Genomic DNA, 284,465 nt, shown 5'->3' on the forward strand with positions numbered 1-284,465 from the left:
CGCTTTCCAAGCAGTTGAGGAAAGGATACTCACAGAAGCCCCTTCATCTATGATGGTACCGGCCATAACCATTCTATATATTTGAACAATGATTCGGAATGGTACACTAGCTGGTAAACGGGGTCTGCCTAGTTGATTCCAGTCGAAGGAGACAACTAGGTTGCTTGGAGGTGGGACCGAATAGACGGCCGGGTACGACTCTAACGAAATTCCTTCCTGCGGTAAAGGAATGGGTAAATTGCCCCCATGTTTTTTGGAGTCTGTGCTTATGAAAAGAATTTGGACGGTGTCATCCTTGTTCTCTTCAGTGACTGTATCATCTGAATATGGAACCTCTGAAGGCAAGACCGGGTCAACTGCCACATCGACCTTTTGACTTTTGTCTGGTATGGGTTCAGATGGTTTATCTTCAATGATAGATGCTTCGGCCGACCACCTGAGCGGGCCAGCCGGATTTTCAACTAGTGACAGACTCGGCAAGAGTTTTTTATATCCAGGAGGAATTCATAACGGTGAAACCGGACGATCGTCCAAAAATCTTTTAGTTTCGTCTAAGAAGGGAAAACGGTGGACGGCATGATCGCCTTCGCACAGTTTACAAGGAAATCTATATTTTTCTTTTCGTCCTGGGGCTTCACTTTCACTAGTTTACGGTGTGTTTTCAACATGACCATCAGAGGTTGACGACATCGGGTTGTGCAAACGAGGAGACCAGTCCCTTAAGATCTGAGGGATGCAAGGACAATCTCTGTGATAGTGGTCTCCTTTGCAAATGACACATGGCGATTTAGGCCTGGTCGGTGCAGTGTGTGGATTTTCGCTAGACGACACTCGTTTGCCCCCATTCGCTTTTGGCTCCTTCTTCTTCTTCTCTTTCTTCTTCTTTTCCTTCTTCTCCTTAGGTACTTGACTTTTGGCTTTACCAGCCCCATCAAGCAAAGAGGAAGGAGGAGAGGAAGAATTAGAGGAAGTAGAAGGTTGGTGGGTAACTCTGGACTCGTCTAGTTGCTGATTCGATTGTTCAGGAATTTTGGTGTTCTGAACGACAGAGGTTGTGAAGAGCCATATAGGAAAACCAATTGTCAATCCTGGAAGCGACAATGTGGCCATATGGGGTGCACCAACATATCCCTAAGAGGATAAGGGACTAGGATTTCCTCCAAGGCGAATTCCTTGGTTGGTGGACTCCATTTTATCAACCCAAGATCAACGTAGGAAAGGGGTAGTGAGTGTTCCATTTAAAATAAATTTTAGACGCTTTGACACAACTTGTTTTTTCAATTTTTAAGAGTCGAGAAAAAACAAAAGATGACTCTAGTCTTCTTCGATTTTTAATCAGCCTGAAGTGACAAGTGCTCAGATGGAATTTTTCTGTTAAGGAGTCTGAAAAGGAACGAAAGGGACTGCTCTGGAAATCTAGGTAGAGGGATTACCAAACCAATCGCAAAACTGCAAAATACTTTTTACAGTATGGCATTCAATCTTCTCGAATGCTGTGTTCAATACATTGCGATCGATAGGGCGGCAGACACGGCTTCCTATGGATAAAGGATTAAGCCTATTGGGGTCTCCCAAAATATACTCGACGGTACGTGGGAGCACAAGTCCATACTGGCACTTATCGTCTCAAAGTGGAGGAATCACCCAACCATCAGTGAGAACAATAGTTACCAGGCTTTACGACGTCGGAATACGTCTCTAGCCTAGACTTCTAAATGTTGTGCGTTAAGTTCCAAAGCGTTGTTAGATTCATTGAATTTATTTTAAGTTGATCTTGTTTATGAATTTTTCCTTTCAGGTTCACCGCGAGATGTAGATGTAATTCCTAAAATGCAATCTAAGATGATAAACAAACTTTTTATCTTCTTTTTGCAATGAAAATCCTAGCTACTAAGGAAAAGAAAGATAGAACCTTTTCACAAAGAGCAAAGAGCACACTCTAAATGCACTTTCCTAAATCAAGCCAATCAGACTGTCTATATGAAAATGCACATACATGTATTTGTTTTCGACTTTCTTAGTATATGAATGCTAAAAAGAAAGTTGATGCACAAATCTGAATTTCTTTTCAAGCGACAAATATCAACAAGTTTCTTTTTGAAATAAAAAATGGAGACGATCACAACACCTTACGATTTTGAAATGAATACTTGTTCTTGACACTAGAAAATTATAAATTCAAACCAAAAGCAATAGTAACAGGACAATCGACCATCAACAACAATCAAACTCTTTCCTACGATTGAAATCGACAATTGCGACAGTTTCAAACCAAAGGACGACAGTACGATTATGCTACTTTTGCAAAGGAGAACTGAAAATGAAACAAACACACAAAAACATCTACAGTTATTTTGTATAAAGGAGGTTGAATAACAGTAAGGAAAAGGGGTTTCAAATAGACATATACTGATCACAGGTAGCAAAATTCAGGAATAGAACTGGAAAAAATGAATCACAGAAACCAAAACTGCACAGAGCTAGCTTGATCAGCGCACCTGTAACATAGAGAATTTGAAATGCAGCGCAGCTTGTCCACTCGGGAAGTGCGCTGAAGTTCAGATTCTCTGAACAGTACCTGCGTTGGGCCAGAAAAGAGACTCTGTTCAGATTCCGGGTCACAGTTTGCAGTTCAGTTCTTGGGTTTTGGCCGAGCAAAAAGCAATCAGTAATGCAACAATCAGGGGTAGATCTAAGGAGGATCTAAGAGCTATCACAAGGGAAATCAGATAGTTTGTGAATCAGTTGTTTAAATCATAAACAGATCCAGTAGATTGGATTGAAGTAGCAGTTATCTACTTTGCATTTGCTATGGCAAATGCAGTTCGAATGCCACCTGTAAGTTTATGAAATAGACAACAAAGAATGATAAACAAACAAACTAATACGTCCCCAGCGGAGTCGCCATTTTGTTACAGGGAAAAGTGTCTATATAGAACTGCTCTATCCCACTAAGGTGTGACAGCTGCCTTAGAAACAAACAGAGAAAAACTACTTTCATTTTTCCTTTACGAATTATAGATAGAGAGGAACAGAAAGACCAACCTCTATCTTGCGCTAATCTCCTGATTTGATTCCTCTCTTCTTTGATAGTCTTCAGCTACCTACTCCCTTGCACGCCCAGCTTCACAAAGTACTTGGAAGATCACAGAAGCATAGGACTATACAAAGACATGGATCTATAATCATAAACAATCTAGGATCAGATGTAAATTGACCATACAAATGTACCAAGCATCAATGACACAAGAGCATGGAGGAAAACTTGAATAGCTTTTATTGATAAACAAGAAAAGAGCCAAGAGGAGTTACAACCAGTTGTTCTAACCCAGCATCAACCTCCCAGCAAAGAAGCCCCTCTTCACCTCAAACAAAGCTTAGATCACCCAACAATCTGATGTTTTTCTCAAGAGACCAACAGAAATTCCTTACAATATGCAAAATTCCAGCCTCCGGATCTCTGGGATGAGGGATCCATATATAGATATCTGTAATGGAGATGAGTCAGCTCATGATTTTATTAGTGTCTTCCCTTTGATAGTTCTTGCTTCCACTTGGAGATTGATGATCTCTTACTCATCCTTGGTCGAATTTAGTGAGGCAAGTGTCATAGGAGAAGATTCTGGAAGCTTCCATTGCCTCTCCACCTTGCGGAATGACACTGCCATTTGTCATTTCTCGCCCATCGCACCCCACAAAAGGGATTTTTGAAATGCAACGCACCTACATAGTGTATTTAGGTGAGATGCAACGCACTTAGCCAGTGGAGCAGCTGAAATGATCCTGTTTTGACCAATTCTGAGCAGTTTTTCATGGAGAACGTCTGGGAGAAGCTGTAATCTGTTGACCTTGTTCCTTTAGGCGTTAGAACAACACTTTTAGGGACTTAGGAGCCCTTGGTTTATGGACATTTCATGCTTGGGTTTGTAGGGCCCAAAAATGTCTATAACACTCCCTAGATCATAGGGAGTGTTGAAAAATGTAACTATTTTCAGTCTTCATAATTGTCATTGTACTCATGTCATTATGTATATCTTATGTAATAAGCAAAAGAAGAAAGAAACATGTTATTTTCAAGCATGAGTTTCATGCTTCTTGCGATTGGTTAATTAGGTTAAGCATGTTCTTCATTGTTATAAGGTTTTGTATGTCATAATGATATTTTTTATGAGTCAATAAAGTCAATAAGATTTCTATAAGACCGTTTTGGGCAAGATGTAACACGAAAAGTAATTTATTTTTGTTCCTAGAAAGTCAAAAATAACTCCAAGCACAAGTCAACCTTGTTTGTGACAATTTAGCCTAGAAGAGGTTATTTGACATCATGAAAATCATTTAAATAGAATCATTTTCGATTGCATTTGACATATATTCGATCCACACAAGAGACAAGTTTGATCTGATGCAAGAGAAGCAAGACAATAAGATTGACAGACTAAAAGACAAGGAAAAAGACTAGGCAAAGGAAGGAGATATAAAATTTTCTATATTTTTATCTAGACATGTGAAAACTAGGATTTCTACAGCTATTTCAAGGTCGAGAGTTGCAAGTCAAGGTTGCATATTTGAGTTAGGAGCCGAAATTGGGAATTGGTGCAAATTGAAGGAGGATTGAGCCTTGTTGACTTGGTTGATCTTTGAACTATTTAGAAGAGATTCTTGGAGGGGGTACTTGGTTATTGATGTAGGTATTGAGTTTGGCCTTAAGGTATTAGATTTCTTGTTTGAACTAATTCTATAATAAGAGAAGAGATTATTTCTGGGTTTTCCCCTTCGAATGTTTTTGCCCTGGCTTGGAACCTAATTCTTGTGTCTATTGTCTATCTTGTTTCTACTATAGATAATTGTTTAATGAAAAGATCTAATAAAGAACATAAAGAAGATAATTAAAGATCACAAGAAATTATTAAGGATAAGGAGAATTGTTTAAATAGTTGCCTTAGTAGATTCTACAACATTTTATCTAAAACATAAGTCATATATATTATTATTTTGAAACTAATCATTGTATATTTTTGCATGTAGGTAACAACTTGTTTTATAGAAATATGGACAACAAAGCATTAGAATTTTTTGGGCCCACCATACATGGAAGGTGGAATTGCCAAAATTCCAACCTTAAAAAAGATCTTATGGACTACCTTGAAGATCTAATTAGAGTATATACCTTCAATAAAACCAAGGTCACTGTAGCAGTAGGAAAAAAGTTAAAATAGATACTAGACCACCATAGGAGAAAATTGGTAGAAAACCCTAGGTATAAGCGCCCTCCCATGATTCTTGGTATTGAATGGAAGGGCCTCATCAACAACACAAAGGAGGAGGAAATGAGAAAAGAAGGGAAATCACCACCTAGTCAAGCAAGGTACAAATTACATCTTGAATTCAATATGTTTAATTTTATTTAGTTTTTCATAAAATTGTAGTATATAGTATACTTGAAACTTTTCATAGGCTCCTCGACACTCCAAAGGCAACCAAGGCAAGTCTTGAGAATCCTAGGCAACACAAACTTGGCGAGGGCAACTATTTGATGCTACAAGCATGAATTGTGAGTACCCAAAACTTCTTAAAAATATAATATGTTATATTGCCTTCCAACATTCTGGCAATTGCGCTAGAAAATTAAAAAATCAATAATCTTATGCAATGCAGGGTGATGTATTTGGAACTAAAGCCACGAAGGAAGAGTATAATATTGGTTTCAAGTTCAAATTTAAAGGCATCTTCGAACATCGAAAAAGCATGGGGAAAACCCCAAGATCTGGTTTGAAGGAGAAAGTAAATAAAAATCAATCCACATTAACCTTCCATTAATTATAAAATACAATCAATGTTTGATATAAATACAATGTTCTTTGCTTTAACTAGCAGGGTATCAGTACAAATATAGACACTCCCATGACTACTAAGCATTAGTCCTATGATCATGCGCTCTATCCAAAATATTTTTTTTCTCTCGAGGAACCCCATGGCAGTGGGGTGCAAACCCAAGATGAGGCCCATAACAATAATAGGGATGTATAATATTAATCATATACTTAATAATTTCATACTTATAAAGTATGTACTTTTTTTTACTTATTCATTTACGATTGTCTACTTGTGAATTTTGTGGTTTGAATGGCATAGCTTGTCGTAAAAGAGGATCCTCAACTAAAACAAGACCATGATGGAATCATTGCAATGTTATTGACTACTACATAAGGTAAATAATTACATTGCAAAGGTGTTTTTTATTATTAAAAAACTATATCAATGATATTCAATGATTGACCATATATTCAATATTTTTTGTAAGTGATGCTTCCCCACAACATCCTCGACTCTGTGAGAACATCACAATGAGAGGTGTAATGCATCAAAGGAGCCAATTACAATCATCATCAAAACAACCCCAACCAAAAAATAAAAAATTGAGAAGTGGATGAAAAACTCTCGAATCATATGGGTTGTAATAAGAATAGGAAAAAAAAATGATGATGTACAATGTTATAATGTGTAGTATAAGACATTTCATTGTAACATATTTTTGATGTAAAAAATGACATATTGATGTATAAATATTTTTGAATGAGTTCTTGCATAATTTTTTGTACTTATGCTAGAAAAATATGAAATATACTTTCTTAGAATTTTCAGCGGATGAATGTCAACAAATGTGTTTCTTTATCAATTTTCTATTTTTCTCGTGTGTATGTATGAATCTTAATGTGTTTCTCTCAAATTTTTTAATAGTAAGTAGATTAGGTACTGGGGAATGGACAGTGATGGGGGGGTGGGGTGGAGCGGCCATAAGAGCTTCCATCTTCACGTGGTTGTCCCTATTCAGTGGAGAATAATTTAGGATTTGGAGAGTCTTGGAGAAAACCTCCCTCATTCCAAAAGACAAAAAACCAAGTCAATGTTGGCTTCATTATTTCTTCGTCAAATCAAAGAATGTTTCCTCCAAGATTAAGCTACTCCAATAAATTATTCTTGAAACGAAGAGGAGCTCATTCAATTATTCATGCACCTCAGTCTTGTCTAATTTTTATTTAGTCATAAAAATGTTTCTTAATTTATTTTATTATTTTTCTTATTCTTATCTACCTTTAATACATTTTATGTGCATTATAGGTGTTCTTATTCTAGAACATTGTCATCCACAAATGTAACATGGTTGGAAATCAAGTGGACGAATTTCTTATATTCAATAGGCATTCCTTGTTAGGTGTTCACCCTACCTTTTGCATTTAAATTATGACCCTCCTTTGTTGTCAGTTATTTGCTTATTAGATGTCAATTATTTTCTAGTTATTACAGTGCTTGGAGTCCTCCTTAAGTCATGGACTACATGAATCCACTTTGTAAGCTATAGAAATTTGATAGAAATTGTAACTTATCAAGATTTCAAATTGAAAAACAAGAGACACAATTCTACTCTACAATTCTGCGAAATGGAAATCATAATTTAGAGACACGTGAAAAGACATGCAATAAGAAAAACCACAAATATATGGTGATTTCTAGGGGAAGCCAACTAGGAAAAAAACCCTCAAGCCTCTTTGCATTAATCAGTTGAATTGAGAAACTATTACGATTGTTTGCTCCAGCTCTGAGCACAACATGAAAAAGACAAATTATTCTCTTATTGATTGAGGAACTTTGGAAAATACTTAGCCATTTTATGCCTCCTTTAGTCTCCTATTTTATTGCACAAATTTGAGCTAATTCAAGCTCTTAAACAATAGGAAGGGTCCATATTTCCTTGTGTAATTCCCAAGGATTGACCAACTTCCTACATGCAAAATTATGTACGCTCCACTAGTATACAAATAATGTTACATTAGCCTTAATTCCTCCAGCTGAGGAATTCGAATTCAATGCATGCATGAGATATTTTGGGATGATTGATCAATTAGCTGATAGATATTTGAGTTAGATTGTTGTATCATTGCTCAACTGGCCTTCAACTGACTCTATTAATTGTTAAAGGTCAGGTAACTGAGTACAACTGAAAATAACTGAACTAGATTGCTAAAATTAAGCAATCAACACATGCATGGCTGAAATCCAAACCCACTAAATCAAATTTACTAGTCTAATTGAGTGACAAGATCCATGTCACACTAGTTAACTACCTGTTGTGTTGTACGACAACCCCCCATTTCATAAAAATTTTCTTTAAAAATCATAATATGAAATGGGTCCCTTTTAAACATAGATGTGTGAATAAATTGGTATTAACTTATTATTAGAAAAAACCCTCATCAAAAGGTCCAACTGAAATATGATATCCCTTTTAAACAATGATAAAATAGGTCTTTTAAACAAATCATAAAGCTTTTTATTATTACGATAAAGTGATCGCAAGATCGCATATCGCAATAATAAGAGAAACATAAATAAAGGCCCATTTAATTACTCCGATCGGAAAAGGGAAATCACTATCGGATATCGGGAAAAGGCAAATCACATTGTATATAAGGCACCCCCCATTCCTCCGATGTGATAAAAGGTATCGCTATTGGCAATTGGTTGTGGTAATCAATTCATTAACTGTGACACCTTCAAATCCCCCGATGCAATAAGGCGTATCGCCATCGGCGATCGGCGATTTCGCAATATCGCAACTAAAGTGACCCAAGCCCTATCCCAATTGCGATACATTAAATCAAGGCGCGTGTTTCTAAGCATATCAAAGATCGGCCTGCATTATACCACCTTTGGTGATTGAACGATATTTTGGACTATCATTAAAACCCTCCCTTTCACGTCACCAATCATCAAATGTGATTAGCCGCCAAAAATCTAAGCCACGCTTGAATCAATTATTCACCATATAGACGTTATGATGGATATTTAAAAGCTCCCTTATCATGATTGACAGGTGAAGCGGCCAATTAATGAAGCAGTTATGCTGAGATTTTCCACTTAGATTCTATCTGCGGCAATTTCACTATGATCTTTGATTATTCGTTAAAAGATATAACTCTTTCATATTGGCTCATGTTATCTATTTCTCTGTATCATGCTGGTTTCCTTCCTTGTGCAGAATTCCATCGAAGTATCAAGTTTTAAGCAAATGGGAAAGAAATCTAAGAGATCCGCTGCGGCAGTGGCCCCTGTAGTAATAGTCCAGCCCACCAGTGACCCAGGACCCAGCAAAAAGGGCCTAATTTCAGACACTACATGTCTCGGCCTTGGAAATACAAGCTGGCAAAGCATCTATAATTTAATTGAGGCAAAAGAACCAGAGGAAGTGTAGGAAGAAGCTACTGCAGGCTCAACTAATAAATCAGACGCCTCCCTAAAAGATTTGGCCAACTCATTTTTACACAGGATAGCAGCTCGGAAAAAAATTATTCCTTACACTGATGTGTTCAGATGGGTGGTCGAACAAATTCCTGTTTCTAATAGGACGTTTTGCACAGTTGATGGAAGAGTTTTTGGTTCATTTCAGCCTGACGACTTGAGGAAAATGTATCATTTGCCCGAACCTGAAAAGAAATACAACAAAGCCTTTCTGGAGAAATTTTCAGAGGAGAATGAGATGGAATCAGCCCTGATTAGACAATGGAGACAGAATCCCGCAAAGCACAAACATGAATCATTGGGTAAGTACTTCGTGGATTCCTTGGCATCTCCTTAGTGTTATGTTGGGGCAATGATGTGTAGGATATGGGGAATGCATGATTCAGCAAAATTTACTATCGAAATGGTTCCTTTAATGGAAGTGGCCGTTAGTAGTTATGTCATGGATTGGGGGAATATATTGTCTGATAAATTAGCCTCTGAAATTCTTGATTTTAGATTCAATTCAAGCAAAACCACCAGGACTATTCCCCCCTTCTATTACAGTGCTTATGTTATGGATATGCTTTGCTTTAATTCCGAGTACCCGATACTTGGGTGGAGGTGGATGCCACGGGACCCTAAGCCAATCCACATCTATCATCAGATGTTATGGAAGGCACATTATAAAGACCACTTGTATCAAATCTATAATGGTTTCATGCTGCCTATCTATTATGCCATTTTTGATAAGCCTGCCCCAAGGATTTTCGAGGAGGCAGAAGTTGACTTGACTGCTGTGGGGAATTGGTTCGAGGAAGATAAATTCACATATATAAGGGTGTTTGGTAGCGCCACAAGACCCCATGTCCTCCCATTGTATGTACCTGACAAACTGTTGGCACGAGAATTAGCTTACCAAATAACAACCGCTGGAACATCCAAAACTCTTAGGACTTCCAAAAAGCAGTTATGGCCCATATTCCCTTTGAGATGCGGTGTTTATACCATACTTGATTACAAACATGCTGAGAAGGAGGCAGGAAAATAAATATGCTCAATCTTGTGACCATCCCTAACAGGCAATTCGATCCCCGGAAGGTTTCCTATAATGTGCTTGAACAGGCCAAACTTACTAAGTTTGACCATGAAAAAGATGAATTTGATGATCTATTTTCTTCAGCGGAATAATTGTCTCAGGTTAAAACATTGGCCACGATGAAATATAATGATGAAGGACTTGTAGAATTCAATAGGCTCAGATAATAGAGGTTGAAAACTCTGCCTCTAGATTTATTGGCTACTACACCAACAACTAAGTCAAGCGAGCCTAAACAGAAGAGTATTGATGAGCCTCCTGCTACAGAGAAAATTCCAGAAAAGGGAAAAGAGTCAGAAAAAGGAAAAGAGAAGGAAACAGAGCAAGAGAAAGAAAAGAAGCAGGACAATGAAGTTATTGATTTAGAGACTCAAATTGATCCCAAACTCCTCAAAGAGTGGCAAAAATTTGACTCTATTATAAACAATCCCGAGACTTCACAAGGATTCAACACACCCCAAGTGACAGTCAGTCAAGAAACAACCACGACTACGGTTCCAAGTGAAGGGACCAACGGCCTACCTAGTAGCAAAGATGCGGAAATAATTCCCAAATATCCATCCGATCAGATTGTTTTACAGATAGAAGACATACCACCATTAGATGTCGTTTACAGTCCTAAACACACGGCTGTGGTGAAAAGACAGAGGAAAAGGAGGAGACTTGATCAATCTTCCCTTTTGCCAGATCAAACAAAGATGGCTAATTTGGTGTGGAAGGAGGAATTGAACCCTTTTGATGACCTTACGAAACTCTCCCAGTATGTCGGAGCATATTCGACAGCCACGATGGATAAAGCCTCGGAAGTGAGCAGTCTCCTTAAGGAAAAAGATAAAATGATTGGTTCATTGCAGTCGCAGGTGTCTGAAGCACAATGGAAAATAGAAAAATTGGAACAACAACTATCAACACAGCGGCAGACAAACAACCAATTAAATGAGCAATTTATCAAAGAAAAACAGAGGATAGATTCGAGTGTAGTGCAGAAACAAAAGGAATTGTCCGAAGCATTGGCCAGATTAAAGGCGATGAATGAACAAATGAGCAAGACTAAGGATGAGCGAATCGCTCAAATGTCACAAGTAGTAGAAAAGTTCAGGAGCCTTCCTCAAGTAGATGAGTTCAGAATAGAAGCTCTACAAATCAATAAGGCATTGATTACACAGCTAAAACTGCTATGTTGTAACATTTCTCTGGCTGAACCTCTGTGTGAGATTACTATATCAATAATTGATAAATCAGTTGAAGCTAGGCATGATTTAGAACAGGCTGATGAGACCTTAACCAGCTTTCTTGCTTGGCAAGACTCTCTTGAAGGACAGGCTTCAGATCTGCCCAAATTTCTAGAGTCACACAAAGACATCCTGTTCCTAGAATGGCAGTCGCAACTAATGAAGGCAGAAAGAGAAACCTCAAGATGTCGGTTATCTACTAGCAATTTAATTGAATTTTTCAATGACACTCTTTATCTGTCTAACATGATTTCACAGTGTAATACAGGTAAATTGACATCGACTAAAGCCTTGGAACAAACATGTAATAAGGAATTGGAAAAGAATGGAAGACTAATAGATGGCATCCAAAGTTTAACTTGGGATGCCTTTTGGTTTTTCTTAATCAATCCATACAGTGAGAGGGCCGCACTCAAATGTTTAACTGATGCCATCGATTGCATGATCCATGAGATCCAAGATGCCACATATTCAGCTCAACTGAATTCTCGCCTATGTCGCCCTCCAAAGTTGCAACTGATGCTAGATATCTGCCAACTCAAGCCAAAGGGAGATCATTTGAAACAATGAATCATGCTGCCGACTGAGAACAAGCCGATTTTGAGGAGATATTCATATTATAGTTGTACCAATTAAATGTCACTTTTATTTTGTAATTAGTTAGCTTAATTAGTATTTATAGGCCCTTTCATGCATTTGGAAAGGGTCCTCAGTTTTTGTATAAACTCAAATCAGTAAATCACACTATTGTGCTTCTGATCTATTTTTTATGAAGACTGGGCCAGTATTCTGAATTTTGACGAAGAAAGCTTTGATGACATGTGCACTATTGCCTTTTGTGGAAGTGTTTCTAAGTTAAAGAAGGAATTAGAATGCGGTTGGTATCGGGAGTGATTCACATAACATATGGTACTATTATCTATGCTCTTGTGTCATTTTTTATGTGAATCGACATTCGTTTAAATTTTGCTATCATTGAATATATGTATGTGTTTTAACAGCAATCCTTGTACTTTTCACTATTGAATGTCTAAGGATTGTTATTCTTTCAATCATATCTATGTCTATGATATATATGAGGAATAGTGTAATAATGTGCTTGATTGCTTTGTTCAACTATTTGGGCTTAGTAATTATCATATGAATAAATATCTTTGTTTACCAACAAGAGTCATCTATATGCCTGTTTGTGGATGAAGACCATCAAAAGTTACGCTAAAAGCAGCAATTTCCCGGGATAGGATAGTTGTTTATAATTTTATTTTTATATTAAACCATTCATCCATTATCATTAGATATTAGAGAATCAATCATTTATCCATCCTATATACCAATCATTGGGAAACTGGTCCCATTATATCCAGTCGGAGCCACCACATCAAATGGAAAAGGAGCTGCCTTTAAGGTCCAGACCGGGTGGCTATCCCCGATGTTGATGCAGAAATTTTCGAGGCCTCAACACTACCTCCAAGTTGTCTTGTTGATGTGGAAATTATATTTACTCAATTTGGCTAAGGCACATGTCAAAATTGAGCCTTTTTCTTGCTACAATTTCTAACATCAGCTTCATTTTGCAATCTTGTAAGACAACCTCATTCATATCGTCATGCACGGGTTGGGGTTTTGATTTCTTTATAGAAAATAATTCAATCCTAGCGTACAAACCCTAGATCCTTTTAATTCAACCCTTGGCTAGAGTTCTATTGACAGTGTTGGACTTGCCAACATTCAGGGGATCTCCCCAGTATGAAGTCCCAACTAGACCTCACACTCTTTGGTGTAGGACTCTCATCCGATATGATGGCCTGTTTTCCATTATCTTAAAGATATGCATTAGCTATTTCTTTTTAGCACATGAGAGTGGTCTTCTTTGTCTTCAAACAACGGGGTTCGCGTGCCTGGTGAGTGCTAGTGTTACTTGTGTCAAGGTTCTTTCACCACAGAGGGAGAGGGTGGAAATGAGTCTCTAGTCGAAAGGGAAGAGTCCCAACTCTGTCAGAGACAAACAACATAGCAGGACAAGCATAGCTTCTGGTAGAGCATTCCACATGGATGCGGCAGTCACAAATAGACAATGAATGGATAGCACATACAACACTCAATGGAATAGTCCACACGAGTGTGATAGTCATGATAACAAGTTTATGGGAATGGTTCTGTCTAGTGCCCACACAAGAAAGGAAGAGTTAACAACTTATGTAACACATTTTAATAAACATATGTATTAGAACAACTAAAATAGTTCAATTGTCTTAACACATGTTAAAGAAACATGTAGTACAAGTGTTCAAATAATAGTCTTACAAACAATTACAATACATGTGTGAAAACGTGTTGGCATGTTAATAGGCTTTTGAATTAGGCAAAAGTTCCAAGATACGTCGGTACATCGTACATCACTAACCATGTAAGTAGGGCATTAGAGCCACTACTCGCTCCTCAAAGAAAATATTACAGACTCTCAAGGCTATGTTGGGGGAGACAAAGTGAAAAGTCCATTGAATGTACAAATGAGGGGTATTTATAGCCAACGGTAAAACTAGCCCTTGTGACTGTTCGACTTCCCTCACAATTGTTTGACTTACATGACTCTTCAGATTTACATGTGGGTCTCTTGGACTTCCACGTTACATTACATTGATTTACAACAGTATGGCCCATGGTGGTGATATGGTCAAGATGAGTCATGACACGACTTGACACGACAGTGCTAGTATGCTCATGTTGTTGGTGGTTTCAATGTTGAGCCGTAGTGTTGTTGAGTGGTGGAAGTGCTCTTGGTGTATCATAGCTTCACATTCGTATGAAAAGTTGTGCAGAGTCTTCGATGGTCTTGGTGTTTGCTTGATGTTTGCAGGTGCATGTTCCTCCTTTGCTTGTACTTTGACATGCTTCATGTGTTCGTCTGTTCATGAACAAATCTCCTTGCTTCCATTCCTTATTTGTCCGTTCATGAAAAATATCCTCGCATGCATTCCTTGTTCATATGTTCGCAAAAAAATATCCTTCCATGTGCTCTCCTTGTTCATCATGTCCATCATCACATCATGTCTCATCCATGTACCTATATCTGCAATCACTCATGACAAGACGACATCAAATCTAGAAATCTTCTAGTCTACCATGATGCATTATCCTTCACTTTCAGATGCAGGTGCCCGGGAGAGAGGACAAGTCTCTTGAAACTGTGCAAGGTAGATTTCAAGTTGGGATGTGGGCTCCGATAACTGCCGGTGAAAATTGCATAGAATTCACTAGGAGACAAGGATGGACAATCCAGATCAGCAGTGATTGTCTGCAGGATCTGCCTTGGCTAGAGGGTAGATATGCACAATTTTTTGAAGGAAGCAGTGCAGGCAGCAGAGGGTTGGAAACAAAAACTATGAAATCTCTTTGGGGAGCTGGAAATGGGCTACAAGAGGCTTGCTTGGAAAAATTGGGCAATCTTTCTAGGGAGCTGGCAGCGAGCTACGGGAGTCTACTAGAAAAATTGTGCAATTACTAGGAGGTTGGCCTGTTGAACATCCTTTCATAGTTTCTGAGTTGAGCAGGATGTCAGGTAGCTATGTTATTTCTCATGAAAACTGCACAATTTTCTAGGCGAGTAGCAGGCCAGCTAATAGGTTGGAAAAATTGCGCAATTTTTTGAGGGAGATAATCACGGACACAAGGTGTTTTTTCAGCATGTCTATGCAGTTTCTTTAGTCAGCGAAGTAGGCATGCTTTGCATTTTTTGTGCAATTTTTTGGGGGAATGAGTCCTGAGGTCACTACCCAATAAAACTCTCGAGTTGATTAGCGAGAGGCTCGGTTTATGTGCTTGCAGGGATTACAAATTGAAATGGCTTATTAGGAAACTTCTGCGTTGTTTTGGTTGGTAGTCGGTCGAGTCGATTCCAGGGTTGCATAGTACAAACTACCTGGGAGGTAGCCTCAAGCATTGTGCAATTCTGGGTAGCAGTACATAATCACAAAGAGCTTAAACTACACAATGCAGCTCAGCAGATGTCCAGTTGTTGGAGGATGGTTCGATCGACAAAACTTCAAAAAAATGACCAAGTGTGTGAATGAGCGAACTTGTGCATGTGTGCCCTGATAAAGCACACTCAACATGACTCGATTATAAGACACCTCTAACCATCAAGACAACAATACTCAATGTGATTGACTGACGGTGCGAGCGACAAGTGCGATACTTGTGATAGATCATTGAACGACCACGATGATGCTTGCATGATAGTGCATACAAAATTGTGTGTGAGTGTGATAGACGTGTACATAGCGAACACAAATTAAACACAACCTTCATCATCACCAGAACAAGGTCACAAGCATGACATAGCAATCAACATGCCAAAGACGACAGTTCGTCAAACAAGTGAAAAGGAAGCAAGACATGTAGAAGAAACACATGATATGACTTTTCATGTCTGCGCACATGCATGTTATTGAGGATAGGATGATATGACAATGACAAGAAGTCCTGCAAACTCAACTAAGATATGTACTTCGAAAGGTGTTCTTTACTTACCATACTTACCCTCAATATGATCATGTGTCTGATGGCATTTGCATGTGGTCCTGATATTTTCCATTGATTGGTTCCTTGGTACTTATCCTCAACTCCTTGGAAGCAATTTCAACATGTCACCTTTTCCTATATTCACTGAGAGGTATATCTGTGCAATTTCAGCGGACAGTGACTGTTGCCAAAATGAAGCCCTGAGAGGCCCATCTCCGTAGTTTCTGCATGCAATATAGATAGGACATCTTGGACAAAACTTCATAGTTTTGAGGCTCAAGGCACTGCTGCAGGACAGGGGTCTTAGGAGGACACCTCTACACAATTTCTGAGTGCAGTGCAACTGGACTACTTTGCGCATTTATGGAGAGCAATGTTGGTTGCTTGACTTCTTTGCACATTTTTTAGAAGTAGTGTTGGTTGGGGTCTCTGTCGGCTACAAGGTTTCAACAGGAAATGGATGAAGCTTGATGGTTGCAGAAGCAAAGCACACAGTTCTAGGAAGCTGGATGAGGCTAGGTTGCTTGGGAAAATGGCTAAGTATGAGGTTAGTGAAACATATGTAAACATTGATAAGACTCAACTCTAATTGCACACAAACAGTTTGTGACACAATGTAGGTAATCCAAAATACATAATACATACTTTCCTTGATGCAACAACCTTCATGACGTGAGTGCATTAGTTGAGTGTGAAACATGTCTATGTGATGAGAACCACACATATGCACACAATTCCCTTGAAGCAAGACAACATTCACTTTGCATGACAAACAACAACCCCTATGCCCAAATATGACCATGTTGCATGAGGATGAGAACATGGACAACCCTTAAGATCAAGGAGGGGATCTTGAAATCATCAGCTTACCAAAAAGTGACCAAGGGTGAATGATCGCAGGATCCAAGGTAGGCTCCAAAATTTACATGCGAGCAAAAATTTTGGAGGGTGGTTGTAGCTGCTACAACAAGTTCACATATCAACATACTCAAATAATCAAGACCTTGTCTTTCAACTTCCTCTCAACACACTAGGGTTATAAATTAGAAGGAGCCCAAATGACAAGACCCTAGATTCAATAATCAACCAATAAATGTCTACCATATTTTTAGTCAAATGGAATTAATAAATAATTTTTTCATATGCCTACCATTGGTGATCACTTGTCAAATAATGCTACCCGCCTATCATCTAAACATGTTTTAAACAAGGTAATTATAGGGACGTAGTATATCTAGGTTACTTAGATTGAACTCCTTGAGGATCTTAGCCCCAATATGTCTTTCTATCCTAAACCTTTCATGTAGTGGTTAGGCTTTCATATATGTGCAAAAACAATATTCATGCCCTAAGGATCCCCCTGGGATATTTTTGGTTTGGATTTCATCAACTTTAGATTGAGTGATCACCACCTTCCTCATTTGGATATAACTTGCACCTAGTTTTTCCGCCTTTAGGAGACCAATTTAGAGCCCCTCATATTCATATGCCTTATTTACTATAAAATCAAGAGGAGATTTAATACCTTTACCACAATTCAATGGGCTCTATATTCAAATTATTGTGTTATCAACACTAGATATGTTTAGCTTTTTTCTGGAGAGATATTTTCAAACATAGATGGTAGATTCTTTCTTCCTAGTTGTCTCATCCTACTTGGGGAAATATATAACATGTAGAGGTCCAAGTTTATTCCAATATGGGATTGGTGAGAGCTTGGAATTTCTCTAGGTCTCACTCAAAAATACTCCATGATACTTCTAAGTAGCTCTTATCCAAAACCCTCACATAGATACCATTGGACCAACAAACAAATCAACAACTCTAGAAGGGCCCAAACCTAGGTTTCCTTTTCTTAGAATACTACTCTCTAGGTTTTATTGAATATAGAATTATCTTTTCATTTATTATCCCCCCTAGAGTTTAATGTGTTTTTATGTAATGGACTAGGGTATTTTTTCCGTCGGTTCTCCTTAGAAATGTGTCCCCTTAGAAAAAACAATAGATGAGTTTATTTACAATTAACAGTCCATCTATTCCTCCTTTTCAGTGGTTCAATAAGTACATAGTTTGATCATTTATATTTAAAAAGTAATATAATGGAACCATGTATCATTCACAACATAGTAATCAAACCATGTAAAACTATCAGTGCATAAAAATAAATTTAACAATTACACTTCAATAGAGTTACTCATAATCCATTCATATCAATTTTTAAGTCCTAAGTTTCATGACTAATTGTAGAATTTTACATAATTTAAGTAAGTTCTTGTCCTTCCTAGATGCTTAGACCTTCTTTGGGCTTCCTATAGTCCCAAGTTTATTTTTGTGAGAAAACTTGGATCACCAAGTTAAGCCTATCGTCTATCAATTTCAGATGCTTCTATGGAAGATGAATTGTGGGTCAGCACCAAACTGCAAGCAAGAAAAAACTTCGCTGACTTGACTAAAATCAATTTTCTTCGAGCATTGATGGCTTGAGGCCCTTGCAAACCCAAAAATGTTGTAACTAGCCTCTACAACAAGCTATAGATCTGAATTTTCGCTTCTCTGATATTTTCATTTGGAAACTTTGCTTCATAGCTAGGGTTTGGTCATATGTCTAAGTTTCAGGGATCTTGAAGGATCCACTCTCAATTATTCCTTGTAATTACAATCCAGAACAGAGTTATATACCAACAGGATCATATTGATTTATGGCTGTTGAAGTGTACTACCATTTCCACTTCCTGATAAACTATTAAGGGAAAATCACATCAGCAGAACAAGCCATTTTTTAACTTCATCCCCACCTATTGTAAAAAGTGATTTCTGTCAATCTTGGCTTTCAAGTTCATAAAAGCACCCAATGTGTGAAATCACAATATTCCTTGGTACACAATCACCGACATCAAGAGCCCCGCTAGATTTGAGAATCATTTCTACCATGAGGACTTGTACAACAAACTTATATATACTTAGCGCACATAGAGTAGGAACACTTAAATTCATTATTTCATCTAGGGTGGTAGCATGGTCTAGAATCTTCCCAATTTGACTATAATTTAACAACCTCCTTTCTCTAACTGGACTTAATATTTTTCTTCTTGACTCAAATGACCCTAAGAGCATGAAGAACATGCTTTGACTAGGAAAATAATAATCAAAATAATAATTTTTTATTTTTCTTCTTTTTGCTTTTACATGAAATATACATTGATATAATGAAAATTATGAAGACCAAACCTAGTTTATTTTCCAACACATGGGGTAATAAAGTCAATATCTCTTAAAAGTGTCATTGCAGCTAACTAGACTGTATCAAGGGTATAGAGATGTGGATGTGTTTCACCTCTCTCTAGAAGCAAGGGTGAAATTTTGAAACAAGGAATAGAAGGATTTCTACCCTACTGTTACACATAAGGAGTCATGATAGTGGAAACATGAGTAGATGTTCTATTGATGATATGGACTATGCAAAAAACCACCTCTCCCTTGAATGAAACCTTCATTTTCTTGGAGTGAAGCATGCAATGAGTGATTTTTATGATATCTCTATTCTTTCATTTTGCTATGGAGTGTAAGGAATGATTATTTTCCAAGAGTTGCCTCGAGATACAAGAAATTATTGGAAAGCATTGCTAACATATTCACCTCTTCCATCAACTCTAAGGCACTTATTTTTCTTGTTTCTTTGATTTTCAATAAGATATTTTGATTCCCAAAATTTTCCAGACCTAGATTTGAATTCACCAAAGCTTGCCTTGCTTTGGCCTTAGGAAAGGACTCATGATAATGTTTCCCCATTACAAACCCCCTCATAGACACCACTAGGTGAATCAATATGTGGAAATTCATCAACCATATGTAGTTGACTCATATGTTTCAAATATCAATAAATAATGTTATCAAGGTATTAATGCAATAGTATTCTAGTGACATCGATATTGGCTACGATAGCTACAAACCCTTTTTTCTTTGAGGGAAGAGTCTTCCCTAAGTTGTATATATGATTGGAGGCATCACAATATCATAGGGCAACCACATTGAAGCCATGACTCGTGTTCTTTAAAATCAATTGATCCAATGATATTTCCACCTTTTTATTGGTGTATGTAATGTGAAAATAGAATATAGGTTTGGTCCAACCCCTCAAACATGAGGAATGTATCTGACTTTGTTTTATCAATGATGACATCAGCACAACCTACATCCTATATGGATGAATTGTCACCAATAACCTCTTTCTCTCCATTGTGTTTCTATCTATAATTAGAGAGGAGGTGTTCATGTTGGTCATGAGTTGGGTAGTTCTAAGATCAATAATTAACCCACCGAGAAGAAGAGGACATGAGTGTAGAGTGTACGACTAAATGTGCACCATGAATAGGTCCAACATTTTCATAAAAAATTTATTTAGTGCATATGCTCAATATTGAAAACTCTTCAAACTTGGATGACCAATGCAAGACTTGAAGGGATTACCCTTCTTATGATAGTTGTAGCAAGTGAGTCTTTTATTCTTGGAGGCTTTAGATTCCCTTTAGGCTTTACCTCGATTGGACTTAGATTTAAAAGGAGTTGTGAGAATATTTGGATGGGCTTGATATTATGGGAGAGGGTCAGGGCGTGGTAGATGGGTAAATCATCCATATTTCTCAATGTAACTTGATTTCAAATGATATTAGAGAACCTCCTTAAGAGTTAGAGTTACATGATCCTTGACCAAAAAAGTAATGTTGTGTAGAATACAGGAGAAAATATTTAATTAGAGATTACTTAACATTACAAAATTCATTTCCCTTTTGCTTTTTCTTTAATAGTGTAATATTTTTTGTTTTTAAACCTTAAAATATACTCAACCGTGTTGAAGTTTCCTATGTTGAGGTTGGATATTTCTATTTCAAGTTGGTTGTGTTAAACAATGTTCATTGTTCCAGAGAGAAGTTTGAAAGGTATCATAATTTTCCTTCTCATCTTTGTTATCCTTTGTACGGTGAATGAGATCTATGATCAACATAAATAGTTCTCAACCAAAGAAATTTTTCATATTTAAACATACGAGGTCATATTTGTCATCATATTATGTGGGGAATAGCCTTGCCAAGTGCATCAATAATTTTTTATTCAAATTATTGAGAGTACTAATTTCAGGCTTAGTTTTTCATTATGAATATTTGTTAATTACTAATGTATGCCTAAGAAATTTTGATGGAATTCCTATTGTGTAATTAGTTTTATTGGTTTTAAACTATGAAATAACTTTTGCAAAATGGCCCTTGTTACTAGTATGATTTCTTTGTTTTATTAAGTGTTTCTATTTAGGCTGACATGGATGAAACTATCCATTTGGGGATATGCACAAGCCTATATTAAATCATTTTTCTAAACTCCTAGTTCTCAAGAGTTTTTCCTTCAGGGCATGGTAGTACCTTGTTTTAAAACATTATAATTTGCTTATTTCCTGATATCTACTTTGGGATAGGTTATTGTTACACAACATTTTGTCGTTGTCACTGTACTTCTCGTTCCTTGTGTTAGCGCTTGAAATTTCACCTCAGGCTGAGAAAGGTAAACCTAAAGGCTACATCAAACCATTTAGCCTCGTAGCTAGCCCTATGGGGCAAGAGAAGGCTCTCTCCGGTCAATCTCGGCAGATCTACAATGGGATGAGATGACCAACAAGGTAACACTGATATTAGGCTAGTAAACTGATTAAAAAGGTTGATTTGGGGTTTTTTGGGTTTTTGGTGGCAAATTGAGGAATTGCAATTTTGGGTGCGGGGATTTGACACAATTTCTGCAGGGGGTTCTTTGGGGCGAGGTAGGAGACCGTATTGATGCCTTTGTTTGAGGTGAGTGAATGGAAAAGACCAGTGAGGAGCTAAGGAGAGCAAATAATACTTTGAATTCTCCTTAAACAGTAGACAACATAGAAATTAAACAAATTTAAAAGCAGAGCATGGCAAACATGAATTCTTACTTTAACACTTCATTTGTTTAATATGCAGAAGGAAAGAAAGGATATGAATCACATAACACACTTACAAGAACATTAAGAAGCACTCCATCAATACATGAAACCACAAGAATCCCAAAAAGGACTGCAAAACCCTGGTCTCCCTTAGCCAAAAATTGCAGAGATACAAGTGAAATAATACAATGATAGCTTCTCCCTCAAGAGTCCAACCATGAAAATGAGCAAGAAAGTACATAATATAGATTATCTAACCTCTTTCCCTACCTCCATGGGTCGAGCTCACTATCCTAGGAGCTGTTTCAACCACTTCTAAACTAAGCACTACAAACTAGGTAGTCAAAACAACTTGCCTCTATAAACTTGGAAACCAATTCATACATTTAATTTTTACCCTTTTCATAAATGAATCTTCTAGAAGAGTTACAAAAGGGTAAAAGTGTCTAAAAAGTGTCACAATTAAATCAAAGAGGACCATCATTAACCTCAAAAAGTCAAACTGGGTCAAATCTGCGTTTTCTGGGCTGTACAGTGCAATCTGGCAAAAAACTGCCTGACAGGTCGCGCCCCCCTGCCTGACGGGTCGCGCCCCTTTGGAGCTCTGTTTGGGGTACTTTCAGGTGGCCAAATTGAGAAAAAGTGGGATTTTTGGAAAGGTCTGTGAGTCTAATTTCCAACCCAACTAGAATTTTTGAATTTGGAGTTCATTTGCCCTGTCAAAAACCAATTCTCCCAAGACAGCTTTCTGCAGTTCAAAAAAGTGGCAGAAAGTCAAATTTTGCATGTATTTTGACCTTCTAGAGGCCCAAAACTCCATAAAAACTCAAGTCCATCCATGGGCATATGTAACTTTGCATGAAAAATCAGGAAATTCTGAGTTTTTGTGAAAAGGAGTTGCCCTGATGTAGGGTCGCGCGCGGGGTGAGACCCGTTAATGGGAAAAACCTGCAAATTGGCATAAAAAATTCACAAATGACAAAATTTTCTCCAAATTTCTTGAAATTTGGGCTGGGAGTCCCCAATCAAGTACCATGCTCAGTCAAAGAGGCTTTGGCCAAAATTTGGAGTGGATCGGGCGTTTTCCTTCGTTTTTGTGTTTTGGCCAACCGTCCTTGGAGCACCTTCGTTCTCGCCGGTATTTTTGAAATTTCTTTAAAACCATGACACCTGTGCAAAAATTGAAGGAGTTTTTTCTTCCTTGGAATGTTTTGGACAAAAACCTCTCTCATTTTTCCAAAATTCATCTTTTATTGCTCTGGAACATCATTTGAGTGCGACTTGTCCCGATGTGTGAAACAAGGAATTTTGTCGAAATGGAGCGAAATGAAGGGAATAGGGGGCTTCTAAATTCTTGGGGAAATTTTTGGTAGTAGGGAGGGATGTTAGGAAGTAGGGGAAAGTGGAATCTCAGAGATTGAGTGAGGGGAAGGGGTCCAAAAGGGAAAAACACAGGCCCGGCCTAGAAAATTGCCATGTTGTAGCTAGAAACTAGGGTTTGTGCAAAAATGAGGAATTTGGCAGATCTAAGGGATGGGAAGTGTTTGATAAGGTACTTTAAGGATAGGGGAAGGTGTATGAACATCAGGAAACAAGTTTTGCCGTTGATTTGACCATCCAAGAGAAATTTCCTTCAAAACCCTAGGAAAGGGAAATGACCTTGCCTAGGCACAACTGAAGCATGAATAAGATGTAACATGACCCATTCGACACTGACATGATAATGACAACCCTCTGAATGATGATAGGCTCAGCTGAATGATGACATGGACTGACATTTGGGCAAACCCTAGACCTAATGCCTAGCGACCAAATTTTGCTTGAAGACTCACTGAAATGACAAAATTTGACCTTGACACTCTGAGACCACTTTGTAAGAGCATATTTGATCACTGTAGGAAGGCTGGAAAGACTGACACTAACACCTTGATCCTGGAGGACCTCTACAATTAACCCTACATGCTTACCCTTCATGAAGAAACTCCCATTGTGTCCCTCTTCATGAGCAGAACAATTTCCTTTTGCAACATTTCCCCAAAACCTTTTGTTTTTTCTAGTTTACAAGACCGATGCTAATGGCCCTTATCCTCCTCATGCTGATATGCAGGGATTAACATTGTCCCTAGCACCAACCAAAGCAACTGATCTTTGTTCGGGTCACATCGGTCCTCTTATGGAAATTTTTTTAAATAAATAGCTGAAGCTTCTAGCTCTAGAAGCTTCGTAACTGAAGTCTTGTAAATGGTTTGGCTAGATGGGGTTGAGGATGGCAGTTTGGGCTTCTTTCCCCTATAATGATGGAACTACCTCATGATACAAGACCTTCTCCCATGAGAAGAGGATCCATCTCCCATCCATTCATCCTATATAAACTTCCATTTTCCCCAAGCACAAGCTAGTGTTAATGTTGGTGTGCTAGTGCTAATTATGTTTGGAGTAAACTACAAGTTATTCATAGTTGTAGCTTTCTAGTTGTGTGAGGGAGAAGTGTGAATTTGGTTTAGTGTGAAGCCTAAAGGGAAGATCCTTAAAACTATTATTGTTGAGGCCATCATGGAATGCTAGCAAAAGTGTGTGGGAACCTGGTTTTGTCGGAGGATAACGACAACGTCAAGACAATGGTTGTAATCTCTTCTTGATTCAATATATATGCAACTATTGATTGATTTCCTACATGATGTGTCATCTTACATGTTCATGGCTTAATGTTTCTTGACTTGTTAAGTAGGTTGAATTACAATTTGTCTATTATCACGATTGTTGTTTGTTTTTGTTTACTTGTTTCAGGTGTTTGAAGAAGGAAGCGAGAGATAGCTAGAGTAAGCAAGCAAACACATCATCAAACGAGATAAGCATACTAAGAGGTAGGCCCTCCTAATTGATTCTAACCTAAGGAGATATTCTGTAGAATTTAGTTGTGGCTAGACCCATTATCGGGCTAGAGGAATTGTTTATGTCCACACTCATAATTTTACTTCACCACAAATTGGCGACCATACTGGGGAACAAAATCCTTCTGTTTCTCTTGTTTGAGATTTCATGATTTCGTGTGAACTTTTATAGTTCCACTTTTTCCCTTTGGTTCTATTTCTTTTCTTCTGCTTACTGGTCTGAGTTTGAAATTCATAGTAGCATATCTAGTCACTATTTTGAAAAAAAAAAATAAAAAATTTGGCTCCATCGCTCAGCATGTTTAATCTGCTGACAATCACGTCGATCAACGCAATATGTTGAGAAACAGTTGCACCTACCTACCTCTGGTGCTTGTTGTCAGTTAGGTAGTCACACCAATGCTTGTAAGTGAAGATTAGGGTTTGTCCCCAATCTTGGCCAGTGTGTTTTGCTCTCGTGATTTCGACCCCGTAAGCCTTTTAGACCGTTTTCTCCCTAACTAGAAAGTTGCTTTTCATTTGGTTTTGTTTGCTTGTTGGTTTGGCATCTTTCTGCTCGATTTCTTGAGTCAATGGATAGTTAGTGACACTAGGGCATCTAGATCATCATCCATTCAACTGATTGTGAACTCAGTGAGTTGATTTGTTGGTGTACTTACTCCTTGCATTTCACTCACGGTCCTTTTATGACTTTGACCTCCATTACACAAGATTGAAAAGTTTTCGTTTGCTTGTCTAAACATTTCTTTTCCAGCATGGATCACATTGCTTTTCTCGTTTTTGGTAAATTCGGCGCTTCATTAGTCTAAACGAGTCCTTTTTTTCATGTTTTCATTTGCTTGAAGAGCTAATTGTCTTGAAAAAAATTTCATTGAAGCCTTGTATGTGAAAAATTCATTTCGTTGTTTCATGAAAAAGTATAAAATCCTAGTTTGTTGCATCATTATGCTACGATAGTCAGCATCATTAAAGACTAGGATTGCATTAGCATTTGAAAAAGAAAAGAACTCTTTTTCTTTTGAAAGGACTGTTAGAAATGTACTTGTCAGGAAATTAGGAATTGGAATGCATTTTTCATTAGTTTATTTTTTCGAAAAGTGAAGTAGTGAAAGATCATTTTTCTTTCAGTTGCTTGGTTGTTTGCATTTGATTGTGTATTTTCTACCCTCTCTAGTGTAGGCAATTCATCGAATTGAAAGGGTCTTGTCTCATTTAGTTGCATTTAAGGTTTTTCGAGTCACATTGCTAAGGCCTGAAAACTGAGACATAACTCAAGATAAACTTTAAAATGAACTCAATTAACCTAAGGCACATTTGACATCTAACAATCATATCTAGAAGTTCTAGGCTAGAGATGTGTTCCAGTGTCTTTAAACCTAGTAGTTGTTGCTAGCTTTGGCATTAGACAGTGCTAGTATAGATTTGTGCTCCTCATACCATCGAGTGTATAACGAGAGACCCCTCTAGGCTGCAATCCTTTATTCTTAGGAAGCTGAGTCAGTTGCCTTGCAAATGTGATACACCGAACACAACATTCGGGGAGATTGCTTACTCGTACTTCTCGGTTCACCGGGAGGTATTATGAGTTCACGGTTGCCTAGTAATCCTATTTACCTAGATCATCCAGAGTAGTCATTTGCTCTTTTTGACTCATTAAACTTAAAATATCATCTGATCACTTGTCCTTTTAAGCTCATTTCCACTCGAAAGTGATATAGTCATCTTTGTTTTTTTCTCGACTCTTAAAAAATGAAAGAGCACTAGTGTATTTGTGCGTCTTTGATCTGATAATGAGATCTTAGATAATTATTAAGTTATTATAGACTCATGTGCATGGATTTTCCTATGGTACTTTGTGCAATGGATCAATAAGATTGTGAAATACATAGACAATGAAGCATTTAAAGAACATAATAGACAAACACACATAAACATAGCAAGTTTAATAAGGAGTTCACCCAACATTCCTGGGCTATGTCTCCTGGTCTAGCCTTCAGTGGTGACCTCTCTATTATGCCTTCAGAAGCATATTTTTTACAAAAGTGAGCTCAATTTGAGTCTCACAGAATAGATACAAAACAACAAGGCTTCACTTGGATCCCCCAAGTCTTTCTAAGTACACATACTCTCCTCATTGACTCTCTGTCTTTGTTTTCTCTCTGTCTCAGCACTACTTGCCTCTGTCTCTGTCAGTCTATGGCTTTAAAGCCAATCGGTGCTATCTATTCGTTTCTCCTTCTCGGGCTCTTTGGCTTCCCAGCCTCTGTCCGCTCAGATCCCCCTATGAGTGTTATCAATCATTGCTAAACACATTCAGGGATGGTGGCCACCTATTCTGTGACAGAATGGACCATCGGGCCTTTGAAATCCCCAAAATTAGTGTTCTCTACTTACATAGAGAAATACACTTAAAACTGTGAAAACTCACCAATCTATCGTTTATCAGAATAGAAACACTATAGATTATGCCTTATAACTCCTATTGGGTCTGCCTTTATGTCGCTTATCGCATCTCTACCATTGATTTGGAAGATCTAGATCCAATGGATGTGGTTCATTTCGGGTGGCCCATGTGTATGAGAGTTAACCACCCGAAAAGAGTGGTTTTCTCTCTCCAAGGCCTGGACACGTGGTAGCCAATGTATGGGCTTGGGTGGAGCCCGGCCAAAACCTCTTTCCACCTTCGGTCCTCCTGAAATCCCACTTGTTTTCTTTGTATTAAAAAAATACATTAAGCACTAAAAAACCCCATAAAATGGCTTTAGATGGACTTGAAATATTATATATATGCATTCATAAACCCTTTCAGGTCCAGTTTCATCACATCGATGCATTTTCTTTTGTTTTTCATTTATTTAACGAAAATGTGATTTACAAAGGAAAACCCTGTTTTCTGAATCTCAATATATATATAATACCATCTATATTTCCATCGAGTCCGGCTATCACGAATCATATTGATATCAGCCCCGCTCCATTGTAATGTTTCGATGCGATTGATCACAATCGCACATCGCACATACCCGGGCCATTTGTGAGTGCTCCTCTGTAATCGCTGATTGTAATATCGCAGTTCAACTTGGGTTGTCGATCTACGTGCTTGATCGACAGTCCTCATTGACCGTGTTGATCGCTATGGCAATAAGTCTCTGATAGCCTCTGTCGATTGCAATATGCTGATCGGATATGGACCGATAATCGGCCAAATCCGACAATTCTCATGCAAAGTTGTTTTAAACCATCGATAATCTGTTTTTCAATGTTTTCTCTATGTTTTTGCCTTCCGATAGTGTTATCCGCTATTTCTAAGAGTTCCTCTTTTGTGATAGTTTTGATATTTAGAAAACTTAGAGGGTTTTCTAGGATCCATTTGGATCAGTCTTAATAATTGATTGCCCACATTCTGATAACATCCTGTTAGTCTTTTCTAGACCAAATCGTGAGTTTCCCTTAAAGAACATTTTAAAGCCTTGAAGTTTATCTGTCTCTTTTATGTTAACTAAGACAAGGCCATCGTGGTTGAGCCATCTGGCTCACCTAGTTCCTCTTCCTTTCATCCATCTGAAAGATTACCTGAGGATCCATTTCCTAAGTTACTAGAGTCACTCGAGGACCAAGGTGTTGAACTCAATTTTTTTTTGAGAATTCAACCTTTGTCATCTCATCCTCCACCTACTTTAGATACTAGGTCATTTGCTGATCTTGGCCCAGAATCTCTGGACAATCCCGTTCAAACTCCTGAAAGTTTGTTGAACACTGACGGTCAGCTTGGACTGGTTATCTATCCTCCAAATCCTTTGTTTGACCCTGTTGTAATGTCACCGCAGCGTCCCTACAGTCCGTAAGATCAGCTAGGTGTTCCTTTGGAATTATCCCCTCGTACTTATTCGGTCATTCGTAGTCGTTTTTTCCCGAATATGGAACCCGAAGGTGATGCTTCAGTCACTTCTCCAAAGGAGTCAGAATTTTTTACTCCACACATTGTCGAGGAGGAAGAACATCCATTTCCTCCTGAAGCTTTCCCCTATACAGGGAGCATTCCCACCAATTTGTCGCCTAATAATGTGTCTTTGGCACAGTTGGTTCAGGTACACCTAGTGCCTCATCCCTTTACCATAACCTTATTTAGGTGTTAAGCGCCATGCCTACTTCAGGTCCGTTTGTTGCGAACTCGACCTCCCAACAGGTGTTACCTCAGTCCTGGTGCAACCCACCATTTCGAACACTCTTGTATCATCAGTCCCAATCACCCATCCGGTTCAACCAGTGGTCTCAAGGAATGTCTCTGTTAGTTCCTCCATTCCTCTGGTTAGTGGCCAAGTTGTGCCACCGCCTGGGGGGCAAAACCTGAATGTTTCTATGGTGTCAGGTGCCACCAATGTGAGTGGCTTACAAGCTCACATGCTTGGTATGAACTAGGATTCTTCTAACATTATTCATATCCCTATTAATCCTACTGGATCAAGCAATGTCTAGTACCAACAGGTTCAAAATCTTGTTGGTCCATCTGGGTCAAGCAACATCCAATGTCAGTAGCCCTATGAGGCTCATGTCTAATACCAAACTCCTTATGTTCCATATGGTTCTCATTGAATGGTTAATCAACCTTACACCCTTCAGTCAAAGCAGTACATTCATCCTGGCTCATCCACTTTCTAGGGTGGCTATGGCCAGATCCAGTTCAGAAATTTTTTGAGCACTATTCAAGTACCCTTGCAATAGCAAGGGCAACCTCTACAACAACAAGGGTAACCTTTGTTACCGCAAGGGAAACCTTTTTTGCAGCAAGGGATATTCGCGCAACAATAAGGGCAAATGATCCTGCAGTAAGTTCAACTGTAACAACCCTTGCAACAGTTGTAGAAAATCATGCAGTAGCAAATGCACTACGCTCCGCAAACCTCCCAACCCATTTCCTCACAGGACCAACCTTTGCAGCCTTAGGGAAAAATTTTGCAGCCGCAAGACCAACCCTTACAGGAGCAAAACCAACCCGAGTAGTAGCAACCCTTGTATACATATCAGCAGGGTTAACCCTTGCAAGCGAAAGGCTAGGGTCAAGTCCTGCAACAACAGACCCAAAATCCTAATGTCTTAGGTCAACAAGTCCAGAATCCTTCTGGCCAAGGGCAGTAGGTACAAAACCCTAATGTCCTAAGTTAACAAGTCCATAATCCCTATGTCCAAGGGAAACAAGTGTATCAACCTTATGCCCAAGGACACCAGGTCCAAAATCCTCTTGTTCAAGGACAACAGGTTCACCACCCGTATGTTCAGGGATAGCAATTACAATATCCATATGTCCAAGGTCAATATGCTCAACATCCTTTTAAACCATATGTTTCTTATCAGCAACCTATGACTGGATAGTTCCAAGGTATTGAAGGTCAAAACCTCCCTATGGTTAAGGTAACCCACAATGGGGCAGCATCAAATGCCATATGGAAAAAATCCCCCACTATGGGGCCAAAATCCTTACTATCAGGGATGGGCTCCTCTGCTCGAACCCGCTTACCGACCTCCTATACCTTTTAATACTCAATTTCCATTCTTGGCCACAATAGAGTTTCCAGATTTTCCTTGCCTTACAAATGATCCAATTCTTCATTCACCATACTTGCCTCCGGTGTCGTCCAAGATACCAAGAGATTGTGCAAAGTTCAATGAGAAAGAAAAAGAAGATCCTCAAGCCCACATGATGACATATCAGCTCTGGTGCTCTTCGAACTCTTACATTGACGATTCCATTCGTCTTTTCCAAGGAACCCTCAAAGGTGGTGCAGCCAAGTGGTACATCGAGCTTCCTCGAAGTACTTACCATGACTTTAACTCTTTATCCATGGCTTTTCTCACGCATTTCCAGCTATCGGTTTACTATGGCACCTATTTTCTCACATCGCTTAAGCAAGATACTGCGACACTTATCTTTGATCACATCCATGAATGGAGACATAGACATTCCCTGATCAAATTTGAGATTGTTGATCAGTTTCTCACCAAATGGTTCACTAAATCATTTGTGGCTCCAATTTCTTGCGATATAGCTATAGGTGGATGTGTTACTAAAGAACAAGCCATTTCACATTCCCAATACTTAGATCTAGTTTACTCTTAGTCTAGCACTTTGTATGAGTTATTACTTGATGCTTCACAGCCATCATCTGATCACATGACATCAAAGTCATAAGTTGTAGCTCTTGTCGATGGATTTATTGGTTCAGTATCCCAGACCCCTACTAAATATTCTTCCAAACAAAAGTCAATCTCGAATGTTGTTCCTAATAGTTCTTCCCAGAATCCACCTGGCCCTAGTAAAACCTCAGAGGTCCACGCTGTCTAGTCTACCACATCAGACAAATCCTCGAAAGGTAAGAATAAAGGCAAAGGAGATGGTAAAGCCGATGCCCCAAAACAAGGTCCTCCCAAATCATTTGTTGGTGAAACTTCACAACGGAAACCCAAGTATCCTTACCTCATTTGTGAGGAGGATCATTATACTAAGGATTGTCCCTAATGATTAAAAGTTAGTTTTCTACTCAAAGGGACCCCTACTATCCTCAAAGAGCCATTTCCGTCTCAACAGACCCAAATGGTAGACCAACCTCAATCATCTGCTTCCTTAGGATTCCAAGTGTTCATGATGAGTACACCTATTAATATGGCTACTAGTTCAAAATATTACCAAACTCCTGCTCCGACAACTGGGAAAGAGAAATAGGCCACCCCTTCGTCCTCTACCCCGAGTTCTGGCCCTCTTCATATTGAGCGCCCTAACCCTAATTCCACTATACGACCACCCTCTCTAGGTGTGCAATGGAAATCCTCGCAGAATCCTAACTACAGAGCTTCTCAGCACTATAATATTGTTGAGGATTTGGCTCAAGCACCATTAGCTATGTAGGATCTCGAGGTACTCTAAAGTTGCTGATCTTAGCAGAAATCTTTATTATCAACTATCAGGGGTATCGATCCTACCGATTCCAATTTGATATGTTTTGATCTAGAGAACCATGTTTTGCATCTCCCTCACCAGATTTCCTTCCTCATTTAGGTAATCATCAATGAGAAGACCATCCACGGGAATTTCATCAATGAAGGTGCTTCCACCTGCATCATGTCAATTGCATGCTGGAAGGTTTTTTGTTCTCCTACTTTGAACCAATCCCCAAACACTTTGGAAGCTTTTGATGGGCGCGATTCGCGACCTTTCGGTGGCTTGCCTAACCTTGCCATTACTCTGAAAGGCAATACAGTGCAACTCGAGGTAGATATTGTTGACGCCAATCTCAATTACAATCTTCTACTCGGACAGAGCTGGACCCATGTTATGCATGATGTAGCCTCCTCCCTATTTCATGTGATTTGTTTTCCACATCAAGGGAAGATTGTCATTGTCGACCAACTGTCTTTCTTTACCTCTTCCTCCTCAGATGGCAATGTTACATATTTCAAGCACACTGGTGCTCCCTGTGAGAGTGTGGGGGCAAGTCTTTTCAAATATTCTACCTTAATGGGAATTTTTCCGCTCCCATATCCTCATGTTGCCTCTGTCAACATGGTCTCGGTCAAATATGATCCCTGGGTCATACCTTCACCAAATCTTCCAGATACCTAGGGCGAGGTTATGTCACTTAGTCTTGCCGAAATCAACTACGTGGAAATTATTTTGGCTTCGAGTTCCACATCCTCTGATTCTTCGGTTTTGAAAACCTCCCTCGATACGTATTCTCAATCCCTGTGGCTTGGTGCTCCGGACTCGCTTGATCCCTTAGCCGAAACTTTCCTTGCTGATGAAGGTATCATGGAAGTAATGTCTCTCGAGGAACCACCTTGGACCGACACGCATCATCGTTCCTTGTTCCTGCCTCGCCCTACGATCACATCTACCAATTTTGAAGAGTTCCCTTCTCCACTGTCTATTGATGCGCCAGTTTATCCTGACATGATCAAGATCTTTCAACTGAGGGCACCTTTATCCTGTCATGGATTTAGGAATTTTTTCCCTCCTCGAGTTTTTACTGATTTCCCATTCTTGCAATGGGGTTTCCATCTGACCCATAACGATCCCTCGCCCAAGGGGCATGGGGGCAATGCCTTATATGATTTCTACTCTATTATTTGGCTAAGTCGATGCTTACCCATCATGACAATGGTAAAACTCTGTTGTTCATCTGTGTTGATTGATTACCCTAGTCCCAGTATGGACTCCCTCAAGAAGTACTATGCTTAGGTCATCTTGCATGGTTACTTGTGTACATTAGTGTGTCATTCATTTTTGTGCTGTGTGGTTTGGTGTGTTAGTTTTCAAACAACTTTCTTGTTTACTATGTTTTCCTTGCTTTGCAGATGTCTGTAACTCCCCACATCAGTTTTGCTGATGGTGCTTGTCGTAGTACCTGGAACCTATCATCCACAGCATGGGCTATTTATGACCCTGACGGTGAGTTGATTGACCTTCAAGCTATCTTTTTAGGTCGCACAACTAACAACAGTTCTGAATACAGTGCGATCATTGAACTGTTGTCAGAAGCCATTGCTCTTGACATTCACAAGTTGGTTGTCAACCTGGATTCACAGCTTTTCATCCTACAACTCAATGGGCAATATTCCATCAGAAACCCTCAAATATTGAGAATGTATCTCTGTATTCATCTACTGGAAAGACATTTTGATTACATTACATATCATCATATTCCTAAGTGCATGAATACATCGACAGATGCATTAGCTAATTATGTGTTAGATAGACATTTACAAAACATGTGAAAAGATAAAAGAAACCACTTGTACCATAGTAAGAAAGAAAATACAACATATATATAGATGATGATAATGTTTGATACATCAAAACCCAAAAAGCTAATATGTGTCTCCAAAATAACATCGGCAACTCGCAGAACCTGTATATTTATGGCATGTAGGCCTCAAAAAATGCAAGTGTTGGACCTAGGAACTAATCAGCATGGTGATCATGGTATCATGAAAAGGCTTGCGCAACACGAGTTAGCAATCGACGGAGCCGATCTGATACTCCCACCGTGTGTCTCTGGTACCGACGAGGAATATCTCCCACTTGGAGCATACTCTGGGATACCACGAGTCAACCCCTAAAGGTTCCTCGTGATCTCCTCCTCATTGTCACTCCCCTCCTGATAAGGAGTGACAACATCAATCGGGTGGGCAATGTGCCTGGTTATTGGGGACATCCCAGTAGGGCACTCTGGTCCAACATCCGCATTAACAAAGAAAAATGTTATAAACACATATATACCAAAAACAATTAAAAAATCATAAAATTAAAAAATTGATTTTTTACCTTCATCATCAAAATCCTCTCCATCTGGTAGTGGCATGTCCGGATCTCCATGGAAGTCGGTGCCATTGTATGGCCAGTCCTCCACGACAATCTTCTGTCATTATAGCCATGAAAAGAATGCAGGTATGTATGACATGTGCTGGCCCCCAGTGATCCTAGGCATCAAAAGACTCTAGCAAGCCATCCACGGGTTGCGTGGCATGGGAGGATCTATCTTAGTCAACTGGTGCTAGAACAGTGGCACTCGTTCCAAGAAAAAGGTCACAAGTATAGATCCAAAGAGAGATTGCTTCAGATTCCTTGCCTTAGCTTTGGTTAGCAGGTGTTTTATGTTGATCTTCATGGCCTCTGCCCAGTTGAAGATCGTCGGTGTTGTGTAGTCGATAACATACATGAACTTCGACTTGTTAGTCTCGTGCACTGCCTTGGACCCCACCACTCTGTTGATATTCAATAGTAGCACTCTCAGTGTCAGATCCTGAATAGTGGAAATATCAATCTTCCCACTCTTGGATTTGAGGGCCTCAGGGCAATTTTCGGTGAGCAACGTGGATATTCTTGCCCCAATTAGTCATGGCCCATATAAGTTGATTAGTTCCCCTCTTCGGGACAATCCTGTGATGAAATATATATCTAAAGTTTCTAACTCTAGCTCCTAGTCACCAATGACGAATATTTCCTGATTTATGTCCCAAAGACTAATCAAGTACCGAAGCAACTCAAGTTGGGCCCGCATCCCTGGCGTGAGAAAGAATTTGAGGAGCCCACAAGCCCTCAAAGCTTCTAGGCAATTTGGATCATTCAGTGCCTGGGTGTCCACATCTTCATGTTCTTGTTCTTTCCAGTCTACCATTTTCAGCGATTCTTTCCTACAAAAGCCATAGATTTGAGTCAACAATCATGCTTGGCCCATAAATTTCAAGTTTCAACGATGATTTTATGAGGAAATAAGGTTTTTCCCTATTCATGGTGTCGACATGCCTGTTTTAAAAACAGTTGCACCGACAATGCGATAGGTCGTGTTAAGTACCCTTGGTCGGCGCAATTCCATGCCCAAAAGTCGCACCGACTGAGGGTGAATTTTTTTTGATAAATCCTTTGTCAAAAAACCTAAAAATGGTTAAAAATAGGAATAAAAAGCATGAAAATGGAGCTCAAGGCCTTGGCTCTTACCTGTAACTGGCGACTCGGCGAATGACCTCCCGGATCTCCCGCAATCTACTCCGAAACAATTAGGGAAAAAGTGAGTAAAAAGTCTTCACAACAAGGTAAAATGGTAAATGGTAAAAAATATTTACTTTTCCTCCTTTTTATTCAGTTTTTCATGAAAATATTAGGTTTTTGTAAATATTTTAACCTATTTTGCCTCAATAATTGGATAATGCACTTTACCTTTTTGTGCAACGACAGGTGATGGATGTTCGACGATGATGACAAGTCACGATTCATCTCTTTTCTTGACTCGTTAAACTCATATGAAAATATTTATGAGTATTTTTTCCTTTTGACTCGTAAGAGAGAATAAAATGGGGGGTCCGCTTTCAAGCTCTTTTTCGACCCTTTAAAAGTGTAAATATAGTTGAATCCTTGTCGTTTCAAACTCATTCATGGATGTGAAACATCGTGTGCCTAGTATAAGTTTACCCCTTTTTCGGGTTGGGATGCACTATTTACGAAAAAGGTAATCCTTCACTGAAATGGTCAAGTGGTTCTTTCAAGTATTGTTTTCTATCTTTTCGGGCTTGAGAGACACAAACATACGAAAAGGGACCATGTGGAGTTTTCTTTTCTATTTCTTTTTCAAACTCTCTAAACATGAAAAATATACTGAGTTATACCTTTGTTAGACTCGTTAAAATATTAAACGACATCAGATTCATCATCATGATGAACATGAGCTTCTCTTTTCTAGGGCTCGTTAAACTTACTAGGTCGGATTTATCCAAAGGATGAACTTACAGTGCAAGCATATGCTATCTCTTCAAGCTTGTGATTAAAAAATAATTGGGGTACCTGCCAGAAATGGGGTACCTGCCAGAAATTCCAGTTTGTGAAGTGATGTGACATGGTTATGTTGATATGCATGTCTCTTTTAGATGGATGGTTGCGACCATGCGTTGGTTTCATTATGATCCTCTTTGATGGATGGCTACACCCATACTTGGATCCATTTACATGATCATTCTCTAGATGGATGCGTCCATGCCATGATTCATGTATCATTCAACAGAGTTCTCAGTTATGTATATGTATCTATATTTGCTTGCAGGTTTTCTGATGGCAGACTACAGTTCCCTGCACTGATTCATAAAGCATTTCATCCCTCACTCTAGTTCGGCCTTCACACTTTAGGGGGCATCTGTTACACAACATTTTGTCACTGTCCCTGTAATCCCCATTCCTTGATCCTGGAGGACCTCTACAGTGAACCCTACATGCTTACCCTTCATGAAGAAACTCCCATTGTGTCCCTCTTCATGAGCAGAACAATTCCCTTTTGCACCATTTCCCCAAAATCTTTTGTTTTTCCCAGTTTACAAGACCAATGCTAATGGCCCTTGTCCTCCTCGCATCGATATGTAGGGATTAACATTGTCCCTAGTGCCGATCGAAAAGACTGAGCTTTGTTCTAGTCGTGTCGGTCCTCTTATGGAAAGTTTTTTAAATAAAGAGTCGAAGCTTCTAGCTCTAGAAGCTTCGTAACGGAAGTCTGGTAAATGGTTTGGCTGGATGGGGTCAAGGATGTCAATTTGGGCTCCTTTCCCCTATAATGATGGAACTACCTCAAGAGATAAGACCTTATCCCATGAGAAGAGGATCCATCTCCCATCCATTCATCCTATATAAACCTTCCTTTTTCCCAAGCACAAGCTAGTGTTAATGTTGGTGTGCTAGTGCTAATTAAGTTTGGAGTAAACAACAAGCTATTCATAGTTGTAGCTCTCTAGTTGTGTGAGGGAGAAGTGTGAATTTGGTTTAGTGTGAAGCCTAAAGGGAAGAGCCTTAAAACTATTATTGTTGAGGCCATCATGGAATGCTAGCAGAAGTGTGTGGAAACTTGGTTTTATCGGAGGAGAACAACAGCGTCAAGGCAATGGCTGTAATCTCTTCTTGATTCAATATATATGCAACTATATATTTATGTCCTCTATGATGTGTCATCTTACATTTTCATGGCTTAATGTTTATTGACTTGTTAAGTAGGTTGAATTACAAATTTTCTATTATCACGATTGTTGTTTGTTGTTGTTTACTTGTTTCAGGTGTTTGAAGAAGGAAGCGAGAGATAGCTGGAGCGAGCAAGCAAAGACATCATCAAACAGGATAAGCATACTAATAGGTAGGCCCTCTTAATTGGTTCTAACCTAAGGAAATCTTCCATAGAATGTATCAGTTGTGGCTAGACCCATTATTGGGCTAGAGGAATTATTTGTGTCCACACTCATAATTTTACTTCACCACAGTTATTTTGGAGTGTGAGGATGCCCAAGCTTGGCTGAAAAGGAAAAGCCAACAATGGGATACCATTTCCAAGTGTGAAAATCCCATTCTACTCTCTACTAAAATTAGAAAAATGATCAAGGATTTAGTGAGGTAAAATTCCTTGTCGCTCAATTATAAAGGTTTCTGCAATTTCATGTTTCTTGTGTTGGTGACAGTTTTCCTTAATGCTTCACTAAACTTGTTTTTCTATTTTTTCTTTCCTACCTTTTGCAAACCTATCTTCACAAAACCTAAGACTAGTCCATCAAAATATTCTTCAAATGCAGGTGATACAAAATATTCAAAGAACACATCTAATGGTGGTGAAAAATCATCAAAGCCAATGGATACTGACCAACCATAGGATCATGTGAGCATGCAAACAAATTGAGTGATTTAACCTCACACAAGGGTGTTATTAGATAAGAATAGGAAATATGTTTAGGATTGAACGACATGAATTGAATATTGATCCCATGTTTATACTTTAACTTTGTACTAAGTTTGTTAATAGAATAGTAGGTTTTGCATCTTACTTTCTAGGGTCAATACTACCACAAAGGGTGATCTTTTAGACTAATAATGGGTACTAGTTAAGCACACTGGATGTGGATGTGTTGGATTTTGTCTTTATCCACTCCACATTCTTATGAAGAGTGTAGAGCTACTTAATGGAAAAAATAGTGTCTATCACATTGTTTAGTGGGTTGATACCTATGGAGCATTGTCCTTGTCTCTCCAGAATAATAACATGTGCTAATGCACTTGTGGATATGTAAATTGCACTCTAGCTATTGGGCCAAAGTTCTAACAAATATGTAATTAGAAAGAAATTTAGCAATTTTGAGTAAAATTCACCATGAATAACTTACAGTGCAATCTTTGAGTATCCTCTGGAGAATGACGAATAGAGTAATATATCATGGCAACATTTCTCTTAGGGGAATTTCAATAGAGTTATTCTTGAAAAGCTTTGAACTTTCCACTTGAAGACACTATTGTAGCCATCTTTTGACACTTGTGTTTAACATATATATATATATATATATATATATATATATATATATATATATATATATATATATATATATATATCTATATATATATATATATATATATATATATATATATATATATATATATATATATATATATATATAGATAATAGAAAAGTGAAAAGGATTGTGACATAGGAACCTATTCTAAAATTTTGTAAAGGTTCATATTTTTAACTTTTATATGTATATGCATGAAATCCTAACCTTTTAGGTTCAAGACTATAGAAAGTGGGTCAGAAGGTTTCAATAATTTTAAATTGATGTGCAATTATAATGAAGTGGGACCACACTGCAAAAAGGTTAAAGGGTGAGTGCTTTTAAAGTGAATTGACTTGCATTTAAATCATGCTAAGATCACAATGAAACCCTGATGGTTTAAACTACATGAAGGTTATGGCAAGGGGAACCCTTGAGGATCTATTTCTCAAAACAACTTATCAGTATATCAAAAATCAATGTTCATATGGTGGGTTCTCCTTCTATTTTTTAAAACAAATATGGGAACCCCCAAGACAAGAAATGGTTTTAGTAGAAATTACCTATCAAGGGTGATTCAAGCAAGGCAAACAGGTGAGCAGACCCCATTTGTACACGTCATATTTTCCCTTTAAATATCATCATCTCATTCATACATGTCATCTCTACATGTCATTATTTTTTGCATATCTACATCATCATATTTTATTTTTCTCACTCTTGCATAAAATAAATAAAACAGGTTGTCCCGCCTGCCATTTTCCCTATCCTCTGTTGCAAAGTACAAAGACCTGTGTCTAAAATTAACCGTCAGCTTCATGTCAGAGCCAAGTTCTCCTCTAATTACTAGGTAATTCATAACCCCATAGTCTCCTATGCTTTCTCTATGAATCGTAAACATGGATGAAACCCCTAAATCAACCAAGAATCCTACTCTCTCTCTCTCTCTGCCAACATTTCATATTCCCTTAATGGGAAAATAGGCAGACATATTTGATCATGTTTGTCCTCTCGACCTTATGGAAGTCATACAAGACATTCTTGACCATGCATGTGATTATAATGACCCTTTTCAAGTTTTCAAATCCAGCCTTTGTTATGCAATTGTCCCACAAACTTACCATTTTCCCAAATTTGTGGGCTAGTCGATAGCCTCTCTTGTTCCTCAAGGAAATTTTATTAAGTATTTTTCAGGAGATAATATCTTTGAAAGTACTCCATAATTAATCAGTCAAGATTTTTTATTGAAAAACCCAAAACCTTTACTAATGATTCTCTTCTTTTTACTTATAGAAGACTTCCTAAAGAAATCCAAGAAAAGTTTTTTGAAATCAATTTGCTTCCCAATTCTCAAACCCCTCCAACAACAACAAAAATATCATATGGCCCTATTTTCTGAAGTTTCACAACATATTCTTGTTGTAATTATGTTTATATTGGGAGAATGTAGTATGGGAGTTATCATTGAACAAACCTTAGGGTTCTTAAAGTTAATGTTGTAGCTAGATACTGTGTTAGACATACCCTCATATTTAGTCAACTCTATCTTCTTTCAATCCCAAAATTTCCATATTGATGGTTTTTTAAATACCCTTCTCTCATTTTCTATCTCTTTTTGTATACACATGTCAATGAATTCAGTGAATTGAGCTTAAGTATATGTGATTCAAACAATCAGAGAAGGTCTCTAGTCGAATGTACTAGTGTTGTCAGAAAGAAAAAGAATAATGAATGTTTTTCTTATTATTTATCATATTTTATGGCTATTGCATATAAAATCATGAACAACCAATCACCTCCAAGAATTTTACTAGAAGCAAAGATTTTACTACAACTCAACAAAGATACCATAGTTGGAGACTAGTATATTGTTGAAGATTACATGGAAATAATATTAGATGGAATTCAAGTGCAGCCATATTGATTTCCAACTATTGTGCTTATGAGGATATTTTCATTGGAATTCATAAAGAAAATCTTGAATGTTTACCAAGTCCACTTTGTTCCAACATGCAAGGGTTTTCTTTTCAAATTGCCCAGGACTATTGGCCCTTTCATTGTGAATAATAAGCAATCTCTACCATAGGTTGAAAGGATGATGAAGGAATTGGGATTTAAGCAGGGAGATAAATGGAGGTATGACCCCCATCAGGTAGTCTCTAACAGAAGAGTGGAAATCACTTGTGCACCTTACATTCATGAAGCCAAGCTAAATCTTGAAAAGATGGCCAATCAAGAAGTTGAAGAAAAACAAAAAAAATGGATGTAGAAACTCCAATGCCAAAGGAGAGAATTATAAAAACAAATTCACCCGGGAAAGTGTATATCGATATGGAAAGTTTTCAATCACAGAAGAAAACAAAGTTATAGGAAGGAGAAAAAGAAACAAAGATACCAGTTGATCAGTTGATTGAAAGACTTTCCAACCAATTGGGTTTTTGAATGCAATTGCGAGATTTAGAGTATCTTGCTTCCTCTTCAATATATCTTGAAGTGACTACATTTCCATTGAAGAAACTCCCTCTATAGTGTTTTACAAAAACTATCAAAGATTTGAGTAAAAGAATTATAGAATAAGGGGAAACATGTAAACTCAGTTCGAGGCTCAATCCCAATTTATCAGACTAGACTTCTTTCTGCCATGGAAATATAAATAAACAAGTTAAATTTATCTCTCACTCACCCAGTTTTTCAATTTGTTCCCTCATGGCCTAATTTCAAAACTTTGGACCTATATATAAATGTTGGAGACATTCCTTTTCCTGATAAGATTAATTTACATAGGAAAACAAGAGAGATGTTGTATAGTGAACTGGGAAAAAAATCTTTGGCAATTAGAAAAGTAGAGAAACTCCTAGATAAAGTCTCAAACCATATTAAACAAAAAAAGAAAATTCTAGGTATTTTTATACCCAAAATGAAAAATTTAAGAGGCTCATTATAAAATTGGGAATAAATCTTGAGGACAGGGAAGTTATCCAATCCCTATTACAAAATACATAATCATAAGTAGAATCAGTAAGAACTAAATTGAATATGTCTACTACAAAACATGGCTAGATAGTTGGATTGACTCAAGTGGAAAAAGAGAAATAAATCTTAACACGGGAGCTAGTTGACAGAAATAAGGAGATTGTTATTTTGCAACAACATGTACAAAATCTACAACAATCTGTTGAGAGCCATGTTTGCATTCTTGTTTTTTCAGTTGAATCAAAGGACCCTGCAGAGAGGTTGACAAGAGCGATGACTATGCTTAAAATTTCAGAAGGTGATTTGAAGAAAACTCAAGATGATCTGCATTTGATTAGAGAACAACTAAAAGAAAAGGAAAGATAGTTAAATATGGCCAATGAAAACAATACTTAGTGGACAAATAAGTACAAAGAAGCACAAGATGAAATTAAAGAATTAAAGGATAGGTTGAAGGGTAACATGCCCCTAATAGAAGCTAGACAAGTTATTTGGGACAATATTATTCAAGAAATTTGTGCTATATGGGAATGTTTCCACATAATTGCACAACATAAATTCATGATCAAAGGATCTTAAATGAGTATTTATACATGTAAAGAGTAGATTCATAAAGAAATACCAAAAGATAAGAAAATGATTAGATTTCTCAATGAAAAGTCTACAACAGAATTAAGAGCATTGGATATAGTTGATAGAGTTGTAGTGATTATGGAAATCAATAAGATAATTGAGAAAATATCTTCTGAATTCATGCAAAGAAGAGACTAAAGGAGGTCCAGAGGTCAGTTTCCTTGTTTGATTCTAAATTTGACCAAAGAATCAAAATTGGCTTACCTAATTGTTTTGATCAACAAGGAAATTTTCTCTCATGGGATTTGTATGAAAAAAATTAGTAGAAGCCAAGAGAAAGGTAGAAAATACCCATGAGAAGACTACAGTGCTGAAAGGAAGAACTATAGAGAATCACTTACAAAGAGATCTGCAATGCTGAAAGGAAGAACTATAGTGAACCACTTACAAAGATATTTTCAACTTTTATGGAAAGTGAAGACATTGTTTGTTACCAAGCCCAACTACACCAAGTTGACAAATATGAATATTTTGTTATAGAAGATAATCCTATGCACTCTTCCAGAGCAAGAAATATGGAAAAAGTATGAAATGTTAGTTACACCTTTCAATTTTGAATTGTGGAACTAGGAGATCCTTCTCAAAGTCAAAGTTCCACTAGTCATATTACCTCCCGACCATGAGAGATTTTGTTTTGTAAATTTTAAAATATTTATTTCAAATTAGTTAAAATAGTTAGGGAAGTTTTGACAGTTATTTCATAATTGTTTTCAATGTAATCTTTAAAAAAAACTTGAGAACCACATGAGGGGGTTCGAATTTTGAAGGCTCGAATATTTTTGAAATATATTTATGTAATGTGCAAGTTGTTTTGGGAAGTTCAATAAAGTCTATCAAGTTGATTCCATAATATTGGTTGTTCATAGTATGTGTGTTTCCTTGTGATGTATTCAGTTTTATTCTCTCTTTTTGAAGTATGTGTATGACTACAATTGGTTTCTTATTTTAAAAAGAATATTTATCTATGTTTCTAAAAGCTATAGAAGATACTTATGTAATCATTAAAAGAAACCTTAATCAACTCTAAGGACATAAGCTACTAAAGTGGCATGTTTGGGAGGTGATTTTTTTTTTTAATTTCCAACTTTGTCGGTATTATGACACATATATAACCATCACAATAGTCGGGCCATCAGTCTTTCTATGGATCGACGTCACTCTTCCCACCACTAACCATCGCAATTCCTATGCCTTGACGTCGTTGTGCCCATGCATAAACATCAAATCCCTTCACCTAGACGTTGGAATTGAGACCCATTTTACGACACCCTAAATGTCACAATTTGCACACATTACATTGAAATTCCTATGCCAACAATGTTGCAATTCCCACACTAGACATCACAATTCTAGCCCCCAAAAATGTCACAATTCCTACACCTAATGTCACAATTCATATGCCTTGGACGTCTCAATTCATGCCCCAAAACACGTCACAATTACCATACCGAACATCACAATTCATATACCTTGAACATTGTAGTTTCAATGGACCAAATATGTTTTCTTTAAATGAGATGTGATGGTGCTTTCTATCAAAATGTCAACCCCACAAATTGTGATGATGTTTTCCATCGAACTTATGACGATCAAGGAGATGTCGAAAATAAAGATGGAAAATGTTTGACGTTTTGCAAACTCTCATTCATTTTCGTTATGGCAACAAATGGTTATCACAAGAAAGACAAAGAGTCATCAAAAATTGCCTCAATATGTAGTAGTGACTAGATTAAAGCATAATGTTGGGAGGCTTTAGGTGAGACACCACACTACTTCTTAAGGCACATACCCCATCTAGATGTTCACTAGGTGTGTCCTTTTAGGGTTATTCTCATCTTTAATTCCAACCCCTCAAAGAATACCAATATTCTTTGACCACTCTTGTCTTGGATACCCTATCCAATCCTCAAAGAGTGTCATTCCACATGATTACTTCCTTTGTTGGATTTTTCAATCCTCAAGGAGTATCAATCCTAGATGCTTATCGAATCATGCATTCTCCATTCTAGGGCCTTCACCATACTTATGACTATCTGTCTTGGTCTAGTGCATGACACATGGATAATATGATGTCCATAATCACTCCCTCTCAACTAGAGATAAGATTTGCATTCCCTCTTAATCAGGGAATAGATCTTTGATCCTTCTCAAACATTTAAGGATACTTCTTACTCCCTCTCAAGCATAGAGAAGATTCCTTACTCCCTTTCAACTAGGAAGATATAACCACAAGATCTTTAGCTTGTCTTAAATTTCATCAATACATCAACTACTTAGTTCTTTTATGAAGATATCCAAGTAGCTCCAAGGCTCCTTATTTCCTTTGCATCTAACCATGTAGATAATTTACCTTTTAGAATGTTATGGAGTCAAGCTCTTTCTTAAATTTGTGGCAGGGTTCAGGCCATCAACCATTCGTATCACTTTATTCTAGTCATCATCAACAAAATCATTATATTGATCAAATCAAAGTAGATCTAGTAATATCTCCCTCTAATCATTAAAGTGATACTTATTGTCATCAAAACATAAACATTAGGTTATCCTTTTGTACTTCTACCTTTTAATCCCAAGATGGCGTAGACTTATTTACCATATAATCCTCCAAGGATTACCAAATCCAACCACTCAATCCATGTATTATTTGAGTTGAGTTTAAAGCCAACAATTGTAGATACTCTTTCTTGAACTACCATTTTGCATTTTTGCAACATTCTTCCAGGTAGAAAAAACATATACCAACTAGATAACCAATATCAAAACATCAATATCATAGTTACCTTATCATGATGGCCTTTTGTCAAGATATCAGGTTCTACTTACTTTCTTACTTTGAGATCAACATCCATTTGCATTGTCTATCTCCATATTGTACAAGAATCCTTCTCCATGCTTTCATTTTTCAATCAAAGTGCTCATGGAATGAACTAATCAGCAACCTACAATATTTTCTTTCTTGGAGTTGTCATTGTCAACTCTCTTTCTTTCTTTAGGAGAACATTTTTTATGTCGATCAATATCATGTCTAAGTCATGCTATCTTATGGAAGATTCTTTATCAGTATCCATTCCAAAGCATACCAAATTCATTCTTCCAAGCATCAAGTAACCACATGGAAGGCTTCACATGCTCATGTTACCGAGCACATTCCATCCTTCCTTTCTTCCTTTGAATGAGCTTGCTTCTATCCTTATCGAAGATAAGTTTCCCTTTCTAAAAGGAGAAAGATTGCAGCTCAACCATCTACACGCCTTCATCCTTTAAGGCTATTGTTTCCAAACTAAGTCGAATATACTAGTCATGCCATAATGCTTCTTCCAAATATTAAAGAATCCTCCCTAAATGATGGTTCTTATTGGAGGATCCGAGTGATACTTTTTGCAATATGGCTACCTATAAAATTATGTTATAAAATGCTTGGATGAACTTTTATGTGCAATATGGTCCAAATATTCTCATTATTGTCAGCTAGATGACTTCTTCCAAATCACTTTGATCATGAAGACTATAAATATTCTACTATCATATGCTTACTTCTATGATTCCATGATTTATAAAAAATAAAACTCTTCTATATAATGCAATGATGAATGTTATTCTAACTGCTACTTTCTAAAGAAAGACAAACTGCAAATAAACTTGAAAGAGGTGGACCTCCTTCAATAGTTTAGATCTTTGGATATTCACCTTTAAGCTTCTTCTTAGGTTCTTCTTTTTCTTCAGCTATGTGAGCTCCACTTCTTTCCTTCCTTTTATTTTTTTTCTTGTTGTTAGGACAATCCCTCTTAAAAGTTTTGTATTCATTGCACCCAAAGCATTGTATCTTGGAAATATCTTATTTTCCTTTGAACTTTCCAAACTTTCATTTATTATTCTTAGATTTTATAGCAAAGGCTTGAGACATTTCATTCGGTTAAGTGTCATATTTTTCCTTTAATATCGTTTCTTCCAAGATACATTGAGCTCATAATTCATCAAAGGAAGGAGTATATTTTCTTGAGTAGACACTAGTCACAAAACTACTCCATTCAAATGGAAAATAATTTAGTACACATGTAGTCATCTCTGAATCAAAGTTGACTTCCCCAATCCCTTGAAACCAGTCCCTCAATTGTGATATATTCATAAGATATCTAGTCATATCTTCATTCTTTGACATCCTTGTTTTATATTATTGATTTCTCAAGGATTTGTTTTGACCTGAGGTATTAATCAAGTACAATTTCACCAACTTATCATATATTTCCTTAGATGTAATGAAATTTGCAACAAAGGGAATGACATGATCCTTTATAGATTCAGTAAGAATCCTTTGTTCCCTCACTTCTCCCTTCTTGTATATTGTTAATTCTTGAGTCTTCTATGGTTTAGTAAATTCGCCAAGAACATGGTCCATCACTTCATTTTCTATAATCACCAAATGAATCCTCTTCTTCCATGCTATGAATTTTGTTGACCCAATGAGCCTGTTGTTTTCCTTGCAAAATGAAGCCATTTTATTTGTAGATTGATACATGTAAGACAATATGGTACTTACTTGTCAAACTAGTGTCCTTCTTGATGAAGCCTTCAACTATCTTGATGCTTTCAAGACCTTTCAAGAGATTTCAAAAAATTTCCTTCAATAGCAAAGAGTCTTAAAGAGAGAGAAAGATAGATGATGAGGCCTTCAATAAGAGTTTGATGTAGTAACCTTCCTTCTAGGTCAACATGTCTTCTTCCTTGAGACTCACCTTATAGAAAATGATGTCCTTTAATGGATGTCTTCCAATTATGCTAATGATGATCTTCAAGTTGCCTTCTTTCCACCTTTGCTTTGACACTGTGTTGGAAAATCTAGTATGGAAGCTATTAAAATAGTTCTCCTATCCTTAATAATTGTTTGTGAAATTTTGTTAGCTTATTAGTATTCTTTATTAGATTATTTTCATCAAACAACTATCAAGATCATGAAAGACAATGGACATAAGAAGTAGGCTCCAAACTAGGAAACCAAGGGGAAACTTAGAAACAATTTCTTCTCTTCTTATAGAATCAGATCAAATGAGAAATCCAAGACCCAAACACTAATACCAAGTCCACTCACAAGCCCCATGTCAGCCCTCAACAATGTAAACTTTGAAACGGGAACTGATACTGTTACCCGTTTCGTAGATATAGCAAAAAAATGACCCGATTTTCAAAAGTGGTGATGCAGAATACACATGTTTTTTTTAGAACATGGTTTTTGGAACTTTAATTTTTTTCATGTGCATTAAGTTTTAGAATGGTAGTGATTTTCATGCTAATTTTAAAAAGTGAGTATTCTGCATCACACCCTTTTTTAAAGACCTATTTTTTGACTTTTAATTTTCTAGTGTGTGAAATGTAAAAAATTATTTTCTAAATTTGATAGTTTTTGAAGTGGTCATTTTATTCATATTTTCTTGTTCTCTATCTTAATTTTTTTTTTAGGGGGGTTTTTATTGTTTTGCGTTTTTAAATTAGAAAGTCGATAGTTTGAATTTTAGATAATCTACATATTTATACATCCTTAATTAATTTTTCAATCCACATGAAATAATTGTTTCTAAAAAACAACATTTTTTAACAATGGACATAAAAATAACCATTTTTAACATAAATATAACAAAAAAACTAAACTTTTTGATAATTTTTTGCTAGAATTAACATGTCAAAATCACAATTTTTATACAAAAATATTAACTAAAAATGGTCAAATAATAGTTTTTTTCATGAATTTCATGTCAAAAAAATAATAATAACAACATTTTTTTCAAAAAATAATAATTAACTTAAAAATCAATGCAAAAATCACAAATTACAAATATTGAACACATAACAACTTTAATTCATTGATTATTCTTTTCATGAAATGTCAGAGTCAAAACATTGCAAAGCTTGATTTCCAGGTATAACTTAAATTTAATCAACAATGTCACGTAATCCAAACTCTTCGTCCTCTAGAGTTTCATCATTGTCATCTTCCACAATATTTTTTGCTTCCTTTTGCGCAATTTCCTCTTCTAATGGGTCTTTGATGTCTGCAAATCTCCCAATATATGTCTTTCCAAACATTCCATGTAATGGTGGTTGGGGTTCCTTTGCCTTTTTTGCCACACGTGATTCACTAAAGTCCCTTTCCTCAACCCAATTTCTTGCATTTCATCTGGAAGAAATTGAAGAGCATTAATTCTTTGCTGAATGAAATTGCATTGTAATGGATCTTTCTCAATTGCAATGCAATTTCTTCCTTTTTGAAGGCAGCATGCTAGTGTTGCACCTAATTATCAAGCACAAAAAAATAATGAAGTAAATTAGTACAATGACATATTAATTAAAAAAAAGAACATATTGAAATTCAATTCCATGTGGCAAAACCTACCTGAGCCAGAAAATAAATCCAGAACCCAATCTCCTTCATTTGAACATATGTCTATAAGATAGTTAATCAATAATTGTGGTTTCTGATAAATGTTAACTATCTCTCCTTTCGTTTCTTTGTCTTCATATGTTAGTTTTCTCACAACAGCATCATAAGTCAGTATTTGGCTATGACTCTTTCTCTCCACCCGATTAAAAATCATAGACATATGGCTATCATCTTTTACCCAACTATCAATATGAATGAACTCACGGTCATTTATAAATTGTTGATCTTCATTGTTAAGAAGATTTGACTTTTGCCTGTAACATAAAATAGTAAAAGTTCAATTAACTTGTACATAAATGAATTTTTCAACATTAATCAAATATACCTTTAAACATCTTACCATGTAAGTTGCATCCTTGAATTTGTTTTCCCCTTGAAGCTTGACAATACCATTGCCAATTGTGTGTCTAAATGAAATGTCACAAATCTCCATAATGGTGATGACGTCACTTCCATAAATCCCGCCACAACTTTATTAAAAGCTTGATAAGTATAAGGGTCACTATCATAGTAAATGTTTGGAATATTGAAACCATGGGCAATATCTGCAATAACCAGGGCATAATCCCTTTTTGGTACGAGTTTAACAATGTCTTCACAGTCGCCTTGTATTACTTGATATTGAATAGTGTCTAGCCCATTCCAAATGAAATGATTAAGAGTTGGATCAAGTTCAACATTCTTAATACGTTGCTTTCTCAGTCTTTCAATCTTTATTTTTTCAATAAAAGTCTTGAAACTGTCTGGTGCTCCATTATCTTCTTTCCTCATCTTTTACCAAACAAACAAATGTATGTGTAAGTTTTAAATTAAAAATAGTACACAGATGATTAAAACTGAATGTATAAATCAAGTTACCTTTTTAAATGCAAGATAAAAAGCTTTTAATGTTGATGTAGAACTTGAATATGGATAGTTGCGTACAACATCATCCCAACTATCTTCATTCAACAGTTTAACCATTTGTTCCTGAATTTTCATGTAAACTTTGTGACTGCATAGATAAAGTAAGAAAAAGTTAATATAATGATATGTATAAAAAATACTACCAATAACAACATGTTTTATTTAAAAGATAACTATAATCCTGGAAATAAGTAAAAATAATTCAGCAAACTTACTTTTGAAATTCTTCAGACATTTCTTCCAATGATAATTCCCCTGACCTCACACGAGATAATATTTTTTTGACAATTTTTTCATCTTTCACTCCTTGCATCACCCTCCAAGGCGTGATGGTCATATCGTCTGGAAGTTGCTTCAGTTCAGGAGCTGATTTATTGTCGCTACATATCAATGACTTAGACTTTTTGACCCTCTCGTTTTTAATGCCAATGTCTTCCCACATGCTAAAAATGTCATCAATCAAATTCCAAATATCTCCAGTTCTAAATGCCAATTGGAAAATGTTATCAACACCTTTGAATAAATCTCTATATCTGCTGTCTTTTCCACCTTTTGAATTGGTTTTCTCTTCAATTTGATAGCCTATTTCCATACAACATTCCTTTCGGAAATCTGTAGTAATATTTATCTTATCCCCACCACATTTTTCTAGGAATTCACTATGAATAAATCTAACCTTTTGGATCAAAGTCATAGTCATCCTATATTCATTATCTGAATTATGATCCAATGCCACTAACTTTGTTTCTGTTTCATTTAAACCAGCATAAATGATACATTTCATTGTTTCAAAACGTGGGTTATTAGGATATTCCTCCATCAATTGTCTTTGAGCTTCAACAGAATGGTTCCACCCAAGCACATAATAATTGTATTCAAAACATTTTGACTTATCAAATGCTTCTTTGTTGGGAACTTGAAGTGGATCAACAAGAAGCACATAACTAACCACATAAGCATATGGATTTTACCTCATCAATGTCTTCAAGTTGTGAACATGCAGATGATGTGGCTTTCTGATTTGATATTGGCATTGTCCTTCACTTGCCTTATAGGTTTGTCTAACATTTGACTGAAATGTACGACCACCATCAATTAAGTTTCTCTTTGTCAAATTCTGTCAAATGGCATTTTGTTTTCTTTTGATTATGCCATCATCTAAATCAGCTCCTGGTGTAATGATTTCTCTGCTTTCTTTTGAAGTTTCACTAGGTTCTTGACTGCTAGTAATGACTACTTCAAGATCTTCAACTCTACTTTTTTTCGTCATAACATTCTCAAGAGATCTATTCTTGGGCATTGTTACTTTTGGTCTTTTACGACCTTCTTCAGTTCCAATGTCATCTTCAGTAATGGCAACATATGCTTCATTGTCAATTTCAACTTCATCGTCCTCAAAAGTAACTTGTTTACCCTTGCCAGATTTATCCACCAGAGGCCTTTTTTTTCTGATTCTTTGGATGTAGTTTTGTAGCATCATCAATTACTACATTTTCCATGTTTTCCATATTTTCTTCTGACACTGAGTAAAAATGGCTGACAACTTTCATGATATCATGCTCTATGAAATGAATGCCTCCCAACCTAATTGAACAACTTTCAACAAAATTCTGCCAAACAAAATATCATATGTTAATATAAACAAAGTTAAAAAAATATAGTGAGACACTTTCAAAACACAAAATAAAAATACAAATAACAATACTTACGATGTTTTGTGTCATCTCATTTACGATTTGTTTACACAACTTTGTAGATACCTCTCTCGTGTCATATAATGAATATGATAGTTGGTATTTAATCCTTTCATGTGACTTGGGAGCTTTTGTAAGTATGTAAACAACTTCAGTGTTTGGTACCGAACACATATCTATGACTCTTCCCATCACCTCCAAATTTTCATTATTTTGGGGTATATCAATGTATAGATATATATTCACAGTTGTGCTCTCTCTTTCTTTCACATACCAGACTCTTGATGGAAATTTCACCTCTTTTGAACTTTTCCAATCTGAGATTAGCTTCTTATCACTTGAAGCACTTGAAATATTTGTAGGCATGAGCTCAGGTGGAGTTCGTTCACCAATGTTTTTTGAAGATACACCTTTAAGACTCTTTGGTCCAGAAAGATTCACAGAAATTTTCCTTGATGCCATTTTCCTAAAAAAAGACACATAAATTAGTAAATAAAAAAACATATTAACTTAAATTAATAACAAAAATATACCATAAATTTTTTTATTTGTATAATCAGAATTGCCCAGCCACCTCTAACGGGCAGGCGGGTCGATGGGCGAGTGGGAGGTCAGGTGAGGGATAATGAGGCTAAGTAGACATTTAGGCAAGTATGGGCGAGCCCCTACCCACGCGCCCCCCACAACTCCCTAAGCTTCCCGCCCCCCCTCCCCTTCCCTCACCCTACCCCCTACTGTCCCCCACACCCCCGCCCCCAAAACCCCCTCCCCCCCATCCCCCGCCCCCAAATCCCCTACACCCCCAACACCTCCCCACTGCGCCCACCACTCCCCACACCATGCGCCCCCCCTACCCCATCCCCGCGCCCTACCCTTACCCCCCCTATTCCCCACCCGCACCCTACCCCATTCCCCCCCCCCTACCCTACCCTGCCCTACCCCTACCCCTCGTCGCCCCCTACCCTACCCCATTCCCCCCGCCCCCTATCCTACCCCCCACCCGGCCCACCCCATCCCCATCCCCCTGCCCTACCCCTACCCCCCCATTCCCCCCCCCCCCTACCCTACCCCCCCTGCCCTACCCCTACCCCCCCCCCCCCCCCGCCCCCTATCCTACCCCATTCCCCCACCGGCCCACCCGGCCCACCCCATCCCCACCCCCCTGCCCTACCCCTACCCCTCCCATTCCCCCCCCCCCCCCGCCCCCTATCCTACCCCAATTCCCCCACCCCCCACCCGGCCCACCCCATCCCCACCCAGCCGCCCCCTATCTTACCCCATTCCCCCACCCGGCCCACCCCATCCCCACCCGGCCCACCCCGCCCACCCGGCCCACCCGCCCTACCCGGCGACCCGCCCCTACCCGGCCCACCCGACCTACCCGGTGCCCCACCCCTACCTGGCCCACCCCACCCACGCGTCCCACCCGCCCTACCCGGCGCCCCGTCCCTACTCGGCCCACCCCGCCCTACCCGGCCCACCCCGCCCACCTGGCCCACCCGCTCTACCTGGCCCACCCCGCCCACCCGGCCCACCTGCCACACCCCGCGCCCCGCCCCTACCCGGCCCACCCCGCCCACCCGCTCTACACGGCCCACCCCGCCCACCCGGCGCCCCGCCCCTACCCGGCCCACCCGCCCTACCCGGCCCACCCGCCCCACCCCGCCCCGCCCCTCCCCGCCCCTACCCGGCCCACCCGCCCCACCCCGCCCCGCCCCTCCCCCTCCCCCGCCCCTCCCTGGCCCCCTTCGCCGCCCCTCCGCCTCCCCTCCCCCGCCCCTCCCCGGCCCCCTCCACCGCCCCTCCCCCTCCCCCGCCCCTCCCCGACCCCCTCCACCGCCCCTCCGCCTCCCCCTCCGCCGCCCCTCCCCCTCCCCGGCCCCCTCCGCATGCGCAGCACCACCGTCGGGCTGCCCCGCTCTGCCTGACCGGCGGCGGGGCCGGTCGGGCGGGGCGGGGCGACCCGAGGGTGGCCCTGTGTGGGCGGAGGGGGCCGGGGAGGGGGCGGGGGAGGGGGAGGGGAGGGCGGGGTGGGCGGAGGGGTCGGGGAGGGGGCGGCGGAGGGGGAGGGGAGGGCGGGGTGGGCGGAGGGGGCCAGGGAGGGGCGGGGGAGGTGGAGGGGTGGGCGGAGGGGGCCGGGGAGGGGCGGGGGAGGGGAGGGGTGGGCGGAGGGGCCGAGGAGGGGGCGGGGGAGGGGCCGGGGAGGGGTAGGGGAGGGGCGGGCCGGGGAGGGGTAGGGGAGGGGTCGGCGGGGAGGGGTGGGTGGGGTGGGTAGGGTAGGGTAGGGGGGGGGGGTAGGGGGTAGGGGGGTTAGGGTAGGGTAGGGTAGGGCGGGGGGGGGGTAGGGTAGGGTAGGGCGGCGGGGGGGTAGGGGGGTTAGGGTACGGTAGGGCGGGGGGGGGGGGGAATGGGGGGGTAGGGGGATGAGGTAGGGTAGGGTAGGGTAGGGTGGGGGAGTTAGGGGGGGTAGGGGGGTTAGGGTAGGGTAGGGTAGGGGGGGGGGGGTAGGGTAGGGTAGGGTAGTGTAGGGGGGGGGTAGGGCTAGGGGCAGAAGGGGGGGGGGGGTTAAGGGTAGGGGTTAGGGGGTAGGTGGGGGGTAGGGGTAGGGGCAGAAGGGGGTGGAGGGAGAGGGGGCACGGGGAAGGAGTTAGGGGGTGGGGCCCATGGGGCCAGCATTAAGGAAGGGGGGGAGGAGTTGAGATTGGAGGGGAATGGGAGTTAGGGGGTGGACTTATGGGGAGGAGAGTTGTGGGGTAGGGAAGGAAGAGTTGGGGAAAGGGTGCATGGGTGGGTGAGTTGGGGGTGGCAAGGGCTGGCGCATGGGTAGGGTAGAAGGGGGAAGAGGGCATGGGTGAATGGGAAAGATTGGTAATGGGTTGGGGGAAGGGGGCACGACGACGGCCTACCCACGGTTATTGGGTGATTGAGTTTGATTGGGCCTACCATGCTCACGATTGACATAATTGTTATTTTGGCTTGGAAAAATTATTAATTTAAAAAAAAAATTCATCTTCGACGTTAAATTAATTTAATATGAAAATTTTGAAAAAAAAAATGAAATTACCTTTCAATTGTGATAATTCTTCATTGAATATGTTGTTGATAGCAATATAGCTGCTCCACAAATTCACGTCTTTCAACGAACTTCAGAAAACCTGGATGTGAGGTAAGTAATAGTGATAACGAAATTTAATATATAAGTGAAATTACGAAGATGTTTTTCTGTACGATTAATGTGGGATAATTTGTTTTAAATTATTATAGAGCGAATATTGTAGAGTTATTTTACAATGGATTGAATGTGGGATTAATTTGTTTTAGAATATATTATAAAATTAAAAAAAAAAAAAATTAGTTGTTTAGTAAATATTATATACTTTAACTATTAGAATAATTAATATAGAAGTTGTAGTTTACAATTTGAATTTCAGTGATTGATTTCATAAAAAAATTTAGTTTATGTTTTTCAATGAATTGTAGAATAAAATAATAAAGGTAAATAAATCTAACAAACTTTTGGAGGGAAATATTTTCGCGAAAATTTTTGGAGGGAAATATTTTCGCGAAAATTTTTGGAGGGAGTAATTTTGGAGGGAATATTTCATTCTTTAAGCTATATAATATTCTTAGGAGACTCCATTTGTATCATTCAACATCTTCTATTTGAAAGGGATGGATTGTTCTAATGGTGAGGTTTCGATTTATACACCATCAACATCTTCATCGCGTAACAACTCTATTCATATTGATGAATATAGCGGGAATTCTCCCACTATGCATAGAAAGTCAATTCTTCCACTTAGTCTCGATTCTAAGGACTATAAAAGCAGCAGTGATGAAGAGCATGATGGTGAAGTTCAAAAGAATGAAGTGTCACGATGTCCACTTAGTCCTAATTCTGAGGACTATGAGAGTAGCAGTTTTGAAGAGTGTGATGGTGAAGTTCAAAAGAATGGAGGGTCACGGTGTCCACTCAGTCCTAATTCTGAAGACTATGAGAGCAACAGTTTTGACGTGCATGATGGCAAATTTCAAAATAATGGAGTGTCACGGTGTCCACTTAGTCCTAATTCTAAGGACTATGAGAGCAGTAGTGATGAAAAGTGTGATAATGAATTTCAAAAAAATGGAGTGTCAAAGTGTCCACTTAGTCCTAATTCTAAGGACTATGAGAGCAGCAGTGATGATGAGTGTGATAATGAATTTCAAAAGAATGGAGTGTCAAAGTGTCCAGTTAGTCCTAATTCTAAGGACTATGAGAGCAGCAGTGATGAAGCGCGGGGTGATGATTTTCAAAAGATTGGAGTATCACAATGTCCTCTTAGTCCTGATTCTAAGGACTATGAGAGCAGCAGTGATGAAGCGCGGGATGATGATTTTCAAAAGATTGGATTATCACAATGTCCTCTTAGTCTAGATTCTAAGGACTATGAGAGCAGCAGTGATGAAGCGCGGGATGATGATTTTCAAAAGATTGGAGTATCACAATGTCCTCTTAGTCCTGATTCTAAGGACTATGAGAGCAACAGTGATAAAGCGCGGGATGATGATTTTCAAAAGATTGGAGTATCACAATGTCCTCTTAGTCCTAATTCTAAGGACTATGAGAGCAGCAGTGATGAAGCGCGGGATGATGATTTTCAAAAGATTGGAGTATCACAATGTCCTCTTAGTCCTGATTCTAAGGACTATGAGAGCAGCAGTGATGAAGAACAGGATGAGAGCAGCAGTGATGATCCAATGATGGATATGTTGCCAAGAAATATTGTATCGAGGAGTAGGAGCAGACCTTTTCGTATCAATGCAAACTATTCTAGTTATACAAGGGGTAGAGCAGAATATCTGACGAGAAGAAGTTCTATCAGCGCTCTCATTTCAAGTGAATGTTGCCAAAAAAATTGCTTGAAACGTATGGATTTCACATTTGCATTAGAAAGCAGGAAGAGATATTTGTCAATGAATAAAAGCATGCAAAACTCATATTTAGTTGGCTGCATGCAATCTACATTGTCAGGTTATGATTATCATATTAGGAATTTATTATTGTGTAGAAAAGCTTTCAAAATGTTTCATTCAATTAGGAATTTCGTCTCTCGAGAATTCAAGAAAATTTGGAAAAGGATCCCACATTTTATTCAGAAGTACGTTATAAAAGACAGTTTGGGCCATTATCAAATACTGCAATGTCATGGATGAAAGATTTCTTTTCAAATCATGGAGAGTGTATGCCAAATAGAGAGACAATACATATTCCAGATAATTTTTCAAGACGAGAAATCTACAACTTATACAAAGAATATGCAGAAAGTGCTGAGGGACAGGGCCAATTTATTACATATCAATATTTTGTGAAGATATGGAAGAAAGAATTCAATAATGTTCGTATTCCTAAGAAGACAAGGATGGGGATTTGCAGTACATGTGCTTCTCTTAAATAAAAAAGGGACAAATGTGAAGGCTCAGAAAGAGGTAAGTGTTCATAACTTTTACTTTCAAAATTGTATAGTCATCAAATATGAAACCATATTTCTTAATGAATTTCTTTTATGTTGTGTAGATTTAATTGTCAAAGAACTTTAGGAGCATCGTGAACAGCAAACAAATGAAAGGAAGAAGTTGTACAAGCATCGAAAGAAGTGTTATGATAATCCAAATAAATATTTGGGTTTGATAATTGATGGTATGGACCATAAGAAAACACTTTTACCACATTTTGTTCGCACATCCAAAAATCTACAAGAGGAAAATTTTATTCAGTTTCACTTGGTCGGTTGTATGGTCTTCAATGGGAAAATGTTGCCAAGGGTGTACTTCACAGCTCCAAATATTCATAATGATGCAAATCTGACCATAACCATAATTCATGATGTGATTTCTCATTGGTCTGGTAATCTTCCTGAAGTTTTGTATCTACAATTGGACAACACTTGCCGTGAAAACAAAAATCAGGTTGTTTTTGGGTATCTGAACATGCTTGTTGAACTAAGAATTTTTCAAAAGGTAAAGGTTGGTTTCCTTCTTGTTGGGCACACTCATGACCATATTGATCAAATGTTCAGTCGTTTTTCAGTCACATTGAGGAGGAAAGAAGTTGGGACCTTGCCATCACTAATTGAATGTATTAAGAAATCATACATGCCAGAGCCTGCTTTTGAAGTGTTGGAAGAAACTGTTGACATGCGAAGGTTTATTCTAGGATCATATGGTGAGGGGAAATGAATTGAACAACTTAATGATATTAGCTTCCAACATCAATTTCGTATAAAAAAAATTGATGGGAAAACACTAATATGGGGCAAGAAGTTTTCAACTACTACAGAATGGGCACCGTCATCAGGTTTGCAATTTTTGAAGTTCATTCAAGATCGTCCAATATTTGCATCAAAAATATTGTTATTACAATCAGTTGGTGAAGTTCAGAATGCACGCAGACAAAATAGACATATAAATTATTTTGATTGCCTAGAAGAAATTAAAAAATGTATTAGATATACATATGAGTACTTTGACATTGCTGATTCAGTTTGGTGGGAGTCATTTTTCAATAATTAAAGTGATATCATTTCAACAACAACCAATGAAGATATACCTTTGAAAAATCCATTTATTTGGCCACAAAATGTGTCGAATGAACAAGAGGAAGTAAACATTGTTGAACAGCAACAAACTCAAGGTATTATTAATTCTTCACAGGCAATGGAAAGAGAGATGTATATTGGTTCCAGAAGATCTCGTGCACAACGTGAAGCCATGGAAGACCTTTATAGGGGTTCAGTACATGATATTAAGGAGGGTTGCATGATTGCAGTGCTAACAGATGGAGATCCCAAAGGTTATCCATTTTGAGTTGCTAAAGTTATAAAGGTCTTTACAGAAAATGAGGATGTTACAAGTGTTGAAGTACATTGGTATGGCACAAATACACACCCATTCAATGGTGTGTATAAGCCAGAGATGGTAGTTGACAAAAAAAAGTGGTGGAAAAAGAAAAAGAAAGGGTAAAAATATAAATCGTCGCCGCACAGACATATTACAATTGGAGGATGTTGACATACTTGTTTATGACTTCAATTTAACAAAGAGAGGAACTCTTCGCTTCAAGACGATAGAGATTATGAAAAGGTTGTTACTAGAAGGAATAGTGTTGACATGGGAGTCTGCTGAAACCAGTCGTAGATCTAGAAGACTTTTGAAACCTGGAATGTTGGGCATGCATGTGGACTCAGATGGGGCACTAGTTGATGAAAGAGAAGAATATGGAACATCTTCGTCAGCATCCAGTCACTCATCTAAAGATGTGAATTGTGATGGTGTGCAAGAAAATATGAGTGATTTTGAATAATTGTTTAAGACAGATTATATAACTGATGTATGCATCATATCTTCAAATAAAATTAATGTTTTCCATATGTTGTTAAATGAGAAGTTATGAAGCATTTTTATGTTGTTGGATTATGTCTTAAGTATGATAAATTTTATTGTTTAAATGTCTACAATGCAATATCAAATTAGAGATATAATGTCTTTTTTATTCAATATACAAATAAAGACTTTTGATTTCATTCAGTGATATACTTTGTTCATAATGTCATGGTTTTTTAATTTTATAGTTGAAAAAATTTCAATTTCTTTTGTATCTAGCATGGTGTGGTTGAAAACATGTTAAATTTATACTTAGGAAAGAAAAATGATATTCTACCAGAAACATTAATGTGTTTTTTCCTTAAAAATTAACTTTGTTTGAGACATAAAAAATTGGTTTTATTAGCATTTTTTAAAAAGTTTGAAAATTGACCCTAAAAAAAAAAAACGTTATTCCAGTAGCATCACTTTCGTTTTGAAGCTATATTTTGCACGAAAATTTCGTAGTAAATTTCGTAGTCACCGCCATTTTTAAAACACGTTCAAAATTCACACCTAAAAAAAAAACATCGTTCCAGTATACACACTTTTCGTTTTTAGCACTGTTTTTGATGTTTTTTTGGGGTTTTTTGGCCAGAGTTCCTGTTTTGAGTTTATAGTTCCCGTTTCAAAGTTTACATTGTTCATCCTTCCAATATTTTCCAAGAAGTCAAAGTCTCCACAAGTAAACAATGGCCAAACCCTTCCAAAGCTGGTCAAACTTTAGATTTTGACCTTTGGAATAGAATTTTGGCCTCCTGCAATAGACTTGCAATTTTTAGCCTTCTTGTAGCTCTCAAATTTTGCACATGTGAGGTTTTCTAAAGCTTATTTTCTTTTTTTTTGCATTTATTCTAATTTTGCTTTGACTTTCACAGATTTTTTTCTCCTTCTTTCACAAGAGATCGAATTTTCTTAGATATCTCCCAACTGAGGTTGAATTTCTCTTATATATACACATTTAAGGAGGTCAAATTACCCCAAACATGGCCAACTTGAAGAGGCAGGGCCGACTTGGCCTTGTATGGAAAAAAATAAGATATCTTAACTCAAAACAAAATTCATTTCCACTTTCTTATCAAAGTCCAAATGGGACTTGACTCCAAGACTTATGAAAATATATTTTTGACTTGAAAACACTATAATAATGTAAAACATGCTTGACCTAGAAGACAAATCAATTTGAGCGCGAAACCCATGCTTCAAATAATAGTTTATTTTCTTCCTTTTACATAAATATACTATGGCATAAGTACCAAAGTAATTATGAATACTGAAACTAGTTACATTCTCCAACGCTAGGACCTAGCCCCCTCTCATTCCCCTTCTCTAGAGTCATAAACTACGTATACTCTTTTTGTCAGTGGCTTCGTCAGATCCTTCCTTTCTGTTTCTGATTTACCCAGATCACACAGAGTCACAGGGAAAAGAGCATACGCAGAAATGAAAGGTATAGATCTGGTATTAAAACAAGCTAAATAAACTGAAACCGAAATAAATAGAGAGAAAATAACTGTAAACTGCAAATAACCACTGTATACCTCCAGATCTTAAAAATGACGCAGCTAGGGCTACCGGAAACCTTTTCACATGAAACGAAAGGGGTTCCTCACTGGAACATATGCTCCCAACACAATAGTGCAGTCCTCTCAGCCTGAAAGTATTCAGAAATAGTAGATCTGGGAAACAACAGTCGGATGCAGTTCTACCGGCTTCAAATTTGGATCACCAATGGACGCGGCCCTCAACCTGGCTCTGATACCATGTAGGAATTTACAGGGTAAGTTCCTCAGAAATAACAACAAAGGACACCGCTCACAACTAGATCGCAGATCAATACACTAGTATTTTTGACGTGGTTAAAACCCTCAAAGAGGGAAACAGTCCACGGCCTGAGCCAACGCGGCCACTTCAGGCAATTTATTAATAAAAGAATGAAAATTTACATAAGCTTCTCTCATAAACGGATTACCCTACAAATGACCCTCCATGCGCTTTAAATAGAAATCATGGACCAATCAGGTGTCAAGCCACGGATCAAGTGTCCGTAATACCGAGGAGAGAATGGACCATCAGATCACTACATATCGTGACCGTCGGATTGTAAGTTACAAAATGTACAAGGTAGAGAAACATAATTTACCTAACTCTATACTAGACCAAGTTGTACTTAACTATTTCCTATGTGTCGGAATATCCTAACATCCCCCCTTAAGAACAACTTGGGATAGGATTGAAGGATTTACAAATATGACACAATAGGAGAAGGAAGGAGGCACTAGGGCCTATCCCCCCTTAGTGACAACTTCCTGAACTCCAACCATAAATCGAAGTTTAGTGAACTTTGCCTCTATGAGAGCCTTTGTAAAGATGTCTGCAACTTGATCATCTGTTGAACAATATTGCACTTCAAGAACATGGTCATGAATGAGCTTTCTGATGAAGTGCAAGTGCAGTTCAATGTGTTTGCTGCACTGATGTTGGACTGGATCTTTGCATAGCTGAATGGCACTTTGATTATCACACCAAAGTGTAGTCGGATGCTGCTGCTGAAAGCCAAATTCTGACAGGATCTGACAAAGCCACAAGGCTTCCTTACTAGCTTCTACGACACCACGATATTCTGCTTCTGCTGAAGAAAGAGAGATGGCACCTTGTTTCTTGCAGGCCCATGTAATAGGTCCTGAACCAAGAGTGAACACATAACCTGCAGTAGACTTCCGATCATCAGGGTCACCAGCCCAATCGGAATCAGTGAAACCAACCAATAGAGGAGATGTTTCGACACTGTAATGAATCCCAAACTGAATTGTACCTCGAACATAACGAAGTATTATTTTAGCTGCTTTCCAATGACTTTCACGTGGGTTTTGCATAAACCAAGCAACAAGGCCAACGACAAAGGAAAGGTCAGGTCGAGTATGGGTTAGATACAGAAGTTTTCCTACAAGTTGACGATATAAGGTAGCATCAACTTCAGGAAAAGTACAAGTGACTGAAAGTTTGACTCCAGACTGGAAGGGAGAAGGGGCTAGCTTACAGTCTTCCATGTGAAAATGGCGTAGAATATTACAGGCATACTTGGACTGGGAAAGGGAAATACCCTCCTTGGATTGCAAGACTTGAAGACTGAAAAAATAATGTAAGTGTCCTAAGTCTGTCATTTCAAATTTCTTTTTAAGGCTAGACTTCACATGGTTTATAAGGTTGGGATCACTATCGGTAAGGATAAGATCATCAACATAAAGAACAAGAATGATAAGAGACTTTCCCACTTTCTTGGTGTAGACAGTATTGTCAGAATGACACCTAGAAAAGCCAGATTCTAAAAGAAAGCAATCCATTTTGGCATACCAAGCTCGAGGAGCTTGCTTGAGACCATAAAGGGATTTCTTAAGCCAACATACAAGGTTGGAGTCTATTTTTATGAAGCCAATGGGTTGTTCCATGTAGATTTCTTCATGCAAGTCCCCATGCAAGAAGGCAGATTTAACATCCATCTGATGGACTTCCCATTTGAACGAGGCAGCAAGGGAAAGAACAAGGCTGATAGAGTTCATTTTGGAAACAGGGGAGAAGGTTTTAGTGTAGTCAATTCCTTCAACCTGGGAAAAACCTTTAGCAACAAGATGAGCTTTATGTTTATCAACTTTCCCATCTGGTCCATACTTGGTTCTGTAAACCCATTTTCATCTAACAATTTTCCGTCCCTTTGGTAGAGGAACAAGATCCCATGTATCATTTGCCAATAACGAATGATATTCTTCATTCATAGCTGCTTCCCAATCTGGATGGCCTGAAGCTTCTGCAAAGGTGCCAGGATCATAATTTATTGGAGCTTGAGCCAGTAAAGAAGAGGCTCTGTCAAACTGAGAACGTGTGCGTCATTGATTTGTAGGATCACTGGCAAGATCACCTGCTGTATCTCGAGTAGCACGAACTCATTTTGGAAGTTGAGGAGCTGAAGGAGGATCCTGAGATGGTGGGGGAGGATTTTCATCCTCACTTACATCATCTGAAGAAGAAATGTTTTCAAAAGTAGAAGAGATAGGGAGAGGTGGCACATCCGCCAGACTAGGCTCGCAGGCCGATATATTTTCATCAAATTTTAAATCTCTTCTAATGATAACATTTTTGTACTTAAATGGAATAAGTCTATAGCCTTTGACATCTTTAGAATATCCAACAAAAGTACATTTTTCACTCTTAGGTTATAAAGCTTTATGCTTTTCATCTGGAATATGGGCCCACGCTTCACTTCCAAAAACACGAAAGTGACTTACATCTGGTTTGATTGAGCATGCTTCTTCTGGAGTGATATTCTTTAAAGCCTTAGTAGGAGTGTGATTTATTATGTCATTTTCACAGTTAATTGCTTCTGCCCAAAAACTAAGACCAAGTCCTTTAGATTGTATCATACAATTAGCCATTTCCTTTAAGGTGCGATTCTTCCTTTCAACTACACCATTTTGTTGTGGAGTATATGGAATAGTATGTTGCATTTGAATTCCATTCTCAGTGCAAAAGTTGATGAATGTGTTTTTAACATATTCTCCGCCAATATCAAATCTTAGCTTAAGAATTTGATGTCTAGATTGTTTTTCAACAAAGACCTTGAAGGCCAAAAATGTGCTAAATACTTCACTCTTGAGTTTTAAGAAGTATACCCAAGTGCGTCTGAAGAAATCATCAATGAAAGTTAAGAAATACTTGCAGCCAGAGAATGAAACAACTGGAAGTGGACCACATAAATCACTATGCACAAGCTATAAAGGGGCTGAGGCGTGCCAAGAGGCACGTTTTTCAAAACTGTACCGATGATGTTTTCCGAGTACACATCTGGAACAAACACCATCTCTGCAAGATACCATAGGAAGACATGTCACCATATTTTCTTTACATAGATGCTGAAGGGAGCGATAGTTTAAGTGACCAAATTGCTCATGCCAAAGTTTGATCACTTCATCGTTATGAGCAACAAATACTGAGGGAAGATTTGATGACCCAAAGTTGTGAAACTTATACAACCTTGTAGAATCATCAGCAATGCCAGTAGCTAAAATCTGTTTAGGATCTCTTAGGTCCTTGATTACAACATCATGAGGTGAAAATTCAATGATTTTACCTTCACCTGAATGAGTTATCTGATATACAGATAGAAGGTTGCAGGATAAGGTTGGAACACATAATACATCATTAAACTGACCATTGTCTAGATGAACAGTTCCAGTCCCTACAACACTAAGAGATATATCATCACCAACATATATATTTTTGGTGTTACAATCATTTAAAGAAGAAAACATGGCTTTGTTTTTGGCCATGTGATAAGAAGCTCCAAAATCAATGAGCCACTCATGAGAATGAGAAGAAGAAGATACATTTAGTGCATAGCCAGACCGAGATGCTTGGCAACCACATGCAGAAAGTGTCATTCCTGAAGATGAAGTTGAAGTTGAGGATTGCTCCAAATGGATGTTATGTTTCTTCATCGCTGCTTCCAAGGCTTCCATCTTCTTACAGCATTTGGAGTCTAAGTGGCCATCTCAATTACAAAAGTTGCAATGTCTATCAGTCTTCTTCCATTTGTTTTTTATTTGTCTTATCATTTTGTTGAAATGATTTTTCATTTTGAGGCTAAAATTGCTTAGGACCCTTGTTTGGTTTAGGACCATTCTTTTTAGGATATGACTTCTTAGGATTCTTTGAATTTGGTTGTTGCTGGGCGGCTAACGCTTTCTTGGAAGAGTTTCAAAGATTAAGAAGACCAAGGTGTAAGAGTTTTTCTTGTTCTCTTATTAAAGAATCACAAAAAGAGTCAAAGGAAGGGAACTTGTAGTCTGTTCCTTGAGAAATGAAGGCTTCTCTTGTAGAATGGAAGGTGGAAACAAACACAGAGTAGGCTGGTCCCAACTTAGTAAGAATGGAATAGATAAGGTTACTATCTTCTTTCTTAACCTTAACACCTTCCAAGAGATATCTAAGGGTCTTAAACTTGGACAAGAAATCTTCAATGCAAGAAAAATTATTAGGGTCCAATGTAAGCAACTCATTTTCAAGTTGATGGGCTCTAAGTTCATTTTTAATCCCAAAAACTTGATTGATTTGTTTCATTGCTTCATCAGGAGTATCAAGTTCTGCAATATGGAATCTAAGATTTGGAGAAATAAACATCCCTATCAATCCACGTGCTTGATCTTGCCTATTTTCCCATTTAGCAGCCTTATCTTCATCCTTCGGTTTCTTTTCTTGGCCTGAGGCTATTCTGTATAGACCTTTACTTCTAAGTAAATCCTCAATGTAGGACAACCATTGGAAGTAGTTGGTGCTGTCAAGGGTAACTTGGTATTGACTTTCCATTTCAACGGAAACTAAAGTTAAAGATGCTGAAACTAAGTGTTCCAATGGATAGATCTCAAAAAATTAGGCTTGTTTAAAAAAAAAGCTCTGAAAATTGCTTCCGGATGAAGAAGTTATGGCTTTTTGAAAAAAATGTTGATGAAGTCGCCGACAAAGTGTGGGAATGTGCGGAAATGAAAAAAATCCGCCCCAAAAAAAAATGGAGACTTGAACCCAGGACCTCTACTCTCTTAAAATAGCTTTGAGCCAATTGAGCTATACAAAAAAATTTGAGAGAGAGAGAGAGGGGGGGTGATGCTTTGGGTTGCGTGCTTGCTTTGAGAAGGCTCTTTTTTCCTACAAAACAAAAAACACAAAACACAAAACCCAACATGGACATACAAAAAAAATGAAACTTGCGGCTCGAAGTTAGCTTTAGCCGAAAAACTAAATACTTTCAAAAATGAATCTTGCGGCTCAAAGTTAGCTTTAGCCGGAAACTAAATATTTTCCTCAATGTTTTTGATTTTCCCAGATCACACTAAGGCGCAGCGGAAAAGAGCATACGCATGAGAAAAATCCTTCCTTTCTGTTTCTGATTTGCCCAAATCGCACAGAGTCGCAGGGAAAAGAGCATACGCAGAAATGAAAGGTATAGATCCGGTAATAAAACAAGCTAAATAAACTGAAACCGAAATAAACAGAGAGAAAATAACTGTAAACTGCAAGTAAACACTGTATACCTCCAGATCTTAAAAATGACGCAGCTAGGGCTACCGGAAACCTTTTCGCGTGAAACAAAAGGGGTTCCTCACTGGAACATATGCTCCAAACACAATAGAGCAGTCCTCTCGGCCCGAAATTAGTCAGAAACAGTAGATCTGGGAAACAATAGTCGGATGCAGTTCTACCGGCTTCAAATTTGGATCACCAACGGACGCGGCCCTCAACCTGGCTCTGATACCATGTAGGAATTTACAGGGTAGAATGATAAGAGACTTATGCTACGACACATAGGAAATAGTTAAGTACAACTTGGTCTAGTATAGAGTTAGGTATAGAGTTAGGAACCCCTTTCGCTTCACGCGAAAAGGTTTCTGGTAGCCCTAGCTGCGTCATTTTTAAGATCTGGAGGTATACAGTGTTTATTTGCAGTTTACAGTTATTTTCTCTCTGTTTATTTCAGTTTTGGTTTGTTTAGCTTGTTTTATTACCGGATATATACCTTTCATTTCTGCGTATGCTCTTTGCCCTGCGACTTTGTGCGATCTGGGAAAATCAGAAACAGAAAGGAAGGATTTTTCTCATGCGTATGCTCTTTTCCGCTGCGCCTTAGTGTGATCTCGGAAAATCAGAAACATTGAGGAAAATATTTAGTTTCCAGATAAAGCTAACTTTGAGCTGCAAGGTTCATTTTTGAAAATATTTAGTTTTTCGGCTAAAGCTAACTTCGAGCCGCAAGGTTCGTTTTTTTTGTATGTCCGTGTTGGGTTTTGTGTTTTTTGTTTTGTAGGGAAAAAGAGCCTTCTCAAAACAAGCACGCAACCCAAAGCATAACCCCCCCCCCGCTCTCTCTCTCTCTCTCTCAAATTTTTTGTATAACTCAATTGGTTCAAAGCTATTTTAAGAGAGTAGAGGTCTTGGGTTCAAGTCTCCATTTTTTTTGGGGGTGGATTTGTTTCAATTCCGCACATTCCCGCACTTCATCGGCGACTTCATCAACTTTTTTTTCAAAAAGCCATAACTTCTTCATCCGGAAGCCGACTTTTTTTTTCAAAAAGCCATAACTTCTTCATCCGGAAGCCATTTTTTTAAACCAACCTAATTTTTCGAGATCTATCCATTGGAACACTTAATTTCAGCATCTTTAGCTTTAGTTTCCGTTGAAATTGAAAGTCAATACCAAGTTACCCTTGACAGCACCAACTACTTCCAATGGTTGTCCTACATTGAGGATTTACTTAGAAGTAAAGGTCTATACAGAATAACCTCAGGCCAAGAAAAGAAACCGAAGGATGAAGATAACGCTGCTAAATGGGAAAATAGGCAAGATCAAGCACGTGGATTGATAGGGATGTCTATTTCTCCAAATCTTAGATTCCATATTGCAGAACTTGATACTCCTGATGAAGCAATGAAACAAATCAATCAAGTTTTTGGGATTAAAAATGCAATTAGAGCCCATCAACTTGAAAATGAGTTGCTTACATTGGACCCTAATAATTTTTCTTGCATTGAAGATTTCTTGTCCAAGTTTAAGACCCTTAGATATCTCTTGGAAGGTGTTAAGGTTAAGAAAGAAGATAGTAACCTTATCTATTCCATTCTTACTAAGTTGGGACCAGCCTACTCTGTGTTTGTTTCCACCTTCCATTCTACAAGAGAAGCCTTCATTTCTCAAAGAACAAACTACAAGTCCCCTTCCTTTGACTCTTTTTGTGATTCTTTAATAAGAAACAACCAAATTCAAAGAATCCTAAGAAGTCATATCCTAAAAAGAATGGTCCTAAACCAAACAAGGGTCCTAAGCAATCTCAGCCTCAAAATGAAAAATCATTTCAACAAAATGATAAGAAAAATAAAAACAAATGGAAGAAGACTGATAGACATTGCAACTTTTGTAATCGAGATGGCCACTTAGAATCCAAATGCTTTAAGAAGATGGAAGCCTTGGAAGCAGCGATGAAGAAACATAACATCCATTTGGAGCAATCCTCAACTTCAACTTGATCTTCAGGAGTGGCACTTTCTGCATGTGGTTGTCAAGCATCTTGGTCTGGCTTTGCACTAAATGTATCTTCTTCTTCTCATTCTCATGAGTGGCTCATTAATTTTGGAGCTTCTTATCACATGGCCAAAAACAAAGCCATGTTTTCTTCTTTAAATGATTGTAACACCAAAAATATATATGTTGGTGATGATAGATCTCTTAGTGTTGTAGGGACTGGAACTGTTCATCTAGACAATGGTCAGTTTAATGATGTATTATGTGTTCCAACCTTATCCTGCAACCTTCTATCTGTATATCAGATAACTCATTCAGGTGAAGGTAACATCGTTGAATTTTCACCTCATGATGTTGTAATCAAGGACCTAAGAGATCCTAAACAGATTTTAGCTACTGGCATTGCTGATGATTCTACAAGGATGTATAAGTTTCACAACTTTGGGTCATCAAATCTTCCCTCAGTATTTGTTCCTCATAACGATGAAGTGAGCAAACTTTGGCATGAGCGATTTGGTCACTTAAACTATCGCTCCCTTCAGCATCTATGTAAAGAAAATATGGTGACAGATCTTCCTATGGTATCTTGCAGAGATGGTGTTTGTTTCGGATGTGTACTCAGAAAACATCATCGGTACAGTTTTGAAAAACGTGCCTCTTGGCACGCCTCAGCCCCTTTACAGCTTGTGCATAGTGATTTATGTGGTCCACTTCTAGTTGTTTCATTCTCTGGCTGCAAGTATTTCTTAACTTTCATTGATGATTTCTCCAGATGCACTTGGGTATACTTCTTAAAACTCAAGAGTGAAGTATTTATCACATTTTTAGCCTTCAAGGCCTTTGTTGAAAAACAATCTGGACATCAAATTCTTAAGCTAAGATCTGATAATGGCGGAGAATATGTTAAAAACACATTCATCAACTTTTGCACTGAGAATGGAATTCAAATGCAACATACTATTCCATATACTCCACAACAAAATGGTGTAGCTGAAAGGAAGAATCGCACCTTAAAGGAAATGGCTAATTGTATGCTACAATCTAAAGGACTTGGTCTTAGTTTTTGGGCAGAAGCAATTAACTGTGCAAATTACATAATAAATCGCACTCCTACTAAGGCTTTAAAGAATATCACTCCAGAAGAAGCATGGAGCTCAATCAAACCAGATGTAAGTCACTTTTGTGTTTTTGGAAGTGAAGCGTGGGCCCATATTCTAGATGAAAAGCATAAATCTTTAGAACCTAAGAGTGAAAAATGTACTTTTGTTGGATATTCTGAAGATGTCAAAGGCTATAGACTTATTCCATTTAAGTCCAAAAATGTTATCATTAGAAGAGATGTAAAATTTGATGAAAATATATCGGCCTGCGAGCCTAGTCCGGCAGATGTATCACCTCTCCCTATCTCTTCTACTTTTGAAAACATTTCTTCTTCAGATGATGAAAGTGAGGATGAAAATCCTCCCCCACAATCTCAGGATCCTCCTTCAGCTCCTCAACTTCCAAAATGGGTTCGTGCTACTCGAGATGCAGCAGGTGATCTTGCCGGTGATCCTACAGATCAACGACGCTCACGTTCTCAGTTTGACAGAGCCTCTTCTTTACTCGCTCAAGCTCCAGTAAATTATGATCCTGACACCTTTGCAGAAGCTTCAGGCCATCTAGATTGGGAAGTAGATATGAATGAAGAATATCATTCATTATTGGCAAATGATACATGGGATCTTGTTCCTCTACCAAAGGGACGAAAACTTGTTAGATGAAAATGGGTTTACAGAACCAAGTATGGACCAGATGGGAAAGTTGATAAACATAAAGCTCGTCTTGTTGCTAAAGGTTTTTCCCAGGTTGAAGGCATTGAATACACTGAAACCTTCTCCCCTATTTCCAAAATGAACTCTATCCACCTTGTTCTTTCCCTTGCTGCCTCGTTCAAATGGGAAGTCCATCAGATGGATGTTAAATCTGCCTTCTTGCATGGGGACTTGCATGAAGAAATCTACATGGAACAACCCATTAGCTTCATAAAAACAGACTCCAACCTTGTATGTCAGCTTAAGAAATCCCTTTATGGTCTCAAGCAAGCTCCTCAAGCTTGGTATGCCAAAATGGATAGCTTTCTTTTAGAATCTGGCTTTTCTAGGTGTCATTTTGACAATACTGTCTACACCAAGAAAGTGGGCAAGTCTCTTATCATTCTTGTTCTTTATGTTGATGATCTTATCCTTATCGGTAGTGATCCCAACATTATAAACCATGTGAAGTCCAGCCTTAAAAAGAAATTTGAAATGACAGACTTAGGACACTTACATTATTTTCTCGATCTTCAAGTCTTGCAATCCAAGGAGGGTATTTCCCTTTCCTACTCCAAGTTTGCATGTGATATTCTACGCCATTTTCACATGGAAGACTGTAAGCCAGACCCTTCTCCCTTCCAGTCTGGAGTCAAACTTTCAGTCACTTGTACTTCTCCTGAAGTTGATGCTACCTTATACCATAAACTTGTAGGAAAACTTATGTATCCAACCCATACTCGACCTGACCTTTCCTTTGTTGTTGGCCTTTTTGCTCGGTTTATGCAAAACCCACGTGAAAGTCATTAGAAAGCAGCTAAAAGAATACTTCGTTATGTTCGAGGTACAGTTCAGTTTGGGATCATTACAGTGCCAAAGCATCTCCTCTATTGGTTGGTTCCACTGATTCCGATTGGGCTGGTGACCCTGATGATCGGAAGTCTACTGCAGGTTATGTGTTCACTCTTGGTTCAGGACCTATTACATGGGCCTGCAAGAAACAAGGTGCCATTTCTCTTTCTTCAGTAGAAGCAGAATATCGTGGTGCCGTAGAAGCTAGTAAGGAAGCCTTGTGGCTTCGTCAGATCCTGTCAAAATTTGGCTTTCAGCAGCAGCATCCGACTACACTTTGGTGTGATAATCAAAGTGCCATTCAACTATGCAAAGATCCAGTCCAACATCAGCGCAACAAACACATTGAACTGTACATGCACTTCATCAGAAAGCTCATTCATGACTATGTTCTTGAAGTGCAATATTGTTCAACAGATGATCAAGTTGCAGACATCTTTACAAAGGCTCTCACAGAGACGAAGTTCACTAAAGTTCGATTTATGGTTGGAGTTAAGGAAGTTGTCACTAAGGGGGGATAGGCTCTAGTGCCTCCTTCCTTCTCCTATTGTGTCATTTTTGTAAATCCTTCAATCCTATCCCAAGTTGTTCTTAAGGGGGGGATGTTAGGATATTCCTACACATAGGAAATAGTTAAGTACAACTTGATCTAGTATAGAGTTAGGTATAGAGTTAGGTAAATTGTGTTTCTCTACCTTATACATTTTGTAACTTACAATCCGACGGTCACGATATGTAGTGATCTGACGGTTCATTCTCTCCTCAGTATTATCGACACTTGATTCGTGGCTTGACACTCGATTGGTCCATGATTTCTATTTAAAGCGCATGGAGGGTCATTTTTAGGGTAATCCATCTATGAGAGAAGCTTATGTAAATTTTCATTCTTTTATTAACAAATTGCCTGAAGTGGCCGCATTGGCTCAGGCCGTGGACTGTTTCCCTCTTTGAGGGTTTTAACCACGTCAAAAATACTGGTGTATTGATCTGCGATCTGGTTGTGAGTGGTGTCCTTTGGTGTTCTGTCTGAGGAACTTACCCTGTAAATTCCTACACCTCCATCACATATCTAGTAGAACATTTTTATTAATAACATGATTTGCATAAATTACATTACATACATTAGTCCTTAGCCATACCATTTGGCTCACTAGCCTATGTAACTAATATGTAACAATACATTACAAAGTTAGGGGTGTTACATGGACTCATTGATTCTAATGGTGCGTTACAATTAAAAGGTTAGGTTATGTGCCTCATTGGCACAAGAGATTAACTTCTTATAACATAATTTGTGTTCAATGGAAAATTTAGTGAGCTAGACCTATCAGATAATCTAGTATGGAAACTATTTATACAATTCTCCTTATCCTTGATAAAACCTTGTTAACGTATATTAGCTTCTTAGTGTTATTTATTAAATTGTTTTCATCAAACAATTATCAAGAGAATAAATAATAAAGACAATAGACACAAGAAGTAGGCTCCAAGGCAAGGAAAAACCCCTCCAAGCAGAAAACCCAAAAAGAATCTCTTCTCTACTTATAGAATTTGATCAAATGAGAAATTCCAAGACCCAAAGACCAAAGGCAAATCCTCCTCTAAGCACCAAGTCAACCCTCCAAAAATCTCCTTCAAGACAAGACAAGGTCTAACAAAGTCAATGAAAGTCCACTCCTTCAAGGTCTGCACCAATCAAGATTTCGGACCTCAATTCAGGTCTGCTCCAATCAAGATTTTGGCCCTCAATTCAGGTCTACAATTTCGGCCTATAATTTTTGGCCCTACAACAACTGTAGAAACCCTAAAAACTTCACACATGTCAGAGAATATTATCACAAAATTTAGATTTTGGTTTCTCCTTGAGATGCTTCTTTCTACTAGACCTTCGCTGACTTTTTCTCCTCCTTTCTTTCTTGAGATTGAATTGCAGAAGTGTGTCCAAATGAATCAAACTCTCTTCCTCTATATACCCTTCAGATAGGGTCGAATAGGCCTCTCCTAGGCCAACTATTCACAGTATGGATTGACTTGAATTGGATATATTTTTTACTTTCTTGACTCAAAAATAAATTCTTTTACATGTTACAATTTTCTCAAATGGGTCTTATACAAATGATATTGACTCTCTTGATTCAAGATAATTATTCCTATGACTTGACAAATCCTAGGAGCATGAAATGCATGCTTGACCTAGATGACCATTTAAATGGAGCATGAAACCCATGCTTAAAAATAATATTTTTCTTTCTTATTTTGTATTTAATATAAGATATACATAATGACATGAGTAAAATGACAATTATGAAGACTGAAACTAGTTACATTTTCCAACAGGATCATCATTAAATGGCAACACTTGTAAGCCACTTCATTCCATGTGAAAAATCATCTAAACCAGTACATTTTACTAACGAGCTTGTATAGTCATTGTGTCAACTTAAAGATAATGCATCATAGATTTCACAAGTGTGGTGTGAGTACATGTTAGAAGTTTATATAGAGCATTAAGTTGACTCAACAACCCATCCACATTTGATATATGACATCTATCATTGATCCAATGATGCCTCATTTTTAGAGGTTATCATGAGAAGATATATAATTATGAACTCAACTTATTCTTAATTGTAGAGACCTCATTTAAAATTATTTTATCCACATTGAAAACCACAAGCCTAGCATTTATAGATCATAATGTATTAGGGAAAGTTCATTAAATACCTTGATCTAGACTTAAAAAGGAATGCAATAGAATACATATACAAACATAAACACTGAGATGTAGTATAAATAAAAATTCATTTCATTTAATATCAAAGAATTAACATATTCTTACATATAAAATGGAAATAAACTAGATCAGGTGATGGTAGTTTATCTCTGAGAAGAGATGTGGTTGCTACATGCCTTTGAACTATGTTATAATGAGGCTAAAGAGAATTTTTATTATTGAAAAATAAGGGAAATCCCTAAACAACCAAAACCCTAACCCTAGGAGATGGAAGGAAAAGACTTTTTGGGCCCTGTTGGGGTTTGTTAGGTAGCCAACTTTCCGAGGTTGTAACTCGATCATATGATCTCTATTTGGCGTGCATGATACCTCATTGGAAATATATATCTGAGTAATACAAGATTTTCTACAGGCCCCTACTTAAGTCCATGGGCTTACTACAGACATCAAAAAAAAAAATTCGTTTAGGGTCAAAACAACTCCAGAATTTCAAGACTCGAAAAACTGCTAAAAATAGTAAATGTTGCTATAATCAAGGAAACTGATGAAACTGATTGGAGGTCTAGGTGGAATAGGTAGGTGGCCACAATATCCACCTAGATCAGTCCTCCCCCCTTAGGAAGGAATGGTCCCCATTTCTTGCAGAGCCTCAATGAGGTGAGGAAATTTCTGCTGAACCTGGTCCCTAGTGAACCACTTGCCTGGTGAAAGAGTTAGCCTACTTTGAGAACTTGATATATTTGAATCATATGTTGGTGAGTGTTCATGATCTTTGTTTCCATGATCCATTCAGTTGTGGCATGTTCAATGCATCTTGGGCTGAGCTATGTTGGTCTCAACTACTCAGAAAGTCATATGTGGCCAATAATGGGGGAAAGTATGGTCACAGTCAATCCACATTAAATAATGGGTGCAGGCCAAGGATGGGTGGAACGTCTAGCTCGAAGGAATTTTCCCCTACAACTTTGGTGATGGTGTATGACCTATTTCGGAGTGGGTGAAGTTTTTTGTGGGTCCCAACAAGCCGCTCCTTCTACAAATGTAACCAAACTTTGTCGCCCACCTAGAACTTGTGTGGCACCTGATGTTGATCATGAAATTGCTTTTACTTAGCATTGGATATGTCTAATATGTCATGGACCTATTAGCTGATGTGTTGAATGTGCTCAATGAAGTTTTTGGCCCTATCAGCTTCAGGCTGGACATGAGTCGAATCTTCCTGAGTATTTCAAAATGGTATGGCCACATCAATGGGACATAGTGGTTGGAATCCTAACCCCACCTAAAAAGGGCTATGCTAGTTTAGCTATGGAGAGATCTATTGTAATTGTTCTAGATATAGGGGAGGCTTTCATCCCATGTGCATGGATGCTTTGAGTTGCACATGTGCAGAATGTGCATGATCATCATGTTGACAACCTTTTTTTGGCCATCAGTTTGGGGTTGGAAGGGCATGGATTTAGTGAGCTTGCTATCTAGCATCGACTAGAGGCTTGACCAAAATTTACTCAGGAACCTATTGTACTGATTTTAGATAATGGATTGTGGGATACCAAAGCGTACCCACACTCGTTCAAAGAAGACCTTAGTAGTGGCTTATGTTGTGATACTCTTCTTGCAAGCAGCCAGAATGGCCATCTTAGAGAATTTTTCGATGACCATGAAAATGCAGTCATTTCCATGCTTAGTAAAAGGAATGCCTAACATTTAATCCATGGAGATGGATTCCCAAGGCTAACTAGGAGTAAGAAAAGGATTATATATTCCTTCCTTCTTGATATTTGGTTTGGAAATGGCACAGAAGCTGCATGATTTTATGTACTTCCCAACATCCTGCCGAAGGTTTGGCCAATAAAATACTTATGCAGCACTTCCATTTTTTTCTCTACCTTAAAATGTCCAGCGACCTGATTGTAGTTCACCTCCAAAATCATCTTGGCACGCTCACTTGAAGGAACACAGAGGTGTCCTAGGTGGCATAATAGTTCACCCTGGAGGTGATAATCAGGAACTTGCTTGCCTTCTAGGAGCATCTAGTATGTGTTGTCAAATTTTGAATTGATATTGTAAAGATGCATCCACCCTGAAGTCTTGTGTCCACATGAGTCAAGGATAGTGGTCAATGCCATGATTGGCGGTCGGTTGAGGCAACTTGAAACATTAATGGTTCTTCCCTTCTTGTACTTAATGTTCAAATGGAACTGTTGCAGGTATGTATACCATTTATGATGGTGAACATTTTGAAAAATTCCTTGTGTATGTATGAACTGCAGGGATCTATGGTTTGTGTGGATGATCATTTCCTTCCCCAAAAAGTAACACTTCCATTATCGACAAGCCTGCACAATCGAATACATCTCTTTTTCGTAGGTGGGATACTTCCAAACATTGTCTAAAAGTGTCTCACTGTGGTATGCCACTGGATGCCCCTATTGAGTAAGAACTACACCAATGGCATAGTTGGAGGCATCTATCTCAATCTAAAATAGTTGTTGCGGGTCTAGTAATATTAGCACTAGTTCAGAGTAAAGGCAATGCTTCAACTTATCAAATGCCTTTTGTTGGGATTCAGAGAAAAACAACTTTTCTTTTGCTCCACCCTTGGTGACTTGACTCAAAGTCCAAGTGATATGAAAGAACCCTAACATGAACCTGCGTATAAATTGGTAAGAACCAGAAAGTTGTAGAGATTTGTTAGTATAGTTGGGGTTGGCCAATCCTGAATAACTTGTATCTTGGTTGGGTACACATGCACACCCCACTCATCAATGATGTACCCCAGATATTGAACCTTGGTCATACCAAAAGTGCATTTCTCCAAATTGGTGCACAATTTGTATTCTCATAGGGTTTGGAGGACATGTCAAATATTGTGGAGGTACTCTTCCCAACTAGATTGGCTAAAGATCAGGATGTCTTCTAAGTACACTACCACGAATGATTTGGTGAAGGGCCACAAGATGTCTTTCATCAACCTCATGAATGTTTCGGGGGAATTCATTAACGCGAAAGGCATGACCAGCCATTCGAAAAGGCCTTCCTTGGATTTGAAGGAAGTATTCCACACATCAGATGATTTGATTGGTACTAGTGATAACTAGACTTCAATTCAATCTTGCTGAAATATTTGGCCCCCTTGAGTTGGTCTAGAAGGTCATCAATCTGTGGGATTGGATACCTTTTCTAGACAATGATCTTATTCAGCACTCGATAGCCAATATAGAGTCTCCAAGTCCCATCCTTCTTGTGTACCAACACAATCAGACTCACACAGGGTGATGAACTTGGCCTGATGTGCCCTTTCTGCAACAACTAGTGAATTTCCCTCTTGATTTCATCGTTCTCTAGAACAAAGCATTGATAGACCGACCCATGGGGTAGTGGCATGCCCAGGGTCATATTGATGGAGTGATTGACCTGATAGTGTAGGGGTACCCCTATGGGTGAGGTGAAGGTGTCCATGTACTCCTCCAAGTCCTTTTCCATCTACCGCTACCACGCGGACAAGCCCTGTTTGGACATCGTGGATGTGGCCACAATCTTCTTCTTCTTGCCTTGAGGGTGAATCATAAGGAAGACAAATTTCTCAGTCTGGGAAATGATATTACTACATTACTTCGTAGAGATCCAAGAGATGGTGGAAGGCAGTGCTACCTCTGGTATCATGTATAACTTATTTCCCAAAGAAATAATAATAATGTGAGGCCTAGATTCATACATAACATGACACTCCACAACTATGGTTGGCCTAATAATACATCACAAACTTCAAGAGGAGAAACATAATACAGTACCTCATCTATGAAGGGATTGATGTTGTAGGGAAGGTGACACTATTGGCTAACGTGGAGATCTTGACCTTGGTGAAGCCACTTGAAGGTGTATGGCTACGGATGTGGTGTGGTTGGTAGGCCACACTGCTTCACGGCCTCTGCTGAAATGAGGTTATTTTGGCTTCCACTATCGGCAATGAACTGCAACGGAGTACCTTTCACTCACATCTGTGAGTGGAAGAGTCGCTCCCCCGCCTCTAGATATTCAAGCTCAATCTTCTGGATCTTGGTGGTGGCAACATTAGCACTAGGCTCTACATAAATAATAGTCTTCCCTTTGTGTTGGCTTGTTAGGGCCTAACCCAGGTTCGGAGTTAATTAGCCAAACAAATCCCTATACTACTAACCCTTTCGGCAACAACCCATGGAGCGCAAACTGAGGTCTCACCCAAAGTAGTATGGGGGGGTGCTAGAACCAGGTTTCTGCACCCTGGAGATGTTTGAGGGGTTGATTCGGTCCAACTATTAGTCCCTTCACACAGGTTACTTCGTGCACTTCCGTGGCCTTTGCGACGTGATATATTCATCTTCGCGCAGCCCTAACCAGGGACAGTGGGGCTTTCACACTACTGGAGTAGTGATATGCACTATTTCCCTAAGTCACATGCGAGATATTACTTATCTTCTTATATCTTCGCGTAACGGATGCCTTATGTTATATTTAATTGTTCAGTACATTCATATGAGTTCGCACAGTAAATAAATAGTAAACTTGTAATTCATACCCAATAATGCATAAAACAGGAAAATATATACATAAATATGGTAAACTTCTCTTTGTTAATGCTTCCAACGATTACAGACTTGACCTACCCTGCGCACTCAGCTGCAGGGGTCGACGCACTCAGCTTCGGACTACTAGGCCTTTGCGCACTCAGCTGCAGAGCCTTCTCCTACTCTACACCCCAAAGACACAATTTACACTTCGATTCAATCCATTCCTCAATCCCTTAGATTCATCTTGCTTCATTTTTTTCTCTAGCTATTTTCTACACTTACAGCCTCGCTCTATTTATACAATCCCATGGTCTGCGAACCATGGGTAGATCTTTCAAACCGACATTACATTACAAAAACTAGGTCGGACGACCTTATGACTCTTGTTATGACTTCATGCTCCGCGCCCACAAATCGCGGATTCTTTACAATGGACTTAGTCAAAGCTTGGGCTTTATGCCCCAAAACATGCCTTGGGGGGATTCCATGCCCAAAAATCCCCCAACACAAACATCATGACTTGTCCTTGAGTCACTCTGTCGGTGTAGAGATATTTGCATGAAGACCCTCCAACTCTATTCGAATGGCTGCAAGATCAACAGTGCACTAAGCATCTGCCTGCTAAATCTGTTGTACACATTGTTCTGAGACCGCGGGTCGGAATTGCTTCCCTGCATCTATTCTTGCATCCCCTACATTTTCGTGAGCTTGCCTTTAATTGTTGTTGTAATGACGAAGGCCTCGTCAATCTAAGGCTAAACACATGCCTTCAGAATTGCTTCTCTGTGTTTTGCTACATCCACTTACTCGTTCAACACTTTAGCATGTTGCATTCACGCGAGCCCTTTGAAATTTTCATACTACTGTTGGAGCTCACGAACCTCTGTCTCTAAGCATTGGATGTTATGGTCCTCTTGAAGGTTGGTGAGGACCTCGAATGACTCCTCCAACATTCTGGTGCAGTCCCTTACTACACTACTAATCTCTTCCATCCCAAATGTAATAGCGCTGGCACATTGTTCTCTGACTTCTAGAGGGGTGGATGGCTACACCTTCAACCGCAGCTCTGCTATTTGAAGGTTCAGCTCCAGTTGAACCTTCATGATTTTTTCTCATGCCTCGCGCACCCCTGCTGCTAATCTATGGATGCATGCCTCTACTAGTGCATCTGCTGGGATGGCCAGCTCAAGGACTAGTTGGCAGGCTTCTTCCAGTACTTGTACCATCTGCCTATTCTACAACACCACCTCGTCGCGCTGCAAGCTCAAATACTCCATGTTGATCTTTTGCTTGCTCAACACTTGCAACACGCGACTCTCCCTAGCTCGTAGTTCTGCAGTAATCCCATCCTGCAAAGCATAGAGCATCTCCGGCGAGAGCACAACCATGTTGATCCATAACTCTTTTAGTGCACTAACCGTAGGCCTGTCAGCCTCATTTGTTGTAACCAGTTCCCCCTCTGGCAGCACTATTGTGTTGGTTGTCCAATTACATAGCATTTTCTCAAATGCAATTGTCCCTACTACGAAGCTGGTCGAAAGGGTACCATCTTGAGGAGTGTGCACCTGCAACTCCTAAATCTGCACTCTGAGGGCCCCCAAAACAATATAATTCTCCTTCGCGAAGTTCTAGAGGGCCTCACTAGTGATGTCGCGCACCGTCTTGCCTATGTCATGCAAAGCCCCCTTCGTAAGGGTGATCAGGTCGATAGACAGTTTAGATGCTTTGAACTTCTTGCGCAGCCTCATCCACTCACTCAGGCGCTGGCACTTCAGTTGTGTTAACGTTGTTTGTGGGTTCGCGCCGCCCTCCTCTTCCTCTATTTCCTTCTCTTTCTCCTGCCCATGTGAAGGTGACTTCTAGCACTCACGCGCCTTCTTGGCTGCCTCCTATGCTACTGCCACTGCGACCTTTTTCTATTATGTTGTTGTCCACACAACATCCCATGCGTCATGTGCTTTTGCTACCGCTACTTCTTGCCTTCTCTTCTCTACCAACTATCCCATGTGTATTTTGGCCTCCTCTTTCTTCTTCTGCGCAACAGACTTCACCACTGTCATGATGTCTAGGGTGCACCACTCCAACAACCATGTCTCTAGTACATAGAAAATCACATCATTTGTGGCTATGAAGGGTAGCTCGCTCCATTTCTTGGTCAGATCCTTGTGCGCTCTAAGATATACGTTGTGGAAGTCTACTTTAAATTCTGCAAATCTTTGCAGGCTGTTGTAGATAGTGGGTGATAACCACGGCTTGCAGCTAATCCCCATTCTGATGTTCATCTCCATGAACACCCATAATATCTTACTGTCGTGGATCTGGTTCATGTCCTTAGTGGCCCATAATGAAGCGTACTTCGTGGCCTCTGTCAGATCCCTATCAATTGTGGGGAACTGGCTGTCCTTCGGCAATTCCCCTGCCACCAGCATTATGGATAGTAGAAACCATGCATAGTGGAACATTTTTCCTGATTCCTGTGCCTCGCAACAATTCTCCAGGAAATCTTTGCATAAGAACTCGAACCAGTTAAACTGGACCCCTTCCGCGCACTGCTCAGCAAGTACCACCGCACACTGCTCAGCAAGTACCACCATCAGCACGAGTACCTCGTCCTCGCGGCACTTCCGCATGACCTTACCCGCTAGTATCTGATTTGCCACCTTGACTGCTTTGTTGTTGATACTGGAGATTGCGTAGGCCCTCTTCTTCTTTTCCAGCTTGTATTTCTTCTTCATGGCCTCCGCGATGGCCAAATCGCTACTCTTCCCCTCTTATATATATGTGGGGTCCTCTCCTTTGCACGGGAGCCAGGTAATGCGATGGATTAAGTGGTTATTGATGGGGATGGGATGCTCTAGCCACAAACACCCACCATGCACCAGGCAGAGCAGCTGCTTGATGACAAATATCATTAGTGGGGTGCCATGGAAATGTGGCACCCAGAGCAGGTTTAATAACCCTGCCTTTTCCACTCCGCGTAACCACTTTCGTGGCTCCAATTCTATAACCCCCACTGCGGTGTTCTGTTTGGGCTTCATGAGCTGCGCGGTCTCTAAGTGAGGGAATTTCTCGTGGTCAGTGAGATCCCAATCTTCAAACTTCAAGTTTGGCACCCGTCCCAAGTGTGTGCCCTCAAATATGAAGTCATCTAGTGGGATCAGAGTATGTGTAGAAATTTTGAATAATTTAACACATATTCACAGAGATTATCCTGATCATACAATTATAAGCGGAACATGTATAATACATAATCTCTTCTACGTTGATCATCAATTTACAGAAGCAGAAACATTCACAGGCACACATAGAAGCTTCAATCAAACTCATAAACACAGTGTGTATCCTGGGGAAAGCATCTCGCTAAAAACCCCAACTATATGTATATTATATTGATTAAATCATGTAACATTACATAGCATAATACTTCTCACAAGTATCTCCACCTATTACACACAATACAGCTAAGATTTGATCTCCAAATCTATTCCACTGCTTGCCTGCCTCCACTGCTCAATACCTGCTCAAGAACTGATGAGAATGGCTTACCAAACTCGTATTTCACCTCAAAATAATCACTCACACTTTGTTGGAAGTGAGAAAAGGCTAAAATACTGGGCAAGTACGTGATCAAACTCATTGGGATACTCAATCCCTTGATTGTGCAAGATCTGGTGCACAACTATAGTCACAACTGATAGCAATCTGATTCTCTACCACCTGTCCCCGTTGAACTGAACATGCACTGACATGCAACTGAGTTAACTGATGTATTCTATAGTTGTATTATGATTTAATAACTTGTGAATTAATTAATAACTAATTCACCCACCTCATCTCTAGTCTATTGATCAGTTAGACTAAATACAACCAGTTTAACAAAGCTAAACTGAACACAACTCCATCAACTGCACCTCCAGTCCACTAAACTCAACTCACTTGAGTTCTAACTGAAGTCCTACATGCAACAACTCAACTGACTCATAAGAAAAGCGTATTTCCTTCTGACAGTTGCATGTGCCACCTCTGTAGCTCAAACTGAAGTGCTCCAAGAGAATAAGATCAAGTTTATAGTCCAAATATTATTATGAGGAAATAATATTTGACTTTTCTATTTTTGACAACCAGTCTAAAAATAGACTTTGATCACTCACACTTTCATCAAAAATAGTAGTTTATAGTCCCACGCCTCCTTTCAACTACCTGGAGCACTAAGACTATACTTCTTATGACTAGTCAGGTGGTCGCGCCACCTATATAGGGTTTCAATCGGTCATCCATCACTTTTCCTGGAAAACATCCACCTTTTATTGTTACTGGCTATGTCATGCACTTTATCATCTATAGTGCGCCACCATGGTTGATCCATTTAGTAATATGCGGTCCCATCCAAGGCATCATACTGATCAACTCTCGACGGTAGTCCCCAAATTTGTCAATGTGATTATGCGCACCCTGTTTTATCACCCTGGTCTTCTTATCGAGAAAATATTCCTTTATCTCGTCCTCAAGCTTCTTGACTTCTGCTTCCACTAGAGCGCTTTTCTCCCTTAATCGCACCCTTTCTTTCATAAGTTATTATAGCTGAAGATCACCCTGTCGGATTTCTTCCTCAGGTCCCAAGTGTTTTGCTCAGTTGAGCTACGTGATCCCTTCTTTCAAGGCTCTGCGAGTCATCATATATATCAGTGATGTTATGCGCGGACTAGGCATTTTATACTCTATGGGGATTATAGCATTCGCTCCATACTCTAGCCTCGGAGGCGTCTACTTCGTCAGTTTCTTACACATTGTCCGATAAGCCCACAGAAACACTGGTACGTGTAGGTCCCAATTAGTCCGTTGTGCATTGTGTACCTTGTTCAGTGCTTCGCATACTTCGTTAAAGGCTTCTACATGGATAACCTTCTGTACACTTGGTCTTTCCATACTCCATTGTCCCAACCAGAGGGGTCGTTCGCGCCATTGCCTTGCCTGCATATGCTTATTGACTGTGTCTCCTAACGCAGAGTCTATTTGCATCTGTGTTGGTTTTGTAACATATGCCTATATCCATCTAGACAGGTGTGCGCATGGATTGTTCTAGCCAGAAATATTATATGTTAATCTGTATGAGGCTTCCCAAATCATATGCACATCATTCTCCTGAATTCGCTCCAGTCCTCAAAGCTTCCTTAGTGTGTACCCGACCACCTCACAGGCGTAGCGCACAATACCCATTTCAAAGCCTCAAAACGTTGTTGTTCTAGCACTTCCCTTTCGAATCTATTCAGGAAGGCATCTACCTCACTTAACCCATCATACGTAGGTAGATCCCTTACCTCTATCGATACGCAATGCAATGATCTTGTCATCATGTTACAGTTCAGTGTGGTTACCTCGTGTAACCAGTTCTACCATCACTCTATCTCCTCGTTAGAATCCGATGTACAGGAGCTTTCGCACTCCCATGAGATTCATCCATCCACGGTGGGATTTACCCAGTCTTTCTCTCACGTAGTTATCTTGTAGATGTAGTCCAAATTTTCATCGCTTTCATAGTCACGCACAGGCTCCGTGTAGCGTGATCCTTCTGCAGGGTCAAAAGGTACAACTATGTGCAGAGACTTTTTCTCAAAAATCATCTTGTGCTTCTTTAGATTTATCACCCCATTCATGTCAGTGGCCCAATCTATCCCTAACGACGTAGCGTAGGGATTGTTGTCATCAAAAATCCCTATCACTTCAAAATCTGTCAGTCTGCTTTCTCCTTCAATATCTACAATTATTCCCTGCAATCTTCCCATAGGTAGGACCTTTTTTCGGTTCGCCATTCATAACTAGATAGGAGACCATTGTAGCATAGGCCTTCCCATGTGCTCCCATGTCTGCTTTGGCAGAACATTCACGTTTTATCCTAAGTCCAAAATCACTTGGTCCATCTCATATTCCCCAATCTACATGATCAATCTCATTTCTCTTCATATCCTTGTTGCATGCTTTCCAACCTTCCTGACTACACACAGTTCTCCTAGGATGGTCCCAGCGCATCTATATATAAGTTCCTACAGTCCCTTTACAGCCTTGTTGTCACGCAGCAGCTTCATGCATGTTTCCCGGAATGTCGTGAGCATTGAGGGGTCCATTTCTGGCTCTGGTCAATCTTTGCTTCCTTCTTGGCTTCCATGAAGGTTTCCTTAGCGCTCTCCAAATCAAACTCTGGTTCTTTCATTGGAGCCTTGTGAACCCAAGTACTATCTTCAGGCTACTTGCCCTTATCATCCCCTATCATAATTCCACTTCGAAGCCCAATGTTCACATTAGGGTCTTCTTCGCACAGCTTAGACCTCATTATTTGCAGGTTCTGAGCCGGGGGAGGTTGGAGCGCTTCTTTGTCATGCATCCTCGCTATTAGTGTGGGAAAATCCTTTGTCTCATGATCAAACAATATACAATATACACATGACGGATGCGTTAGATTTGTAAAATCATGGGAATAATGTCCTAGCCCTCTGCAATTGTAACATATCAGTTGTCCACGACCTCTTCCAGGTCCTCCTCCACCTTGGCCTCATCCGCACCCCTGAAATCCGATTCGTGCCATCCCTGCATTTTGGTGAAGGGGCAATGTTTGGGCCTGAACTCTGTGGGGAGGATTCCTATCCATCATTAGCTCATAACTTCTATAGGTGTGCTCATCATGTCCCACTGACCTACAAAAATGACAGAACAACTGTTGTGAATTTTGTGTGTACTTATGCAATAAATGGTGGTTGTCTGTAGCATGCTTTCCTCCTATTTGACAAATTGTGCACTACAATGTAGGCATCATGCTAGGTCTTTCTTGTGCCTCTGGCCTCAACGGTATTGGTCCTCCTCCCACGAGGTAATTTGTGAACACTAGGCAGTGGTCCTTTTCATGATCCTAACCCTTACATTTAACGCACCCTAATTCGTCGCGCACTTTTGGGCGAGTTGTCTTGTCCTATTTTAGACTCTGCATCTCAAGGCACAAGTTTTTCAACTGCATGTGAATCTGCTAAACTCCCAGGTTGGGATCCTACATCGGGGTCTCGTGCAATCTTGTCGCGATCTCCAAGGCCTTAGCCTAAGTTGTTAGCCTCTATTGTGATAGCGTGTTCCTTAAATGTAGCGTTAGCGATGCTATGAACCATTCGCGGTGTTCTCCATCTGTCAAAGTCATGTTAGCTTCGCAAATTGTGCACTTCAATCTCTGATCCAACTCCCAAGGGGTCTCGCCTAGTAGCATTGTGATTTCCTTGGACCCAATGATCGACTACGCCTCTGACTTTGGTTTACAAAATTCTTTGTTCAACGCAGTTTGGATGTTCGTGATCCCCACATTCGGATTGTCATTAAAATGCTTAATGTACCAGGTCAGCACATAATCCTATAGAGCACTGACCAGTGTTTCTTTTTTTATATTATCATCTGTAACTCCCTACACTTCCCATACATCTTTTATCACGAACCAAAACCGGTCCGGATCCTCATTTCCTAAACATTGGAAATTTTATCGCACTTGCCATATTGACTCGCGATGGTGGCGAAGGTGGTATGGGTGAAGATGGGGGTGAAGACGGTAAAACTGGTGGTGTGGGTGGGGGTGGTATGTGCGAAATCCTCTACCTTATCAAACTGATCACACTTCTTGGTGAGACCTTCATGACCTCTTCCTCATTCCCTCGCAAAGGTGAAATCAAGGGGCTAGTTTCTAGTTCTACACTACCTTCATTTTTGTAAATTCTCCCACTTCGCGTAGCCCCAAACATCATTGTATTCGCATAACCCGCTTTTCACATAATAGCATTTTAATCCAAGTTTTCAAAGACTTAATGTACTTACCTCGTTGTCCTTTGAGGAAGCATAGTTCTGCCTCGGTATAGCTGACTAAAGAATCTACCGCGAACTCAGTGATGAATCCTCCTATAATTTGATCAAGCCAGTGATCAACAACATGCGTGACCTTATCCTCCGATGCTTCCAATTTGCGCACCAATTCTGGAGTCCACACAATAGGACTGTCAAGTTTGCACCTTCCTTGGCTATCTGCTAGCTTTGTGATCCACTTGTATAGCTCAGTAGGGAAGGATGCAAAGAAAATTTCATGGATTTTTGTGTACAGGTAGCAATCTAACCACTCTTCTTTTGATAGTCGTGGATTCTTGTTCTCCTGCACCGCAAACTTGTGAATATTCCTATCCAACCAATCTTCAATTCCTTTCTTAGTTGGATTCCAGTAATACAACATCATACATCTCTATGCAGATCCTGGTCCCGGCAACGGAACCATTTGTTGGCTTGTTGGGGCTTGACCCAGGTTTGGAGTTAATTAACTAAATAAATCCCTGTACTACTGGCCCTTTCGGCAACAGTCCGCAGAGCATGGACTAAGGTCTCACCCGAAGTAGTATGGGGGGGGGTGATAGAACTAGGTTTCCGCACCCTGGAGATGTCTAAGGGGTCGATTCGGTCCAACTGTTAGTCCCTTCATGTAGGTTACTTCGTGCACTTCCCTAGCCTTTGCAGCCTAATATATTCATCTTCGCGCAGCCCTAACCAGGGGTTGTGGGGCCTCTGTGCTGCTGGAGTAGCGATCTGCACTATTTCCCTAAGTCACACCTGAGATATTACTTATCTTCTTATACCAGTTAGTTATCTTCGCACAACCAGATACCTTATGTTATATTTACTTGTTCATCACATGCATATGAGTTCGCGTAGTAAATAAATAGTAAACTTGCAATTCATACCCAATAATACATAAAACAGGAAAAGATACACAGAAATATGGTAAACTTCTCTTTATTAATGCTTCCAACAGTTAAAGACTCGACCTGTGTTGTGCACTCAGTTGTATGGGTCCGTGCACTCAGCTGTGGACTACTAGGCCTTTGTGCACTCATCTGCAAAGCCTTCTTCTACTCCACGCCCCAAAGACACGACTTACACTTCAACTCAATCAATTCCTCAATCCCTTAGATTCATCTTGCTTCCTTTTTTTCTCAAGCTATTTTATAAACTTAGAGCCTCGCTCTATTTATACAATCCCATGGTCCGTGGACCATGGGTATATCTTTCAAACCGAAATTACATTACAGAACCCAAGATGGACAACCCTATGACTCTTATTATGACTTTGTGCTCCACGCCCACAAATCGCAGAGTCTTTACAATGGACTTAGTCAAAACTTGGGTTTTATGCCCCAAAACATGCCTTGGGGGGATTCCATGCCTGACACTTTGTAATTCCCCTTTTCGGGTTCTGACTCAAAGTTAGAAAATGCATCTAATTTGGAAGCTTTCATCTCAGCCACGAGTGAGTACATGGCTCGACACTCACTTGTTTTGTCAGTGGGGTTCTTATGGAACTCACATCATTTTCCTATGTTCCTCTTTGTCTTTGTGGTGTTGTTATTTTCTTGTGGATTTAGTGGGTTGTCTTGAGTCGCCCTGCCTTGGATTTGTCCTTTGTTCTACAGTTTGGGGTACATTTCCCTTTTTTCAGATTCGCAGATCCAAATTCATGCTTCTTTTGTTTAAATATTTGCTCGATCTTAACAGTGTATTGATAGGCAGCGCCAAGCGAGGAGATATCCAAGAGCTCCATCTCATCTTGGATGTACTTGTCTAGACAGCCATGGTACTTGAGTACCAAATTCTGCTAAGAATCCTTGATACCCAACTTCATGCGAAGAGTATGAAAAATATTTGTGAACTCCAGCACATCTTGTTCCCTTCCCTGCCACAACATGGTCTAATTTATGTATTTATATTCATATCTTCTGATAGGGTAATATTGCTCCTTGATAGCGTCTCAGAATTAATTTCAAGTGGGTGTGGCTGAAAAAAGTGAAGGTTCCCTCTCATCCTTCTATTCACAGTAGGTTTCCCACCAGTACCTAACATTGGGGGCAACTTTGAGGAGTGAAAAAGTAATATTTTCCCAATTGGAAAAGTTACGAACTAAAAAATATCCTTCCAAAACATTTAACCATCTACCTATGACATCTTCGTCTATTTGACCTTCAAATATGGGAATGTGTTGTAGCGAATAAAACCACCCTCCAAAATTTTTCCTTAAATTTGTTTTGGAGCCTCCCTACCAACCATCCTTAGAAACATGTCTTGCACTGTCAAGTACATAGTCTTCAACTGAGTTTCATTGGCTTGCCAGCTTGTGCATGTCAACTTGTTTGTCTCCCATCACAGGCTACCATTCTGGACTTAGGTAATTTTCTAGCTGAGATGTTCACTTAGAAAATTGTGCAATTCTGGAGGGGAACCAGCCTTCCCTCCAAAAATTGCACAATCCTCATTGGGCTGCCTGCTGAGATCCAAAATTGTACAACCTATCCAGGTAGCCCTCCCTCAAAAAATTGCAAAATCCAACTCGACACTAGGCTTCAACCCAAAAATTGTGCAATTTTGGGAGGCAGTGACCTGTTGACCCCAAAAATTGCACAATGCTTGAGGGACATCGATCCCTACTCAGCCCAGAAAATGCACAAATCCCTTTCCTAGGCTTTCAAACTGTTGCATTTACCTTCAAGTTGACTGGTTCCCTCAGGGACTAAACAATCCTAATTTGCATGCATGGGTTTCTTTTCCTCGAAATGGAAAAAAACAGCATGAAAAAGGCATCCTTAAATTTTAAGGATCTATTTTTAGCAGTTGGAAGTTACATGCAAAGATCGTTTTAGAAGCTTCCCTCCAAGTGTCACTTTTTCCTAGATTTGTGGCATGCGCTTCATAACCTCGATCTTATCAAACCTCATTCATTCGACGTTGCAGAGCTCATTCCTCACATCAATCTTGTATCTTTGACATCCCACATCACATCCAGAAGTCTTTGGCACATTCGACGTAGCTTTTCGGGGTAAGTCCGCATTTCATGTCTTTTACTTATTTTCTAGTGCTTTTTGTATTTTGGCTTATGTGAGTGTTGTCTACTTGGTTTCAGTGAACACGTTGTATTTTTTATGTACGTTAGCTTGTAGAAGCATTGTTTTAGTTTTCCTTTGCATCTCACTGTTGTCGCATGCATGACATTGTTTATACACTAACAGTTGTCATTGTGGAAACTCACTTCACACACATGCTCACTTTCCCATTTTTTGAATCCTTCACTCACTATTTTCATGCATGATCATCCACTCTTGTTTTCACTCAGCTTCGCCAGGAATTTAGACTTCTCATGTTTTCAATCACTCGTCGGCGGGTTTGGGCTGGCTTGGGTTGGACCTTGCCTTGCCTGGATAGCCATGCACATTTCTGGAAGTGAAGTCACACCTCTCCCTCCATAAATTGTGTGAATTTGGCCTAGAACTGACCTCCAGACTTGCATTGTGCAATTCTGGGAGGCAGTGCCATGCTGGCCTCAAAAATTGCACAATGCAATTTGTTGGGTTTGTATGCCCTTACTGACTAAAATTGTGCATTGCGTAGTTTCAGTACTTAGTAAGCCAGGATGGACTATGCATTGCGTAGTTCTAGCAGACAGTCAGCCTCCTGACATCCCAAATCTGATTTTCACAGTTTCAGCAGTCAGTCTCCTAGCCTCCTAGTGGAAATTGTGCAATCTTCACAATCAATCAAACAGGTATGTTGCAAGTTAGTCCTCAAGTTTTTTTTGGTTTTCAACTGACAAATTTCTTGCCATGAGTGTTTCTATGTCTCCAGGTATCACAGGTGTTTGTCTTCCTCTCAGCAACATAGGTACAATGGCCTCCTAGGTTGCAAGTTCAAAGGACATCGTTGAGAGCACAACTGGAGATGAATTTGAGTGAGTGTCTATGTGCTTTCCTATCTATGAAGACACCAAGTTGTTCATAGATAAGGATATCAGGCTGAAATGGTCGCGGCATCGCAGAGAGAAGCACCATTAGCAACAGCAGAGGTTATTAGACCTGCGCGTGACAAAGGCAAGAGGAAGGTTGTTGACAACATAGAGGTGGAGCAAAGCTACAAGTTCAAACCAAATCCACTTGTGATGAAAGTAGCTTTGGATATTGAGGCTAAGAGGTGGCATCACGACAAGAGGATCACGCAAAGGCAAAGAGAGGAACAAAGAAGGAGTTGAAGTGAAAACTCATAGAATAGCACGAGTTGCATAGACGAGAGAAGGAAGCACAACAGGAATGGTTATAGCAGGAGGCACAACATGCACAGACTAATGAAACTACGCCCATACAAGATATAGACCCATCCCAATAGTCAGCACAAAGCAAATAGGGTGAGAGGTGTTGACGATCACGCATATGTATTTAGTAGCATGAATGTCATTATGCGCATGCACGCGATCCCACCCATTGGCACACTCACTGAGGCGAAGACAAGAACCAAGTCCAACTGGAGCTAGACATGCACTTCGATGAGTTGATGTGCATAGCCACCAGCACACACGTAGAGACCAATGCATACACTATGCATTAGTGTGTTGCTGGTTTGGCTACACTCAAGACTATGATGCACATGTTATCAAACGAGTTGGACAGAGGTGCAAAATCAGTGTACCCATATGCAATGGAGGAAATATTTCTCTTTCAACAGGATGTCACCATTGAACACGTGGACACCATCATGGACTACCAAGCTTGGCATCAGTCTGCCACCGTCAATCATCGTGAGGATGTCAAAGAGTTGGTCTTCCCACAGTTGTCTGAGTCTTAGTGATAGCTTGCATGGATTTCTCAAGCCTATTTTGTCTCACATGGGTACATGTGCAAATTGTAATGTAACATCTTTCGAAAGTGAAATACCGAGTGTCGATGGTCGAATGTAACAATCACGTAGTAGTTGAGGAGTCATGAGGGTAGGCGAAGAGTCACAAAGGGGAATGTCAAGGGTCACCCCGCCCTTTGCTATTTATAGAACCTCATAACTCATTGTACAGGCTTTAGGGAACCAAGCTTCATATAGGTGTATCTTAGAGAAAGCTTGGAGTGTATTGTAATGAGCCTTGGCTTCTCCATAGTGCAGAGCTAGTATATCTCTTTGGAGGAGCAGGCAGTAGTGATTGTAACGTTCTGCTATCAGAACTAGTAGTTTTTCATGGCTGCATTGTATGATTGGATCTTTCACTCCTAATATAACACAGCCAGCATGCTTCATGCATATGTTGTTATTGTATTTCAGCTATCTTGGTTACTATAATGATATATGTAGTTGTTTTCTTACGCATGTATGTATGGAATCTTTCTATATATGTATGTATCGACTCTTTCTATATATGTATGTATGAATATTATTGAGATGTGTTGTTGGTTTAATCATCACTTTGGATCGTTGGTTTCCCTACCTTCTAGCTTGTGATGTATCTTTGCTCATGTGTTCCCTTTCAAGTTGTGTGTTTCCATAGGATTCTAAGGGTCACACTCATCCCCCTTTTTGTGTGTTAGAACCCTTCATGCGCCTTCCTTGGCTTGTTGCGCTGGCCACATCCTTGCTACTAACAAGGCATCCTGCTTGCCTCTGCATGCAACTATGGTCAAGGCGATATTGTACGACCCACTACTGGGACTCCTACACCAAATGGTCTGAGGTCTAGTTGGGACTTCTTACCAGGGAAATCCCTTGACATGTTGGCATGTCCAGCACTGTCAACATTTTGGAACTAGAAGGAGGGCCAGATGACGAGTTGAGCCCTTACATCCTATTTCGAATCTTCGCATATTCATCATCGATATTGTTAGACTCATCCCTCCATGATATTTCTATAATGTTGAGCATCTCGACATCACGAGGGAGTTTTTTGTTCTCTTGTTGAAATTCACATATTATGGTGAAGGCGAAGTGGCCTGGCTTGAGTACTTACAAGACTTCTATGCATTTATTAATGATGTAGATGACTTCACTGATGAAGAGGCCAACTTGTTGATTTCACGCGCACTTCGTGAATCCCCACAATGATGGTGCATGCACTCACTTGACTAGTTTTGTGATCTCATTAAATCTAGTTTCCATCATTTTGACCTGGAAACTCTTTACAAAAAACTCTTAAAACAATGGAAGACTCCGCAAGAATCACCTATGGATTTTTGGCAGCGCTTTCGTGTATTTCAGTTTGAAGTTTCGAAAATATAGATGAAGTTTCAATGCCTTTGGGACAGATTCAAATATTGTCTTAACAAATCAATCAATCCCAAGATGAAGTTGAAGTTCAAACCCCGCTCAACATACTTCAGTGATGGAGATGCACAATCACAAATGGACATAGTCACTATCACAATTGAATGTCCACCTTCCCCTCATCAAATAGCTCCACCACTATAGAATGATGTGGGATAACATGCACACACATATGTTCAACTATCATATCCTCCCAGAATCACTTCTCTCAATTTTCGCATAGATTTGGTTGCCAAGCCCATGGGTTTTCACATGCATTTGTTACCACAACCTTCATCTTCATGTTCTTCTGATCCTTTGAATTGCACTATCTTGCGTTCTTCCATTCTTGACTATACACCTATTGTGAACAATGGTCAAGCTATCGATGGAGTTGGTGTTGCACAACTAACCTACGTTATCATTTATGATGAGTATGACTGGGAACCTGAACATCAACCCACGGCGAAGCATGATCTCCTTATGTCGGCGCCTCCTCCGCTTTTTCCTGACCCCTTTGGTGATCCTACTATCTCTAATTTTCCTTGTGTAAATCCACCAATGGATGCACCTATTGTTGATCATACATAGAACACACCGAATGTCAACCCATCATTCGAAAATGGAGATGAAAAATGATTCATTGAAAATCCACTGGATGCTTCATCTAATTTTTCCAAAAATGCAGAGGGTGAACATTCTTTCTTCTCATCTACCCCTCTTTTTGATTTATCAAATCATGAGGATGCCGATGAAATCATTGATTTTTCTAATCGTATCTCTCGTGATCTCTTTACTCCCGTACTCGATCACGATGATGATTCTATCATTGTTTATTTTTCAAATCCACTTGTTTATGATGATCTATATGTCGACAAAGTCGAAACCCCACAGACTATTGAGGCACTTTAGCCCAAGCTGATGGTTGTGTCAGGCCCTCGCTGTCCTGAGCTTTGTTTCACTTCTGATCAGGAAATTGTTAAAACGCCCACGACTCCTCATCACTTATCTATATGCATTGAAGATCAATCCCACACACACATTTCACTTCCTCCACATGAACTACATGATCCCATCTCTCATGCACTAGAGGAATCTTACACAGCAAGCACACTTGCATGATGCAAGTTGTCTTTGTTTCTCTCATTTTCTTGCATGTCACAATAAAGAGAATGTGTATGCTTAACATCTACACACAGTGTTGCACAACACCATGGTAAGTCCACAGATTTCATGTCATGCGCTTACACTCATCTATGTTTTGTGGACGCATTTAAACTCGAAGTGTGTTTGTATTCATTGTTATATCTTTCATGTTTACTTGTTCACCCAAATGTGTTATTCACGAACCATGCCTTCACCAACATGGGTTGACCAATGTGTCAGTCGCTGCATTGGAAATATCACTTCACGTGATCGGGCCCATGCACTGTTAGTTTAGGAGTAGGAGTAGTGTTTACTTCTTATCTTGTTTGCTTGCATGCATGTTTTCTTCTTACTTTCTATGTTTGTTTGTTTGCTTTCTTGTTTACTTACTCACTTTTCTTTCGCATTTTTCTTCTTCTCTTCGCTCTTTTAGTTGTTTTCTTTCTTTTTTACGTTTGTAGGTGAGTTTCACATGAAAATCTGTGCGACTCTTCAAACAAGCAAAGGTAAAGTGCAAGAGGACTTGTGCATTTATCAATACTTGACTATCTGTCGTCCTATCTCTTTGTGTGGAACTTTTTGTCTTCAATCCATGATACAACAATGGAAAATACATGTTGTTCAAAGTGAACCTTGATGAAAAAAAAAAGCTTGCGTGCTAACTAGTATCACCTACTCTAGTCAATTTTTTTGGGTTAACCCTTGTCAACTCAGTCAAGTAGAGTAAGGTGAGGGGGAAAACCTTAACAAGTATGTCAAAGGTATATACAAAATACTTCTCTGAAGGAACAACCTCTTTTGCTCTCAATAAGTTGGGATCCCCCTTTCGCCTCTGAAATGAATAAGTGTTATGCACAATTATAAAATGAAAAAATGAAAATGTGAAAAATTTTGAAAAAAATAAAAAATGAATAAAGTGAAAGAAGAGAAAGGATTCCTGTGTCAGAGAGGTGATGCAAGTAACTCCATTGGAGTACTGACAAGGCTCGCTGGCAACAGAGTGATGCTTGTGTTCCTGTGTGACTCCGTCAGGGTACTGTCCAAGCTTGCTGGTAGCAGAGAAACACTAGAGATGAAACTTAAACACTGACTATCATATTTCTTGTGTACCAATATACCTTTCATCCCAATTGAATAAGCTATGCTAACTTGGCTTGGAATGTGTTCTAACTAACCAAGATCATGGTAGGTGCTACATCTTCAATCAAGCTAGTTTGGGAGTCAAGATGATCAAATAACTTAACAGTACTTCGAGAGGTGTTAGACTTGCTTTTCACAAAACAAGGTTCATTCAGAGCGCTGGAATTCTACCAGTGTGTTGCCAAGTGTTGTAGCGGCTACAACCAACCTCCAAAATTTTTCCTTAGCTTCATTTTGAAGCCTCCCTACCAACTATCCTTAGAAGCATGTCTTGCACTATCAAGTACATAGGCTTCATCTGATTTTCATTGACTTGCCAACCTGTGCATGTCAACTTGTTTGTCTCCCATCATAGGTTTCCATTCCAAACTTAGACTAATTTTCTAGCTGAGATGTTGACTCAAAAAATTGGGAAATTCTTGAGGGGAACCAACCTTCCCTCTAGAAATTGTGCAATCCTTGTTGGGCTGCCTGTTGATATCCAGAATTGTGCAATCTAGCCAGGCGACCCTCCCACAGAAAATTGTGTAATCTAGCCCGACACTAGGTTTCAACCCATAATTTGTGCAATTTTGGGAGGCAGTGACCTACTGACCCCAGAAATTGCACAATACCTAAGGGACAACCAACCCTTCTCAGCCCAAAAACTACACAAATCCCTTTCCCAGGCTTGCATAATGTTGCATGTGCCTTCAAGTTGACCAGTTCCCTCCAAGACTAAGCAATCCTAATTTGCATGCATGGGTTGCTTTTTCCTAAAATAGCAAAAAGCAACATGCAAAAGGCATCCCTAAATTTTAGGGATCTATTTTTAGCAACTGGAAGTTACATGCAAATATCGTTTTAGAAGCTTCCCTCCAAGTGTCGCTTTTTCCTGGATTTGTGGCATGCGCGTCATAACCTTGAACTTATCAAACCTCATTCATTCGACGTTGCAAAGCTCATTCCTCACATCGCTCTTTTAGCTCTGAAATCCCACATCACATCCATGAGTCTTTGGCACATTCAACTTAGCTTTTCCATGTAAGTCCACTTTTCATGTCTTTTGCTACTTTTCTGACACTTTTTTTATTTCAGCTTGTGTGAGTGTTGTCTGCTTGGTTTCAATGAACACTTGTTGTCATTTTTATGTATGTTAGCTTGTAGAAGCATTGTTTCAGCTTTCTTTTGCATCTCATTGTTGTCACATGCATGACATTGTTTCTACACTAACGGTCGTTGTTGCGGCGACTCGCTTCACACACACACTCTCTTTCCCATTTTATGAATCTTTCACTCATTTTTTGAATGAATGATCATTCACTCTTATTTACACTCAGCTTAGCCATGCATTCATACTTCTCATGTTTTCAATCGCCCGTTAGTGGGTCTGGGCTGCATTGGCCCGGACCTTGCCTTGCTCGACTAACCATGTGAATTTCTGGAAGCGAAGGCACACCCTTCCCTCCAGAAATTGCTCAAATCTGGCCCATCACTGACCTCCAGACTTGCATTGCACAATTATGGGAGGTAGTGCTCTACTGGGCCCAGAAATTGCACAATGCAATTTTCTAGGTTTGCATGCTCTTGCTAACTGAAATTGCGCATTACGCAGTTTCAGTCCTTAGTAATCCAAAATAGACATGCATTGGGCAGTTCCAGTAGATATTCAACCTCTTGACAACCCAGACTATGATTTGCATAGTTTCGGTAGTCAGTCTCCCAGCCTCCCGGTGGAAATTGTGCAATCTTCACAATCAGTCACATAGGTATGTTGCAAGTTATTCCTCAAGTTTGTTTTGGTTTTCAACTAACATATTTCTTTCCATGAGTGTTTCTATGTCTCCAAGTGTCACTAGTATTCGTCTACCTCTCAGCAACATAGGTACAATGGCCTCCCAGGGAGAAGGGTCAAAGGACACCATTGAGAGTGCAACTGAGAATGAAGTTGAGCAAGTGTCAATGAGCTTGCCTATCTATGAAGACACCAAGTTGTTCATAGACAAGGATATCAGGATGAAATTTCCACGACATTGCAGAAACTAGCACCATCAGTAGCAATAGATGGTAGTAGACCTTCGCGTGACAAAGGAAAGAGGAAGGTTGTTGACAGCACAGATGCAGAGCAAAGATGCAAGTTCAAAGCAGATCCACTTGTGATGAAAGAAGATTTGGAGATTGAGGCTAAGAGGAAACGGTGTGACAAGAGGATCATGCAAAGGCAGAGAGAGGAACAGAGAAGGAGTTGCAGGAGCTAAAGCGACAACTTAGAGAAGAATAGAAGTTGCACAGATGAGAGAAGGAAGCACAGCAGGAATGGGTACAACATGAGGCACAACATGCACAAACTGATGAAACTAAGCCCATAGCACACACTTGGAGATCAGTGCAAACACTATGCATTAGTATGTTTCTAGTTCGGCTACACTCAAGACTATGATGTGCATGTTATCAGACGAGTTGGATAGAGGTGCCAAATCAGTGTACCTGGATGCAACGGAGGCAAGAGTTCACTTTCAGCAGGATGTCACCTTTGAGCATGTGGACACCATCATGGACTACCAAGCTTGGCATCATTTAGCCACCATCGATCATCACGACGATGTCGAAGAGTTGGTATTCCCATGACTATCTAATTCTTAGTGATAGCTTATATGGCTTGCTCAAGCCAATTTTGTCTCACATGGGTACATGTGCAGATTGTAATGTAACATCCTGTGAAAGTGAAAGACCAAGTGTCGATGATCGAACATAACAGTCATGTAGTAGTTGAAGAGTCATGAGGGTAGGTGAAGAGTCAGAAAGGGGAATGTCAAGGGTCACCCCACCCTTTGCTATTTATAGAACCTCATAACTCATTGTACAAGGTTTTGGGAGCCAAGCTTCCTATAGGTCTATCTTAGATAAAGCTTGGAGTGTATTATAATGAGCCTTGGCTTCTCCATAGTGCAGAGCTAATATATCTATTTGGAGGAGCAGATGATAGTGATTGTAATGTTCTGCTATCAGAACTAGTGGTTGGTCATGGTTGCAATGTATGGTTGGATCTTTCACTCTTAATATAATAGAGCCAACATGTTTCATGCATATGTTGTTATTTTATTTCAGCTATCTTGGTTACTCTATTGATATATGAAGTTGTTTACTTATGCATGTATGTATGGACTATTTCTATATATGTATGTATGAATCTTACTGAGATGTATTTTTGTTTTAAGCATCACTTTGGATCATTGGTTTCCCTGCCTTCTAGCTTGTGATGTATATTTTCTCATGTGTTCCATTTCAAGTTGTGTGTTTCCACAGGTTTCTAAGGGGCACACTCATCCCCCTTTCCGTGTGTTAGAACCCTTAATGCACCTTCCTTGGCTTGATGCGCTGGTCACACCCTTGCTACCAACAAGGACATCTTGCTTCCCTTTGTGCACAACCGTAGTCAAGGTGATAACATACGACCCACTGTTGGGACTCCTACACCAAATGGTCTGAGGTCTAGTTGTGACTTCTTACTGGGGAGATCCCCTGACATGTTGGCAAGTCCAACACCGTCAACAAAATGTCAAAGTTAACTTGTACCTTAAAGGGAGTAGTACCTCTAGAGTGGTTGTTGGATGAAGATGTGTCGCTTGCAGGTAGCCACCAAAGGATCTAGGAAAACTTATCCATCATCATGTTTCTTTGTCGCTCAAGGGCTTCCTTGGGAAATATTTTGAAAGTATCCCCTGCTCCCTTGTCTTTATTTTCTTCCAGCATGGGAGGCCTTTGGGGTTTTTCAAGGCTGGTATTGTAAAGGTTCAACCAGTTCGAGCCCTAACTACTTATACCCTGACCTCATTGGGGACATGCAAAGAAAAATAGAGAAAGAGCAAATTGTTGTGGTAACACTGATTTGGACTTATACAAGAATGCAACAGAATATAGATATAAACATAAACACTGAGATACAACAAAAATAAAACTTCATTTCATTAATATCAAAGAACTAACATATGCTTACATACATAATGGAAATAAACTAGCTCGGACGATGGTAGCACAACTCTAAGAAGAGATGTGCTAGCTACATGCCTCTGAACTGTGTTACAATGAGGCTCAAGGGAAATTTTATCATTGAACAACAAGGGAAAACCCTAAACAACCAAAACCCTAACCCCAAGAGATGGAACGCCAAGAGTTTGTGAGCCCAATTGGGGTTAATTGGGTAGTCAACTTCCTGGCGTCGTAACTTGGTCATATGATCTATGTTTGGTGCATATGATACCTCATTGGATAGTTCTCTCTGACTTCTACAGGATTTGTCACAGGACTAGCCTATAGTAATGCACCTACTGCGGACCTCAAGAAAATGGTGTTTAGGGGGTCAAAACAGTTCCAGGAGTTCAGGACCTGAAAAATAGTAAAAATAGTAAATGTTGCTATAATCAAGGAAACAATTGAAACCGACTGAAGGTCTAGGTGGAATAGGCAGGTGGCCACTAATATCCACCTAGATCAAACCTTGAAGCAACTAGCATGGGTAAAGCTTTAAAGAGGGAGAATCTGGAAGAGTTAAGAGACTTCAATAGGTAGATACAAGAGGAAAGTCGATATTAGAAGCATAAAGTGGATGATTTGGACAACAAACTTGAAAAATTCCAAGACTTCTTCACCACCATGAGGGCATAATTAAACACCTAAGCAAAATCTAGCTCTAGTAATTAAGGGATAAATTCACTTAGTTGGGTAATTAACAAGAGGAGAGATTCACTAAAGTGATTTCTTAGCTATACTAGGATTTGGTAGGGAAAGAAGAGACCTTGAAGAAACTAAAAGTAGATTTCCAAGAGATTAATCAAGTCCCTTTCATTACCATCGCAAAGGCCAACACCATGAGAAAGTTAAGCATGGTAAACTCACTTTCCCATATTACCCTTCCTCAAGAGACCTTTGGTGACTTTGAAAATCATACTAGAGGCATATGTTCCAAGGTCATGAGGGAAATATGCTATGATGGCTAAGGGATAGGAAAGGAAGACCAAGGGATTTTGATCCCCATTGTAGCTCAATACAAGCCCAAGCAGAAAATCCTAGGATTTAATAGACAATAAGCTAGTATAAGTTTAGCATAAAGCACATTTTTAAAGGGAAGAGAAACTAGAAAACAAGTCATTCCCATGTAAGAAAATTTCCATGTAGCTCTACTCCAGCACTTGGAGGAACGAGCAACCAACCTGGAAAACATAATCACCAACTAAAAAGGTATGGCATAATATTTTTGGTTTGTTTCTATTGTAAGAGAATGTGTCATAAGGCTATTAGATATTGGCATTATAGTAGGTTAAGAAACCCATGCAAGAAATATTTCCAATATTGTAGATTGACTAGACACCGAGAGGCCAAATGTTGGGGCCTTCAACTCGAACTCCATTCCAAGAACTAAACAACCAGGAAGTAATCTTGGAAATTCAGGATCAAAGGGAAAAAGGAGTTCCTTACATTTGCAACCCAAGGAGTAGCAATTGTCAAATGATTTATTGCAGCAGCAAATGTCATCTCTCGTTGTGAGATGGATAGCAATCTTATGACCAAGGAAACCCCTATTCCAACCTTATCTTCCATATTGTAATGGAGGCAAAGCTTTCTTTGAGATTTATTGGAGGATTGCTAAAGGTGGAGAAGAAGAAGATTGAAAGAAGTTGAAGCTTATAGGGATGAAAATCTTGCAAATGGGGAGACATGTTCCAAGTTAGATAACTCTTTTTTAACTTTATAATAATCATTTATTGTTTTTAGCAAAGCCTAGAAAATGTTCAATATTCACCTAGAAGTTGAAGTGAACATTGTGATGGTTGGTGTTCCAAGGAAGCTCATTAAAATTGAAGACCTTGATGAAGAAAAGCATGGAATGGAATAGAGGGGAGGAAATGGAGAAGGGCGGTAACATAAATGAGAGTTCAAAGAAGTAGTCTACTTGATGATCAGAGGAGAAGAAACTATTGAGCCTATTCTACGATGAGTGAGGATTGTTGTTGAGGCATAACCATTAGTAAATTTATTGCCAGTGAATGGAAATACACTAAATCTATGTATAACTCGCCCTTTTGTAATCAATTTCCTTCTTAAAGAAATTCCCAATCAATCTAGCTTTCCATTTGGATTTCCATGGTGACAAAACTCTATCTTATGATGTAAATTCATTGATGTGTTATCAATTTTTTTTGTTGCTTCCTTCTATTGGTGAATTTTTGTGTGGAGATCATGATGCAAATTCATTGTTATGTGATTGATTTTTTGTTGCTCCCTTTTGTTGGTAAACTTTTGTTTGGAAATCATTAGGAGAAATGTAATTCATGGGTTATATGTAATACTAGTTTACAAATACATGACCATTATTTGTTGCAAAATTTTCAATTGATAATTGACTACAATTTCCATATTCCCAAACCATTTTTGGTTTAGAACACTATAATTCATGTGTTGGCTTCAATTAATTATTTATCATATCGTTGCTCTTATACATACAACACTAGTATACATTTGGCTATGGATTAAATCTTCTGAATAATGGGTATGTAAACCATGCTACAACGTTCATATACTAAGTATCATTTATTATATTGGTAGGCATGTCTATTTTGGAATAGGACTTCCATAATTTTAATTTAATCATTAATAATTATTAGGTGGATCATAGGTATTTTATTTCTTTATAATACTTTTACTAATGTATACAAATCAAAGGTTAAAATTTATTTGAAAAGAAATTATACATTTTTTTGCCACATGCATATTCAAAATTTCTATAATAAAATGAACTGAACCTTCACATATTAATTTTTTATCATTAATATTCACGTATCAAAATATTTCTAGATCAATTTCGAAAATGATTGATATGCACTTAACCTACAAGAATAACAGAATGTTAGAAATACGAAACAATATTGCTAGAAACACAAAATATCACATCAATCGAGACAAGCTGCAAATATATTTTATTATTCAAAACCAAGTTATAATGTTCACTTGCCTCTTCAAGGGGGCAACCTCCAACAGAGCGGAGCTTGATTACAATAAGACTTGATAATTCTAACCTTACTATCTAAGACTATTTATAGCTTAATGACATCCAAAACCCAAACTACTAATTCAATATAATAAATCATTATTTATTATATTGAACTGGAGACCTCTCACACCCTAAGCGAAAATCATACCACTAGACCAAATGCCCTATGGCTAACAAAATTTTCGTTAACACATTATTTAACGAAATTCAGAAAATAAAATAAAAATATATATTTTGACAAAATTCCTTAGCTGACTCCTTTATTTCTAGGAATTGAAGAAATAAAATAAAATCAATTATTTTGATAAAAATGGAATATGAAAAAACACACTAACGCCTTTCTTTCCAGGAATTCAAGAACCAAAATAAAATCACTTATTTCAATTATTTTGGTACAAATGGAATAATAAAATTGAAAATGCAATGACTCAGAAGACTTGTCAGAAGTGGGATTTGAACCCACGCCCTCAAACGAGGACCAGAACTTGAGTCTGACGCCTTAGACCACTCGGCCATCCTGACAGAACATATAAATGTCCTATCGATAATTACTTTTTTAAGACATTTTCCAGTACTCTCCCCTTTCTAACCGTTAATTCTGGTAGCGCTGGCGCAAGAAATTAACTCACCGCCTTACCTCCGTCCACAAAATGTATTAGTATTTTTTATATTTTACTTTTCATTGAATATTATTTTATTTTTATATGGTTTATATTTATGTAAGAGTATAGAATTTTCGGCTGTGTAAAAAATGTAAGCACTTGTAAAATTCTAAACGTTTTATAATTAAGTAACTTTAAACCTATTCAAAACACATTCTCAATTTTATTTAACAATGCCAATCTGTTATTTGTTGGCATGGAATTTGGTTGAATGTGCCATATTGTGAGTTCAAAACACATTCTCAATTTTATTTAACAATGCCAATCTGTTATTTGTTGGCATGGAATTTGGTTGAATGTGCCATATTACTCACAATTGCATATAGTTATATTTAATTGTTTTTTTTTCTTTAATCGGTGAGGCTAGTTCTCTACAGAAGCATCATGGACTCTCTTTTTTTATACATATATTACAAATACGTGTCAGAACTACGCTGACAACCGTCATATTATTGATTAATCACCATGGACACACGAACGCCAGCATCAGCGCAAATGGACTGCGGCAGCAGCGCTGCAGGATTCGAAACGGGTCGGGGGGGTGTGCAAACCATCTGCCCCGACCGTCATATCATGCACATCGCGTGCCATATCTAATCGTTGTGGTCTCATGAAACCCTTTTTGGGGGGCTTGATGTAGGTTAATGTTAATTAATAAATTTGATATTTGATATTTATTTATTTATTTAATGTTTGAATAAGTTGGATAATATTTATGAGATTACATTGGAATAAATTTAAAATTACGGTATGGTTTTTATTTGCCATTTGAACCATGGATAATTACAATGTTAATCATAATTAATATGATAAATCATTGTTTATTATATTGTTCATTGGCAAGGCCATGGCAATGGATTTACAAATAAATTGATGAAGGCTATCAAGGTTTAGATGCGAGGACAATAGAGTTGTCAACATTTGAAAGTGAGGATAATAGATCATGAATTTAGATGGTCGGGTGTAACATGGAACATTTTAATTTTTATGTATATATTTATAATGAATGTAGGTAATATAAAGTATATTTATTCTATTTATTAACTAAAGATTTCATAAACAAAATGTTCAATTAAAATGTAAATATATTTATTTCATTTATTAACTAAAAAAAATTCATAAATAAAATGCTCAATTAAAAGAAGTAGAGGTATAGAATGTACTTCTACTAAAATTAGTTGGAGAAGATTATATAAAAACTAAATAAATAAAATTGTAATAATAAATAACATAGAAACATACCATCATTATAGAGTGATTTCCTAAGGACTATTTTTATCATAGAATAACTCCACACTTTAAAGCCATCCAATGTATTATTTAATGATTAAATGGTTATACATTACAAAGTTTTCATTTCTCAAGAAGAGTATTCATTCACGTATCAAAATAATTCTAGATTAATTTCGAAAATGATTGTTATGCACTTGACCTATGAGAATCACAGAATGCCAGAAACAATATTGTCAGAAACAGTATTGCTAGAAACACAAAATATCGCATCAATTGAGACAAGCTGCAAATATATTTTATTATTCAGAAGAAGGTTACAATGTTCACTTGCCTCTTCAAGGGGGCAACCTCCAACAGAGTAGAGCTCGATTACAATAAGACTTGATAATTTTTCCCTTACTATCTAAGACTATTTATAGCTTAATAACATCCAAAACCCTAAGTACTAGTGGTCCCTTGCATAACATGGTTTAACCACTTTATTTATTAACTATGGCCCATTTATAACTTATTGTGGTTCCTTTTCTATAATGCGGGTCAACCACTTACAATTATTATTAATTTAGATAACCGCTTACGAGCTTTATTGACAGAACTAACTAACTATGACTTTGACGAGGCCCCTTAGGCTTACTACATAAATAAAAGGGTTAGGTTTGGACCCTAACATACCCTCCCCCATCAAAAGAAACCTATGGAAACTACTGAAGAATAGTGGTTAGTTCCCATGTCGCATCTTTTGGAGAGGTGTATTTCCACTTGATGAGGACTTCCTTGATTGTGCGGCTGTCGAAATGTGTTTCGTGAGTATCGAGGACCTGTTTGTTTTGGATCCAAAGTGAGCCTTCCTCATCCAATTCTAGCAGACTTGTTTGAGCACTATAATTTTTCCCCACAACTTTCTTGAGGCAGGATACATGGAAGATCGGGTGTATTTTTGAAGTAGTCGGCAAGGCTAATTTGTAAGCGACTACTCCTATATGTTGAAGTCCCTAATAAGGCCCATAGAATTTTGATGTTAGTTTCTAGAAGCCCTTTTCTTTGAGAGAGTTATGCTTATATGATTGGATTCACATGAACACCTAGTCACCTACTTGAAATGGTCACTCATAACGATGTTGGTTGGCCTATTACATCATTATGTTCTTAGCTTGATGTAGAGTATCTTTGAGATGAGCAATCATAACGGCACGATGTTGTAGGAGCTGATCAACTACCTGTACTTTGGAACATCTGGGGATATAAGAAGCTAGTGAAGGTGGGAGTTGGCCATACATTGCCTCATATGGTGTCGTCTTAGTGGCTTCATGATATTTAGTATTATACCACCATTTAGCTAAAGGAAGCCACTCTACCCATTGATTTTTCTTGTCTAAAGTGAAGCACCGCAGATAGGTCTCCAAACATTTGTTGATTTCTTCTGTTTGACCGTCGGTTTGGGGATGGTAAGTCGTACTTGGGTGGAGTTGCATGCCCTATAGCTTGAAAATTTCTTGCCAAAATTTTCTGGTGAAAGTGGTGCCTCAATCATACACAATAGAAGTCAACATGCCATTCAATTTGAACATTTGGTTCATGAAAACTTGAGCCACCAATGTTCGGCTAAATGGGTGTGGTAGAGAAGAAAAATGAGCATATTTGGAAAGTATATCAATAACCACCATGATGATTGATTTGTTGCGTGACTTTGGGAGACCTATAATGAAATCCATGGAAACATCTATCCATATGGAAGCAGGGAGTGGCAATGGTTGTAAAGTTCTCGGTATCTTGATAGTTTCCCCTTCGTTGCACTAGCATACATCACATTCATCTACAAAAGTAAGATTGGCATTCTTCATGTTGATACAAAAGAAAGAGCAGCATGCTCATGCATAAGTCTTCTGAAATCCTGAATGTCCTGCAACTAGAGAGGAGTGGAATTCTGCCAAGATGCTAGTTTCAAGGGTGGAGGTTGGGATAGCACTACTCGATCCTTGTAGCAAAAAACCTCATATTTCCAAGAGTATTCCTCCAAGGAATTAGGATTTTCTCTTAAATTATTAATGAGTTGGGACTGAGAGGGGTGGGAGAACCACTCATGGTGGTTGATCCAAGTGGATATTGGTGGCCACCCGCCAATTCCACTTGGACCTCCACCATTGTTTCTTCGTTTTTTTAGTTTCCTTAATTATAACACAGTTAACTATTTTTAGTAATTTTTTGGGTCCTAAACTTCCAGAGCCATTTTGAGGCCCTAAATGACATTTTTTTGGTGTTAAACGGAGATAATATGACCAAGTCATGACCCTGAGAAGTTGGTTGTCCAACTAACCCCAATGGGGCCCATAAACTCTTGGTGTTACATCTCCTCAAGTTAGGGTTTTGGTTGTTTAGGGTTTTCTCTTATTGTTCAATAATAAAAAGGCCCTTGAGCCTCATTGTAATGTAGTTCAGAGGCATGTAGCCGCCACATCTCTTCCTAAAGATATGCCACCATCGCCCAAGCTAGTCTTATTTCCATTTTGTTTGTAATCATATTTCAATATTTGATATTAATGAAATGAAGTGTTATTTCTAATGCATCTTTGTATTTATGGTTATATCTGTAATTTGTTGTGTTCCTGTTTAAATTCGGATCATCGTTCCTCTTCAATCCAATCTAGTATGGGTAGAGAGAGGGATAAAAGGGTGCCCTCATCCTCAAATTGGTGCAATAAGTCATCAGCCACTACATTTTCATACCCCTTCTTGTAAATTATCTCATAATCATATCCCAACATTTTTGCGAGCCATTTATTTTTTTGTGGCAATGATAGACGCAACTTGAGGAAATATTTTAGGCTATGATGGTCAAGGTGGATTTGGAAACAACACCCCAATAAGTACGGTCACCAAGTCTCTACTACATGTAAGATGGCCATCATTTCTTTCTCATATGTAGAGTGGCCCAGGTTCTTTCCACTAAGTTGTTGACTTGTGAAAGCCAATGGTCTACCTTCCTACATTAATATTGTGCCAATGTCTATACTTGAAGCATCAAATTCAATCAAAAGGGTTTTGTAAATTCCGGTAGGGCCAATAATAGAGTGGAGCACATCGCCTATTTGAGAGCCAAAAAGGCTTGTTGAGTTGCGTCAGTCCAAAGAAATATTTTTATCTTGAGAAGGCTAGTGAGTAGTTGGGAAATGCATCCATAATTGCCGAAAAAAATGCGATAATAGTTCGTGAGACCAAAGAATCCCCTCAAACGCTTTAAATTTTTTGGTTGGGGTCAATATTGCATTATTTGAATATTTTTCGGATCAACCCACACTCTTTCACAACCCACAATATGTCCCAAATACTCTACTTCTTGCATGCCAAAGGAACACTTGGATAATTTGACAAATAGATTATGATCTTCGAGCAGTTGCAATACCTGGTCAACATGACGAAGGTGAGTGTCCCATGTTATGTTCTAGATGAGAATGTCATTAAAAAACCAGGACAAATTTTCTGAGATACAGTTTCAAAAGGTGGTTCATGAGGCTCTGAAAAATGGATGGGGCATTACAGAGACCAAATGGCATGACTAGGAATTCATAATGGCCTTCATGAGTTCAGAAGGTCATCTTGGGAATGCCAAATTCCTCCATTCGTATTTGGTGATAGCCTAAGATGAGGTCCAACTTGGTAAAAAATTTGGCACCATGCAGTTCATCAAGAAGATCATCAACTACTCAGATAGGAAATTTGTCCTTGATAGTGAGCTTTTTAAGGACCCTAAAGTCTAGACACATGCGCCATTCACCATCTTCCTTTAGAACCATAACCACCAGAGATGAATAAGGGTTGGTGTTGGGACGAATAACACCTTCTTTGAGGATTTCCTTGATGATTTTTTCAATTTCATTCTTTTAGGAAAAAGGATATTGACATGGGAAGACATTTGGTGGTTGTGTACTCAGTAGCAAAGGGATGATATGATCATGTTCACCTCTAGAGGGTTGGATCTCCTTAGGTTTTTCGAAGACCCATTGGTGGCGATCTAATACTTGTTGCATCTCGGGGTGAATGGGAGGAGGAGTGGATTAAATGGCATGAATGGCATTAAATTGTTTGAATATCCCATGATGACCCTTTTTAAAAAGATCCTCCATTCAATGTGAGCTTATGATAGTAGGAGCACCTGCCTGGAGTCCCCTCAGTGTATGAGTGTGGCCATTCTTATTGAACATCATATATAACTCCTGGAAGTCCATTGTGATAGGACCCAGTGTGCGAAGCCATTCAACACCAAGGAAAATGTCACAACCACCCATTTCAATGGAAAACATATTGGTTTTGAGGTGATAATCCCCAATTTGAAGCTTAATATTTTCACAACATCCTTCACATTTCATGGTTCCCCTGTAAAGGATAAGGACCTAGAAATTAGATACCACCTTGACAAAATAGTGAATTACTTCTGCATGACTTTCTTATGGACAAAATTATGTGTGTTGCCACTGTCAATAAAAAAAAAACTACTGGTCGATTTTTAATAAAAGCTCGAATTTTGAGAGTTTGGGGAGAAGAAATGTCGGCCATGGAATGGAGTGAGATAAATGGATCATCTAGTGTAACTGGAGTATCAGTTTCTGGGACAGTTAGGGGTTCACCCTCTTCCTCCTTGGTCACTTCGATGGTTGGAGCTTCATCGATGGCGTTGTTTTCAGAAGCGTTAATTTGAAATAATTTTGGTTCCTTGCATTTATATCCCGGGGAGTATTTGTCATCACAATAGTAATAGAGTCCTTGTTTCCTTCTTTTAGCCATTTCTATCAATGACACCTTTTGAACCTTAAGTGTTTTGGTGGTGCCCATAATCGGGGTCGGACGTGCCTGTGCGGTGAAATGTGGACGATTGGATTGGACATTTAAAGTGACTTCTACCTCTAATACCTTGTTGCATGCTTCCAACAAAGTATATGGGTGATTCATTCTGACATGGGCTTGGATAGCTTCCTTTAAACCACTAATGAATCATTCCAAGTAAAAGGAATCTCTTAGTCCTTCAGTTTGGATGACCAATTGTTCAAAAGTTGCAATGTATTCTCTTATTGTACCCATCTTCCTGAGCTTAGTGACATGATCCAGAAAGTGAGATTCTCATTCAAAGCATTCACAAATGGCCTTTGAGAGAATGTTCCAATTTGGCCTCCCTGGATAGCATTTCCGATGCCACTACCATCGCTCTTGGTCTAAGTAAAGTGCTCCCACATGTAGTTTATTTTCCTCTTCCCATTTATTATTAAGGCATAAATATTGTTCCATTTTTTCCACACATACTGTCGGGTTAGAGCCATCAAATTTGTGCATGTCCAACATAGGTGTTCGGTGGCTCGAGTATTGGTGACCCCATGGAAATGAATGTGATGATTGGATTCTCCTTCTACACGTGCATCAACACTAGGTTCTTCCCTTATGGGTTCACGACACATTCAATTCATTTGAGTTTTTCAATGGATTCCTAGATGAAATCAAATATTTTCTCGAGAGATTCGACTTTTGAGATTTTCTCCACTGCCTTCTTCGCATCCATATCTTGAGACTTGGTACCATACATACACTCGATACGGTCAAATTTTGAGCTTACTTAAGAGTAGTATGGTTGGAAAGAGGGAAACCTCAAGAGTCTAGTGATGTGTTTTACTTAGAGCCACGTTGGGAAAAAATTTGGGACCGCACAAAAATTGGGGGCTTACAGGTGAATGGTACCATGACAATCAACTCATCGTCTTGAATTTTATGGGATAGGTATCTTGCAAGTGTCCTGTTATCTCAAAATCAGACCCTGATAGGCTGCTGGTCAGGTTGATTCTAAGTAACTATTTCAAACCTACTTTAGGCTGAGGCTTAGCCTCCTCAACCTGAGAGGGCTCTCTCTGGGTGTAATAATGATTTTGATTAAAAATTAGATGGCTAACTCTATGAAACAAGTGAAAAATATGAATGTTTGAACATGATCAGTAAACATCCATTGGGCTTATGGAGTCAACAACACCTCAAAATAACAATGAACTCAACCTTACATGGAAGTCAGGGCATTCAGCATTTAAACATTCAGAATATAAACTCATATGGGACCACACAGTTTATAAATGTATACAGGAAGTCAGAGCACATTCAGTGAATTCTGAGTGATTATACATCCATACCACTGTAAGAATTAAGAAAAGGAAAACATCACATATTCTGAACATAACAAATCCTTCATGAATCCTGAGAAGTAAAGTCAAGCATGTATTATTGAAAATGAGTCTTTACATAGGCCAAATACAAGATTTTCATAAAATTTCCAACCCTTTGCTAATTCGACCTCTTGCTCTATATAAAGCATTTACAATTAGGATTCCATCATCCCTCATCAAGAGAATTCGAATTTTCCATCAGTGACACCTATTCTAACCATAAAACCAACCATTAATTAGAACTAGCTGTTAACTAGGAGTGCTAGTGACCTAATACAACTAGGAGTGTAACTCCTTATTATGATTACAACATCCTTATCTAAAAATTTAAAGCATTATTTGACACCTAACACTCCATGAAGTCGAATTTGATGAAGCCTCCCACGTGGTCACCCAACTGCTGAAGACAAACCCTAGAAATTAGGGAACATGTTTCCCTGTTTCTAGGTTTAGATCCTTGAAAATTGTCACGTGGGACAGAGCCTTTCTCTCTTCATCCGTGACACATTTTACAAAACGAAAGGAGATTTTTGTAGCCCATGTTGTCCAGAACAAAAACCTCTCCTGGTTTTTTAAAACATTTCTCCAGCTGTCCAAAAACTGTCCTTGAAAAACACGTGGCAAACAGGAAAAATCCGTTTTCTGAAAGTAGGGTCTCAATGAAAGCTTAGTATCTCCCAACTGAAAACACTTATGAATAAAGTGAGATAGGTTATTGTATCTGGAGAGTTTATGAAGAGAAACCTCCTTAAAAATTCCAAAATACCCTTTCATGTGACTAGAAACTGATTTTGAAAAAATAGGTGTAAAACAGAGAAATATGCCTGTGGAAAACTTGCACCTACAGCAGTTTCGTAGCGCAAGTTTGATCATAAATTCCTCCCACCTCAGAATGGATTTGAAGAAAATGAAAGAGGTTTTTGTAGTTTGGTATGTTAGGAATAAAAGCCTCTTTCAGTTTTCAAAATTAAGTTTTCAGCTGCTCAGAAAAGCTTTTGGAAATTGACTAGTAAAAGCAGAAAACAGAGTTTTTCTGCTAAAACAGGCTGCTACAGGGGTTTCGTAGCGCGCTACGAAAACTCCTAGTTCAGTGATTTCGAAGCTAGTTTGAAAATTTCTCCAAATTAATGTGAGATATGACTTCCAAACTCATGGTGAGGCTTCTAGGACATGGAATGAGGCTGTCAAACTTTGATGGAAAAGAGATATGGCCTTGAAAGACTTCTAACCTTATGACCTAACTCTTAAAGCATGAAATGACCTAGAGACCCTTTAACACCATGACTAAAATAAGGGTTTGTAAATGAGAATGACATTAATTGTGATGAGCTGACTCAAAACTTATAAGACTATGATTAGAAACAAGGCAACTTACCAAAGCTTAGAGATAAAGATTTTAGGGTGATAACAGTGGCTCCACTAGGGATAGTGTGCCCTTGTGGTATACTAAGAACATGCAGCTCCAGTGCCGCTATCCATCCTCTAGAATAAAACTCTAAACCTCTGCCCAATTTTCTCCCCAAGCCTTTAATGATTTCTGAATGAAGAATTCAAACTGCATCTACTGAAACAGATGCTCAGTCAACCTACCCTGAGCTTATTTGCACATTCCTACCTACCCTATCAGCTGCATTCTCCAATTGTAGCTCAAGGAACATGAAACTTCCAATGAAGCCAATCATCAATCTGATCTGAAACTTGGATCTCCTTACTGTGCTTGAAGCATAAATAAACCAGATACTGAAATAACCAAGGAAGCATGAGGTGTAACTGTTCTTCAAGATGAACATATAATTGGAAGCCTGAACAGTAAATCTTTTCCATGTAGTCAGCTATAGGGTCAAAAAACACATGGTTAGTTTGATGATTCTCATAACATTCTATATCTTCAAAAAACTGATCCTCAGCCACACCAAATTTATTTGATATGCTATCCAACTGCCTTTCTAAATGATGCCCACAAACAATGTAATTTTCTTCATTATAAAGATCATTCTTTGATGCAAGCTGCTGCAAGGAATCACAAAACTGAACAACCTTTTCCTCCGCCTGAGGGTCATAGAAAATTTCCTCCAGTATTTCTTCTTGTTGTGTGTAATCATTTTCATCTTCATTATGATTCGAAGACTGAGAAGTCTGCTGCATCTCTACATCAATCTCAGAGGATGTAATATGATTTTCATAAGTAAACCCCTGCTGATCTTCATGCTGCATTTCATGAGATGTTATACTTTCTTCTTGGTGCTGAAATGCATTGTTATGAAGAGCCTCTAAAATTTCTTCATCCATAAATTCATCATCATCATAACAATCTTCCAAGTACTGAATAAGACTTAAAGAATGTCTACAGCAATCTTTGAGCAACAATAAGGAAGGATGACATTTTTTATACATGTCATAGAACACATCATGGAAATCAGCAAGAGAATATAATGAACCATTTTCCAAACTTTTATACCAAGACCATGCTTTTCCTTCTAAAGTGGTCATAAACATCTTCATGAGACAATCCTCAGGAAAGTGAACCTTAAGACTGCGTACATGCATATGAAACCTAACCAAATGAAGAGCAGCATTGTCTTTCTTTTCATCTTTGAATATCGGAAGATCCTCTAACCAATCAACCTGTTAGCGCTTGGAATTCACCTAGGCTGAGATAGACAAACTCTCAAGGCTACATCAAACCATTTCACCTCATAGCTAGCCCTACGAGGTATGAGAAGGCTCTCTCGGGTCAGATTTGATAGATCTTATAATATAATAAGCTGACCAATTAGGATCAAAGATATTAGGCTAGTAAATTGATAAGGGGGGTTGATTTAAAGATTTTTTGGGTTTTTGGTGGCAATTGGAGGGAGTGCAATTTAGGGTGCGGGGATTGAGCTCAGTTTTTGCAGGTGGGTCTTTGGGGCAAGGTAGGAGTCTATGCTGATGCCTTTAACTGAAAGAGATGATCAGGGAAGAAAGAAGAGAGGCTAAAGAGGGCAAACAATGAATTCGAATCCTCTCTAGACAGTGGAAAACATAAATTTTAAACAAAATTGAAAGCTGAGCATGGCATACATGAATTCAAACTTTATCACTTCTTTTGTTTAAATAGCAGTAAGAGATTAAGAAATGGAACACATAAACACACTTACAATAACAGTAGGAGATACACCATCAACATAATAATCCACAAGAATCCACAATGAAGTCTGCAAAACCCTGGCTTTCCTTTTCCTCAAATTGCAGAAAATACAAGTCAAAAATACAATAGCACTTCTCCCTCCAGAGTCCAACCATCAAAATGAGAAAGAGAAGGCATAATATAGAAGGTCAAACCTCTTTCCCCACCTCTAGGGGTCGAGCTCAGCTTCCTAGGAGCTGTTGCAACTAATCCTAAATCAGTCACTAGATAATAGACCAGCTCAACAACTTACCTCTAAAACTTAGGAAGCTTATCTATGCATTAAATATTCACTATTTACATCAAAGAAGCTTCTAGAAGTGGTAAAGAAGAGTAAAAGTATCTAATGCCATGAAATTTACACAATAATCCATCATTTACATGCCCAAATAGTCAACCAAAGTGAAAATAGTGCTTTTCTGGCCGAACTAGTCAAAAACTGGCAAATCTGGAAGTTCTGGTCGCGCCCCTGGAAGTTCTGGTCGCGCCCCTTTGCAGCTACTTTTGAGTGGGTTCCACTGATCCAAATCAGGTGCAAGATGGCTCATTGGAAAGCTTGGCCTGTCTACTTTCCATCCCAAGTGGAATTTCTGAATTTGGTGTAGATTTGACCCCTTAAAAACCATTTCTCCCAAGGTCACTTTCTGTAACTCAAAAAGTGGGCAGAAAGTCAATTTTTAGGTGTATTTTGAGCTTTTGGAGGCTCAAAACTCAAAATTAGGCTGCCCCCAAGTACTGGTAATTTTTCTTTTTACATACCCTTTCCAAAAATGCCAAGTTTGCAAAATTCCGAGCAGCCCTTCAAAATGGTCTCACCCGGGGTGAGACCAAACCGTGGGCAAAACTTGTAATTTTACCAAAAATTTGCAAAATGCTCCAAAATTCTCAAAATCTTCAGACTTTGATGCTAGATCAAGGCTGATCAGTACCATGATGAGTGAGGGATGCCTCAGCCAAGATGCGGAGTGGATTTGTCCTTTTCTTCTTCTTCCGAGCCTCTGACAGCTCTCTTTGGAGAATTTTCATTCTCGCCTTGCAAACATGTAATCTTGCCCAGTAGTGTGTCTTCATGTTCCGGAGCAGCTCTTTATCACGGTTTGCCTTGTCTAATAGTCCCTCCAAGCGCCAATTTGCTCGGATGAGCAATAACTCTCTATCCTTGGGCAGTGGGTCCCCAGGCCTCCTGCGGTTGATGACTCGGTCGAATCGAATCCTCCATAACTCATCCAACTCTTTCTCTGTCTCCAACTGTTTGGTCCGCTGCTCTAAATAAGTGATAGTCCACTGAGCCATCTCAAGCTTCCGCTGCAACACATGGTTCTCTTCCTTGAGCTCATAGAAATCTGAAGAGGAAGGAGAATGAGCATCACGACCAGTGAAATCATCATGTGCCTCGCCAACTGCCTCATCCTCAACCATGGGCTGCTTGCCCTCTCGTACTGCCTGTGCCGATGAAGAAAGCGAGGCCCCTTCCACCTGGTGTGGAGATAACACTCGCTGCTCTGATGATGAAGACGAGACCCCTTCCACTGGCTGTAGAGAAAGTACTCGTCGGGCTGCTGCAAATAAGGTCCTATGACCTCTCTGATATGTGACCCGAGGAGAAGAAGCCATGTGTCTCGGGATGCTGGTCTCGGGCTGATGTGATGGCCCTCCCTCCTCATGAACTGCCTCCGGCCCTGAATGTGACTGTGTGAAAACATCTCGGGAGATGAAATCCGCCCAAGGGATGCCCTGCTGGCTCAGCTGATGGGAAACTACTAGCTGAATAAGACCATGATGGCATAGGCTCCGGAGCTGCTGTACTGGGGTCTGTCTCCGAAAGGTAGTGGCTATCCTCTGAATGTCGTGAAATAAGTATGCTGAGATGTTCATCATCCTCACTCTGGTGAAGTGCATCATCATGCGGATATGACAAGAAAATACTCGTGAGAATCTCCCCTCGCATGTGAAGTAGTGCATAATGAGTCTCATGGTGTCTATATACTCTGCTCGGAGGAACTTGATAGGAAAGTTCCTTGTCAAGTGATGCACATAGGCAGGCCTAACATATGGCTCATAGTATACCAGGTCCACCCACTTGCGCTTTGGCCATACCTCACCCACATTGGGTATCCCGGTAGCATCTGTGATAGCCTCTGGAGAAAACACAAAATTCACCCCTGCAAGGGTGACCTGCCTGTCATGGAGATGGAGGACAAACAACCGGGCCAAGTCTCTGTGATGCTGGATGTGTGACAGCCTCTCACAAAACTGAAAACAAGCCATATGCTGAAAGCAAGATACTGCCAATGGGCAAGCCTGCAATTCTGTCAATGATGTGGGCTCTTCCCTCCTGTGATGACCACCCTTGCCTCCCCTACGAGGCCTCTGCTGTATCTCAATCTCAGTAGATGATGATCGGTCATCACCTTGCTCATTAGTCTTAGTGGTTGACATGGTGTTATTGAGCAAGGTGGAATAAACAAGTCAAAATGACTGTTGCCCTGCCTGCAAAATGCTGTGAAGTATGCTGTTTTCAAGGGGAAACATCATGAGGGATATGTTAGGGGAGGGAATTTACATATAGGAAAGGGAAAAAATATATATATAAGCAGGGAATTCTGAAGGAAAACATCACATAATGTTAAACATGCCATCTCATCTTTCATCATTTGCAAATCAATACTTTATTTAGGGAAACTGTGATTTTTAATCACCAAGGGAAAGGACAATATAGAATTTTCATCATGATGGAAGGAAGGATGTCATGGGCATAGGGGGATAAGGCAGCATCAACTATCAACATTTAACAGGCTGCTCATTTCATTTTGTCTTTGAATGTCTATTAAGAGCATACTCTGTTTTTTATAACTTTTAAAATGGTCATTGATGCTTTTGGGGAACAGGGATTTTGTATGCTTGATCACCAAGGGAGGGAAGGGTTACTGTAATAAATTTGCAAGAAAAATGGGATATGATGTGTCAATGGTATTTAGGAAGATGAGGGTGAAAGGGAATTAGGGTTTAAGGGAACAATGAAACCCCTCAACAAAGTCTGCCAACTAATTTTCGTGACAGCAGTTCATTTAAAACAGAGGCAGCTTCATCATGCTTTTGCCATGAGTGAATTAGGATTTCACTGTATGTTTTGACATTGGGGATGGAAATTCAATTACATAGGGAGTTTTGCATGAAGGGAAATGCAATTTGAATTAGGTTTTCATATGGGGAATGGATAGGGAAAAACAGAGTTTTATGGATAGAGAGATGATACCATGCTAATGAGAAACCCTAACACAGCAAAACTGTTTCCTTTGACAATTATGCATCTGTATTTTTGATGAATTTTGTGATGACTTTAACACAGCTTTGAATCTTTGATATATACACAGCAAGATGACACTTTTCTTTATTTTTTTATAAGGCTATGCAAAATGGCAAATTTCACTATTTTTACAATTCTTTGAGTGCATGCCTTGTCATCACTGTTTTATTTGTTTTTTATAATGTTTCTTTTCATTCACTGCTGTACATTTACATAGGCATTTTGCTGTGTTACTAGTGCTTTAGGGTTTGATCATTATACATGGGGAAAAGGTAGGGTTTATAGGGTTTGAAAGGACTAGGGTTAGGGTTTGATAGGATTAAGGGGCAGGTTTGGTATGACTAATTTGCAAATGAGATTAACAAATATAACATGTTAACATATGTAATTTAATTTTGGGAAAATGAATGGAGGGATATAAGGAAAAAAAATTGCCTTGAAAAACAAACAAACTGTCATACATATGCATGCAAAACATCAAGTCATTTTAACCTATTTTCTATGGATTTCCTTGCATAAAATCATGACCATAATCTTCTTTTGCAACCCCAACCCATCATCAAACATGTGAATGAGGCATACCTGAACAGTTGGAGAAAATTCGAGGGTGAATTTGGCGTTTGAATAAAGTTTACAGCAAACTGATTTTTTGGTCGCGCAAGCTGCCAGTTTGGTCTCACCCCTCCGTTTGGTCGCGCCTGTGTAATTTAACACAGCGCGTTGGCCTTTTTTTGGTCGCGCCCACCCACGTGGTCGCGCAGCAGAATTACCCTTGTAATTTGCAGAATTTTGCCCAAGTTGCCTCCTCTTACCTCTAACATGAATTTTTGACCTTCATATGCACAATAAGAGTAACTAAAGAGAGAAAATTGCTTTTATAGGTTCATTTAAAAAAAATTTAACTTTAGAACCCACTTTCTAATGTTTCCACTTGGACATTCTTTTTTAACACTGTTTTGGAGTCATTTTGTCCTGAAATGAGCCTTTTGATGCGTTTGACTCCTTTCTTTTTGCAGGTTGACCGCCTGAGGGACTGTAGTGAAGGAACCAGGGTTATTGCCGGCACTCTTACAAATTTTTGAGAATTTCTTTATTTTTTCAAATTTCCACATGGCCTTGGACTTAAAAACAGGGTTTTTAAACCCAAGGCATAAAATGAGCTGTAGCTGAAGAAGATGACAATGAAACATATGTACAAAACTCCTTCCGGCTTGCTGGGCACTTACTGACCATGACTCATGACCTTGAAATGATTTTGACTCATAACCCTAGACCTAAGACCATGGGACCTCAAGACAAAAACAAGAACAAGCCTGACTCAATTACATTGTTGTATGACCTGATCCAGCAAAGCCAAGAAGGGAACAAAGACCAGCTCCTCCATTCAGTGTTATGGCATGCCTAGCGGGATGCAAAACTGACACTGATGAGACACCTATAAATGCATATGCAAAGAGTTATTGATCACTGATGGAGGGCTCAAGACCGACACTAACACAACCTTTGGCATAGGATTTGGAAAACCAGGGATATGAGACCGATTCATAGGAGCATACCTGGCATTCATTCTTGCAGTGGAATTCATCTTGAAACTTCATCAAGCTACTGATATTCTAGCAATGGAGTCACCTTCCAATTTCTTATTCGATGTGTGGAGTCGCCAAGGTAGTTTTGCAACCTCAAAAACCTTCTGAACTCCTGCTACCTTCAGAAGTTCAGCTTCGTGATTTCGGGAATGAATAATCTTCGGACTCCCGGCAGATGCACCAAAATGTTATCTCAAAATCAGACCCTGATAGGCTGCTGGTCAGGTTGATTCTAAGTAACTATTTCAAACCTACTTTAGGCTGAGGCTTAGCCTCCTCAACCTGAGAGGGCTCTCTCTGGGTGTAATAATGATTTTGATTAAAAATTAGATGGCTAACTCTATGAAACAAGTGAAAAATATGAATGGTTGAACATGATCAGTAAACATCCATTGGGCTTATGGAGTCAACAACACCTCAAAATAACAATGAACTCAACCTTACATGGAAGTTAGGGCATTCAGCATTTAAACATTCAGAATATAAACTCATATGGGACCACACAGTTTATAAATGTATACAGGAAGTCAGAGCACATTCAGTGAATTCTGAGTGATTATACATCCATACCATTGTAAGAATTAAGAAAAGGACAACATCACATATTCTGAACATAACACATCCTTCATGAATCCTGAGAAGTAAAGTCAAGCATGTATTACTGAAAATGAGTCTTTACATAGGCCAAATACAAGCTTTTCATAAAATTTCCAACCCTTTGATAATTCGAACTCTTGCTCTATATAAAGCATTTACAATTAGGATTCCATCATCCCTCATCAAGAGAATTCGAATTTTCCATCAGTGACACCTATTCTAACCATAAAACCAACCATTAATTAGAACTAGCTGTTAACTAGGAGTGCTAGTGACCTAATACAACTAGGAGTGTAACTCCTTATTATGATTACAACATCCTTATATAAACATTTAAAGCATTCTTTGACACCTAACACTCCATGAAGTCGAATTTGATGAAGCCTCCCACGTGGTCACCCAACTGCTGAAGACAAACCCTAGAAATTAGGGAACATGTTTCCCTGTTTTTAGGTTTAGATCCTTGAAAATTGTCACGTGGGACAGAGCCTTTATCTCTTCATCCATGACACATTTTACAAAACTGAAGGAGGTTTTTGTAGCCCATATTGTCCAGAACCAAAACCTCTCCTGGTTTTTTAAAACATTTCTCCAGCTATCCATAAACTATCCTTGAAAAACACGTGGCAAACAGGAAAAATCTTTTTTCTGAAAGTAGGGTCTCAATGAAAGCTTAGTATCTCCCAACTGAAAACACTTATGAATAAAGTGAGATAGGTTATTGTATCTGGAGAGTTTATGAAGAGAAACCTCCTTCAGAATTCCAAAATACCCTTTCATGTGACTAGAAACTGATTTTGAAATAACAGGTGTAAAACAGAGAAATATGCTTGTGGAAAACTTGCACCTACAGCAGTTTCGTAGCGCAAGTTTGATCATAAATTCCTCCCACCTCAGAATGGATTTGACGAAAATGAAAGATGTTTTTGTAGTTTGGTATGTTAGGAATAAAAGCCTCTTTCAGTTTTCAAAATTAAGTTTTCAGCTGCTCAGAAAAGCTTTTGGAAATTGACTAGTAAAAGCAGAAAACAGAGTTTTTCTACTAAAACAGGCTGCTACAAGGGTTTCGTAGCGCGCTACGAAAACTCCTAGTTCAGTGATTTCGAAGCTAGTTTGAAAATTTCTCCAAAGTAATGTGAGATATGACTTCCAAACTCATGGTGAGGCTTCTAGGACATGGAATGAGGCTGTCAAACTTTGATGGAAAAGAGATATGACCTTGAAAGACTTCTAACCTTATGACCTAACTCTTAAAGCATGAAATGACCTAGAGATCCTTTAACACCATGACTAAAATAAGGGTTTGTAAATGAGAATGACACTAATTGTGATGAGCTGACTGAAAACTTATAAGACTATGATTAGAAACAAGGCAACTTACCAAAGCTTAGAGACAAAGATTTTAGGGTGATAACATGTCCCATGATAGCCCTGAACTTTTTTTTTTTTTTTTTTTTTTTTTTTTTTTTTTTTTTTTTTTAACTCTGAAAGTATTTTTACTCTGACCTAATCAATACTATGGTGGTAGAAATCCAAAATGCTTGATACTACCAAATTGCTTGCAAAAATTGGGCCTGGACTATATTAATTGAAACCCCAAATTTTTACAACTAGAAAATGTGTTGCAACAATCTAATCTAGACTATGGTGGAAAAAACCCTCACTGCACAAAGATTCTAATCTATGTTTTGAAAACCCCAATTGTTGAATCTAATTTGGACTATGATAGTAAAACCCCAACTGTTGGATATGATCTGTACAGCGATGGTCGAACCCCAACTACTAGATCTGATCTAGACAACAAGTTAGGGGGTGACCTGGAGGGAACTATGGACACAAAGGAGTGTCAGGTTCTATACATCACAACATATGCAGGGGTCCAACAATAGCACTCAGTCTAATATTTCAGATCACTAGCTAAGGAGGATCAACCATACCCTTAGTTGTACTACTCGACTAATCTACTGTACATGCGAGTAATCTCCTCAAGTGTTGTTTTGGGTGTACTATAGCAGCAAGACGACTAACACCTTATCTAATATGAGGTTTTTGATTACCCTAGGGGGCTTCTGATATACCCAAGGGTACGTGGAAGTTTAGTTCATGCGTGGTTCTGTCTAATGCGCTACTACTCGAAGGGGTACCCACAAGGGTTACAATGGAGTCTAACAAGCATGACCACCTCTTGTAGTTCACGGGTCTATGCCTCCCTAAATCCACATGTTTATGCACTCAATGACAAATCATGTCGTTTAAAGTCATTGGAACACATCTCTAGCCTAAAAAAAATTCTATGAAAAATGGAGGTACAGTTGGCCCTAGAAAGTGTTTCGATACCACTTGTTATGCACTTAACTTGAGAGAATAACAAAATGCCAGAAATATGAAACAATATTTCCAGAAACACAAAAATATCACATCAAGCTACAAAGATATTTTATTATTCAAAAGTAGATTACAATGTTCACTTGCCCCTTCGAGGGGGAAACCTCCAACAGAGAAGAGCTCGATTACAATAATAATCGATGATCCTTCCCTTACTATCTAATATTATTTATAGCTTAATGACATCCAAAACCCTAACTACTAGTGGTCCATTGCATACCACAGTTTAACCACTTTATTTCTTAACTATTAACCATTTATAACTAATTGTCATTCCTTTTCTATAATGTGGGTTAACCACTTACAATTATTATTAATGCGGATAACGGCTTACGGGTTTTATTGACTCAAATAATTAACTGTGACTCTGATTGGGCCCCTTTGGATTATTACATAAATAAATGGGTTAGGGCTGGACCCTAACAAGGATTCTAGAAAAATTTCAATAGAATAACCAAAAACTCATACATTGTTTCTCACCAACCACAACACTCAACAAATAGACATAAAAAAATCATAAACCATTAAGGATTTTCAACTGTACATCTTGGAAATCAATAACAATTAATCAACCAACTGTTAATACTTAGCATTCATTTTTTTCTAGTGACATGCATTTATTCCTTTAATATGACTCAACATTTTATTACTATTGCTCAACAATCTGTAACGAAAAAGGTTCATAGACTCGGAGGAATGCTATGTTACCAATGTAACAAACAAAGTTTGTATATGCACCAGAATACTCAGACTATCTACTATATAAGAATGTTGATCATGGGAGAGATTATATAAGAATATTTGCATACAAGTGAGATGATTTGATTACAATTAAGGGTCTCGTATATATAGGTAGATAGGTACCCTTTCATGAATGGTCATGTCCATAGAGACATGTTTCTTCACTACTAATTATTAGTTAATTAGTATTATTATTATTATTTTAATATATATTTTATTCATAACATCATCTTCCCCTTCAAAATTATTTGTACTCAAAGCTTATCATTGATAAGGAATGTCATCTGTTTCTTGTCTTGTAATTTGTTCACATCTCTTATGAATTCTTGGAGTTGTAATCTTCATTGATACAAGATGATATGATCCTCTAAGTGATAAACAAAATTTTAGAACTAAGAATATATCTGACCATCCTAGATTAATCTTTTATTGAATGTTGTAGTTACATGATAATTTAGATGGATTTTTCTCACAATATTGAATTGCACTAACATTAGTATTATTCAAAACATATGTTTGTTGTTTTTGTTCTAATCGATACATATATGTAGACTAGTGGAGATTTTTTCTCTTTTGATTCAAATGTTGACAAGGAATTTTTGTGATTTGATTTCCCCTTATCTTGTTTGTGTTATTTTCTTGATTTACTTGAAGTGTCTAATTTCTTTTAGCTATGGAATCTGTATGGTTAATTTTTGGATCTTCACTTGAAATTTCCATTGCTTGAATGGTGACTTCTGAGTACATTTTCACTTCAACTGGTTTATCGTCTTCTTGGGCTGTGATATTAATTAGATCGGTTTGTTTCTTTATCTTCAAATTGGACTTTTACAACTTGAGATTTTGATAATTCATCTTGAGTGATTTGTTCTAACCTGTATTTTAGAGACTTCTTGTCCCTCTTGAGCTTCTTAATTTTCATTAGTAATTTTTCACTATGGTCTTTAAGTCGAAAACATTCTTCATTTCTATCAACAATGATTTTTTCAATTTCTCTTTGCATATTTTGTAATACTTTTTTTTACCTTCTTGAAAAATTATCTTTGAAATGTCTTTTGGTGTTAATGAATTTGGCTTCATTGCAATATCTTATAGTGTTATTTTTTTCTTTTTGTATGAAAATATCCAAAACTTCTTTTTCATATTTGGGATGAAAGACCCTAGAGTTTTCATTCAACGTGAACTAAAATAATGTCACATTATCGTTCCATAAGGATTAAACTAAGAATTGCAATATAAATGTTTAATCTCCAATGTTTAATTATAAATTGGTTTTGGCATATATTTTTTTGTCAAAATAGTCTAACTTTTCGATTATATTTGACTCAGGAATCACTAATTGATTTGTGATTTTAGGTTTTATATAACTTTCTTCTTCTTCTTCTTCTTCTTTTTTTTCTTTTTTTGCGGTCAACAAGATAGAAATAGTAACATATATTTCTGCAATAGAACCTTTAATTCTAAATAGCACTGAAGCATAGTTATGTGAGGTTTCTGGAAATCTTCCTTCCTTTATTTTCAAACTAGACTACATTTTGCATTTATTGAAGTGAGATTTAACCATTTCCTAATATTTATAGTAAAACATTATTATTTGTTCTTCTTCTTTTTTGTTATAAACCTTCAAAAGTTTTAATTTATTCCCTTAGACCTTAATATTGAATCTTTTACCAGTTCTCCTTTTATTTTATTATTATAGTAATATTTAATATTGATGTTTTCCCTATACTACGTGGGTTCATATTGGGGGATATATATTGAGGAAAAAATGGCATAATATATTGGGGGATATATAAGGGGTAAAGGGTTTTTATATTGACAGGTATAAAAAATGGAATTCAAAGTTAATGAAAAAATATAAAGGGGTATAAAAAATGTTAATGATAAAATGGATACCTACAATATCTAGTGGAAGTAAGGGTTTTTTAAATTGGGAAGGTGTATTGGGTTCATATTGGTAGGGGGTTATATAATATAATTTTAAAGGTATTTTTCGATATGTATTCAAATTAAGGGTATTGTTTAATATGCCACAAACGCACATGATAGGTCATAGGTTCATTAAGTGAAGCCCCCATGTATTATGTTGTAATCAAAATGCAACTATAGGTATGGCAGGGAACAATTAGGATGGAAGCTCGGTTGTTATTGTTGCGGCGACAGAAATTTAGACAGTTGTCAAAGGCGTGTTATGTTGGTTGTTTTTGTATAGTGGTGTGTTATCGGGAAATCTAGTGTCCACTCAGATCTGCTAGTCCCACTAAGACTGGTAGATATCTTAGAAACAAACAAACTAAAACTACTTTCGTTTTCCTTTATGAGAAGTAGATAAGAGGGGAACAAAGGAGACCAACCTCTATCTTGTGCTTGGTTCCTTACTTGATTCCCCTCCCTTCTAATAGATCTTTTCCACTCGCTTCCTCGTCTACCCAGCTTCAAAGAGAACCTGTGGAATCAAAGCAACATAACACTATTCAAGAACAGAGATCTACTATCACAAACAATATAGGACCAGATATATATTGACCACACAAATGCATATATCATCAATCATACAAGAAGGTGGAGGAAAACTTGAATAGCTTTATTAATATCAAGAATAGCAAAGAGGATTACAACCAATTGTTCTGACCCAGCATCATCCTCTCAGCAAGAAAGCCCTTCTTCACCTCATGAAAAGCTTAGATCACCCAACACTATGATGTCACACCAAGAAACCAGCAACACTTCCTTACAAGATACAAAATTCCAGCCTTTGGATCTCTGGGATGAGGGATCCATATATAGATGATTGCAGGGAGGTGAGTCAGCTTCTGAGATTTGATTAGTGTCCTCTCTCTGATAGTTCTTGGTTCCACTTAGAGATTGATGATATCTTACTCATCCCTCGGTGAATGCAGAGAGGCAAGTGTCACAGGAGAAGCTTCTGGAAGATTCCGTGATCCTCCACCTCACAAATTGACTCTGCCATTTGTCCATTCTCGCCCATCGCACCCCATAGAAGGGCTTTTCAGTATGCATCTCACCTCCTGTGTGCATTTAGGTGGGATACAACGCACTTTGACCATGGAGCAGGTGATATGGTCTAACTTTGACCAGTTTTGAGTAGTTTTTCATGGAGAACTTCTGGGAGATGATGTAATCAACTGACATTGTTCTTTTAGGGGATGGAACAAAACTTTTAGGGACTTAGGAGTCCTTGGTTTATGGACATGTTTTATTGGGGTTGCAGTGCCCAAAAATGTCTATAACAGTTGCCCCCTAAAGCATGAGGTCGTTAATCTTTTGATGGCGGGTGAAATGCTTTATCATGAGGATCCGAAGTTTTTTCGAGCTAGAAGGCGACCTATAATAAGATACAATACAATACATTATCTTCATAATATTTTCATGATCTAGCTGAGGTGGGCATTCCCATGCTCATCTTTATAAATTCATTTTTATGTACATAAGACAGACTATCGTATGAGTGCAGACTGATGATTCTAGTAGAGTCATCATCCCTTAGATTGGATGATTATCTGTGCAAAAATGATGTACATTTGATGTTTTTATTTTCCTGAATATATATCGCAGCCCGGATGGATGAAACTAGATCCGGGGTCTTCAATCTCGTTCGATCTTCACCCAAAGTACAAGTCGATCCATGTGAGAGATGTTCTGGAGTCGAACATGGAAAGACATCGCTTGATTACCAGCCAATGATGTAAGCTGTTAACAGGCATGAGAGGAATCACTGATAATGATGATGACCCTCAAGGTACTATAGTACAATTCATGTGGTGTGAATAAGGGACTTGGCATCGAACAACACATAAAATCTTTCGGTCGAAGGCCATTGATGTAAACCTGTCGCCGGAAGTGAGAAACTTTCCATTGAGGCATGCAAGCTTCAAAGTACTGAAAGGGTTGTCCCTAAGTCGACTTCTTGTATAATGAGCTGATGTTGACAAGAAGCGACCCGCCGTAGGAGGGCCTTAATGAATCCCACATCTACAGCACGGAACAGAGTAAATGATTTTGGAGGTGAAAACGGTCTGATGATACAGGGTTCAGGGTGGTGGTCATGAAAGAAGGGAACGTGAATGTATTGCAGTGGATGAGACACAGGTGAATTCTCTGAGCGACTTCTCTTGAACATACCGGCGACACTGACATGATGGATTGGTAGCATTAACCCCAAATATGGATGGTGTGATGGACAAATGGTGATATGACCAGTGAACGGAACAACCCAACCCAACTCGGATGCGGAGTGAAAATGTCATGTTCAAGAGTGACTTGCTACCGATAAAGTTTCTTCAAGTTTTCTTCCCAATTTTTCCCCAGTCATTACTGACCAGTACCTCTTTATTTTTGTCAAGCTTGAGGAGGATAACATATGCTTGTTCTATAATTTTCCCTTCGGGCAAACCCATCGCTATGTTTTAACGAGCCTAGTGATAGTGAAACTCGTTCTTGCCTATATGGACAAGTTTGTCGCTATCCGGTTTTAACGAGTTTAACGACAAAGATAACTCGGTCCTTTTCAATTTTAGAGAGTCTGAAAGGGACGTAAAGAAAAATCCAACAATCCTTTTTCGTCATATAATCCCTTAAGTCTGAAAAAGTATAAAATAATACAAAAGGGATGAATTTTCGGTAATTTAAACGAGCCGAACAAAACAAGCGCTCGATATTTTTGTGTAATAATCCCTCAAGTCCAAAAAGATTAAAATCTAAAGGAGGGATAGCACTTCCGGTCACTTTAACGAGCTAGAGAGGCCAATTACTCGGCAATCTTTTCATATTTTACGAGTCAGATGAAAAGAGCTTAAAGGAGACTCATTTTTCAAGGAACGAGTGATAAATTTGGGTAGCAGCTAATTCCAGGTAAGGTTTGGAATTTTCCAATCACGGCAATGTCGCGAGGATGGCTAACAAGATCACTCTTTACAACTGTTCCTGAAAAAGGGTAAACAATCAAATGGAGGTGAATGATCGGCCAAAACAGAGTGGAGGTGATGATGAGAACACAACCAAGGCTCAAAGTTTGATGATAATGCATTCACGATGGTTATTTACCAGAAATTGGTTCATTTTTTAATGAATGAGCTTAAACTCTGGGGGAAACATTTGCTCATTGCTTATGTTTAATTTTTAACAAGCTTGAACTCCACATAAAAACTGCTCGAGGCGGGTTTATTTTTTAACGAGCTTTAACCCTGTAGTAACTCTACTCATGATAAGTTTGCATGCCCCTAGCATAATGACGAAAATCGAGGTGCATGCCCCCAAAGCTTCATTGCATTCAAAACTGTGGTTGGAATGAAGGTTTACCTCCAAGATCTTTGAAAGTCTCGACTTGGATTTTACGAGATCATAATCAAAGACTTGATTTGGAAAGGGAGTTGTTTCATTTTTTAATAAGGTTGGCACAGTAAAAGAACTATCTTCATGACTCCTTGTTTCATTTTTTAATGAGGTTGACACGAGATAAGAACCGTCCTCGGTATCGACCGTATTTACAGTATTTGATAGGAAATAAAAAACTGAAGGATGATTAAGGTTGCTGGAATAATCTTCGTGGTAATCCGGAAGATGGGAATGATGGTGGTGATTTTCCCATGGTGCCTCTCCTATCATCATTGAGTGAATGATTCCTTTTTCTGTAGAACATACATGCGACCAAGGATCTGAAGAGGTACCATATTCCTTAGACCTATCTATCCAAACACTCGATGAGCGTTGTTTTGGGTCTGCCCCCCAGGCCAAGAAAATTGATTGCTACAATATTTCTAAAATGACGATGATCCATGCTATCAAAATGTTTAGGAATCTTCTGAATCCATTAGATATAGAAGATTTCATATTGCAGGTTTCCACTGTGGCCACTTCCGCCAGATTACTCGGAGGTGGTAGGGCAAAAGTACCCATTAAGGCAGGGTCTTTTAGGAGGCCTACTCCAATATTTTGAAGCGAATGATTGCTTCCATGGATCATTGGAATGCTTCCCATAACTTGTGAACTGTTGGGGAGAAATGTTTGTTGGTCGAAGATTGTATTTCCTCCTTGAAAGGGAAATGCAATCTTTCTGAAGTATGTCGACACAACTGCAGCCATAACATAAATCCAGGGCCTTCCCAATAGGATGTTTTAATCGAAGTTTCCATCGATAACCTCAACATCAATTTCTACTATTTTTCCCCCCAGTTCAACTCGCAAGTTACTTAAAATCCCGTATGGAGTGTATGATCATCCATCAAATTCTTTTAACATCGTTGACGATATCGACAAGGGTGGTGAGCCTAAATTTTTCCAGCAACTCATCGACATAATACATGTAGATGCCCCCTCATCAATAATTTTTCGATGAACAGTTTTGTTGAGGGCTTTCACTTGAATAAGGAAAGCTAGTTGAGCTGGTAACTGAGGGTCATATCCTTTATGATCAAAGGCCACAAGATTGGAATCCATTGGGTCAATCCCACCTATTGCTAATAATAAAGCTTGCTTTTGGGAGGGGAAATTTTGCGGTACCTCAAGTGTCGACATAGCAGATGGCAATTGGGCCAAGTCACCTACTATATTATAATGTTTTGCTACTCTGGCACGAGGATTAAATGTCGCTTTGTGTACTACTCCCTTTGGTGGCTTTATCGTTAGCTCAGGAATGATGGGTGGCACAACTTCGGTCGAAGTTGTTGTCGAACTACTAGGTTGATCATTAGCCTTGTTGTTTGACAGCTGTGGATTCCCATAATGTTTATTCCTTGTCGATATCAAAGCATCATTTTGGTGCTTCGAAACGGACAACATAAGTACTTGGGATCGGGAAGCATTGTCACTAGTAACCATATTTGTTCTTGGATTTGGAAACGGATCAGTTAATACTGCCAATGTTTTTGTATTCTTGAAGAGTTTTCTAAGCTCAGCTTTATATGGGCAATTTGATGTCCAATGATCCTCATCGCATATAAAGCATGGATGATTTGGTTTTCTATTTCTGGAAGGGTTTACAGAAGATTTTTCAGGAGATGACTCCTCATGTTTCTTCTTCTTCCCTTTCTTTTTCTTCTTTCCCCCTAGTTGCTTCAGTTGTTTGCCCTTGTCGATCGACATGGCATTTACCTCCGAGGCAAGAAGTTCTTCATTTGCATTTTGATAAGAAATCTTACGAGCTTTCTTAGATGTAGCCTTTGTTGATTTCGTGCTTGTCATACCTATTGCGCCATCGCTGGCATGAGATTCTTTGTTTGATTTAGGAGGAGGAGGAATGGAGAATTCCAGTATAGGAGCATCAGGGATTTTATCATAGAGCATTCCAGATTGAGTATATATCAAGTCTAGATATTGCGCACTAGCAATGACTTGCTCTTCAGTGACGACTCCTCCTTTTGCCACATCTTCCGTAATGGAAGGTAATAATGACTTAATAAACCATTCAGCTAAACGCTGATCAGGAACGTACGTTTTTACCATTCTACGATGACGTCGTCACTCATGAATATGATCGGATATGTGAGTGGTCGTCGTTTGCTTGAAATTGGTAAGAAGTTCTGTTCTCGTTTCATACCTTATGGGTAACTGAAAATGGGTTAAAAGGGTTGTGGCTAGGATACTGAAGTTGTCAAACAAAGCTCTAGGTAATTCGATATACCATTTTTCTGTCGGACCAGTTAACATTCTTAGAAAAAGGCAAAGCCTAATCGAATCATCGTTTAGGGTGTTTGATGAACACCACAAATGAAAGGTCATCACATGATTCGACGGGTCTTCACCCGGATTTGCATTAAATTTAGGAATATCTGACGGAATTTTATGCGGAATCACTGGCCACCAAGGGGCGTAAGCATTTGGATCGTTCGTTAGCCGATTTAGATCCAGTAACTCTAAAGTCACCACAAAGGGTAACTGTTGATTCAGGTTTGGCGAAGCATACCCAGGATAAGATGGAATTTCCTGAGTAGTTGGTCTTTGCATACCAGCATAATGCATTTGATGCTGGTAACTTTGGTAAGGTTGATGGGCATAACCATTATAGAATGGTTGATTTTGACCATTTTGAATATACGACTGCCCATTATTTGCAAATATTTATTGCTCAGATCCTTGGTAAACTTGTTGGAATTGCGGTTGTTGATATTGTACCATCCATGGTTGTGAAGCTATGTGTTGTTGTCCAATACTGGCTGTTTGAACAAGATGAGGGGTAGTTGTACCCATTTGGGCCTGTGTCATTCCACTAGTTGGCGATTGTGGTTGCGTCGCAGGGATAAGAGGTTGTTGCATTACGACCTGAGAAACCTGAGGTTGGCATACAACTGGCAACACTTGTACTTGCGACACCATTACAATAGCCGGCGTAGTTGGTATATTTGACATAGGAAAACATTGTTGCATCGAGTATACAACTCTTGGTTGTTGAGGCAGTATTGGCACCCAACCGCTAGACGTAATTCCATCATAACCTAAATTTTGTTGTGAACTCTCGTATGGTTGTTCTCTCGGAGGAGACAATGAAAGGGTATATTGCCCCCCATACGGAGGTAATCCAGTACTCAAAGGAATGATTTGCCCTTGAGGACCGGACTGCCCAAATTGACATCGTGAAGGATCAATTTGCTGAGACTCAACATAAGAGCTCCTAGATATTACTCCAGATGAACAAATAGGAACGGACCATACTGTCAAAATAGCCCCTGAGTGGGCCCCATCTAGCGATTGAGAGCTAGTTGGGATAGATGGTATGTCGGCGAACATTGTTCGAGTGACAGCAGGAAGTTCTACCGTCGCTGTGTTAGATGACACAGTCCTAGATGTCGACGGTTGTTCAGACATTTCTAGTCTATCCAAAAGATTTCCTAGCGATTCTACAGGAGCTTCTGATAATGGTTGACATGAATTTGAAACTACTTGAAATTTGTTTGCAAGGTATTCAATTCAGAATTAAACACGTTTAAAAGATTTCCATGTCTTGCAGAAAGAAAACACATGAAATTTTCAGTTGTTCATGACCCATTTAAGCATGGCAGAGTTATTTCCTTTTACTGTTTAACACATTAAAACGAATTTGATCTGCAAAATAAATCAACCACAAATGCAAAAGAAGTTGATAAAGCAGTTCACCCCCTCCAGGGCTACGTCTGCTGGGTCCAAAGCTCCCAACCGGGCTTGTCCTTGTTTTTATTAAATGCTCAAATTGAAAATACAGCTGAATAGAAGCATCTACAGGAGAAATAGATGGTAAAAATGGATTCAAAACACTTGAATCCTTCAGGATTGACTATTGGATCACCTCCAATGGATACCTGCAACCCTATACAGTCTTCACAAAACTGGGCCCTAGTGGCTCCTAGAACTTTCATGGCTCCAAAACCTCTGAAAATGACCTTATATGGCTGTAATACCTGCACCAATGGCTTCAGAAGGTCGAAAATACCCAAAATCAAAAAAAAATTCGTCCAAAACCGACTTTCCTAGCCAAAGTTATGGCCATTTAAAGTTTCTCCAGTTTGCCCCTAGAAAAACTCTAGCTAACTTTAGTTAACTCCAGATAGCTCCGCCAATTATGGCGGGTCCGCCAAATTTGCGCTCCTGCAAAAATTCCGCCAACTTAACTGCAGTTACATTTAATGTTTGGTGGTTGCCTCAGATTTCGTGCCCGACGGAATATTCTTTTTTTATTTTTATTTTTGAAAAATTAAAATTTCTAATGTTATGGACAAATTCTTCTTTTTGCCATAACTTCCTCATACGACGATCGTTTTTCGAACCGTTTGCGGCACTGGAATCGGGAAGACGAGAAATTTCTAGTCATTCAAATTTGAACTAGTTCTAAGCACTTTAAATTTTGAGCATTTTACAACACTTAGGACATGAGCACCTGATCACGCCTCCCCATTGGGAAGCTTTTGGACCCCAAAAGCCTTCAACTACCTGTTAAAGGGGTGAGGGTACAGCTCCCTCACTCTGTCCACCTCCATCCACTTTGCCTTGTTTGGTTTGCTGCCTTTGAAACCAACCCAAACATAATCTACATTGCCCCTTCTTGAAGTGCGTGTTCTTCTATCAAGGATTGTATCTTCTTTCAGCTCATCTAAGAATTCTGGCGAGAAATCTTCTATAGATGGCAGCTGAACAACATTTTCATGATCATCAATCAAAGGAGGTTCATACAAACGTAAGTTCTCCACATTGACAACAGAATACATTTGCATGTAGGAAGGAAAATCTAATTGAAAAGCATTATTTCCAACCTTCTTGAGGATTTTGAATGGACCATAACGAATAGGCTTCAGCTTTTTACCTTCTCCTTACATCCTTTCCTTACTAATGTACATCCATACCTCATCTCCTTCTTGAAACTTGTGATCGACTCTATGCTTGTCATGTCTTTCCTTGTACTTGCCTTGACTCTTCTCAAGCTGTTCTTGAATTTGCTGATGTATTTGCTGAATTCTTTCAATGAATGAACGAGCTTTGTCAATGTCACTATGTCCCTCAATGGCAACATCTTTCTCAAGAATGAAATCAAGAGGTGATTTTGGCAAGTAACCAAAACAAGCTTCAAACGGTGAGGTGTTTGTGGAAGAGTGCTTGGCACGATTGTAAGCATGCTGTATGTAGTGCAAATGTTCATCCCAAATCTTGGAATGCTTGCTGCAATAACCTCTCAAGAGGTGCACAATGGTTCTGTTCACAACTTCGGTTTGTCCATCTGTTTGCGGATGGAAAGCAGTACTTTTCTTCAACTTTGTGTCCATCATCTCCCATAGGTTGGACCAAAAATTCCCCACAAATCTGGAATCCCTGTCACTAATAATGGAAGTAGGCAAACCAAAGTGAATCCATACACGATGAAAAAATAATTCAGCAGTTTGTTGAGCAGTTATAGTTTTCTTACAAGGCATAAGTATACACATTTTGCTGAAACGATCAACTACTACATATAAATAATCATGCTGCTTTCGAGATTTTAGCAAACCTCCTACAAAATCCATAGAGATGCTCTCCCATGGTCTAGAAGGTACCGACAAAGGAGTATACAAACCAAGCTTCCTGTTGCTAGGCTTGCTTGCAGCACATAAAGAACAACCTCTTATGAACCTTGAAACAGAATCTATCCATGCGAGGCCAATAGCAATACCTCTGTAGATGTGCAAATGTTTTTCTCACACCAAAATGGCCAGCAATAAGAGAAGAATGAGCTTCTCTTATGACATTTATCCTCTCCCCCTGTGGTATACACAACTTGCCCAAATGAAACAGCAAATTGTTATGCATGTGATAGTCATTTTCCTCTACATGATTTCCTTTACTCAAGTTAGCATACACATCTTTAAAGTCATCATCAGATGCATATTTTTCTATGTAACTATCATGTACAATGGAATCATTCTTAAGTAATGTAACAACACCAATAATAGGCCTTGAAAGCATATCATCAACCTTATTCAAAGTACCTTTCTTATACCTTATTACCAAATGGAACTGTTGCAAGAAGCCCATCCATCTGAAGTGTCGTGACTGTTGTAACTTGCTTTGTGATTGCAAGTACTGTAAGGGCTGATGGTCAGTATGTATAACAGTTTCTTTGCCCATCAAGTAGTGTTTCCACTTTTTTACGCTTTGTACCAACGCATACAACTCCTTATCATATGTAGGATAATTTACAATAGCACCATTAAAAGTTTCAGAATGAAAAGCAATAGGCTTACGATGCTGTAGAAGAACTGCACCCATAGCATAATCACTAGCATCAGTTTGTATCTCAAATGGCTGTCTCAAATCCAGTAATGCAAGGACTGGAGCTGAACTAATCTTCTCTTTCAAAGATTCGAAAGCTTTTTTCTGCTTTCCTCCCCATTGGAAAGCATGCTTCACACTTGTCACTGCATGCATAGGAGCTGCTATAGAAGAGAAGTTAGAGATAAACTTCCTCCAATATTGAGCTGCACCCAAAAAACTTCTTACCTCTGTTATGGATTTGGGAGTAGGCCACTTCACAATAGCCTCAATCTTAGCAGGATCAATTCTCAAAGCACCTCCTCCTACTATGTGTCCCAAATAAACCAAAGAAGTCTTTCCAAATTTACACTTTGACATTTTAAGAAATAACTGATTCTTCTTCAAAACATCAAGTACTTTTCTAACATGCATGATATGATCTTCTCTAGACTTGCTGAAAATTAAGATGTCATCTAAGTAGACAATAACGAAATCATCAAGAAAAGGACGCAAGACATCATCCATTACCCGCATGAAAGTTGCAGGTGCATTGCACAAACCAAATGGCATCACAAGCCACTCAAAGAGTCCTTGTTTGGTTTTAAAGGTTGTCTTCCAAATGTCACTTTCTTCAATTCTTACTTGATGATATCCATTGCGCAAGTCTAGCTTAGTGAAATATTGAGCATCTTTTAGCTGGTCTAGCAAATCATCTATCCTTGGGAGTAGGTAACGATTCTTTACTGTTATCTTGTTCAAGGCCCTGAAATCAACACACATACGCCAAGTGCCATCTTTCTTTGGAATCAATACAATCAGTGACCCACATGGCGAAGTACTTGGCCTTATGAAACCCTTGTCCAACAAGTCCTTGATTTGCTTCTTTATTTCAGCATTCTCCATAATAGACATGCGGTACATGCCTATGTTTGGAAGAGGACAATCTGGATGCAAATGGATTTCATGCTGAATCTCCCTCTTAGGAGGCAAACCTGTTGGCTCCTGAAACATCTCATGATATGCATCAACTACATCATACAGATCTGATTTAAGTTTTGGATCACAATTGTCAAATGACTCATGATTCACATCAACCTTGGGTTTAATCATAAGAAGAACAAAATTCTTACTTAAATTGACCAGCCTTTTTACATGTCCTACATTCACCATCGCTATATTTGTCTTCTTGCGATGAGCTCTAACAATGAACTCCTTGCCATCTTTGAACATATGATATTTGTTTTCATGGCGATGAAAGATAGCTTTCCTGTCAAACAAGTAAGGACTTCCCAAAACAATTCCTGCTATATCAAAAGGTACCACATCAAGTTCAACTGTGTCAATAAATGTGCAGTAATTGCAAAGCGCAATGTGCACTTTCTTGAAACTTGTAAATTTGCATCCTTGCAAATCCATCCAAGTGGATATGGCTTCGGATGTGGAATGGTCTCAAGTTTAAGCTGCTTGACCAAGTCCTCTGATATAAGGTTTTCTTGTGACCCACTATCAAAAAGTGTGTCAATTTTAGTATGTTTTGAAATCACCCTCACATGAAACAGTTCAATTCTTTCTTCCTCATTAGGAGCTTGTACATGGCAGTTTGAGGTACTAGTGCTGGCTTGAGTTTCAATTTCTTTTCCCTTCGAGTTTTTCAAACCCATGGCTGCAATTTTGGTTTCATCACCTAAATCTTCCCCTAAATCTTGTGGTGTAGATGTAGTAGCAGCATTTTTCTGTTTCCCTTTAGATTTGTTAAATTGAGGTCTTTTTTCAGGATATAATTTCCAACAGTTTTTCTCCTCATGGCCTGGTTTAGAACAATGTTTACAGATCACTTTCTCACTCTCCTGTTTGACAGATGCATTCTTTTTGCCCTTTCCCTTGGAGGTTTTCTCTTTGTTTTTCCCCTTGGGGGGCTTGTTTCTACCCTCTTCAAATGTGTTTTTTCCCCTTGCCTCTAAATGGGTAGTTTGGACACAAACCTCGTCCAGGCTAGTAGGGTTAAACATCAAGATGGTGTGTCTAAGGTAGCTATGCAAGCCACCAATGTATTTCAGCAAGGTTTCCTGGGTCTGCAAATCTACCCCTAACAAGAGAGCTCTTCTCCTGAATTCTTGGGTGTAGTCTTGGACACTCTGACCCTTAAGTTGTCTGAAATTTTGCCAATTCATAATGGCCTTCTGAATGTGAGCAAGAGGATAAAATTGTTTTTTAATGGCTAACAGAAATTCAGGCCATGTTAAGGTAACCTTACCAAATTTCTTGATCTCCTCTTTAGTCTTGGCCTCCCACCAGACCAATGCTGCTCCATCCATTCTCAAAGAAGCCAACTGAATCTTTGTGGCATCATCATGCATATTTTGGATCCTCAAGTAAACTTCCAACTGCCTAATCCAGTTGTCAATCTTTTATGCATTCACTCACCATTAAACATAGGTAATTCGAATTTTACATCAAGCTTCAAAAAAGGACTTTTTCCAGAGGATCTATGCTTATGAACAGAAGAAGACGAGGATGAAGAGGAAGAAGGTGAAGATGGGGGTGGTGGATCACCATTTCCTCCATGTCCTTTCTTGGAATGATCATCATCCTTCTTACCTCCTGAAGAGCCCTCTCCTTCATGTGGATGTTTGGACCCTTCTCCAGCCAATTTCTCATTTCTTTCTTGGTACAATATCCTCACCATTTCAGTGAGGTCCAAGAAAGCCTTTCTGAAGACTCTTTCTTCTTCTCTTGTATCTGTCTCTATAGGAATTTATCCTTCATGTTCAGACATCCTTGAAGCTTCTGCTGAGACTCTTGAGGGTGAAATTGAAGGTGGAGGTGATGGCTCTCTGGCCTTCCTTGACTGAGGATTCTCTCGTTCTCTAGTCAACTGTCCTTCCCCTCTTTTGAGTTTCAACCTGGTAAGCATCAATACTTTGCAAGACAGTTAGAAGATCTTTGCACAAAACCCTGAGCTCTGATAACGGTTGATCTGAATTTGAAAGTACTTGAAATTTGTTTGCAAGGTATTCAATTCAAAATTAAACGTGTTTAAAAGATTTCCATGTCTTGCAGAAAGAAAACACATGAAATTTTCAGCTGTTCATGACCCATTTAAGCATAGAAGAGTTATTTCCTTTTACTGTTTAACACATTAAAATGAATTTGATCTGCAAAATAAATCAACCACAAATGCAAAAGAAGTTGATAAAGCAGTTCACCCCCTCCAGGGCTACGTCTGCTGGGTCCAAAGCTCCCAACCGGGCTTGTCCTTGTTTTTATTAAATGCTCAAATTGAAAATACAGCTGAATAGAAGCATCTACAGGCGAAATAGATGGTGAAAATGGATTTAGAACACTTGAATCCTTCAGGATTGACTATTGGATCACCTCCAATGGATACCTGCAACCCTATACAGTCTTCACAAAACTGGGCCCTAGTGGCTCCTAGAACTTTCACGGCTCCAAAACCTCTGCAAATGACCTCATATGGCTGTAATACCTATACCAATGGCTTCAGAAGGTCGAAAATACCCAAAATCAAAAAAAATTCGTCCAAAACCGACTTTCCTAGCCAAAGTTATGGCCATTTAAAGTTTCTCCAGTTTGCCCCTAGAAAAACTCCAGCTAACTTTAGTTAACTCCAGATAGCTCTGCCAATTATGGCGGGTCCGCCAAATTTGGCGCTCCTGCAAAAATTCCGCCAACTTAACTGCAGTTACATTTAATGTTTGGTGGTTGCCTCGGATTTCGTGCCCGGCGAAATATTCCTTTTTTTTAATTTTTTTTTGAAAAATTAAAATTTTTAATGTTATGGAAAAATTCTTTTTTTTTCCGTAACTTCCTCATACGGCGACCGTTTTTCGAATCGTTTGCGGCGCCGGAATCGGGAAGACGAGTACTTTCCAGTCATTCAACTTTGAACTAGTTCTAAGCACTTTAAATTTTGAGCATTTTACGACACTTAGGACATGAGCACCTGATCAACGGTAGACTAATTTCTGATGAAGAAGGATATAGGGTGATCTCGACTCCAAATTGCGATGGAGTACTAGATGGAGGATCCTCCAAAATCTCTTCTATAGCAATCAGACCAGGTGGAAGAGGAAGACTGTCAGGTCCGTAAAATATCTCCGGTGTCGAAGAAGGTATAGATTCTGTAGTGACAGATGTTTGGGGAATAACACCTTCTGAATCAGCTTTCAATGGAGCTGGTTCAGTAATACAAGTGTTTACCTTCACACTAGGATCAGATCTACTGTCCTTTGGTGGCTGCAGAACTTCTTCTATAAAGGTAGGGATACCATAAATGTTTGGAGTAACCGGAGTTTCCGATGGTATCGGAGCACTTGTTCTAACTTTACCAAGGGATTTTGAACCAGTTAAACGAGTTCGCTTTGTCTGTAACAGTTTTGATTCTGGAGACAAAGATGGTTGACTTGTAAGCCTCCGTGAACGACAGGGTTTCAATTGAATTTCTTCCACGATTGCGGATTACTCGATCAACTAAAAATCAAGGGGAAATATGTTTCCGAATTAAATGAATTTTAGACGCTTTGACACAACTTGTTTTTTAAATTTTCAAGAGTCGAGAAAAAACAAAAGATGACTCTAGTCGCCTTCAATTTTTAATGAGCTTGAAGTGACAAGTGCTCAGATGGACCTTTTCTGTTAAGGAGTCTGAAAAGGAACGAAAGGGACTGCTCTGGAAATCTAGGTAAAGGGATTACCAAACCAATCGCAAAACTGCAGAATACTTTTTACGATACGACAGTCAATCTTCCCGAATGTTATGTTCAGTGCATTGCGATCGATAGGGCGGCATACATGGCTTCCTATGGATAAAGGATATAGCCTATTGTGGTCTCCCAATATATACTCGATAGTACGTGGGAGCACAAGTCCGTACTGGCACTTGTCGTCTCAAAGTGGAGGAATCACCCAACCAGCAATGAAAACAACAGTTACCAGGCTTTACGACGCCGAAATACGTCTCTAGCCTAGACTTCTAAATGTTGTGCGTTAGGTTCCAAAGCATTTTTAGATTCATTAAATTTATTTTACAGTTGATCTTGCTTAAGAAATTTGCCTTTCAGGTTCACCGTGTGATGTAGATATACAATTCCTAAAATGCAATCTAAGATGATAAACAATCGTTTAATCTTCTTTTTGCAATGAAAATCCTAGCTACTAAAGAAAGAGAGATGATATTCTTTCAACATAGAGCAGAGAGCACACACTATATGCATTGTCCTAAATCAAACCAACAAACAGTCTAAATGAAAATGCACATGCATGTATTTGTTTTCAGCCTTCTTAATGTGTGAATGATAAAAAGAAAGCTAAGTGCAAATCTGAATTATTTTTCAAAGCGATATTACTAACAAGCTTCTTTTCAATACAAAATGAAGACAATGACGACACTTTGTGATTTGGAATTGAAAACTTGCTTCGACACTTGAAAAACTACTAATTCAAATCAAATACAAGAGCAACAGTGTAATCGACTATCAAGAACAATCAGATTCTCTTCTATGACTGAAAACGACACTTGCGACACTTCTAAATCAAGAAACGACATTTCAATTACGCTACTTCTTTGTAAAAGAGAACTGAAAATGGCTCCCAATACATAAAAATTTTTACAGTTCTTTGCACAATGGAGGTGGAATAATGGAAAGGAAGGGGGTTTCCACAGAGGTATACTGATTACAGACAGCAAAACTCCTGAATAGAGCTAAAAAGAGTGAAGAAAAACCAAAGTCTGGAGGCAAAATTAGCCTTCTCTGATCAACGCACCTGTTACATAAGGATTCCAGTATGTATCCCACCTACAGCACATAGGAAGTGCGATGCTACTGATATCCTTGAAGAGAGGGTGCGATGGTACAGTGCGAGACTTTTGATCCAGTTCTTGATCACAGTTTGCAGCACACTTCAGAGATTTAGGCCGAGCAAGTGATAATCAGTAAATAAATCACAGGGGTAGATCTAAGGAGGTTACTAGAGCCACCACAAGGGAAATTAGGATGTTTACAAATCAATTGTTCAGTTTATAAACAAAACCCGGAGATAGACTGAAGCAACGTTGATCTACTTTGCACTTGCATAGAAAATGCAGTTCGAAGGCTAGCTGGCTTGACTTTAGGCTCCGTCTGTAAGTTTATAAAACAAACAAGTATAGAAAAGTAAACAAGCTATTCGCTCCCCAGTGGAGTCGCCATTTTTTTATCAGGAAATCTAGTGTCCACTCGGATCTGCTAGTCCCAATAAGACTAGTAGCTATCTTAGAAACAAACAAACTAAAACTACTTTCGTTTTCCTTTATGAGAAGTAGATAAGAGGGGAACAAAGGAAACCAACCTCTGTCTTGCGCTTGGTTCCTTACTTGATTCCCCTCCCTTCTGATAGATCTTTGCCACTCGCTTCCTCTTTTACCTAGCTTCAAAGAGCACCAGTGGAATCAAAGCAGCATAACACTATCCAAGAACAGAGATCTATTATCACAAACAATATAGGACCAGATATATATTGACCACACAAATGCATATATCATCAATCATACAAGAAGGTGGAGGAAAACTTGAATAGCTTTATTAATATCAAGAATAACAAAGAGGATTACAACCAATTGTTCTGATCCAGTGTCATCCTCTCAGCAAGAAAGCCCTTCTTCACCTCATGAAAATCTTAGATCACCCAACACTATGATGTTACACCAAGAAACCAGCAACACTTCCTTACAAGATACAAAATTCCAGCCTTTGGATCTCTGGGATGAGGGATCCATATATAGATGATTTCAGGGAGGTGAGTCAGCTTCTGAGATTTGATGAGTGTCATCTCTCTGATATTTCTTGATTCCACTTGGAGATTGATGATCTCTTACTCATCCCTGGGCGAATGCAAAGAGGCAAGTGTAACAGGAGAAGCTTCTGGAAGATTCCATGATCCTCCACCTCGCAAATTGACTCTTCCATTTGTCCACTCTCGCCCATCGCACCCCATAGAAGGGCTTTTCAGTATGCATTGCACCTCCCGTGTGCATTTAGGTTGGATGCAATGCAGTTTGAGCATGGAGCAGGTGAGATGGTCCAACTTTGACCAGTTCTGAGTAGTTTTTCATGGAGAACTTCTGGGAGATGATGTAATCAACTGACCTTGTTCGTTTAGGGGATGGAACAACAATTTTAGGGACTTAGGAGTCCTTGGTTTATGGACATGTTTGATTGGGGGTGCAGTGCCCAAAAACGTCTATAACATGGTGATGAAAAACAAGTCAATGGACGTCAGTGTGCTAGGGTCAGCGATGCTTGGGGGCAGCAGACATAGCACAATCGGGAACAATTTATAGTAGTGGAAAAATGGCAGCAGTTGTTTGGGTTGTGGTTGAGGTTCAAATAGTCATTAGGTGATGGGGTCATATTTCTACTGAGGTGGTAGAACCAATGGGAGTTTGGATGCTTTTAATGTAGCGAAAATAGTGTGGATGGCCCGGTGTTGCTGAGATGAGGCTGGGCCCCTTTTATTTTTATTTTTTTTTCTTTTTATTATTATCAAATTTTTTTTATTTTTTTTCCCCTCGGAAAAAGTCGTAATTTTCATTAAAGATTAAGAAAATTACATTTTGCAGATGCCGAGGCATATTCAAAAGAAGGCTTGTGCCTGTCGAGTTCATTGTAACTGCTGTATATATATAAGTCTCCACGCAGGGAGCATGAAAATAAGTCAGTTCAAAAATCAAAATTTGTGCTTAGCTCTTCGCAGAGAGCATTATATGCTGTTATATAAACATATAGCTGTGCTGTTATAGCTGTGTCTAAACATACTGAAAAAAGCAAAAATATCTACACAAGTATATGGGCTTATAGCCCATCATTCCAATTGTTCTTCAAATGGTCGATGATAGTACTGATAAAAGGTACCATCATTGTCCTCCTAGATCCACCAATCCTCTCCTATTCTGTGCGCTGCCTCTTTGGAGAGTTGATCTGCAGTGGTGTTCTGTTCCCTGTAGATGTGGTGACAGACAAAAGATTCAAAAGACATAATCAATCTCTTAGCTTCGTCCAGTATATGTCTTAAAGAAAATGCATGACAATGAGATGCATTATTGAGCCAATTGCAAACAACTTTGGAATCGCCAAATATCTGTAAATGTCTGCATTGTTTTAGGATAGCAAAATGGATAATGTGTTTGGCTGTGATGAGTTCTACATAGTTGTTTGTGCCTCTGCCTAGATTAATTTGGATCTTGTAGCAGTGTCTGTCAGTAAGGTGAAGAATGGCGCCCCCCCCACATCCATCATCTTGGGCTGATCCATCAAAAAAAGCCCAGGGCTTTGAGTGATCTATGGGGATAGGAGAGAGAGTTCTCGGTGCAGTGACAGAGTCCTCTTCAGGTAATAAGTTGTAATCTGCCACAGTGTGAAGAATGATCGAAGGCCAGTGAGGTCTCTTCAATTGGAAGATGGAAAGGTTACGGGCTATCCATATAGCCCAACAAATCAGCAGAGGTAGATTCTTGGCTTTACCTGAATTCTCAGAGCACCAGGTGGACCAAGCCTCCTGGAGGGTGTTCCCATGCCAATGCTTCAGCTGCGGGAAATGAGATGAGATGGACTGCCAGAAGTGAATGGTCGAGTGACAAGTGAGGAACAGGTGTTCTGTACTCTCCTCAGCATTAAGACAAAGATGACAGCGAAATGGACCAAAAAATGATCGCTTCATGAGATTGGAGCCAGTGGGGACCTTGTCAAATATGATATTCCACATCAGAAGTCTAGACCTGGGTGCAGCCTTGAGCTTCCATATCATCTTCCAAGTGGATAGGATTTCAGGAGGTTTGTGTGCCTCCATGAGTCTGAGGTATCCCAGCTTGGGTGAGTACGCACCATGTTTAGCATGCGCCCAGATGATCTCATCCGGACCCTCCATGAGTCTGATATTAGCTTGAGTGAGAGCAGAGATATAGTCCTTCCATTCGTCAAACCATTGGTGAGGCAGGTTCAGAGTTCTGGCAGATAACCAAGCCTGCTGGAGGAAAGAGGAATTGGCTTGGTCACCAATGTGTTTGATATAAATGATACCTCTGTCATGGAGGTAGTGAATAAGATCAGCCGACAGTCTGTGGGCATTTCCGCATCCAACCCAGGGGTCCACGCCGATACGGACAGAGTTCCCTTCTTTTATCCGCCAAGTGATGCCATCTCTTAACAGTGGGATTGAATCAATGACTGCTTTCCAGATGTTGGAGAAGTGACTGCTGTGTCCATGTCTGATACAGAACCAATCTAGTATAGGTAGTGGTTTAATGTACTTAGAATAAGCCACCCTGGTCCAGAGGCTGTCTGCAGTGAGTAAACTCCATCCGAGCTTAGCAGCCAGGGCTTTTGAGAATATAGCCAGTCTCTTGATGCCCCATCCTCCCCAACTCTTAGGCTTAGTAATGGTTTCCCATTTTATCCAAGCAAAAATGCGCCCTGGCTGGTGCCCTTTCCAGAGGAATCTGTAGCATATACTCTGTAGTCGGTTAAGAATTCCTCTAGGAATCCAAGCCAGGGCCATCCAGTACACTGGTGTAGCCTCAATGACCGCTTTGATGAGAACAAGTCTTCCGGCTCTCGAAAGATATTTGTGGTACCAGACTTGTAGCCTCTTTCCTACTTTAGAGATGAGCCATAACCAGTCCGCAATTTTATAGCCCGATGGCTTCAATCTAAACCCCAGATACTTAATTCCATCCAATAATTCCATGGTGATAAATGGGAATCGTTGTGAGGCAAAATTGATTTCATGTGCCGAGCATCCAACAGATGTAATGGAGGATTTGTTGTTGTTGATTTGCATCCCCGTGGCCTGCTGGAATAGTCGAAAGGAGTTATGAAGAGAGGAGGAGTCACCAATACTGCCATTAAGGAAAATGAGAATATCATCAACGAATAAGAGGTGAGTAAGGAAGAAATTATCCACTATTTTGATGCCCGTGAGTTGTCATCGATCCCTGGTGGATGAGATTATCCTACTCAAACCTTCCATGATCAGGAGGAAAAGCAGAGGAGAGAGAGGGCATCCCTGCCTGAGCCCTCTCTCAGCAGTGAAGAAAGGAGTCGCTTCTCCATTGAGAAGGACGCTATAGGATACATCTGTAATGCAGCTCATCATCCATTTGATGAAATCATATGGGAAGCCTAGATGAGTGAGCAGCAATCTAAGGTACAACCAGTTGGTTCTGTCAAATGCCTTGGAGAGGTCAACTTTGAGAATCATGCCTTTCTGCTTCTTGAGATGTAGAGTGTGCATGAGCTCCTGTGCAGTAGCTATGGCCTCATGGATCTGCCTGTGGTGCAGGAAAGCAAACTGTTCTGATGATATATGCTGTGAGAGGATGGGCTTGAGCCGGTTTGCTATAATCTTGGCAATAATCTTGTAAAGGCAATTACAGAGTGAAATAGGTCTGAAGTCATCAAAGGAGGTCGGGTTATCAGTCTTAGGAATGAGGGCGATGAAAGTAGATTTGATGGCTGATGATATCCTGCCCCTTTTCCTGCTATCCTCCACAATACTCAATAAATCTTGGCCTAGTATGTCAAAAAAGGAGATGTAAAATTCAATGGTCCATCCGTCTGGTCCAGGACTCTTGTCCTTCTTAAACCATTTCAGGGTTGCTTCCAGCTCATCCATGGTCACCTCCTTCAGAATCTCTTCCGAACTGTCCTGGTCCACATATCTGGGGAATAGCTCAGCCACTCGCATGATCTCCAGGATGTTGACATTACTTGGTGCCCTGTAGATGCTTCTGAAGTGATCAGTGGCCAGCCTGGCTAAATTCTGCTGATTTGAGACGGTGAGGCCATGTTCATCTTTTAGTTCCCAAATAGTATTGATGGCCTTCCGTCCATTGGCAAATTTATGATAGAACTTTGTGTTGTTGTCACCCTCAGTAAGCCAAAAGCCCTGCTTCTTAGTCTCATGCTTTCTTCTCTTTCCTTTAAGATTTGAGATCGTTTAGCAATCAGAAGGTTATACTGCTCCTTACTCTCTGGGGAGTTGAAAGTACCTGATGAATTGTTTTCATACTCCGTGATGATTCTCTCGGCCTCCATGAGAGTGTGGTTATCCGGAATCCTCTTCTGATGTGCCCACTTTTTAGTAATCAACTTGAGCTCTGTTAACTTTCTGACAAAACCAGAAGACAGGTCCTCTTCTTCCCGAATTGGATTATTTTGCCAATATTCGTGAATCAGCTGAATGTATGATGGATCTTGTAGCCATGCCGCATTGAATTTGAAGGGACTCTTGATCTTGTGGGTGAGGCCATCTATCTCCAGAAAGATAGGCCTGTGATCCGATAAGCCTCCTGATCCTACCCATTGCCTGGCTCTGGGTAGTTCATTGTAAAGCTGTTCTTTAATGAGGAAACGATCGAGTCTTCTGGCCAAACTCTGATCTCCACTCCTATTATTAGACCAGGTATACTGAAGTCTAGCCGAGGGTATGTCAACCCAATGGTGGTCCTCCAAAAGGGAGGAAAAGGAGTCAGAGAGAGAATCCACTTGGGCCATATGCCCCCAAGATTCACAGTAGCCCAAGGAGAAATTAAGGTCCCCTCCCAAAATAATATTATCTGCTTGTAAGAGCTCTCTCTCAAGTAGGGATCTCCAGAAAGTAAGGCGACCAGTACATGGTCCATAGACGTTAATTAAGCGGAGATCCCTATCCAGTGAATGAATATGAATGTCGATGCTAATAAAACCTTTACCCCCCCAGTAATTGCAGATATCCAAAGTCCTGTTGCAAACCCCAATGGCCAGACCCCCCGATCTGCCAGAAGCATCAAGGGCGTGAAATGTCCAATTCGGGAGCCAAGTAGAAAGAGAGCGAATGAGGTGGTCCACAGGGTAGAGGGTTTCCTGTAGAAAAATGATATCCAGACGATCCGAGGTAATAAGCCTCCTGAGTGCTAGTTTTTTGGCGGAACTAGCAAACCCCCTACAGTTGAAGGAGAGGATTTTCATAAGGAAGGAGGGGGAGGGCCATCCTTCGCTCTAAGGGCCCCAAATATGGTGTGCTGTCGCCCGAGGGCGACCTCCTCATCCGCAGTCTGTCTAGCTTTAGTAATGCGGGATGGGCGTCCTCGACCGGTCTTGTGGAAGGTGGGGGGACTGACAGGGTCAAGACCAATAACGTCAGGTCCTCTGTCTTTGATCCGAGGACGAAGGGAGTACCGGGGAGATGGCTTAGATAGTGCAGAGGTCGAAGAAATCAGAGGGGGGGGGGGCAGAGGAGGAGGAGGCGGGATCGAGCAAGTGAGAGATGAATGTGATTGTGAGAGAGAGGTGAAAGTCACAGGGGGAACAGAGTGAGAAGAGACCGATGAAATGCATGATGTATGCGAAGTCAAAGAGTAAGGAGGAGATGACATACCCGTGACCGCAGTGTCCGTCGGAGGGGTCAGTGTGTGCTCCTGAGCCTCTGAGGACGATGGCGGTGCCGGGGGAGGTGCATCTGTCTCTAAACTTGCAGGTCCAGGTCCATCCTGAGGCGCAACAACCCCTGGTGAGCGCTGATGGGTCACAGGAGGCTGTACCGGCTGCTGGTCCGAAGGAGTCGACCGGTTGATATCTGTGACTTCTTCTTGTTCATTCCTCTGAGATTTCCTTAGAAGCGGGCAGTCTCTGTAGAGGTGCCCAACTTTGTGGCATCTGCGGCAGCGATATGGGATGCCCTCGTAGTCAATGATTTGCCTTCGCGCCGAATCTCTCCACTGAATAGTGATGTATTCATATAGGCCTCCCCGAGTATCCATGTAAATGAGAATCCTGGCATAAGCCATCATGCCTGTCTGAAGATAGGACTTGTCATACCCCATATAAGTGCCGAGTGCATTGCCGATGCGCTTGAAAATTTCTTCGGACCAGTATTGAAGGGGAAGTCCAGGAAGTCGAATCCAGATAGGGCCAACCCCAATCTGCTCAGTCTCAGGATCAAATAAGGGTGTCCATCACTTGAGGAGTACAGGCGCGTGATCAAAGTGCCAATGTGATGACAAAACCCAGTTAGAGTGATCGGCACGCGCGAACCGTAGTGAAAACCATCCCCTCACAAATGTCTGCACAAACGGGATATCAACCAAATGATGCCCCCAAATCTCAGTAGCCCATGCCTTCAAGCGTGCCGCCGTATAACTGCGGCCCCTGATGCGGCCGACCAAAACCCGGTCCGCAAAATCCATTGCTTCGCCCCACTGAATGTCCTCTTCCAGTCTAAGAAAATAATCGGCTTCTCGAGACTTGAAGCACTTAGATTTCTTTCTAGGGCCGCCGGAGGGGGGAGGGTTCCGCGGATGGTTAGATGCCGGTGGTGGAGGATGAGCAGGTACCGCTGGATGAAAGGATGCAGGGATACCAGCAGTAGGTTCACAAGAGAGGCCGGAAATGGGACCCGAGAGAGGGGGTACGGATGAAAAACTGCCGGACGAGGGACCAAGGTAACCCACAGGACCAGATGAGGCAAGAACCAGGTTAGGGTTATGCGGATAGCGGTGAGATGAACCGACAGTCGGTGGGGTTAACCCTAGGGAAGGGTTTAAGCTACCAGCAACAAACCCCAGGGTTGCCGGAGAGAGAGGAGGCGTTGAGAGGGCCGGCCAGGTGGGGGGTTCGTCCGGGAGAACCACCGGCAGGGATCTGGAGGATTCACCATGTGAAAACTGAGAGTAAACCCCTGAAAAATCATCATAAAACATACCTTCTGAGCTGGCATTGGGGGTGCGCCAGATGGATACCCCTTCCAAGGGGTCAGCAGAGTAGTCCACGGTCTCCAGGTCCTCCATAGTTGTCTGCTCCTCGGAACGGTGAGTGTTAAGCGGTGCAGTGTATCCCGGCGAAAACGACATGTACCGGTCGAGGATGAAACCGCCGCTATGGTAAACGAGAAACAACTGCAGGTAAAACGAGAAAACCCCCGAGATGTCACGAACCCGGATAGTGCGTAAACAGCTTCAGGTTAACTCGAGTCCAAGCGACGAGAAACCGGATGGCGGCAAAGAGCGGACGAGCATCGAATGGCGAAAGCACAGGTAAGGGTAAACGGGGTGAGTTACCAGCGACAACAAGGAGGTAACGGAGAGACGGTGCGGGTAACCCTCGTCTGCAGGGTTGACAGAAACCCTAACCGAAACCTGTCCGCACAGAAAACCTTCGCGTCTTCATTTTTTTCTCCGACCCTCGTGGCATGGTCAAATTTTTTTTATTATATATACATATTAATATTTATACCCCTTGTTTTTTTTAATCTATTTTATTTTCTTTAATATATATATATATATATATATATATATATAATCTCTTGCATTTGTTAACTTTTTATTTTCTCTACCTTTTTTTTTAGCTTCTTTTTTTATTTTATATTTTTTTTGTCTTTTCTTCTTTTTCTTTCCTTTTTTTTTCTTTCTACTTTTAATTAATATTTATTTTTTCTATATTTTTTTCTTTTTTATAATGGTCAAAGGTCTGACAACAAGATGGAGAATCTCCAAATTTTGTAGTGAAACACTTCGATCAAGATGACAATGAAGTTGATAGAAATCAATGGCCAAAGAGCATATCATATTGGTTCTATGCAGCAGTTGAACGTCGAAAGGATCGAGCAACTATGATGTAACAACCCTGGTGAAAAGTTCATGTAATAAAAGTTAATAAAATAAAAATAAGACCACGGGTAAGGGACATGTATTCCAATCTGAATGTTGGGAAAAGATATCCTAGTGGGTATCAGTGGATGTGTGTTTTGGCTAAGGAAAATTGACAAAGGCTAAGGTAAAGGCATTAAAAGGCAAATTGGCATTTTTGACACATTTATTTATGAAAATAAAGGAAAGGAGGAGAAAAGTAAGGTGAAAGGTCACATGTTTCATGTGAGAAGTAAATTGAAGGAAAATAATGGAAAATGAAGAAAATAGAGGCCTCATTCATAAAAATTCTTACGAGGATCAGTTCACGGCTTTTTTCAATTCAACCTTTTGTCAGTTCAAGTTTGGAGCTCTCTCATTATTATCTCTCTCTGTCTCTCTCACTCTTGGTCACTTAAGTTTTTCTTGGAGCACTCTAATTTGGAGCAAAGGAAAGGGAAAGCAAGGAAATGAAAGGAAAAGGAAGCAAGGATCGAGGAAAGGAAAGCAGGACTCAAATAATTTCACCAGGAATACTTGGAGGTAACCTTTTGCATGTGTGATTTTCTCGCTGGTTTGGACATGCATGACTTTTCTTGTTGGTGTATGGTTCTCTTGTTGTCGATGGCATGGTTTTGTCGGGTTATGATAGTGCATTTCAGCCTATCCTAGCCTTTTTACAGATACCATGGTATGTTGGGATGTTATTTTAGTTTTTGAGCTTTGGAATTGCCAGATGGATTTCGGAATCTGGGGCAAAGATAGTCTCAAGGTTCATTCTAAAAGGCCTAGGAATCCCTTGATTGGTTTTGGTGGGATACATAGTAAAGCCTAAGGGAGCAGTCCCGGTTTGGGCTAGTGATCCAAGTTTGGATTGCGGTAAAGCCTAAGAGACAAGGAAATAGAAAATCCCTCAAGGATAGTGATGGATTCTGGATGGCATTCCAAGTTCTGTTTGGTTGTGATCGGAGCACCATTTTTGGTGTGATCACGGTTTGATGAGAGTGGAGGTGGTTTGACCTCTGGATTCCCTTGGTTCTTATCGGATTGGTTTTTCTATGAGACCCCACATTCATGCTTGGAATATTGCATGGGGGTGACTGGCTGAAAGAGAGATTTGGTTCAGCCATGTCTATGGTCGATTGGTACATGGAAGTCCCAAACCTAGTCGGGTTTGCCAATGATTAATAAAAGCTAGGTTATATTACTTTTGCACTGATTTATATGTGGATTTAATGGTTTTCATATCTGTGATATTTATATGGTTTTATGCTAGTTATAAGAATGGTTTAATGACTATTTTATGTCATGGTTATTTCATATATATTTACTTGTAACTATTAAATGGATGGATGGAAGACCTAATTAATGATATAGTAGTTCAATGGAAAAGGAGGTGATCCTTTTGGTTCTGTTTCATAAGTTGTTTAAGTCGTTTATGCTCTGTCTTGTATCCTAGACCTATACATTGCATTGATGCCAAGTGTTTGACAAAATGATAGTCCCAGTTAGTGATGCTCAAGCCTAGTCCCGTGGATGATTTTTATTGATCATCATCGTTATCATGTTTTTAATAAATTTGGGAAGTTACAACAAGTTCTGGGCAGAGGCCAGGATTTTGGACTAGAAAATTGGCTTAAATCTTAGGGTCATTAGCATATAACTAGAAATTTGGGTCCACATTCACTGATAGGTAGGCCTGTGAGAGCAACTTTGGGTTTCTGGTCACTCCTTTGCCCATATCTTGAGAGATACTATGGCCTAAGCATAGCAGAATACCAGTGGGACCCAGGGACATGTTGTCTGAGTGGCTGACTTGTCTACTGAGGGTCAAGTTGATGATGGTGGATGATTGTATGTGATGTTCCATCAATTCCACTTCTTTAAGGTGACATAGGAGGTCGAATCTGATCATAGTAGCATCTATCCTCATGTTTACCTAATGGCATGGTTACTTTGGGTAGACCTAGGAGGGGTGTTACATATTGCTATTAAAGTATGGTTGTGCTCTCTTTGGGTCATATCTAGTGCTATAGATATGGGTGAATGTGTTGGCCATGCATGCATTTTAGTTGTGTGTGTGTCTCTTACACTTGTGTTCCATGTGCTTGTTGCACTGCATCATATTGATCATGGTAGTAGTAAGGTTATCATGAGGAACTTGATGTCGGTTTTATGGAATGCATCGTCATGATTATATGAATGTTTATACAATTATATGCAGATTGATTACATACTTGTAAGTTGGGTTTCATTCTTGGTTATTTGATTAAATGCATCAGTCTTGTAGGTTGATTACAAGAATTGATCGCTTATGCTCAACTACATGTGGTTATCTATATGTGTAGTTGATTATGCATTTCTTATGCAGGTAGATAGTTGCATGAGGCCATATGTATACTAGAGTAATGATTGTTGTCATGCATGAGGTTATAGCATGCATTTTTTATATGGCCTTGCATTGATGATTGGATCCTAGTTAGTATGATGGTTATGCGTTGATGCACTTATTGATATATGTTTATATGTTATTATGGTTATGTTGTACATGCATCTTGCTTATTTGATGATCTTGCAGACAAGGTATCCTCCCTAATCTATGCCAAGGTACATTTATTTATGGTGATTTGGTTTAGCTGACATAGTATGCCTTGTAGGAAAGAGATCAGACGAACAACAAGGTGGTAGAATACATAGAATCTTCCTATGAATCAGATGGGAAGCATGGTGTGGGGCACTCTTCTGAATTGGTAAACATATTGAGAAGCCCGAAGGAAGAAATAAGTAGTTGCAAAGTAGATAATGACAAAATAATGCAGGAAAAAGAGAAACAAGCAAAGGTGAATGCGATATTACTTTAGAGTTTGCCACATTTTCAGTGACAGGGACCTCTTCAGATCAGCCATGGACATGAGGACATAATTAATGGGGCATATGGCAGAAAGTCTCACAATAGACATAGGTCAGATAGGTCTGACACCATCATAGATGGCAGGATGTTGGACACTCCAAATAGGAGGGGTGACAAACACATGTGTTACTCTAGTTCTGGTTCTAATAGACATCATGATCGTCATCATTATCATCCATACATGAGGAATGATAGGGGATACTTATTGGATGAGTTCAAGAAGGAAAAACACCTAAATTTGATGGATCACAAGATACAGAGGCTTGGTTTCTTGGCATAAATAAATTCTTTAGATTGCGTGATTACTCAGAAAACATGAAGGCAAGGATAACACTTTTCAGTCTCAAAGGTAAAGCAGATATTTGGTGGGAAGACATGAAGAATTTCAAGGACATACATGAGGATTATTTGACTTGGCATGTGTTTGAAAATGCTCTTCACGAAGAAGTACTTGTCTGAGAGGTACTATGATGACAAGGCTAAGTAGTTTTATGAGTTGCGAATGGGTTCTATGACAAATGAGGAGTATACAAGTAGATTTTTGGAGCTGTGGAGATATGTGCCTTACGTTTGAGAGGAGAAGGCCAATGTTCAGAGATTCATCATTGGATTACCAATTGCATACAGAAACCAGATTGAGTTTGATGAGCCTATGTCTTTGGAGGAGGCCATCCGAAAGTTGAAGCATTGTTATGGGCAGTTGAAGCACAAAGTTGAGCCAAAACATGAATTGAAAAGAAATGACAAGCTAAAGGAAAATGGCCACCAAAGCTAGGAAGACCTCAAGATGAAAGTGAGAAAGATAATGTAGTTCCTTACAAGAGATTCAATACAACTGAGAAGGGACATGGAGAGAAGTAGGCTAGAGGCAGTGGTAGGGAACCATTGTAATAGGATCATCATAAGAGGGATTGTCCACAGTATCAGAGTGGTGGTATACCCTGGATCTATAGTGCTCAGGAGGTGCATACAGTTGGTGATGTTGGTCATAGAATTCCTTGGATTTATGCAACTGTGGACAACAGGCAGGCGGATCATCAGACACGATCATTGAGATGGACGGTAAAATTTTTGATCAAGTTGTTTCTATTTTGATTGATCCTAGATCTAACTATAGTTATATTAATCTTGACCTAGTGGATAAGTGTGGTTTGAGAAAAGAAGTGCATGTAGAGTCTTGGTTGGTATAGTTGGCCACAGGTAAAAAGAATCGAGTTCATCATTGGGTAAGAGCTTGTGGATTTGAGTTAAATTGTATGCCTATAGCTACGCATTTGAATGTATTTCCATTGGGATCATATAGTATGATTTTGGGTATGGATTGGTTATACCTTCATAGAACCAAAGTGGATTTCTTTGACAAGGCCATTGAGTGTGTGGATGATAGTGGGGAAAAGAGGACCTTGCATGGAAAGAAGAAGCCTACATCAGTGAGGATGGTTACCACTATGTAGGCTAAGAATAGTTCTAGAAAACGTTGTGTGATGTTTGCAGTACACATTTCTAGTGACAAGGGTAAGGAGATTGAGGATGCATAGGTGTTAAGCAGGTACCCAGTTTTGCAGCAGTTTTAGGATGTATTCCTCGAGGAAATTACAGGCTTGACACCTCATAGGGAGGTAGAATTTTCTATTGAGTTAGTGCCAGGGGCAGCTCCAACATCGAAAGCACCTTACAGGATGAGCACACCTAAATTGGTAGAGTTGAATTTGCAGCTAAAGGAAATGTTGGACAAAGGATACATCAAACCCATTGTATCACCTTGGGGTGTACCATTATTATTCGTAAAGAAGAAATATGGTACTCTAAGATTGTGCATTGATTATAGGCAGTTGAATAAGGTAACGATCAATAATAGGTACCCATTGCCAAGGATTGATGATTTGTTTGATAAGCTAAAGGGAGCAACAATGTCTCTAATATCGACTTGAGTTCAGGATACCATTAGGTATGCATCAAGGAAGAGGATATCTTCAATATTGCGTTGAGGACCACGTATGGGAATTATGAGTTTGTTGTTGTTCCATTCAGTTTGACTAATTCTCTAGCTACATTGATGTGTTTGATGAATAATGTGTTGTGTCCTTATTTGGAAAAGTTTGTTATTGTATTCATTGATGACATACTAGTATATTCTAATAATCAGGAAGAACATGTTGAACATTTAGCAGCAGTGTTGAGATTGCTAAGAGAGAATCAGTTGTATGCGAATCTTAGCAAGTGAAGCTTCTTTTAGACTAAAGTACACTACTTGGGACATGTTGTCTCCAAGAAAGGCATAGTAGTAGATCCAGAAAAGATAAGGACCATCATGGAATGGGCAGCTCCTAAGAATGTAGATGAGGTGAGATCATTCATGGGATTTTCAAGTTACTGCATGAGGTTCATCAAGAACTTCTCACACATTGCATATCCTATCACATCATTTCAGTAGAAAGGTAAGCAGTTTGAATGGGCAGTGGATTGTGAAGGTAGTTTTGAAGAGCTTAAGAAGTTGTTGACACATGCACTAGTGATAAAGATTATGGATCTAGACAAGGAGCTTGTAGTGTGTACAAATTCTTGTAAGAGGGGACTTAGTGGAGTTCTCATGCAAGAAGGACAGGTAGTGTGCTATGAGTCACAGAAAATGAATGAGCACGAGCAAAACTATCCAACATATGATCTTGAGCTAGCAAGGATTATACATGCATTGAAGATATGGAGACATTATCTTTTGGGCATGAGGTTTACACTGATGAACGATCACATTACATTGATGTATTTGTTTGACTAGCCAAATCTAAATTTCGGGCAAGATAGATGGTTGGTTACCCTTAGTGAGTTTGACTTTGAGATCAAATACAACAAAGGGAAGGAGAATCGGGTTGCAAATGCTCTTAGCAAGAAGGTACATGTAAATCATATAGTAGCTATAAGATCATATGGGACAGAGTTACAAGATAGGATTTTGCAGGTAGGACACAAGATGAGAAATACATGGAGATCATGCACAAGCTATAGCAAGGTACAGACACAGGTACAGGTTTAGGTGCAAGTACATGTATAAGTACAACGAATCAGGATGCAGACTATCGTCTCACAACAGATGGTTTGGTGAGGTTTCGAGATAGGATATATGTGCTGAATTAGAGTGAGCTCAAGAAGCTTACCTTGAGGGAGTTTCATGTGAAACTGTATTCAGGTCATCCAGGATATCATAAGACATTGACAGTGGTGAACAAGTTTTACTATTGGCTTAATTTAAAGAAGGAAGTGGCAGAGTTTGTGGCTAGTTGTTTAGACTATCAACATGTAAAGGAAAAATGCAAGCATCCAGGTAGTCTACTACAACCTATTGTGATTCTGGAATGGAAATGGGAGGTCATTTCCATGGATTTCATTACAGGTATTTTGAGGAAAATGAAGCAACATGATTATATTATGGTCATGGTTGAAAGGTTGAGTAAGGTGTCTCACTTCATTCTGGTGAAGACTACATATTTAGACAGTGAGGTAGCACAAGTGTTCATCAGAGAGATAGTGAGACTACATGGTGTTCCAAAGAAGATTGTGTCAGATAGGGATGAAAAGTTCACTTCCAAGTTTTAGAAGGAGCTATTTGTAGGCTTGGGTACAAAAGTAGCCTTTAGTATAGCTTATCATCCACATACAAATGATTAGACAGAGAGGATTAATAGGAACTTGGAAGATATGTTGAGGATGTGTGATGTACTAGTAGAGGAAATGGGAGGAGTATCTTACACTAGTTGAGTTTGCATGCAATAATGGTTATTAGGAGTCCTTGAGGATGAGTCCTTTTGAGGCATTTTATGGACAGTGTTGTAACACTCCCATCAACTGGAGTGATCCAATGAACATGGTACTTATTGGATCGGAAATGTTGGCAGACATGGAGCAGGAAATGTAGGGTATAAAGAGGAATCTAAATGCAGCGCGGGATAGGCAGAAGAGCTGTGCAGATAGGAATAGGGTGTGTTGAAAAGTGTGCAACAAGAAATGCGAAATTTAGAATGTGTTAAAAATAGGACTCCTAAAAATAGCATATCTAAAAATAGTAGTATGGCCAGGGAGGTCATTGGCCACATTGGGTGAGAGGTGAAATTGCTAAAAATAGAAACTTCTAAAAATAGCATTTCTGGGTCCCTTCCTATTTATAGCAATCCCTGGTCTATCTATAGGAAATAAAAACGAATTTGGTCTTAACAGTAGTTTAAAATATTAATTAATTAATCTCCATGAGTTAATTAGTTATGGAAAATTAAACTTGAAGTCTTTGTGAGATCATGCAATTATTTTCTCTCTTGATTTAAGAATTTATCCCTTGATTAAAGGAGATAAGGTTCAGTTCTATATTGAGAGGATCAATTGACTTAGTTTAACTTAGTCAAGCCCAGTAAGATTATTTTAACAAGTTGTTAAGATAATGAGATATAGTTTGTTAATGCTTGCATGCATGTGACAACTATTATTTTCAGATAACTGAGTATTTTCTCATGAATAACTTATGCATGGCAGTTTAGACAAAAACTGAGTTGAGATAAGATGAGGGACAATATACTATCAGATGCTAGGATATTTCTAGTAAGTATTCCTTGCATGAGGAAGGAATCTATTTTCTTCTATGACTACGTAGTTGGACCTAAGGTGACAGCAGGTGTGATTAGGCCAACTTATAGCCTATATATTGAGGCCTAGGTACTCCATGATTTTCATCTTCTGATTGCAGAAAGAGCAAGATAGCTCTTGAGCTGATTCTTTTTGTAACTTGAAGTGGATTTCCACTTGATTGATAATACAGTGTTGGGGTTTTATGCTGGTGCTTTCCTCAGTGATATATCTTATGTTATGTGTGATTATTTCTCTTGATCAGTTATATGTGTGTATGCTTTATGATGCTCATGAAATCGATTTTTCTTCCACTTAATGTTTTGTAGAACTAGATCAAGTATTATGCTTTAGGACATTGCATATATTAGTTTGATCTACAGGTGAAATTTCTACATGGTATCAGAGCTATCTGATTTGTAGAAAAATTCTATAGGGTGTTCAAAGAGTTTTAGGTTGGGGAGCATGTGTATTTGCATATCAAGCCCAAGAAAATATCTTTGAGGATTGGTTCATATGCCAAGTTGGCACCACAGTATTGCAGGCATTTCGAGATCCTTGAGAGGATTAGACCAGTGGAATATCAAATTTCACTACCTCAAACAATGAAATTCCATGATGTTTTCCATATTTCATTGCTTAAGAAGTACATAACAGATGTTGGTCATGTTATTTATTGGTTTGTATTGCAGGTGTAGCAAGAAGGAGAGTTCTAACTCGAGTCTCAGTGCATATTGCAATGGAAGCATATCATGCTCAATAAAAAAGCCATAGAGCAACTTAATGTGCAGTGGAAGCACTTTGGGCCTGAAGAAGCTACATGGGAGACGACGGATCAAATGCGGGCCCTATATCCTTCATTGTTTTCCGGTTGAGGCAAAGCAGTTCTGGTTTGATGTTGGTTTATGTTTGGCATATGTTTTACTGATGTTTTGATATATATATATATATATATATATATATATATATATATATATATATATATATATATATATATATATATATATATATATATATATATATATATATATATATCGATATATAGATATGGATGTAGATAATGCCATGAGCTAAGTTATAAAGTTCTAATAATATGTATGGTTATTATCTTGTCATTTTATCATGTAGTTTTGCTTTTGAGTAGGTTCTTCATTGTAAATATTGCAACAAGCTAAGTTATAAAGCTCCATAGGTAGTATGTTTACTTTTCAGTGGTTTTGGTGAGGTATCAGTGTGGCTTAACACCAAGGATGGTGTTCCCCAAGGGGGAGGGTTTTGTAACATCCCTGGTGAAAATTTCATGTAATAAGAGTTAATAAAGGAAAAATAAGACCACGGGTAAGGGACATGTATTCCAAGTTGAATGTTGGGCAAAGATATCCTAGTGGGCATCACTGGATGTGTGTTTTGGCTAAGGAAAATTGGCAAAGGCTAAGGCAAAGGCATTAAAAAGCAAATAGGCATTAAAAGGCAAATAGGCATTTTTGGCACATTTATTTATAAAAATAAAGGAAACTAGGATAAACGTAAGGTGAAAGGTTACATGTTGCATGTGAGGAGGAAATTGAAGGAAAATAATGGAAAATGAAGAAAATAGAGGCCTCCTTCATAAAAAGGATTCTGAGGATCATCTCATGGATTTTTTCAGTTCAAGTTTGGATCTCTCTCATTATTCTCTCTCTCTCTCTCTCTCTCGGTCACTTAAAGTTTTTATTGGAGCACTCTAGTTTGGAGCAAAGGAAGGGGGAAGCAAGAGAAGTAAAGGAAAAGAAAGCAAGGATAAAGGAAAGGAAAGCGAGACTCAATCAATTTCAATAGGAATACTTGTAGGTAACCCTTTTCATGTGTAATTTCCTAGCTAGTTTGGATATGCATGGATTTTCATGTTGGTGTATGGTTCTCTTGCTTTTGGTGTCATGGTTTTTTCGGGTTATGAAAATGGATTTTAGCCTAGTGTAGCCTTTTTCCAGATGCCATGGTATGTTATTTCGGTTTTTGAGCTTTGGAATTGCTGGATGGATTTCGGAATCCAGGGCAAAGGTGGTCTAAAGGTTCATTCCCAAAGGCCTAAGAATCTTTTGACTAGTTTTGGAGGGATACATGGTAAATACTAAGGGAGCAGTCTCGGTTTAGGGCCTAGTGATCTAGGTTTGGATTGCAATAAATCTTGAGAGACAAGGAGGCGGAAAATTCCTCAAGGATTGTGATGGATTCTATATGGCATTCTAAGTTTTGTCCGGTTGTGATTGGAGCACCGGTTTTGGTGTGATCATGGTTTGATGAGGGTGGAAGTAGTTTAACCTCTGTATTCCCTTGGTTGTTCTTGGATTAGTTGTTCTATGAAATCCCACATTCATTCTTAGAATATGGCATGGGGGTGAATGGCTGAAAGAGAGATATGGCTTAGCCATATCTATGGTCGAGTGGTATGTGGAAACCCAAAACCTAGTTGGATTTGCCTATGATTAATAAAAGCTAAGTTCTCTTATTTTTGCATTTATTTATATACGGATTTAATGGTTGTCATATCTCTGATATTTATTTGGTTTTATGCTGGTTATAAGCATGGTTTAATGACTGGTTTATGTCATGGTTATTTCATATATATTTACTTGTAATTGTTAAATGGATGGATGCAAGACCTAATTGATGATGTAATAGTTCAATGGAGAAGGAGTTGATCCTTTTGGTTATGTTTCATTAGTTGTTTCAGTCGTTTATGCTATGTCTTGTAGCATAGACCTGTAGGTTGCATTGATGCCAAGTGTTTGACAAAATGTTAGTCCTAGTTGGGGATGCTTAGTCCTAGTCCTAAGGGTGGTTTTAAATTGATCAGCATTTTTATCATCTTTTTAATGAATTCTGGAAGTTACAACCAGTTCTGGGCAAAGGCTAGGATTATGGGCTAGAAAAGTGGCTTAAATCCCGGGGTCGCTGGTAGGCAAGCCTATGAGAGCGACTTTGGGTTTTTGGTCACTCCCTTGCCCATAGCATGAGAGTGACTATGGTCTAAGCATAATAGAATAGTAGTGGGACCCAGGGACAAGTTGTCTGATTGGTTGACTTGTCTCTTGAAGGTCATGTTGATGATGTTGGATGACTGTATGTGATGTTCCATCGATTCCACTTCCTTAAGGTGACATAAGAGGTCGAATCTAATCATAATAACATCTCTCCTCATGTTTACCTAGTTGTCATGGTTACTTTGGGTAGACTTGGGAGGGTGTCTTACATCTGATACCAATGTAATGAATAAAGTTTGTATACGCACCAGAATACCCATAATATATGGTATATAATAATATCCATCATGGGATAAATATTATATTATATAATAATATTTGAATATAGGTGAAATGATTTGATTACAATTGAGTGTATCGTATATATAACTAGATAGGTACCCTTTCACGAATGGTCATGTCCATAGAGACATACCTCTTTGCTGCTAATATTAGTTAATTAATCATTATTCATCATCATTATTATTATTTACATTATTTTTTTTATTTTAAGATATACTTTATTCATAACACAATCATTACCTACTCTACCATAGGACTACAAGGTTTATGCCACACCTTACTTGACATTCTCCTTCTTTTCATATGTCTTGTGAAAGTATAAGGGAGAATGCAATAAATTGTGAGTTAATTGCTAGGGGACATAAGGACCATAAACTTAGAACACCACTAGAATTTACCTATGCTCACTCGTTTTATAAATGCATTTGCATCATTTCACAAAGTTTCATCAATTTAATGTATGTGTTTCTTTAATGTCATAACTTAGAATGATCATGCAAAATTACTCTCTATTTATGAAAAATACATTTTGAGTTAGGTTCCATGAGTTGGTAATGTAGAATAATGGCCATCGTGCCTCATCTCAACCTTTCAATATATATCATGATTTCTTCAACTATGTAGAAAGAAATTATTGATGTTCAATGGGACTCTGTTAGAATTCATGAGAATTTATTCATTGAAAATGGTAAGGTGCATCCTTTCAATCAACTTGCTTCTTTGGTCCCATCCTATGAAAAGTTTTAAATCCCTACCAGTCAAAACAATATGGATCCTAGTTTTTATAGGCCATTTTGTCAAATCTGATCAATATGCTTACAAACTGGATCAATCAACATCCATGAACACCCTAACATCCTCCCTACACAAAGCCCTAAGCATGAATCTCAAATCCCTTCATTTCTAGCCTTGACTGCTTCATTCTAGTTCTTTCAAGGCCCATCACACCCTGGCCCTTAAGGGACTCGCGTTCAACAACAAGTCACTTAGTTATGAACTTCCTCTGATCATAGCAAGTTGTCCCTTCTTGGGGGTGCACTAATTATAGAAATTTAGGAAAAATAAAAATAATCTCGAAGCTTCCTCTTCCATAAGTTCCAGGAGTTATTACAACCATTTACCTTGGATAAGAACTTTGAATCCTATCTCATCCTACCTTGGATATTTCACCACTTGTCCCTTGAGCTCATCCTCCCATCAAGAGTGGATTTCAAGCTTATATTGGTAAATGGATAAGAATTCCTTAACTTCCATCCTCTCCTATTTATTTACTCTCATCCACAAGCTATGGGTTATCTTTTGGATACTAATCGCACCCTTATGTTGTTGATTTGATCATAAAATATTTATCATTCCCACGCATTAGGGTGACCTTGAGGTGTGCATTGTGGAAAGGAAGGACAAGTCAATTTTGGGAGATATCTACAAGATCAACTTCCACCTTTGCTTGTAAACTCTTTCCCTTTCCTATTAGTACAAATATTATAATGTTTTCCTATATGTGTTATGTTATGTTTACATTCATATATTTCAATGCTATGTTGGGCCATTGAGTAGAGTGATTGGATAATGCTACATAGATGTCGTAGATATTTGGCTTGTGTTGATTATTTGTGCAAGTTCTAATTATGGTGATTGTAGCTACGATTGGAGCTTACAAGCCAAGAGGAGAGAAGAGCTTGCGGCAGATCACAAGTAAGAATATTTCCATTCTCCAATTTCTCTAAGAAGAAATTTATAGTGTTTTCTTCTTGTTTTTCTAGACCATGCCACTAGGTCTAGGGAAGATACTTTTATCCACAGTCGTAGATTTCGTATAATAAATTGGTGACTCCACTAGGGAATGATTTATTCCCTTTGTGGTTTCCTTTACTTTATCCCTTTTTACACCTCTTGAATAGACCTCCAATGCCTCACTTAGTTTTAATTGACCCTAGAAAGACCTTTCATTGATCTGCATTTGACCTTTTTTGTCGGAAACTGGCTTTTCCTTGGTCGGCGCACCCCTGGTCTACTAATAGAGTGTTGCAGATAACCCATATTCACCTATGATGTGCTTTCTTTGATTCCTCTTTACCTGCATTGTAGAGCACCCTAGCCTTCTCTGCACCTACTCTGTAGAGCACTATATCCCTTTATGCACCCACACTGACCCCAGTTGCATGCAAAAACTTTCCTTTTATGATTTTCTCGCTGATTAAATTAGTTCCATTTGGTCCTCCTTGTTTTCCTGAGTGTGTTTAGCTCCTCAAAAGCCTTCATCTTGTTTTCTTTTGGTTTTGAGTGCCTTTGATAAGATTTTTTTTGGATTTTTGCTTTGTTCTTGTCATTAGGTCATTAGAAAACTAATTGCTTGATCATTAGGTTGCTTGAAGGAATTGGTTTTTTAGTCATCATTCTGAATAGTTTCTTTTATTAGTGATTAGTAGAATATCTTAGTTTTCATTTGAAAATTAAGTGAAATTTGAAAGAAAAAATCTTATGCATCATGCATTGCATATAGGGCTTTGACTTTGATTGGAATAGTGAAGTTGAGGAGATCAGTTGGTGCACCACTTGTTTTTTGCATTATTTGATTGTTTCTTTCTTCCCCTACTTAGTTAGGCATTTCATTGTTAAAAGGAAAATGAAAAGAGTTTTTTATATCATAATAGTTGCATCATTGGTGTGTTCAAGTGAAATTCGTGGGGAACCTTGAAAACCGAAACTTAACTTAAGATAATTTTTTAATTTATTTAATCAACCTAAGGAAAATTGGTAACACTAATGCAAAAATTTAGAGGTATAGGCTAGAGACGTGTTCCGACATATTTAAATGTAGGAGCTATCATTTTTTTCTAGCGTTGCATTCCGGGGGTGATATCTCGTTCCACATACGTAAGTGTATCAAACCATTCTCCATGTACCTTCAGGAATATATGATGGCACTCCACGCAATGAAAGTATATGGGAATTCTCTCATCGTACAGTTACACATTAGACAACACTAAAATGAACTATACTTCCATGTACCATCAATTGTATTTTGGAATTCCACCATAGGTTGTTATCCTCACCATAGTTAATTGATTCGGTCACCTTGTACATTGCAATACATCAAACACAACATTCGAGGAGATGACATTCCCATACATAAATCCTTAGTTCTCCAAGGTGGTATATTGTAGTTCACAGTTGCTTGGTAAACCATTTTTCCTAGCTGCCCCTTTTTTTATTTATTTTCGTTGTTAATTTCTAAAATCAATAAATTGATCACAAAATAACACCCTCCCTGTGGAACCACTCCTTAGTGGATTTTAGGTTGAGTCTAACAACAATAGTTTCTGAGTTTACCAATGAAGGAAACCCCTCTGATGGGAATCCTAGTCCTTTTTATTCTTTTGTAAATATTGACGCCCCTTATATGGCAACGTTGTCTCTTCCCAAGTTCAACATTGGTTTTCCACTTTGGTTGTTTTCGACCCCTATGGTTATGAATGTTCAAATTGCACCTCAACCAAGTTCTCCTCCACCTAAACAATATCAACCTCAATTTGATCCTAAAGTTGACCCTTTTCCTTCTTCACTTATTGTTTCTTCATCCCTTTCTTCCTCTTCATCTGGGGAAAGTCTTGATTCTAGTAACCAAGAAGCTAAGAAGAAGAAGAAAAGGACAAATAAGAAGAAGCAAAATAAGCAAAGGGGAAACCAAGAAACCATTTCTACCCCTGCAACTAGTATGGAAGAATCTTTCAATCAGCCTTAGAAATTTAAATTCCCTTGCGAGATATGTAAGTGTGATCACTTTCTTAGAGATTGTCCTAGTATTCCCAAGGTGTTAGAAGTGTGGTCCACAAGCTCACATCAACCTTTTCCTTCACCCTATGGATATTATGTTAGTGAAAGACCTTTAACAAGTGAAAGTAAGGTCCATAGGAAGAAGGGGAAAGTTAAGTTTCCTTGTAGGTTATGTGAAGCGAATCATCCTATTCACATTTTTTCTTATATGGATGAAGCCTGAAAAGTGATGGAAAACCTTACAGCTTCTCAACCTTGTCTTTCAGTTGGTTATTGAAAGCTTTCCCATAATCCTCCACTAGTTGATGAAGTGATTGATCAAAATTTGTCTCCAATCAATTCCATTCTCTCTGAACATGGATCCCATGAATCTGTTCCTGACCAACCATTAATGAGAAAACAGTTGACTCAATTATACCTTTCTGTAAAGAGTGAAATTCATAACACTCGAGTTCTTCTCATTTCTTCATGTTCCGATGAACTCGGGGGGAAATCCTCTCATTCCAATGGCACAGGACAATCATCCCATTCAAATGGCACAGGGGGAAAATCCTCCCGTTCCCATGAAATAGGGGATAAATTCTCTCATTACCACAGTATAGGGTAGAAATACTCTCATTTCCATGATACAGGGGAGTAGTTCTCTTGTTCCCATAGCACAAGGGGTAAGTTCTCTTATTCCCATGGCACCCCTTCCAAGTAGTATGGTCACTTCCTTTGATTGGACTCGAATGGATATATATCATATGCCGCCTTACGTTCCCTTCTAGATCATAGTATAGCCTTATAATATGACCGTACTTGGCACATTTATAGTGAAGGCACATCTGTTAGTATTTTCTTCTCAACTTCTTAGCAAGATTTAAGTTCTCCACAGCTTTTGCTCGTGACCTAGAATATGTTGGCTTTTAACAAAGGAACCAATCAACCATTAGGGATCCTTCCTCATTTTCTTATTACTTTGGGAGGAAATATTGTCTATAAATATGTGATGGTAGTCCAAGGCCCTTTGGATTTTAATTTACTCCTTGGGCATGACTATGTTTATGACATGGGAGCTATTGTCTCTTCACTCTTTCATGTGGTGTGTTTCTCACATGAAGGAAGAATCATTATCATTGACTAGATTTCATTCACTAGTCCTAATTTGGGTTCCAATAAATCATATTCCAAAAATGGTCCTTATATGCAAGTAGTATCTCCACCGCCACAGATTAATTATGTGGCAACATGTTCAATGCTTGCATCTACTGATGATCTAAGGTGATGTAGTGCATCATTTCCTGGGGGAATTGGAGTTTGATCTTTCCATTGGATCCTTTGATACCTTCAAGAGTGTTTTTCTTCAATCTAATGAGAACCTCTTGGAAGTGATGGCCTTCTACAGACCATGATCAAGGCACCAGAGTGTAGCTCTTAAGCTCGTTAAAAAATGAAACAAGGTGTTAGAGAAGAATTTCGTTTCTTATGTCAAGCTCGTTAAAAAATGAAACAAGATCCTGGAAAATAGTTTCTTTTCTTGTGTCAATCTTGTTAAAAAATGAAACAAGGTGTCATGATCATAGTTCTTTTCTTATGTCAAGATCGTTAAAAAATGAAATAGATCTCCCTCCAATTCGAAATCTTTGATTAGATCTCGTAAATTCCCAGTCGAGTGTTTCACTTGATCTCATGAATGAACCTTCATTCACCCACTTGTTAGTAACCAGTAGTCTACTTAGGTTAATGAAATGAAGTTTGGGAGGTATGTGCCTAGAATTGATTCATTATGCTAGGGGCATGCAAACTTATTTCAAGCATTGTTTTTCTCTATTTCAAACTTTTCTTAAAATGAAACCATTTTCATCCAACCTCTCGTTATTGCCATTTTTATCAGCTTATTTCAAGTTCCCAATGAGCCTTGTTTTTCTCATTCCATCGTCACCATATGCTTGGCTGATCATATGCTTTTGATTTGGTTTTACCCTTTCCTGGGGAACAATTTCGATGAGTGGTCTTATTAGCTAGCCTCTTGACATCTATGTGCTTTTAGAAGTTCCATCATGATTGGAGCTAGTTGTTACCCTTTATACCACTCATTCCTCCAGGAGGAGTCCTCTTTCAGTGCTTTTTAGACTCCCAAAATATGAAAAGATTGTCAAGCACTTGTCTTTTCAAACTCGTTAATGTAAATGAAAATACATCTACTCAGTATAAGTTTAACCCTTTTTAAGAGTGGGATAGACTATTTACAAAAAAGGAATACCTTAGTTGAACATGGATAAGAGGTTCTCTTGAGTATTTTTTTCTGCCTTTTTAGACTCAAGAGACTATTTACGAAAAGGAACCTTTGGAGTTTTCTTTTTTGCCTCTTTTAAAAACTTTCTAAACATGAAAAAGGTGTCAAGTTAGACCTTCGCTAGACTTATAAAAACATAAAATAGTAATAGATTTGTCAAACATGATGGGACCGAACAACTCCTTCTCAGGGTTTGTTAAACATACTCGGAGGGATTCATGCAAAGGATGAATTTACAGATCAAGCATATGTTATCCTCCTTAAGCTTGTTAAAAAATAAAGAGGTATTGACCAACAATGGTTTAGGAAATTGGGAAAATATGATACTCCACCTATTAATGGTAGAGAGTTGCTCTTGAACATAACACCCTTCCACTTAATCTTTGTGGTTATTGTGTTAGGAAATATGCTTTTTTTTTTGGTTCATTGCACCATATCAAATCCTCCACTTTCGGTTTTTGGTCATTGTTTCCAACTCCATTCAATGTTGTCAGTGTGTTCAAGAGAGCTCATTCAGTTGATATATGTTATGATACTCTTAAGAATTCATTCCATGTCTTTCATTCCTGAACCAATTCCACATTAATTTCATTACGTCTTGAATCTTTATATGTGTTTCGTGTCATTGATGGGGGATACATCAAGGCCCTCCTGCGAGAGGTTGCTTCCTGTCGACATCAGCTCATTATCCAGGAAGTTGACTTAGAAAATATTCCTTCAACACCTTTGGGCTTGCATACATAAATGGAAAGTTCCCTCGTTCTCAGCGATAGTTTTTCATCATTGGCCTTCGACTAATAGATTGTGTGTGGTGTTTGACTTCAACTCATCCATTGACACCATATGGATTGTACAACAGTACCTTGAGAGCCATTAATGTCATCAATGGTTTCTCTCGTGTTTGTTAATGGCTTACATAATTGGTCAGTAATCAGATGGTGTATGACATGTTCGACTCCAACAACTTATTCACATGGTTAGACTCGTACATTGGATGATCGAGTGAATGAGATAGAAGACCCCAGATCTAGTTCCATCCATCTAGGATGTGATTTTAGGATTAATATAAGATGACAATGTATGATGGATATGATCATACATGCCGCCATCCAATCATGGATCCACACTTCATCATTAGTGGACATGTCTTCTTAATCATTGTACATGTAATGTTAGCTTCTGCTGAGCATGAGTATGCCTCCCTCAGCAAAGATATCATGATGTAAATGTATTGTAATAGATGATGATTCGACCAGTTGTTCTTAATATGAATTTGTCACGAGGTAAAGCACTTTAGTCATCAGTTAAAATTTCTAACTTTACGCTTTACGGGGCAATCTGTTATAGGCCATTTTGTTACATATGATCAGTAGGCTTACAAACTGGATTAATCAACATCCATGAACAACTTGTCATCCACCCTACACAAATCCCTAAGCATGACTCTCTCTAATCCCTATGTTTCTGACCTTGACTGCTTCATTCTAATCATTTTAAGGCCTAATGCACCCTAGCCCTTTAAGGACCTGCGTTTAACAATGGGTTTCTCAGTTATGCACCTGCTCTGATCAGAGCAATTTGTACCTTGTTGGGGGTGCACTGATTCTAGAAATTCGAGAAAAATAAAAAGAATATTGAAGCTTCCTCTTCCAGAATATTCCAAGAGTTGTTACACTCATTTACTTTGGATAAGAACTTTGAATCCTACCTCATCCTATCTTTGATATTTCACCTCTTATCCCTTTAGCTCATCCTCCCATCAAGAGTGGGTTTCAAGCCTATATTGGTAAATGGATAAGAATTCCTTAACTAACATCCCATTCTATATATTTACTTCCATCCAAAAGCTAGGGGTTGGCTTTTGGAGACTAATCATACCCTTATGTTGTTTCATTGATCATAAGAGAGCTATCATTCCCATGCATTAGGTTGACCTTGCGGTGTGCATTGTGGCAAGTAAGGACAATTCACTTTTGGGAGATCTCTACAAGATTAGCTTCCATTTTTTGTTGTAAACTCTCTCCCTTTCAATTAATACAAAGAGTATATCATTTTCCTATATGTGTTATGATATGTTTACATTCATATATTTCAATGCTATGTTGGTCCATTTAAGATAGTGATTGGATAATGTTGTAGATATTTGGCTTGTGTTGGTTGTTTGTGTAGGTTCTAATTATAGTGATCGAAGCTACAGTTGGAGCTTACAAGCCAAGAGGAGAGTAGAGCTTGTGACGGATCACAAGTAAGTGTATTCCCATTCTCCAATTTCTTTAAGGAGAAATTTATAATCTTTTCTTTCTGTTATTCTAGACCAAGTGATTAGGTCTAGGGAAGATACTTCTGTCCAAAGTCGTAGATTTGGTATAACACTAATGAAGAGGATTTCAATTTTTCTTTAGCCAATAATAGGAAGTATATAGTGGTATGTTAGAATATATAACATCATTGGGTGATATTGTATTTCCTTTACCACATGCCAAATGAGGCGATTTTCAACAATTTTTTTTTTGTTAAAATGGGATGCGAAAGGAGTTTCCTTGAATTGATATTGGGGTTTGGTGTAAACTATGTGTTTCTTCTATTCAACATTGAATTGGTAGCTTAGGAAGATCTGTAGTATGATACATGGAATATTTCATGTTCCCTAACTGTTGGCTGGATAAATCGATCTTGCGATAAGGTCGATCTCCCTAGTATCAAAAGATATCTAGCAACAAGAAGAACAAACAAATCTACCTTTCTCTAAAATTTTGCGATTCATTAATAAAAACTATAGAGGTGTTTAAACCCTACCTTAAGTCCAACGCTAGTTTGTAGCAGCCATCCTTCAATCATCCGGAAGAGTTTCCTTTTGAGAACCTGCAATCACAAACAAGCACACATCAAATAACACCTGCATAGCTAATATAATAAATCATGTTCATTATGGTGATCAAGGAATCCATAAAATAAAACATAAAACATAGCTTATTGAGAAAAATAAACTTATTTGTATTAACTTTGAAATAGAAGAACCTTACAACCTTTGGTGCCTTGATGTTGTACAAGCTCTTCCCAGGGTCTGAAATCTCCTTTACTCTTACAAGCCTCACACTCTTCCAAATGAGATCAAAGAGGTATGTAATATCTCCTCACAAAAGCTCAATTAGGAAGACTAAGTTCTAGCAGAATTTCACCTAAAAAATATTCAGCTTTCAACCTCTCAGTAACCAGCCCAATGCTTCATTTTATAGTGCAAAGGAAGGAGGTTACAGGTTCACCTATGAAGGGATAGAGTCCTCTTTCAAAGGGATAAGCTCCTCACATCAAGGGGTTAGCTCCTTAAGGTATGGGATGCATGAACCTTAAAGGAGCGAACTTGACAGCTCAAGATTCCTTCCAGAAGCTTCTAGAAATGACTCAAAGTGAGTTTTTAAGAATATACTTTCACCTTTTTAACTTTTACAGGGGTACGCACCCATAACATAGAGATAGAGCGGTCAGGTGCGCAGGGGATATGACCATTAGGTGTGGGACCACAGGTAATGCTAAGAGAAAGTGCGGAACCAGAGTTTTATAGACTTTTGAGGGCTTTCTCTTATTTTCAAGGCTTGATATGAAGAACTGAGGCTTAAGACTTGCAAAGGAGGAAAGTATGAGTGGTGATGGACTCACACAGATTGTAGAATGTCAAGGTGACAATTTTTGTGCAACAAATTGCCCCCTAAAGTGCGAAGTCTGTAATAGATGAAGATAGAATTTGTCATCTAAGAAGAGTGAAGTACTTTATCATTTCAAGGATCATCCTGTGGACACCTCAGTCGGAACCTATAAAAACATTCAATGCAAAATATATATATGAACATATCGTCGCTGAGGTAGCCATTTCCATACTCAGATAAAAAATGACTAGAAAACTAACTAAACTGTTCTAATACAGGAATGATTTTGTAATACATCACGAGTATAGACATATGTAGACACAGTATGGGCACAACCATTTGTTTATGAATAGTCCACTGTATAATGAATAACAAAATTCCCTGTTGAACTGAACATGCACTGACATGCAACTAAGTTAACTGATGTATTCTATAGTTGCATTATGAGTTAATAATTTGTGAATTAATTAATAACTAATTCACCCAACTCATCTCTAGTCTACTGATTAGTTTCAACACTTTCTAAGTTTTAACTAATTTTTTTTTGTTTTTTAAATTGTCCAAAACTGATAATAAAAAATTTTAAATGCAGATGTGGGTCCATGACGACCAGCCACTCTCCAACCTTATGAGAGGAGACACCCAGCTACAACAGTGCCAACCCCACAGGACCAATCTACAGAGACCCTGACCGAATTGGAGAATCATCTAGAGCGTTTGACAGCAGATATTCCAGAGACTAGCATAGATGATATTCCACTTAGGTTACAGCGATATGTGATTGGGGTCCCAGGACCTTTTAGGAGGTTCCTTTGTAGGGTGGCCCGAGCAGTGGTTTCTTATCATGATCATCACCAGGGATAGGATGATCGCTTTTGTAGACTCATACGACATTTTATGTCTTTTTGTACTATCATTTTTGCCGATCATAAGGTGTTTTTCAACCTATGATCGAAGACGATGTATATTTGACACACTTCTATGCTATGATATATCACTATTACTAGCTATCTTGTATAACATGTTATGGAATGTTTTTAAATTTACTATTTTGATTATTGCAAATGTCTATTTAACATACGAGAAGCAACTACATCTGCTAATGTATTTAAATATCTTGGAATTTATTGATATTCAATATAATCAAATTCACGTTCCAAGAGACGAACTCTCAAAAATAATCTTAATAACACTGGATTTCTAATGGCATAAACCCTGTTAAGCTATAATACAACAAGTTTAGAATCTAACCTAACAATCAAACTCCGAATCCCAAATGAGATGGATTCAGATAATAACTCAATCATTGCACTATACTCTGCAATGTTATTCGTTGTTTGACCGAGGCTTACCCCATGCATAGATACTAACTCATCAGAGGGTGAATAGATAACCCAAGTTGTGGAAGAAATGTTCTGTGTATTACGACAAGCACCATCAGCAAAACCGATATATGTTTGACGAGACGTCGACATTTGCAATATTAAGAGTAAAATCAAGATAAGCAGGAATAATGATAAAAACACTCTCTAAACTAGGCACACATTTCTAATCTAAAACACACCAGCTAGAAAGAAACTAATCTAATAAAAATCTCCACACCAAGGTTTAAGCATAATATCTCTTCAGATAAAGTCCATTTCTAGGTTTACCCAAAGAGACACCGTCAAAATCTACCAATTCATAGGCCCCTTTTGCTAGCTTTTTCTTAGTAATATAAGGACCATGCCACATAGGTACAAATTTTCCAGCCCCTAGCTTATCGTTTGCTTGATCGTATAGTAAGACTAGGTCTCCTTTCGAAAAATTACAAGGTGTAACATTTCGGTCGTACTGAGCTTTTATTCATTTCGCATGAGTTTCGATTGCTAATGCAGCATCACGTCGATTCTCATCTAGTTGAGCTAAGTACAACAAATGTTTCTCCTCTTAGGAAGTGGTTAGGAGTAATTCTATGGCTATTTGCAATGATGGAATTTCGCATTCAATGGGTAACACTGCTTCCAAACCGTAAACCAGTTGAAAATGAGTGAAACCAGTTGATGTTTTTACTGAGGTTCGATATGCCCAAAGTGCTGAAAATAACATGTTATGCTAGTTCGACCTATGAATACCAATGATTCATTGGATCATAGTGACTAGAACATTATTGATAGCTTTAGCCAGACCATTAGCCTGTGGGTAATATGGAGTAGAACTATCGTGATGCAGGCCAAGCTGATCTGTCACTTCAGTCATCATGATGTTTCGAAAATGACTCCCATGATCAGTAATAATAGCTTGAGGAACACCAAATCTAGCAATTATATGATTGAAAATGAAAATTGCAGCAGTTTTTCTATCTGCCGAAAATGTAGGCATCACCTCGGCCCACTTAGTAAAATACTTTACCGCAAGGATGATATACGCATGCCTCCCGGCCGAGTGAGGGTAACATGTAATAAAGTCAATACCCCACTTTGCAAAAGGACCGATGACAATTATTGGGTGGAGAGGAGCGGGTGGAGCACGCATCTTACGATAAAAAATTTGACAATTGTGGCATTTCCAGACTACATAGATACAGTCGTTGAATAAGGATGGCTAGAAATAACCAGTGCGCAATATATTTTGGGCTGTGGCATACCCATACATATGACCGCCACATGCTCCAGAGTGACAGTCATTCAAAACCTTTTCAGCTTCTTCATGAGTTAGACAACATCGGAAAACAGAATCCGCCCCACGACGATAGAGTGTATCTCCAATAACATTGTATTATTGGGATTGGAAACGTATTTTCCGTCGCTAAGATCGTGAGATTTCAGGCTGAAAAGATTGGGTTTAGAGATAAACAATAATATCTCCATACCATGGATCAAGAGTACTGATAAGAAACAAGGATTCGTCCGTAATGGGTTCTTCTACCATAGTTTCAGTATCAGTACGTGGGAAATCACACATCAGTTCTGCAAAAACCAAAGATTTATTTGCCTTGGATTTTTCAAACTCCAAGTCAAATTCCTACAGGATAACTATCCATTTGGAATAATTGCCCCCTAGCAATTGTCTGGTCAAGATATACGTCATAGGGTTACAATCAGAAATTACCATGGTTTTGCGTAATAAGATGTAGTGACAAAATCTTTGGATAGCTTGAACAGCCACCAAAGCTAATTTCTCCACATGCGAATATTTAAGTTCAGTCAGATTCAGAGTTTGACTAAGATAGTAAATCACATGTTCACTGTTGAATTCATCTTCCTGAACTAAAACCATCCCAATGGTGGAATGAGAAGTGGCGAGGTACAAAAAGTAATCCTGGCTGTAGTTGGGAGGATGCAATAACGATGCATGGGTCAACGTGTGCTTAAGTGCATCAAAATATTTTTCAGCTATCTCATCCCAAAAGAATGGAGTATTCTGTTTCAACAACTTGGTAAAACCTTTCGTTATCTCGACATAGTTAGGAATGAAATGACGTAAAAAAATTGCTTTCCCTTGCAAACTTTGGAATTGGCGAAGAGTTGAAGGAGGAGGTAATTTGACAATAGCTTCAACCTTCGAGGGCGACACGAATGCCAACTTTTGAAATGACAAATCCCAGTAAAAAACCCACCTCTATACAAAAAACACATTTGTGTGGATTCAGCCTAATTCGATAATGCCTACATCTCATAAAGATTGCTCGTAAACGAGTGAGATGATCGGCTCTATGTAATGAATGGGCAAGTAAATCATCGAGATAAGGCTGAACAATGTGCTTGATGTCATGAAATGTGTAAGACATAGCCCTTTGGAAAGTTGCTCCAGCGTTCTTCAATCCAAAAGGTAATTTGCAATAAGCAAATGAAAGCTGTTTTTGGTTGATCGGCAGGGAGTATGTTGATTTGATTGTAATCGGAAAAACCATCCATAAAGGAGAACATTTCACTGCCGGCACAATCATCTATAATTTGATCAATATAGGAGGTTGGGTAATTGTCTTTAGGACAATCTCGATTAATATCCCTATAATCGATACATATTCTTATCGTTCCTTGTTTTTTGTTAACAGGAACAATATTCGATACCCAATCCGTTAAGGGAATTGGATAAATGAAACCTGCTCGAAGTAATTTCTCAACTTCAGCTTTAATAACAGCAGCTTTTTGTGGATGTATCTGACACAAACGTTGCCGGACAGGTTTAGTATCCAGGTAAGTTTTAATTTCATGGACAACAATTGATGGATCGATTCCTGGCATTTATTCATATGACCAGGCAAACACGTCGCGGAATTCTTGAAATAGGGCTTTATAAGTTTGGATTTCATCATCCGTACAGGAAGCACCTATATGAATGTTTTCAATAATTACGGGTTTAACTGAAATGTCAATAGGAACCGTTCGAGAGATATTTCCCAAATTTGACTCAGAATCAGGATGTTGCAATGGATTCTGTGGTTCTTTGACATAGTCAGCGGTAAAAATAGACGAAAAATCATTTTCAAAATGATCAAGCTCAGGTAAAAACAAATATCGATGATGAATATCTTCCCGTGACAAATCATCAACAGACAAAAGTTCGTGAATCTGCTCATCAGTATGAACAGGGTCAAAAAAAGTTTTTGAAGCTGAGGTTGATATTGAAAGCGATTCCCCATGGACCACATTCATTGGATCAATTCTGGTTGAACAAGAGTCAGAAACAACTGTACAGCCTGATATGCAATTTCAAAGGGACTCAAAGGCATCGTGTTACCAAATGAATCTACCTCAGAATCAGAAGGTACGATCCAAGGATCATCAAAAGCAATAGTGTTCGATGAAATCATATGAATAGTTGCAATAGAAGGTGATACGTTAGGAGGAGGGAAGGAAAAAGGTCCTAGTAAACCAAAATCTTTAATCAAACCTACCCCAACATCCTTGTAAGGGATAGTTGTTTTACCGACATGTTGAATACTATCTGAAGAGGCTGGGTCGGATGAAAAATAAGTCAGCTGGTCTATTGTCACGATCTTTCCATTATGAGGAAACTTGATAAGCCAAAAGACTGATGAAACAATAGCATTCATGGCGTAAGACCAACTACGACCTAAGATAAGGTTGTAATCTAGAGGGGCATCAACCACTTCCACATCTAGATTTACAGTTTTGCCTTCAACCCCTATAGGTAAATCCTACAAAATGTCAAAAGGATGGAACCCTCGACCATCAAAAGCCTTTAGAATCGTGGGGGACTGATTAAGTGTCGGAGAACCAAGCGATCTCCAACACTGTATCGACATAATACACGTAGAAGCTCCCTCATCAATCACAGTCCGAAAGCAAGGCCTGTTTTTTACTAACACTGGAATCTGGAGAGCCATTTGATGAGGTAGGCGAGGTGTGCTATTCTCTAAATTGAAGATCATTAGGTTCGAATCCTGAATATCAACAGCTCCTATAGCTAACAATGGTAATTTATGTTGTGCTGAGCATGATTGCAGCACCTCCAAAGCTGACATTGCTAAAGGGGAAATAGCTAAGTCTTCAACAATGTTATAATTCTGAGCAGCTCTTGCATGTGGATTGAAAGCTGACTTTTGAAGTATACCTTTAGCAGGCGGTTTGATTACTAAGTCAGGGTTAGGTTTCTTGATCTGTAGCGGATCAGAACCAGGAGTTGAAGTTGATGGGTTTGAATTAGAAGATTCTGCTTCCTTACCACCAATAGGATTTTTACTACCATAATCTTGCGATCGCATCGCAATCCTGACATGAGACATCATCATAATGGGTTCTTCTGAGGAATTTGAGGAAGAACCGATCTTCTTACTATCTTGGCTAGTTAAAGGATCCTTCAAGACAACAGGCGTTTGAGAAACTTTGACGATTTTCGAAACCTTAGCTCAATGTGGACAGTCTCTTGTAAAATGCTCCTCATCACAAATGAAACAAGGATAGCGAGGTTTACATTTCTCATCAGTAGATCCATTTTTATCTAATTTCTCTTTTGAGTTTTGTTTATTTTTCTTCTTCCCCTTCTTTTTACCACCGGATTTCGATTTGGCTGTAGATGATTCTACGACATGGATATCGGCAGGAATCTCTATGGAAGAGCCTCCTGTCGAGGAATCTGGTAAAGTTATAATAGGAGAAGAATTATTTGAAGATTTCTTCTTACTTTTGGTACTAACTGAACTAATCATACCATCAACGACATGAGACCCTGAAGGAGCTGCAGTTATTTGATTGTGTTTCGGAAGGTCGAGGATGTTTTCATGTAAAGTACCCAACTGCATATAATCAAGGTCAAGGTATTGAGCCTGAGCAATTACTTGCTCTTCAGTAACAACTCCTGCCTTAGCTACATCTTCAATGATTTTAGGTAATAATGATTTAACAAACCATTCCGCTAAAATTTGATCCGGAATAAAAACTTTCATTAAACGTCGTCTACGTCGCCATTCATGGATATGATCTGAAATATATGTGGACGTTGATTGTTTTAATGAAGTTAATAATTCCGTGCCATTGTGGTATTTGACAGGAAACTGAAAATGAGTTAAAAAAGAAGTGGCTAACTGACTAAAATTATAAAAAGAGCCTTGTGGTAACTCAATGTACCATTTGGAAGCAGGACCAATTAGAGTGCGTTGAAAAAGACGTAAGCGAATTGAATCATCAATAATGGAATTAGATACACACCAGAGGTGATAAGCAATCACATGATTTGACAGATCTTCTTCTGACTTACCCTCGAACTTCGGGATATCATTGGGAAACTTATTAGGCATTGGTGACCAATACGGAAGATAGTTAATTAGATCGTTGGTAAGGCGTGACAAATCAGGTAAATCCAAAGTTGCAATAAAAGGTAACTGACGGTTAGGGTTGTGAAAACCTTGGGTAACAAGACCAGCCCTAGGAGGAGGATATCCAGGATAGCCTGGAATTGGATTTGCATTTGGAATATTATATCCTCCCGGAAAACCAGGATTAACCGGACCAAATTGGGGTTGTTGAGGTTGCTGATAAGTATATCCAAGTTACGGTTGATACTGATAAACTGGGTTTTTCACAGCAAGACCGAATTGGTACTGTCCCTGGTACAGTTGATAAGTGAATTGCGGTTGACTTGTGACAACCGTACTTGGACCAGGTTGTCCTACAGGCATCTGAACCGAAGTCTGAATTGTAGGTCCTGACTGTGGTAAAGAGGCTTGAGGAGTTGATGCAGGAACAGTAGAAACCAGAGCTGTTGATACTCCAGAAGTAGGTGGGGTAGATTGAACAGAAGCTGCAGTAGTTGCAGCAGCAGTTTGAGGTAGAGTTCGAGGTGAACTAGGCCCAGACTGATGAAATACACCAGGTGCAAAAGTTTGAATAGTAGGCTGGATAGGTTACTGGGTTGGACCAGAAACCAAAGGTTTTCTAGGTTGACTTGATAACTGCACATTCGGCTGCAAAGTCTGTTGAGATGAATCCCACACCATGTTCATTCTAGGGTATGGACCCATAAAAAGTTGAGCATATTGAGGACCATAACCGGGTTGAGCATAGGGCTGATAATTGAAAGGTACATTTCCAATTCCTTGTACAAATGGTTGACCAGAAGGTGGTTGGAAACCTTGAGTTGGGTACTGACCTTGAGGTTGATAGCCTTGAGGCACATATTGAAACTCAGGTTGACCTTGAGGTATATATTGATACTGGGGTTGACCTTGAGGTATGTACTGAGTTTGGGGTTGACCTTGAGGTATGTACTATCCTTGAGGTTTCCCCCAGGCGGTAACTGACTACCTTGGGGTTGCCCCCCAGGTGGTAATTGACTACCTTGAGGTTGCCCCCCAGGCAGTAACTGACTACCTTGAGGTTGCGGATTTGGAATAGTACCAAACATCATAAGAATGTCTTCTATGCTTGACGCTTGAGTTTCGTTATTACTAGTTGATATCTCATGTTCAATTGGTCGAGGAGACGCTCCTGAAAAAGTAATAGTGAGTGACTAATACTCGAACGAACAGAAGGACCGCCATATAAAAATGTTTCCGGTGTTTGGGAAAACATAGATGACTGTCTCGACATATTCAAAGGAGGATAATAACCTCTGGGTGTAGGATGAAAAGGAATTCGAGGTGGTGAAAAAATAAGACCTGGGTTTTCTAAAAAGTTTGTCAATGATGTGTACCAAGCGTCACTCCTAAAAGGACTGTAGAAAATTGATTCACACTCCCTAAGTTCTAAAGTCGGTTAATTTTCAGGGAGAATTATATCTTTGTCCGGACTAACAAATTCTTCAATAGAAATGAGTTCAGAAGGAAGATTTTGGGTAATGATACTTCCTACCCTGGGTGAACCAGGACCACTAGAAGTTGGAGAAGCAAATCCTAAATATGGAGTAGGAGCAGGTTCAATTTCAGGCTCAGAAATTTCAGGTTCACTAGTAGGAGAAAAACTACCAGTAACTTCGGAAAGTGAAATTAGATCAAAAATATACTCTGTTGTCTGTACTTGGTAATTAGGATGAATCTTCGGCTTCTGGTGACCCAACTCTACTGTCACTAGGTGATACAAGAGCTCATAGCCCTTCAAGCTGGCTTGGTGTATACTCAGGAGGTTGCCGCCAAATTCTATGGGAATGTCTCGATAATTCAGCCACGATTAAATATTTAATTACTCACATGCAAACAAAGATAATTTCGATAAAATCACCTAAAGTCTCTAAAGAACCAAACAATTGAATCACACGCCTAAAAAATATAAGATTTAAAACCACACACAAACAGTAACTTTCCATACCAAAAACACTAGTTGGTGATGAAATCCAACGTCGTAGAATTCAATACAGAAAGGGCGGTTGGAATAGTTACCCTAACAACCTGCTTAATGAAACAGAATGGCACAAGTTTCTTCACAAAACTGTCTCAAGTGAAGAGAACCCCCCAGAGAGTCCAAGTGAGTCTAGTCAACATCTGTTCCAGGTACAGTGAGACCCATCCTTCACCATCACCTTAGGAAATAATCTTAAGTTTATGGACACTAAAGTTACCAACAGCAACAAATACAACCGGGGGAACAGTCTATGATCCGATCTATGTGAAAGGGCAGAGTAACAAAGCTCAATCCCCATGAAGGCTCCTCGACATGATCAATCCGAGGTTTACCAACAAGTGACCCCAGGCTCCTCAACAATGGTTAATCTGAGGTTTACCGTTTATAATACGCGCAAATCTTCTATCTTTCCTAATGAGACAGACTTGATTGTCTCAAAGGTTCGGACATGATCTCGTGATTGACTCCTTTAAGAGGAGCTTCCTAGATTATATCAATTACAATTGGATTTATTTCCTACCACAAGATATAGCTACTTATTTGTTTTGACTATCTTGGAGAGTTAATTACTCCCTACTCCAAAATACTAGCCTAAGCTATATTGGCAATAAGAACCCTAGAAATAAAAAAGATTGCTAGATCAATTTTAATTAAGCGTTACTTTTATGGGTTGTTTCTTAAGTCAATAGGTATGGAAATGAAACTTTGATGGTGTGAAGACTCGACTCCAAAAAAACTAAAAAATGCACTAAGAATGATAAACAATTCGTTTTTCCTTCAATGAATTTCTAGCTAAAAGAAAGAGTTTGAGAATGCAATTCTTTGAAAAACAAACATTTCTTTGAACATGTAAATGAAAAGAAAATCTTTTTGTGTTTTTCAACAAGAACTCAAAAACAGACTACTAATTATGCTCACAAAAAATCCCTTTCTTTTTCAACACTCAAAAACTACAAAAAACGATTCTTTCAAAAGAGATTCTATAATTTCTAGAAAACACTTAAAACTACAAAAACTAATCTTGAGATCTAAAAACTTCTAAAAACCTAATAGAAATAAAAGCTTCAAATATTTTTGAGGACGTTTTACTTAGTTATTCAGTCAACTAAGGATTAATTCGTTTAGAATAACAAATCACTCAAAAAACATCCAACTATGTTTTCTTTTATAAAAATGAAATTCAAAACTTATAACCAAGTTCGTTCAAAGATTTGCAAAGAGAAAACGAAACCTATTTCTCACCAAGGACAGATGTCACAAACCAATTAGACTCATCAAGAAGGAAAAAAGATGCCAGGGTGATCTAAGGTCTCTTAGGCTTCTAATCTTTGCGTCACTATAGGGACTGAGTGAAAACCAATCCAGGCATGCAAAACTTCTAGAAAATCATCTAAAACAAAAATACCGATGGAACTTACTCACAAGAGATTTTTGACAGAACACATGTAGATCTGGGTAGACATTAAAAGTCATAAATGAAACCTAAACTTAACTGGAAGAAAACATTTTAGGTTTTTCAAATAATTTCACAGGGTCCACAGGCTTCCAGAAGAACCAGATGCGGTACCGCTCTATGCACTAAAGGAACAGTGCGGAGATGCCCGCAATGTCTGTAAAAAGAGAGTGCAGTCCTCTTGAAAATTTTGAAAAAACAAAAAATAATCTAGATCCTAAAACCTACCCAATCCCACACACATCAAGCAAAAGCTAGAAACAAAAACAAGTTTCTCAAGTCAAAGACAAAGGAAGACCAAAAACCAAATTCAGTTCCCCATTGGAGTCGCCAATTTGTTGGCCGGATAAATCGATCTTGCGGACAAGGCTGATCTCCCTAGTATCAAAAGATATCTAGCAACAAGCAGAACAAACAAATCTACCTTTCTCTAAACATTTTTGCGATTCATTAATAAAAACTATAGAGGTATTTAGACCCTACCTTAAGTCCAACGCTAGTTTGTAGCAGCCATCCTTCAATCGTCCAGAAGAGTTTCCTTTTGAGAACCTACAATCACAAACAATCACACATCAAATAACACCTGCATAGCTAATATAATAAATCATGTTCATTATGGTGATCAAGGAATCCATAAAATAAACCATAAAACACAGCTTATTGAGAAAAATAAACTTATTTGTATTAACTTTGAAATAGAAGAACCTTACAACCTTTGGTGCCTTGATGTTGTACAAGCTCTTCTTAGGGTCCGAAACAGGAATCTCCTTTACTCTGACAAGCCTCATGCTCTTCCAAATGAGATCAAAGAGGTATGTAATCTCTCCTCACAAAAGCTCAATTAGGAATACTAAGTTCCAGCAGCATTTCACCTCAAAAATATATAGCTTTCAACCTCTCAGTAACCAGCCCAATGCTTCATTTTATAGTGCAAAGGAAGGAGGTTACAGGTCCACCTATGAAGGGATAGAGTCCTCCTTCAAAGGGATAAGCTCCTCACATCAAGGGGTTAGCTCCTTAAGGTATGGGATGCATGAACCTTAAAGGAGCGAACTTGCCACCTCAAGATTCCTTCTAGAAGCTTCCAGAAATGACTCAAAGCGAGTTTTTAAGAATATACTTGCGCCTTTTTAACTTTTACAGGGGTCTGCACCCATAACACAGAGACAGAGCAGTCAGGTGCGCAAGGGACATGACCATTAGGTGCGGGACCGTAGGTAATGCTAAGAGAAAGTGCGGAACCAGAATTTTATAGACTTTTGAGGGCTTTCTGTTATTTTCAAGGCTTGATATGAAGAACTGAGGCTTAAGACTTGCAAAGGAGGAAAGTATGAGTGGTGATGGACTCACACAGATTGTAGAATGTCAAGGTGACAATTTTTGTGCAACACTAACTTATGTCTAATCTTGGAGATCTAATTCTAACTCAAATGATCATAATCAAGCCACTTATGCATCATGGTTTGACTTTCTTGCTCTTTTTGTCAATTTAAGGTTTTTGTAGATTTGTGTGCTAACCAGTTTCGCAAGATTTTGATCCTAAATGAAAATTGTAACTCTTTTCAGTATCACTTTAGATTATTTTTAGAGGTTTATTTAGAGAAGAAATTGTTTTCCATCTATTTCTATGCTTATTAGGGATGGATTTTGACAATAGAAAGTTTATTATCTAGATTTTTTTGAATTTCTATTTGTTTCCAAAGTGCGGGGCCATCTCATCAAATATTGTCCCGATTGGAATTCCCTTAAAGGGCTTCCCCATCTTTAGGTGATGTAATTTATTTAATTTCGTTGGTCTGATAGGTAAGTTGGGTTCCTTAGTTCGGTCCAAGTTTCTAAGGAGGGCACGTCTAAGACCATTATAGGAGGGACTACCCATATTTCAAGACCTTGAACTAGCCACATGTTGGGGGATTTAGTGGTTTATGAAACTTCCAAAGGAACTACAGACCGATACAATAATAAACTCCCAACAATTGCGGATTTCCTCTAGTTCCTCTTTCTAATCCTCCAGTTCATACCATGCATAAAAATTTAGCCATTGGTAGTTCTCCTATTCATAATAAGTAAGTGGATGAGGGTTGTAAGTGTAAGGGGGATTTGTCTCTTATAGTATTGGACAAGCCTGATAGTACTATAATCCCATCCCCATGGGTGAAGCATTTTAAGGAAGTTGTGATCCACTTACCTAAGAGGGGGGGAACCTTCCTTGGCAATGTCTAATACGTGGAGCACTTTGGCTAATCCAATTTTTTTTATTTAATCTCTCCCTTATTTCATGGAATGTCAAAGGAATGACCAACCTTGGTACGAAGTAGGCTGTTTGATTATTTCTTCAAGAAGTTAAGCCAAAAAAAATTTCTTTGTGGCAAGTCAAATCATCCAATTTTTAGCTTCATAGTCACATAAGTTATGTTTGGAATGGGCCCTTTTAGGCCATGGGTCATGATCAAGGAGGACGTGGGGTGATACCATCCATTTCACTGTATCCACATATTTTTGTTACAACTTAAGTGAGTACCTAAACAATTGTTGTGTATGGATTACTATGTTCCTTTAAGAGATATTGCTAGGTTTGCGTTTCATATATGCCACAAACCTTATATTTGCACATACTTGTCTTTGGATGTGGACATATATCTCTCTTTTATATGTTGAGTGGATAATTGTTAGATATTTTAGCATGGATGAATGTGATGGTCATGCAAGAGGAGGGTTTGGTTTTGTGATCAATGATTCAAAGAAGTAGGCTTGGTCTAAGTATAAAGCATCTCTTTAGCTACTTGACCTCAACCGGGCGAAGACATGGTTTGTTTATAATGGATGGTTTACTTGGTCCAACATTAGATAGGGCTCTACTAGAGTGTATGCTAAGTTGAATTGGATTTATGGCCTAGGGGAGAATATATCCTTTTCAATAAAATATGCATTTGATTGATGTGTTGATTGCATATATAGGTTCATGTTGCCTATCCATTATGACTTCCATTTTGGTAGGGCACATGGTGGAATCCAAACCTTTTTATTTGATCCAAGTTAATGTTTCCCATATGGAGTCTATAGGTTTATGGGATTTTTCCAATCATGTTTGGAATCTTGTTACTCATCCTAGTTGGGAAAAAGGTTTGATTTTATGATGGAAGATAACCATTCCCATGTATAATTGTCATTTATTTGAAGGTGAGAATGATATTTTATAACACAAATAGGGATGGAAGATGAATGTATGATGACATGTGATTGAAAAATGGAAAATTTGAGGATCATCCACATAGTATTGTAGGATGAGGAGGGTAATCTAATGACTAAAGAATTCTTCAAGTGTTTTTTATTCCCTGGAGTTGGTTATAAAGTGTCATGTGAAAGAGAATATGTGCATGGCCATGTATGGTGGTGAAACTAATTTAAAAATTCAAACCTCCCATAGAAAAATGCATGGTCATGTTGTTGGTTCTTATGGATAATGCTTTGATATGGGATATTTTGTAGAGATGAAGTTAGAAATCACCTAATAGATCTCCTTTATGCAAAGAAAATGAAGAAAGAATCATACAATTTTTTGTATAATGTGCATAAATTCTATTCAATTATGGTAGGAGGTTGGATTTGTTACATGTTTAAGGGATGCTTGGAGAGGATATACAATTGAGGAATGTTTGTACTCTTGTTTATCTCTCCAATTATTTTCAATATTTGAGATAAGATTGCATGGTAATATTCCCTCTTTGTCTTTAGAGAGGTGGTACTCCTTTGATTTATAAGAAATAAAATAAAATGTCTAACCCAAGACCAAGTTCTTGTATAATAAATTCCTAACCCAAGACCAAGCTTGGAAATGAAATGAATATTGACCCAGATATTTATAATACTAGTTTCAATGAAATAAATAAAAAATGATACATTCATGATACATTATTTAAAAAATAGTAAAAAACAAGTACGACATATTATTAAACCAAATTAAATTAATTGAGACAAATGTGCAGACAAATTTAAATAATCGTTTCCTCTTAAAAGATTAAAGGAGACACATACTCAAAATCTCATGTTTCAAACTCGACATTGGACATAACACTAGTTATGATTTCTTGGGAATTATGTGTGGAGCTTTTTAAAATGATATTAAATAAATTGTTTGTAAAAGTTCATAATATTTGATTAAAATAAGAAAGCATTTGTTATAGTGAATTGGGATGGGCTCCTATGGACCATATATGGAGATGGAAAACACTTGGAATAAATAAGGGTAATACAATCAAGAAATTACCTTAAGCACTCAAATATATTTATGATACAAGGTTGAATGATTATAAACTGATAAGAAAGTAAGAGAGTATGTTTTTATAAAATTTCTTCACTTACAATGTTGGAAAAAAGAACCTCTTTTTTTTCATTGAAGCCTACTTTTAATGTTGAAATGTGAGAGACCTTGATTGTTGTAACCAATTATTTAATGTTTGCCACCATCAATTATATTTTGTAGCATATGTCTAACCATTGTTTGATGTATTAGCATAATTGTGCTATTATTATCCCTAACTGAATCAAGAGACAAAAAAACATTTTGGATTTATTTTAATTTAAATCCAATTTAATGGATAATAGTTGCATGGCCTTCATTTTTATTAACAAATCCAACAATCACCATTTAATTTCCCCTTCAAAAAATCATTAAGACTATTAAAATCGCTTTCCCAAAATATTTTAAGTGTATCTAATCATCCTTCCATCTAGTTCCTAGTCAGCAATATGGCATCCATTATCAGAGGTGGGATTTCTAGTTCCTTTATCACATCACCAATTTTGAATAAATATCCACTTCTTTTAGCTTTAATGACATCACATTAACAAATTAGTTGATGAAGTACATTGATTCTTTCTAGCTAGCAAGCTTGTATTTATTTGAGCCTATTCTTAGATGGAAGAGATTTTTCCTTCCTTTTAAGCTCATTCATATTTTAAACTTTGAAAAAAAGGCGTTTACATCATTTTTATAGGCGTGTTCATCATTATCCACATCCTTTTGTAGACATTTCATAAGGAATGAAATCCTAGTAGCAAGAGTACTAGTAAAACTTGTGGCAACATCCCTGGCTTTGAAAATTAGGGTGAACCATTTGTTGATATTATTTACAACATATTTCCTTATTCCAGTTAATAAAATTGAATCTCTTTTTATCCTTGAAAATGATTCATTTTATTCATTAATAAACTCAATGGGTTTGAAGTAGATAATGGTTCAACAAATAGTGGTTTGGGAAACAAAGCAACATCCAACTTAGTTATTCTTCTTTCCAAATTTATATTTTATTTTTCCTATTTGTTGATTGAGTATGATAGAGTATCTCTAGTGGCTTAAATAAATAAAATGACTTTTGAGAGTTCAATCTCTTCAATCATTATTTTGAATTCCAAATTTCAATGACCTTTTTAATCTTCCAATTATTTTTTCCAATCTGTAATTTCTTTTATTCTTTATGATATCTTGCATGATGTAGAGTGACTAATTCTTCTTCAAAATATATTGGTCCTTCACAAACCAATTTTTTAACTATAACTGATATTTTAATTAATTGTATCCCCATCCATACAAGTATTATGTTATCATCAATTTCAATCTACTTAAAATTTATTTCTCCCCTTTGAAAATTTTTCTCCACCATATTTATCTTTCATTTAGAGATGATTAAAGTAGTATGTGATTTTTCAAGTCCTCCAAGAAAGATCTTCATATCCTCCATCACCTACACTATCAGTGTTAGTTTGATTCTGTTTAATCAACACTTCTATGACTTTTATGAGAATTGAATATTTCTATGACTTTTATGAGAATTGAATAGATTTTTGTGGACAAAAAGGGGAACTAGCATTGATACTAGTTGTAGATTTCTTTTTGGCTTCATTAGTACTTATTAGAGTATGAATATGATCCTAAGGGATTTGATTTTCATCTCCCTCATCAAGAGATACTTCAAAATCTTATTGTAAACCTTGATTATCACCTGCTCCTTCACTAAATTGTAAAGACTTGCTTAAATTTGAACCATAACCAATTGACGTCATGTGGACCAAGGAAACACATTTTGGGTTGAAACCCTCATAGGCTTGGGCCTACTTATTTTTAAAGGAATTAAAATATGAAGTGTATCAATAAGGTTATATATCCTCCTTATTTTAATTTCTTCAATTTTGAAAGGTGTTGAAATAAATTTCCTTTTCCTCTTTTGTCGAAAAAGTGATACCAAGATTGGCACTATCTATAAATATCTACTACAAAAACATCGCAAATTAAGTATGGGAGGAAGGAAGGCTTTCCTTCAAGCCCAAATAACCCAATATAATAGAATCATCTTGGGTACTCGAATATTCCTTTCCCATGGAGAAATTTCTAGGCTATCTATGAGAATTTATCTACTATAGAACCAAAAACCATTCTTTAGAATCTTTTAACAAAAGAATTTTTAGCTTGATAAAAATAGAATGGGGTTTCATACTTCCAAAGTGATGGATACCATAATTGATAGGGTCCTAATTTAAGTCGATATTTCAAGGCTAGGGAAACCATGAAATGTATTGTAATATAATAGAGCATAAGCTATATAAGATGTCATAAAAACCTTTTTGTTTGATGAAGGTTACCCCATTGGTAGGAAATTTAATTTGAGATGATATAAGCCCAGTTGAATATGGCTCTTTCACGCATTGAGTAGTGAATAACATAAAAAATATATTAGATATTTTTTTTGGGGATTTAACTGCATTAAGTCATTAATCTATTACCATTTCTATTAGAGGTAGTAGTAACTGACTAATTTCTCATGATTTTTAATAGTCCACTTAGCACTCATTGCACCAAGTGATTTTCAAAGGGGTGAAGAAGTGGGATTGAAACTAGTGAAATGAATCACATAGAGTCAATCATCACTTCCGAGGCTTGCACCGGGTAGGCCATTGAGAATGCACAATTTATGCAAATAACCATGAAAATTCTTTGTATGGATTTGCAAGTGAATGTATCTCTATCTTGGCAAGATACTTTCAAGCACTAGATAATTGAATAAGAAAATTCTTACAAAGATTGATTCCTCCACCTTCCTCCACCTTGAGAATTAAGAAAATCATATGTTTTAAAAAAATTAAGATTTTATTTGCAGTAGGAAGTCAAAAATTCGTTTAAAAATACTTCAAGGTAATGGGACATAGGTTCTTCTAATCAGCCTTCATTTTATTTAAAATTGTATGAACCTTCATTTTATATAAAATTATATGAGCTTGTATAAAATTTATCTGCACACCAAGACACTAACTCTTTCGATTCAAAAAAACTAAGGCATGAAATTAGCTTTTGATATTACATAAGTCCAACCTTGTTAGAACCTGTGAAAGTTCATAATACCATTCGTATGAAACAAAACCTTGAAATTTATGGTTCTTGCATCCCAGAGTATTGGTAGTATCCCCATAGAATGGATCCCTTCTTCTATTTTCCATATTTTATTAAACAAACGTCAATAATATTTGGTACAATGAACCCCACTTAATGAGGACTTAAATAGTATTATGTGTCACTATATTAGTCTTTAATTTTCCATGGTGGTGCATGTTCACGAAAAATGTTATTTATTGAATGCAAATATAATGACTTATTTAACAATAATATATTTCAAATGTGTGAAAGATACATTGTTAGTGAGACTTTAATTCACTTTGAAAAGAGTGCTTCGTGCAACAATGTTGAATATGATGTCTCTTAAAATTGATTTTTCCTTTTCCCAATTAAAAAGAGACAAACTATGCAAATGAATGAGTTCAATTTGAGGAATGTGGAAGGTAAAATTGAGAATATGGAAATGTGGAGGTATGGAGCTTCTTGGGAATGCAGGGAAATTTCAATATTAATAGTCTTTCACATTCCACAAAGTTCATGAAAATGGTTAAGTATTGAAGTGAGGCAGGAGTGTGGAATTTAGGAAATGTGGGAGTTGGTATAGGTAAATCTATGCATTATGTAAAATAACTAAGTGTTGAAAAATATGGAATAGGGGAATGTGGAAGTATGGTGAATGAGATTATCAACATTTCATAAAAACAACCAAGTATTTTAGCAATGCAGAATATGGAAAATAGTATTCTCTCCATTCACACTTGGGACTTTTTTAACTGTAGTGTTGTAGAAATATATCGTTTGGAGTGGGTTAATGCAAAGAATTGTAAATGCATGTCTCTCTACATTATTTAAAGCTTTGAAGAAACTAAGGGGTCATATATAGGATTACATTTAGTGAAAAATATAGGAAAACGAATAAGAAGGATGCATATATATTAATCAAGGAACATTGATCAACAACTCCCAATGTGAAAAACATCCTACTAAGTCTATTAAAGAATTTTATTTGAATATTGTATCGGGAATATGGCCTATCAAAAATTGAAGTATATTTGAACTCAATAGATTGATTCCACTATCACAATGTGCTACTGAAATTATAATCATATTAAAGAGCATTCAAACACCAAAGGATGAGTTTAGTTGATGTGATTGATATAATAGGTTCCTGCTATATTTTAATCAAATAGCTCGGGGAAATCAACAATTATGTGGCATAGTGGGGATTATATATATAAGGGATACACATATCATAAAATTCAAAGTAGGTTTAGGTAAGGGAACAAGTAAATTTGTTGTGGTTATGGAATTGAAAATATTACTTATACTTGTAGTTGAAAATGAGGGTGGGGGGCAAGATTTATTTTTATAGGGAATTTCAAGTAATGATCAAGTGGATGCATGGTTTAGAAACTTTGGAAAATATTATTTTTAGGGATATATTTTAAGAGATACAAAGGATCAGTTACATACCAACATGTCGATATAGAAAGGAATACATCTACATATGGATTAGAAAAAATTGGACACTTATGGATATAGGTCAATGGCATGTCACTTTGGATCTAGAAGGAAGAAGGGATGAATATTTCAATGTTACATTCTATCAATGTCTCCATGAACAATTTGTATTTAGTTTTTTTATGCTTTTAATATTGAATTTAGAATGATATTAAGATAATTTATTTTTGGTCAATTATATTGCTTTTAGAAATCCATTACATTTAAATCATCAATTTGAGTTTGTAAACCTATGAAGTGTAATGAAAAATATATGCATGACTTAGTTTCTAACTTATCTATAGAAAAATACTTGTTGAGATATCTATGTAAATAGAGTTCAACTATGGAAAGTAAATGGAAATCAAATAAATAAGCAGAGTACTAATTCTCGACACTTTTAAACCATCATCCTGTAAATATTTCTTATTGCAAAACAATTACATAATTCTTTATTCATTTAATCTATAGGTTCTATAATTGAATTAAACAATCATTTAATCAGTTTAATAGTTCATCTGAATAGTCTTTACTATGCAGTCACCAAAGATATGAAATAAAAGAATTGAATTGAAACATTCACACAATCGGAAATAAAATAAATTTGTATCTAAAAATGAGCAACACACTCCTCACTTAGAGGGCCCTCCTGGCTTGATGAACAGTACTGAGAAATTATTATGAGGTTGAACTTGTGAAAATTAGCCTCAAGTCATATGGAAAAGAACAAGTTGTTATTTGATATTAATCAAAGGATAAAAATGGAAATTTTCTACATTTGACTCATAAAAATATGCTTAACACTTATCCTCTCTTCATCCATTTCCTTCCTCCAGATGTAGCTCCCTAAAATGACTAATATCCTCTCAAACTAATACATATAACTCACCCTTCATGAAAGGAAAGAGGTTACAACAAGATAAAACCAATCCCTAAATAAGTGTATTAACAACCACCCTATCTTAGATATAGGATAATGGGGATCATGTGAACATCGTATGAATATTATGTGTAGATCATATGCAAATCATATGGAGATCATAAGAAGGTCAAATGAAATGAATCCTCCAAAATTCCAGATGCTCAATGTATACATGACCTGTTGGTCAAATAGGGAAGTGCATATTTAAGGAACAATTTTCAGAAATCCCTTTAGAATCCCCATCAAAACATCCCCTATTTTGTGATTTTTAAGGATTCTGCTCCGAGTCACCTAAAGAACCATATTTTGCATAAGACCCATGTTTTAGATTTTCTTGACTCATCTTCATCAATTTATAAATAATGTGGAAAAATCACATTCCAACTATCTACTATAGGTTTCTATAGTTACTCTGCTATAGGGTTCCGTTGTTATGGAAAATCTAGAAAACACCAAAAAATTTAAAAGAAAGTTAGGAAAGGACAAAAATCATTCTAGGTAACCATCAAATCCTGAAAGTCAACTGTATTAATGCTCATATGACTTATGAAGTTTGTATGATATGAGAACAAACAAATATATGGTAATGAAGGTAACAATGAATGAGGAATAAAGGAATTTTATAAAATATTAGGTAAAATGACTTTCGAAATCATGTCAAGACAATGATCTGACATCTCCCCCGTACCAAGCATTGTGCATGTCCTCATGCAAACTAGAGAAGTATCTAGCATTCTCAAAATTAAAGTAAATTGATCCATGGATTTTTCTTTTTTTGGTTTTAGGTATTTTGATCATTTTATTATTAGTTAGTTTTCATATACCATGTCAAGACAATGATCTGACATCTCCCCAATACCAGATATTTTGCATGCCCTCATGCAAACTAGAGAAGTAGCTAACATTCCCAAAATTAAAGTAAATCGATCCATGTATTTTTCTTTGTTTGGTTTTAGGTCTTTTGATCATTGTCTTATTAGTTAGTTTTCATATACCATATCTTGCAAAACTTGTATAATTGTTTTGTTCTAAGATGGAAGTTTTGTGTTGTCTTTATATAGATAAAAAAACATTGTCCCCTTAAGAAATCATGTCTAGCCAAGATAATGAAAATTTTCAAACTCAATTTTTATCAATTCAAGTTCGAGGACTCAAATTACTTGACAGATTGATCATATTTTGTATGTAAGATGTTTGAATCATAGGGAAAGAAGGAAATGTCCTCATGCAATAAGGATATAGGAAATTTTATCGAGGCCATAGTGTAATGGATGATGATGGATGGACAATGGGGTATGATGCAAGCAAAATAAGCAGACTTGTTGAAAAATCCAAAAGCTTTGTGTGCATGAAATCCACATTAAATGACTACTTAGAAAGAGAGATTTATTTCCTAACTTTACCTAACTTGACTCTCTGTATGGTGTTGTGAGAGACAATCATTGAACTCTAGTTGCATTATATGGAAGGTAAAATGATAGAAATCAAATGAAAAGAACTCATACTATAAATCTTGGAAATTTTGGTAGTGGTTAGTCATGTTTTCCATGAAATTTTGAGAATTTTAAGACCAATTCTATAAATAATGACTTGTTAGTGGATTGTTGAAATAATTTTGTTGATGATAGACATTTTGGTAACCAACTTTTTATAGTATAATTTTTTAACTACTATCTCCCATAATAGAAATTTATTTCTCATGAATCTTGGTGAGGTTGTTACCATTACCTTTATGTATATTCTCACCAAAAATCACATCCAACGGATGCATGAATCTTGAGAAAAATGAAAAATTGTTGTAGGTGATAACAACCAATTTCTTGAAAAATATCAGTTGAAATTTCTCCAAATATGTTATATTTGATTACCATACCACAATGCATTTATCCTCCAAATTTTGAGATCAAGAGATGTAGGGTTTGCAAGATATGGTCAAATAAATTTCTACATTGTTTCATCTTTCATGTTGTCCAATGTTGCAGAAAAATATACACCGCGAACTCATTTTAAGGCCAAATTGAGTGATTCAAAAGGGAAACAATGTATCTTTACCTATTTTACCATATAATACCTTTCAAGTTTCATTTTGATTGAAAAATTAACATGTTGTGAAAAAGTATCTAATTCTAGTTTTATTCATACACAGTGGTAAAAAGTGAAAATTTGTCTTAAAAACTTGTTTGTATTTTTTGGGAATTTTGTTTGTGTTTTACACAAATTGTTATATTCTTGAAAAACAAGGCCCATATCTTGGATTTTTCCAATTCGGTCATTTCGATATGCAAATGAGGTCGAAATTTTCCCCTGCAAATATGATGCTACATGAATTTCTTATAGTTGTAATAGAATGTTAGTAGCTATATAAACTATGCTTCTAACTTTTACTTTGACCATTGATGAGCCTCAAAATTGACATATTTTTACACCTTCTTTCCCCTATTATTAATTCATTTATTAACATATAACCCTGTATTAGCCCACTCCAATTCTTATATGAGGAATTTATACATAAAGTGTTTTCTATTGCATTTCCTTAGTATTTTATATGAATTTATGTATAAACATTGAAAAAGATCAATTATGTATTTATATTTGAGTTAATTTTCAAAGATGATGTGCCATATAGGTTGTTATGCAGGTTGTGATGTTTCCACAGGGGATGTTTTGGCTGTCATTGTTGCAACTCTCATTGCTAACTCTGAATCTTATTTTTGTAATTTTGAACCCTGTTGTTGCAACTCTGAATCTTATTGTTGCAACTTTGAACTTCATTGCTACAATGAAATTACTACAACTCCAATCCATGTTATTGTTGCAACTCACTACTGCAATTCTGGTGCTACAATTCCCATTGCTACAACTTTGGAATCATGTATCATTGGAACCTTGAGTTGATGTTGTTACATAATTGCTATTCTATTATTTAATTGGGATCAATATTAGACATATTAAATGACCTTTTAATAATTATTTTGTAATTATGTATGAGTAATTTATTGTTTGTTAATTATTAGAAAATCAAATGAAATATTTGTGGAGGCATATTTATTGTAATTCCACTAAAATTTAACCCATGGCTAATTGTTTTGTTTTCTTATAAAGCAAAGAATAGAGGAAAATATATCAAAAGAAATGACATTATGGTGACTAATGGATCTAAACACATTAAATATGGATATCAACATTAGCAACTAGAATTTAAATTAAATGGTTGGTAAACTGAGAAAAAACAAAAAAACAAAAAAACAAAAGCAAAAACAAAAATTGTAACTTTATTTTTTTATATTCTTACATTAATTATAAAAAAATTAATATAATAATTAAATATATATAGTTAAAAAGAAATATGTAACAAGATCATTGACTATAGAGATTTTTAATATGTAAATAGACTTTATTACAATACCATGGATTATCAACACCACATACCCAAAATACCATAACTCATTTCATATGATACTTTTTGATATGACATTTTTTTTTAAATTAATCAATTTAATTAAGATAGTACAAAGAGCATAACTACTTTTGGGATAAATATCAACCTTTGATCTATAACTATTACTAAGAATTTTATGTGAATGTTAAATCCCTACCATCCAGGTAATATTCATAGATAATTAATTAAATTTTTGGAAGCCTTATTCCAAAATAGACATGTATCAACGTAATAAAATTATCATTAAACCACACATTTGTCGTGAATCTTGCTAATCAATTTATAATGCCACTACAATTAACACCATAACCCATGAATAATTGTTTTGTTTTCTTACAAAGAAACCAACAAAAGAAAATATATCAAAATAAATGACATTATGGTGACTAAGGGATCTATACACAATAAATATGGATATCAACTTTAGCAACTAGCACAACCATCTAAATAAAATGGCTAGTAAATTCCAATAGGCATAAATTCATGATAAACATCAAAACATTTACTTCATGATACATTTCACATTGCCAATATTAAAAAAAAAAAAATCACAAAAATTAACTAAACTAGCTCAACCATATAAATTAAATGGTTGGTAAATGTAAAAAAAATCATAAAAGACAACTGAATTATAAATTTAATTTAAATTATGATTACATTATTGTTCTTTTTTTGTGACAAGAAGAATTGGCAACTAGATCGGTTTCATGCTTGCATAATACAAGATCGATTTTGATTGTTACCACTATAACCCCTAAGTGCCTACATCACTTCAGACTGTTACCACTATAACCCCTATGTTCCTACTACTATAACCCCTAGGTGTATACATCAATTCTGATTGTTACCTCTATAATCCCTAAGTTCCTACCACTATAACCCATTGATCTGGATTGCTCATTATATTTTTTTCATCCATCTTGATGCTTTTAGAGTGGAAAAAGTGGAGGAATCAGTTCACAGTATTGTTTTTACCGACGGGACCCAGTTTGAATAAACAAGGTTTGAAACCTTCAAGGAGTGTTTTGAGGAATCAAACGACATTTTTTAGGGGTAATTATTTTTCGCTTTGGTGAAAAACATTTTCATGCTATTATACACACATATACCTTTCCAACAACACAAGAATCGCATCAGTCTGAGTCTGTATGCGAAAGTGATGCCATTCATAAATTGACCTTCCTATTTTCACCACCATAATTTGAGAGGATGCGACATCAACCGCAATATTCATGAAAAAGAGGTTAGCTATGTGATTATGATGTAGAATACTATAGAATAGTCTATATTGTTACTCTGGTTAAGAGTTGAGGTAGTTAAACCTAACCACTAGTAGGTTATTGGGTTGTGTTATAACAAGGCCACTAGGAGGAAAAGGGATTCCATTCTTTCGAGTGCATTTCTTCCATAGCTGAGAAAAAATAGCCAAGAGGGATAGGATGAAGAGAACATACAGAATATTTTTGTAGTGTAGCATCCCACGATCTAGAGGCTATACTTCTTTTTACTTGTATCCATATTTCCATTCATAGAAAGAGAGCAAAGAAACCTCACCTTCCAGCTAGGCTTTTCTCCCAAAAGGGTTTCCCATAGCATATCTTGTGTCAAATGTGTGTGTGTGTGTGTGATTTTATTTTTCCATTCTTTATTTTCAACATAATTTTCATTTGAATGCATGCACTATTAACAGTAAATCTACAGATACATAAATCTATTAAGATTGTAATCGTGTATAATTTCATATTTTAAATATAATATTATTAGATCTGTTGTGACAAACTGTCTAGTGGAATATCCATGTCAGTTTATGGATCATATTGGTATCAAAGGATGTTTCGTTGGGTGTATTATGGACATTTTCAGGGGATCTAGATCGATTGGGCTAAAAGTCACAAAACCTTAATTGTGGTCGAAAAAATTGTGACTAACTCTCACGATCTTGCAAAGGAGAGGTTTTCACGGCTATAACAAAAAGTTGTTGATATAAATCATAATGTAAATCTCCTCATTGCGGCCCTAAGCAATAATCTTGGGATATTTAGAGAAGATGGAGGTTCAAATGAAAATGTAAAATCAGGAGGGGGATCAAGAGATCAAGAAGAAACTAAGAACCAGCGAGAGAAGGAACCCAAAAAAGATCAACCTAGTTTGAGTGTCATGAATCAATCCAAACAATGTTTAAAATGGAAGAAAAGGTCGATATCAAGTCGTACCACGGTGAGATTGACGCTTTCAATTTGAATCACTGGTTGCAACAACTATAAGTGTATTTTAGTGTACATCAAATTGAGGAAGAACACAATATCTCATTTTTGTGTCTAAAATAAGAGGGCCATGCCCGAACTTGGTGGGAGAGCCACAAAGAGATTGTAAGGTCCCTATAATACTAGTGTATTCCCTTTATTGTTATTGTTAGTGTGTCTCCCTATTCTTATTTCTTTTCCCATGTATACCCCATGTTATTATTTATGTGCCCCATAGAAGACCACTATTATTATTGTTTTCCCTTTACATTAATATTGTTATGTAGGCTTTGATTATAGTGTGACCCCTTAGACTCTTATATATACCAAGGAGGTCTTATCATTTGAATCACCAAAGAATTGTTCATTTATGTAATATAAAGTAGGTTTCCCCCTCGAAGAGGATAATTTTTAAGTCGTTCGTCTATATTTTCTTCTATTTTGTGAGTCGGTTGCATAACATTTGATATCAAAGCTTTGGATTCTAGGGTTTTGCTTCTTCAAATAGGTCATCTTGAAATTTTCGCTTTAACTTTTTTCTACGAAGCTTTAGAAGATGAAATTTCAACCATGTGGAACCGAAATATTAGTGAACCTTTTGTACAAAATTCAGATCTTAGTTCGCTATATTTTCAAAGATATGATCCGAGGAAGTTAGAGTTTTTGTAGGCTCCAGAATTCCATATCAAACAGGTGAACTAGGGAAAATCATCATAAATTTCTCTTCGAGAATCGGATTTGAATTTTGTAAAAAGTGATTAAAAGTGAACATACTTTAGTTGTTTGGATATAATTTTGAGGGCCAAAGGTCGAAACAGTGACACGTGACACTTTGTACAAGTTTTCTCTATCGAACTAGTCTATAATCAGGCCATCGTGGGAGATTTGGCATAATGCTTTCTTGAAGAATACAATATTGGTATGGATTGTGGGGTTGGAAATAAGACTTATATGGATACTAAAATATGGAATTTCAGAATTTTGAGATCCATTACAAAGATACAACAACTTCAATATCGAGCTCCTAAAAATCAAGAAAAAGGACCTGTGTATTCTTTTAAAATTCGCAAAACTTTTGTTTGAAAAAATAGTTTGAAGTGATTCAAAGGGAATATTGAAGCATAGATATTAGTATTTGGTTCTAAAATTCCTCCCAAACAAAATAATTCTACACCCATTAAGCCCTCAAAAATCTCTACTATGACTCATGAAGAGGAAGAATTGCAACATGATATATCAAAATTACGAGACCAAGTGCAACAAATTTTTCTCTCACAAAGAGCAAGCAAAGGTGAAGTAAAAGGGGACATGGAAGTTTTGAAGGATGGTTTAAAAGCATACATAGAATATTTTAAGGATGGTTTAAAAGTAGACGTGGAAGTAATGATGAATGTTGAGATGGAAGGATTGACAAAGTATTTTCAAGAAAGACTTCCCAATGATGACAAGATAATCCATGAAAATCATGGTGAGGACCAAAGGAATATGAATTATGATTTTAGAGACTCCAATTTTTGGTTTAAGACCCACCACAATCCAAAGATTGATATGAGGAATTTTGATGGAAAGGATCTAGTAACATGGATACTATAGATGGATCAATATTTTTATCTTCATGATGTGCAACACACACAAAAGGTACGCATTGCAACTTTATCTTTAGAACCCAATCAGTTTGTATGGTATCAATGGATTTTTTCTCATAAACTACTTGCTACTTGGTCAATTTTTGCAGAGTAAATGATAACACGTTAGGAGGATACAAAGAGAAACAACTTCTTTAGCCAATTGATAAATCCCAAACAAAAGGGTTCAAGGGTGGAGCACATTGAGGACTTCCAAAAATTGAATATCAACGTAATTGATATTCTAGAGAAGCATGGGTTTGACGTCTTCATAGGGACTTTGAAGTATAAAATCCACCATGAGTATTGCCTTTGGTAACCTGATTCATTAGAGAAGGCATTCAAGGTGGAAAGAAAAGTTGAAAGCAAAATTATGGCTACAAGGAAGTCTACCACTCACAACTACAAAGATGGAAGTGTTGTTTCTCCTAGCTTTCCACAACCTACAAGTTTAATGCCACAACAATTGGAGGAAAAAAGAGCAAAAGGGATTTGTTACATTTGTGATATAAAAAACATTAAAGGTCATAAGTGTGCTAAGAAGAAATTATTCTACATAGATTGTGAAGAGGAGGAAGAAAAGGAACAAGAAACATCAAAGGAGGAGGATATACACCAGGAACCAACACCAAAGAATGAAGAAATGAATATGATCATATGTTGTAATGCATTGGTGGGAATTACCACTCCTCAAATGCTTAAGATATAAGGGTATATCAAGAAGAAAAAGGTAATAGTGTTGATTGATTTGGGTAGTGCCCATAATTTTATTCATTGTAAGATAGCCAAGGAATTGAATTTCTTCCTATATCTAACACTAGAGTGTCAAGTGATGGTTGTAAATGGAGGAACTATAAATTTCTCTAGAAAGTGCAATAATATCAAGCTAACCATGGGGAAATATGTATTGAATAGTCAAATTATTTCCATTCCAATGGGTGGTGTTGATGTTGTATTAGGAGTCCAATGTTTACAATCTTTGGGGATAATACCTTTTAATTTTCAAGAACTTTTCTTGAATTTATTTTGGGAAGGAAATGAAGTTGAATTAAGGGGTATCGTAGGAAAACTAGGAAAGATAATTAGCTCTAATGGCATGACAAAGCTTCTGAATAAAGAACAATGAGACGTAATTGCACAAATATGCTCACTAGAGGTTCAAACATCAAAATCATATATTTCCCCAGATCTACAAGTATGCACACTTTTGTGCATTATCTCATATTTTTAAAGCCATTACAGTTGTTGATGCATTTATCGAAATAACTCAAAAGCTACATGGAAGCCCAAATTTATTGTAAGTGACATATATCTCATTTTCACTGAAATTTTGGACGGAATTATATTCTTGTTTTGGTACTCAATTAGCTCATAGTTCATCTTATCATCCTCAATCTAACAAGCAAACTAAGAAAGTGAAATTTTTTTTGGAAGGATACCTTCGTTGCTTTTTATCTGATAAACAAACACAATGGATCAAGTGGTTACCTCTAGTTGAATTGTGGTATAACACTTCCTTCCATATTGTAGCAAAAATGACCCCATTTATGGCACATTATGGATATCATCCATCACATCATCTTTAAGAGAAAATTATAAGGTTCAAGCAGTAGAAGATCACATGGAGCATCAACAACAAGTTCTCCAACTCTTAAAATGATAACCTCACTCTGGCACATAATCGAATGAAACAACAGGAAGATCAACATCACAGTGAAATAATTTTTGATGTAGGCGACAAGGTGTTTTTACGGCTACAAACATACGAATTAAAGCCCCTCAAGCAAGCTAAGAAGGATAATAAATTATCACCCAAGTACTATGGTTCCTATAAGGTGTTGCAAAATATTGGTACTATGGCGTACAAATTGGAGTTTCCTGCATATTCCCGAGTACACCTAGTTTTCCATGTTTCATGCTTAAAGAAGATTATTAGTGACGAGATCCAAGTTCAAACAGTGTTGCCAGAAATTGACAAAGAAGGAAAATCATATTTGAGCCTAAAGCAGTCACAAAAACAAGAACCCGACAACTACAAAATTGATTAATTTCAGAGTACATCAATAAGTGGAAGAACTTACTCACTGAATATTCCACATGGGAGGATGAGAATTTTATACAGAACAATCCATAACTACTCAATCATTGAGGACAACAATTTTTTGAAGGAGAGGGGCATGTTAGGTCCCTATAATACTAGTATTCCCCTTATTATTATTGTTATTGTAGACCCCTATTGTTATTGTTGTGCCCCTGTATCCCCCATGTTATTATTGTTGTGCCCCATAGAAGCCCACTATTGTTATTTTTGTGTCCTTACATTATTATTGTTATGTAGGCTCTAATTATATTGTGACCCTGTAGACTCCTATATATACCAATGAGGTCTTATCATTTGAATCATTCAAGAATTTTTCATTTATGTAATGTAAAGGAGGTTTTCCCCTCAAAGAGACTAATTTTTAAGTCATTGATCTATTTTTTATTCGATTTTGTGAGCTTGTATAAAAGAGACCCTAAGGGTGGAGGGAGAGCCTACAACAACTAAGTGGGAGGACTTCAAAACCCTCGTTAAGTCACAGTTTTACCCTATTGGGTATGTAGAGGACCGATGGATCCAGTGGCACTACTCTAGGAAAAGATCGGGGCAAACCATGCAGGAGTACACCATAGAGTCTAGAAAGATGGCCATAATGCCAGGTATCTCCCCCAAAGAACCTAGATGTACTCCTCAAGTATTTGGGGGGTCTACTTCGCCATCCATGGGAGAAAGTGATGTTGTTCAAGCCCAAATCAATGGACAAGGCTTGTGTATAGGCATCGTACATTGAGAACATAGAACTAAAGAGAGAAAAATCAAGTGGATCGAAGCAAAAGGAGAAACAAAATGCTTCTAAGGAGGGGGGAGAACAAGAAGAAATGAGGAAAAGATAAAAATATGGTAGCCATAACACATCAGTGCAAATATCCCATAAACCACTATAACCATTGAAACATTGATGGCCATCCATAGGAGAAGTGTTGGAATTTGCATTCATAGAAATGCCCGAAGAACAAGAAGAAGAATCCCATGGCCACTTATTAAAGAACCAAGTTGAAAGTATCTCAAACATGGATGAGAAGATCATTGTACATTAGTGCGGAAGGAGGAAAAATTGAGTAGACTTCTGCCACTGAAAGAGAAATAAATGACCAAAATCTTCCACATAAAGATAAAGGTTAAGAAGAGAAAGATCAATGCTCTTTTTTACTTAGGATCACAGGTGAACCTCATTGAAGCAAAGAAAATCAAGAATTTTGGGATGGACGTTTGTGATCATCCTAACCCATATCCACTACGATGGGTAAATAAGGATGCATAGCTAAAGGTAACTAAATAATGCAATATTAGATTTGTCATCAATGCTGATTTTATTGATGAAGTAGAACTAGATGTGGTTCACCTTGATGTATGTGTATTCATGTTTGGGAGTTTCTAGATGTACATGTGAGATGAAAAATTCATGTCGATATCAAACCAATATCAACTCATCAAGGATGGAAAATCGTTCATCATCAACGTGTACAAAGGGCAAGTTGAAATTTTTTTTGGTTAGTGCCAACCAAGCCAGGAAATTGATTAGTTACAGTAAGAAGTATGTTTTATTGTTTTTAAGAGAAAATCAATATGTAGATGAGTTTGTAAGAGGTAAGGCATCCCTGGAGGGGTGTAATAAGAAATAGAAACAACAACTAGAGGAATTGTTGTAGGAATACATAGATGTGTTCTTATATCCTAAAGGGTTATCACCTAAGAGGGAAGTGGAGCATGATATCCAACTATTGTCGAACTCCCCTTTTCCAAAAATTGGGTTGTACAAGTAGTCTATAATAGAACAAAGTGAGGTGAAGAAATAGTTGTAGTGGCTACTGGAATAGGGTGTAATTCGACCGAGTACTTCACTGTGTGGATCATCGGTCATCATTATGCCAAACAAATATGGGACTTGGGGGATGTGTATAGATTATAGGGCGTTGAAAAAAATCATTATCAATAATAAGTACCCCTTGCTTAGGATAGATGATATGTTGGATCAACTGCATTGAGAAAAATACTTCACCAAGTTGGACTTAAAGTCTAGATATGACCAGGTTCAATTCAAATAATAAAATACCTAAAAGACCACATTTAAAACTAGACAAGATTTGTATGAGTGGTTATTCATGTCATTCAGCCTATGTAATGCATTAGCTACGTTTATGAGATTAATGAATGATGTACTATGCCATTTTATATATTCATTTGTTATTATCTATTTGGATGATATATTGATATATAGTGCTACCTAGGAGGAGAACATCTCACATTTGATGCAAGTGTTAGAGATATTGAGGAACCACCATCTACTAGAAAATCTCAAGAATTGTGAGTTTTCATAGAAGTATTTGGTGTATCTAGGGTATGTGATAGGTGGAGGAGAGATGAAGATATATTATACCAAAATGGAGGCCATCATGAAATGGTCAGTGCCTACCAATGTTTATAAGGTTAGGATTCTCATTAAGGTAGCACAATACCTGAGGTAATTCATAGCCTCATTTTTAGCAGTAGAAACATCACTCCACACCATAACAGCAAGTGGAAAGATTTTCCAGTGGGGAAAGGGTCAGTAGAGGTCTTTTGAGGAGCTAAAGGAGAAAGTTAGTCAAGCACCAGTTCTAGAATTATCAAAATTGTAGTGGCCCTTTGAAGTGGAGATAGATATGAGTGGAGATGTTATGGGAGTTGTCTTTATGTAGGGAGGAAGGCTTTTATTCTACAATTCTAAAGTATTTCATGGGGTAGTTCTTAATTGCCCTACCTATGGGAAGGAACTTTTTGCTCTGGTGCAAGCTATGAATAAGTGGAAGCACTATCTGATGAGAAAGGAGATAGTAATCCACGTAAATCACCAGTCGTTATTGTACTTGAAGGCCTAGAGTAAGCTACAACAAACTAGGCATTACAAGTGGAAGGGTTTTCTACACCAGTTCCACTTGGTGATCAAGTACAAGAAGGGAAGCACAAACAAGTTGGTCAAAATTCTTTCAAGGCCACCCACTCCAAGGATCACATCTTTGGGAACTCTTATGTACATAGAGTCATTCACCCATGATGCATATAGAGAGGCATATTCAGAGGATGAGGATTTCAAGAAGGTGTTTCAGTAGTTTCAAACTCAAAGTCATTTGTATGATGGAAACAACATTGTTGACTACCATCTCTAGGATGGGTTACTCTATAGGCTGGATAAGTTATGTGTTCCTAAATGTGAGCGATTGAAACTAATTAGAGAGGCTCACACCTCCAAGGTTACATGGCACTTTGGTGTAGGGAAGACCATGGCCAAATTACAAAGTTATGTGTATTATCCCAAGATGAAGGAGCATGTAGCTAGGTTCATAAGAGGATTCATGCTTTGTTGTACCAACAAGCCTAGCAACAGGAAATAGGGTATGCATCATCCCTTACCTATACCCACTCGTTTTTGGGAAAGCATTTCCATGGATTTTGTATTATGTTTACCAACATCCAGGAAAGGACATGAATATCTATTCATGGTAGTTAATAGGTTCAGCAAGATGTGTGTTCTGATGCCCTGTAAAAATACTATTAATGGTTAAGAAGAAACAAAATTTTTCTTTGCACAAGTCTGGGTGCACTTTGGGATACCAAGGAGAATTGTTCAGATAGGGATGTGATATTTATCAATGCATTCTATACTACATTGTGGGAGAAGATGGACATGAACTTGAAGAGATCTACAACATTCCATCCATAGACAAATGGATAAACAGAAGTAGTGAATAGGACTTTGGTGCAAGTTCTAAGGAGATACAACCAGAAGCATTTGAAGACATGAGATGAAAATCTGGTATACATACAACATTCTTATAACAGAGAAATCCACACTTCTAGAGGAAGTTCCCCATTTGAAACCTGTTTTGGATATTTGCCACCTTCACCTTTCGACATTTCATATGGAAAGTAAGGAGGAGTGAGGGAATATCATACAGGAGATGCCTTAAGGGATGAAAATTTTATAGAGAAGATAAGGTAGATCCATCTATAAGTAAAAAAGGCATTGCATACTTCACATGAGAAATATAAGGCCATAAATGGTTAGCATAGAACAGAGAAATATTTCAAGGTGGGAGAAAGAGTATGGCTATTGTTGAATAAGGAGGGGTTATAAGGGCCTGGTAAGAAAATCAAGGCTCTAAGGTATGGATCCTTTGAGATACTGGAAAAGGTCAATGATAATGGCTATCAAATCATTTTACCACCATGTATGTGCATTTACTTAGTTGTGAATATAGAGAACTTGAAACTCTATGAGCCTTCCATGCTAGATCAGGAAGAGGAATAGGTCCTACCCTTTATGGAGGACTTGGCACTAGATTCTTAGGTAGAGTTCATAGAAGATACAATTTTGCATAATAGGTTTTGAATTACAAGACAGGGGTAGCATGACCTTTGGTGGATTGGGTTGAAAGGACAACATCTAGGAAAATCTAAATAATACACTAGAGAGAAGGTGGAGGAAAAATTTCCTCCCCTTATTTAGTAGAATATTTTGGGGACTAAAAGCCTCCCAAAATGGGGATGCATGATCTGGATTGGATCATTATATTGTTTTTCATCCATCTTGATTCTTTTAGAGTGGAAAAAGTGGAGGAATCAACTCATGGGACCATTTTTACTAGTAGAACCAAGTTTCAAAAAGCAAGGTTTGAAGCTTTCTGAGAGTGTTTTGAGGTATCAAAAGATGTTTTTTTTTTTTGGGGGGGGGGGGGGGGGGGGGGGGGGTGGGGGGAAGGGGGCGGGGCTAAAAATTTCTCGCTTTAATGTTGCACCTTTTCATGTTATTCTACACATATAGACGTTTCTAATGGCACAAGAATCACGTCAGTTGGGAATACACTTCAATATTAGCTGAAGTCTGAGAGAATAATATATACATGCAAACCTTTCATTTAAATCATAGACTATTCATATTCATATTTATTAATTACTAAATTACATTCATGAGTGGAACATACATAGTGAGAAGGACTATGTGATAATATTATATTTGTTAAATGGTTTGATATTCACATGCATAGATGTGATTTAAGTAGTGTGGGAAGGAGTTCGAGATAGTTGTCCAATTGATTGGTATTGTGTATGCAGTGGGTATATGGTTTACATCAAAGGCATATCATCTACTTTCTAGTGGGAGAATTTTTTTGATTAAGAGAAATCTAGTCGTAAGGGCTGTATACAAACCAATATAGATCTATTTTAAATATGGATATAACATGTGCTGAGAAGGATCCAATTCCTTCACGTGCAATTTTTTTTATGAACCGACATGATTTAAATATTTTGTATAGTTTTTTAATTTTAAAAATTTAAAAAATTTTATTTGGGCTAACATGAGCAAAATTTCAACTTTGATGATGAACGAACATAGTTACACATCATATTGGGCTACAGAATGAGCTTCTCGGCTCAATTAGTCTTTATGTGTTCTAGTGAAAATGTTTTTAAGGTTTGGTTGTGAGAATTTTTTTAATAGTGTTTACAAATATTTTGTGGAAATTTCATAAATAGATTGTTTTTGTGTTCAAACCAAAGCCGCCTTGACCTAAATTTCACATAAATTTTATTTGATAAATGATTTGATAAAAATCCCATATGGACATGTGTCTCAAGATTGCGTGAGAGATAACCGGTAGGGATGAGAGATGACTCAAGATTGTGTGAGAGAGAGTCAGTGGGCGTGATAGATATTTCCTATGGAGTGGGTATGTGGTGTTATCACAATTTCAGTCACCAGTTTTAAAAGCATTGACAGTTTCAATATCAACATTGATTTGTAAAAAATAATTGTAGAAGTGTTGACAGTTTTAGTGTCAGTGTCGAGTTGTAAAAAAACAAGGTTAAATCATTTATAGATACAATATCAGCGTTTTTGCAAATTTTGAAAATAAAATTGCGTTCACCTTTAGAATAGCAGCGTATATGTGTAAAAATGGTTAGTTAAACTCTAACAATTAGAGTCTCGACACCAAAGAAAAAATGCAAATCTTGTTTTGTGTCCAAATAACGTCCTGATGGAGCACGCGTCATCAAATGAAAAAAACATCTATCAAGTGAGCGCTAACAAGTCAGATGGTGATGTAATGTGATGGGTTTCCCGATTCTGCCACCGAGAGGTAATGTTTGGTTAAAAAGGTTATGATTGCATGTTAATATTTTTGTAATCATATTTTAGGTTCGTTATATTATTTACCAATTGCTACTCTTTGGAATAATTTGCCACAAATGGTAAATCCCATATGATATATAGTTAACGTTATATGTTTTACGCCGACAGAAAACAAGTTGTTAGTATCTTGAAGGCTCAGGATCGAATCCCTCTCTCGATTTTGGTGTTAACATTTGATAGTAAAAGATATGGGAAGGGGCGGGAAGATACACAAAGGAGAACCCAAAGCACTTGAATTCAACAACATTTTTGAGAAGCAGGGTGGGAACAATTCTTCTCTTGCTATACAGGTTATCATGATGGAGTTTCTAGAGCTTTCGCAAAGGGTTTCAATGGTTAGTAGGTTAACGTTGGGGGAATCTCATTTCTTGTCACCAAGGAGGTAATTGCAGAAGTCACAGACCTACCTGTAGATGAAGAAAGAGCCTTCAAAAATCTTGTTTTGGCTGAAATTGACGTGTCATTTTTCTTGAAGAATGAGTTTAAGCAAAAGAATTGATGCTCAAAAATTCAGAGGTCCTGGTTGAAGGATGAGTGGCATTGTCTCATGCGTATTACCTAATCTTACTTCACATGTGAAGGACGCTCCAATCGGGTGATTCTCTACCATTTCCGGTTCCTAACTCACATAGAAAGTTAGTTAAGGATGAACACTACTTATTTTATGTTAGAGAGTCTAAATCATATGTCTATTAGGGTTGGGGAAAGAACAAATGCATCTACTCCTTTCATATATCATAAAGGTTTGATTAAACTATTGATTTAGAGCCACTTGAGAAAGGTAGGGAGGAATTGGGAACATTTTCTTTTCTGGGGAGGGTCTGAAATTCAAACTATAAAACCAAAAAGGGGTAGAAATAAAGGAAGAAAAAAGAAATCCAAACAACCCCAAAACCTAGAATAGGGGACCTCATCTATGAAAACAAGGAGTTAACCAACAAAAACAAGAACTAGTTCCTCCTTTAGTTCCCGAATTACCGAAGGTCTATACCAGAAAGGGTGAGAGGCTGAGAAAAAAAAAGGATGCCCCTTCACTCAGTGTTATTCAACCTATATGAAAAAAATTCAACAAACAAACAGAGAAGGGAAAGGGAAAATTGATTGAGCTCGAGATAGAGCAGACACCAATTGAAAAAGAACTCACCAAGTTAGCAGAGATGTTCGAAGGTGGGAAAAGACTACACACAAGACCATGGAATAAGACGATATTGAAAATTAAACTAAAGTAGAACCCTGAGTTGGAAAAACAAGTTATAGATGTAGAAAAAACCCTTCAAAAAGACTTAATCTCCACGAGTTCAAAGAAAACCAAGAAGATCAAAGTCTCAATGAAATGGGTCTCTACATAGGCCCAAAGGACTAAGAGACAAAGGAAAACTAATGTTGACATCCTACTGGAAGAAACTAGCACACTCAGCTAGTTGGTATTTGATGACACAATTTTGATTGCCAACTTCCCAGATGGAATTTTGACTGAAGGCCAATAATCTTTTTGTCAGCGATTTTCACTGCTAAACGTTGATGAGCACTGACAATTTTAGTGTTAGCGCAATTTTGAAATTGATTTATATAAAACATTGACAACCATCTCGCCAATGATCTTGATCCTTATCCAGTTTTGAAGGAGTATCAGTGGATTGGTCAATGATGGAAGATCAGGAAATCCCAAAAGGAGGAGCAACATAACATATGCCATTTTTAGCATGGGGACGAGGTACAAATTCTAGGAAACCAGGAAAAATATCAGTCAACAATTTTGACCACAATTTCTAGCCAATATTTTAGTAGGCTGTTTTATCTATAGATACAAATATTTATGAGTTTATGTAATATATTCGTGTATTAGATATGCATGCTTTATGTTTAGCAAAAGGAGAAACCTGCTTTTTAATTTGTAATTTTTCTTATAAAGACAAGCTATCTAGAATGAAGAGGGGTTGGTTTTTTATTAGAAGACTTATTGTATGTTGTATATTTATGAAAGTTTAATGAAGGAAGCTTGATTCTGCAACAGAGATTCTTGTGTTGGGAAATTTGGATATGTGTTCTGTTGTTTATGTTTTCCTTTATTTTTTGTCATATGTATGTTCTTCTATGCTTGATGAGAGTAAACAAACATAACTCATATTTATTGTGCTTCAGTTATATGTTTAGTCATCCATAGATTTCTGATCAATGCTTTGTAGAATTCATCCTTTTGATGCTCTCATAAGTATACAATTGCCCTTCTATTCTGCATTCCATCTCAACAATTTAAAATCTCAAAGTATCTCATCTACCCTGCCTCTATGAATGTTTTAGTTTGCTTTCTTGATTAAGCAAAATATTTGACTTCATGCCCAATGAAACTCTATCAAACTCTACCACATTTTGAAGCCTTGTTACAACAAATCTAATCATTGTTTTAAGTACATAACCAACCATATTAACTAAGTTATAGAAGGGATCCCCCTTCGAAATTGAAAGGGTTAGTTTTCAATTCAAAAGTGGTTAGAGGTTACTTTAGAGTTTTTCCCCACAACCAATGTTTTCTATAAGTGACAACATATGATTTATATCATAAGCCTACGGTCCACATCCTATCTCCTACAATATGTTCAAACCTTGGATCGATATAACATGATCTGTATTTATCAAAGTGTGGTTCAAATACTTGTAACATTACTTGGAGATTACAGGAGGCACTCCAACCATTCCCAATACTACCAACGGCTCCAATCTAAAAAGAAGACTGCGGAAACAATCCTGCAAAGTAAGTTAATGCAATCCACATAGAGAATGTTATTTATAGAATTTTTCCTACTTGTCGAGCTCATTTCATCCAAATTTCGGCACCAATTTTACCAGTGGCTAAACAAATTAATATGTGGGAGTTACTAGCCTGGATGCAAGGTGTAGATTCACCCAATTGGGTCGCCACCACTCCATAGTGAAAAAATGAATATCAGTGGTGAAAGTGATATAAAGGTGAATATATACAATTTTATTTCAGAATTCAATATGTATGGCTTATCGTAAATTTAAAAAAAAATACCAACTCACGGGCTGCAAGTATGTACATAATACTAAAACCCTAAATTTAACACTCTGCAACTAATTGCATCCTAAATAACATCACCAAAATTAATTTAAAGAGGCTATGACATTTACCTCAAAGAGTGCAAGAAAAAACTGCAGTTGTAACGAACTCCCTCCCTCAAAACCTTCGAGTTGGTAAATTTAATAAAAATCATTGTGTAAATTTTGTGTTCTCCTGTAACTGCTTATCACATGTTCCACTTACTTGTGTGCATGGAAAAATGATGAAGTGATTAAAAGATTGTTATATGGGTTATATTTATTTATATTTATACATTTAGTTTTGATATTAAAGTCAACATTAAATTATGTTGTTTTTTTAAAGTTATTATTAGTTATTAGTTAGTTATAATATAGCCAATATTAAAAAAATTACCTACATTCTTTCTTATATTACATCTAATTCCTACCTCATACTAGGCTTTAGAGTGCCTCTCACCGAAATAAAAAATAAAAAATAAAAAAATCCCCAAATTAAAATGATAATAATAATTTTGGTGAATATGAACCATAATAAACCCTAGTATTAATATCAACCCTAATAATACTTTTAGTATTAATAAATAATGAAATCTAATAATATCAATATGTTGACAGTGATGGACCTGCCAATATTCAAGGGGATCTCCCTAGTAAGAAGCATAGAAACTTTTAGGGGTGAATCTTGGCCCAAAGGCGAAATTTAAGGGGTTTTATATTTTGGAGGGGTGAAATTTTTATATTACACCCATTTTCTATAGTTAGCCCAAATTTTATTTTAAAAAAAATATTTATTACATTTTATCCCACAAAAATAAAAGGTGATAAACAATTCAAAGCCCAAGTCGCCTGATTTGGGAGATTGCATTTGCTTGCAATCACCCGATTTCATGGGTTGAAGGTTGGATCTAGTTGGAATTGCCCACGATTTCCTGGTTTGCAAATCAAAAATTGAGGGAAGAGTTGAATTTGGGGGATTCTCCTGTATAAGTTATACAATTTCCATTCATGCAGGTTGAAAAATGGCATACAACCTCCGCAGTGCCTTTGGACTTACGATGGATGTTGTTTGCACTATGGGCTTGCTTACATAGTGGTATTGATCATCCTTCTGATATTATTATGGAATGACTTGGCATAAATGGAAACAACACTACAGGTGGGGCATGCTTCCTTATGTTCCCATTCACTGATTCATGAAGAACCTGACCCTTAAAAGAGTATCCTAAGAGTTACGACTAGCTAAAGCCCTAAGTTTACATGTGTTCTTGTACATTGCAACTACATGATTGAAGATGGAAATACCCGGACCTATAACAACAATAGTGTTGCTCATCCAGGAGAATTGATCATTCGACCACATGGTGGGCTGGATGAAGGAGTTGAATCCAAAGATAAACGGTGTAACAAGGGAGGCATGAAACGAGTCTCAGTGGACATTGACTTCTCGTGAACTATGTGTTAATGCCACACAGTGGTGTGCCTTCCCTTCATAGATGGTGTTATCACAAAATCATGTACTGATGGCTGCTAATCAGTTAGACTCTATGTAACTATTTCAGACCAGACTCTTGGCTAAGGATTAGCCTCCCTAACCTGAGAGGGCTCTCTCAAAACAAACTACTGATTATGATTAACACTAAGAGGGCTAACTCTTGAAATGAAGACTTTAATAAACATGCTGGTTGGACAGACAACATAAGATTTCTTCCATTGGGCTCATGGAGTCAAATACCATTTCAGTAAACAATAAACTACTCATTCATGGAAGTCAGGGCATGTAAAGTCTAAACACTCAAAACATTTCTCAAAGAACCTCAACTCATAAATATACACAGAAAATCTGAGCAACTAGGTGAATTCAGAGTGATTGCATATCTATAGAGCTGTAAAACATAAAGGATAAGACAAAGCCATATACATCTTGAGCATCTGAACAAAGTATGAATCCTGAGAAGAAAAAAGTAGTCCTTTATATTACTGTAACAAGTCTTTACATAAGCCAATATAAACTTTCTTTTCCAAAAAAACATCCAACCCCTATTACATCCCAGTTTGATACATATATAGGACTACATGCTTAACCACCTCGAGCTTCCTCCTCCAGCATGAGGGGAGCATCGAAGGTTGCTATTCACTATCCTTATCTACTGCATAACTAATTCATTAATTACAAAAGTGTTGAACTGTAATTACAAAAGATCCTAATTAATTCAAAACTCAAATCTGTCCTCCTCGTAGCATGATGCTTTTCTGAGTCTTGACACATGTCCTCTGTCTGCTTTGGTTGAAGTATCTTGGAGGAGAATACACTGAACGAGCTGGCTTTGGATTCTTGTTGCGCAAATGGCTCATTAATTAACCAAGGGAAGTGCTCTGCTTTTACGGTCCCTGTCTCCCAACATTCTTCATCTCTTAAAGAACATGTCCCCTGCTCTTTAATTCTTCATAACCAACGCATATCACCATACACTCCAATGAGCTGGAGGCTTTGTGAGCTGAACAAGTGTACAAACAAAAATCTCCGATAACCTTAACAGGAACCCTAACAATTCGGTCATAAAGTACCTTTAACGAGACTTGAGCTAAAAACAAAATATTTCACCTTTTCAAAATGCACATCTGTCATTCTCTAAATAGCTAGGAGAATATTTTATGGTTTCCCTTATGTCCTTGAGGCTTTTCCTTCAAAATTTGCTGACCTCATCATTAAACTCCTTGTTTTTCTTATAAAACAGCACCTACAGCAGTTTCGTAGCGCGCTACGAAACTACTGTTTTTACCAAAACATAATGCATTTGCACTAAAACTTCCTTTGCTTGAACTTTTGACTTTTCAAACTTCCTCTACAGGTGCCAAATACTTAGATGACTTCAAAATAGTGGAAATCAAACAAAATTGACCAAAACTGAAAATATCACCTTATCCTCAAATCAATGAGCTAGCTGACATAGCTGCATCTTCAAATTTGAAATTTCCTTCTTTAAAGCTTTGTTCTTAGCTCTCAGAGTCAGGTTCATTTGTTTGAGGAGTTTAGCTTGCTTAAGGGCTGGGACTGTCCAGGTATACACATCAGCCACAGAATCTGTCTGACCCATTAGATTTCTGCTGCCCTTTAACACAGCTCTTTTATAATTGGCATACCTAACTGCACGCTCCTTAATCACATTTTTGGCTTTGACAATTTCTTCTTTGGTTGCTCCCACCTAATCCTTTGTGGCTGTTTTCATTTGACTCTTTATGGCAATCACATTTCCTCCTTGGGTGATGATGACCTTCTTATTCTTGTCCTTATGTTTAACTGCTTCCACTGTTTTTGTCAATACTTCAATTACCTCTGTTCTGGGTGACTTTACAACTTTCTTTGCTTTATGTACTTTCTCCTTAACAGCTTCTTCTTCTTTATTTACTTTCTCAGCTTCTTTAATTTGTTTCCTTGTAACTGGCCTTCTTGGCTTGAACATAAACACCTCACTAGGCTCATCAAACCTTAATCTTTTCGAAGCTTTTGACTTCTTAGTGCTCTCAGGAGAAGATTGGGTCAAGTCAATATGCATGGGTTCAAGATGCACTGGCTCTCCCTGCTCAAATTCAATAGCCTCAAGTAGGTCACTTAGACTGGCCTTTGAAATTGGACTTTCTTCCACAGCCACTGATTTACCTTTCTCCTTGCTTAGTTGACCCCTAGTTTTAACTCTTGATGTTTTTTTAGATTCAGCTGATCCATGAACATCCTTCTTTTGCTTGACCTTTTCCTTTGATGATGACTGAGGTGGCTGAGGTGGTTCTTTAATAACTAAGGGTTTGACTGGTTTGTTCAACTGAGATTTAACCTTCTTTTTCTCCCTAGCCTCCTTCCTAAGCTCAGCAATAGTAGGTTCCTCCATTAATTCTTCTCTTTCTCTAAGTGGCTGTGGAGTGAGGCCTGTCTTACTCTGGAAACTGGCCATATAGATAAAAGAATCCCAATCCCTACCAATCTTCTGCAAGCCATCCATCACTAACAGTTTAACTAGGCCATGATGAAACAGTGATGACTCACAATCATCCTTCCTCAATTGAATTTTATCACACATCTTACTGAGGCTTCGAAACAAGTAAAATGGGAGATCTATAGATGCTTTCCCCATGAAATGCAGCAATAACTTGAAATGATATGAATAAACTTTGTTATATCTGCCCTCACAAGTTAAATATTTTTGAATACAAGTAAGAAGCATAGCATAATTCTCCTTAACAAAACTTCTAGGTACAGCCTTGGTTAAATCTTCATTCACATAGGCTTCCTTCAAGAATATTTTACAGGGGCTCATATCAAATTTGAAATTTTTGAACCACTCCTGCCCTCCTCTAGGTATCTCAGTTACCCTAGCAATAGCCTCTGGAGATACTGGGAATTCTAACATAGATACCTTGGAACTCAAGCCTGTAAAATTCAAGGCAAATTCTTTTGTTACCTGAGTGTGTCCTCCCTTCAGCTTTTCACAAAAACTCCAGCAACCAGCGTCTTTGAAGGCCTTTTTAACACCTTCCTCCCTCAATGTCAAGTCTAATCCTTCGGGTTCTGCCCTTTGACACCTTCCTGATCGATGCTCCTTCTTCTCCATTACGCCTTGAAAACCTTTGCACACAGTAACACCGGCAGCTTCAACTCAAAAAACAACTTCAAACTTTAGAACACAGGCTCGCTTGCAATGCAGCTCTCTTGAAGAAGAAACTCGGGCTCATTTCAATTCAAATAGCTTAACATATAAGCTGGCCGCTTCAAGTAATAATAACAGAACATCATGACACAACCACGCATGACACAAACATTTGAATGAACTTAAATGCATGACTCTGAACCTATTGGTGGAATGATGCCTCGTAAGTGCTTGGAAGGTACACTAACTGACAACAATCCGACCGGACACAATGATTCATCCTCAGACATGACATTTCAAGAATGTGCGCTGCAAAATCCCCGAATCCGCGATTTCGTAGCGTAGACAGTTATAATTTAGCGACATGTGCTGCGAAATGGCTGGCGCTACGAAAAGGCTAAAACCTTACTATGCTTCAAAATCAGCCAATCACACGGTGCTGCGAAACTGCGAAAAGGTGCTGCAAAACTACGAAAAAGGACAAATGACATATACGAGACAAGACATGACTTAATCAATCATGATGGAGGATGACTAACGGTTTTGAAAATGATTCCCAACAATATCATTGAAGAACATGACCCCTAAGTGATAAACATAGGAGAACAACCATTTAACATTCATTTCTATTCATGAAATTTTGGACTTAACTTATATACATGCAACTGCAGTTCTCAGTGATAACAGATGGGGTGCTGGAGTTTGGTGTTATAGAGCTAGTAACTATTGAGACTATACAAAACTCCAAGTTTGAGCCACTAGTTTTATGGCCTTCCTCGGCATTCTGGAAGCTACTGCAATGGAGAGGGCATTCTAATGGAAGATCTACTTGGATATTGGTGTGATTGTGTGGGATTTTGATGGTGGTGGAGTATCACTTTTGCTCGAAGCTAGGTAGATCCAGTTTGCACTATTTTAGTAATGCTACATGGATATTTGGTTGGGTTTGAGGAGTACTATGCATATGTCTGGTAGTTTTTTGTTTTGTCTACACTGCTCACAATGTGGTCCTTAGATCCCATTTTTTATTTCTCCCTTGCCATAGTTTTGGGGTACTGTGGCATATCGGGTTATGGGGTAACTTTCTCCACCTATAGTGACTTCTAATATGCATGACACATTTATGGCTTTCATTATTTCCCACGTACTATCTGAGATTTCCCAAATTCCGATTATATTCCTTATTGTAATCTACATCATTTTTTGCATCTTTAGAACACACATTCGACCTGGTCACATTCAACCTGGACTAACCTCATCTCCTTGGCATGCCCTCACTTATCTCAGAAATGAAATTGGTCCTTGCAATGAAATTGTTCATGGAAAATTGTTGTTTCTGAATATTAGGGTTTGAAATCAAACTTAATTTGAATGTTGTTTGTATTGTTAACTTTTTTGATGTGGCTTTCTCTGGGGTAATGATCTGATATATTTTACTAGTTTTTTCTATTACAACAAAATGTATTTGAGTTCCTACAACAAAATGTTGCATTTGCTTTTGTGTTTTACTCCTTTTTGGGGGAACATGATCCTGTATTCAGAAGTGTAGCTGCATTTTCTTTTGTGTTTTACAACTTTTTGGGGGAACTTGATCTTGTATTTAGAAGCATAGCTGCATTTTCTTTTGTGTTTTACACCTTTGTTTTGGGAGAATTTAATCTTGTATTCAGAAGCCTAACTCCATTTGCTTTTGTGTTGTACACTTTCTTTTGGGGAACTTGATCTTGTATTCAGAAGCCTAATTTGAAGGTCATTTTGACTGTTATTTTTTCAATAGTCTAATAGTTTACATGATCTAATTATGTAAAACCCAAAGTAATAGAATGCTAGGTATTGGAATCTATCATTTTATGTTTTTTTAGTTGCAACATTATTTGGTCAAGAATGAGTTTCATTAATATCTGAAAAACTACATGTTCATGTATGATAATAAACACCAAAATGATATTAGGATCTCTTTTTTTTTGGTTTTGAACTTTTGATATGTTTTTTTGAAGGACATACTGAATATTACATGCTTAATAATGCAATAAAATATCATGTAGGAGACTACTGTATTAGGATATATTTTGTCTTCAATTTGGATGTTTTCTTTATTGTCAAGACTAGGTTTCATTAATTTATTGAAAGTGCATGCTTAAGTGTATGAAATCCTTATTATCAGTGTCTTTTATTCATAAAATGTCAACTTCAATGTGCAGGACGTTTACAATGCATTCTGGTAGTGCAAGAAGTGCATTTTTTGGGGAATTTTTTGGTTATCCTGATCACAATTCTTTTCTATGGGTTACAATGGATGATTTTATATGTATTTTTGCAGAGGCCTTCATTTTATGTCTTTGTTCCATTTCAAGCTTTGGTGTATGACACCGAGGATGGGCTCCTATGGGAGAGATGTCCGATTTGAGACTCTATTTTTTTCTAGTTGAAGGTAGTGAAGGTTCACCTTTGAGCACTAGTGTGGGTGATAGCATTGAAGAGCCAAAAATTAATATTGTTTTCTTTCCACTATTGGAAGGATCTTTCAGGGAAGTTTTGCAAGGAAATGAAAAAAATGAGCTTGAAATATGTTTGGAAAGTGATAAGAATTGCAGGGATTATGAATGGTATAAAATAAAATTCTTAATATGACTCAATTTTCAATTCCCTGGAGTAAAATAGACATTTTGATTTTCTCTTGAATTTACTTCATATTTGGCATTCCAAGAGATCCTTCTGTTGAGAAAACTCAAGGATTTTATTTAGTTTTTGTTGGTGCTGGAACGAATCCATATGAAGTGATTACTAGTGCAGTAAAGTGAGAACGTTTCCATGTTTCAAATTTCTTATTTAATTTCATCTCTTTTGGAACTTTTTAGATTTCAGTATCAATGTTATATGATTAACATCAATTATTGATAGCGCAGGGTTGTTGAGAGGCATTATAAAACTTTCTTATTTAATTTCCTCTCTTTTGGAACTTCTCATATTTTAGAATCAATGTTATATGATTAAAATCAATTATTGATAACATAGGGTTGTTGAGAGACACTCTTAAACCTTTGCTCATCGTGAAAGAAAGATGGTAATTTCTCATGGAACTGAAGCTTGGTTCTTTCCAATGGTTTCTGAAATTGTTCAATGTGCTAAAACGTTTAGCTTGCCTTGACTTTTAATTGAGAATAACACATATCCATTTCTATTTTAACTAAGTCATTATAAGTTCTCCCTGGCTCTTTGTAGTCTTATGATTTGAATATTTCTCTTGCAATTACCTGATATACTCAATTGGTTTGGGTGGTGTACATGGGACGCATTTTACACAGATGTCACAACTAAGGGTGTAGAAAAAGGTTTAGAAAGTTATATTATTTTTCGTGCCCTGCTTTTATGTTCTATAATCGTATATAAACTCTTGTCGAGATGTATTTACACTGTGACCTTATCCTAAGGGTCTCATTCCAAATGTTTGTGATTTTTTTGTATTTCTTTAATAGTCTAGAGAAAGGGGGCACCCCTCCAAAGTTTCTACTTCTTGATGATGGTTGTAAATATGTTGAAATGGACTCTAATGTAAAGCCTCCTCCAGTTGGAAATACAAAAAAGTAGGTTTGACCTTCTTTTTTCTTCAAATATGACATTTGAAGACAATAATTCATCTCTCTTTGAAATCTGGAGATAATTTCCTTTGGATTCTGAATCTTCTCGCAATATGAAGATAATTTCCCTTTTATTCTCAAATTTCTTATAATATGAAGATAATTTCATTTTGATGCTCAATTTTCTAGTGGAACTCTAAACATTCTATGGGCTCATAATTCAATTTTGTAAATATGCTTACACATATAAAAGTGAATTATAAGTTTCTAAAAGATGGAAAGATTGGTCAAAGACAAGAGGATCTTGCTTTGGGCCTCAGACAAATTGTTACAGAAGCAAAGAATACCCACGATTTAAAGTAAGCTACCTTAGATGTCCATTAGGAATTACTCAATTCTACTCCTTATTTATCTATATGCTCCAAACCCTTCATTCTAGTACTTGCCTCATGAATTCATAAGCTACTTTCTTTGTTTAGTGACTAGTAGATATATTTAAACTATCATTTGTATATGTAGACTACTTTCCTCCATAGTTGATTTGACATGCTAGTTTGTTCTCAGTTTATATTAATTTTTTATTATTCCAGGTACATTTATTTTTGGCATGCTATCACTAGTTACTGGGGAGGAGTGAAGCCTGATGTTTTTGGAATGGAGCATTATAATTCAAAATTTTCGTTCCCTATTTAGCCTCATGGGATTCTTCTTCACCAACTAGATGAGGCATTAGAATGCATAAAATTAAATGGATTGGGCTTAGTCCATCCCAAACTTGTGTTTCAATTTTATGACGATGTCCACTCGTATCTAGCAATTGCTGGCATTAATGGTGTCAAAGTGGATGTCCAGAATATTATCGATACATTAGGTGCAGGGCATGGTGGTCATGTTAAATTGGACAACTAGTATCATCAAGAAATGGAGGCTTATATTGCTAAAAATTTCCCTGATAATGGGATAATTGCTTGCATGATTCATAATCTTGATGGTCTTTATAGGTCAATTCCATAGAATTGTGTATGCTTTCTTTTCTCTCCCTTGATTGTAACAGTAACAAATTTGTATTGAATTTTTCATGCAGTTCCAAACAAACTATTGTTATAAGAGCCTCTGATGATTTCTGGCCAAGGGATCCTAAATCACATACCATTCATATTGCTTTTGTAGCCTACAACAACATTTTTGTGGGAGAGTTTATGAAGCCTGATTGGGATATGTTCCATGCAATGCCCCTTATAATATATCTATTATCTGTACTTCCAAGTTTATTTTCCAATATTCAAGTCTACGAGTTGTAGCTGATTATTATATATTTAGAATGATAGGCCTTTCTTTTAAATCAGTTAACCTCACAATTTTTCTACCATTTTTACTAACTTGTGACACCTGTCTAATAACTCTATCTTTATTCTCATGATATTTGTCGTTACGCCTATGATTTCCACCAAATCCATTTTTGGAACTTCACACTCTACGAGCGAGTTCCATGGTCGCGAATTCATTGGGTATAGCCACAAAGAAGTTATTATTTGCTACACTTGTTGTCTTCGATGGACTCTGCAATCAAACCTCTGTACATAATGCAAACCAGGGCATTCTTGGGAAAGAGAATGTTGAGAGTATAAGAAATTGTGATAATGACATGTAGAATGGGGTATCCATCCATGGACAAAATTACACAAATGAGGACCTTATGAACCCCTCCATTGACAAAAATCAACTCACACAATCTACAGGTCAACAGAGATGAGAAATGAAGGGTTTCAGGAATAGGAAGATGGTGATAAACAACCAAGATTGGAGGAAGAATCTTCTTCATCCTCCTTTGAGCTACGAGTCTATATTGACAAAGAAGGATAGTAGGGAGAAGACAAATTTTGATAGATCCAGTGTACCAAAGCTAGTGCAGAAAATTGAAGAGAAGTTTAATAAATGATTTATTAAAGGTTTACTGCATGATATGCTATGAAATACTTGGATGATCAAAGACAATTTGGTCTTGTGGTAGTTGTTATGCCATTTTTCACGTGCATTTTGTAAGGAAATGGGAAATATCTCCATCCTCTGTAGATTTGTTTGTTGGGCAGAGTCAGGGTTCCAACTAGAGATTCCCTGGTTATCAGTCTGTGCCGCTTTCACTCTCGGATCATCTTCGTCACTATTGTTTTTTTGGGAAGGTGCAAGAGCCAAGAGTAGAATATTATCTCACTCCACATTCATGTGGAGGACCATGTGGGAAGCCACTTGAAAAGGAAAAGAAAACTCCCAGTTTCTCACATAAATGTACTATGCAATGTCATCCAGGAATTTTCCCACCTTGCTCAGTAATGGCTCCCCCCAATGTTGCCTGTGTGGTAAAACAACAATTACAAGATGTTATGATCGTAAATCAATTGAATCATGTGGACAGTGCTACGAAAATCCTCTCAAATGTGGACACCATTATTGTGACAATGCCTTCCATGAAGGCCCATGTGATCCTTGCAAGGTTTTAATAAAAGCTTCATGCTTTTGTAGGGAAAAGGAGGAGATGATACTTTGTGGCGATATGGAGATCCAAGGGGAAATAGACTAGAAAATTGGTGTATTTGCATGTAAGAACCCATGCATGAAAATGCTTTCCTCTCAGAATCATAAGTGCAACAAGATATGTCATCCTGGAGAATGTGGAGAGTGTGAACTATCACCTAGGAAGGTCAAATCTTGCCCCTATGGTAAAACTCAACTACAAAATCAGAGGAAGAGTTGTATGGATAGCATACCAACCTACTCAGAGGTATGTGAGAAGCTTCTTCCATGTGGAAAACATTTGTGTATAAATTTCCTCCTTGTTTGGTTTCTGTTAATAAAAAATGTTGATGTGGATCATCATCTATGACAGTCCCTTGCTAGAAGACCATGGTATCCGTGGAGGAGAACGATGAATTCACATGTGAAAAGCATTGTGGAAAAAAGAAAAATTGTGGTAGACATAGATGCGGTGAAATAGGTTGCCCTCTTACAAATTGAGGGGTTTCAATTACTCATTTAGGTGATTGGGATCCACATTTATTTCAAATGCCCTGAGGGAAAAAATTGTAATGTGGGTAGCATTTTTGCCAAGGACTTTTCCATAGTGGCCACTATCCACCCTACCTTGAAACTATTTTCACTGATATTTCTTGTGCATGTGGGAAGACCTCAATTTCTCCTCCAGTCCCTTGTGGAACACCCATTCCTTCATGCTCATATCCCTGCTCCATTCCTTAGACATGTGGTCATCCTGCGACTCATGATTTCCATATCAGGGATTTCCCTCCTTGTACTGTTCCTGTTGCAAAAGAATGTGTAGGGGGTCATGTAGCTCTGAAAAATGTGCCATGTGGTTCTCAGGACATTAGATGCAACAAGCTCTGTGGGAAACCATGGCAATGTGGAATGCATGTGTGTACTAGGACATGCCATCTACCTCCATATGACTCAGTTTCCAAGGAAAATTCATCATCAATAGGTAGAATCTCATGTGGGTAACCTTTTGGAGCTCCTCGAAGAGATTGCAAGCATATTTGTACTGCTTCATGTCACCCACCTCTTCCGTGCCCTGATACTAGATGTGAATTTCTAGTGACTATTACTTGTTCATGTGGTCGATTGACTGCAAAGGTCCCGTGTGATGCTGGAGGCAACAATACTAGAGTTGATCGTGTCTTTAAAGCCTCTATTCTTCACAAATTGCCTGCTCCTCTTCAACCAGTGCAATCAAATTCAAATACAGTACCTCTGGGCCAGAGAAAGCTTTCATGTGATGAAGAATGTCTAAAGTTGGAGAAGAAGAAGATTTTGGCAGATGCTTTTGGCCTTTGCAAAACAGTTGATCTGCCAGGGGTGAATGAACAAATTTCAGAACTTATGGCTGAGTTGATCAGGAGAGAACCACAATGAGTTTCAGCTGTTGAGGAAAGGTTTAGATACTTGGTTTTGGGGAAAACAAAATCTCGCTCAAGAAGCATTCGTGTGCATGTTTTTGGTTCTATACCAAAGGAAAAAAGGGATATGTTGAGACATCTTGCAGAAAGATGGAAACTCTCCATATATTCATCTAGATGGGAACCAAAACGTTTTCTGGTCATAAAAGCTACACATAAATCAGTATCCCCATACGTAGCATAATTCCCAAAGGGTCACTTCCTACGATAGGGATGGTGCAAGCTCCACATTTGATTTCAATTGTAGATATGGATCCTAGGCTCATCCTTGCGTTGTTTGATTTACTAAGAGAACAGAAGTGAGTTCCATGATTTTGAGATTTGGAGGTGAGTGTGAACTTGTATGGCTGAATGACAAGAATGCATTATCCATATTTACAGATCATGTGAGGGCTGTAACTACTCTTAGACGTTTGGATCATGATTTTGTATATCAAGGTGCTTTCGTAGTCCCTCATAATGGTGGAATAACCAACCGCAATGCTTGGGCAAAAAAAGACAGGACATCAGAATAGGCTAATGCATGGAAAAAAATTAAAAATGAGTAATAATGTGTGTGGATGGAGGATTCATGGGGGAGGATTGGTCAAGTGTTGAAGTATCGAGGCCAATTTGGCAATTCCAGAGAAATCCTATTTTAACAAGAAGAAATCCATATGGAGCTCTTGAGAAATATAATGCAGGAGAGACTTCGTCAACTAATGTAGCCCAAACACCTTCCAAGCCTCTAACATCTGTGGGTTCCTGTTGATGCCTTGAAAATTGCTGCATCAACATCGGGGAAAACCACCCAGTTCGAACCCTAAATGCAGCTCCTTTTCCATTTGGTGTGGTGGCTCCAACTGGATATAATGGGACGAGTTTCCCAATGATTGGTAAATAGGATGAATAAGTGGTTGATTTTCTATTATCTAATGATAATGGATGGATGTTTAATTTTAAAGTGCAAAATAATAAACAACTAATCTATCCCGAGAAATTTCCAATTTAGTGTAACTTTTGATGATCTTTATTTATAAATAGGCATATAGATGACTATATTGACAGACAAGGACATTCATTCATATGATAATTACTTTGTTCAAATAGTTGAACAAAGTAATCATTAAAACAATATTACACTATTCTTCATATATCATTGACATAAATATGATTGAAAGTATAACATTTTCTTAAACATTCAATAGTGATAAGTATAAGGACTACTGTTAAAACACATACATATATCCAATGATAGCAAGTTTGAATAAACGCTGATTCATATAAAAGAATGGAGCAAAGACATAGATAATAGTACCATATGTAATTCGGATCCCTCCCGATATCAATCACATTCAAATTCCATCTTCTAACTTAGAAATACTCTCACAAAAAGCAATAGTGCATATCTCATCAAAGCATTCTTCATTAAAAATAAAAAAATATAGGTCGAGTCTTCATAAAAAAAAATATATCGGAAGCACAGTAGTGTGACTCCCTATCCAAGTTTTATACAAAAATTGAGGACCCTTTCTAAAGACATGAAAGGGTCTATAAATACTATCTAAGCTAACTGATTATGAAATAAAAATGCTATTTATGTGGTATAACCAAATCATAAAGATCTCCTTAAAATAGGCTCTCTTGCAGTCAGTAGATTGGTTCACTATTTTGGTTGATCATCCTTTGGCTTTTGCTGGCAGATAGCAAGCATTGGTTACAATTCTAGAGGGTGACTCAGACGAGAATGCAGTTGAGCTGATTACGTAGCATCATGAATTTCGGGAATCATGTAACTGATTGCGTCGGTTCAACATTTCAGTGCTGCCCTTTGACTGTATGGTTTAACTAGGAAGAATCAAAAGGTGTCCCAAGTTAAACTTTGGATGCCTATGATTAGTCGCTCCTTCTTGTCCAATTCTTGTCTGCATGCCTGTTCTAATGTTTTGGTTGATGGTAGTTTACCTAGAGTGCACAGTGAAATCATATTAGACAGATAAATAGTATCATTAATTAACTCAATCAAATTACCATTAGCTAATCTACATCTTGAAGTTTCCCTTTCTGCTTTCATTAATTGTGACTGCCATTCTAGGAAAAGAATATCTTTGTGTGATTCTAGAATTTTAGGTAGATTTGCAGCTTTCCCTTCACTGGTTTCTTGCCAAGCCAAAAGGTTTGTTAAAGTCTCATTGGCCTATTCCAAATTTTGTCTGGTGTCAACTGATTTTTCAATCATTGATGAAGCAATCTCACAGAGGGGCTCAGCAAGGGAAATATTATGACATAGTAAATTTAGTTGTTTAATCAATGCCTTATTGATCTGGAGAACCTCGGACTTGAATTTTTTTGGTTGAGGAAAACTCTTGAACTTCTCTACTTGTTGTGATAGTTGAGCGATTTGCTCATCTTTTGTTTTACTCATTTGTTCATTCATTGTCTTCAGCTTGGCCAATGTTGTGGATAATTCCTTTTGTTTCTGTACTGCACTTTGGTCCATCCTCTATTTCTCCTTGAGCAATTGCTCATTTAGTTGGTTTTTTACTTGCTGCTACGCTGCTCACTGTTGTTCTAATTGATCTATTCTTTGTTTTTTTTAGGATACCTGTGCCTCTAAGGAAACAATTGTCTGATCTTTTTCCTTGGGTAAATTTCTCACTTCTGATGCTTTATCCATAGTGGCTACCGAATAAGCCCCGGCATATTGAGAGAGTTTTGAGAGGTCTTCGGAGGGATTGAATTCTTCTTTCCATGCCACATTAGCCATCTCTGTTTGTACAGGTAAAAGGGAAGATTGATCAATCCTTCTCTTTTTCCTTTTTCTTTGTTAGGAAACCAACTCAAGAAAAGATAGATCAACGCCTTAGAATTCAGCCTCTTCGAGGGGGAAACCTACTTTACATTACATAAATGAACAATTATTTGATGATTCAAATGAAAAAACCTCCTTTCTATATATAGGAGTCTAAGGAGTCACAATATAATCCAGCCGACCTAACAATAATAATATAAAGCCACAAAAATAACAATAGAGGGATTCTATGGGGCACAGTAATAACAATATGGGGGCAATAGGGGCACAACAATATTAATAAGGGGTATAGTTACAATAGTAATGGGGTAATCACTATTATTATAGGGACCCAACATGCCCCTCTCCTTCAAAAAAGTGTTGTCCTCAACGCTTGAGTAGTTCTAGATACTTCTGCATAAAATTCTCATCCTCCCATGTGGAATCTTCAGTGGATAAGTTCTTCCACTTGATAAGATACTCTGAAATTGATCGATTTCGTAGCTGTCGAGTTCTTGTTTCTTTGACTGCTTCCGGTTCCAATATAATTTTTCCTTCCTCGTCAAGTTCTGGCAATATTGTTTGAACTGGGAGCTTGTCGCCTATAACCTTCTTTAAACATGAAACATGGAAAACTGGGTGCAATCGAGAAGCTGCAGGAAGCTCCAATTTGTATGCCATAGTACCAATCTTTTGCAACACCTTGTACGGACCATAATACTTTGGTGATAATTTATTATCCTTCTTAGCTTGCTTAAGGGACATTTGCTTATATGGTTGTAGCCGTAGGAATACCCAATCACCTACATCAAAACTTCTTTCACTGTGATGTTGATATGCCTGTTGTTTCATTCTATTCTGTGCCAACACGAGGTTATCCTTTAAGAGTTGGAGGACTTGTTGTTGATGTTCAATGTGATGTTCCACTGCCTGAACCTTAGAATTTTCTCTTAAATATGATGTGATGGATGGTGGTTGATACCCATAAAGTGCCATAAATGGGGTCATTTGTGTTGCTATATGGAAGGAAGTGTTATACCACCATTCAGCGAGAGGCAACCATTTGACCCATTGTGTCTGTTTATCAGATACAAAGCAACGAAGATATCCTTCCAAACATTTGTTTACTATCTCAATTTGCCCATCAGATTGAGGATGATAAGATGAGCTATGAGCTAACTGAGTACCAAGACAAGAAAATAATTCTGTCCAAAAATTTCCAGTGAAAATGGGATCTCTGTCACTTACAATAATCTTTGGGTTTGCATGTAGCTTTTGAATTGTTTCCATAAATACAGTAGAAACTGTATTGGCTTTAAATGGATGTGATAATGCACAAAAGTGTGCATACTTGGTAAGTCTATCAACTACCACCATGATGACACTCTTTCCCTCAGACTTGGGTAAACCTGTGATAAAATCCATTGGAACCTCCTCCCAACGTTGGCTTGGAATGGATAAAGGTTGTAATAGACCCGGTGTCTTAATTGTTTCAACTTTATTTTGTTGGCAAACCAAACATTCCGACACAAACTTTTGAATATCTGATTTAAGGCCATCCCAAAAAAATTCCTTCTTAACCCTGTGGTAAGTTTTTAAAAATCTTGAGTGCCCTCCTAAGGGAGAAGTGTGCAATTCCATAAGAATATTTTGTTTTAGCTGGGAATTCTTACAGAGGTATAAGTGATCTTTGTTGTAACTTTCGAATAAGTGCCCAAATTCTTCATCATTCTTCCATTCCTCCCTTGCTTCGTTTATCCAATCTGGTTGGATAATAGAAATGGCGCACAACAATGCTTCCACATCCTCATCCTTTCTTGAGAGTGCATCTGCCACCACATTTTGCTTCCTTTTTTGTAGATGATTTCAAAGTCATAACCCAACATCTTTGTGACCCACTTTTGTTGCTCTTCAGAGGATAATCTTTGTTCTAAAAAGTATTTAAGGCTATCATGATCCGTTTTTACCTTGAAGTGTCTTCCCATTAGGTAGGGTCGCCATTTCTTAAGTGCATGGAGTATTGCCAACATTTCCTTCTCATAAATAGCTTTGCTTAAAAACTTTCCCTTGATTGGACGACTTTCAAAAGCAATGGGTCTTTCATCTTGCATTAGAACAGCACCAATTCCATTTCCTGAAGCATCACATTCCACAATAAAGGTTTTTGTGAAGTCCGGTGTAGCTAAGACTGGTGCTTGGCACATTGCCTCTTTAAGATGTTCAAAGGCCTTTGTTGCTTCCGGAGTCCATGAAAATGCATCTTTCTTCAATAATGTTGTTAGAGGTGCTGCTATTCTCCCATAATTCTTAACAACTTGCGATAATACCTTGTCAACCCGAGAAATCCTCACAGATGCTTTATGGATGTGGGTATTTTCCATTCCTTAATGGCTTTAATTTTGCTAGGGTCTACCTTAACTCCTTCATGAGATACAATATGACCCAGATATTCCACCTCCTGGACTCCAAAGAAACATTTGGATCTTTTTGCATATAATTGTTTCTCCTCCAATAGTTGTAGCACCATGTCAACATGTTCAACATGATCCTTCCAAGACTTGCTGTAGATTAGTATATCATCAAAAAATACTAACACAAATTTTCTAAGGAATGGTTTGAAAATTGAATTCATCAAACCTTGAAATGTTGAAGGTGCATTGGTAAGGCCAAAAGGCATGACCAAAAATTCATAATGACCCTCATGAGTTCTAAATGTTGTTTTCAGAATGTCTTCAATCTTCATTCTGATTTGATGATATCCTGAATGAAGATCCAACTTGGTGAAGTAAATTGATCCATGCAATTCATCCAGTAATTCATCAATGACAGGAATGGGGAACTTATCTTTAATAGTGAGCTTGTTGAGCTCCCTATAATCCGAACACATGCGCCATGATCCATCCTTCTTGTGCACCAATACTACTGGAGCAGAGAAAGAACTTTGACTCGATTGAATTATACCAGCCTCTAGCATTTCTGCAACCATAAGTTCAATTTCACTCTTTTGGCCATAGGGATATCTGTACGGCCTGATGTTTGGAGGAACACTTCCTGGAATCAGATGAATAGCATGATCATGATCACGCATAGGTGGGAGACCTTTGGGAGTCTCAAATACCTTGGAATGATTGTCCAGGAATTTTTGGAGATCTGGAGAAATAGATGATTCCGATGTGGAAACATCTAGCGAACATAATTGTGCAATTACACCTCTTTGCTCCTTTTTTAGAAGCTTTGTCATACCATTAGAGCTGATTATCTTTCCTGGTTTCCCTACAATACCCCTATATTCAACTTCCTTTCCTTCCGTAGAGAATTTGATGAAAAGTTCTTGAAAATTAAAAGCTATTGTACCCAAGGATTGTAGCCATTGGACTCCTAGTACAACATCAACACCTCCCATTGGAATGGAAAGCATTGGGCTAGTCAATACATATTCTCCCATGGATAGCTTGATATTATGGAACTTTCCAGAGAAATTTATTGTTCCTCCATTTGCAATCATCACTTGACACTCTGGTGCTGGATATAGGAAGCAATTCAATTCTTTTGCTACCTTACAATGAATAAAATTGTGGGTGCTTCCTGAATCAATCAACACTATTACCTTTTTCTTCTTGATTTGTCCTTCTATCTTGATGGTTTGAGGAGTGGTAATTCCTGCCAATGCATTACAAGATATGGTTGGATTTATTTGTTCTTCATCTAAGCTTTGTTCCTGGAGTATATCCTCTTCTTTTGACCTTTCTTACTCCTTTTCTTCTTCCTCTTCACAATCTATGTAGAATAATTTCTTCTCAGCACACTTATGACCTTTAGTGTATTTGCTATCACAACTGTAACAAAGCCCTTTTTCTCTTTTTTCTTCCAATTGTTGTGGTGTCAACCTTATAGGTTGTGGAAGACTAGGGGCAACAACACTTCTTTCTTTATAGTTGTGAGTGGTATGCTTCCTAGTTGCCATAATTTTTCTTTCCATTTTTCTTGCTAACCTGAATGCCTTCTCTAATGAATCAGGTTCCCAAAGGCGAACATCATGTTGGATATTATCCTTTAAAGACCCTATGAACACATCAATCCTATGCTCCTCTGGAATATCTTTTACCCTTATGTTCAATTTTTGGAACTCCTCAATGTGCTCCATTATTGAACCCTTTTCTTTGAGACTGATCAATTGGCTAAAAAAAGTGTTGCTTTTTGTATCCTCATAATGTGCTATCAATTCTTCCGTAAAAATTGCCCAAGTGATAAATTGTTTACGAGAGCAAAGCCATTGATACCATACAAACTGATTTGGTTCCAAATATAAAGTTGCCATACGTACCTTTTGTGTGTTTTGCACATTATTGAGATCGAAGAATTGCTCCATCTGTAATATCCATGTGGCGGGATCCTTGCCATCAAACTTCCTCATATCGATTTTTGGAACATGGTGGGTCTTCGATCCAACATTAGAGTCTATGGAATCATGATTAACATTTCTTTTGTTCTCATCATGAGTTTCCTTTAGTACCCTTTCACCCTTAGTGACCATTTCTTGTAGCAACTTATTCATATTTATCTTCAATTCTTCCATCTTATCATCCATGCCATCAATTTTAGCGTCCATGCCATTCACCTTGGCTTCCATGCCATCCATCTTAGATTCTATGCCTTTCTTTAAACAATTCATCTTAGCTTCTACATCTTTCCTTAGACCATCCATATTAGATTCTGTTGCTTTTTGTGCAAGTGACACTTGTTGCACTTGTTCTTGTAATTTTGATATATCATATAGCATTTCTTCTTCTTCTTCATGAGTCATGCTAGAGCTTTCAGGTTCCTTACTAGGTGTTTGCATTTTCTTTCCTCGGGGCATCAGTTACTGATAATAATGCTCTATTATGCCCTTTGAATTCCTTCAAAATAAATTTTCTAACCAAGCTTAAGCAAAAATTTAAGAAAATCTACACACCTTTTTTCATTTTGTAGGAGCTCGATATTGCCTCTGATGTATCTCTGTACTTTTCGATCATCTAGTTATTAATTTGTGACCTGCAGTAGCCCTCTGTGTCCTCTTTCCAATGCCACAAGTCTGACCCAAATTGGATTCTCCAAGGAAGAGTTATGCGAAATCTCCCACAGTGACTTGATTATAGACTAGTTCAGTAGAATGAACTTGTACGACGTGCCACGAGTCACTGTTTTGACCTTTGGATCTCAAAAATGTATACAAGAAACTACAATCCGTCCTCTTTCTGTACCTTCTTACAAAATTTCAATCCGATCCCCATAGAGAAAGTTATGACGATTTTACCCAGGTCACCTGTTTGGAATGTAATTCAGGAGTCTGCAAAAAGACCAAATTCCTCAGATCATATCTCCTTAAATATAGCACGAAAAGCTCTAAAATTTGGACCCGAGGTTCAACACGATTTCTTCTCAAATGGTTTCTTTTTTCAACTTCAGAAACGTCGCAGAAAAAAATTTATAGCGAAAATGCCACGATGACCTGTTTGGAGCAACGAAACCCTAGAATCCAAAGCTCTGATACCAAATGTTAGGAAACCAGCTCAAGAAAAGATAGAAAAGATATATCAACGCCTTATAATTCAGCCTCTTCGAGGGGGAAACCTCCTTTACATTACATAAATGAACAATTATTAGATGATTCAAATGACAAAACCTCCTTTCTATATATAGGAGTCTAAGGAGTCAATATAATCCAGCTGACCTAACAATAATAATATAAAGCCACAAAAATAACAATAGAGGGATTCTATGGGGCATAGTAATAACAATATGGGGGCAATAGGGGCACAAAAATATTAATAAGGGGTATAATTACAATAGTAATGGGGTAATCACTAGTATTATAGGGACCCAACAGTCTTTTTACTACAGTCCTATGCTTAGGGCTGTAAAAGACATCTAAAGGTGGTATTTCTTCAATATGTAAAACAATTTCATTCGATTGATCCTTAGGAATTATCTCTACATCTTTGCTGGTGGGTAGGCCACTGGTTCCTTCAATTTGAACCGTACGTGCTGCCTTGTGACCAGCTATCACTTCAGGCATACTAAAACCCTGTGAATTCTCAGGATTGCTTATAATGGAATCGAACTGTTTCCATTCTTTAAGGAGCTTGGGATCAATCTGAGTATCTATATTCATGTGTTCACTGCCTTTTTCCTATTCTTTCTCCTATTCTTTCTCTTCTGGCTCTTTCCCTTTTTCAGGAATTTTTTCCATAGCAGGAGGTTTGTCAATAATTTGTTGTTCAGGCTCGCTTGACTGGATTGCTGGGTTAGTGGCTAATAAGTCCAGAGGCAGAGTTTGCAACCTCTTTTCTCTAAGCCTATTAAACACTTCCAACCCTTCATCTTTATACCTGATCCTGGCCAATGTTTTTACCTGAAATAATGATTCTGCTGAGGAAAATAGGTCATCAAATTCATCCTTTTCATGATCAAACTTTGTAAGTTTCGCTTGTTCAAGAATATTATAGGCGACTTTTCTTGGATCATATTGTCGATTGGGAAATGGTTGCAAGATTGAGCATTTGTATTTTTTCCATTTCCTTTTCTGCATGTTTGTAATCATGGAGAGTGTAAACATCGCATCTCAAAGGAAATGAAGGCCATACCTACTTCTTAGAATTTCTAAGGGTTTTGGATGTCCCTTCTATTGTTATCTGATAGGCCAATTCTCAGGCTAATAGCTTATCGGGCACATATAAGGGAAGAACATGGGGTTTTGTAAGGCTACCAAAAAGCCTTATATAGGTGAATTTGTCTTCTCTGAACCAATTTGCTACAGCAGTTAAGTTGATCCATGCTTCCTCAGAAATCCTGGGGGCAGGTTTATCAAAAATAGCATAGTAGATAAGCAACATAAAACCATTACAGATTTGGTACAAATGATCTTTGTAGTGAGCTTTCCATAACATTTGATGATAAATGTGGATTGGCTTAGGGTCCTGGGGAGTCCATCTCCATCCGAGTACCGGATATTCAGAGTTAAAACAGAGAGTATCCATAATATAAGCACTATAATAAAAAGGGGGAATGGTCCTGGTAGTTTTGCATGAATTTGATCTAAATTCAAGAATTGTTGTGGCTAATTTGTCGAACAATATGTTTGCCCAATCCATCACATAACTATTGACTGCTGCTTCTATTAAAGGGACCATTTCAATAGTGAATTTAGCAGAGTCATGTAACCCCCACATTCTACACATCATAGCCCCGGCATAACAGTAAGGAGAAGACAATGATTCTACAGAGTACTTACCTAATGATTCATGTTTGTGCTTCTCAGGATTTTGTCTCCACTATTTAATCGGGGCCGATTCTGTCCTGTTTTCTTTTGCAAAATTTTCAAGGAAGACTTTGTTGTACCTCTTTTCAGGTTCAGGAAAGTGATACATTTTCCTTAAATCATCAGGCTGAAAGGAGCCAAAAGTCCTCCCGTCAATTGTGCAAAATGTTTTATTTGAAACTAGAATTTCCTCTACCACCCATCTCACTATGTCAGTGTATGGAAGAATCTTTTCTCGTGTTGTTATTCTGTGCAAATATGAACAAGCTAAATCTCTGAGGGATGCTTCCGATTTTCTAGTTGAGTTAGTTGTGGCTTATTCTGATATTTCTTCAGGCTCCTCTACTTCAATTAAATTGTAAATGCTCTCCCAACTAGTATTTCCAAGGCCGAGGCACGTAGTGTCTGAAATTAACCCTTTTTTGCTTGGCCCTGGATCCTTGGCTGGCTGCACTGTTGCTGTAGGAGCCGCTGCTGCTGCAGATTTCTTTGATCTCTTTCCCATTTGTTTCAAATTTCTTATTTCAGTGGATTTCTGCACAAGCGATGAGAAAAACGTGATACAGAGAAATGTTGCTATAGATTAATATGAAATAATTACGTCGATCAGCAGGTGATAATGGATTATAGTGAAATTTCCGCGGATAAAATCTATAGAAAAAATCTTCCCTTAACTGCTTCATTGATTAGCCGTTTAACCTGTCAATCATGGTAAAGGAGGTTTTAAATTCCCATCACGTCATTTATATGCCAAATGATTCATTGAAACGTGGCATAGATTTCTTTAATGGATAATAAGAGATAAATCACAAATCGGCAATCGGTAATGTGAAAGGAAAGGCTTTAATGCTTTGTTTTAAACATTTCTGATCACCAAAAGGTGATATGATGCATGCAAACTTCCTTAAATATACTCTCTAGATATGTACCTTATTAATGCATTGCAGTCGGGGAATGGATTCAGGCTTTATTATCATGTCATTGTGATTTCACCGATTTCCGATTGCGATATGCCTTATCGCATCAGAGGATTACAGTATGCCTTTTAATCATGTGTTGACTGTTATTTCCAATTGCCGATGGCGATAGATTTATCGCATCGGAGAAATTAAGGGGTGGGCTCTATTTCATTTTGTTGTGCCATTTGACTTCCCCGATATCTGATTGTGATTGCCTTTTCGGATCGGAGAGAATAGATGTGTCTTTGTGCGTGCTTCCTTTGTTGTTGCGATATGCGATCTTCCGATCGCTTTATCGTAATAACAAAGAATTTTATAATTTTTTAAAGACCCACTTTATTTCTATTCAAAAGGCTTTCAAAATATTTCATTTTACCTTAAGTCTTTTGATAAGGGTTTTTCTTATGATGGGTTAATACCAATTTATTCACATGTCTAAGTTTATTTTAAAAGGGACCCATTTCATATTCTGATTTTATATAAAAATTATATGAAATGGGGAGGTTGTTGTACAACACAACAATTGGAAATTCACTAGGAGAAACAGTTAACTCTGAGAAATTAATTAAAATACTTAAACTTTCTTAGTCCGGAAAGCTTAGATGATAGGGAAAATCTAATATAACTAAATAATCATAGATTCTGAAAGTAATGTTAACTATTTTCGCTATTTCCTCCTCTTGTTAAAATTAAATACATTCTAAGTTTTAAGTAAACCTTAATTGATTGGTAATGATAAAACAAAAGACTCTTCCAACTTAGCCTTTATAATGACTCCTTTTTCATAGGTAGAGCCTCTGCTGCCAGCAAACATTTATAGTCTCAATAGGGTTACCATTTGACCATTCATTATTCCATCCATTTCAGAGTATAATTAAAAAGAATGAATCCAAAAGATATGTTTCCATATTTTTGTATCATTTTTTTCCTTTTTTCCTTATTTTGTAAGATAAAAATCCATTGTACTGGTTTGGTGGCCAGCTGTTGACAATGCCATTCACTAGTTGTAGTTTAACTGGGCTCATGATGAGACCCCTTGTCTTATAATTATAAGCCATTACCCTGTTTTGGTTTGCAGTGTTGGTAATGTCAGTTGAACTATTCCCCTATGATCATGGTAAATAGGCTTGTAATAAGACCTCTTATCTTTTATATCAAGTATATTTTAGAATTACACTCTGAGTAATTATAAACTTTGATGGATGGGATGAACAATTTTCTCCTTAAGAGAATATGGATGATAGGGTGAGAGTGGAAGATGCTAAGGTTGAATCAGTTTCTGTTTTGTATTGATAACCGTTTTCAGGCTTTTTAAAACATTAAAATGATTTACAGTAGTTCTAAGTTTAGAGAGGATTTCACAAAAATAAAATGGGGTTTTCAGAATCTAATTATACCTAATTTCTTAGAATTTTCTTTTTCCTTAAAAGCTTCCATTTCTTAAAAGTAAATATCAAAACTATTTTCTTTTGAGTAACTTTTTCAATATAGAAAAAACCAATGGGAGGATTTTTACAACTTTATTTTCTTAAGATTTTAAACAAAATAAGTTATGCACACAAATTCTGCTAAAAATTGAATATTTACAAAAGGAGAAGGGGTTACCTCCTCAATTGAAGAATTTTTTCAAGATAAGGCTTTTAACAGGAAGAGAATCTCTCTTTCCTGATAGATCTTGCAATATGAATGTAGAAGGGCCTATCTTCTCACTGATTTGAAATGGTCCAAGCCACATTTTCTGAAACTTAGTATATTTTCCTTTATCCTCATGGGCTTTGTCCCACTTCAAAACTAGATCACCAACTTGTAAATGTTTTGGGCCGGATGAAGTTGTATCAAAAGATGACTTAATAATCTGCTGGTTCTTTGCATGTATAGCTCGGGCCTTTTCCCTTTCTTCTTCTAGTTTCAAGATTTGATCATGTCTTAGTTGAATAGAAGATGAGGGACTTTCTTCAATAAACTGCACTAAAGCTAATGATGGAAGTACTAGATTTGCTGGTATGACAGCTTCCTTTCCATATACTAGATTAAATGGAGAAGTGCCTATGGAGGCCTTCTGTGTTATTCGGTCAGCCCATAGTGCAAATATCAAATATTTATGCTAGTTTTTATGATTCTGCTCAATAGTTCTCTTAATGATTTTAATAAGATTTTTATTGGTGGATTCTGCTAAACCATTACCCTGAGGGTAGTAGTTTGCAAAATACTTCAATTTAAATCCCCTTTTGATAGCAAACTCAAATATAGAATTTCCAGAGAAATAAGATGCATTATCAAAAATAAGAGCATTTGGGACACCAAACCTGGTAATAATGAACTGATCTATGAATTCAATGATTTCTTCAAAGTTTGTTGTCTTCAAAGGAATTGCTTCAACCCACATAGTAAAGTAATTGGTAGCTATAAGGATATACCTATGTTGTTTGGATGAATGTGGAGTGATTTCCCCAATGATGTCCAATCCCCATTGTTCAAAAGGCTATTCAATGTTAACTGGTTGCAAAGGGAAAGCTAGCTTCCTTTGTCTTCCATTGGTGGTTTGACAACTTTGGCATTTCCTTACATATTCATGAGTATCTCTGAATAGGGTGGGCCAATAATATCCAACATGAATGATTTTTTGAGCTGTTGTATCAGCTCCAAATTGTCCTCCTGCTGGTCCGTCATGTAGCTTCTGCAAAACCTTTTGCGCTTCAGGTTTTTCTAAGCATCTTAATAAGATTGAATCATAATTTCGTCTAAATAATACATCATCTACAATTATGAAGTTTTTGGCTTTCAATATTATGGCACGTTTATTTTTATAGGAAAGATCAGAAGGAGTATATCCATTTTTCAAATAGAAAATCAGATCTACATATTGAGATTCAGGATTAGTGATACTTATCTGATTGATTTCTTCAGTATCTTTTGTACCTTCAGGTTCCTGAATAATGGATGCTTCTGCTAGCAACCTGTAAAAACCTTGGCCTTTGACAATCTTTGCTGGTTTGATTTCCAAGTCATATTCTTGTAATGTTGTGACCCAATTTTCTCTCTTTTCCCCTAATTCCCTTTGAACTAGTAATTGTCTTATTGCCGAAAAAGGGACTATAACTTTTGTATGAGCTTTTAAGAGAAAGGGTTTGTAGTGTTTAATGGCTTTGTACACAGAAAAGGCATGTTTTTCAACTTCTAAGTAATTAAGTTCAGCACGTTGAAGATTTGAGCTATAAAATGAGATTGGTGCTTCCAAGTTTTGATCGTTAATTTGTGTCAGCACTGCTGCATAAGATGAATCAGATGCAAGGGTATATAGCATGAAATGATTTGAAAAATTAGGAGTGCTTAAAGCAAGGGCATTTATGATTGATTGTTTCATGGAATCAAATGCCTCTTTCTCTGCAGGCCCCCATTTAAACACCGAATTTTTCTTGATCATAGTTTGCAATGGTAAAACAATCTGGGAAAAACCTAGGACAAATCTTTTTACAAAGTTCATTTGACCTAAAAATGATTGCATGGATTTTTTATTATGAGGGAATGGAATATCATAAATTTCTTTGATTCTATTTGGATCAATATAAACACCATCCTTTGAAACAATGAAGCCTAAGAGCTTTCCTTGATTAAGGGAAAAAAATGACTTCTTTGGATTGAGTGAGATACCATACCTTTTGCGGCGTTCAAATATTTGTTTTAAATCATGTAAATGATTTGATCTTTTCTTGGAAAATAGAGTAATATCATCTAAATAGACAACTACTAATTTATTGATCAATCCTTTGAATGCTATGTCCATTGCTATTTGGAATGTAGCTCCAGCATTAATAAGTCCAAAAGGCATTTTTTCGTAGGTATAAGTTCCCCACTTGGTTCTAAAGGTAGTCTTAAGTCTGTCATCAGGATGGACCAAAATTTGGTTATATCCTAAAAAACCATCTAAAAATGACATTAACTCAGAACCAGCTACTGAATGGAGTGTCTACTCCATGGTAGGTAAAGGGAAGTTATCCTTTTGGCTTGCTTTGTTAAGATTTCTGAAATCGATACAAATTCTGATATCGCCATTTTTCTTCCTTACTGGCACCATATTGGACACCCAGTTTGAATGTCTAACAGGAAAAATTATCTTAGCTTTCAAGAGTTTGTTTAATTCAGCTTTTATTTGACTCTCTAAGTTAGGATGAATCTTCCTTAACTTTTGTTGTACTGGTTTTTGTTCAGAAAGCATTGGAATAGTATGTTGAATGATCGATGTATCGTATGTTTTCAAATCATCATATTTCCAAGCGAAGACATTTTTATACTTACGTAATAATATAATGAATGCAATTATTTCTTCTGAAGAAAGTCCTAATCCCAAACTGATGTTTTGAGGATTATCCTCAGTACCTAGGTTTATCAATTCAAATCTCAAAGTAGAACTCTGGAGTTTTGAATTAGTCACCTATTTAAACCTGTCCTTGATGTCATAAAGATCTTCAAGCTTGACCACTAGTTTAGGTATTGAGTTTTCTTCTTGTTTTTCCTTCATTTGAAGGCCATGATCACTTTCATCAATGATTTGATCATCTTAGGTCTTGTTAGAAGTTAAGAAATTTAAAATGTCTTCATCGTGATTGAACACTCGCCAATTAGTGACATTATCAGGAATTGATGATCTAAAAATTAACTCTACTGAGAATCTGTCTGGGCTGTAATCTTCAGATGGAAGCAGCTTGGAAACAACATTAGCTAGTAGATCTGCTACTGTATTCTGAGATCTAGGGATGGGAGAAATATTGAATGCTAAAAATTGAGATATAATGTCCTGCACCAAATACTGATAGTGTTTGAGGTGACTAGAAAGGAAATGAATTGTATTTCTAACTTGTTTTATAACAATTTCTGAATCACCAAACACTTTTAGATATTGGACTTTAAGACCAATTGCTTTGTAGAGTCCTTGAATTAAGGCCTCATATTCAGCTGTATTGTTTGTGCATTCAAATTCCAACCTACATGATAACATGGTCTTTTCTCCCTCAGGACTAACTAAAATGCATCATACTCCTGCACCTTCACTATACTTAGACCCATCAAAATATAATGACCAAAACAAAGATTTATCTACAATTTTATTTACAGTTTCCTCAGCAACATTAACACATCTTGATATATCTGTTTGTGAAAAATTTTCAATTTGAGATGTGAAATTATTAACTGAGAAAGGTGATGGTTGAGTGGTGAAATTGCCAAAGAATGATTCAAATGAGTAATTCCCCAAAATATTGTTATTGAATGCTATTGGTTGATTTTCTTGTTCGAATTCAATAACAGTATGGGTCATATGTTTCTCCCGATTAATCTTGATCTGATTTGGCTTTCCTTTATAAGGTAGCCACATATGGGACCAATCGGTGGAAATATAACCATGGAGTTTCTCAGACCAGTCTCTACTCAAAATCAAACCATAGAATTCAGGTATATCAGCGATTAAAATATCAATTCTCTGAACCACTCTTGGATCAGCTGATAACCTAATAGTTACTGAGTTGATTTCTCCTAAAACCTGGACCTTAGTTCTATCCAACTGTACAATATGAATCGCATACTTCTGGGGTTCAATGTTCAGTTTAGAACAAACTGAAGCTGGCATTATATTAGAGGAAGCCCCTGAGTCAATCAAACAATTGTGTAGATTTCTATTATAGATCTCGTAAGTTAAGAGAAAAGGAGGAGTATGTGAATTGGATCTATCTCCAATTAAAACAACATTAGTAGCTTCTACTCTACCAGGAGGTGGTTTACCTGACTCATTAGTAGCTTTAGACAATACAACATTGGGAAGAGGAGAAGAAGGTACAACATTTAACTCCTTAAGCATGAGTTTTTTTTTATGTTTGAGTTTACTAAGCTCAAACATAGTGATATTTGCCCTGTTTTCTTCATGTCTTCAATAATATTGTAGTCCATAGAATCTGAAACTACTATTGTCTTAGATGTTGGAGGTGGATTTGAAGTTGATGGCTGATTTTGGGACGATATTGCTATAGATTTCTTTGTGGGAACATTTTCTTTGGTAGTAGTAGTACCTGCATTCCTTTTCTTTGGAGTTATTTGAACAGGTTTAGGAGTACCTTTACTCCTGGCAGTTACAGGGAAAGCTTCCTATTCGTTTTATGTATCGGAATTAGGAAAAATAAAGTCCCACATCCCATGACATTCTACAATCTCTTCTTCTTCAGGTTCTTCGGATGACAAGACTGTTTCTTCTTCTTCTTCCTCTTCGGGATCAGAGTCTGCGTTGGATATTGCATTTGGTGGTTTTGATTCAGGTTTCTTAAAATTCTTGAATGGCCTTTTTGTTGAAGTCTCAGCTACTTGTTTTTTGATTTCTACCATTTTGTTTGACATAGTCTTGAGAACTTTTTGGAGACCCTCCATATCATATGGGTCTTTAGGGGTTTTCTTCTTTGAATCATCTTTAAAAGAAACTTTTTTGGATTTTCTGTCTTCAAGAGCAGCCTTTTTTTCTAAAGCAATAATGTGTTTCTCTACCACAAGTGCCTCTTTCATGTTTTCAGCTAAAGTTGGTTTTGCAGCTCTATCTACAAAAATAGCTATATTTGAAGGTAAAGCTGTTATATACCATTCGCTTCTTATTTGCTCACTCGGTTTAGAGCCAGTTGGAATCTTATTCAAGAGTTTATTAAACTGCGAATTGAACTCCTTTATAGGTTCTTTGGATTCTATCCTAAGATTCGAGAGATCATTGATTAACGTTGCTAGAGATCTGTCATCACCATACTTAGTCAGGAACTGTTCTTGAAAAATGTTCCAACTTGTAATGGATCCAGAGGGCAAGGAAAAATACCAAGACCCAGTTGATCCTTGTAAAGTATAAGGGAAAAGCCTAACAACAACATCTTCTTTTGTCACTCCTTTTAAGTTAACTGCCAACATGAAGTTGTTAATATGCTCATTAGCTTGTATTCCTGCATCTGGATTAAATTTCAGTAACCATTTTTCAGGGTGTGCTGGCAACGGATGTAATGGTGCAGGCATCGTGACAGCACCAGGATTATTCCATGGATTCTGAGCCATTGTAGAACCAATACTAGATGATATTGCCGATGAAATTCTAGATGTTTGGGAAGAAGATGATTTTGAGGTTTGAGGAGGTTTGGATGTCGAAGTTCCTGATCCTTGTTGAAAAACAATGTGTAATGGAGGAGTGGATGGTTGACTTTGCACTGGAGAAGATGAAATGGATGATGATGAGATAGTCTCACTATCAGATCCTTTAGTTGTCTTTCTTGCCCTTTTTTTTTTAGGTAAAGGGAACTCAGGAGGTTCAATACCAAGCTTCCCACTCTGAAGTCTGGTGAGATGGTGAGGTGGAATGAATTGTGAAGTCTCACTGCCTTGAGATACCTCAGATTTCTGTGGTGATATCGAAAAGCCTTGAAGTTTATGGATAAGAGACTGAACTTCAGGAGACTCAGGAGTTAATCATTCTGGGGAATGTTGGGGTTGAGCAGTGGTAGTTGACTCCTCTTCTTCTCGTTTGAAGACTGGAGTTCTAGTATGCAAAGGAGAGGTCAGAGGTGAGGTGGAGGGAGATTTACTCTCAGAATGGGTTGTAGATTTGGGTTGGCTCGCCATTCATAGTTCATGCCCTCCTTCTAGCACCAAAAATGTTGATGCCTCGAAAATCACTGCATCAACATCGGAGAAAACCACCGGGTCCGAATCTTAAAGGCAGCTCCTTTTCCGTTTGGTGTGGTGGCTTCGACTGGATATAATGGGACTAGTTTCCCAATGATTGGTAAATAGGATGAATAAGTGGTTGATTTTCTATTATCTAATGATAATGGATGGATGTTTAATTTTAAAGTGCAAAATAATAAACAACTAATCTATCCCGGGAAATTTCCAATTTAGTGTAAATTTTGATGATCTTTATTTATAAATAGGCATATAGATGACTCTATTGACAAACAAAGACATTCATTCATATGATAGTTGCTTTGTTCAAATAGTTGAACAAAGTAATCATTAAAACAATATTACACTATTCTTCATATATCATTGACATAAATATGATTGAAAGTATAACATTTCCTTAAACATTCAATAGTGATAAGTATAAGAACTGTTGTTAAAACACATACATATATTCAATGATAGCAAGATTGAATAAATGTTGATTCATATAAAAGAATGGAGCAAAGACACAGATAATAGTACCATATGTAATTCGGATCCCTCCCGATATCAATCGCATTTAGATTCTGTCTTCTAACTTAGAAATACTCTCACAAAAAGCAGTAGTGCATATCCCATCAAAGCATTCTTCATTAAAATTCAGAATATAGGCCCAGTCTTCATAAAAAAAATATATCGGAAGCACAGTAGTGTGACTCCCTATCCAAGTTTTATAAAAAAATTGAGGACCCTTTCTAAAGACATGAAAGGGTCTATAAATACTATCTAAGCTAACCGATTATGAAATAAAAATGCTATTTAGGTGGTATAACCAAATCATAAAGATCTCCTTAAAATAGGCTCTCTTGCAGTCGGTAGATTGGTTCACTATTTCGGTCGATCATCCTTTGGCTTTTGCTGGTAGATAGCAAGCATTGGTTGCAATTCTAGAGGGTGACTCAGATGAGAATGCAGTTGAGCTGAATACGTAGCATCATGAATTTCAGGAATCATGTAATCGATTGCATCGGTTAAACATTTCAGTGATGCCCTTTGACTATATGGTTTAACTAGGAAGAACCAAAAGGTGTCCCAAGTTAAACTTTTGATGCCTACAATTAGCCGCTCCTTCTTGTCCAATTCTTGTCTGCATGCCTGTTCTAATGTTTTGGTTGATGGTAGTTTACCTAGAGTGCACTGTGAAATCAGATTAGACAGATAAATAGTATCATTAATTAACTCAATCAAATTTCAAGTAGATAATCTACATCTTGAAGTTTCCCTTTTTGCTTTCATTAATTGTGACTACCATTCTAGGAAAATAATCTCCTTGTGTGATTCTAGAATTTTAGGCAGATTTGCAGCTTGCCCTTCACTGGTTTCTTGGCAAGCCAGAAAGTTTATTAAAGTCTCATTGGCCTGTTCCAAATTATGTCTGGCGTCAACTGATTTGTCAATCATTGATGAAGCAATCTCACAGAGGGGCTCAGCAAGGGAAATATTATGACATAGTAAATTTAGTTGTTTAATCAATACCTTATTGATCTAGAGAGCCTTGGACCTGAATTCTGTTAGTTGAGCAAAACTCTTGAATTTCTCTACCTGTTGTGATATTTGAGTGATTTGCTCATCTTTTGTTTTACTCATTTGTTCATCCATTGTCTTCAGTTTGGCCATTGCTATGGATAATTCCTTTTGTTTTTGTACTGCACTTTAGTCCATCCTCTGTTTCTCCTTGAGCAGTTGCTCATTTAGTTGGTTGTTTACTTGCTGCTACACTGCTAACACTATTCCAATTGATCTATTCTTTGTTGTTTTTCGGATACCTATGCCTCTAAGGAAACAATTGTCTGATCTTTTTCCTTGAGTAAATTGCTCACTTCTGATGCTTTATCCATAGTGGCTACCGAATACCCTGGCATATTGAGAGATTTTTGTGAGGTATTCGGACGGATTGAATTCTTCTTTCCATACCACATTAGCCGTCTCTATTTGTACATGTAAAAGGGAAGATTGATCAATCCTTCCCTTTTTCCTCTGTATTTTTACTACAACCCTATGCTTAGGGTTGTAAAAGACATCTAAAGGTGGTATTTCTTCTATATGTAAAACAATTTCATCCGATGGATCCTTAGGAATTATCTCTACATCTTTGCTAGTGGGTAGGCCACTGGTTCCTTCAATTTGAACTGTACTTGTTGTCTTGTGACTAGTTGTCACTTCAGGCGTATTAAAACCCTGTGAATTCTCAGGATTGCTTATAATGGAATCGAACTATTGCCATTCTTTAAGGAGCTTGGAATCAATCTGAGTATCTATATTCATGTGTTCACTGCCTTTTTCCTGTTCTTTCTCCTATTCTTTCTGTTCTGGCTCTTTCCTTTTTTCAGGAATTTTTTCCACAGCAGGACGTTTGTCAATAGTTTGTTGTTCAGGCTCGCTTGACTGGATTGCTGGGGTAGTGGCTAATAAGTCTAGAGGCAGAGTTTGCAACCTCTTTTCTCTAAGCCTATTAAACACTTCCAACCCTTCATCTTTATACCTGATCCTGGTCAATGCTTTTACCTGAAATAATGATTCTGCTGAGGAAAACAGGTCATAAAATGCATCCTTTTCATGATCAAATTTTGTAAGTTTGGCTTGTTCAAGAACATTATAGGCGACTTTTCTTGGATCATATTGTCGATTGGGAATTGTTGCAAGATTGAGCATTTGTATTATTTCTGTTTCCTTTTCTGCATGTTTGTAATCATGGAGAGTGTAAACACTGCATCTCAAAGGAAATGAAGGCCATACCTGCTTCTTAGAATTTCTAAGGGTTTTGAATGTCCCTTCTGTTGTTATCTGATAGGCCAATTCCCGGGCTAACAGCTTATCGGGCACATATAAGGGAAGAACACGGGGTTTTGTAAGGCTACCAAAAAGCCTTATATAGGTGAATTTGTCTTCTCTGAACCAATTTGCTACAACAATTAAGTCGATCTCTGCTTCCTCAGAAATCCTGGGGGTGGGTTTATCAAAAATAGCATAGTAGATAGGCAGCATAAAACCATTACAGATTTGGTACAAATGATATTTGTAGTGAGCTTTCCATAACATCTGATGATAAATGTGGATTGACTTAGGGTCCTGGGGAGTCCATCTCCATCCGAGTATTGGATATTCAGAGTTTAAATAGAGAGTATCCATAATATAAGTACTATAATAAAAAGGGGCAATGGTCCTAGTAGTTTTGCGTGAATTTGATCTAAATTCAAGAATTGTTGTGGCTAATTTGTCGGACAATATGTTTGCCCAATCCATCACATAACTATTGACTGTTGCTTCTGTTAAAGGGACCATTTCAATAGTGAATTTAGCATAGTCATGTAAACCCCACATTCTACACATCATAGCCCTGGCATAATAGTAAGGAGAAGACAATGATTCTACAGAGTACTTACCTGATGATTCGTGTTTCTGCGTCTCAGGATTCTATCTCCACTGCTTAATCAGGTCTGATTCTATCTTGTTTTCTTTTGCAAAATTTTCAAGGAAGGCTTTGTTGTACCTCTTTTCAGGTTCAGGCAAATGATACATTTTCCTTAAATCATCAGGCTGGAAGGAGCCAAAAATCCTCCCGTAAATTGTGCAAAATGTTCTGTTTGAAACTAGAATTTCCTCTACCACCCATCTCACTACGTCAGTGTATGGAAGAATCTTTTCTCGTGCTGTTATTCAGTGCAAATATGAACAAGCTAAATCTTTGAGGAATGCTTCCGATTTTCTAGTTGAGTCAGTTGTGGCTTCTTCTGATTTTTCTTCAGGCTCATCTACTTCAATTAAATTGTAAATGCTCTCCCAACTAGTATTTCCAAGGTTGAGGCACATAGTGTCTGAAATTAACCCTTTTTTGCTTGGCCCTGGATCCTTGGCTGGCTGCACTGTTGCTGTAGGAGTCGTTGCTGCTGCAAATTTCTTTGATCTCTTTCCCATTTGTTTCAAATTTCTTATTTCGGCTGATTTCTACACAAGCGATGAGAAAAACGTGATACAGAGAAAAGTCGCTATAGATTAATATGACAGAATTACGTCGATTAGTAGGTGATAATGGATTATAGTGAAATTGCCAAGGATAAAATCTACAGAAAAAATCTTCCCTTAACTGCTTCATTGATTAGCCGTTTAACCTGTCAATCATGGTAAAGGAGGTTTTAAATTCCCATCACGTTGTTTATATTCCCAATGATTCATTGAAGCATGGCTTAGATTTCTTTAATGGATAATCAGAGATAAATCGCAAATCGGCGATCGGTAATGTGAAAGGAAAGGCTTTAATGCTTTGTTTTAAACATTTTTGATCACCGAAAGGTGATATGATGCATGCAAACTTTTTAAATATACTCTCGAGATATGTGCCTTATTAATGCATCGCAGTCGGGGAATGGATTCAGGCTTTATTACCATGTCATTGTGATTTCGCCGATCGCCGATTGCGATATGCCTTATCGCATCGGAGGATTCGAGTATGCCTTTTAATCATGTGTTGACTGTTATTGCCGATTGTCGATGGTGATAGCTTTATCACATTAGAGAAATTAAGGGGTGGGCTCTATTTCATTGTGTTGTGTCATTTGACTTCCCCAATATCCGATTGCGATTTCTTTTTCGGATCAAAGAGAATAGATGTGTCTATGTGCGTGCTTCCTTTTTTGTTGCGATATGCGATCTTCCGATCGCTTTATCGTAATAACAAAGAATTTTTTTAATTTTTTAAAAGACCCACTTTATTTCTATTCTAAAGGCTTTCAAAATATTTCATTATACCTCAAGTCTTTTGATAAGGGTTTTTCTTATGATGGGTTAATACCAATTTATTCACACGTCTAAGTTTATTTTAAAAGGGACCCATTTCATATTATGATTTTATATAAAAATTATATGAAATGGGGGGTTTGTTGTACAACACAACAGTTCCACAGACATTTCATCCTCTCAAGAGAATAAAAATTACTCTTCCAGTGAAGTGGATGATTGGGAGAAAGATTTTGATTAGGCTATTTGGTTTACCATTTTGCTTTGGTTATATAGCTTGTGAGGAGATGCAAACATTTTGTCTCCCTTTGGTTCTAGTACAGGATCTATAGTTCAAATGTTTCAAGCCTAGCTAATGAGTTTTAGAATTTAAAATTAAGATGTAGTAATGGGATACATTCTTACTCACCATTCTTTTGAGATGGGTTGAGAATTTCGGAAGCAGAACACGGTTTGGTCCATTGAGTCTTATTTCCTTGGTTTACATTGATTTCACAATAATTGTGGAAAGTAAACTTGTACACATGGATTCCTATTATGGTAAATGTACCGGTTTTTCAGAGTCGATTCCCTTGATTTAAATTATGGATACAAATATTTTTTCATGCTTAACTGCAATATATTATGCTTTCTCAAGTAAAATAAACCTTTATTTTGTGATAAAATTTACTGTCAATAAGATACACTAATAGTTTTACCATTTTAGTATTGAATTTATTAAAATTAAATTTAATAGGGTAACCATTTCCAGTGTTAGTCCTGAAGTTTAACATTACAACTATGCTTTTGGTTATATACTAGGAACTTACAAACCAGCTTCAAAGCCATGGATGTGCTTGCATTTTGACATGATTTTTCATCTAGCCTTGGGAAGGAACTCTAATCTCCAACTGTTGCCTACTATAATTTGTGATATTGTTGATGTCCATGTATTAGTGGTAAAGATTCTATGAAAATAATGTTGTTACGGGACTGCACAAGGAGCAGTGGGAAACTAAGTCTAATATCAAGTTTCCTATAGAAGATCTTGAACCTTGAGAATTTTGGAATTCTAAATGAGGAGCTTTGAATTCTAAATTGAGGTTCCTATTGTAAATTTTTTCAAGTGATTGTTTCTTGGGTGTTGCAATGGCAAGATTAATTCTTGAGAATTACATGGGAAATACTTCTTCACTGGTCCTAAGAATTATTTGGGAATCTTGATTCACTGGTATAATAACATTTCAAACACTAAAAATAGCCAACCTATTTCAGTAACCTAACACTGTCTCATGTGTTGACTGATTGTTGCAGAAATACGGGCATGGGAAGTAGTGCCACAGAGAAGTCAACGTTGACTTCTCACAAGATGCTTCCATTTATCATTGTTGCAAGTTACACAACTTCACCTATCCACTTGATCAAATAAGGGAGCTTCATCCCATCCCCGTCCTCAAATTAAATAATTTTACCTCTTACCCTCACCTTTCACCCTCCAATAATAATAGGAATGGTTGATATTTTTACCTCAAAAAATAACCTTTTGAAGTACCTCTACATAGAAAATTATATAACCCTGCATTTCTATAAGTTCCTTGGGACCTTTATAAGGACTTGTATAAAACTATTTGTCTCACTTTAGTGGTTAGTAATCTCACTTCCTTTCCCTGGGTCCTCCTTGGTCCTTGGTAAAGCATCTAAAAACCTTCATGGATCTGGGCCTAGTAGAGAATGCTTCCACCCCACCAGGGAATGGAGAAGCCCAGTTCTACAAGCCATTCCTTGTAGTGGCACCATGACCCTACCTAAGATGACACCTTCCACCCTTAACCCAAACTCCACCCTTCTCCCACCCTCGAATCCACCCCCACCCTTCCCGTTATAAAGAGTTCTGCTTATTATTACAATATTTTTCAGGAGGAAGTTCTGATGGTGAACACTACCTAAGTAGGATGGCTCAAGATAACAGCATCGCACCAAATCATAAGGAGTAAGTAATAAGAAATATGCAGAAGAAAAATGGGCTAGAAACTCAAATAAGCCCTTTGGTTTTGAACTAATTTTCTGATTATCATTATGTTTATAGAGCAATGCAGATTGCTAATTCTTTGAGAGCTCAGATAGAAGTTTAGAAAAGACTCCATGACTAGCTAGAGGTATGACAATTTTTTTCTGAAATTATGCAAATCGACGAACATAATATCTCTCCCCTATTTTAGTTACCCGATGACTGAATGGAATCTATCTCTTGTAAATGTCAATGTAGGTTCAAAGGCGCTTACAGTTGAGAATAGAGGTGCAGGGTAAATATTTGTAGACCATATTAGAGAAAGCACAGAAGACATTAGTATCAAAAGCATCGACATCAGCATGCCTTGAAGCCACAAGAGCCAAGCTTGAAGATTTGGCCTCCAAGCTTCCTACAAACAGCACGAAGCCAAATTACTCTCTAGTGAAAGTGACTCCATTGATGGACATTCATAGACAAGATCATGGGGACCTAGACGTCAAGCCCCACCTTAGAGATCATTGCTCTCAAAATCAGTTTGTAGGCCACAGCATGGAGCAGAGTCTGAATGAATCTGAGAGTCCAATTGAGAAGAAAAGGTGGAGAAAAATGTTCCATGAGAGCAATGGAGAGAATTCCCCTACCAAGTTGCGAGAATTGGGCATATATGCCTCTGCCTATAAAATAGAAGAAGAACACGAAGAAGTGGAAGAGCTCATGAAGCCCACTACTGTTGAAATGCCTGCTGCAACAATTGTCGGAAGGTGGCAGAAGGATTGGATTTGAACGGGAAAGGAGAGGGATTGGTACATGTTAGATGCAACCTTCATAGAACACTTACACCAAAAGAAAAAGTTAAGATTGAGTCCATGTTACACTATTTAGCAACCAATCTCCAGGCTAATACATCATTAAGTCAAACAAATTTATATCTTTTTGTATATGGATTGATTGAGGATGGTATGGAGGAACAAAATATGGGTAGGAACACTGCTTTGTTTATTAAATCTAGCCTAACATCTTTAAGATCATTGGAGTCATATAAAAATTCATTGAAGGGACCTACTGATGATAAGCTAGATACACCCAATAGGTATCTAATTTTAGTGTTTTCACTGAGACTTATTGAGAACCATATGAAAAAACTAAAAGTAGCTAAGAGTGATTAATATTTAATAGCGATGTTAGACCCTTTTATACAACTATTAGGGCATTGTCTCAAATATAAGCATGAAGGAGTTATATCACATTTTGTGAAATTTTTGGTTTGACTATTGAGACTTCCCCTTCCATCTATTGATATTCACAGTAGCAATATTACCTCCTTAGTTTTTAAATGGTCCTAACATCAGGAAAGAGTGACAATCCCTTAATGTAGTCTTCTATTGATTTACTTGTTATGCTTTTGAGACATGAAAATACAACCATCTCAAATGATCCATTAAATATGCTTCTCCAACGTCCAATCTTTATAAATTTAGAGAGTATCTCAACTATCATTGCACTATAAATTTTGAAAGAAATTGTTAGCTGGAAACTGTTGGTTCCATATCTGTATGATTTAGTCGCTAGATTGGTATGTTTGATGGTAACTAGTTCAGCTCTTATGATTCTCCAATGATGTAGTCAAGTTATTTTATAGTTTCTTCTTGAATACCCTCTTGGTGCCAAGCAACTGCAACAACCCTTGGATTTCTTAGTGATTCACCATTATTTTACAAGATAATATAATCTGGTGAGAGATTCACCAATATATATATATATATATATATATATATATATATATATATATATATATATATATATATATATATATATTATTAATAAAATCGCCTTCCATTTTTCCTATGTATCATGGGGATTCGCCTGTTTATTATTATATATAAATCTAGGGAGGCTCTTAAAAATTTCCTTCATAAGAAGTCCTAACTCAACCTCGGATTGTTTGGAGTAGGAGTCCCAACAGTTGGTGATAATGTAGTACCTTGACCATGGTAGCGCGCAAAGTTAAGTATGATGACTTTGGTCAGAAGCAAGTGTGTGACCTTACAGTGAGTCAAGTGAGATGCATGGGGTTTCTAACACACAGAGGGGAAAAGGATTTGTGTCCCTTAGAAGCATGTAATAGTACGCAGCTTGAAAGGAACACACGAGTGGAAAGACATCACAAGCTGGATGCGGAATAGTCCACAAACCAAAGTGACGAGTTAATCCAGCAACACACCTTCAACCAGATTCATACAATTGCAAACAAAATGGTGCATAAGAAAATGCGTAAGTTAAACACATATGTTGCTAAAGAAACTAGAATATTCCAACTACAATAACAACATATGCATGAAAACGTGTTGGTTCAATTATATTATTATTAAGTGAAAGTTCCATCCATCCATACACCATTGACATCCACTAGCCTCAATAATGGAATGTTACAGTCATGAACACCTGCTCCTCCGAAGAAGTATACTCACTCTACATTGTGGAGAAGCCAAGGCTCGTCACAATACTCCCAAGTCTTCTCTAAGCCTAATCCTAGCCAAAATATTGGCTCCCAAAATCCTGTTTTATGAGTTATGAGGTTCTATTTATAACAAAAGGTGGGGTGACCCTTGACATTCCCCTTTGTGATTCTTTGACTACCCTCATGACTCTTCAACTTCCTTTACAAATAGTCATTACCTTACAAAGTGATTGTTCACATTCCACTAATGACACTTGGAATTTCACTTACAACATATTTACAAATATTATACATTTTCCACATGTACCCATGTGAGACAAAATAGGTTAGAGACAGCCAGACAAGACACAACACTATGGCTCAGAATTTTGCGGGAAGATCAACTCGGAAACATCCACTTGATGACTCTCGATGATGAACCGATGCAAAGCTTGGTACTATGCTATTGTGTCCCCATACTGCATGATAGTGGGTATATGGTCTTGGAACCCTTTTCCAACTCATCCTGAAGCATGCACAACATGGTCTTGACTACGACAGGACCACCGATGTACTTCTGCATGCTTTCTGCGCTCATCTCAAAGTCATTGCTGGTGGCCTCTCGCCTTAGTTGCTCCACGTACCTATCGATCTCTAGTCAGACTTGGTTCTTCTCCCTGGCTACAGTGAGGGAACCAATTGACAGGATCTTATACCTCCTCACCATCACATCCAAACTCTTGAACTAATGTGCATATGAAGCATGTATGTTACTAACAAACAGGGCGAGCTACTCACAGTTGTGAACTTGCATCTGGATATTTGCTTTGTCTAGCTCTACCCGCAACTTCATCATCTTGGGCAAGTGAAGTGGGGCTCCTTTGTACCGCATTTTCCACTCTTTCACGTGGGTGATGGTAGCATGTATGTTTCTAAGAGTTTGAAAAAACTCCTTGCTCCACTGCTACAAGTTATGGACACGGAAAACTACTTTGTTCACGGTGGCAAATTCATCATAGAGTTTTTGCATGGTGGCCTCAAGTATTGATATTATAGCGAATATTACTTTCCTCCTCCCTGTTATTGTAGAAACTGTGCTCTGCTCTTGAGATTTTTCTACCTCTTGCTTGGATGCCTATAAGTTCTTTGTCAGTTGTTCATTCTCAACCAAATATTACTTGGCGTTGGAGCTTGTTTCTCTGACATAGGCCAAGGTGGCTTCGACAAGGGTGGCTGGATGCTTCCTAGTGTCTGGCACTATCACCCTTTCCTTCATGAATGCAGGTGATGCGTGATGATCTAGAAAGTTATTCCTTTGCGCATGTACAATCTTCTTCTGCAACTCCTCAAATGACAGATTGTACACATCCATGACTAAATCATCATCAAGGAGGACAAAATATCCTTATTCATTCGAGATTGGTTTTCAAACTGGAGGTGGCGAAGACTGAGATGTGGCCTCGGGTGCTCTCGGCATGAGGTCAATGTCTTCATTCTATGGCTCCTTGATCTGAAAATGGAGTGCTAAAGGCTTCTTTTCAAGTTTACAAGAACCTCTCCCACTCCAAAGCTTATATATTCCCAAGACCTTATGATTAACCAATTGTGGAATTAAAAAGTTCTTCAAATAGGTGTATGCTTGTGTTTGTCCTTAACTGCTTAAGTGATTTAAGTTTCTTTGCTTTTCTAATATTTAAATGCACACAACAGTAAATGCAATGCAACAAATAAGAAAACACATAACAACGATATAATATGGAGTTAACCCTGATATCTTAGGCTACATCTCCTTGAGCTCTAATTAACTCGACTAGGATCTTTGGGATTATGGTAATGCTTATTTTACAAGTTCCACACTTAACTCCATTGGTTTACAACTGAACCTATGGGTTTATCATGCCATCTTATCTCGCTGGTTGTCCTTTAGCTGCAGACAGATCTAGGCTTCTCTAGATTAGACTCCTTCAATCAACGCTCTGAGCTATCTTTCTCTAGCTTGCACCAACTCCCTCAAAGTTCTTTCACTGTCTCTCGAACTCCTTCTTCTGTCTTCACCACACATTAGACACCAATCGGGGTTCCTTCCGCCTTTGCCTTAAGTCCTTCCCTTTGCACATTTGCGATGTGATTTCTTCAATGAGCCTTTTAGGCCATTTTTATAAGAATTTGCCTCCTTTTCAAAGGACAATGGCAATCTTATTTTTGCGATAACTTCTTCATCCGAAGTCCATTTTAGCCCATTCAAATTGCATTAGATTTAGATTGAAAAGATCTATGTAATGGGACTATTTTCAGAAGCATCCTTTGACTTTCATTTTTGAGTGAAAAGTCATCTAGGATCATTTTATGATCATGCCTTCCCACGGAAAAGCTTTTAGTCTCCAAAAGATTGATATATTGATCTAAACAGTAAATAATAGTAACAACACCCTCTTCTTTCAGCCTCCATACACTTGCCTTGCATAGTGCCTCTGAACCAAAGCCTTTGACCACTCTCCTTCCTGGGTGTGCTGGTCCTCTTAGGAAGAACTGTCTTCCTCCTTGACTTCATGCAGAACTCCCACTAATAAGGTCACAGAAGGTAGTTTGAACCTTTCTGCCTCGATCATTAATCCAAGGTGGCTCAAACAAATGTGAAGTTACATTTGCTTCACAAAAAATTACATTTGTACCTGGCTGACATGCTGTCAACAACAATTGTTAACAACAACAAAATTATAGATAAAAAATGGATGGCCTAAACTCTTTCTTCAACAAAAGAAACATATTTCACATCTTGTGAACACCTCCATGTCTTTACATCTGCATACAAATGATGGACTAGATAACAAGCCCACAAAACATTCCTTTAAAACAAATGACCCCTCAAGTCAAGAATGTAGAAAAGATCTCAAGGATTCTTTTCAAAATATGAAACACTTCATCATTATCTCCATCTTGGAGACCAAATCAACTTTTCTCAAGTAATTATTGCATTACATGCATGTTTACAACAAAACAATCAACCCTTCAAGTTAATTACGCATACATGTTCAAATACAAGGAAATCATCAGCATGCCCGTGTTCATGCATATCATGCTTATGCATGCATTTCCTCCTTCAACTTTTGCTTAAGCACACTATATTTTCTAAGATGAAATGAATATAATGTTGTAGCAGTAAAATGAGTCTCCTACTCAACTTTTCCACTCACCTTCTTGGTAAAACCTGCAACTTGCATTCCATTAACAAAGAAATGCAAATAGATGGATCAAATCAAAAGACATGCAATATTTAATTGGATAAGAACTCTAACCATTTCTTACCAATCCATTTCAAAGGTGTTTCCTTTGTCTACACATCAGCATCAACATGTGAATCATCCTGAAACATATCATTCATGGAATCTTTCTTTCCATTTCTACCATTTTCTCTTTCCACCTTCTTCAAGTTTCGTGGAAGCATTGTGTTTGTCCTTAACTGCTTAAGTGATTTAAGTTTCTTTGCTTTTCTAATATTTAAACACACACAACAGTAAATGCAATGCAACAAATAAGAAAACACATAACAACAATATAATATGGAGTTAACCCTGATATATTAGGCTACATCTCCTTGAGCTCTAATTAACTCGACTAGGATCTTTGGGATTATGGTAATGCTTCTTTTAGAAGTTCCACACTTAACTCCATTGGTTTACAACTGAACCTATGGGTTTAGCATACCATCTTATCTCGCTGGTTGTCCTTTAGCTGCAGATAGATCTAGGCTTCTCTAGATTAGACTCCTTCAATCAACGCTCTGAGCTATCTTTCTCTAGCTTGCACCAACTCCCTCAAAGTTCTTTCACTGTCTCTCGAACTCCTTCTTCTGTCTTCACCACACATTAGACACCAACAACAACTGGATCATTTGATCTCTTTGCTATTCTCTCGACTCTAGCTCTGGCTCTCACTCTAGCACTTGGCTATTACTAACTTTTGGTTTCGTTTGACCTCTAAGTGATTCCAAGCTTCTAAGTCACCTGGACTCAGTAGACTACCTCTTCTGGGCTTACACTCAACATTCAAGCATTTCTGAGCATCTCGGGCTTCTCTTAGCTTCTCCTAAGCATAACTTGGCCTCTATGTGTTATCTCTCGGCCTCTGCACGAATCCCTTGTCAATCGTGCTCTCTACATTTTTGTGGAATCCTCTGACTTTGTAGATCCCCCAACCGTTCCTCTGTCTTTCATAATTATGAATCATTCCCTTGTAGCTCTGCAGCGCTTTGACTAGCCCTCTGGCTCACCAACTCTGTGGCTCTGTGTCTGGCCCTTTGGTGCTCTAGATCTGTGGCTCTGTGTCTGGCCATCTAGCTCTGTCGCTCTGTGGCTCTCTACGTATAACACATTCCTGCTACCATGCATCATTGTTACAAAACACCCTCTTGCAGCATGGCACGATGATCAAGGATAGTTACAAAGGAATCAGGGCCTTTCTTCAGGCGAAAACCCGAAAAGGGAACAAAGTTCCAATACACATAAATATACCGAAAATACACTATTGAGCACAAAATCCGGACTTCAAATAGAATGCAACCACATATATAAACCTATCGGGTTTTCCATTCCATTTTAAATCACAATTGCATGGCATATTGGCCAAAAACCCCAATACACGGGAAATACACAAAAATCCCATAATTCTGAATTTCAAAACTTATGAAATCATGCTTATAAACTCCATCGGGTCCGCCCCTTTATCACTTATTGCAATTACAATGGCCCCGGGTCTTCCCTTCGACTATGTCGATCACTAATCTGCTGGTTGCCGATATCGCACATCACATATCGCATTGGTGGGGTCTATGCCTCTACTCCTCCGATCGCCGATCATTGCAATCGCTTCATCGCATTGATCGCATATCGCATATCGCTCTGCCTAGGGTCCCGATATCGAACAAAGGCCTACCTCTGATGCAATAAGTCATAGATCGCAATCGGGGTTACTTCCGCATTTGCCTTAAGTCCTTCCCTTTGCACATTTGCGATGTGATTTCTTCAATGAGCCTTTTAGGCCATTTTTATAAGAATTTACCTCCTTTTCAAAGGACAATGGCAATCTTATTTTTGCGATAACTTCTTCATCCGAAGTCCATTTTAGCCCATTCAAATTGCATTAGATTTAGATTGAAAAGATCTATGTAATGGGACTATTTTCAGAAGCATCCTTTGACTTTCATTTTTGAGTGAAAAGTCATCTAGGATCATTTTATGATCATGCCTTCCCACGGAAAAGCTTTTAGTCTCCAAAAGACTGATATATTGATCTAAACAGTAAATAAGAGTAACAACACCCTCTTCTTTCAGCCTCCATACACTTGCCTTGCATAGTGCCTCTGAACCAAAGCCTTTGACCACTCTCCTTCCTGGGTGTGCTGGTCCTCTTGGGAAGAACTGTCTTCCTCCTTGACTTCATGCAGAACTCCCGCTAATAAGGTCACAGAAGGTAGTTTGAACCTTTCTGCCTTGATCATTAATCCAAGGTGGCTCAAACAAATGTGAAGTTACATTTGCTTCACAAAAAATTACATTTGTACTTGGCTGACATGCTGTCAACAACAATTGTTAACAACAACAAAATTATAGATAACAAATGGATGGCCTAAACTCCTGCTTCAACAAAAGAAAAAGATTTGAATCACATCTTGTGAACACCTCCATGTCTTTACATCTGCATACAAATGATGGACTAGATAACAAGCCCACAAAACATTCCTTTAAAACAAATGACCCCTCAAGTCAAGAATGTAGAAAAGATCTCAAGGATTCTTTTCAAAATATGAAACACTTCATCATTATCTCCATCTTGGAGACCAAATCAACTTTTCTCAAGTAATTATTGCATTACATGCATTTTTACAACAAAACAATCAACCCTTCAAGTTGATTACGCATACATGTTCAAATACAAGGAAATCATCAGCATCCCCGTGTTCATGCATATCATGCTTATGCATGCATTTACTCCTTCAACTTTCGCTTAAGCACACTGTACTTTCTAAGATGAAATGAATATAATGTTGTAGCAGTAAAATGAGTCTCCTACTCAACTTTTCCACTCACCTTCTTGGTAAAACCTGCAACTTGCATTCCATTAACAAAGAAATGCAAATAGATGGATCAAATCAAAAGACATGCAATCTTTAATTGGATAAGAACTCTAACCATTTCTTACCAATCCATTTCAAAGGTGTTTCCTTTGTCTACACATCAGCATCAACATGTGAATCATCCTGAAACACATCATTCATGGAATCTTTCTTTCCATTTCTACCATTTTCTCTTTCCACCTTCTTCAAGTTTCATGGAAGCATTGTTGGATTCAGAGTCCAACACTTTTCAATGATGTGCCCTTGCTTATGGAAGTAGGTGCAACACATGTGCATCCTCTTGACAGCATGATTTCCCTTGTCAAGTAGACCTTTGGCTTCTTGCTTCCTTTCCTTTAAAAGTTTCATGTATGTGGCCATTCTCTTCCAACATCTAGAAACATTGTGGTTACCCAAACCACAAAGGGAACATGCAATTCTTTTCCCATACTTATATGGAAATTTACCATGCTAAACATAATCAAAAGGAAGATGGTTAGAACCAGATTTATACCTTTCCTTTTCACCTTTATTGCCTTCATGAGGAGGTGAATTGAATGAAGAAGTAGCTCCCTTTGGAACACCATCAACGTCTTCAATGGTTTAAGAGTTTCCACAAATCTCTAGTTCAAGTTCATGCTTATGAACACCTACATCTTGCAAATGATGTTTCAAGCTATTTCATTCTCCACAAATACAATCTTCACACTCTTGAGGTAGAAGACCGAAAATGAAACTCCTTCTTGGAACTGTTTCAATGGCCTTCATGGCAGCTTTGGAACTTTCTCCATAAGACTGTCCATAGCCAAGACCCAAATACTTAGGCCTTTACTCAACCATTATTGGCTCAAAAATACCCTGTGCATGTTTACCAAAGCCTTTTCCTTCATAGCCCATCTTGGACATTAACTTGGAACCTATTCCTTTGGTATGTTTTTCAAAAGAACCAATATAAGCATTCTTAGAAGAATTTGAAGACAAATAGGAATTGTTTACCTCTTCTTCAAGCTGATACTTGACTAAGGCTTCTTTGGCAACAAAGAATTGTGTCTCCAACTCATGCATCCTTTTCAGGTTCATATTTGCAATATGAAGTTGCCTCTCCATTTCCTGCAATTTTTCAGAAAGCAACTGCTTCTCTTCCTCCACGGAGTTCAACTGCTCTCTAAGTATGTTGCTCTTCATTCCATCCTCATACATTTCTCTCACCTTGTCCATCATGATGAAAAAGTATTGCTTCATGTCTTCATCAAACAATCTTGTGAAGAAAGAATATTTTGAGGACTCACTTGTAAAAGTTCTCATTATGCCAATGAACAAAAGAACTTCAAACAATATTAACAAAGAGCTTTATTCAAGCAACCTTTTGCAACAAACCTCTTGTGCTTCAAGGATTGCCTTGAGGTCCTTTGGGATAAGAAGAATGCCTTCAACACTTCTTCCTTATTTTCATCTCCTGGACTTAGCTATCAGTAGCTTTCCCTTCACCTCTGCAAACTCACACAATAGTCAGTCTACAAACAAGCATACAATCAATCAGACAATCAATCCTTGACTACCCAAATACCTTTCAGACAAGCAATATTTTTCTCTGTCAATCAACATTCTGATCTGATACCACTTGCTGCATGATGCAACCTGTTCTAGTATAACTTAGCTTTGATATCACCTTCTTTGAAGGTGGGGTTAACCAACCTTAGGCTCTGATATAACCACCTCTGATATAACCTCTCCGATACCACCTGATCTGAAAATGGGGTGCTAAAGGCTTCTTGTCAAGCTTAAAAGAACCTCTCCCACTCCAAAGCTTATATATTCCCAAGACCTTATGATTAACCAATTGCGGAATTAAAAAGTGCTTGAAATAGGTGTATGCTTGTGTTTGTCCTTAACTACTTAAGTGCTTTAAGTTTATTTTCTTTTCTGATATTTAAACACACACAACAGTAAATGAAATCTAGAAAATAAGCAAACACATAACAACAATATAATATGGAGTTCACCCTGATATCTTAGGCTACGTCTCCTTCAGCTCTAATCAACTTGTTAAGCTCTTTGGGATTATGGTAATGCTTCTTTTACAAGTTCCACACTTAACTCCATTGGTTTACAATTGAACCTATGGGTTTAGCATACCATCTTATCTCGCTGGTTGTCCTTTAGCTACAGACAGATCTAGGCTTCCCTAGACTAGACTCCTTCAATCAGCACTCTGAGCTATCTTGCTCTAGCTTGCACCAACTCCCTCAGAGTTCTTTCACTATCTCTGGAACTCCTTCTTCTGTCTTCATCACGCATCAGACACCAGCAAAAACTGGATCATTTGATCTCTTTGCTATTCTCTCAGCTCTGGCTTTAGCTCTCGACTCTAGCTCTCGCTCTGGCACTTGGCTATTACGAGCCTCTAGTTTCGCTTGACCTCCAAGTGATTCCAATCTTGTAAGTCACCCCAACTCAGCAAACTGCCTCCTTTGGGCTTACACTCAACATTCAAGCATCTCTGAGCCTCTTGGGCTTCTCTTTGCTTCTCCTAAGCATAACTTGGCCTCTATGTGTTATCTCTCAGCCTCTGCACAAATCCCTTGTAAATCGTGCTCTCTGTGTTTTTGTGGAATCCTCCGACTCTGCAGATCCCCCAACCATTCCTCTCTCTCATCATGAGGAATCATTCCCTTGTAGCTCTGCAGCTCTTTGACTGGCCCTCTGGCTCACCAGCTCTATGGCTCTGTGATGAGCCCCAATTTTGGTACAATTTGGGCTCATTTTGGCCTATTATACTTGCTCAAACCATTCATTTTTTATTGCTTATGCATGCATTTCTTAGTTTGTTCATGTTGTTTGTAGGAAGAAGGGTAGGCACTCTATCTATGTGACTAATGCATTATGATTCCAGGTTTTGGCATTAAAAGGGAGCAAAAGACAACGAAAAAAGGAGACAACGAGACAACGAGGTGGCACTGCTGGTTTTTAGGAGAGGATGTCCACGGTCTTGGGGACATTCCTCGTGATTCCCACCAAGAACTCCGAGCTCCAATCTATCTCCCCTCCAAGCTTAGAAGCAGCCAGTTGTTCTACAGGAACAGCAGTTACAACTATTCTACAGGAATAGCACTTATGACTGTCGTACAGGATCAACAGTTAAACTCTAGTTGGACAGCCAAGCTCCTAAAATCAAGGACACTTGTTGGATCACCGTTTTGCATAAGTATAGAGGTCGTAGCCTTTGATAGGTTGTTGAAACTTTCACATTACTATTGTAATTTTGGAGCACAGCTCGGTGTTAGTTCTTGTTGTAAGCCAGTTTTGGCATAACATCAGATTATGAATAAAGAAGGCAGATTTTGATCTAGCTCTGAGTTTTCTTAAGGAGACTATAGCTCTCAGGTTAGGGCCCAACCTGAGAGCCATAGATCCCCTCTGCTGTAGTGTTGTTTGCATTTCGTTTCAGCACTCTTAGTTTTCATTCTCACACGCAATTTGAATTACAGGTTGTTGAATTAGTCTTTTTCATGAGCATAGATAGGACTAGTTTATGGTTGAATTGCTTACGGTTGTTTAGTTAGATTAGCAGAGGATAGATATAATCCATTGGAGCTCCAGCAAAAAGGTTGTTAAGGCTCACTGCCATCTCATTTGGGATTGGGGTGCAGTCCATGACTAACCACCAAAAATACGCATTTCTTTATTTCATGATTGCTGCAAACACAGTCACGTTATGTTAGATGCTTCCACATGATTCACACCTGCACCACACTCCTTTACCACAGCTTCATGCACATTCTCCTTCACGTTTTGGATTGTTGTTCATTGAATTTACAAGCACAGGTAGTTTAGGTTAATGCATTTTTGGTTTGGTAACAGTCACAAGCATTTGTTTCATCTACACTGCTTTCTCTCGTTCCATCACTTCGTCCTCCATCTTGATCACGCATGCAAACACATCTTTGACCCCTGCTCCGCTCTGTCATCTCCCAAAGTCTTTCACTCCTCATGTACTTCCATTCTCTAGCCCTTTCGTTGACCTAGCCCTCTATCTTCCAACCTACTCCCTACATTCACTCCCTATCCCCATTCCTCCACTTCTACAGCCATCACCAACCTTATTCCTACCTTACACATCTCCCCCTACCATTCCATCACTCCTCCATCACTTCAAACACTCACGGTAGGTCATCCTGTAGCAGTTTGTAGACATCCTGTAGAAACCAGAGTATCCTGTAGGATCCCCTGCAGACATCCTGTAGGAGGCCACTCACTCGGTTGCTGAGCATCTGAATGTGAGGAACCTCTGTGGATGGATGCTAAGGATCCCTAGGGACCTCTCCTAGCCTCCCCAACATGTCCCACGCTTTCCTTCCTTCTCCATCCCATCTGCACAACCAAACCCTAGTTAGCACAAAATCACAATCATTCCATTCACTTAAGGGAAAAATACAAAAACATGTCTTTTATGATGCAAGCAGCTTAGATCCATGCATTTCCACTTATTAGAGGTAACAGCAGCATTGGTAGAGGTTTCATTCACATTCTTTGCATTATAGAGGTTAGACTAGTTAAATTAGGGTTTCCTAGGTTTACATGCTTTGATTTGCTTTCAGTCCATTTTGTCAAGTTGTGTAGTCTTCCTTTGAGAATAGCTTCCGTCCATCAATTAGCAAGCTTCTTCTGAGAGCCTATAGAAGTTGGCTTGAGCCCTAGCGGACTTGTGCCAGCTGACCAAGTGACAGCTGCAACAAGAGCTAGTACTTGTGCATATAGCACCGTCGCTTCCAAGTTTGTACGAACTACCGGGTTGATAAAATGGGAGACAGGAAGCCCCAGGAGTTGTAGCATTATTGCTACAATACTGGAGCTCACCATCTTTTTGGCGTCGTTGCCGGGGAAGCGTCAGAGTATTAGTAATTGTTTCTTTTCTTCTACTTTCGTACTCTTACTTCTGCTCAGTAGTTTATTTCATTTTCATTCTGCAAAAGTAGCATAGACATTTCCTTCTTTCATAGATTAGCATTTCCTGCTTTCATAGATTAGCATTTCCTGCTTTCCTAGATTAATATTTCCTGCTTTCCTAGAATTAGCTTTCCAATTCCGCAAATTTCATTTGAACAATATAGTTAGTGTGGATCACTCTGTTTCAGTTTTGCAGGTACCAAAGAAAAAGCAAAAGCACAAAAAAAAAAAAAAAAAGTCCTTTCCATTTCATGCCTCGTAGGAACCGAGATAGATCAGGCAAATTCCTACCAAACACCCCCACCACATCACTGAGTCACCCTTCCCTCTTCTTTGGTGACAGTGACCCAGAGGAACCTATAGGTGAACATCCTGAGATATACCAAGACCCTATAGAAGAAGAAGAGTTAGAGACCACTCCATCTGAAGCCATGGCTAATAATAGAAGAGAAGATGAGAGAATAGAAGGAGCTTTCCCCATCCGAGAGACCAATGGAGAGATGAAAATGAAGAACATTAGCCCCTCCGCCTTGCCTCACTTCCATGGACTGACCACTGAGGATCCTGATACCTTCTTGTTTGAGTTTGTTGTCCTTTGTAGAACCTATGACTATACTGAAGATGAGCAAAAGCTGAAGCTTTTCCCTTCAACCCTTAAGGATGCAGCACTACGCTGGTTCATGGGACTACCTGGGAATAGCATCGCTACTTGGGCTCAAATGCAGCAAGCCTTCAATACCAAGTATAGGGATTACTGTAGGTCTAAGGAAACCAAGGGAGAGATCTTTCGGATGACCATGGGGAATGATGAGTCCTTAGAGGATTATGAGGAGAGGTTCCAACTTAGCTATAAGCGGGCCAAGTGCACACTTGACCCTGAATCCCTCAAGTTGGTTCTACTCCGAGGAGTCCCTGAAGATCTCTTAGACACCCTTCACATGTTAGCTGGGGGGGACATTTACCAACTGCCTTATGAGGACATCAAGACTGTGTTTAGAAATCATTCCAGGGCAGCTAGGAAACGAGGTAGAGGAAATCTCCTCTCCACTGGTGTCCCTTTCTCCAAACATGAGTTTACAAACCAATTAGAAGATCTTAAGATTGAGGTGAGACAGACCATTGCCATGCAGCTGGACACATTCAGGATCCAGCAGAAGAAAGAAGAAGCCGAGAGAGCCTTGGCTGTCTTCTGTCCTAGGTGCACCAGAAGACACCCTAAGAACGAATGCCCATTGCATTCAGTTGAAGTGTGTTTCGTTTGTGAGGAGGACCACCCAACAAATCAGTGTCCAACCTTACCTGGGTTTAAAGCCATGTACCAAGGGACCGAAGCTCCCACAGTGCCTCTCTATTACCTCAACCAAAGGAGGCCACAAGGATCTAGACCTTATCAGCAGGGGATGCAAGGGGCACCATAAGCTTATTATAACCCCAACCAATCGACTCCCATGCCTTCTTGGGGTCCCCCTGCTCATCCTTCTTGGTCCATGCCTCCTCCATGGTCTTATCCACCTCAGTACCCTACTCAACCTACTTCTCATTCCTATCATTCGCATGCCCAGTCACAGCCTCAATGGAGTGCACCTCAGTCGGGGTGGAGGCCCCAATACAACACTCCTCCTGCCATTTTGCCTCCACCACCAGTTCAACCTCAGCCTTTACCTCCTGCTCCTCCAAGGCAACCTCAGATGCCTGCTCAACCGAACCCGAACCCCAACAATAGACAGGCTCAGCAGGTATATACTGGGGAGACCTCATGCCCTACCTATGCTGTGGAGATCTAGGAGATCAATCTTAGATCTGGAAAGACTCTTCCAGATCGCCAACCTCCTCCCCCAGAGGATGAGGAAGACCATCAGGAGAGTGAACCAAAGCCTATTCCACCCTTTCCTGAGAGACTAACAGCCACCACACAACCCAATCCAGAGGAGGATGAGCTTCTGGGAGAGCTCAAGCAGTTGTGTGTGAAGATACCCCTTCTCCAAGCTATCAAGGATGTGCCCATTTATAACAAGCTGGTTAAGGAGAAGTGTTTCAAACACCCAGGCAGACAGAAGAAAGATGCCTCAACTATCAATGTCATAGGACAACTGTCTGACCTTATGCTAGGACAAGTCATCTGCCCAAAGTACCTAGATCCTAGAATTCCTGTAGTAGATGTTCACATCAATGGCACCATTATCCCCCACACCTTGATTGATCTGGGGGCGGCCATCAATGTGATGACCAGGGATACCATGCTTAAACTCAATCTTCAAGGTTCCTTGAGGAAGACCTCGACAGTACTGCAATTAGCAGACCGCTCCACCGTGACTCTCGAAGGGATTGTGGAGGATGTCATGGTCTCCATCGATTCTTGGGAATACCCTACAGACTTCCTGGTTCTGCAACCAAAGGCCAAGCTTACTGGATATCCTCTCATCTTGGGAAGGCCTTGGTTAGCTACTGCAGATGCTTACATAAGTTGTCGGGCAGGAAACATGACCATCAAAAATGGTCCCATGTCCAAGCAGCTAGTCCTATACCCTCCTGCCCAACCTTCTTTAGAGCATGATTTACCGCTCTGGTTGGAGGAAGGAGAAGAAGACGAGGTGTATTCAGCACCTCTGTGTACCCTAGATACCACTAAAAGAAACCCCCCAACCGAGGATGACTTGATTGAGATTCTGATCCAAAACCCACCTACCAGTGCACTACCTTTAGAAAAATTGGTGGAGGATGCCCAAGCTAGCACCTTAGTGGATCTTTGTACAACCAACCCTGTCACTCCCAGAGTTAAGAATGTGGAGTTCAGCCCTGAGAGAGCATTGAAAATCAGCTCCTCCCTATCTCCTTCCCAGGAAAAGGAGCTGTGTAGTCTGTTGGCCAACCACCTAGATGCTTTTGCTTGGAGTTATAAAGAGATGAAAGGAGTCCATCCCTCGGTCTGTACCCATCATATATACATCAAAGAGGATTGTAAACTGGTTAGGCAACCTCAGAGGAGAATGAATCCAGCACTTAAAGACATTGTCAAGGAAGAATTGAAGAAACTGTTGTATGCCGGATTCATCTACCCCATCTCAGATAGTGAATGGGTGTCCCCTCTAGTGTTGGTTCCCAAGAAGAATGGGAAGTGGAGAATCTGTGTGGATTACCGTGAGCTGAACAAAGCTACCAAGAAAGACCATTTCCCTCTACCTTTCATAGATCAAGTGTTGGATGGACTAGCAGGAAAGAAGTTCTTCTCTTTCCTGGATGGGTTTAGCGGGTACAATCAAATCCAAATCAGCCCAGAAGACCAAGATAAGACCACCTTCACTTGTCCTTGGGGTACCTTTGCCTACCGAGTCCTTCCCTTTGGACTATGCAATGCTCCTGCTACCTTTCAGAGAGCTGTCTTGAGCATCTTCTCAGAGTTGGTCCATGATGCAGTAGAAATCTATATGGATGACTTTACTCCTTACGGGGCTAACTTCCAGGAAGCATTGTCCAACTTGGGAAAAGTCCTCACCAAGTGCATCGAGATGAACTTGTCCCTTAGCCCTGAAAAATGTGAATTCCTAATGACTGAAGGGACCGTGCTAGGCCATACCATCTCTTGCCAAGGGTTACAGGTGGATCCCAACAAAATTGCTCTAATCAAGAAGGTTCCACCTCCCCAAAAGGTCAGGGATGTTAGGAGTTTCTTGGGATTAGCGGGATACTACAGGAGATTCATTAAGGACTTCAGCAAGTTAGCCTCACCATTGTTTGGCCTATTGGCAAAGGATGTGGAGTTTAGGTGGACTGGCGATTGTCAGAAGAGTTTGAATGAGTTAAAGGACAAGTTGGTGTCAGCACCAATCCTGAGAGGTCCAAACTGGGCCCTACCTTTCCACATCCACACTGATGCCTTGAACAAAGCCATAGGTGTAGCCTTAGGACAAGTTGAGCAAAAGCTTCCATATGCCATTTACTTCGTTAGCAAAAACTTGTCCAAAGCAGAGCTGAATTACACTGTAACCGAGAAAGAGTTCTTAGCTGTAGTCCATGCACTAAACAAGTTCCGTCATTATATCACTGGATATCAAACATTTGTACATACTGACCATGCTGCTATTAGATATTTGATGAATAAACCAGATGTGAATGCTCGTATTATTAGATGGTTACTTTTATTGCAGCAGTTTGATTTAACCATTGTTGATAAACCAGGTAGAGAAAATGTTGTTGCTGACTTTTTATCTAGATTGGATTTGTCTGCAGATGAAGATGGGACGGTGGATGACCAGATGCCTGATGATCATCTATTTTCTATCTCAGTACTCTCTCCATGGTTTGCTGATATAGCAAACTACCTTGTTTCAGCTCAGTTCCCTCCACACCTCTCTTCAAAAGAGAAGAGCAGAATCATCAGAAAAAGTGCCTCATTTACTTGGATCGGGGGCAACCTGTTCAAGCTTGGCCCCGATCAGATCTTAAGGCATTGTGTAAGGGAGGAGGAAGTCTTTGATATCCTCCTCACTTGTCATGATGGGCCTTGTGGAGGGCATTTTGCAGCAAAGAGAACTGCCTTCAAGATCCTGCAGGCAGGCTACTATTGGCCCACACTTCATCAAGATGTCAGAAGATATGTCAGCCAATGTGACCAATGCCAAAGAATGGGGAAACCGACCCAAAGGGATGAGATGCCTCTCCAACCTCAAGTGACTCTTGAGCCATTTGAGAAGTGGGGCATGGACTTTGTGGGTCCAATCAATCCCTCTTCGAGGCAGAGATCCTACATCATTGTGTGTACTGACTACTTGACAAAGTGGGCAGAGACTAAAGCAATCAAAGCAGCAATAGAAGAGAAGGTGGTCGAGTTCTTAAGAGAGAACATCTTCTACAAGTTTGGCTACCCAAGAGTGCTGGTGACCGATCAAGGGAGCCAGTTCACATCCTACTTGGTTGAAGACTTACTAGCTCATCACAAGATCAAGCATAGGACTTCCACCCCCTATCATCCTCAAGCAAATGGGCAGGTGGAAGTCACTAATAGAGCATTAGAGGGGATCTTGACCAAAGTGGTGAGCAGCAGCAGAAAAGATTAGGCAGATCGCCTGGTTGAAGCCACATGGGCTTACAACACCACTTGGAAGACCACCACCGGCTTCACACCTTATGAGCTGGTCTATGGGAAGAAAGCTTTGTTGTCCATTGAGTTTGAGTATAACACTTTGAGGATGGCAGCTCAGTTGGACCTAGATCTCAGCCATGCACAGCAAGAAAGGTTATTGCAGCTGAATGGACTGGATGAGCACCGCATGCAGGCCCTCCTTCACTTAGAAGTGGTTCAACTTCAGAGGAAGGTGTGGCATGACCAACATCTCCATGACAAGCAATTTCAGCCGGGAGATTGGGCCTTGTTGTATGATTCCAGATACAAATATTTCAAGGGGAAGTTGAGAACCAGATGGCTGGGACCATATTCAGTGGAAAAGTGTCATGACAATGGATCTGTCCTCATTCGAACCATTGATGAGGAAGCCATTCCCATGCTTGTCAATGGGCATCGATTGAAGATCTACAGGAAGCCTCCCTCAAGACAAGAGTTCATCAAAACAATGGAGAAGGCAGTATTGGTCATAGAGAAGGGTCCTGCCCCTGCTTTGGGCACACCCTGAAGCATCTAAAAATAATAATAATAATAATAATAATAATAAAGATCCTTGGGTGAAAACCTCTCTGAGGCGCCCAAGGTAGGTGGTAGGGGTGAAAACCTCATTGAGGCGCCCCTGCTATCTTCCAAAAAAAAAAAAAAAGAGATAAAGATCCTTGAGTGAAAACCTCTCTGAGGCGCTCAGGGCAGATGGCACGGGTGAAAACCTCCTTGAGGCACCCCTGCTATCTTTCAAAAGAAAAAAAAAAAAAAAAAAGAAAAAGAAAAAAACAAGATCCATAAGTTATTTGCATACAGATTGCAGGTGTTCTATGGAGGAGAGGAAGCCTCTCAACTCAAGGCCAAAAGTCCTTATCATGCAGCCAGGACACCTCACCAGCACCTCCTCCAAGAATGCTTATGTTCTTCAAGGTATGTGCACTTTCATTATAGATTGAGTCTCCTACAGGAAGACACGGATTTTCTACAGGAAGGTGCAAATTTCTACAGGAAGAGCTGCCTGTCTACAGGAAGCTCTGTATTTCTACAGGAAACTTCCTGTAGAAGCTCAGAACGGCCCAGAATGCGTTTCATGAGCAGATCTGGTGACTACGGGTTGGTGTGGACGCATGCAAGCCTCTTTTGGGCCCATGCACGACGCTGTTACCTTGCTCCACCACCCGTGTCGACATGCGGCCAAGTCCCTGCACCCACAAAGAAAATCGATGAGTTCTCGCGGGCAAGCCATTTCCAAAGGTAACAAATGACGAGATCTCATACCATATGCATCAAGAGCGCTGGGATCGTGATCGAGAAGCCAGAACCGCCAGGGTGCAGCATGCACCCAAGGAGAAAGGACTGTGACGAGACCCCTCGCGGGGATCCTGTAACAGTTCAACCTGCTCGAGTGAATACCGTCCACAGCACCGCCATCCGAGATGAAACGCGGGTGCATGAAAGCAAAACCATCCACTCCAGCGTCAGCAACCTGTAACCATGAGCCTCTGGGTCTGCGTAAGCCGCGTGCAGCAGGTATATCCGTCGTCCAAAAACTGAAAATCGTGTGCAGACGCGCGCAGGTAAGTGTCTCAACCTTCTCTCCATCAAATCGCATGAATATTACTTTGATTTGTTTGCATGGCGTAAGAGTGAATGGTTGAGCAGCCGTATGGCCAGTTGACTGGCCACGTCGGCTAGTTATGGTATAGTCGAATGTTCGGGTGGCGGTCACGAAAAAATCAGCAGCACGCACGTGAGAATCCGTGGGAATGAGTTCAGCAGAAAAAGGCGGCGGCAGATCTGTGGGAATGAATGCGGCAGCAAGTGAATACGCCAGTGAGTGGTTGATGACATCGCTCAACGGTCCGGCGGGGGATGAGCTGTCCCCCGTGCCACGGATCGCGCCGATTCAAAATCTAATCGGCTAGATTTTGACATGCATTCAATCAACCACCACTTCGAACTCGAGTGGCTATTCCGATCGGCTCTGCACCTTGATACGCCGAGCTGTTGGTTACCAGAACACCAGTGAAGCGCACCTCAACCGCAGTCCAATTGCAGTCCTCCCCGAAGTTTGCACATTGCTCCTACAGGAACAGTTTCTACAGGAACGCAGTCTTCTACAGGAACGCGGGTGTTCACGTAAAAAAGGTGGCCGAGTAACGAGGTAACCCTGGAATTCTCATGCAATTGCTCATTTAAAGTGGTAGGATTGTCAGTTACTGTCTGGGTAAATGAGAAAGTAGACAAATTGCTGTCTGTGTGCCCATACTGCAATTCTACAGGATTGTTCGGTGGTTAGACTGTGTTGTAAAATTTTTGTGGGTTATACGCATTGTTCTACACTCTGTCACCGAAACTAAACTCTCTTCCACCATCACCACCTCCGGTTAAGAAACTTGTGCATCATGCCGGGTGGATTTATCAGGCGAGAACCCACAGATTCCACCAAATTAAGGAGAAATCCAGCAGTGGTAGAGCTCTTTACCAGAGCACAATGGATGCCTTTTTGTGATAAGCTACAGGGCTACGATGATGAAGTAGCCGAGGAATTCTTGCAGGCATTGAAGCCTAAATCCCAGACACTGGCCACAGTAAGCTTCAGAGGTCTCAGCCTCCAACTCACCCCAGAGCATATAAGTCGAATCACAGAACTGCCCATGGGTCTGCCGTGGGATAAAGAAGAGCGGAAGCAGAGCCAGCAAGCCAAGAAGGAGTTCTTCCCACCTGAAGAATCATTCACAGAGGACAAAAATGGGGTGAAAAGGACAAGCATGTTGCCACCATGGAACGAAGTCAGTTTGCAAATTATGAAATATATCACCTGTGAGGGTCGTTACAGCATCGTATATGCGTATCACTTCAAGCTGCTCAATGAACTAAGACATCGGATTGACCTTCCTGCAGCACAGAGGCTGAGCATTCCTTACTTTTTACTACAGTCCTTGATGGAGTGCTCTACAAAGCTCAAGGATGGCATTCCGGATCAGGTAGCCCACCATGGGTTAGTCAAGCTTCTTGTGGAGGATGCTCTCCACTCATATAAAGTCCCCCTCGCATGGGAATCATTTAGGAATTTAACAAGAGACGGGGACATAAAAATGTTGCTTGAAGAAACGGGATCCTCTAGCGGTGAAGAAGAAGAGCCAGTAGCCGAGAGTAAGAAAGGGAAAAGCCAAAAGATCCCGACTCCAACACAGAAGAAAGAACGAAAGGAGAAGGAGGAGGGAAAGGATGACAGAGCAAAAGAGGACACCCCCATCCTGTCAGCAAGGGAAAAGAGGTTGAAAAGCAGGGCAGTCAAAACTGAGGTGGTCCCTGCCAGCCCAAGCACCTCGTCAGCTCCTGCAGTCAAAGCCAAAAGCAAAATCCATGCAGCCAAGAAAGAAAAGGTGGTGAGAGTTGCATCTGCAGGAACGCAAAAACTGGCTTCTACAGGAAGCTCGAAAACACAAACACAGGCTTCTACAGGAAGCCCGAAAACAAAGACAAAGGCTTCTACAGGAAGCCCGAAGATCAGTAAGGAGCAGGCTTCTACAGGAAGCCCAAGAGCAACGACCAAGGCTTCTACAGGAAGCCCGAAAATCGTTGGAGAACAGACTTCTACAGGAAGCCCAAAAACGGAGACGAAGGCTTCTACAGGAAGCCCGAAAGTGCAACCTCAGGCTTCTACAGGAAGCCCGAAGACAGAGACAGGGGCTTCTACAAGAAGCCCGAGATTGGAAAGAGGGGCTTCTACAAGAGGCCCGAAGGTCATTGAGAAACCGCCTCCTACAGAGAGTCCGAAGACAAAGAAAGAATCTTCTACAGGAGGCCCGGAAGCGGGCAAAGCAGGGTCTTCCACAGGAAGCCCGAAATCTGAAAAGGAGGGGCCCTCTACAAGGAGCTCCGAGAGAGCAAAATGCAAGAAAGAGAAGGCTGGCATTCTCGAAAAGGAGGCAGCAGCGGCACTGGCTGCCCTCAGCACACCTCCAAAACCGAAAGAGAAAAGGGAGAGGGAGACCCCTCTACCATCTGAAGCCAGGAGAAGCAAGAGGATGACCACGAGCAAGCCACAACCTCCACCCAACAGCCAAACCACTTCAGGGGATGTCCCTACTTCACCCAGTGCAAGGACCCCCTCTAAAACATCAGCCACCCCCGAAAAGGGGAGCCCAAAAATAACTTCCTGGACACGAAAGATAGGCCAGTCGCCTTCCGAAGCCCGACTCAAGGAAATAGGAAAGGGGAAGGAAGCATCACCCTCGTCACCACTAGGGGCAGAGAAGGCAGGGCCATCAAAAGCAGAAAAGAAAGAGCCTGTTCCGGTCCCGAGTCCTCGGCCAAGGACAAGGAGCAGGAGCAAGGTTGCTCAAGGATGAGCAAATGGTTCAACTGGGGGTTGATGATGAGCCCCAATTTTGGTACAATTTGGGCTCATTTTGGCCTATTATACTTGCTCAAACCATTCATTTTTTATTGCTTATGCATGCATTTCTTAGTTTGTTCATGTTGTTGGTAGGAAGAAGGGTAGGCACTCTATCTACGTGACTAATGCATTATGATTCCGGGTTTTGGCATTAAAAGGGAGCAAAAGACAACGAAAAAAGGAGACAAGGAGACAACGAGGTGGCACTGCTGGTTTTTAGGAGAGGATGTCCACGGTCTTGGGGACATTCCTCATGATTCCCACCAAGAACTCCGAGCTCCAATCCATCTCCCCTCCGAGCTTAGAAGCAGCCAGCTGTTCTACAAGAACAACAGTTACAACTATTCTACAGGAACAACACTTATGACTGTCCTACAGGATCAACAGTTAAACTCTAGTTGGACAGTCGAGCTCCTAAAATCAAGGACACTTGTTGGATCACCGTTTTGCATAAGTATAGAGGCCATAGCCTTTGATAGGTTGTTGAAACTTTCGCATTACTATTGTAATTTTGGAGCACAACTCGGTGTTAGTTCTTGTTGTAAGCCAGTTTTGGCATAACATCAGATTATGAATAAAGAAGGCAGATTTTGATCTAGCTCTGAGTTTTCTTAAGGAGACTATAGCTCTCAGGTTAGGGCCCAACCTAAGAGCCATAGATCCCCTCCGCTGTAGTTTTGTTTGCATTTCGCTTCAGCACTCTGAGTTTTCATTCTCACACGCAATTTGAATTACAGGTTGTTGAATTAGTCTTTTTCATGAGCATAGATAGGACTAGTTTATGGTTGAATTGCTTACGGTTGTTTAGTTAGATTAGTAGAGGATAGATATAATCCATTGGAGCTCCAGCAAAAAGGTTGTTAAGACTCACTGCCATCTCATTTGGGATTGGGGTGCAGTCCATGACTAACCACCAAAAATACGCATTTCTTTATTTCATGATTGCTGCAAACACAGTCACGTTATGTTAGATGATTCCACATGATTCACACCTGCACCACACTCCTTTACCACAGCTTCATGCACATTCTCCTTCGCGTTTTGGATTGCTGTTCATTGAATTTACAAGCACAGGTAGTTTAGGTTAATGCATTTTCGGTTTGGTAACAGTCACAAGCATTTGTTTCATCTACACTGCTTTCTCTCGTTCCATCACTTCGTCCTCCATCTTGATCATGCATGAAAACACATCTTTGACCCCTGCTCCGCTCTGTCATCTCCCAAAGTCTTTCACTCCTCACGTACTTCCATTCTCTAGCCCTTTCGTTGACCTAGCCCTCTATCTTCCAACCTACTCCCTACATTCACTCCCTATCCCCATTCCTCCACTTCTACAGCCATCACCAGCCTTATTCCTACCTTACACATCTCCCCCTACCATTCCATCACTCCTCCATCACTTCAAACACTCACGGTAGGTCATCCTGTAGCAGTTTGTAGACATCCTGTAGAAACCAGAGTATCCTGTAGGATCCCCTGCAGACATCCTGTAGGAGGCCACTCACTCGGTTGCTGAGCATCTGAATGCGAGGAACCTCTGTGGATGGATGCTAAGGATCCCTAGGGACCTCTCCTAGCCTCCCCAACCTGTCCCACGCTTTCCTTCCTTCTCCATCCCATCTGCACAACCAAACCCTAGTTAGCACAAAATCACAATCATTCCATTCACTTAAGGGAAAAATGCAAAAACATGTCTTTTATGATGCAAGCAGCTTAGATCCATGCATTTCCACTTATTAGAGGTAACAGTAGCATTGGTAGAGGTTTCATTCACATTCTTTGCATTATAGAGGTTAGACTAGTTAAATTAGGGTTTCCTAGGTTTACATGCTTTGATTTGCTTTCAGTCCATTTTGTCAAGTAGAGTAGTCTTCCTTTGAGAATAGCTTCCGTCCATCAATTAGCAAGCTTCTTCTGAGAGCCTATAGAAGTTGGCTTGAGCCCTAGCGGACTTGTGCCAGCTGACCAAGTGACAGCTGCGACAAGAGCTAGTACTTGTGCATATAGCACCGTCGCTTCCAAGTTTGTACGAACTACCGGGTTGATAAAATGAGAGACAGGAAGCCCCAGGAGTTGTAGCATTATTGCTACAATACTGGAGCTCACCACTCTGCGTCTGGCCCTCTAGCGCTCTGGATCTGTGGCATTGTGTCTAGCCATCTGGCTCTATGGCTCTGTGGCTCTCTACGTATAACACATTCCTGCTACCATGCATCATTGTTACAAAACGCCCACTTGCAGCGTGGCACAATGATCAAGGACAGTTACAAAGGAATTGGGGCCTTTCTTCAGGCGAAAACCTAAAAAGGGAACAAAGTTCCAATACACATAAATATACCGGAAATACACTATCGGGCGTAAAATCTGGACCTCAAATAGAATTCAACTGCATATATAAACCTATCGGGTCCGCCATTCCATTGTAAATCGCAATCGAATGGCATATTGGCCAAAAAACCCAATACACGTGAAATACACAGAAATCCCGTAATTCTGGATTTCAAATCTTATGAACTCACGCTTATAAACTCCATCGGGTCTGCCCTTTTATCGCGTATCGCAATTACAACGGCCCCGGGGTCTTCCCTTTGACTATGTCGATCGCGTATCCACCGATGGCCGATATCACACATCGCATATCGCATCATTGGGGTCTATGCCTCTACACCTCTGATCGCCGATCATCGCAATAGCTTCATCGCATTGATCGCATATCGCATATCGCTCTGCCTAGGGTCCCGATATCGGACAAAGGCCTACCTCTAATGCGATAATTCTGAGGTCGCAATCGGGTTTCCTTCTGCCTTTGCCTTAAGTCCTTCCCTTTGCACATTTGCGATGTGATTTCTTCAATGAGCCTTTTAGGCCATTTTTACAAGAATTTACCTCCTTTTCAAAGGACAATGGCAATATTCTTTTAGTGATAACTTCTTCATCTGAAGTCTATTTTAGCCCATTCAAATTGCATTAGATTTAGATTGAAAAGATCTATGCAATGGGACTATTTTCAGAAGCATCCTTTGACTTCAATTTTTGAGTGAAAAGTCATCTAGGATCATTTTATGATCACGCCTTCCCACTAAAAAGATTTTAGTCTCCAAAAGACTGATATATTGATCTGAACAGTAAATAAGAGTAACAACACTCTCTTCTTTCAGCCTCCATACACTTGCCTTGCATAGTGCCTCTGAACCAAAGCCTTTGATCACTCTCCTTCCTGGATGTGCTGGTCCTCTTGGAAAGAACTATCTTCCTCCTTGACTTCATGCAGAACTCCCGCTGATAAGGTCACACAAGGTAGTTTGAACCTTTCTGCCTTGATCATTAATCCAAGGTCGCTCAAACAAATGTGAAGTTGCATTTTCTTCACAAAAATTTACATTTTTACCTGGCTAACATGCTGTCAACAACAATTGTTAACAACAACAAAATTATAGATAACAACTGGATGGCCTAAACTCCTGCTTCAACAAAAGAAACAGATTTCAGATCTTGTGAACACCTCCATGTCTTTACATCTGCATACAAATGATGGACTAGATAACAAGCCCACAAAACATTCATTTAAAACAAATGACCCCTCAAGTCAAGCATGTAGAAAAGATCTCAAGGATTCTTTTCAAAAGATGAAACACTTCATCATTAATTCCATCTTGGAGACCAAATCAACTTTTCTCAAGTCAGTATTGCATTACATGCATGTTTACAAAAATGCAATCAACCCTTCAAGTTAATTACACATACATGTTCAAATACAAGGAAATCATCAGCATCCCCGTGTTCATGCATATCATGCTTATGCATGCAATTCCTCCTTCAACTTTCGCTTAATCACACTGTACTTTCGAAGATGAAATGAATATAATGTTGTAGTAGTAAAATGAGTCTCCTACTCAACTTTTCCATTCAACTTCTTGGTAAAACCTGCAACTTGCATTCCATTAACAAAGAAATGCAAATAGATGGATCAAATCAAAAGACATGCAATCTTTAATTGGATAAGAACTCTAACCATTTCTTACCAATCCATTTCAAAGGTGTTTCCTTTGTCTGCACATCAGCACCAACATGTAAATCATCCTGAAACACATCATTCATGGAATCTTTCTTTCCATTTCTACCATTTTCTCTTTCCACCTTCTTCAAGTTTCATGGAAGCATTTTTGGATTCAGAGTCCAACACTTTTCAACGATGTGTCCTTGCTTATGGCAGTAGGTGCAACACATGTGCATCCTCTTAACAGCATGATTTTCCTTGTCAAGCGGACCTTTGGCTTCTTTCTTCCTTTCCTTCAAAAGTTCCCTGTATGTGGCCACTCTCTTCCAACATCTAGAAACATTGTGGTTACCCAAAGCAAAAATGGAACATGCAATTCTTTTCTCATACTTATATGGAAATTTACCATGCTGAACATAATCAAAAGGAAGATGGTTAGAACCAGATTTATACCTTTCCTTTTCACCTTTATTGCCTTCATGAGGAGGTGAAATGAATGAAGAAGTAGCTCCCTTTGGAACACCATCAACTTCTTCAATGGTTTCAGAGTTTCTACAACTCTCTAGTTCAAGTGCATGATTATGAACACCTGCATTTTGCAAATGATGTTTCAAGCTATTGCATTCTCCATGAATACAATCTTCACTCTTGAGGTAGAAGACCGAAAATGAAACTCCTTCTTGGAACTGTTTCAATGGCCTTCATGGAAGCTTTGGAGCTTTCTCCATAGACTGTCCATAGCCAAGACCCAAATACTTAGGCCTTTACTCAACCATTATTGGCTCAAGAATACCCTGTGCATGCTTACCCAAGCCTTTTCCTTCATAGCTCATCTTGGACATTAACTTGGAACCTATGCCTTTGGTATGTTTTTCAAAAGAACCAATATAAGCATTCTTAGAAGAATTTAAAGACAAACAGGAATCGTTTACCTCTTCTTCAAGCTGATACTTGACTAAGGCTTCTTTAGCTACAAAGAAATGTGTCTCCAACTCATGCATCCTTTTCAGGTTCATATTTGCAATATGAAGTTGCCTCTCCATTTCCTGCAATTTTTCAGAAAGCAACTGCTTCTCTTCCTCCACGGAATTCAACTGCTCTCTAAGTATGTTGCTCTTCCTTCCATCCTCATACATTTCTCTCACCTTGTCCATCATGATGAACAAGTATTGTTTCATCTCTTTATCAAAGAATCTTGTGAAGAAAGAATATTTTGAGGACTCACTTGTAAAAGTTGTCATTATGCCAATGAACAAAAGAACTTCAAACAATATTAACAAAGAGCTTTATTCAAGCAACCTTTTGCAACAAACCTCTTGTGCTTCAAGGATTGCCTTGAGGTCCTTTGGGATAAGAAGATTGCCTTCAACCCTTCTTCCTTCTTGTCCTCTCCTAGACTTAGCCATCAATAGCTTTCCCTTCACCTCTGCAAACTCACACAATAGTCAGTCTACAAACAAGCATACAATCAATCAGAAAATCAATCCTTGACTACCCAAACACCTTTCAGACAAGCAATATTTTTCTCTGTCAATCAACATTCTGATCTGATACCACTTGCTGCATGATGCAACCTTCTCTGGTATAAATTAGCTTTGATATCACCTTCTTTGAAGGTGGGGTTAACCAATCTTAGGCTTTGATATAACCACCTCTGATATAACCTCTCTAATACCACCTGATCTGAAAATGGGGTGCTAAAGGCTTCTTTTCAAGCTTAAAAGAACCTCTCCCACTCCAAAGCTTATATAATCCAAGACCTTATGATTAACCAATTGTGCAATTAAAAAGTGCTTGAAATAGGTGTATGCTTGTGTTTGTCCTTAACTGCTTAGGTGCTTTAAGTTTATTTGCTTTGCTGATATTTAAACACACACAACAGTAAATGCAATGCAACAAATAAGCAAACACATAACAACATTATAATATGGAGTTCACCCTGATATCTTGGGCTACATCTCCTTGAGCTCTAATCAACTTGACTAGGCTCTTTGGGATTATGGTAATGCTTCTTTTACAAGTTCCACACTTAACTCCATTGGTTTACAACTGAACTTATGGGTTTAGCATACCATCTTATCCCACTGGCTGTCCTTTAGCTGCAGATAGATTTAGGCTTCTCTGGACTAGACTTCTTCAATCAAGGCTCTAAGCTATCTTGCTCTAGGTTGCACCAACTCCCTCAGAGTTATTTCATTGTCTCTGGAATTCCTTCTTCTGTCTTCAGCACACATCAGACACCAAAAACAGCTAGATCATTTGATCTCTCTGTTGTTCTATTGGCTTTGGCTCTAGATCTAGCTCTCCACTCTTGTTATAGACATTTTTGTGCCTTACAGCTATAAGCATGAAATGTCCATAAACCAAGGGATCCTAAGTCCCTAAAGATGTTGTTCCAGCTCCTAGAGAAACAAGGTCAACAAATTACAGCTTCTCCCAGAAGTTCTCCACCAGAAACTGCTCAAAACTAGTCAAATCAGGATCAATTCAGATGCTCCACTAGCTGCCTGCGTTGCAAAGCACCCAAATGCACTGGCTAGGTGCGTTGAAACGCACTTGAATTCACTACCAGGGTGCGTTGAGCATGAAATGACAAGTGACAGAGTCATTCAACGAGGTGGAGAGACAATGGAAGCTTCCATAATCTTCTCCAATGACACTTGCCTCACTGAATTCGACCAGTGATGAGTAAGAGGCTCTCAGTCTCCAAGTGGAAGCAAGAACTGACAGAGAGAAGCCACTAATCAACTCATGGGATGACTCATCCCCTTTGCATACATCTATATATGGATCCCTCACCAAGAGATCCAGAGGCAGGAATTTTGTACATTGCAGAGAATTGCTGTTGGTTTTGTGATTGATATCAGAGTATTGGGTGATTTATGCTTTGTTGGAGGTGAAGAAGGGATTCTATGCTGGGAGGCTGATACTGGATCAGGACTCATCGGTTGTAACTCCTCCTGGATCTTCTTGTTTTATCAATAAAACTACTTGAGTTTCTCCTACATGCTTGTATATCTTGATGTATGTTATATTTGTATGTTTAGCTTATATCTGATCCTAAGATTTTTATGAACATAAATCTATGTCTTTGTGTAGTTTCTCTCTTCTGTGAACTTGCAGGAACTTGGTGACGCTGGGCGGGTGAGGGAGCAGATCAGTGGAAGCTGGCAAAGAGAGGATAGATTGGATCGAACAACTAGCGCAAGACACAGGTTGATTCATCTTAATCATCTTCGTTTATAGTTCATAAAGAAGAATACAAGAGTATTTTTCCTTGTTTGTTTCTGAGGTCACTGTCACAACCCTGTGGGATAGGGTCATTCTAAATAGACAATTTTCCCGAAAACAAAATGGCAACTCCACTGGGGAGCGTGTCTAGATAGTTTATTTGTGTTTCTCTAGTTGTTTGTTTCATAAACACAAAAGTAGCAATCGAACTGCATTTGCCATTATCAAATGCAAAGTAGCTGCTACTTCAATCCACTCACTAGGATTTGTTTATGATTTGAACAGCTGATCCACAAATGCTCTAATTGCCCTTTGTGATAGCTCTCAAACCTCTTGTAAATCAACCCTCTGATTGTGCACATTTGATTGCTTTTATCCGGCCAAAAACCATAGATTAAACTGCAAACCGTGACCCAGAACCCAAAAGAAATTCTCGTTTCTGCTTCAGCGCAGGCTCTGTGAAGAGACTCTGCATTTTAGCGCAGTTCCCGAGAGGGCTACCTGCGTTGCAATTCAGTTTCTCTATGTAGCAGGTGCGTTGATCAGCCTAGCCCTGCCTAGTTGAGGTTCTTTGCTCACTTTTTCCAGTTTTGCCTCTGATTTTTGCAGCCTGTTATCAGTGTGTGTACCTATCTGAAAACCCCTTTTCTTTGCCTTAATTCCGCCTCAGTTGTATAAAAGAAACTGTATTTGTTTTTGTGTATTTGTTACGTCATTTACAGTTTCCCATTGCAAAAGTAAACTGGCCATATTGTCGCCCTTAGATCTAGACCTGTCGTAAGTGTCGTTTTGATCTTAGGAGAAATTTTATTTGTTGTTGACAGTTGATTGCGCTTTTACTTTTGCCTTTGGTTTGAATTTGTGAATTTCTAGTGTCGAAACAAGTGTTTACTTCAAAATCATAAAGCGTCGTAATCGTCTCTACTTTTTGATTTCGAAAAGAAGCTTGTTTGTGTTTTTCACTTGAAATCGAATTAAAATTTGTACAACAACTTTCTTTTTAGGCATCAATATTAAGAAAGTGAAAAACGAATACATGCACAAGTGCATTTGCATATTGACAGTTTGTATGGCTTGATTTAGGAAAAGTGCATTTACAGTGTGCTCTTTGCTCTTTGAGAAAAGATTGTGTCTTTCTTTTCCCCTTGTAGCTAGGATTTTCATTGTTGAAAAGAGATAAAAGCTTGCTTATCATCTTTAGACTGCATTTAGGAATTACATCTACATCTCGTGGTGATCCAAAAAGGCAAACTTCTAAGAAAGATCAACCTAAAATAAATTGAATGAACTTAACAACACTTTGTAACTTAACGCACAACATAGAGGTCTAGGCTAGAGACGTGTTCCGGCATCGTAAAGCCTGGTAACTGTTGTCCTCACTATTGGTTGGGTGATTCCTCCACTGTGAGACGATAAGTGCTAGTACGGATTGTGCTCCCACATACCGTCGAGTATATATTGGGAGACCCCTATAGGCATAAAACCTTTATCCATAGGAAGCCGTGTCAGCCACCCTACTGATCGCAATGCACTGAACACAGCATTCAGGAAGATTGACCGCCAGTACCCTAAAAAGTAGTCTGCGGTTTTGCGATTGGTTTGGCACACCCTCTACCTAGATCTCCAGAGCAGTCCCTTTCGTTCCTTTTCAGACTCCTTAACAGAAAAGGTCCATCTGTGCACTTGTCACTTCAGGCTCATTAAAAATCGAAGGAGACTAGAGTCATCTTTTGTTTTTTCTCGACTCTTTAAAATTGAAAAAGCAAAGTTGTGTCTAAAGCGTCTAAAATTCATTTAATTCGGAAACATATTTCCCCTTTTGTATTTTAGTTGATCGAGTAATCCGCAATCGTGGAAGAAAGTCAATTGAAACCCTGTCGTTCGCGGAGGCTTACGAGTCAACCATCTTTGTCTCCGGAATCAAAAACAGTACGGACAAAGCGAACTCGTTTAACCGGTTCGAAATCTCCTATTAAAGTTAGGACAAATGTTCCAACAACATCCGAGATTCCGGTTACTCCAAACATTTCTGGAAACCCTACCTCTACAGAAGAAGTTCAACAGCCACAGAGGGATAGTGATACTGATCCTAGTCTGAGAGTAAGCACTTGTGTTACCGAACCAGTTCCATCTATAACCGGTTCGGAGAGTCTTGCTCTTCAAACATCTGTAGCTGTCGATTCAACCCCTTCTTCAGCACCAGAAATATTTTACGGACCAGACGGTCTTCCCCTTCCACCTGGCTTGATTGCGATCAAAGAAATTGTATAAGATCCGTAAGCAAGTACTCCAACACATTTTGGAGTCGGGGTCACTCTTTTTCCTTCGACATCAGAAGTTAGTCTAACACCAGTGGAAGTTCCTGTAGAATCGCTAGGTAATCTTTTGGATAGACTCCAAATGTCTGAACAACCGTCAACATCTAGGACTGTGTCGACTGACACAGCGACAACAGAACTCCCTGCCGTCACTCCGACAATGTTCGCCGGCATACCATCTGTCCCAACTAGCTCTCAACCGCTAGAAAGAGCCCACTCAGGGGCTATTTCGACAGTATGGTCCGTTCCTGTTTGTTCATCCGGAATTATACCCGGGAACTCTTATGTTGAATCTCAACAAATTGATCCATTTGGAGGTCAATTTGGGCAGTCCGGTCCCCAAGGGAAAACAATTCCCTTTAGTTCTGGATTACCATCGTATGGGGGGCAGTACGCCCTTTCATTACCACCTCCGGGAGGATATCCATACGGGAGTTCACAACAGTATTCAGGTTATACTAGAGTTACATCAAGTGGTTGGGTACCTATACTACCCCAACAACCAAGGGTTGTGTATTCAATGCAACAATGTGTACCTATGTCGAACATCCCGACTACACCAGCTATTGTGACGATGTCACAGGTTCAAATGATGTCTGTTGTATGCCAACCTCAGATTTCTCAGGTTGTAATGCAACAACCCCTTGACCCTGTGACTCAGCCACAATCGCCAACTAGTGGGGCGACACAGGTCCAGATGGGTACAATTACCCCACACCTTGGTCCAGCGGTTAGTATAGCGCAACAGCACATGGCTTCACAACCATGGCTGGTGCAATACCAACAACCACAATTCCAACAAGTATACCAAGGTTCTGAGCAGCAGATCTTTGCGAACAGTGGACAGCCGTATATTCAAAACGGTCAAAATCAACCATTTTACAATGGTCATGTCCACCAACCGTATCAGTCATACCAGCATCAACTGCATTATGCTGGTATGCAAAGGCCAACTGCTCAGGTGATTCCATCATATCCTGGGTATGCTTCACCTAACCTGAATCAACAGTTACCATTCGTGGCGACTTTAGAGTTACCTGATTTACACCGGTTAACAAACGATCCAATTGCTTATGCTCCTTGGTGGCCAGCGATTCCGCATAAACTTCCATTAGATATTCCTAAATTTAATGGAAATCCGGGTGAAGATCCATCGAATCACGTGATGACATTTCATCTATGGTGTTCATCAAACACTCTAAACGATGATTCGATAAGGCTTCGCCTTTTTCAGAGGACATTAACGGGTCCAGCGGCAAAATGGTATATTGAATTTCCTAGAGCTTCGTTCGACAACTTCAGTACCTTAGCCACGACTTTTTAAACCCATTTTCAATTACCGATAAGGTATGAGATGGGAACGGAACTCCTCACCAACTTCAAACAGACAACGGCCACTCACATATCTGATCATATACATGAGTGGCGACGTCGTCGTAGGATGGTAAAAACGTACGTTCCCGACCAGCTATTAGCTGAATGGTTTATCAAGTCTTTACTACCTTCCATCACGGAAGATGTGGCAAAGGGGGGAGTCGTAACGGAAGAGCAAGTTATAGCTCGTGCACAATATCTGGATTTGATCTATACTCAGTCCGGCACGCTCTACGACAAAATACCTGACGCCCCTAGACCGGAATTCTCAATTCCTCCTCCTCCTAAATCAAACAATTACTCTCACGCCGGCGATGGCGTGATTGGCACAACAAACGCGAAATAGACAAAGGCTACATCCAAGAAAACCCGTAAGATTTCAGATCAAAATGCAAAAGACGAAATTCTTACTTCGGAAGTAAATGCCTTATCAACAGATAAGGGCAAAGAAACCAAACAACCAGGAAGCAAGAAGAAACAAGGCAAAGGGAAGAAGAAGAAACAGGATGAGTCATCTCCTGAAAAATCTTCTTCAAACCCTCCTGGAAATAGGAAACCAAAAAATCCATGTTATATATGCGATGAGGATCATTGGACAGTATATTGTCCACACAGAGCTGAGCTTTAAAAATTCTTTAAGAATTCGAAAACCTCAGCAGTGTTAACAGATCCATTTCCAAATCTAGGAGCAAATCTGGTTGAGAGTGGAAATGCTTCCTCGTCTCAAGTGCTAATGTTGTCGATTTCAAAATAGCAGAATGATGCTTTGATTTCGACAAGGAACAAAGATTATGGGAATCCACAGCTGTCGAACAACAAGGATAAAGATCAACCAAGTAGTTCGACAACAACTTCAACAGAAGTGGTAACACCCACCATTCCTGAATTAACGATAAAACCGCCAAAAGGAGTAGTACACAAGTCGACATTTAAAAGCATCCTCAGTTACTAGCTCAACTAGCTTTCCTTGTTCAAGTGAAAGCCCTCATTTAAAATCTTTCCTTGTTGATTTCGACAAGGAACAAAGATTATGGGAATCCACAGCTGTCGAACAACAAGGATAAAGATCAACCAAGTAGTTCGACAACAACTTCAACAGAAGTGGTAACACCCACCATTCCTGAATTAACGATAAAACCGCCAAAAGGAGTAGTACACAAGTCGACATTTAAAAGCATCCTCAGTTACCAGCTCAACTAGCTTTCCTTGTTCAAGGGCAAAGAAACCAAACACAAGTCGACATTTAAAAGCTTTCCTTGTTGATTTCGACAAGGAACAAAGATTATGGGAATCCACAGCTGTCGAACAACAAGGATAAAGATCAACCAAGTAGTTCGACAACAACTTCAACAGAAGTGGTAACACCCACCATTCCTGAATTAACGATAAAACCACCAAAAGGAGTAGTACACAAGTCGACATTTAAAAGCATCCTCAGTTACCAGCTCAACTAGCTTTCCTTGTTCAAGGGCAAAGAAACCAAACAACCAGGAAGCAAGAAGAAACAAGTCGACATTTAAAAGCTGAAACAAGGAACAAAGATTATGGGAATCCACAGTTGTCGAACAACAAGGATAAAGATCAACCAAGTAGTTCGACAACAACTTCAACAAAAGTGGTAACACCCACCATTCCTGAATTAACGATAAAACCGCCAAAAGGAGTAGTACACAAGTCGACATTTAAAAGCATCCTCAGTTACCAGCTCAACTAGCTTTCCTTGTACAAGTCGACTCTTGAAGTACTACAAAATTGCCCATCCCAAAGGCAGGCTTTATTATCAGCCGTTGGTGGGATTGACCCAAAGAATTCCAATCTTGTATCCTTCGATCATAAAGGATACGATCCTCAGTTACCAGCTCAACTAGATTTCCTTGTTCAAGTGAAAGCCCTCAACAAAACTGTTCATCGAACAATTATTGATGAGGGGGCATCTACATGCATTATGTCGATGAGTTGCTGGAAAACTTTAGGATCTCCAACCTTGTCGCGATCTTCGATGACATTAAAAGCATTTGATGGACGGACGTATACCCCGTATGGTATCCTAAATAACTTGAAAGTTGAACTAGGAGGGAAAACGGTAGAAATAGATGTTGAAGTAATCGACGGAAACCTTGATTACAACATCCTATTGGGAAGACCCTGGATATATGCCATGGCCGCAGTTGTGTCGACCTACTTTAGGAAGATTGCATTTCCCTTCCAAGGAGGAATTACAATCATCGACCAACAAACATTTCTCCCCAACAGTTCACAAGTTACTGGAAGCATTCCAATGATCCATGGAAGCATTCATTCGCTCCAAAATATCGGAGTAGGTCTCCTAAAAGACCCTGCCTTAATGGGTACTTTTGCCCTACCGCCTCCGAGTAATCTCGTGGAAGTGGCCACAGTGGAATATGAAACCTTCTATATCTAATGGATTTGGACTCCGAGGACGGTTCTTATCTCGTGTCAACCTCGTTAAAAAATGAAACAAGGAGTCATGAGGATAGTTCTTTTACTGTGTCAACCTCATTAAAAAATGAAACAACTCCCCTATCCAAATCTCAAAGGTAAACCTTCATTCCAACCACCGAGTTGAATGCAATGAAGCTTGGGGGGCATGTACCTCGATTTGCGTTGTTATGCTGGGGGCATGCAAACTTATCGAGCAGTTTTAGCACATAGTTCATGCTCGTTAAAAAATAAACATAAGACCGAGCAAGTGTTTCAATCCGCGTTTAAGCTCGTTAAAAAATGAACTATCCTCCGGTAAATAACCACCGTGAATGAGCAAGTGTTTCAATCCGCGTTTAAGCTCGTTAAAAAATGAACTATCCTCCGGTAAATAACCACCGTGAATATAACATTATCAGCCATTAAAGCCTTGGTCGTGTTTGCACCGTCACCTCCACTTTTCTATTGGCCGATCATTCACCTCCATTTGATTGTTTACCCATTTTGAGGAACAGCTGCGAAGAGTGATTTCACTAGCCATCCTTGTGACGCTGCCGTGCTTGGAAAATTCCAAACCTTACCTGGAATTAGCTGCTACCCTTTTTATCACTCGTTCCTCAAAAGAGGAGTCTTCTTTAAGCTCTTTTCATCTGACTCGTAAAATATGAAAAGATTGCCGAGTTTTGGCCTTCCAGCTCGTTAAAGCGACAGGAAGTGCTATCCCTCCTCTAGATTTTAATCTTTTTGGACCTGAGGGATTATTGCACAAAAAGATCGAGCGTTTGTTTTGTTCGGCTCGTTAAAACTATCAAAATTTCATCCCTTCTGTATTGTTTTATACTTTTTTGGACTTAAGGGATTAGATGACGAAAAAGGAATTCCGGAGTTACCTTTACGTACCTTTTTAGACTCCCTAAAAAGGAAAAGGACCGAGTTATCTTTGTCGTTAAACTCGTTAAAAACATTAATAGCAACAAACTTGTCTTTAGACGAGAACGAGTTTCACTATCGCAAGGCTCGTTAAAACATAGCGATGGGTTTGCCCGAAGGGAAAATTATAGAACAAGCATATGTTATCCTCCTCAAGCTTGACAAAAATAAAGAGGTACTGGTCAGCAATGACTGGGGAAAAATTGGGAAGAAACTCAAAGAATCTTTATTGGTAGCAAGTCGCTCTTGAACATGACACTTCCACTCCGTGCCTGAGTCGGGTTGGGTTGTTTCATTCACCGGTCACATCACCATGGTCTCGCCATACCATCCACTTTTGGGGTAAATGCTACCAATCCATCATATAAGTGTCGCCGACATGTTCAAGAGAAGTCATCCAGAGAAGTCATCCAGAGAAGTCACCCAGAGAAGTCATCCAGAGAAGTCACCCGTGTCCCATCCACTACCATACATTATACTTCATTCTTTCATGACCGCCACCCTGAACCATATATCATCAGATCGTTTTCACCTCCATCAAAATCATTTGCTCCGTTCCGTGTCATTGATGTGGGATACATCAAGGCCCTCCTTTGACGGATCGCTTCTTGTCGACATCAGCTCATTATCCAAGAAGTTGATCTAGGAACACCCCTTCAGTACTTTGAAGCTTGCATGCCTCAATGGCAAGTTTCTCACTTCCGGCGACAGGTATACATCAATGACCTTCGACCGAAATATTTTGCGTGGTGTTCGACGCCAAGTCCTTTATTCACACCACGTGAATTGTACTGCAGTACCTTGAGGGTCATTATCATTATCGGTGATTCTTCTCACGCTTGTTAACAGTTTGCATCATCGACTGGTAATCAAGCGATGTATTTCCATGTTTGACTTCAAAACATTTCTCACATGGATCGACTTGTACTTAGAGTGAAGATCGGACGAGATTGAAGACCCCGGATTTAGTTTCATCCATCTGGGCTGCGATATATATTCAGGAAAAATAAAGACATTGAAATGTATAGCATTGCAGTACAGATAATCATCCTACCAAAAGGATGATGACTTCACCAGAATCATCAGTCTACCATCAGACGATTGTTTGTCCTATGTACATGAAAATGAATTTATAAAGTTGAGCATGGGAATGCCCACCTCAGCTAGATCATGAAAACAGTATGAAAATAATATATTGTATTGTATCTCATTACAGGTCTCCTCTCCAGCATTAGAAGAACTTCGGATCCTCCTAATAAAGCATTTCACCCGATAAACAGCCTCATACTTTAGGGGGCAACTGTTATAGACATTTTTGTGCCTTACAGCTATAAGCATGAAATTTCCATAAACCAAGGGATCCTAAGTCCCTAAAGATGTTGTTCCAGCTCCTAAAGAAACAAGGTCAACAAATTACAGCTTCTCCCAGAAGTTCTCCACCAGAAACTGCTCAAAACTAGTCAAATCAGGATCAATTCAGATGCTCCACTAGCTGCCTGCGTTGCAAAGCACCCAAATGCACTGGCTAGGTGCGTTGCAATGCACTTGAATGCACTACCAGGGTGCATTGAGCGGGAAATGACAAGTGACAGAGTCATTCAACGAGGTGGAGAGACAATGGAAGCTTCCAGAATCTTCTCCAATGACACTTGCCTCACTGAATTCGACCAGTGATGAGTAAGAGGCTCTCAGTCTCCAAGTGGAAGCAAGAACTGACAGAGAGAAGCCACTAATCAACTCATGGGATGACTCATCCCCTTTGCATACATCTATATATGGATCCCTCACCAAGAGATCCAGAGGCTGGAATTTTGTACATTGCAGAGAATTGCTATTGGTTTTGTGATTGATATCAGAGTATCAGGTGATTTATGCTTTGTTGGAGGTGAAGAAGGGATTCTATGCTCGGACGCTGATGCTGGATCAGGACTCATCGGTTGTAACTCCTCCTGGATCTTCTTGTTTTATCAATAAAACTACTTGATTTTCTCCTACATGCTTGTATATCTTGATGTATGTTATATTTGTATGTTTAGCTTATATCTGATCCTAAGCTTTTTATGAACATAAATCTATGTCTTTGTGTAGTTTCTCTCTTCTGTGAACTTGCAGGAACTTGGTGACGCTGGGCGAGTGAGGGAGCAGATCAATGGAAGCTGGCAAAGAGAGGATAGATTGGATCGAACAACTAGCGCAAGACACAGGTTGGTTCATCTTAATCATCTTCGTTTATAGTTCATAAAGAAGAATACAAGAGTAGTTTTCCTTGTTTGTTTCTGAGGTCACTGTCAAAACCCTGTGGGATAGGGTCGTTCTGAATAGAAACTTTTCCCGAAAACAACTCTGGCTCTGGCACTTGGCTCTTAGGAGCTTTTGGTTTCGCTTGACCTCCAAGTGATTCCAAGCTTCTGAGTCACCCCGACTCTGCAGACTGCCTCCAGTGGGCTTACACTTAGCATTCAAGCATCTCATCTATGAGCCTCTCGAGCTTCTCTTCACTTCTCCTGAGCATAAAGGCGGAAGGAACCTCCGAGCCTCTCAAGAAACCACTCAAAGGAAGGCTATGAAACCATGTCGACTCAACTAATTGATCAATCGTTATGTCGGCATAATCTAAGTTCGTGTTGGCCCAATGGATGAGAGGGAAAGCTTATATATAGGCTATGTGTGGCTCCTCCAAATAGCAATTTGATTCATGTCTCTCATGAATAAGTGAAGTAATGTTAAGGTAGAAGAAATAAGATATCCGCAATACATGAGGAAGTTTGTACCCTCATGCAAGTTACCATCA

General features: G+C 38.5%; 1 protein-coding gene, 1 non-coding gene and 3 pseudogenes across 2 annotated transcripts; 3 read left to right on the forward strand and 2 right to left on the reverse strand.

The window, feature by feature from the left end:
• Nucleotides 1-29,842: 29,842 nt before the first annotated feature.
• Nucleotides 29,843-145,699, reverse strand: LOC149148824 (uncharacterized). The gene is made up of 7 exons (XM_089442285.1): nucleotides 145,255-145,699; nucleotides 144,917-144,992; nucleotides 143,888-144,651; nucleotides 143,518-143,816; nucleotides 143,051-143,253; nucleotides 141,363-142,735; nucleotides 29,843-30,039 (listed from the first exon to the last, which is right to left on the reverse strand). The coding sequence occupies exons 1-7, from the start codon at nucleotides 145,697-145,699 to the stop codon at nucleotides 29,843-29,845; spliced, it is 3,357 nt and encodes a 1,118-aa protein (XP_089298411.1).
• On the reverse strand, nucleotides 101,699-101,782 carry TRNAL-CAA (transfer RNA leucine (anticodon CAA)). Its single transcript has one exon. It is a non-coding gene; the product is annotated as a tRNA-Leu (tRNA).
• A 1,099-nt stretch (nucleotides 145,700-146,798) lies between the features above and the next one.
• LOC149148826 (putative galactinol--sucrose galactosyltransferase 1) lies at nucleotides 146,799-216,223 on the forward strand (annotated as a pseudogene).
• A 479-nt stretch (nucleotides 216,224-216,702) lies between these two features.
• Nucleotides 216,703-219,641, forward strand: LOC149148827 (NF-X1-type zinc finger protein NFXL1 pseudogene; annotated as a pseudogene).
• Nucleotides 219,642-243,515: 23,874 nt separating this feature from the next.
• On the forward strand, nucleotides 243,516-245,160 carry LOC149148828 (uncharacterized; annotated as a pseudogene).
• Nucleotides 245,161-284,465: the final 39,305 nt, after the last annotated feature.

Source organism: Pinus tabuliformis, chromosome 9, assembly GCF_031772625.1.
Source record: "Pinus tabuliformis cultivar Carrire ecotype Pingquan chromosome 9, CPIR1, whole genome shotgun sequence".
Lineage (NCBI taxonomy): Eukaryota > Viridiplantae > Streptophyta > Pinopsida > Pinales > Pinaceae > Pinus > Pinus tabuliformis.

Bases quoted from the DNA above. Each gene is read 5' to 3' on its own strand.
- LOC149148824 (XM_089442285.1), bottom strand. From the start codon at position 145,699: ATGGGGTATGACAAGTCCTATCTTCAGACAGGCATGATGGCTTATGCC. The intron at 142,736-143,050 runs GTTGTACCTTAG...CCTTAATGGCAG, and splicing joins GCATTTGACAGAACCAACTG to TATTGGTGACTCCTCCTCTC. The intron at 30,040-141,362 runs GTAAAGCCAAGA...CTGTTGTTGCAG, and splicing joins CTGGTGCTCTGAGAATTCAG to GACTTGACCCTAGCCTTTCG.